The 263,771-nt window shown below is 36.6% G+C and overlaps 56 protein-coding genes, 1 long non-coding RNA gene, 2 other non-coding genes and 1 pseudogene across 84 annotated transcripts in view; 24 read left to right on the top strand and 36 right to left on the bottom strand.

Annotated features, from left to right (window-relative positions):
- LOC111483098 overlaps window positions 1–3,851 on the top strand; it is a 5,272-nt gene extending 1,421 nt beyond the window's left edge. The window contains exons 3-10 of the mRNA XM_023129232.1: window positions 362–498; window positions 682–726; window positions 839–892; window positions 1,080–1,184; window positions 1,285–1,488; window positions 1,677–1,762; window positions 2,192–3,237; window positions 3,322–3,851. Of these exons, the coding sequence (XP_022985000.1) occupies window positions 362–498; window positions 682–726; window positions 839–892; window positions 1,080–1,184; window positions 1,285–1,488; window positions 1,677–1,762; window positions 2,192–3,237; window positions 3,322–3,584 (1,940 nt within the window). The 3' untranslated portion in view covers window positions 3,585–3,851. The remainder of the gene's footprint in view (window positions 1–361; window positions 499–681; window positions 727–838; window positions 893–1,079; window positions 1,185–1,284; window positions 1,489–1,676; window positions 1,763–2,191; window positions 3,238–3,321) is intronic.
- A 201-nt stretch (window positions 3,852–4,052) lies between these two features.
- On the bottom strand, window positions 4,053–11,802 carry LOC111483094 (mitogen-activated protein kinase kinase kinase YODA-like). Of its 5 annotated transcripts, none has more exons than XM_023129224.1 (13): window positions 11,539–11,802; window positions 11,238–11,439; window positions 9,428–10,229; window positions 8,494–9,225; window positions 8,118–8,205; window positions 7,954–8,016; window positions 7,527–7,687; window positions 7,318–7,393; window positions 6,716–6,775; window positions 6,536–6,643; window positions 5,929–6,168; window positions 5,453–5,544; window positions 4,829–5,342 (listed from the first exon to the last, which is right to left on the bottom strand). In XM_023129224.1, exons 3-13 carry the CDS (start codon window positions 9,982–9,984, stop codon window positions 4,829–4,831), a joined length of 2,691 nt encoding a protein of 896 aa, XP_022984992.1. In that variant the 5' UTR covers window positions 9,985–10,229; window positions 11,238–11,439; window positions 11,539–11,802. The 5 variants fall into 5 exon arrangements, with proteins under 5 accessions (XP_022984990.1, XP_022984992.1, XP_022984991.1 ...); XM_023129223.1 differs by lacking the exon at window positions 11,238–11,439 and having other exon boundaries at window positions 9,428–10,046; window positions 10,135–10,229; XM_023129225.1 differs by lacking the exons at window positions 11,238–11,439; window positions 11,539–11,802 and adding an exon at window positions 10,439–10,506 and having other exon boundaries at window positions 9,428–10,046; window positions 10,135–10,229.
- A 2,600-nt stretch (window positions 11,803–14,402) lies between these two features.
- Window positions 14,403–17,530, bottom strand: LOC111483041 (silicon efflux transporter LSI2-like). 3 transcript variants are annotated; one of them, XM_023129135.1, is made up of 4 exons: window positions 17,512–17,530; window positions 17,035–17,180; window positions 14,938–16,371; window positions 14,403–14,850 (listed from the first exon to the last, which is right to left on the bottom strand). In XM_023129135.1, the coding sequence occupies exons 3-4, from the start codon at window positions 16,265–16,267 to the stop codon at window positions 14,588–14,590; spliced, it is 1,593 nt and encodes a 530-aa protein (XP_022984903.1). In that variant the 5' UTR covers window positions 16,268–16,371; window positions 17,035–17,180; window positions 17,512–17,530; the 3' UTR covers window positions 14,403–14,587. The 3 variants fall into 3 exon arrangements, with proteins under 3 accessions (XP_022984903.1, XP_022984904.1, XP_022984905.1); XM_023129136.1 differs by lacking the exon at window positions 17,512–17,530 and having other exon boundaries at window positions 14,938–16,368; window positions 17,035–17,263; XM_023129137.1 differs by lacking the exons at window positions 17,035–17,180; window positions 17,512–17,530 and adding an exon at window positions 16,469–16,986.
- Window positions 17,531–22,195: 4,665 nt separating this feature from the next.
- On the bottom strand, window positions 22,196–25,599 carry LOC111482967. Its single transcript, XM_023129016.1, has 2 exons — window positions 25,285–25,599; window positions 22,196–23,970 (listed from the first exon to the last, which is right to left on the bottom strand). The coding sequence occupies exons 1-2, from the start codon at window positions 25,375–25,377 to the stop codon at window positions 22,603–22,605; spliced, it is 1,461 nt and encodes a 486-aa protein (XP_022984784.1). The 5' UTR covers window positions 25,378–25,599; the 3' UTR covers window positions 22,196–22,602.
- A 3,536-nt stretch (window positions 25,600–29,135) lies between these two features.
- Window positions 29,136–31,926, top strand: LOC111483089 (sec-independent protein translocase protein TATB, chloroplastic-like). 2 transcript variants are annotated; one of them, XM_023129215.1, is made up of 5 exons: window positions 29,136–29,345; window positions 29,456–29,580; window positions 30,835–30,894; window positions 30,981–31,140; window positions 31,570–31,926. In XM_023129215.1, the coding sequence occupies exons 1-5, from the start codon at window positions 29,153–29,155 to the stop codon at window positions 31,668–31,670; spliced, it is 639 nt and encodes a 212-aa protein (XP_022984983.1). In that variant the 5' UTR covers window positions 29,136–29,152; the 3' UTR covers window positions 31,671–31,926. The 2 variants fall into 2 exon arrangements, with proteins under 2 accessions (XP_022984983.1, XP_022984984.1); XM_023129216.1 differs by lacking the exon at window positions 31,570–31,926 and adding an exon at window positions 31,253–31,481 and having other exon boundaries at window positions 30,981–31,212.
- A 182-nt stretch (window positions 31,927–32,108) lies between these two features.
- LOC111483084 (BAHD acyltransferase DCR) lies at window positions 32,109–34,082 on the bottom strand. 2 transcript variants are annotated; one of them, XM_023129210.1, is made up of 3 exons: window positions 33,431–34,082; window positions 32,541–33,254; window positions 32,109–32,446 (listed from the first exon to the last, which is right to left on the bottom strand). In XM_023129210.1, exons 1-3 carry the CDS (start codon window positions 33,905–33,907, stop codon window positions 32,423–32,425), a joined length of 1,215 nt encoding a protein of 404 aa, XP_022984978.1. In that variant the 5' UTR covers window positions 33,908–34,082; the 3' UTR covers window positions 32,109–32,422. The 2 variants fall into 2 exon arrangements, with proteins under 2 accessions (XP_022984978.1, XP_022984977.1); XM_023129209.1 differs by having other exon boundaries at window positions 32,109–33,254; window positions 33,431–34,015.
- Window positions 34,083–35,346: 1,264 nt separating this feature from the next.
- Window positions 35,347–40,555, bottom strand: LOC111483092 (ferric reduction oxidase 4-like). The gene is given in 11 exon segments (XM_023129218.1): window positions 35,347–35,635; window positions 35,734–36,121; window positions 36,123–36,444; window positions 36,526–36,766; window positions 36,856–37,180; window positions 37,571–37,620; window positions 37,623–37,804; window positions 38,244–38,420; window positions 38,514–38,628; window positions 38,732–38,931; window positions 40,277–40,555. Coding segments are annotated over 10 exon segments (2,103 nt in total). The 5' UTR covers window positions 38,895–38,931; window positions 40,277–40,555; the 3' UTR covers window positions 35,347–35,495.
- Window positions 40,556–40,853: 298 nt separating this feature from the next.
- Window positions 40,854–41,598, bottom strand: LOC111483091 (BAHD acyltransferase DCR-like). Its single transcript, XM_023129217.1, has 2 exons — window positions 41,571–41,598; window positions 40,854–41,332 (listed from the first exon to the last, which is right to left on the bottom strand). The coding sequence occupies exons 1-2, from the start codon at window positions 41,580–41,582 to the stop codon at window positions 40,868–40,870; spliced, it is 477 nt and encodes a 158-aa protein (XP_022984985.1). The 5' UTR covers window positions 41,583–41,598; the 3' UTR covers window positions 40,854–40,867.
- A 381-nt stretch (window positions 41,599–41,979) lies between these two features.
- LOC111483085 (F-box protein At4g22390-like) lies at window positions 41,980–43,662 on the bottom strand. The gene is made up of 2 exons (XM_023129211.1): window positions 43,495–43,662; window positions 41,980–43,346 (listed from the first exon to the last, which is right to left on the bottom strand). Exon 2 carries the CDS (start codon window positions 43,235–43,237, stop codon window positions 42,119–42,121), a length of 1,119 nt encoding a protein of 372 aa, XP_022984979.1. The 5' UTR covers window positions 43,238–43,346; window positions 43,495–43,662; the 3' UTR covers window positions 41,980–42,118.
- A 541-nt stretch (window positions 43,663–44,203) lies between these two features.
- Window positions 44,204–45,465, bottom strand: LOC111483087 (protein SRC2-like). The gene has a single exon (XM_023129213.1). The coding sequence runs from the start codon at window positions 45,384–45,386 to the stop codon at window positions 44,526–44,528; it is 861 nt and encodes a 286-aa protein (XP_022984981.1). The 5' UTR covers window positions 45,387–45,465; the 3' UTR covers window positions 44,204–44,525.
- Window positions 45,466–47,580: 2,115 nt separating this feature from the next.
- Window positions 47,581–51,165, top strand: LOC111483086 (probable mediator of RNA polymerase II transcription subunit 36b). The gene is made up of 7 exons (XM_023129212.1): window positions 47,581–47,709; window positions 48,051–48,352; window positions 48,698–48,793; window positions 48,905–48,982; window positions 49,066–49,242; window positions 50,541–50,609; window positions 50,705–51,165. The coding sequence occupies exons 1-7, from the start codon at window positions 47,694–47,696 to the stop codon at window positions 50,879–50,881; spliced, it is 915 nt and encodes a 304-aa protein (XP_022984980.1). The 5' UTR covers window positions 47,581–47,693; the 3' UTR covers window positions 50,882–51,165.
- On the top strand, window positions 49,441–49,512 carry LOC111483518. The gene has a single exon (XR_002718382.1). It is a non-coding gene; the product is annotated as a small nucleolar RNA snoR60 (small nucleolar RNA).
- Window positions 50,373–50,444, top strand: LOC111483519. The gene has a single exon (XR_002718383.1). It is a non-coding gene; the product is annotated as a small nucleolar RNA snoR60 (small nucleolar RNA).
- A 503-nt stretch (window positions 51,166–51,668) lies between the features above and the next one.
- Window positions 51,669–53,676, top strand: LOC111483088 (protein PATRONUS 1-like). The gene is made up of 5 exons (XM_023129214.1): window positions 51,669–51,793; window positions 52,395–52,490; window positions 52,582–53,016; window positions 53,102–53,139; window positions 53,226–53,676. The coding sequence occupies exons 2-5, from the start codon at window positions 52,427–52,429 to the stop codon at window positions 53,421–53,423; spliced, it is 735 nt and encodes a 244-aa protein (XP_022984982.1). The 5' UTR covers window positions 51,669–51,793; window positions 52,395–52,426; the 3' UTR covers window positions 53,424–53,676.
- Window positions 53,677–54,103: 427 nt separating this feature from the next.
- LOC111483082 (ferric reduction oxidase 4-like) lies at window positions 54,104–58,642 on the bottom strand. Its single transcript, XM_023129206.1, has 8 exons — window positions 58,282–58,642; window positions 58,090–58,204; window positions 57,845–58,021; window positions 57,249–57,483; window positions 55,776–56,103; window positions 55,446–55,683; window positions 54,661–55,370; window positions 54,104–54,396 (listed from the first exon to the last, which is right to left on the bottom strand). Exons 1-8 carry the CDS (start codon window positions 58,442–58,444, stop codon window positions 54,257–54,259), a joined length of 2,106 nt encoding a protein of 701 aa, XP_022984974.1. The 5' UTR covers window positions 58,445–58,642; the 3' UTR covers window positions 54,104–54,256.
- A 1,444-nt stretch (window positions 58,643–60,086) lies between these two features.
- On the bottom strand, window positions 60,087–63,333 carry LOC111483083 (uncharacterized membrane protein YjcL-like). Its single transcript, XM_023129207.1, has 6 exons — window positions 62,948–63,333; window positions 62,058–62,284; window positions 61,395–61,505; window positions 61,083–61,244; window positions 60,600–60,841; window positions 60,087–60,486 (listed from the first exon to the last, which is right to left on the bottom strand). The coding sequence occupies exons 1-6, from the start codon at window positions 63,271–63,273 to the stop codon at window positions 60,163–60,165; spliced, it is 1,392 nt and encodes a 463-aa protein (XP_022984975.1). The 5' UTR covers window positions 63,274–63,333; the 3' UTR covers window positions 60,087–60,162.
- A 1,320-nt stretch (window positions 63,334–64,653) lies between these two features.
- LOC111483132 (probable receptor-like protein kinase At5g24010) lies at window positions 64,654–67,733 on the top strand. Its single transcript, XM_023129272.1, has 2 exons — window positions 64,654–67,115; window positions 67,347–67,733. Exons 1-2 carry the CDS (start codon window positions 64,709–64,711, stop codon window positions 67,349–67,351), a joined length of 2,412 nt encoding a protein of 803 aa, XP_022985040.1. The 5' UTR covers window positions 64,654–64,708; the 3' UTR covers window positions 67,352–67,733.
- Window positions 67,734–68,668: 935 nt separating this feature from the next.
- On the top strand, window positions 68,669–72,357 carry LOC111482630 (deSI-like protein At4g17486). Its single transcript, XM_023128510.1, has 4 exons — window positions 68,669–69,205; window positions 69,976–70,237; window positions 71,271–71,338; window positions 71,864–72,357. The coding sequence occupies exons 1-4, from the start codon at window positions 69,071–69,073 to the stop codon at window positions 72,143–72,145; spliced, it is 747 nt and encodes a 248-aa protein (XP_022984278.1). The 5' UTR covers window positions 68,669–69,070; the 3' UTR covers window positions 72,146–72,357.
- Window positions 72,358–72,737: 380 nt separating this feature from the next.
- On the bottom strand, window positions 72,738–75,601 carry LOC111482632. Of its 4 annotated transcripts, none has more exons than XM_023128511.1 (2): window positions 75,445–75,601; window positions 72,738–74,168 (listed from the first exon to the last, which is right to left on the bottom strand). In XM_023128511.1, the coding sequence occupies exon 2, from the start codon at window positions 73,754–73,756 to the stop codon at window positions 73,103–73,105; it is 654 nt and encodes a 217-aa protein (XP_022984279.1). In that variant the 5' UTR covers window positions 73,757–74,168; window positions 75,445–75,601; the 3' UTR covers window positions 72,738–73,102. The 4 variants fall into 4 exon arrangements, with proteins under 4 accessions (XP_022984279.1, XP_022984280.1, XP_022984281.1 ...); XM_023128512.1 differs by having other exon boundaries at window positions 75,229–75,586; XM_023128513.1 differs by lacking the exon at window positions 75,445–75,601 and adding an exon at window positions 75,303–75,437.
- Window positions 75,602–76,381: 780 nt separating this feature from the next.
- Window positions 76,382–78,777, bottom strand: LOC111482633. The gene is made up of 3 exons (XR_002718244.1): window positions 78,540–78,777; window positions 76,625–76,754; window positions 76,382–76,483 (listed from the first exon to the last, which is right to left on the bottom strand). It is a non-coding gene; the product is annotated as an uncharacterized LOC111482633 (long non-coding RNA).
- Window positions 78,778–78,961: 184 nt separating this feature from the next.
- Window positions 78,962–81,626, bottom strand: LOC111482629 (beta-carotene hydroxylase 2, chloroplastic-like). The gene is made up of 7 exons (XM_023128509.1): window positions 81,087–81,626; window positions 80,921–80,980; window positions 80,755–80,826; window positions 80,326–80,460; window positions 80,027–80,152; window positions 79,410–79,466; window positions 78,962–79,289 (listed from the first exon to the last, which is right to left on the bottom strand). The coding sequence occupies exons 1-7, from the start codon at window positions 81,474–81,476 to the stop codon at window positions 79,197–79,199; spliced, it is 933 nt and encodes a 310-aa protein (XP_022984277.1). The 5' UTR covers window positions 81,477–81,626; the 3' UTR covers window positions 78,962–79,196.
- A 1,784-nt stretch (window positions 81,627–83,410) lies between these two features.
- Window positions 83,411–85,679, bottom strand: LOC111483177 (probable serine/threonine-protein kinase At1g01540). The gene is made up of 7 exons (XM_023129333.1): window positions 85,169–85,679; window positions 84,810–84,917; window positions 84,602–84,727; window positions 84,307–84,468; window positions 83,884–84,007; window positions 83,526–83,735; window positions 83,411–83,443 (listed from the first exon to the last, which is right to left on the bottom strand). The coding sequence occupies exons 1-7, from the start codon at window positions 85,663–85,665 to the stop codon at window positions 83,411–83,413; spliced, it is 1,260 nt and encodes a 419-aa protein (XP_022985101.1). The 5' UTR covers window positions 85,666–85,679.
- A 1,106-nt stretch (window positions 85,680–86,785) lies between these two features.
- LOC111483114 (glutaminyl-peptide cyclotransferase-like) lies at window positions 86,786–92,126 on the bottom strand. Of its 2 annotated transcripts, XM_023129255.1 has the most exons (12): window positions 91,615–92,126; window positions 91,100–91,156; window positions 90,563–90,598; window positions 90,140–90,204; window positions 89,638–89,701; window positions 88,885–89,002; window positions 88,552–88,649; window positions 87,977–88,047; window positions 87,851–87,878; window positions 87,616–87,667; window positions 87,174–87,319; window positions 86,786–87,105 (listed from the first exon to the last, which is right to left on the bottom strand). In XM_023129255.1, exons 1-11 carry the CDS (start codon window positions 91,885–91,887, stop codon window positions 87,189–87,191), a joined length of 993 nt encoding a protein of 330 aa, XP_022985023.1. In that variant the 5' UTR covers window positions 91,888–92,126; the 3' UTR covers window positions 86,786–87,105; window positions 87,174–87,188. The 2 variants fall into 2 exon arrangements, with proteins under 2 accessions (XP_022985023.1, XP_022985022.1); XM_023129254.1 differs by having other exon boundaries at window positions 86,786–87,319.
- A 519-nt stretch (window positions 92,127–92,645) lies between these two features.
- Window positions 92,646–95,453, top strand: LOC111482825 (heat shock protein 83). Its single transcript, XM_023128800.1, has 4 exons — window positions 92,646–92,917; window positions 93,051–93,192; window positions 93,302–93,582; window positions 93,724–95,453. Exons 1-4 carry the CDS (start codon window positions 92,780–92,782, stop codon window positions 95,275–95,277), a joined length of 2,115 nt encoding a protein of 704 aa, XP_022984568.1. The 5' UTR covers window positions 92,646–92,779; the 3' UTR covers window positions 95,278–95,453.
- A 49-nt stretch (window positions 95,454–95,502) lies between these two features.
- On the bottom strand, window positions 95,503–98,281 carry LOC111482826 (protein REVEILLE 6-like). 2 transcript variants are annotated; one of them, XM_023128801.1, is made up of 8 exons: window positions 98,049–98,281; window positions 97,606–97,663; window positions 97,135–97,258; window positions 96,913–97,047; window positions 96,625–96,729; window positions 96,305–96,414; window positions 96,032–96,091; window positions 95,503–95,797 (listed from the first exon to the last, which is right to left on the bottom strand). In XM_023128801.1, the coding sequence occupies exons 1-8, from the start codon at window positions 98,186–98,188 to the stop codon at window positions 95,753–95,755; spliced, it is 777 nt and encodes a 258-aa protein (XP_022984569.1). In that variant the 5' UTR covers window positions 98,189–98,281; the 3' UTR covers window positions 95,503–95,752. The 2 variants fall into 2 exon arrangements, with proteins under 2 accessions (XP_022984569.1, XP_022984570.1); XM_023128802.1 differs by lacking the exon at window positions 96,913–97,047.
- A 565-nt stretch (window positions 98,282–98,846) lies between these two features.
- LOC111482882 (DUF21 domain-containing protein At5g52790) lies at window positions 98,847–102,845 on the bottom strand. Its single transcript, XM_023128902.1, has 13 exons — window positions 102,475–102,845; window positions 101,902–101,978; window positions 101,726–101,809; window positions 101,543–101,656; window positions 101,328–101,414; window positions 101,044–101,183; window positions 100,870–100,957; window positions 100,332–100,405; window positions 100,155–100,261; window positions 99,881–100,080; window positions 99,405–99,451; window positions 99,083–99,326; window positions 98,847–98,997 (listed from the first exon to the last, which is right to left on the bottom strand). Exons 1-13 carry the CDS (start codon window positions 102,653–102,655, stop codon window positions 98,950–98,952), a joined length of 1,491 nt encoding a protein of 496 aa, XP_022984670.1. The 5' UTR covers window positions 102,656–102,845; the 3' UTR covers window positions 98,847–98,949.
- On the top strand, window positions 100,166–110,631 carry LOC111482880 (DNA-directed primase/polymerase protein-like). Its single transcript, XM_023128900.1, has 15 exons — window positions 100,166–100,244; window positions 104,136–104,459; window positions 104,740–104,876; window positions 105,058–105,221; window positions 105,326–105,472; window positions 105,581–105,632; window positions 105,749–105,923; window positions 106,656–106,738; window positions 106,972–107,181; window positions 108,483–108,599; window positions 108,761–108,917; window positions 109,129–109,236; window positions 109,481–109,546; window positions 109,633–109,880; window positions 110,050–110,631. Exons 2-15 carry the CDS (start codon window positions 104,390–104,392, stop codon window positions 110,125–110,127), a joined length of 1,812 nt encoding a protein of 603 aa, XP_022984668.1. The 5' UTR covers window positions 100,166–100,244; window positions 104,136–104,389; the 3' UTR covers window positions 110,128–110,631.
- A 955-nt stretch (window positions 110,632–111,586) lies between these two features.
- Window positions 111,587–114,638, top strand: LOC111482883 (protein SAR DEFICIENT 4-like). Of its 2 annotated transcripts, XM_023128903.1 has the most exons (3): window positions 111,644–112,346; window positions 112,545–112,877; window positions 114,589–114,638. In XM_023128903.1, the coding sequence occupies exons 1-2, from the start codon at window positions 111,644–111,646 to the stop codon at window positions 112,862–112,864; spliced, it is 1,023 nt and encodes a 340-aa protein (XP_022984671.1). In that variant the 3' UTR covers window positions 112,865–112,877; window positions 114,589–114,638. The 2 variants fall into 2 exon arrangements, with proteins under 2 accessions (XP_022984672.1, XP_022984671.1); XM_023128904.1 differs by lacking the exon at window positions 114,589–114,638 and having other exon boundaries at window positions 111,587–112,346; window positions 112,545–113,068.
- On the bottom strand, window positions 114,366–121,888 carry LOC111482881 (uncharacterized protein At3g49140-like). Its single transcript, XM_023128901.1, has 11 exons — window positions 121,748–121,888; window positions 120,695–120,791; window positions 119,874–120,096; window positions 118,530–118,632; window positions 118,359–118,426; window positions 116,858–117,037; window positions 116,653–116,778; window positions 116,178–116,513; window positions 115,738–115,890; window positions 115,147–115,242; window positions 114,366–114,655 (listed from the first exon to the last, which is right to left on the bottom strand). The coding sequence occupies exons 1-11, from the start codon at window positions 121,815–121,817 to the stop codon at window positions 114,557–114,559; spliced, it is 1,551 nt and encodes a 516-aa protein (XP_022984669.1). The 5' UTR covers window positions 121,818–121,888; the 3' UTR covers window positions 114,366–114,556.
- A 645-nt stretch (window positions 121,889–122,533) lies between these two features.
- LOC111482616 (dnaJ protein ERDJ2A-like) lies at window positions 122,534–127,673 on the bottom strand. The gene is made up of 11 exons (XM_023128476.1): window positions 127,575–127,673; window positions 126,715–126,938; window positions 126,530–126,625; window positions 126,240–126,360; window positions 126,049–126,155; window positions 125,724–125,941; window positions 125,248–125,425; window positions 125,017–125,136; window positions 124,095–124,181; window positions 123,771–123,881; window positions 122,534–123,583 (listed from the first exon to the last, which is right to left on the bottom strand). The coding sequence occupies exons 2-11, from the start codon at window positions 126,898–126,900 to the stop codon at window positions 122,750–122,752; spliced, it is 2,058 nt and encodes a 685-aa protein (XP_022984244.1). The 5' UTR covers window positions 126,901–126,938; window positions 127,575–127,673; the 3' UTR covers window positions 122,534–122,749.
- A 516-nt stretch (window positions 127,674–128,189) lies between these two features.
- On the top strand, window positions 128,190–129,875 carry LOC111482620 (probable NADH dehydrogenase [ubiquinone] 1 alpha subcomplex subunit 5, mitochondrial). Its single transcript, XM_023128480.1, has 2 exons — window positions 128,190–128,584; window positions 129,498–129,875. The coding sequence occupies exons 1-2, from the start codon at window positions 128,272–128,274 to the stop codon at window positions 129,689–129,691; spliced, it is 507 nt and encodes a 168-aa protein (XP_022984248.1). The 5' UTR covers window positions 128,190–128,271; the 3' UTR covers window positions 129,692–129,875.
- A 411-nt stretch (window positions 129,876–130,286) lies between these two features.
- On the top strand, window positions 130,287–131,453 carry LOC111482619 (annotated as a pseudogene).
- A 915-nt stretch (window positions 131,454–132,368) lies between these two features.
- LOC111482617 (ABC transporter G family member 8-like) lies at window positions 132,369–134,540 on the bottom strand. Its single transcript, XM_023128477.1, has 2 exons — window positions 133,301–134,540; window positions 132,369–133,203 (listed from the first exon to the last, which is right to left on the bottom strand). The coding sequence occupies exons 1-2, from the start codon at window positions 134,364–134,366 to the stop codon at window positions 132,473–132,475; spliced, it is 1,797 nt and encodes a 598-aa protein (XP_022984245.1). The 5' UTR covers window positions 134,367–134,540; the 3' UTR covers window positions 132,369–132,472.
- Window positions 134,541–136,911: 2,371 nt separating this feature from the next.
- LOC111482618 (probable membrane-associated kinase regulator 5) lies at window positions 136,912–138,387 on the bottom strand. 2 transcript variants are annotated; one of them, XR_002718240.1, is made up of 3 exons: window positions 137,463–138,387; window positions 137,188–137,357; window positions 136,912–137,059 (listed from the first exon to the last, which is right to left on the bottom strand). XR_002718240.1 is itself a non-coding variant. In XM_023128478.1 (2 exons), the coding sequence occupies exons 1-2, from the start codon at window positions 138,289–138,291 to the stop codon at window positions 137,257–137,259; spliced, it is 930 nt and encodes a 309-aa protein (XP_022984246.1). In that variant the 5' UTR covers window positions 138,292–138,387; the 3' UTR covers window positions 136,912–137,256. The 2 variants fall into 2 exon arrangements, 1 of the variants encoding a protein (XP_022984246.1); XM_023128478.1 differs by having other exon boundaries at window positions 136,912–137,357.
- Window positions 138,388–140,706: 2,319 nt separating this feature from the next.
- LOC111482938 (reticulon-like protein B1) lies at window positions 140,707–146,876 on the top strand. Of its 2 annotated transcripts, XR_002718282.1 has the most exons (7): window positions 140,707–141,013; window positions 141,646–141,826; window positions 141,915–142,056; window positions 142,193–142,262; window positions 142,367–142,557; window positions 146,654–146,732; window positions 146,763–146,876. XR_002718282.1 is itself a non-coding variant. In XM_023128986.1 (6 exons), the coding sequence occupies exons 1-5, from the start codon at window positions 140,824–140,826 to the stop codon at window positions 142,534–142,536; spliced, it is 753 nt and encodes a 250-aa protein (XP_022984754.1). In that variant the 5' UTR covers window positions 140,707–140,823; the 3' UTR covers window positions 142,537–142,557; window positions 146,457–146,641. The 2 variants fall into 2 exon arrangements, 1 of the variants encoding a protein (XP_022984754.1); XM_023128986.1 differs by lacking the exons at window positions 146,654–146,732; window positions 146,763–146,876 and adding an exon at window positions 146,457–146,641.
- A 767-nt stretch (window positions 146,877–147,643) lies between these two features.
- LOC111483241 (probable membrane-associated kinase regulator 6) lies at window positions 147,644–150,067 on the bottom strand. Its single transcript, XM_023129383.1, has 2 exons — window positions 148,156–150,067; window positions 147,644–148,041 (listed from the first exon to the last, which is right to left on the bottom strand). The coding sequence occupies exons 1-2, from the start codon at window positions 148,817–148,819 to the stop codon at window positions 148,028–148,030; spliced, it is 678 nt and encodes a 225-aa protein (XP_022985151.1). The 5' UTR covers window positions 148,820–150,067; the 3' UTR covers window positions 147,644–148,027.
- Window positions 150,068–150,822: 755 nt separating this feature from the next.
- On the top strand, window positions 150,823–157,183 carry LOC111483058 (WD repeat-containing protein 91 homolog). Of its 3 annotated transcripts, none has more exons than XM_023129168.1 (16): window positions 150,823–150,952; window positions 151,439–151,911; window positions 151,992–152,114; window positions 152,437–152,578; window positions 152,698–152,930; window positions 153,830–153,888; window positions 154,063–154,157; window positions 154,643–154,745; window positions 154,871–154,965; window positions 155,038–155,100; window positions 155,339–155,414; window positions 155,503–155,611; window positions 155,880–155,992; window positions 156,111–156,169; window positions 156,529–156,637; window positions 157,022–157,183. In XM_023129168.1, the coding sequence occupies exons 2-16, from the start codon at window positions 151,521–151,523 to the stop codon at window positions 157,154–157,156; spliced, it is 1,905 nt and encodes a 634-aa protein (XP_022984936.1). In that variant the 5' UTR covers window positions 150,823–150,952; window positions 151,439–151,520; the 3' UTR covers window positions 157,157–157,183. The 3 variants fall into 3 exon arrangements, with proteins under 3 accessions (XP_022984936.1, XP_022984935.1, XP_022984937.1); XM_023129167.1 differs by having other exon boundaries at window positions 152,686–152,930; XM_023129169.1 differs by lacking the exons at window positions 155,880–155,992; window positions 156,111–156,169; window positions 156,529–156,637; window positions 157,022–157,183 and adding an exon at window positions 155,728–155,873 and having other exon boundaries at window positions 152,686–152,930.
- A 920-nt stretch (window positions 157,184–158,103) lies between these two features.
- Window positions 158,104–163,323, top strand: LOC111482565 (plastidial pyruvate kinase 2-like). Its single transcript, XM_023128383.1, has 12 exons — window positions 158,104–158,555; window positions 159,063–159,350; window positions 159,635–159,800; window positions 160,240–160,374; window positions 160,495–160,605; window positions 160,706–160,794; window positions 160,918–160,980; window positions 161,097–161,272; window positions 161,752–161,854; window positions 162,004–162,152; window positions 162,648–162,756; window positions 162,876–163,323. Exons 1-12 carry the CDS (start codon window positions 158,331–158,333, stop codon window positions 162,981–162,983), a joined length of 1,722 nt encoding a protein of 573 aa, XP_022984151.1. The 5' UTR covers window positions 158,104–158,330; the 3' UTR covers window positions 162,984–163,323.
- A 382-nt stretch (window positions 163,324–163,705) lies between these two features.
- Window positions 163,706–164,817, bottom strand: LOC111482567 (hevamine-A-like). Its single transcript, XM_023128384.1, has one exon. The coding sequence runs from the start codon at window positions 164,746–164,748 to the stop codon at window positions 163,849–163,851; it is 900 nt and encodes a 299-aa protein (XP_022984152.1). The 5' UTR covers window positions 164,749–164,817; the 3' UTR covers window positions 163,706–163,848.
- Window positions 164,818–166,081: 1,264 nt separating this feature from the next.
- Window positions 166,082–168,393, top strand: LOC111482568. Its single transcript, XM_023128385.1, has 2 exons — window positions 166,082–166,629; window positions 168,083–168,393. The coding sequence occupies exons 1-2, from the start codon at window positions 166,241–166,243 to the stop codon at window positions 168,186–168,188; spliced, it is 495 nt and encodes a 164-aa protein (XP_022984153.1). The 5' UTR covers window positions 166,082–166,240; the 3' UTR covers window positions 168,189–168,393.
- LOC111482564 (ABC transporter C family member 10-like) lies at window positions 168,388–174,435 on the bottom strand. The gene is made up of 11 exons (XM_023128382.1): window positions 171,951–174,435; window positions 171,554–171,874; window positions 171,386–171,472; window positions 170,656–171,249; window positions 170,412–170,576; window positions 170,033–170,327; window positions 169,730–169,944; window positions 169,348–169,653; window positions 169,197–169,260; window positions 168,888–169,127; window positions 168,388–168,788 (listed from the first exon to the last, which is right to left on the bottom strand). The coding sequence occupies exons 1-11, from the start codon at window positions 173,994–173,996 to the stop codon at window positions 168,682–168,684; spliced, it is 4,440 nt and encodes a 1,479-aa protein (XP_022984150.1). The 5' UTR covers window positions 173,997–174,435; the 3' UTR covers window positions 168,388–168,681.
- A 4,339-nt stretch (window positions 174,436–178,774) lies between these two features.
- LOC111483030 (probable inactive receptor kinase At4g23740) lies at window positions 178,775–181,771 on the top strand. The gene is made up of 3 exons (XM_023129118.1): window positions 178,775–179,257; window positions 179,473–180,784; window positions 180,914–181,771. Exons 2-3 carry the CDS (start codon window positions 179,551–179,553, stop codon window positions 181,570–181,572), a joined length of 1,893 nt encoding a protein of 630 aa, XP_022984886.1. The 5' UTR covers window positions 178,775–179,257; window positions 179,473–179,550; the 3' UTR covers window positions 181,573–181,771.
- Window positions 181,772–182,386: 615 nt separating this feature from the next.
- LOC111483017 (ubiquitin-conjugating enzyme E2 10) lies at window positions 182,387–185,432 on the top strand. The gene is made up of 5 exons (XM_023129102.1): window positions 182,387–182,496; window positions 182,634–182,723; window positions 183,582–183,709; window positions 184,485–184,589; window positions 185,053–185,432. Exons 2-5 carry the CDS (start codon window positions 182,654–182,656, stop codon window positions 185,194–185,196), a joined length of 447 nt encoding a protein of 148 aa, XP_022984870.1. The 5' UTR covers window positions 182,387–182,496; window positions 182,634–182,653; the 3' UTR covers window positions 185,197–185,432.
- A 7,409-nt stretch (window positions 185,433–192,841) lies between these two features.
- Window positions 192,842–194,663, top strand: LOC111483359 (ethylene-responsive transcription factor CRF4-like). The gene has a single exon (XM_023129548.1). It carries the CDS (start codon window positions 193,381–193,383, stop codon window positions 194,359–194,361), a length of 981 nt encoding a protein of 326 aa, XP_022985316.1. The 5' UTR covers window positions 192,842–193,380; the 3' UTR covers window positions 194,362–194,663.
- A 4,588-nt stretch (window positions 194,664–199,251) lies between these two features.
- LOC111483255 (plastid division protein PDV1-like) lies at window positions 199,252–200,873 on the bottom strand. Its single transcript, XM_023129403.1, has 2 exons — window positions 200,527–200,873; window positions 199,252–199,916 (listed from the first exon to the last, which is right to left on the bottom strand). The coding sequence occupies exons 1-2, from the start codon at window positions 200,830–200,832 to the stop codon at window positions 199,422–199,424; spliced, it is 801 nt and encodes a 266-aa protein (XP_022985171.1). The 5' UTR covers window positions 200,833–200,873; the 3' UTR covers window positions 199,252–199,421.
- A 554-nt stretch (window positions 200,874–201,427) lies between these two features.
- Window positions 201,428–203,310, bottom strand: LOC111483176 (inorganic phosphate transporter 1-11-like). Its single transcript, XM_023129332.1, has 2 exons — window positions 202,722–203,310; window positions 201,428–202,504 (listed from the first exon to the last, which is right to left on the bottom strand). Exons 1-2 carry the CDS (start codon window positions 203,226–203,228, stop codon window positions 201,428–201,430), a joined length of 1,584 nt encoding a protein of 527 aa, XP_022985100.1. The 5' UTR covers window positions 203,229–203,310.
- Window positions 203,311–203,983: 673 nt separating this feature from the next.
- LOC111483175 (cation/H(+) antiporter 3-like) lies at window positions 203,984–206,649 on the bottom strand. Its single transcript, XM_023129331.1, is given in 3 exon segments — window positions 203,984–205,195; window positions 205,265–206,260; window positions 206,346–206,649. Coding segments are annotated over 3 exon segments (2,409 nt in total). The 5' UTR covers window positions 206,601–206,649; the 3' UTR covers window positions 203,984–204,037.
- Window positions 206,650–208,245: 1,596 nt separating this feature from the next.
- LOC111483174 (cation/H(+) antiporter 4-like) lies at window positions 208,246–210,474 on the bottom strand. Its single transcript, XM_023129329.1, has 2 exons — window positions 209,467–210,474; window positions 208,246–209,385 (listed from the first exon to the last, which is right to left on the bottom strand). Exons 1-2 carry the CDS (start codon window positions 210,472–210,474, stop codon window positions 208,246–208,248), a joined length of 2,148 nt encoding a protein of 715 aa, XP_022985097.1.
- A 3,716-nt stretch (window positions 210,475–214,190) lies between these two features.
- On the top strand, window positions 214,191–220,055 carry LOC111483133 (dihydrofolate synthetase). Of its 2 annotated transcripts, none has more exons than XM_023129273.1 (10): window positions 214,191–214,632; window positions 214,867–214,964; window positions 215,066–215,216; window positions 215,553–215,615; window positions 215,707–215,868; window positions 218,411–218,593; window positions 218,680–218,779; window positions 219,003–219,134; window positions 219,224–219,355; window positions 219,605–220,055. In XM_023129273.1, exons 1-10 carry the CDS (start codon window positions 214,336–214,338, stop codon window positions 219,883–219,885), a joined length of 1,599 nt encoding a protein of 532 aa, XP_022985041.1. In that variant the 5' UTR covers window positions 214,191–214,335; the 3' UTR covers window positions 219,886–220,055. The 2 variants fall into 2 exon arrangements, with proteins under 2 accessions (XP_022985041.1, XP_022985042.1); XM_023129274.1 differs by having other exon boundaries at window positions 219,590–219,700.
- Window positions 220,056–225,829: 5,774 nt separating this feature from the next.
- LOC111482981 (transcription factor SPEECHLESS-like) lies at window positions 225,830–227,768 on the top strand. Its single transcript, XM_023129039.1, has 3 exons — window positions 225,830–226,302; window positions 226,387–226,959; window positions 227,514–227,768. The coding sequence occupies exons 1-3, from the start codon at window positions 225,940–225,942 to the stop codon at window positions 227,577–227,579; spliced, it is 1,002 nt and encodes a 333-aa protein (XP_022984807.1). The 5' UTR covers window positions 225,830–225,939; the 3' UTR covers window positions 227,580–227,768.
- A 242-nt stretch (window positions 227,769–228,010) lies between these two features.
- LOC111482758 (probable WRKY transcription factor 53) lies at window positions 228,011–231,558 on the bottom strand. Its single transcript, XM_023128688.1, has 5 exons — window positions 231,355–231,558; window positions 230,976–231,218; window positions 229,265–229,934; window positions 229,050–229,178; window positions 228,011–228,982 (listed from the first exon to the last, which is right to left on the bottom strand). Exons 2-5 carry the CDS (start codon window positions 231,046–231,048, stop codon window positions 228,343–228,345), a joined length of 1,512 nt encoding a protein of 503 aa, XP_022984456.1. The 5' UTR covers window positions 231,049–231,218; window positions 231,355–231,558; the 3' UTR covers window positions 228,011–228,342.
- On the top strand, window positions 231,240–235,169 carry LOC111482757 (RNA polymerase sigma factor sigE, chloroplastic/mitochondrial-like). 3 transcript variants are annotated; one of them, XM_023128685.1, is made up of 7 exons: window positions 231,240–231,368; window positions 231,565–231,711; window positions 231,971–232,664; window positions 232,761–232,907; window positions 233,231–233,467; window positions 234,037–234,300; window positions 234,673–235,169. In XM_023128685.1, exons 2-7 carry the CDS (start codon window positions 231,698–231,700, stop codon window positions 234,868–234,870), a joined length of 1,554 nt encoding a protein of 517 aa, XP_022984453.1. In that variant the 5' UTR covers window positions 231,240–231,368; window positions 231,565–231,697; the 3' UTR covers window positions 234,871–235,169. The 3 variants fall into 3 exon arrangements, with proteins under 3 accessions (XP_022984453.1, XP_022984455.1, XP_022984454.1); XM_023128687.1 differs by lacking the exon at window positions 231,565–231,711 and having other exon boundaries at window positions 231,257–231,368; XM_023128686.1 differs by lacking the exon at window positions 231,565–231,711 and having other exon boundaries at window positions 231,285–231,368; window positions 231,928–232,664.
- A 1,063-nt stretch (window positions 235,170–236,232) lies between these two features.
- LOC111482759 (abscisic acid receptor PYL8-like) lies at window positions 236,233–242,268 on the bottom strand. 3 transcript variants are annotated; one of them, XM_023128690.1, is made up of 5 exons: window positions 241,833–242,268; window positions 241,154–241,261; window positions 238,989–239,325; window positions 237,846–238,061; window positions 236,233–237,194 (listed from the first exon to the last, which is right to left on the bottom strand). In XM_023128690.1, exons 3-5 carry the CDS (start codon window positions 239,112–239,114, stop codon window positions 236,982–236,984), a joined length of 555 nt encoding a protein of 184 aa, XP_022984458.1. In that variant the 5' UTR covers window positions 239,115–239,325; window positions 241,154–241,261; window positions 241,833–242,268; the 3' UTR covers window positions 236,233–236,981. The 3 variants fall into 3 exon arrangements, with proteins under 3 accessions (XP_022984458.1, XP_022984460.1, XP_022984459.1); XM_023128692.1 differs by having other exon boundaries at window positions 237,846–237,989; XM_023128691.1 differs by lacking the exons at window positions 241,154–241,261; window positions 241,833–242,268 and having other exon boundaries at window positions 238,989–239,367.
- Window positions 242,269–242,844: 576 nt separating this feature from the next.
- On the bottom strand, window positions 242,845–245,029 carry LOC111482936 (probable trehalose-phosphate phosphatase C). Its single transcript, XM_023128984.1, has 9 exons — window positions 244,813–245,029; window positions 244,598–244,738; window positions 244,151–244,222; window positions 244,005–244,088; window positions 243,870–243,923; window positions 243,672–243,773; window positions 243,499–243,576; window positions 243,274–243,414; window positions 242,845–243,180 (listed from the first exon to the last, which is right to left on the bottom strand). The coding sequence occupies exons 1-9, from the start codon at window positions 245,008–245,010 to the stop codon at window positions 243,007–243,009; spliced, it is 1,044 nt and encodes a 347-aa protein (XP_022984752.1). The 5' UTR covers window positions 245,011–245,029; the 3' UTR covers window positions 242,845–243,006.
- A 2,749-nt stretch (window positions 245,030–247,778) lies between these two features.
- Window positions 247,779–251,710, bottom strand: LOC111483102 (probable protein phosphatase 2C 76). The gene is made up of 10 exons (XM_023129240.1): window positions 251,557–251,710; window positions 250,903–250,962; window positions 250,708–250,812; window positions 250,394–250,521; window positions 249,985–250,083; window positions 249,623–249,781; window positions 249,324–249,410; window positions 248,802–248,893; window positions 248,290–248,364; window positions 247,779–248,203 (listed from the first exon to the last, which is right to left on the bottom strand). Coding segments are annotated over exons 2-10 (903 nt in total). The 5' UTR covers window positions 250,905–250,962; window positions 251,557–251,710; the 3' UTR covers window positions 247,779–248,047.
- Window positions 251,711–253,995: 2,285 nt separating this feature from the next.
- Window positions 253,996–254,840, top strand: LOC111482946. The gene is made up of 2 exons (XM_023128993.1): window positions 253,996–254,356; window positions 254,442–254,840. Exons 1-2 carry the CDS (start codon window positions 254,016–254,018, stop codon window positions 254,518–254,520), a joined length of 420 nt encoding a protein of 139 aa, XP_022984761.1. The 5' UTR covers window positions 253,996–254,015; the 3' UTR covers window positions 254,521–254,840.
- Window positions 254,841–254,875: 35 nt separating this feature from the next.
- Window positions 254,876–256,024, bottom strand: LOC111482947. Of its 2 annotated transcripts, XM_023128994.1 has the most exons (5): window positions 255,767–256,024; window positions 255,373–255,674; window positions 255,245–255,289; window positions 255,122–255,159; window positions 254,876–255,049 (listed from the first exon to the last, which is right to left on the bottom strand). In XM_023128994.1, the coding sequence occupies exons 2-5, from the start codon at window positions 255,478–255,480 to the stop codon at window positions 254,926–254,928; spliced, it is 315 nt and encodes a 104-aa protein (XP_022984762.1). In that variant the 5' UTR covers window positions 255,481–255,674; window positions 255,767–256,024; the 3' UTR covers window positions 254,876–254,925. The 2 variants fall into 2 exon arrangements, with proteins under 2 accessions (XP_022984762.1, XP_022984763.1); XM_023128995.1 differs by having other exon boundaries at window positions 254,876–255,040; window positions 255,373–256,024.
- Window positions 256,025–256,742: 718 nt separating this feature from the next.
- LOC111483131 (probable protein phosphatase 2C 51) lies at window positions 256,743–259,063 on the bottom strand. Its single transcript, XM_023129271.1, has 3 exons — window positions 258,322–259,063; window positions 257,720–257,825; window positions 256,743–257,395 (listed from the first exon to the last, which is right to left on the bottom strand). The coding sequence occupies exons 1-3, from the start codon at window positions 259,009–259,011 to the stop codon at window positions 257,082–257,084; spliced, it is 1,110 nt and encodes a 369-aa protein (XP_022985039.1). The 5' UTR covers window positions 259,012–259,063; the 3' UTR covers window positions 256,743–257,081.
- A 1,410-nt stretch (window positions 259,064–260,473) lies between these two features.
- Window positions 260,474–263,385, bottom strand: LOC111483344 (pentatricopeptide repeat-containing protein At3g49170, chloroplastic). 2 transcript variants are annotated; one of them, XM_023129523.1, is made up of 2 exons: window positions 260,820–263,385; window positions 260,474–260,728 (listed from the first exon to the last, which is right to left on the bottom strand). In XM_023129523.1, the coding sequence occupies exons 1-2, from the start codon at window positions 263,351–263,353 to the stop codon at window positions 260,722–260,724; spliced, it is 2,541 nt and encodes an 846-aa protein (XP_022985291.1). In that variant the 5' UTR covers window positions 263,354–263,385; the 3' UTR covers window positions 260,474–260,721. The 2 variants fall into 2 exon arrangements, with proteins under 2 accessions (XP_022985291.1, XP_022985290.1); XM_023129522.1 differs by having other exon boundaries at window positions 260,474–263,385.
- Window positions 263,386–263,595: 210 nt separating this feature from the next.
- Window positions 263,596–263,771, bottom strand: part of LOC111482960 (RING-H2 finger protein ATL22-like) — a 2,096-nt gene continuing 1,920 nt past the window's right edge. Inside the window, exon 2 of the mRNA XM_023129009.1 lies at window positions 263,596–263,771. This exon is cut by the window's right edge and continues 359 nt beyond it. Within this exon, the coding sequence (XP_022984777.1) occupies window positions 263,706–263,771 (66 nt within the window). The 3' untranslated portion in view covers window positions 263,596–263,705.

The raw sequence follows: 263,771 nt of genomic DNA, 5'->3' as shown, positions 1-263,771 counted from the left end.
TGAGTACCATTCACTTGCATTTCAAGTCAAGAGTATAGAGCAATCCTTTGATATACACAACAATTTTAGACAACAAGCATAGTGGCTGGTATCAGGAACAAAGCTAGAAGAATTTTCTAGCATGTGTTGAATTCCTTATTGTTTTAGTAAAGCTTTTTCAGCTTTTCTGTGTGTACGCACATGTCCATGCCTCTGCTCTTTATAGTCAATTCAAGAGTATCCTTGTACAATAACAAGGCCTCCTAGAAGGGGGTTAATTTTTCATTGAATGTACCATTATTCTTTATTCAAATCTTATGGTTTGCGTTCCATTACCAGTTAGGACTCAATAGCTTTGAAACATGTTTTGTTATTTCAACAGAACTCCCAGGTTGGCCCTTGCTCTCTCCTTTAAAGATTCAAATGCAGAAGTGTGAGAAGTGTGCCCGGGAATTTTGCTCAGTTATCAACTACCGAAGACACATACGAGTGCATCATAGGCTGAAAAAGCTTGATAAGGTATTTCTTTTTCTATCTGATGGTTTTTTTTTTTATCATTATTTTATGAAAATTACTTCATCCTTCGTGTTTGGAGCTACGTGCTTGCTGATTATTAAATTAAATTGTGATTCTGACTTCTAATATTCTTTTTCTCACTGATTTCATGCTTGCTTGACGTACATGTTCATTTGCACTTTGTAGGATTCTGCCAAAAGTAGGGATTTACTAGCAGCATTTTGGGACAAGGTAGTCTTTGTTCTACATTGCCTCATCTTTTATTTCAAAACTTGTTCATTGATGTTATTCTGCATTGTTGAGTTCCCTTATTAAAAGACTGACTTATTGATGTTTTATACAGCTTACCTGGGAAGAGACGAAGGAGGCTGTCTCATTCAAGAATGTCTCAGTTGAGGCAAGTCATTCCTCAGTTTCCTTACTTTTTCATCTGAATTCTTGAATAAAATGTCTATCCTTTCTTTGCAGTCTTTAAATTATCGGATGGAAAATTAAGGGAACATAATATGTAGGAAAATCCTAGCAGTTTTTAGTTATTGTCTGTTTTATCTTCTGTTAAATGATTATTCTATGTAAACATATAGGGAATACAAGGGTCAGCTGTAATCAAGAATCTGACAGTTATCATTGGAAAACCTGGATTTTCTGCCCTACCGCATGTTTATTTGAGGGCAGGTTCAGCCCTTTTGGTATGTTTATGTTCCACCAGCCTTTAGTTTGGTACCTATCATCATCATTGCATTATTGTGAACAAATACATATTGATATCGCATACCTGAACCTTTTCAGGACATTGTACAAGGTAGACCATCTAGGTTTCCATTATCTTCCCAGGAGTTATTTGAAATTCTTGACAATGCAAGCGAAAAAACGTTCCTATGTGGAACAGCTGTTTCAATGCAAAAATATATATTTGATGGGGAGGCTGTAAAAATTGGTCTTGAAACCAAAAACTTGGTTGCTTGCATGAGCTTCATGTTGGAACAGAAATTGGTAAGTTATTTCCCTTCAATTTTAATACACTTGTGTTCTGTCTAGCTGATAGCTCTTGCTTTGTTGCAGATTTGGGGTGTATACATGCAATATGCTATTATTATGTAATCATATATCCATATTGACATGATTATATACATATATATATACTTTTTGCTCAATAACACGGGACTTATGATTTTTTTAAGGTCAAAACATGGCTTGCTGATAAGGATGCTGAAGCTTTAAGGTGCCAGAAGTTGCTGGTAGAGGAGGAGGAAGCTGCTCAAAGGAGGTATATCCATTGTCATTTCCATCTAATTTCCTCTTTTTCATGGTACCTTCCAGTGAATTTTGGAAAGAGTAAGCCTGATCTAGCAGGATACGATACACCTTGGTAGTGTTAGTCAGAGTAGATGAAAAATATTCTTACATTAATAGTCGTGTAGTATCAATGGTAAGTATGCTATTTGATAAAGAACAAAAATTACTGTGTTGAACAACTATTTCTTGGTAAGGATCAAGATTACTTGAACCAGTATACTTCGTCTTGTTGAATATCCTGGTGTTCTTAACTTGGCCACGCTACTACTATCTCCTTGTGGAGGTTCACTGAACCCTTAAAATAAGAATATAAAATAACCTGGCTAAAAATACTAACTGTTCAAAAACTTGCTTGTTGTGAATTCTCTGTCTTAGATTGCTTGTTTCTGTAACTCTGTAGACAAGCGGAGCTGTTGGAAAGAAAAAGGCAGAAGAAGCTAAGGCAGAAAGAACAAAGGTTAAAGGAGCAAAAACATGAAGAGAAGGTTGATATGGAAGGGAGTGTAGATGAAACAATTGAAGATGTGTTACTTGAAGAATCATCTAGCCCTCAGACTGAATGCCATTCAGAAAGGGACTCTTTGGGCATATTGGCTGATCATACTCCATCTTCTATTGAAACATCTCAACAATCTCTAACTGATGAAGATGAAGATTCCGAGTCTCATTCTGGGTTTCGCAGTGGCTACCCTGAACATCTTCCTATTGATCACAACGGTGAACATCAGAAAACACCAATGAATGGCCATAAGCATGTAATTGCCCAGTGGCAGGCATTGCCCAAGACACAAAGGGGACTTTCTAATGGTTTTCGTGCAGAGCAGAATTATCAGGGACTCAAAAATGGAGATATGCGAAGGCATGGTAACCATGTGCAACCAAGGGCTGCACCCATTGTTAATGGGAAAAAAGTATGGAGCCGGAAGCCAAAGCCAGAAAGAGATGGAGATCGTTTTCAGGCCAGGATTCAGGAAGAGACAACAGCCCAGGCAGAGAAAATTAAGAGCCATGAGGTTTTGATTGGTTCGATTTCAGTGGCATTATTAAATTGCACCCAAGAGAGTAAAGAGCCAGTTGGAGCTCCAGATGATTGCCAGGATGGTCGTCAAACTCCTAAGAAGATTAATAATCATTTGGAGAAGTTCATTAAGGTGGAATCTGTCCAAACTGCGACGAATCGGGCAATGGTTAAGCATTGGAGGCCAGTTAGTCGTAATGGAACCAAATGTGCAATGCCAGGTCAAAGTGAAAGTGGCGAATCTGAAGCTGAAATGATAACTGAAAAGCTAGAGGATCAGGCCCTGCTGAATACGTATTCTCCGCGATCCTCCTCCTTGGATGGTGACACTGGTGACCTTGGAAACAACTCTTTGATCCGGGAAGAACCTGCGCAACCAGTTTGCCTGGAGTTCTCTAGTCATGCTGCAAAAGCTTTCCTTGCACAAAGTAAGTATATACGTTTGATGGATGGATACACGTCTTGTTCTTACTTCTTGTGGGGAAGGTGGTCTAATTGTTTTGTTGATGCAGGGTGGAAGGAGGCTATAACAGCCGACCATGTCAAATTGAATTTACCCTCCGATTCCGAGTCTTCGGGATGTTTCGAAACTCAAAACGACCCTGAAACCTCCTCTGCATTCCAGCCGTCAAATTTCGACAGACATGCAATTTCGATTACCTTGGAGCCTCCCAAGTCCTCGGCCAATGAAGCTGGCAAGACCAAGTTGAGGACAAAATTTGAGAAGGGTGCGAAGATAAAGTACATTCCTAAAGTTCGAACTACTACTACCTGATAATGGGAGACAGGATGGGATTTAACCCACGAGTTTTTTACATTCTTTGCAGAGCCAATTTTTCCAATGGTCTTCTGTCTTGGAAGTTTAAAATTTTCTTTTCCTTCCCCTTTTTTTACCTTTTACTGGGAAATCTTTTATGATTCTGTCCTTTGTGTCAGGTTGCTCCAGCAGATTTGTTGTCGAGGAAAGTCCCTTATTTTTGTTATAATTTCTAGATTTTCCTGTAATATTTTTGTTATTAGCATCTAAATTTTTTTTGCCTGCCCAGCCTCTCATTTTTCTCATCCAATTTCAAACTTCAACAATTTATTTAAAATCATGAGAACCAAATTTCATATTTATTATAAACTATTGCTTGATTTTAGGTTTCAAAATTTGTGCCTCAAATCTGAATTATCCCCTCTTTCTGCATGGAAAAATAATCTGTCAATTTACTGAAAATGTATTGTGCATTCAACAATCAGGTTCAAACTAACATAAAATGACAGTCATACCTGAACTTCCATAAATCACTATAACGAACTTTAATCCCATGTGCTGTACAAATTCCTGATTCTCTCAATAATACTCTGACAGATGCTAAAGCCAGATCACTCCTTCAACAACTGTACAGCATGATTTCTTTCCTTTTTTTTTTTTTTTTTTTTTTTTTTCTTTTTGGTTGAAAGGATGAGGTTCAGGGATAGTAATTACCATTTGGTCCTTTAGCTTTCTATATGATGATCTAAAAAAATGTACATTTGTAGCTTCTGTAAATGCTTTCCTAGTTCAGGAACTCCATGGATACCCGCGGGTAGTTCTCTCTATCTCAAGTAACCTCTTTATCACATTGGATCATCAGAAGTCATCCAGCATGAACAACGTTAAAAAATTTGCATCTCAGATTAGTTGGTCAGATGATAAATCGAACATTTGAAAACTGTACAAACTGATACCGAAGGTCATTGCCGATCAAATCGAGCCAGGTGTTAATTCAGCCACACAGACGAGCCTTCTTATCCTTCAAAAATTAGAATGTATAAAGAATTATCTCCACTGATTCCGTGGTGGAAGACTTCATATACCAGCTACTTCCACTTGATATCCTTAAAAAATCATAACCTTAGTCTACTCTATGCCCGCCCCCTCCGTTCTTAAATAACGTTTTCTTGGCAGTAGTGATAAGGTAGTAGTCCCTTCCAATCCAAAGAAAAAGCTTCTTATTCCTGAAAACTAGCTCTAGTAGGTGGATGCATTTGGAGTCAGATACCATTCATGCGGCTAGACGTCGAGGGGGTAGGACTCAAATCAAGAGAGGTGTTTGTTTTAACATGATCCCTCAGGAGCTGTCGAGACACTCGGTCAGCCAAGACCTGCTGTCCATCATACAATTCACCATAAGCAGGCCGTCCGACCTGCTTTCCCAAGATATCATTTTCTGGTATCATTTCCGAGAATATGTGAGCCCCAGGCTGCAACCCTCGAAAAATATCGGGATTTGAATCATGGAAGGATATACAGCTGCTGTACGGAGTGCTATTTAAGGACTTTGGCTTGCTTCCAAATCCATCTTGCAAGTATATAGCTTGTTTCAAGTGGTTGTAAGGAATTGCACCACTACATCCTGTCAAAGGTGTGGATGAGCCCGAAGTGGTTCGTGGACTTGATATGGGTGAAGGAGACATTCTTCCACTGGTATGAGGTGATCGCGAGTGCAAAAGAGGGCTTCCAATTGGTGAAACAGGGCATGATATGTTTCTGGGAATATTAATTTCACTGGATGAAAAATGAAATCAGAATTAATCTCGCCTCAATCAGGGTATATCTTTTTTTTTATTTATATATTTTTAGTTGAGGATTTGGGGGAGGGGAGAAGAAGAAAGAACCTGGCATGAAGAACAGATTTTGAGACTCTTGAAGAATGAACTGCAAGTCTACTATCAGAGTCCACAGAAGTAGTCCGTGATTGACCAATACCCTGGAAGTGATGAATAGACAAAACTCAGAACCAAGATGGAAAGAAAATACAGAACTAACCAAACGAATCTTTCCACAATAATCCAAGTGTGCTAGAGCTATTTAAACATCAAAACTCTACTAATTTGTCATGGACTCACAGCTGGTCACGTAGCTTAGCCTAATATTTGACTAAAATATCAATATATATAAAATAAGAACCAAGTAAGATCGCAAAACATAGCAGAATCATTTGCACCATGCAAATTAAGGAGAAGCCGTTGTAACCGCATTTGCAGTAAAATGAAATAGCGCAGACAGCAACAAAACCCAACCACAAGAGAGCCATACGCTTCGTGAATTAATGTGCTGTGATGAATCAAAAAGCAATGTAAAAAAAGTGTACCAAAATCTTCACTCCGTTTGTAACCCCAGGAGTTGTATCAGAAGGTTCAGAGCTCAAAATAGGCCTCTCTACAGGCGCAGCATATTTGACAAAGGGATGCTCCAAGAGTTGAGCAGCTGTAGGTCGATGAAGTGGGTTTCGTTGCAGACATAGTCTCACAAAATCCTTCCCATCATCTGAGAGGTGCTCTGGAATTACCGGGAGTTCTTTGCTATTACCAATCTTAAACATCGCAGCAACCTTTAGGCAAGAAATAAAATGTCCCATCGTCAGAACAAAGAACAAGGTACTGTGTATGAATTGTGAGAGTAAGCTTCAAGAAAACATTCAAGATAGACCGGACCACACACGAACCCAAGAACTTTCAGAAGAATAAATAATAATGTGTAAAAAAAAGAAAACATTTCCGTACAAATTACAATGCTAATAGAAAGCGTCTTATAATAATTAAACTAAAAATGAAAATACAACACCAAAAGCCTTCAAAATGATTATTGGGGATTTAGATGTGCTTTCTCATCAGTCCAGTAGAGATTTTATAACAACTGTAAGTCCTGTTATTTAAAACGCTTTTATTGCTTAGATATTTAAAAGCGTCCTTACTCACCCCTTCATACTGGCTCCAGGGTGGCTTCGTAGTAGCCATCTCCAGAACGGTACATCCAAGACTCCAAATATCAACAGCAAGGTTGCAACCATTTGAGTTCTTTATGACCTAGGAAATATTTGGTCAGATGTATGAATCATTTAGTTATGATTTTTGCTTAAATATACAATAAATTCTTACCTCAGGTGCCATCCAGTAAGGGCTGCCCTTCAATGATAGTGGACATGATTGGCCTGTGATCTGGAACCAAAGGGAACAGAGGAAAAAAAAAAACAGCTGTGCATTAACTCACTAACATCCTGTTGTAAGTAAAAAAGGATCATAGATTTACTAATGTCTTACCATGTTGATTGAATGAAAAGTTCGAAGATTTCAGTGTATATCCACATACTAGAATAACTTATAATAGAAAAACTTTGAGAAGTAAATTCTAACATATACAATGTAAATATAGTAGATAAATATGAAACTGATAAATGTGCATTTGTTAATCATTAACTAAAATAAAATCATGGGTTTTCAATAACATATGTTCTTCGTATATACTATTTAATAATTTCCTATTTTCCATATTACAATTGACTTTTATCATTGAATTTTAACAATAATTCAAATATTACTTGTTATGTACAATTTTGATATGCACAAGATAGTTGATAATTGATAAACAAAAAGAAGAAAACAAGCTCTATAACTTTAATGGATGGAGATGTCAAAATTAGTAATGCTTTCAAAGCATATAATTTGCGGTACAGTAAGGTACAAACTGTGAGCTATCTTACATGCTTTGCCATCCCAAAGTCCGCCAACTTAACACGTCCATTTGGGTCAACAAGTATGTTTGCTCCTTTAATATCCCTGCAGAGGTTAGAAGTTCAATCGTGTAAAAAGTCCGGCAAATAATGTACAATAAGATTGTAGCAGCTACGACAGTACTACACTATTGCATGTGTCAGAAAAACTGTGGGCAAGATTCTTAAATCACAATCACCTGTGCACTGTAGTTTTAGCATGCAAATATGCAAGTCCTGATAGCAGTTGTTGAGTATAGCTACGAATTGCTAGTTCCCCAAATTGTCCATATTCTTGTAGTAATTTATAAATGGAACCACCAGATACATATTCCAGATATATATAGAATTTGTCACCCACCTGTTACAAATGATTTCAAATAAAAAAATTACATGTTCAAACATGAAAGATTACATAACCACCTAAATCCAGATTTCCAACCACACCCATTAGGTCTCGAGTTGAATCCTAAACAGTATAGATGCCTCATTCTGAATGGAGGAAATTCCATCCACAGAAAGGGGAAGGATTTCTTTAAAATAGGACAACTTCAACACAACCTCTTCCCTCTAATAATATAACGAGAATGTTAACAGCAAAAATTAAATTAGAAGTAAAATACTCACTGTTTCCGAACCATAATACTGCACGATGTTGGGATGCCGCAAACGACTCAGTAAAGCAATTTCCTACCATAAAATTGAAAAGTAAATTCTAAATAAAAAATAGAAATATTAAAGAGTGAAAAACGGAAGCACTAAATGAGATTTGCATAAAATGGAACTTGTACCTGCATTAATTGTTTAGCACTTTCCTTGGACTTTGCATCATCAGAAAATAACGTGACCTCCTTCATTGCACACATTTCTCCACTTTCGCTAAATGATTGCAATAAATGAACCAAAAAAAAGAAAAGAAATAGAAATCAGAGAGCAACACATTGGAAACAAAAAAACAGAAGACATGTTACGTATTATGTTATCGGTGGTAGAAAATCAACCATGTTACGCACTAAAAACGACTGACCTCACAAGTAAGAGAAATAAATGGCATCAATATTATAGTAAAGGTTTAATAGCTACAGCATCATAACTAGTATTGTGAATGAAGAAACTTTTGTTGAATCAGTGACATTGACAAATTAAATGTTTACTCTGTTAACATACCTATTAAAACCAACATATACGTGCCCAAATGTTCCCCTACCCAGCAGCTTCCCCTTTTTCCAGCGTGAACCTGGGCTTGCTGGATTCTCTGTCCTTCCTGGACTCCTAGGAACTGTAGGAGATGTCACTGCGGAATTTGAATGTGAAAACGGTGAAGAGTTTGAGATTGCTATGGGAGGAAGAGGCAAACGATGAGTTTGTTTCTCATCAGGCCAGCATGTTTGTGACTCAGCAGGTAGAGCTCCTGCTCTAGGATGAATAGGCGTGACAGCACCACTTTGAATTCTGGAACTAGGGCCGGGGCTAGTCATTCTAGAACTAGGTACTGGAGAATATTCAGGGCTACCCCTACTTTGTTGCCAAAAGAAGTGGCCCGCCATATCACCTCCCATAGAGTTGTGCCCTGAATTGTGACCAGAACCAGGACTCGAACAATGGCCAGATCCACCTAAAATGACATCTGGGTGAGATTTTCCAGCCCAAACAGCAGCGTTCACGACTTGCTCAGTGCTAAATACCCTCATAGGACTTCTGGAGGGACTAGACATAGAACTATCAGGAGCACTAAAGAAGGCCCCATGGCGAGGAACTTGTAGATTTGTTACGTTGCTGCTTAAAGGCCTCCGTTTGGGTATTGAAGCACTTTTATGAGGAAAAAGAACATTTTCCGCTTTCTTCCCCTCTTTTAAATGTATTTGCACGACAGTAGGAGACTGATCTTTGACAGTTGCACTTCAGAAGAATCCATCAAATATGTAAGGGACAAGTAAAATAATAAGTTAAAAAACAACGCATCAGATGCAAGCTGACTGCTGTAGAATATGGACAAAATGATGCAAGTGACCTTATTCAGCCATTCAACCAAGACTACGGACAATGAAAAGAATGACTCCCGAATGAAAGATAAAAATGAAATAAAGATGTGAGAGCATACCTAGGTTCAGTAGAAGCTATCACAGTTCTAGCCCCAATGTTAAAGTCTGTTGCCCGAGGACTACGTTGTCGTGAATCGTTGGGATCATCACTATCACTCAAGGACTCACCAGAGACTGAACCAGTGACCAAATCTCCATCCAAATCTGCAGGCCCTGGCCTACTTCGAATACATGCAGGTCTAGGGAGGGGTAGGAATGAAGATGTCTTGGAACTTCTCTCTAATTTAGATTTTGCTGTCACACCAATCCCAGAATCTGTGCGACTTATACCCACGCGGTGCAAATCTGGAAGTGGAAGTTTGTGAGAACGTGATCTTTCAGCAAAACTTTGACATCTAGATACTTCTTTGGAAGGTGATGGTGATCTTGATAGAGGTGATTTAGACCCCTTCTCAGATATAGTGTCACCACCACGTCTACGAGAACTTCCTGATCTGCAGTTCACTTTCCCTTCAGGTGGATTCTTAAACTTACGGTGTAATGAATCAATGAAACTTTCCTTGCTCGCTTTCTTCTTAACTTCTTTGGATGACGACTTCCCCCACCATGAAGGCATTTTTGGCTTTTATCCTAAATTATGTGGATGAAGCAAAGAAGCGACTCTAAATTGAACTCACTCTGCAGGAGAAAATATTTCGTGAAAACGGATGATTAAGCAGATGTTACACTTCCAAGGCATCCGACAAGTAAATGATACCCTTCATACCATAGACACGCTGGTAAAGCTGTGACTGAGGACCCAAACTACCACTTCAGCTAAGATTTGAGAAAGCCCAACAATCAGGAACTTGTAACAGAATCCTGCATGAAAAGGAAGTGGAAATTTGAGTGCTTAAGATACCAAGAAGATGATGTATCTTTTAGAGAAACAGCATTATATTTATTATTATAAAAATTGAAAACGGATCCAGTTAGAATTTAAATAATATATATATATGTTCTAAAAAAATGTCTAGATAGCCTGAACGAAAAGTGAGCTTGTGCATGCAGGAAATTCAGGATTTCACGACCTCAGATATAACAAACATGTTACGAGCAAACTCTGGATCCATTAGCTTTATATTCTTCAGCAGCAATACTGCAAAAAATGGGTAAGTTTTTCTAAAGCTTTTGAAGTCCTCCACTGCATACGAATCACTACCGACAATCACAATCTTACAGTTTGAATCTGAGTTTCAAATTTGAAAGGTACAGATGAGACGATTGGACAAATAGTGCCTTTCGTGGCTGATATGGGTCCACAATCACAAAATACCTTTGAATCTTTGAATTAAGAAAATAGTGCAGAGATTTTTCAAGCACTATTTGACTCTCTTTAATAATCCCCAAATCAACTTCTTAATTGGAGACAGTCAAATTTCTATTATCTTATCATTGATAAATTTGAGATTTTTTCATAATCCCCAAATCTACTTCTTCAATGGGGTTATAAAACTTTGTCCAGTTTCTCACGTAATTACTTTTATTGATATAAAATATAGTCCTTGATCTGTATTAAAAGAAAAGTCTCATTGATGGACATTGAGAAGGAAAAAAACAAAACAGAATAATAAAAATAAAGAATCAAAGTTGGTAAGCAACTTTTAATCCTCGCAATAAGGGAAAACTAATGGTTAATGAGAGCTTGAGACCATTAATTACACCGCCGAACAAGTAAAAACGATTAGACAGTCAGCATACCCAACATAAAATCGAATGATTCTAGCTGCCTTCCACTCCGAAGAACTTCTTATTAAGGAAAGGTAGGAAAAAAATTGACTAGATCAGATGGAAAAAAAAAAAAAATCCAAATCCAAATCCAAATCCAACCTCTAATCGCTTGTGTCATCTGATATAAACCGAAATTCCCACTGCAACAAAATGAACTGAACCATTAAGCTCTGTCGTCACCAACCACACTTCCAAATTTAATTTCCTCCTTTTCTTTCCCAAGCTTATTAGGAAATCAAACAAAGAGGTACACGTCCATCGCGCTCGAAACTATACTCTACGATACAGATCTACCATGAATCTAATACAGATAAACTAGCACAGTGACTAAAGAAACTAAAACCGGATAATCAATAATTTACTAAAATTAGATTAAAAGAAAGAAATGAAGAAGTGTTACCTTAGATATCGGAAACTGCAAATTCCAGTAGAATCCCACTCTACTCGCCCAAATCCTAGTGAGGTAGACTTCCACAGTAATTCAAACTGAAGAGAAATTAGAGGAATCGAAACCCTAGAATCTGAAATCACAAATTATCAGAGGCGAAACGTTACATCAATCTTCTCCCTTTCATACTGAATTGTGGGATTGAGAAAATCGCGCAACGAAAGTGAGAGAGAGAGAGAGAAATGAAAGAGAAAGAGTCTGCCTCAGCGACGACATGGAGTTGTCGAAAGTTGATATTTTTAATATATTTTGAGAAATGCGTAAATAAAATAAATTATTTCATCATTCATTGCTTTTCTTCTCTCTTTCTCTCTCTAGAACCTGCCACCAAACTTTAATAAACCTTCTTTTTTTTTTTTAATATTTAATTTTTCAACTTTAACTTTCAAGTTATTATTTATTTTATTTTAATCGTTTCCATTATGTTACGTGATTATGTTTCCAACATTATGTTATGTCAACCATATAATACTAACATTTTCATTATAAATATATATAATAATGAATATATATTATTGTCATAAATATTTATATAATATTCTTCTCAAAATTGAGTGTTGACTTTTTTTTAGTCATTAGTTCACACCGTTTTAAATTTTGAATTATAATTTCTTGTTTTTTCAACCATAAAACCTAAATATGAATTTTATGAAAATAAAATAGTTTTTTAAAATTTGGGAAAATATTCCAAATTATAATTTCACAAATTTATAAATTCGAAAAAATAATTTTAATTTTTATAAGTCATTCTTTAAAAATATAGTTTTTTACTTCAGAGATTATTATAATATTGTATTTATTGAACCCTCCTGGATAAATACTTATAATATGTTTAAAATGTGAGTAGTAAAATAAATAAATTATTAGTTATAATTATATTTTTATAAAAAGAAAAAAAAAAGACTAATTATTAGTGGGGCCTTAATTATTAAGTAAATAAGTGATGATGTCTAATGCAGTAGACTTCATCATTTTGTGCCCTTTATTTATTTATTTACATTCTTTTAACATAAAGTTGGAGAAATCATAGGGATAATAGTTAGTGCATTTACTTTTCCTATAATTTATTTTTTTAAAATTGAATAATCGATATTTTAATATTTAAAAAAATAAATTTAAATACTATGTACACCTAATTTCATAAATAACACATTTTATAGTAAAATTTTGTATTCAGAAACATTTAATAGTGAATAATGTATTCACAAACTAATACAAGTCGTTTAAACATATTTTGTCTTTATTCACATGATTCTTAAGAAATTTATGAGTTATCAACATAAAATATTTTAATTTTTTTTTAACGAGTATATTTAAAAACCAAAAAAATAGAAGATAAAAATATTATTTAACAAAAGGCTTTAAGAAATGTAATTTGAATATCCCTTTTTCTTTTTTCTTTTTTCTTTTTTCTTTTTCATTTTGATGATTTTTTTTTTTTTTTTTTTTTTTTTTTTTTTGGCAGTCACAATACTCCAAATGCAAGTGGTGGCTGATTACGGGTCTACCCTTTTGAATTTGGGCCAGTCCATTATTTGCATGGGTTTACTTCGACAGCGTGTTGTACGTACATATTTTTGGTCAAATTGCATATTTAGGCCCTCAACTTTCCAAATTTACTTCTATGGAAACTTGAATTTTAAAACAATATGGAATAGTGAAGGGCGTATCAGCTATAAAATTTTAAATCTTTACAATGCAATTTTTTATTAATACAAAATTTTAAAATAAAGAAATAGACGTTTTTATATGAACGTTTTACTTTTATTGAAAACAAAAATTTGAATAAATGAACCGAACCGAACCAACCTAACTCAAATATTTTATAGTCGCGTTGAATTCATTACTTAATAATTGAAAAAAAATTGTACTACGGAATCGTATCTAATAAATATTTTAACTCGGCCAATTCAATCAATGAACGCCTCTAGTCGAAAAAAGATGATCGAACAAATGTGGTTGATACTTGTGCCTATTTTTGTAAATTATCCTTTTGTTTTCAAAGTTGAGATGATTCTTAGCATATTTCTGTTTATGAGATGACTTTCTTAATTTTCATTCTTTCAAGCTTTAAATGATTCTCAAGGTTGATTGAGTAAAGGAATTTCAAGATAAGAAATTATTGTTCACATCCCGAATAATAATCTCTTGTATTTGATCTGTCTTATCGAAATGAAAGTATAACTTGTTTGTGTAATTAGCTCGATAGAATAACTAGTATGCTTATTTCCAATCTTAACAAAAATAATTAGCTCGATAATACTTATTTCCAATCTTTTATTATCCCAACCACAGATTCGATCAATAACTTTAGCCGACGAATATGCTTTGAGTTTCGGTCTTGTGATCGTACTCCTCGAACAAAGTGCCTCTGATCTGCTTTGACCAAGGGTGAACACTCATCGTTTAGGACATAGACTAAAAGTGCCTCTGATCTGCATAGACCAAGGACATTCATCGTTTAGGACATGGACTACCAGACCACCACCTTCGCCCTTTAGAGATAAGGACGAAGTAGTGATTGTACTTCTCAGGCAGAGTGTTTCACGCATTAGTTGGGTCTCTGATCAACGTAAACTAAGGGTGAACACTTATTGTTTACGACATGGACTGCCAGACCACCACCTTCACCCTTTAGAGATAGGGAAGAAGTAGCGATCGTACTCTTCAGACAGAGTGTTTCGCGCATTAGTTGGGCCTCTAATCCACGTAGACCAAAGGCGAACACTCATCATTTGCGACATGGACTACCAAGCCGACACCTTCACCCTTTAAAAATAGAGGCAAAATAGCTAGACTTGCATTAATAATAAATATTAAAAAATGGGTATTTATCAATTAATTTCGATTCTCAACTCAACCATATTTGGAACAATTGTGTCATACATAAATTTGTACAGACTTTTATCAAGGAAACACTCTTCATATCTATTGATGAACTTCAAACGAAATCTACAGTTCTAACCATTCATAAAAGAAAGCAAGAAAAAACAAAAGGAAATCACTTTATAAGAACTAAACCAATGGCAGTGACAATGAGAGTTGAGGGAACTCCAAACTTAAGATGATTCCAGAAGGACAAATTGTAGCTTAGCTGTGGAGTGCGACGAGCCTGCTCGCACACAATCAAGTTGGCAGCTGAGCCTAACAATGAGAGGTTTCCAGCCACAGTACTGATCCAAGCTAAAAGCAGCCATGCTCGTTTCTCTTCCGTTGCAGATATCGCAGCAGCCGACGCGGCGATACGTGCTCCAAGCAGTAGAACTAACAAGATCACACTCAAAAAGCATAAGATATAATGGAATTGGAAAAGAAAATTGAAAACTTGGAAAGCAAGGAAGAATTTAGTACCAGTAGGCACGTTTGAAGCCAAGTTTGAGAGGTATAGTATGACGAGAGCAAGCACAACAGTCCCAGAAACACGATCAATCTGAGCATGCGGCTCCATGAAATCCCAAAAAGCACTTGGCAGTCCAGTCTTGTTGAACCCATCAACCGTCATGAACATCCCACAAAAGAACACTAAAAGTGAATAGGAAACCTTTTCTAGGCATGGCTGAGCATCCTTGAAGTCAAGAACCACAAGAGCTAGTGCAGCAGTCACTGCAGTCCATGACATGTTCAACCCCATCAACAGAGCAACAAGCATTCCTATAGTCACAAGATAAACGCAGCATTTCCATGCAATCCTTCTCCATTTTGTGCTCCAATGCTCCTTTTCTTCAGAGGACTGCAAAGATGCTGATTCTTTCTGTTTATCCATTGAGTTTAGGCTCTTAGAAGAAAACCCTTCTTCCCTTTTCTGAGAAGATGCATCTGATATTCTTGCCGACTCTGTCAAAGCACTATGAGACCTGTGGATTTCATTTTCTTTTGAACTTACTGGATTTCTTTGAGTTTCGACGTTTGCGTTCATCGAATCCAACCGAGATTCCCATTCCGGAGAGTTGAGGGATGGAATTTGTGTGTGTGACAATCTGGCAGGTGAAAATCTATGAGAAAGAACAACTTCATCTGCTACAATTTCTGAGGATGGATCTTCTTCATCCTTTTGAACAGATAGCAATTTCCAATATAGGATAAGAATAATCAAAGCATTTACAACAACACCAACAAGCATAGCTGGGAGTATTCCAACCACAAATTTTCCAAAAGGGATTTTACTCTGAACAGCTATCACCAAGTTTTGGGGGTTGCCAATAGGTGTGGCTGAGGAACCAATATTTGCACTTGATGCAAGGGCAAGAAGGAAGGGACGAGGTGGAAGATTATGTTGCCTAGCAATTTTCAAAACGAACTCGGTCAAAACCACACACGACGTGTCATTGGTGAAGAAAGCACTTGAAATTGCAGATATCAGACACACTCGACAAATCAAATCCTTTGCTCCTTTACTCCTCCATGATAGCACCTTACCCAAATACTTGAACATATCAGCTCTTTCAAGATAAACACTTACTACCATTGTCCCAAATAGAAGACCAAGTATTGGGAGATCAATGGCCGCATACGCTTGATCTGGAGTTAGGACTCGGAACACGACCATTAGCATTGCCCCCAGGAGAGACCCTGCAGTTCTCCCAATTGGTAGAAATGGGATAGCAGGGAAAACAGCTAATAACCAGAACGTTGCGAAGGCAATTGAGCCGAGAATCACTTTTACAGTATGATCCATCGCCATTTTTGCAACCAGATTCGACTCGAGTCAGCCTTGAACCTGATTGACTCGAATTTATTTTGAATGTCGTTTCAGCACCAGAGTAGCCGAGTATCTTGATTCAACTTCTGAGAAGAAAATTTAGTTTGCATATCTTATCAGTCATATAAACAAAAAGAAAGTATAACCAAAAATGATGGAATACAAAGTCAAAATTTCAGGAACCTGATCTATGTAGCTTGAAACGATGACAAAATTTCTGAACATAAACCATCTGTGAAGAATTTATACAACTTTCTAAAAGCTAAACTCTAAGAGATAAATGCTGATTGAGCCAACTTGTTCACACTTCCTCTATATTTTTAACTTTGAAGATAAGAAGAAGTCCACTAGCTATGTAACATTAATTAACATAAAGTTCAAGAACCAATATTAATCTAATAGCTACAACTTTTTGAATTATAAAGATATTAATATGGTTTTAAACAGTGCTTTGAAACTCGGCCTTTTCACCCTCAAATTAGCCATTGCCATGGATTCAGAATCAAAATCTTCCAAGAAAAAGAATGGAATTACGAAATTCATTGACCAACAACAAGAATTTGATCTAACAACGAAATGTAAATGCAGGTTTTTCACATACTTCAGGAAAGGGCAGCTTCAAGCTCTCATGACTTAATCATGGAGCTTCAAATCTTCAAATCTCCAATCAACAAGAATTTGATTGGGATGTTAACAAATTTCAAGTTTAAAAGACAAAAGATTGAAAGGAATCAAAAAGAAGAACTTACGAAAAATTTGTTTGCATCTGGATCCGAAAAGAAGAGATCTAACTCTTGCTCTCTCTTCGAAAACGAATGGGAATCTAATCAAAAGTGGATATTATGGAAGCTGCTCTCACAGTAATTCAGAGCAGAGAAAAAGTTGGACTGCTTTCCTGTCCACATGGTGAGCTCTCAGCTTTTAAATGAAATAATGGTTATATAAAGACAGAATTTATAATCGGTCACCGATTTCATGCCTATTTCGTCGACCAGTTCAAGTTACAGGGAATGTGATTCCCAAATCCATTACCAAATTAACTCCTATTTTTTTTATTTTGTCTGACAAATAATTGAACATTACTATTCATCGATGTGTTCGTCATATTAGCCGTTCATTTCTTTGCACCCTATTTATTGTGAAGATCGTGAAGTTTTTTCATACTATTCCACAAATTGGGACAAAGGTTAATAATAAAGGCTAAGAATCATCCCTAAACAGTTTACCATTCGTCCTTTCAATCTCTTCGTATCCATTCTATCACAGTCAGCGGCGGGCTCCACCACGTCGCCGGTGTAACCGTCGATCTTTCTTCCTCCGAATGAGGATCTCTCCTGTAAAGGTTCTACCCTGGATCACGTCAACAAGCGCACCTGCAAACGGCAAGTGAAGGCTAAAAAGACAAATGGCGGCGGCTACCGGCGATCCGCGACCGGCGGAGGAGAAAGGTGGATCGTGGGCCAGGGGACCGTGTGCTGGATTTGTAATTAATTGTTCTTATCTTATTTATTTTCCTTTTTTTCTATGAAAAGACACGAAAAAAAAAATTGAACTCAAAAAATAAAAATAAAAATTACAATTACAATTTTTTTTTTTTTAACCCTAATCATTGAATTCTTTTATGGCATTTAATAAAAACTTTTGAGCAATCATTTCGAAATTTAATACAAACTCAATTATTTATGTACTCCACATAAAATCTATATTATATGTACGGTTGCCAATTCTCAAACTAGATTTTTTTTTGTTTCTCTTATTCTTATTCAACAGATTTTTATTAAATTCACTCCATTTTTATATACTAAGATTTTAATTAATTTTTTTTTTTGGAAATTGGAATTTAATTCAATTAATAAAAATATTATGTATTTATTGATTTAAATTTTCATTTTATACTGTTAAATTATAATATTAATAATGAAAAAAAAAGTTAGCTGAATTAAGCTGGAAATAAAGATTATACTCCTCCACCTCGCTTTACATATATTATTTAAATTAAATATGTTTAAAATTATATTATATATATTGTAATATTTAAGTTAAAAGACGATAGTGAAGTTTTTTTTCTTAATGGTAAGAATTTCTAACATTAAAATTTAAATTTTTAGAAATTATGTTAATATAATATTATATTATAGGTTTGTTACGAAATATTATTAGATTTATTAGGACGTTTTACCATTTTTAATAATAATTATATTAAAAATAAAAATTGTCCGTTTTTTTTTTTATAATAACTTTAAACAAAATTAATGAAAAATATTTTAAGGGGAACTTCAATCTCGTCCTAACTCCACAAAAATAAACTAAAATTTTTTTGAGGATGAAGATTGAAATAGATGATGAAGACAAAGACGGGATAGTTTATCTGTCTCCTTGCCCACCTACCTCATAGACATCTCTCGATGAAAGTCGATCTTAATGATCTTTGTAGTCGTAACAAAATTAATTTTATTTTTAATTATTTTTAGGTTTTTTTTCATTGCATACCATTTTTGTTTATTTTATGTTTCCAAATTGTTTTTTATTTTATCCCATGAAAATAAAATAAAAGGTCAAATAGTTTTCTAAAATAAGAAATTATAAGTTAGATAATAACCTTTGTTTCCTATAATTGCAATTCATCATTATTTGTTTCCAACCCAAAAAAAATGTGACAATTATAACATAACATATAAAAATGGTTAAAGACTACGACCAATCATTATAAAAAATGTAACAAATTATATAGTTTCGTACAATTTCACTATTAATTTTATAATTAAAAAATTATGAAATTATGACATTTACGTAAATTTCCTAAAACTACACGAGACAGACAGATTATAACAAAGAATTTGTAAATTTTCTAAAATTGTAACCGATCATTATTAATTTTTTCGACCAATTAAATGCGTCGAATTATAACTAGACACATCACGAATAAAATTTAATCAAACGTTGAAATTGAACCACAAACGTACAATATCATATGATGATATGATATAGTAAATACATTTGATTGGATTAATGTTATAAGAATGTGTGAAACATGAAAGTAGATTGGTACCCACCAATGTCTTGTCAATAATAGACTTACCCATAAATAAAATTAAAAACGAAAGGTGTGAAACCTCTTTCTAATTTCACTCTAATAAGCACCCTAATAATATATTTAACAAATAATTTTATCAACTAGATTTATAAACGTTTACATACGAATCAATTTAGATTTCCTTTAAAATCGTCAATTTCATTAGTCACGCATGGAAAAAAATCTATATTAGTTCGAGCGTCATTTTAACAAATTATTGTATGAATTTAAAATTTATAATTATTGTGTCTTTTAATTTGATGGTACCTGATTTTTAAAATTTTAAAGTCATTAACTTTTTGAAAAGTTTTTTTATTTTTATTATTATCACGAACGATTATTTATAATGTGAATACTAAGTTACGTGTTAATAATCTAATTGAAAATATATGTATTAATCAAATGAATCGACGAGGGTTAACTCATATGATATAAAGTTGGGGCACTTTAATTAGCCTAATTCATGATAGCCTATTCCATTCACAATGACAAGTAATTGCACTTAATAACAACCACGAAACCAAAGTAAAAACACTTATCTTTTTAAATTATATAAATTAAGAATGAAAATAAAGATTTATATATATTATTGAAAAAAAATATTAAAGAAAGAAGGAAATTGGAGAGATACGTTTGAAAATAACGGTAAAATTATAAATTTATTTGGAAAAACAAAAACTTTAAAATAGGCATAATATTAAAAGTTGCATATAAATTTGTGGATTATATTAATTTAAATAATTTTAACCAATGTCCTATCGAAAAGCATCCCGCTTTCTTTTTGTTATATTTCGAAGTTAATAATTTACTTAGAATGATTTCTAAAGTGGTTCCTTACACGTGAAGCAAATTTTCTATCAATGTAATTTAAAATTATTTAGATTTTTTTCGATATAGATTCGACTTGAATTATTAAAAAATTGAAAACTTTAATTGAATTTATGGATGGAAATTAAAATAAATATATGTATATATAATTGTATTATAAATAAAATTTTATTTTTTAAAATTAACATTAACCTAAAGAAATTCATAATCGAATCCATTTTTCTGAGTCAACAAGTTTTTTTTTGATGGTCCTATTATTAGTTTTTATCAATGTTTATTTAATTAATAGAAAATAACAATATTTTATTTCCCTTCATTTTGTTGCTATAGGTTAGGCAGCACCAACCTATTGAATTGTATCTAAGGATAAGGCTACTACATTATCACAATATTTTTATGAATATAAATTAATTATAAAATAAAATAAAATAAAATTCGAGTTTTAATATTTGAGTGATTTACAGGTCAATATGCATTAATAAAACCTCAAATATTACAATTTATTAAAAAGTAAAATCAAGTGTACTTGTTTCCCTTGATTTTCCCCTCGTATTTTTATTGCCACGTGCCAATTCACTTAATTAATAAATTTTTCCTTCAAAAAAATTAATAAATCAAAGATTGTCTGCAGCCTCTTGGTAGCCTTTCCTTTTTCTTTTCAAAACATTATATTACATTGGAGGAAGCCTCCAACTCTCGGACCTATAATACTAAAAGACTCTACAAAAGGACAGGTGTTAGACTCTATCGTGTTACCACTTAGCACCTAGGAGACGAGCATAGCTAGTGAGGTTACAAACCTGACTCAAATACCAATTACTTAAATAAGGTAGTCTGCTCCTAAAAGCAAGAACGAGACAATCCGGGAAACTTCCGACTGCACATGAGTTCCATAGCACTAGCTGCCTAAATTCAACCGCCAAGAATAGCTACCATACCTTAAATAGTTTACTACTAACTACTTAGCTAAATATATAAATCATTAAAATAATGATACCCTCCAACTTGTTCGACACCATTATAGTTCACATGTACCTACAAAAGAAAGTTTAAGAACTAATTATACACGCGTTAAAGCTCGAAAGTTGTGATAGACAATATAGACACGAAACTCTAAAGTTCGTTCAACATCCTTTTTAATGATTGTAACATTCAACTTCCATCTTTATGAAAATATAATGTGACAAAGGCGGTAGCTTCTGGAGGTATGAAAGAAAGATTCGCATGGAGCCTATTCTCCAAGTTACGCAGTTATGAGATGACAGAAAAATTAAATGGAAAAGCCCCACTCTGCCAGTGAACAGGCTGAAGTGTTTGTTGGGGCAAGTGGAAGCGGGATAGGGTTTGCTTGCAATTGCTTTAAATCGCAATTTGCCTTCACAATTGACCTTTATCCTTCTCTGTAAACCGTGTGGTGTTTTGGGAAGAAGAATGTTATAAATGTGGCTTTCTCAAGGTAGCTGAATTGTCAGTTTCTCTTGACACAGCTGGGTCCCCTTGTTTTGAGCTGAACTTTCCTCTCTTTCACATTAAGCTCGACGTTTTCTAACGTCGTATACTTTCGTACGTCCACTTGGATCCTTATTTAAAAAGTGGTTATTTTGTTCTAGAGATCAAAATAGTCGCTTCTTAAACCTACAAGAATGAAAGATGGACATGTTAAAATATGGAGATCAAAATCAACCAAAGTCAATAATTCAGCATCAAAATACTGTTTATACCTTTTTAGATCAACTATTCATTCCCTGCCTTGAGAAGGAAGTCTTTTACAGTTTCTTTTTTAGATGGGGACAGCCCAAAAGAACAGCCTTGTCCTGTATAGACTTGGAAGTTGTCAAAATGAACTTTGGGCCGTCTCCATTCTAACATAAAGGGAGAGTTCTTTTTCCCAGAAGCTTTCCTTGCCTTGAGCCCAGAAGAAGGTCCATTCTAACACAAAGGGAGAGTTGTTTTTGTACGCAGAAGAGCAGAAAACTGACTTAGAACTCTAAAATTAAGATAAATGTGAAGCTAAGTAAACTAAAATCACAGGAGTTTTCCAGAAAGGAAGTTTTCATTGTTGGGGAAGAATGAAATTTCTTATTATTATACAAGACAAGAAAGAATAAAGCACTTCAAAGATCCTATGATTATGAATGATCTACTCCTTTGAGCTATGACAAAGAATGCTCCTTCAGTACCCACACTAGTTATCCCTAATAACTACTTTCTTTCTGCTGTCTATTTGAATAGTGTTTTCACAAGGCAACTTTGAAAAACATTCTTTTCCTCCAAATCATTCCATCTGTTATCTGAGATCACGGGTCCTAAAAGTTGCATCTCCAAAGGATGATTACATTCAAATGTACATTCAAAAGGTGGGTTGTTGTTTCTTCTTCTTCTTCTTCTCTTTCTACTGACGACATCCATGTCAAAATCAGCTGACCCCAGGTTGCAACATTGGGAAGAAAGTCCAGTTGTTGCCTGGACTAGCTTCCTTCACAGCCACCTTTTCATTGGCCCACCATTCTGCACCAATGGAGGCTGTGCTGTGTATTTCTCCTTTGGTTTGGTCAAAGTTGAACTCTTTGAACGAACCAAGATTTACGGCTCGTTGATTTTGGTAGCATTGATCATCCTCTGCTGAAGTTTTTTCCGGTGCTGTGGAAGTCTTGATGTCAAAGAACTCACAACTTTCAGCTTCTTTCGACGATTCTTTGTTTTTGTTTTGAGAGTTTGTGCTTGTTTGCTTTGACTTATTTGCAAGACAACGCGCAACATCTTCACCAGTCAACTCAAATGACACCCTATGATTTGCCACATCATTTTGACATCCCGTTTCTGAGTTGGCAAGGGAAGCCACCTCAGATATTTGGCTGTCCAACAGTAGACCATCTTGCAAGGCATGCCCCAAACCATCAGGAGTAACGGTTCCAGAACCCAATCTTGAATCTTGCCTCACACCATTTGGTGTCACAGATCCAGATTCCAATCTCGAACCCATAGCCATACCATCAGGGGTCAAAGTTCCTGAACCTAACCTAGAACCTAAACCAGTACCATCTGGCGTCAAAGATCCAGAACCCATTCTTGAGATCCATTTGCGAGTCGTAAAATGTTCGAGACCCAAGAGCTTCGGAGCATCTGCCATGCGAAACTCAAGAATGGGATGTTTATCAGGAAAAGGAGAAGATGTACCAGAGTTTGAAATTACTGATCCAGGTGATATAAGATGGGCACCAGGGCTTCCAGGGTAGGGTTGATAAGGTTGGAAATCACAATGTGAAAGTGCAAACTTCTGGTTAGTCCCAAAACTTTTATTAGTATGGCTCAGAGAAGATGTCAGCAATTTAGCAAATGGTACTTCAGGAGATGAGGGTGTGGTCAATTGCACAGATTCAGGAGGAGGAGTAAAAGGGGCAGTCGATGGTTCAGTGGGGAAGGCAGAAAAGACTGGAGGTGAGACCAACTGGGTATCATATGCGTAAGGGCCTATTGCAAAAATGGACGCAGGTCCATTTGGGGAGTAGTTATTGACTGAAAGAGCAGTTAAAGATAGTAATCCAGCAGGAGATTGAGCATTTGATGGAGGTTCGGACTGGAGGAAAGACGCAGGAGAAGACGGAGGGGCTATGAAAGGCAATACCACGGTGGTTGAAGGTGTACGATGCTCAACAGCAGGGGCAACAGCTCCAGATACTGCAGGTTCTGGAACAAGCACAGCATGACCTATACGCTTATTGTTTTTCTGCGAACCATTTCCAAAACACCAGTACAGACTCCAGCAGCTCCCCCATCTTCGTTTCTGAAGTCAGATAACAGGAGAATATAAATGAAAAAACCAACAAGAAACTGAACAACGATTCCACTCTAGCTAAAATACAGTTTTCAAGCCATCAGAGCAGCATTAAAACACTTGTTCGGAAATGTAAGAACTTCAGCAGGTATAGAGCTCTATAAAAGCTCATAGCCATCGATTATGCTGTGTTAACAAAATATTTCATTACTTCCTCGCCTCTCATGTCAGGCAATAGAGAATAGGCTGAAAGGAAGAGGGTGGGGAAAACCTTTCTTCATCAATCCAAAATCAAGCTTCTCAAAATCCAAACTGTTTATGTTTCTAGGCCAAATTGATTAATAAATAATTCAAGTTGTGTACATACCGAACAACACCAAGTGGTTTCAGAAAATTTCTCCATAAAACGATAAACAGGCATGAAATTTTTGAAGAACGTGGAGAAATGAAAGTTAACTCTACGATATCTCAGTTTTGAGCCATCCATTCAGGTAGATGATCTAGATCTTGAAAAGACTTCTTAATCTTAAAGCTAAAGATTTTGGCAGTAAATTGGTCCATAATAAGACGCGTATGATGGTCAAGAACTGAACCTTCAGGAGCATGGAATCTTCCTTTAAACAGAGGAAAATTTTTGCCTGTCCCCCTTAAAAGAATTCTCAGCCCAGGCTAAGCTCAGCCTTAAGAGAAAAACTGAAGCTCAGAAGAGACGAATTAATTAATATACTGTACAAAGCTACAAGATCCATTAACAGAAACAACTAATTCAACAAATCTGGGGCAAAGTACAAAAGATCGCTGACTAAATTGATAGAAGATCATTTATATTGACAATCTTACACCGAATGAATCCAAATCCCGAATGAAGTTATAGCAAAGAATCGGGCAAATCGCGCTTGAAATTAATTTCCGAACAACCTTATGTTCTCCTGACTCTCTGTTCTAAAAACAAATTAAAAGAAAACTTTCAAGTTACTTTATTCTCAACCTAGCAGTTAGAGCAATTAAGCAACAAGCTTTTGTGAATCTAACATTCAACATCTTCACAAAAAAGCAACACAATCAACAACCAGCAAGCGAAGCAGAGAGTACCAAATCAAAATCTTAGAATATAGAACCAAAAAGGCGTAACCAACACAGTTTTATCAAATCAAAGAAATTCGTTCAGATCACCGACCTCGATGAGATTTTCCCCATCTAGACTCAAAACAGTAAACCAACACCGAGATCAAAGACTTCATTCTCAATCAAATTACTGCACTTTCTCAGTTCCAAAACAAAACCAGACAATATAATAAAGAAGAAAAAAAACAAACTACCTACCGGAGGTGTCGGAGGCTGAACTCGAGCCTCAGCGGAGACGATCGCAGTAGCAGCAGCATTAACCGTATCCACGCTGTTGTTCATGCTTCCCATACCCAGTTTCTTCCAATCCAGAGAGCTCAGCCGCCGGACTTTTCAACAAGTTCGCCGTGATTTCCGATCAATCGACACCGCTAACTCGCCGGCGAAATCAATTACTCTCCAGTGAGATTTGACAGCCAAAAAAATGAAGAGAGAACACTTCTGGATTTGATCTAAGAAATGAAAAACTCAGACCAAGAAAGAGAGAGATTGAATTTTCTCATTTTATATATTACCAAAAAATATATATAACAATAATAACCAAAATAAATAAACATATAATAAAAAGTCTGAGTTGGGTGGCTCGCCCGGTATTTATCCTCTGGTTTCCACAATTTTTTAATTTTTAGCACATCTCATGGGACCCACTTTAATTATTCATAATCATAATTTATTAATGCCAACGCCATGATAACTCCATAATTGCTATTATTTTCATTAATCACAAAAAATATATATTCCTCTCACACTACATAAAGGTTAACTATTTCAATTTCTCTCTCTCTCTCATAAGACTCACATCCTCCTTAAATTGAGGGATTTTCTTACTTTTACTGCGGTTAATAAAAAGAAATTTCAAAATCATCGTACTTCCACTTCAGAAATATGGACAAAAATATAGTTTTTTTTAACCTTTGAGTTACCTAGATTAACTGTCTTTTAAGATGACAGTTGTAATTGTGGGTAAATCCTCTTGAAAATTACTTTTTAAAAAACAACAATGATAAATTCTGACACAATTTATTCATAAACGAATTAGGAGTAAATAATTTTAAGACCAAGTGATTTACCTTAGTTTAAAATTATTTCCAACCCTTGGATTATGTTTGTAATTTTTAATTATTTGAGAATGAGGGCTTCTTCGTAATTTCGCACATGTTAAAGTTTTATTTTCTTTTTTTGGGATATTTCAATATACGCATAATTTCGGATGGTGTTGTCGGAAAAAGATTTGTTTCAATTTCATATAATTTATACCACACTCTCACATCATTATTTGTTGACCCACATTTAAAATATTTATTCCTTTTTTTTATCTGTTTTTTTAATTTTGGAATAGCTACTGTTTTTTTTCAAAAAAAAAAATTATGAGCGGAAATTACCATAAGAGCCTCCGATAGAAGTGCCCTCGAAGTTACGACAAATTACAGGATGTGCCATGGGGAAATAAGTGCAGAAGGGTGGGCTTTAAATTCCGGTCCCCAACAGCAAAAGGAGGTGTGTGAGATACTCGTGAGTTCCTTGTGGTGTCACGTGACCCATGTGACTCTCATTCTGTGGGCCATCACATACTCTTTCCTAAATTGCTTGTTATAAAGTCAAATTATTATTCATTAAAATTGTTTAAATGTGATTTCCAATCATTCTTAAAATAAAAATGAAACATGTTTTTAACCCTTTAATATTTTATTTCACACTTAAAATTTTAGTTTCCGTATATATTTTACATTAATTTTAACCTATTTAAAATATTAAAATAGAATTTGACGATGATGACACGAGTAGTGCACGTGATGGTCCATCAATGGATGGGTACAAGCAACGTAAATATAAGCACTTAGGAGGGTAGTTTATAATTTAAAGTGAATAATTTTTTTAATTAAAAAATTAGAATTATGTTCATGAATGAATTAATATTATTTTTTATTGTTACTTTTACTTGGAAGCATAACCCCCTTTTCCTACCCCCCATGTAGTGCACGTGTGCAGATCCACTTGCTTTCATATTATGGGGTTTCGGTGTCAAGAAAGTGACTTTTTATTTCTTTTTATTATTATTATTTGTTTTATTTATTTTCCTTTTTTTCCTCAAACTTTCTCTCTCTAGATTAAGCTTGCACGAATGGCTCTCTCATACCCATTATTGAATTGCTTTTATGATGATGATATCTCAACTTCTTCCTTGCCCTCATTTTCTCTCTATCTCTCTCTAAAAAGGCCCTTTTTTCATACTCTTTTGATTGACGCCTAACTTTTTAACCTTTATTCTTGACCTACCTTCATCCTTTTATTTTCTCCAACATTTTGTTGCTTAAGAGTTAGCATGTTTCACTTTTTAATATCAATAACATTCCATGGACTTCTGTTTTTAAGTGTAACAGTTCAATCTCACCGCTAGTAAATATTGTTTATTTTAGCTCATTACGTATCGCCGTCAATCTTACAATTTTAAAACGCGTTTATTAAAGAGAATTTTACACAACTTCATTCTTTCTCTCCAACATTTGGGTTCTCGATTTTACAAATCTAAACGTGTAAAATTCGATCGAGAAATTTGAACTCATGTGGTTTGTTTTTATTGTATCGAGTTATAGGAAGATTTGTGAATGGCTTGCGTAAAAACGTGAAAGATTAAGTCTAGATGCTGAAAAATAATTAACTTAGGTAACATATAAATATAAATATTACTATTTTATTTCCGTAATGAATTTGTCCATAAAGTTGGAAAAATAAGATGAATATCATTAAAACTAGATTGTGGTGAGGAATGGAAAAGTGAAGTGTTAGTGGCTACCTTTAGGCTTTACCAATGTCCACACGTGTGGCAAGTTAAAAAGGCAAAGGATTATTATTATTATAAAATAATAAAAAGATGAAAGCCGAAACCCTAAAAAAAGGAACATGAACCTTTTTTTTTTACTAGGCCAATTCATCTATGTGGGGCCCACTAAGAGTGTGGAACTGTTGGATATTTTTCCTCAAAACCGACCCCTCTTATGGGGTGGCTTAGTGTGGTCTAGACCCCACATTGCAAAAGCTAAACCGGCATACCACATGTTTGAGTTATCAAGTAGGTGGGTGGCTGACCTATAATATTTAAATTAAATGTGACATATTATAAAATATTATATGCTTTTATTCATTTGGTGTTACTGAAATTTATGAGACTTATTCGACTTATTATTTTAATAACTTCGAGCTTATAAATTATATAAACCACACGCTTATACTAAGATATAAATTTTCTAAAACTAAACACGAGCCGTTAAACACATCTGTTTAATTTTTTAGAAGAAAGATAATAATAATAAAAGGAAAAAGGTAGAAATGCATGTAGGAGACTCCATTTTTTAGGTACTTATGGAGGTTTGGTTTAGAGTGTTCCCTTTATGCCTACAATTATTTATTTATTTTTGGCTCATTCTTTTGTTTCCCTTTAAATTGTCCTCTTCCCCATTTAAATAGTCACTTCAATCATTTTTTCCACTAATATTTTTAAGCTTTAATTCGAAAAATTAGACGAAAATCCTTTTAGATAAATAAAAATATGGCATGTATATGTATGATATGCATTAATAAAATATTTATATAATTAATATAGTTGCAAAGTAGGGGTATAAATAAATAAATAAATAAATAAATAAATAAATAAATAAATAAATAATGCGTACCTTGAATATAGGAGTTGGGAAGGTGGGGCAACATTGGCAGCCCATGTGAAGCATTTAATTTAGACTATGGTTTTCATGTACGTGTTAATATATATATATATATTATATGGTTTTATCACATTTAACATCTTACATGCTTGATTTTGACTTTGAACCCCTAAGTTTTGAGACAAAAAAAAAAACAAATAATTATAAATTGAATTATTAAAATTTATACCTAGATTGGGCCTCTCTGCCATTATAATGTCTGAAAGAGTGAACTTGGGCCCCATGTTAGCCCAATACCCGGCCCACTTACATCAAAAATAATTTGACTAAAATTTATTATTTAGTAAAATCTTTTAACTACAATTGGACAAGAATGCCCCCATATTAGCCCAATAATTCCCATAACCATGGCCTCCAAATTTCCAGTTCCCACATTCCCATTTTCCCCATCGTCTTCATCTTCATCTTCCTCGTCCATCTTATACCCCAAAACCCCCAAAATTCGTCTCTCCTTGTGTAATTTCCCTCTGCATCTCCGGCTTTACTCTCCATGGAATGGTTTAAAGCATTTGGGTATTTCAAGCAGAGGAAGGTTTCCCGGTATGGATATACTTTTTGATGATTGATTCAAGTAATAGTTCATATTTGTTTGAATTAAACGTTTATTGATCTTTGTTCTTGTTATGTTGTCTAAAATGGTGTTGTTGTAGAGAGGAGGAAGAGAATTCCTAAGGGGAAGGCTGTTTTTGCATCTCTGTTTGGGGTTGGAGCTCCGGAGGCATTGGTTATTGGGGTTGTGGCTCTGTTGGTTTTTGGTCCCAAGGGCCTTGCTGAGGTGAGTGGTATAAATCATGTAGATGACTGAAATTTTGGAAATATTTGGCTGCCTCTGATGTGTTCTTTTACACATTTTAACTTGTTGCGGAACCTGAATATTGAAGTATTACATTTCATTCTCGTTTAAGGTATCTGTTAGGCTTTGGAGTTGTGCTGGGAATAGCAGCATGAAACTTCACTTACATTAATACTCTAGTCTTTATTGTCTTGAGCCACTGCGGAGAATCACCAGGTTGTATTGTTGTTGATGTCAACAAGGATAGCTTCTAATGTTATTGCTCAGCCTTCGATACTAGGGAGAGATTTCCACACCTTATAAGAAATGTTTCATTCTCATCTCCAATCAATATGGGATCTCACGATCCACCCTCCTTGGGGGCTCCTCGCTGGCACATCGCTCGGTGTCTGGCTTTAATCCATTTGTAACCGCACAAGCCTACTGCTAACTGATATTATCTACTTTGGCCTATTACGTATCACCGTCAACCTTACGGTGTTAAAATGCGTCTACTAGGGATAGGTTTCCACAACTTATAAGGAATGTTTCGTTCCCCTTTCCAACCAACGTGGGATCTCACAATCCACCCTCCTTAGGGTCTAGCTTCCTCACTAGCACACCGCTTGGTGTCTAGCTCTAATACCATTTGTAACAGCCTAAGCCCACCGCCGATAGATATTGTCCGCTTTGGCCCGTTATGTATCCTCGTCAACCTCACGATTTTAAAACGCGTCTACTAGGGAGAGATTTCCACACCTTATAAGGAATGTTTCGTTCCCTTCTCCAACCAACGTAAGATCTCACAATCCATCCCCCTTGGGGGCCAGCGTCCTCACTAGCACACTGTTCGGTGTCTAACTTTAATACCATTTGTAACAATTCAAGCCCACCGATAGCAGATATTATCCGTTTTGGTCCGTTACGTATCACAGTCAGCTTCATAGTTTTAAAACGCGTCTAATAGGGAGAGGTTTCCACACCTTTATAAGGAATGTTTCATTCCCCTCTCCAACGGACGTGGGATCTCACATGAACTATCCTAACCCCACCCATCAAACAAAAGGGAATTTGTTTTTGATTGAGAGCATCTAGGATATAATAAGACCCTTTGCGTCGTATAAAAAAAAAACTCAAAGTGACATTGATTACCAAGTCTTTACAAAAACCTGAAAACCATTTGGACAGGTTTGCTGTAAAGGATATCAGTAAGTACTTTCGTTGGACTGGAATTTAGTTTACTTATTTATATGCCAGGTTGCTCGAACTTTGGGGAAGACCTTACGTACATTTCAACCCACTATAAGAGAACTTCAGGTAATCATATTTCGGTTTTTGAGATTTTCCAGCATCACTTCTTAAAGACCTTCTTGTGGTTTTTTGCTCTTCATGTATGTCTGTAGGACGTTTCTCGAGAATTCAAGACCACACTTGAGCAAGAAATTGGTCTCGACGAAATCTCGAGTCCAGTCGAAAGCTCATACAATTCAAGCAAATCAGATACCTTCTCAAACCCACCTTTTGTTCCTAAAGCAGAAGAGTCTTTTGCAGTGGCTGAACCAAGTGAGTGGTTAACTTATTTGTCATCCATATTTTTATTTATTATCAGCACTTGTAGTATTCTAGGGAAAGATTTCAAAGCTACATAGAAAAAGTAGAATGCCAAAGGGGAAAAGAATATTGGTAATCAGCCTTGGTTCGCCGTCGGGCATCGTGTCTACGAATGATACGATTGGGTTCAATCATTAGGGATATAGAATCATCATTCTGTCAGCCTCGACTATTATACGATAATGAAAGATCGTTTTCTTATGTATATAAACAGCTGATAATTCTTTATCAGCAAGCAAAGCATACACCACTGAAGAGTACCTTAAGATTGCTAAAACCAAATCACTTTGGTCCTATTTGGTAGCTTTTTGGATGAACCAGTGTTTATAAGCTTTGTTTTAAAAATGCGCTATCACTCTAACATGTATGAACTTGTAACAGGAGGCGTCGAAGCACCTGTCGTGGTGGCTCCCGAACTCCAAAATCTTGAAGCAGGTAAGGTTGAGGAGTCTACTGCCTCAAGTCCTGGAGCTGAAAAATAAAGTTATTAGAATCGATTTTGGATGGAGGAGTATTTCTTTTAGGTGGTCGATTTAGAAAATTATGTGTTAGTGATTGAAGCTCCTAGGAGAGAAATGATTCTATTAGTGTCTTGGAACTTAACCCGCTTATTGATCTGGTCATGATGAAATGGGGTAAATGGTCGAGGCTACTTGAAGGCTTACTTTTTGGTTGACAGGTATTGTGACAGGTATTCCCATGATCGATTCAATAGATCTTTTCTTTTTCCGTTCATATTTCGAATTGGGTTTATCCTTGTAGTAATCGTATGAACACGATGGTAGTATAAACTCGATGGTACCCATTCAGATTCAACGTGAGAAAAGAACCATGCAGCAACCTGAGCCCTAAAGAGGAGAGGGGCAGGAGCACTCCAATTCGAAAGGCGTGCCGTTTGAAAGACTATATATGTGTATATATATATATATAATCCAAAGTTTTGTAACAAATTTGCCATAATTAAAAATATGCATAGATATTACAAGGTTAAACGAGCACAATAAGAAAAGAAGAAAAAGACAAGGAATATTAGTTTGATTTCATCCCCCCCGCCAACAGTAAAAAAAAGTCGCATAATAACAATATAAAGGCAATTTCCCCAAGAAATTAAAAATCCCACCATTTTCATCCACTGCAATTTTGTCTTCCACTTATTCAACCACTGCGAAACCCTAATTCTCCATGAGAAACTCCTTGTCCTTCTCCAGCCTCGCCATAGCTTCTTCCTCCAAGCTTATCTCCACATCAATGCTCCTCCCTCCGTCCTTCCCTTGGTACAGATACATCATTCCGTCGAATCTGTTGTTACATCCACTTCTCACGCTCTCCGGTTTTCCCCATCCGAAATCCACATCGTACACTTTAAATCTCGGCGAACTCCCCACCGCCACGCAGTTCATTCCTGCGTCCTTGAACTGGAAGATCTTCGGCGCGCTCTCCCATTCTTTGTTTCTTTGATCGATCGCCGCCGCATCGTGTGAAACGATTGCCTTTTGAATCACGCCGGCGCCGAATTCCGGCGGATTCATTAGTAGTAGCCCGGCGGCGGTGCCGGTGAATATGGCTTGGATTAGGTTTCCGAAGTAGCTCTCCGGCATTGGCGGATCGACGCGTTTGCGGCAGTCGGCGAAAACGGTGAACACGGTGATGTCCTCTGGCTTTAGGTTTCGGGCTTGGGTGACGTGGCGCCATATATGGACGGAGAGCGATTGGAAAGTGGAGAATGGATTTGAACCGTCCGATGGAAGGTTTGTTGAGTTCACTTTTGACTTGATCTTGTCGATGGCTGCTTCTGTAAATTTGAAGACCTTCTCCCTTAGCGGTGGCGCCGCCGCCGCTTCCTTCGAGTCGCCGTTGGCAGCGGCGGGTTCCGGCGGAAGCGTTATGTCGAGTTTCACTCGCGTGTTGCGCGCTTTGGTACGCTCGAGAAATGGCGCGACGGATATGTCCTGGGCCCCACGGCAGATCTCAGCCCATGAACTCATGAAATGCCACGTGGCAGTTCCATCAAGTACCGCGTGATTGAACGCGCACCCCATCGCGACTCCGTCTTTAAGCTTGGTTAGCTGGACGAAAGCAGAATGTGGTGTTAATGGGCCGTTAGAGACTGATCCATGGCCCAATTACAACTATTTTTCTCTGGGCTTCGATCGTTGAACAAGTAGGCCCTGGCCCACTTATTTAAAAAATATAAAATAAATAAAACGTTTTAGTAGCTGCATGGAAGTAATTTAATTCTGACCTGAACAGCCATCAATGGCCTCTGGAGACCTTCCAAGTTGAGTATCCCATTGTAAGGAATGAGCTCCTTGAGGGTGGCGGTGCCTTCCTCCGCCACCAAATCGGCTATGCAGATATCGTCGGCGACAGCTTCAGCCACTTCGACACCTTCCATATCATCGTCATACTCGACTCTAAAAACGCCATCCTTGTCCTTGCCTAGCCTCCCAGCAAGCTGATGAAACGGCTCGAGAACCGTCTCGAGGCCATCCTTGAGCTTCTCCACCATCTCAGGGAAGCGAACCTCGCCGCCATTGTCGCCGTAGAGGAGGAGCTTTTGGTTGTAGTAGAAGGCAAGATAAGGGAGGTCAAATGTGACCAATTGGAACTCTTTTTTGTCGAGTTTCTTGGCGGGTTTGACATGGGTTTTGCCTGTGATTTTCACCTTCAGCCCTCCTGTCTCCTCTTTCTTCACAACTTCAGGGAGATCACCCGCCATGGATATGGAACAAAAAGCAGAGGCAGCGAAATGGGTTGAGGATGAAAAAGAAAAATTAGAGGTGTGGGTATGGAGAGAAGGCCAAAGATGTTAGTTTTTATAAGGAAACAAAACAAAAACAAAGTGATTAATATGGTTGGCAGTGCATTTATGAGGATCATGGGTGCAGTTGTGACATATTAATGTACACATTGAAAGTTGAGAACTCCTCTGGGTGTGGCTTTAGATGGAGGTTGAGAAATTATATGGCCTTTCTCTTCTTTTTATCATTTTATTTCTTTTAGGAAATAAATATTGAATTTGAAGGAAATAATCCAATCCTCAGAGAAAATAAAATTTTCATAATTGACTTTTGTTGTCTTAAAACGCCACATTTGCTGCCTTGCAGTTGCTGGTGTGTGAGATGTGGACTTAATTGAGGTGGGGATTTGAAGGGCAAAGATGGAAATAGAAATTTCACCAAACAAGTGGTTGGATTTTAATTGGTTTAGGGTTTGGAAAAATGCAATGCCATGGTTACCTCTTTCATAATCCACAAACTCTTCCTAATTTGACGTATATAAGACATGGAAAAATAACCGTATCCGAACTAGAACCATCTTAATGACTAATAAAGACGTAAAAGAAGTGAAATTTACTATCTATATCACAATATGCACTTTTTTTAGGTAGCTCAATCATAAGAATTCTATAGTCAAAACATGTTTTGCATGCAACCATTCTAAATTAAGTAACCTCTTGAAATTTTTCATAAGATGCATGTGAGTGAGAACAAAATATGTTTGAAGGAGTCGTGTTAGTTTGTGAGGATAGTTTTTATTCTAAGAAGCGAAGAGTAAGTAACATGATCATGTCGCAGAGGATACAAAAAAGCGTTAGGACCATCATATACCAAATCTAGATTCTAAATCCTAATCCGAATCTACACCAAAGTTGTTACATTAGATGCCTCTTACGTACTATTGGGTTAATCAATAATTTCAAAAATAGAGAAACACCCAATTAATATAACGTGTTTTTCTTAAATTCCTCATTAATTGAGAAGTGGGTGTTGGTGTTTTCTTTATTGAAGTTGGTCAAATTATTTATCAAATAATAAAAACAATTATTATTGCTATTGTAAATAATATTAGAAAATAATAATTAAAAAAAAATAACCATCTCCCCCATGTATTTTTCCAACATTAATGTGTGAAGCCCAAAAAGAGGTTGGCATTAATATAAGCAATAAATAAGGCTTCTCATTTTGGTACCTTCGGCCCCAAAAGTAGTTATATAACATTGAAAGTGAGAGACAGTTAAGATTTTTTTAAAAAAAATTTATTTGGCAATTCTCATTTAAAAAAAAAATTATGTTGTCTGGTTAGCTACCAAAAGATATTCAATGTTCATCGTTTTTGCAGCGACAAAGATGCATTGAGAGTTAAAGAAGAAATTAATTAATTCAGAATACGTTGGCTTACTTGAATGAACACAAGAAAAGACGAGAATACAAGAACATCAACTTTTTTACATCACAATCCAACACGTTCATATACGGTATTGACACAAATTTGAACTTTAAATTCAGCAATGTTCTTCCAAGTTTTTACCAGATGAAACTCAGAGCGTGAAACTTTAGATTATCTCCACAAGCAGTTGAACAGATTTTTGCTACGTCATGCCGCAGCCTGGTTGGGCCGCTGACCAAAACTCCAATATCAGATCCTTTGCAGTCCAGCAGAATTTCTGCATTACAAAAACATGTTACCATATATTATTGATGTTGGTTGCTGGTTTATATATGTGCGTGCGCTTTTTGTCTATACAAAGCCACGAAAACTTACTCTTGAGATCAGGCCTGCTCCCATAATGGATGTTGGTCGCTTGAACAAGGGATTGGTAGGGAAGGCTCTCAAGCTCTCTCTCACCTCCATAGATCCATGACCCAGGTGATGCTTTTGGTGATTGAACACTGAGAACTTGGACTCGTTTGTTTGAAACATATGTTTTCCTTTGCCACATAAGGACCAAGCTAGAAGATACGCAAATACAAGCAAGTGCAAGGAACATGTCCCAAAGAACCTTGTAGGTGTAATTGTAAACCGCATCACCATTTCGTTCAATTGGGTATATGTAGTAGCGAGTGATGATGCCTAAGAGAATCAAGAACATCATGAACGAAGATGAGATGACTGCGCCAAGGAGCAGCCAATGGTTTGGTCCAAGAGCCTCTTGACACTGGTGAGTCCCGTGGGTTTGGCTTAAACCATATTGTGTTTACAAGATTTTCCTCATTTGTTTGAGGCGGTTCTTCCTCTCTGGTGATATAAGCTTCAATCTGTAATGGTACATTTGAAATTTCTGTTTGTGTGCTAGATACTGGAAGCAAGAGATCCAGCATGGTGAGATCCATGGAGTTCTTGAAGGCGCAGATGAGGCGCACTTGCGGAACATGACAGTCCGGTTTTGTGCTTCGAACAATCATTATCTCTCTGATTATCGAAATGAAGGGAGTAATTCCGCTTCCTCCACTTATCAGCAGCAGAGATTCATGCCTTCAAATGATAAAAGATCAATCAAATCTAAGTAAACTCCACTAATTCAAGGATATTATGGCTTGTAGGGAAGGGAATCACCTTAAAAAGTGAGTGGAAGCAGGCCCATATGGACCTTCAACAAAAACTTGAAGGTGATCCAGAGAAGAAGAAAGTTGCTGGTGAAGTTTGGAAGTCCAGCTTCCCCCTACTTTGCTAACAACACTCACTATATCAGGCTCCAATTTGCTGTTAGAAGTGATCGTGAAGGGATGCCACTGCAGTTTGGAAATGCTTGGCACATTTAGGAACATCACACTTGTTGGACTGTAGCTTAGTTCTGATCAGAAAAGGGTAAAGTCCAATCAAATATTTAGCAGAAGAGAAAGAATAAGAAGAGTTTCATTGATCAGCTCTCTAGAAACTAAACCTGGATTTTCAAGAGGTTTAGTTCAACGACACCACAAGGAAGATGGCGAGCAGAAACCACGCTTACATGCCGTTGCGATTGTAAGAATCGTAAGAATCGATCAATTGCAAAGAGAAACATTCCAGGAAGAATCATGCATACATATGCAGCTCCCACGTGGATTAGATAAAAGACAGTGTAGGGAGTGTACAAATGGTGACTGTAAAAGAAAACTTTGAACTTTTTTTGACGAATCGAACGAAAACTTGTCACCCAGATAACAGTGGCAAATGTCATAGCAATCAGTCCAGCAACATTTGATACATAGACTTCACTCCATTCTTTCAACTGCTCAATGATGCACATTCAGTTAGTAATGATTTAGAACAACACATGGAAGCAATGTACCAATAGAAATTAACTTGGATCTTAATTTGGAATTGAGAGTTTTGTTGCTGTAGCTAAGAACAAAGCACAATTAAAGTTACTCCTTATCATTAATACAAATTTCGAAGGACCAATCATCTTCAAATGCATATCATATAGAGGACAAGGAAAAGATGAGAAATCAAAATGCGAAACTATAATTCTTTGCACTGATGAAACAAGGGATGCAAAGACAAAAACTCAGCAGACAAGAGATGAACACCATTCATTTTCTTTCCCCTCAAACTATCACAAAATCAAACTGATGAACAGAACAAAGAGAATAAAAGAGTAGAAGATAAAAGCATTTACCAAAGCCATTTGATCTGTGATCCCCCAGTAGATGATGAATCCAACGGTGTTAAAGCAAAGAGAAGATTAGAAATGTGGCCAAGCCAGATGTGATATTTGATGGTTGATTCAGATGCGAGTCCAATTAGAGGCAATAATGAAGACCCTCTTGTGACTGGAAAGAAAAGAAATGCCCAGCATATATGTCCAATGTACCCAAGTCTCAGTGATACACTTCTAAACTTGGCTTCCCAACTGAACCAAAAAACTTAGCAATCTCAAATCTTTGAACAATAATTACCTACAATTTTGTTGGTTGGGTCTGAACCATGACTTTTCACATTTATAACCTCGAAAACTATTCATTTTAACAGAGACGCATAAACTCAAAAAACAAAGCATTTTCGATTGAACCATAAATCCAGAGTCGTATTGATTTTTCAGCTTGAGTGTCAAGTGCTTTTAGTCGTATCGAAACTCAAAGAACATATAAATTTAATTCCACTCACTCAAAGAACATATAAATCTAATTCCACTCACTCAAAGAACATATAAATCTAATTCCACTCACTCAAAGAACATATAAATCTAATTCCACTCGATCGATTCTTATTCTAATTTCAGATCATTTCGATTTCTAGTATATAAATGGAGACTGAAAGTGGTTAATTTTGAGGGAAAAGTGAAAACATACATTTTCTCGCCAGCTCCATGCATGTGAAGATTGCCAAAACTGACGTACAAGTAATTTCCAAGAGACCAAATCAAAAGTATAACAAATGCAGCTGCGAACCCGATCTCCAATGTATTAACAATCCCCAGAGGATTCATTGCCAGAATTGGTCGTTTCAGAAATGAATCTCCTCGGCTCCTACAGCAAGACCCAGTTCAGAAAGCATTCAAAAGTTAAGAATTAGAGAAAGAAAGAAAATTTATTTAATGGCTATGATTAGTGGCGAAGAACCTTTGGGTAGAAAAGGGTTTAGAATCTTCTGAAGAATTCTTCTGCAAATAGAGATAAAAACAACCCAAAACTGACATGAACATGATGGGAAATGAGAAAAGTAGAAGATTTGTGCCTGCAAAATGTAAAAACATTGGATCCAAGTTAAATGCAAAACAAAACAGACCCAAAATCATCAATATATTTGGAAACTTGAGGCAATTAAATTGGAACCGTACCTTGTTCTCTAAAATATGTGGAGTTCAGTTCCATCTTGAGCTTTGGGGTCCAAGTGTTCTTGTAAAGCTTTGTGTGCAACATAGTCCAAAACCACAGACATAGCACAAAAGTTAACAAGAAAATCCTCTTCAGAGCTCTAGCCATTGCCATTTCCTTTGCCATTTGCTACAAGTTGTGGGATATATCCAAATTTGATGCTCTATTTATATGCACAAAGTTGAAGAATTTATAAGGTTGCTGCATATGCTGAATGTCGTCACGGATGGCGGCCTAACTTTTTTTATTTTGAGAGTGACGAACAAGAGAAAAAGTCCAAAATCCTTCATAATTTATATAGTTTGTTTCAAGTTTTTGTTATGAATTTTTACATATCTCAAGTTTTGATAAATATTTCAAACAATATCAACTTCAATATAATTAAAACAAACTAAAAAAGATGTCATACATGGAGTTGAACAATTTATGAAAAATTAAAAAAAATCAAATTGGTTTTAGAAGTAAAAGCTCTACAAGAATGTGAAGAAAGAAATGACATGAAACATGCTTATCTACTCTCAAATGAGTAAGGTTTTGATTTTGAAATAGTGATGATGTTTATAATAAAATGGTGCAATTGGAAAGTCAAAACATTATTGATATCTACTTCAACCCACCCTTCCATTTATCATTTCATTTATTTGGTTCATAAGTCAAAACGTTTTTTGTTTTTTCTTTATATCATCTGGAACCATATGTTATTATTATTTTCTACGTTCCTATGTGTTTTTGCATCTTACTTTCAAACTTTATATCTTCATGTTATGTTTTCCTTTTTATTAACTGTAAGCAACGTTTTGATTGTTGGAAACATTTTGTTATTCTTAGTCTATAACATAAATTAAATGTTTCGTTCAAAAACTGTCAACCCCCGAGGTTCAAAACATTGAAACTCGAGACATCACCCTAAATACAGGTTTTTGATTCCCAGCCTTCCCAACGCAACATCTCAAATACAAGTTCATGATTTCCAGACTCCTCAACTCTGCACTCCCAACACATCTATCCCATTCCAAGTTTCAAAAACACTCTAGACAAACTCTTCAACATTTTGATTATTAGGGTTCTGATTTCGAGACAGGGGTATGATTTTTAACAAATTGATAACGGAATATATTCTTCAATATCAAACGCTAAGTTAGCTACGAACCAACTCAAATTAACCTTGAAATTCTAAAATCAACTTAATTTCTTCATGGCTTAAGTTCGAGTTATTCTCAATGAATTAATATAATATATTCCAATGAGTAGATCTATTAAAAAAGGTTGACTATCATATATTTATTATCTAACTTGTGGTGGTAGAACAACCAATGAAGGTTTGAGTTTGTTGATAGTACAATAACAAAACTAATGTATAATTAGTTTTATAATTTTTAACATTTGGAAAATTTTGATAGCTTGCTTGAAAGAAAATTAGTCTTCCCAATGGATTATTGAAAATCATGCCTCAGAAAAATAGTGAACAACTAGAGATTATACAAGCCAAAACAAGTGGAATTTCATACCCGTAGCATCGTTAAAGGTCGTTGGTTGAGGAGGTACTTGAGATGCTAACGCAAACAATGTTGCAAAATACGCTGCACAAATTGCATTATCCGCAGCAAGTCCAGCTGCTAATACTGATGAAGAAACACCAAGAGCATCAGATATAGCAACATAATTGACAGCTGCACCCATACAAACAAAGAACAAAACATCAATGAGATGACAATGAACTGAAGAATAATAGTTCCTTGTCCTTCTCCATCCACGCCATAGCTTCTTCTCCACATCAATGCTCCTCCCTCCGCCCTTCCCTTGGTACAGATACATCATTCCCTCGAATCTGTTGTTACATCCACTTCCCACGCTCTCCGGTTTTCCCCATCTGAAATCCACCTCGTACACTTTAAATCTCGGCGAACTCCCCTCCGCCACGCAGTTCATTCCCGCGTCCTTGAACTGGAAGATCTTCGGCGTGCTCTCCCATTCTTTGTTTATTTGATCGATCGCCGCCGCATCGTGTGAAACGATCGCCTTTAAGATCATGCTGACGCCGAATTCCAGCGGATTCATTAGTAGTAGCCCGGCGGCGGTGCCGGTGAATATGGCTTGGATTAGGTTTCCGAAGTAGCTCTCAGGCATTGGCGGATGGGCGCGTTTGCGGCAGTCGGCGAAAACGGTGAACACGATGATGTTCTCTGGCGCCATATATGGACGGAGAGCGATTGGAAAGTGGAGAACGGATTTGAGCCGTCCGATATAGGGTTTGTTGAGTTCACTTTCGACTTGATCTTGTCAATGGCGGCTTCTGTGAATTTGAAGACCTTCTCCCTAAGCGGTGGTAGCGCCACCGCCTTCGAGTCGCCGTTGGCGGCGGCGGGTTCCGGTGGAATGGTTATGTCGAGTTTCACCCACGTGTCGCGCGCTTTGGTACGCTCGAGAAATGGCGGGACGGATATGTCGTGGGCCCCACGGCAGATCTCAGCCCATGAACTCATGAAATGCCACGTGGCATTTCCATTAAGTAGCGCGTGATTGAACGCGCAACCCATCGCGACTCCGTCTTTAAGCTTGGTTAGCTGGACGTGTTAATGGGCCGTGGCCCAATTACAACTATTTTGCTCTGGGTATGGACCGTTTAACAAGTGGGCCCTGGCCCACTTTCTTTTAAAGCCATTTTGGGCTGGGGATCATCGACTTTGTGGCCACAATAATAAATATTGAAAATTCATTTCATTAATAAAGAAAAATATACATAGCTAGCAAAAATTAAGAGAGAACATTTTAGAAGCTGCATGGAAGTAACTTCATTTTTACCTGAACAGCCATCAATGGCCTCTGTAGACCTTCCAAGTTGAGTATCCCATTGTAAGTTGTACAAAAATACTCCTAAACATATACTAAACAAACGGTTCCATAAACATATACTAAACAAACGGTTCCACAAGGGAGCATCGGTAGCCTAGAGAAGCAAAGCTCATTTTCCTTTTAAGATAAATCAGGGCTAAAAAAGGTGGGTCCATCAAAAGTCTGATTCATTCGTGAACCAAGTTCATAATTCGAACCAGAGTTCTTTATCTTAGAATATAAGTGATGAGACAGATGGCCTCTCATCAAATATCAAAAAAGAATCTATAGATCTCATTTGCCTTCTCCCATACCTTATCTCACAGTAATGCAGGGTGAAGAGAGAAACATGCTACAATATTTTTAAGAGATTCCTCAATGGCAGAACAACAAGGCATATGAATTACACAATAAGATACTCATTGTATTGAACCATACATATCCATTACATGATCCTTCAAAAAATGTATATGTTTTTTCAGTAATGACTACAAATTGAATTGCTACCGAATACCTAGTCAGAGTAGAAGAAGACTCTCCGTATAAGAATCTGCATAAACCCAATGAGAACCCAATTCAATTCCAATATCCTCAATGCGATCCAGTTCAGGATCAAACAGTGCCAGTCTATAGTTTTCCAGCCCTTCAATCTGCCTTACAAGGAGAAATTTATGATCAAAGAGGCTCAATGATCTTGTTATTTGCCCATGTTGTGGCAGAAAAACAGTGTTTAATCTCACCCAAGAGCCCATTTTCAAAGCCCATATGTCGCACAGTTGCTTCCCACCATCAGGCCTACAATGAAAAACAGATAGAGATTCCTTGATCACTCCCAAGCATAATAATGGTGATGGAGTATCTGTGTACACCAAACAGTCAGGCAACATTAGCCTATGAAACTCCTCAGTGGCCATGTCAAAACACAGAACAGAATTGGGAATTCCACCATTTTTGTGCTTCACAAGCCAATAGACATGTCCACTGAAGCAGATGGATTTGGGCAACAATCTGCAGTCAAGTGCAGTGGGAATAGGAGGAACAGAAGGAACTCTCCTCCAACAGTCAGATTTGAGACTGTAAATTTCTACTTGATAACAGCATCTCCACTGCTCAATCCTCACAATTCTCAACACTATGTGATCATTCACTGCTTGATTGAAGCCAAATGCAAGGTAGTTTAGAGGCCAACAATGGTCCCGTTTGGGAATCAAGCCACTGGGAAGCAACCTAGATTTTCTAACAGATGGGTTCCATATATGAATTGGATCTACATCCAACAGACTTGCAGATGAAATACAGACTAACCCGTTATGTGATCCAATAACAGAGAGTTTATAGCCTGTATTGGCCTTCATGGGAAGCTCGGATCGAAGAGTTTCATTGAATGTTTCAGCATTGACAAGTGAGAAACATGATTTTTGGTCTGTGTTGGAGCAATTGATTATGAGCAGAGAATTTGAGATTCTGTTTTTCAAATGAGCATTAACAAACAATGGTTTCTGAACTAATTTGTTCCATTCTTTGCATACAGATCTGAATCGCAGAAGCGATTTCACAGGTAAATATGAAAGAATCTCAATCAAAATTTCAGTGGGACAATTTACAAACACCTTGTGGTCGTCTTGTGCTACTCGCATCGTTAGGGCAGGAAATGTAAACGACGAGAAGGAAGAAGAAGGGCTTGCCGCAACAGCTGGAAACGCAAGAGCAAAATCCAAGAAACGAAGCAAAATCTGCAGATTTCACCTGGAAATTCGAAATGTTGGATCAGAAGCGATACGAACAAAAAACTCAAATGAAGATTCTAATCAAGCTATTTTTCTCAAGATCCATGAAAATCAATTGCAACTGAAAGAAAAGGGCAAGATTCTGAGAGAGCTTGGAATAATTTTACCTTCAATCTTTGAACTGGTTCGTTTGATTCCAAAAATTTATGGGCAGAGAGAAGGATCCTTTTCAGAAGCGCCCACTACGCTCATTGAGCAGCACAATGAGCGCCATAATGTCCTGCTAACTTACTAAGCTTGCAAATCTCTCTTCTTTCTCCCGCCTAAATATTCACATTACTAAATTTCGAGTAATCCAATAATATATATATATATGATGTCACGTACGAAATTCTCGGTTTAGACAGATAGCGGAAAGGAGTAGAAAATATCTTTTTTCATTAAATAAATGACAGGAGATGGGATTATCTTCCCCCAACTATCCACTTAGTTTAATATAAATATATTTTTCATCCATAATTTTTTTTATTATATTAAATAAAAATGATTATTTTTAAGACATTAATATTTAAACTAAAGCTTAGGTTATAGATTTTTTTTACGGTTGAAAATTATATTATAATATTAAATTTTAAATTTATGAAAATGGGTAAAGTTTTATATCTATGTTTGACTATGAAAATGGGTAAATTTGTTAGGAGTTTTTTCCCATTTTAAATAAATATAATATTAAACTATGAAAACTTCAAAAATAATTAGTTCGAAAAAGAATTAGAAAAAAAAAATAGAGAATTTTGGTGAGACGAAGAAAATAGGTGGTGAGAATAAGGATAAGAAAGGGACGGAGAAAGCTTCCCGTCCTCTCCCTGCTCGATAGACAACATTGCATGTCTCCAATCTTAAAAATTAAGAAAAAGTACATATTTATCTCAAAACATGTCGAAAGAGAACTTGGGCTGACTTGAGCTTCACCATGTTCGATTTTAACCTTAAAAAAGCTACGGCTCATACTATGGTAATGACAAACCTTTTAAACTATGTTTTTACTATTGTTTGTGTTAACCACGGGATGAACTTCTGCATAATATTTATTTGAATCAAGAACAATCAAACAAAGGAAACAAGTTTATAAGCGAATTCAAACGATACGGAGCTGATTGGATCGATACACTCTTTCAAATTTGGGTATTTGAACAGCTTAGTAGTCATCATAGTCATTCTCCTCCGCCTTATCTGCCGCTTTGTCAGCAATCTTGTTCTCCATATGGTCGATGCCCTCTCCCAACACCAATCCACCCAAAACTCCCGCCACCGCACCCACAGCCAATCCAGTCCCCATCCCGAACTTGTTCTTCTTTTCCGCCGGCTGCTCGTATGCCGCCTGCCCGTAACTCGCCTGACTGTTATACGCCGACTGCCCGTAACTCGCCTGTCTGCTATACGCCGGCTGCCCGTAACTCGCCTGACCGTACGGAGCGGCAGCTGGTGCCGGGACCGGGTCTGGGGCCGGTGCATTGAACCCGACGGAAGAGTATCCCGACGGAGGAGCCGTTGCATAGTATGGATCGCGAGGAGCAGAGTACGAAGTGGCATAGGAAGGCGGTGGGACCCCATACGGCGGCGCGTAATAGGAATCGGATGATCGGTAACGCGATTCTCGGACTGTTACTTTAACTTCGACCTTCCCTTGAGGCCTGCCGGAGGGCCGTTTCAATTGGAGAGTTCGTTCAGTGCGTTCGCCGAGGCCGACACTGTCGACGACGTCGGAGAGACGGAGTCTGGCGGAGCCGATCAGCGGTTTGACATCATTCTCGCCGTTGGCGACATGAACGATGTTGATGTTCAACGTAGCATCTTCGATCGGCGACGAGAAAGAAATGTCAAGCGTTTCGTTCCAGTAAGGTGACGTGTCACCTCCGGCGTCGACCTTCGTCGAAAATTTGCTATTTGGATCAATCCAAACGACGGCGTACGGCTTCAGGGCACCGTTGCGCCAGTTGACGTTCTTGAGATCTCTAGCGGACTGTATTTTTAATTCCACTTCATAGCGAGGTGCCATCGCCGGTGCCGGAAAAATCAGTTGAACGGTGAATTGAGGAGCTAGAAACAGGTAGCTTAATGCGTTGCTTCTCGTCAAGCCGTTGCTTCGGATATTTATAGGAAACACGAAGCTACTGGACCATTGCTGGTTCGGAAACCGCACGTGGTTTTGTTACTTAATTACACGACCGCTACTAATGACACGTGTCGTTTGGTTAGTGGAAATGACGGTATTCCCCTCGTTGGCAATTTGGCATGGAGTATTCCGGTTCGGGTAAAAAGTGGGGGAGCGATTAACTGGACGGGTGCGGTGAAAAAGTCCGACTGTCTGAAGCCGTGGTTTGGTGTTCGCTTCGCTGCTAAGCAAGCTTATCTCGTAGTGGGCCCCGCATTTGTAACAATTATTCTAAATAAAGAAAAAGTGGTTTAAAATAATATATTGTCTAATATTGTTATGTAAAAATAAGAATTCAATAGCTTATAAAAACATATTTATTCTAAAAATACACTCATGAAATAATAAGATGTCTCATTTGTTTATAAGAAAATTTTACTTTATTTTAAAATATATACTTTTGAAAGTAATTATTTTTTATAGTTATCCCAGATTATATCCAGGGGTAAGATGGTAGTTTAGTCAAAGAGAAACGGCAAATTTGGAAGTAGGGCTAAAGAAGGAAAGAGCGCAGAAATTGAAGATTCACGAAAAAGAGGGAAATGGGCCACGCGGTGCCTTGACCTCATTTTAGAATTCCAAATGTGCCCTTTTCAGTGCATGCATCCTTCTCTTTTTTCCCAACGACTTTGAAGATTTAATTATGTGTAATTAATTGTTGTTTGGTTGATTTATTTTTATTAAGTTGAATTATTAAAACAATTTTAACTAATTTAATTTTTATTCATTAATAAATATATTTTAAATAATATGTTTTTAATTTTAGTTTCTTTTAATTTATTTATGAATCAAGCTCAAATAAATGTTGGATTGCATATTGTAACTGTGCAAGCCCTGGCACACACCAATAGATATGATTCTTTTTTTGAGTTTTCTCTCTTGAGTTTCTCCTTAAGATTTTAAATACGTTTACTGGAGAAATTATTCTTCTCTTTTTTGGGCTAGAGAAATCATTCTCATCTCCTATTTGGGCTTTTGGGCCTTCCCTTATGGGCTTCTCTTCTATGTTTTAAAACACGTCCATTAGGGAGATCATTCTTCTCTCCTATTTAGGCTCCCGAGATCATTATTATCTCTTATTTGGGCTTTCAATTTCAGGTTCTCTTTAAGATTTTAAAACACGTCTAGGTGAGATCATTCAGCCTCCAATGATATCTCACAATCTATCCTCATTGGGAGTCCAACATTCTCACTGACATACGATGTGTTTGGCTCTAATACCATTTGTAATAGCCTAAGCGCACTACTAACAAATATTGTCCACTCTGCCCCATTACGTATCATTGTTTGAAACTCACCCCGTACTTGCAAACTCTTCTTAACTCACCGAATTTACTTACTCTTCTTTTACATGAGATACCAAATGCAAATTGGAATAAACACTAGAAACAAATTATCTCGTTGCAAAATCTGGTAGGTGTCTGTGAAAATCAAAGATTAACTTTTAGAGTTAAACTCAAATTCAACAAGATGAAAATGGGGAACGAACTAATGGGCACTAGAGTTGGAATCAACACAATAGTGAAGTCAACAAAATTGTCAAATGAGCGACAAGCTGAATTTTTCTCACACTTGTCGTTACCGATGAAAACAACAAAAATGGGAGAACCCAAGAGTCTATTTATTTGTGTGTGGGTCTCACTTTATAAAGTTCAGTTTATTTAGAATGAGTAAGTTATTTTGTGATATGTAAAAAAGAAACAATCAAATATCTGTCATAGAGTAATACATGAATTTGAGCATGTGTGAAAAACGTGTATAGTGGGATTGAAATAAAAACTTAATAGATGGTGTAAATTGATATAATTATTTACGTGTAAGGATTAAATTGATTAAATTTAAAATTTATTCATTTTACCAAGTTTAAATTGGAATTTGAAAATTTAGGTTAAAATTGTCACAACTAATTTACAGTTTTAGTCAGTGGCAATTTTGAAAATAAAAGCAAATCTGCTTTGCTTTTCTCAAAATGAAACCCTAGGTTTACCGGAACGCAAAACCTTATTTCTTATCGCGCCTCTCTGTTTGGCGCCGCAGCCCCTATAAATTTAAAACCCCAAACAACCTTTCCTCACTTCGCCCGTGTTTGTTCTAAAACCCTAGCGGAAACTAAGCTCCTTCTCTCGCTCTCTCGCTCTCTCGGTGACTGCAATGAGACCTCCACGAGGTATGAACTAGAAAGAAGCTGAACTTGTGCTCCTTGTTCTTTCTCTATTCTTGTTTTTGGGTGAAAAAGATCTGCTGGCTTCAATGGAGAATGCTGTGTTAACTCAATTTATTGGTTGTCTGCTTGTTCCGATGTTCGAATGAGTTTGACCGCTTCCATTCCTAATACCCACTGAATCTGCTTCCATATAATATCGTTTATCGGTTGTTTGATAGTTGGTTTCCTCTCTTTAGTGTTATTTAGTTCTCATGTACTTTCTTTCTTTTACTTAAATTATTTGTTTCCTAGCGTCTCCATTACTACGCATCGATCATTAAACTGGGTAAGTTGGATGTGTGCAGGCCGCGGTGGTGGTGGTGGGTTTAGGGGCAGGGGTGATGGAGGACGAGGTGGTAGAGGCAGAGGTGGCGGTGGAGGCAGAGGCGGCGGTGGAGGAAGAGGTATGAGCCGTGGAGGTGGTCGCGGAGGTGGAAGAGGCCGTGGTGGAGGAAGAGGAGGTGGTATGAAGGGTGGAAGCAAAGTTGTTGTTGAACCTCATAGACATGAGGGTATTTTCATAGCCAAGGGCAAAGAAGATGCTCTTGTGACGAAGAATATGGTTTCTGGAGAATCTGTCTACAACGAGAAGAGGATATCCGTACAGGTGATTCGCGTTTAACAGTAATTTTATACCTGAATGTGTGTTAGGTTTCAATATACATTTTATTGAAGTCGATGGATACCATGTTTTTTCTGGATAACTTCGATGATGTGTTTTTGATATTTAATTATACTTCAAAAATTCTAGTTAGTAATCGTATCTCCCAACAGTTTTGGATGGTTCAGGCACGTCAGTCAGTGCTTGTATATGTTTTTTATACATTAACTGTTTATGTAAGTCTAACATAACTTCCGATGCCTGCAAGTTTTGTCAGCATAAAGAACTATTTGTTCCTTCTGTTTGCAATGTGCCTGCAAAGCTAATTATTTTGTATATATTGCCATTCAGAATGAAGATGGAACAAAAGTTGAATACAGAGTTTGGAACCCATTCAGGTCTAAGTTGGCTGCTGCCGTTCTTGGTGGTGTTGATGACATTTGGATTGTTAGTGCCTTTCATATTCAATTTGACGTTGGACTTTTTAATCTGTCTCAACCTTTAGTGTTCCTTTCCGTGTCTCTCTTGCTAAATAGTTCGCTTACTCTTGTATTATAGAAACCTGGTGCTCGAGTTTTGTATCTTGGGGCTGCTTCGGGAACAACTGTATCTCATGTTTCAGATGTTGTTGGCCCGGTGAGTAATTATCTCGAGAGGCATCTTGTAGTTTTCTTAAATTAATAGAGTTCTTAACAAATGTTGCTGCTTTTATTTTTCAGACTGGTATTGTATATGCCGTCGAATTCTCCCATAGAAGTGGTAGAGATTTAGTTAACATGGCAAAGAAGCGCACAAATGTTATACCCATCATTGAAGATGCTAGACACCCAGCCAAATATCGAATGTTGGTTGGTATGGTGGATGTGATATTTTCGGATGTTGCTCAGCCAGATCAGGTTCAGACTTTTTCTTTTTCTTGCTTTCCTGTCTGTATTATTCTTTTACGTGCGCATCATCCAACTAACTAACCCTTAAATGGTATTTCAATATTCAATGTGTATTGATTTTCATCTACCGTTTCCCTCTCTACTGTTTTGTTTTCATCACTATTTTTTCATCTATTTAGACTTTAAGCATGTTTCATCTCCATTATTTAGCATATGATGAATTTCTCGGATTCCCCTTCAAGACTTCTTGAATGATGCATAACCCGAGTTTCTGATGCTTGAAGAAATGCTTCCTTTTGAATTGACTTGATCTTTTCTTTCTAAATTGCACTATTTGTCTCATACTGCGGATTTTTTTTTTCTATACTCGTATTGGTTCTGTTTTCCTTTTTTCACTGTTTTTCATCCTGTTATATTTCAAATATATGTTATCATAACAGTGAAGCTTATTTTTATTGTACCTGAACCCTTTCTAGTTAGTTTCTCAAGTTGTGTTTCTTCAGTTTTCTACTCTTTTGAAATATTTTTATTCCAATATTGACATGTCCATTGCCATTTATTTCTGCTTTGATGCTAACCACCTTGTTTACTTTGCGTCTGCTATGTTCCAATATTGACATGTCATCACGTTTATTATGCTATACACATCACGCCTCTTTTTTTTGTTTGGTAGAAGGCCAAGATCTTTGCTGGTTACTTAGATTTCTAAAGGCCATGTTTACAATATTGCTCTATTTATGTTTGGATTTGGATGGTAACTATTTATAAACCATTCTGCTCGATCATTAAGTAAATCAGTATATTACTATTCTATACTATTACTGTTTGCAAATGGTTACCATTTTATACTCAGCCTTAATTCCCCCGAAAATCAATATATTAGTGGAGCATGTTCTTGTGTATTTATGATAATTATCGACTTTGAATTTCCCATAAAAGATGATGATCTACTCTGAAACAGGGGGTGTTTTGGGGTTTATAATCTTTTAAAGTAGAAATTAAAAGTAAAAAAAAAAAAACCCAAATCTGCACTATTTATTTCATCTTTTGGATATGTGGGATATGGTCTCTTAACTTATTTCCGTTGAGCTATTGTACTATCTTTTCATGATGTTTTAACCTTTTTGGCTCTATGTGCTTAGCATGTGATGATTTACTCGGATTCCCCTTCAAGACATCTTGAATGATGCACAACCCGAGTTTCTGATGCGACCAAGAACAATATTATATTTTGTGTCCTTGAACTATTAACTTTCTTACATTTTGGTTTCTTAACCTTTACCTTCTTTAACCTCCCTTCAATACAGGCAAGAATTTTAGCACTTAATGCATCATATTTTCTCAAAGCTGGTGGTCATTTTGTTATATCCATCAAGGTGAGTGAATTATTGCTCTATTATTCCTTAAGACAAAAAGACGGCATAATCCGTGAATGGAGGAAGATAACATATTTCCTATCTAACTTATGCAGGCTAACTGCATCGACTCAACCGTTCCTGCAGAGGCAGTGTTTGCAAGTGAAGTGAATAAGCTAAAAGCAGATCAATTCAAACCCACTGAGCAAGTGACTCTTGAACCATTTGAGCGAGATCATGCTTGTGTCGTTGGTATCTATCGGGCACCAAAGAAACAGAAGGCTGCAGCTTAAACAGTTCAATGAGCCAAGGTTATGAGTCTTATGGTTGATTTATAGGTAGACTGTAGTTTATTATCCGTGTTTCTTATCGTTAGCTTGTAATCGAGATCGAGATGTTTTAAAAAGCCAATACTCAATGTGTATCTTCGATAATTTTGGTGATTAATCGACAGAACTGCAGGTTTTTTTTTTTACTCTCTCTGTTTCATTCCTGTCTGCAAGGAGTATAAGAAAGTCTTTAAATTGTAGGATCCATTTTTAATCGGAACCATTCAAAGCGAACACTCTTCATGCAATTTGCGTTTCAGACGTTGATTAATTTTTTTTATTTATTTATTGAACTATAATATGTTTGTGTATGCATTGTTGGTTGTCTATGAAATTTTCTATTAACTTTGACTATTTATTTAAATTATATCAGATTGGTAGGATTTTCAACCTTGATTATAAGATTAATTCCATAAAATATATATTAACGTAATATATTTCCACTAAATCATTTGAATATTTGTGTGTAACTGAACACAATAATCTTTAATCTTATAATTTAAAAATGAATTACTTTTTTTAATGTTAAAAACAAATCCTAATATTCTGTCAACGGTCGTTTCATCCAAAAAAAAAAAAAAAAAAAAAAAAAAAAAAACCAAGAAAAAGGAAAGAATAAGTTCATGGTAGTAATTTTATAGAGTACTCAAGGGAAGGGTATTAATGTAAAATCACTGAAAGAAAAAAGGAGAAAAGTTACCGTTGGAGACGCGTTGCTGGTATATAAGTACAGTCTCGTTCAAGAACTCCCAATTTTGCAACGAACAAAAACTCTACAAAATCGCTCAAAAGATTTCCACTAGAGATTTGAGGTAGTTGAAATCAAGGAACATTTCGTAAGGGAAAGTTAAATCGTCGCTGTGTTCTCTTCTAACTGTGAGTTTCTCTCTGACTTTTCCATTTCATGCTGTTGTTTTGTCGAGGAACGTGCGAATAGAAGTTTCTTTCGTGGTCGAATCTTGTTTGATTTCTCTTGATTACTGTTTATTTCTGTGTTTAACTGAGAAACAGATGAGCAGCAAGAAATTGATGAAATGTGATGAACAATATTTTAGGGTTTTGTTTGGTCAAATTTTGTTTCTGGAAATTTATTGTCCTGTCTTTTGACCTATGTCCTCGACAGATGATAAAATGAGAAACTGGAGAAATTTCATAATGTTAAGTTAGGCTTGTTCTGTATGTACTCTTTTCTTCCTATAGGAAATTTGATTCTCTGTTTTTGAGATTTGAAATTAGGAAGATTCTCATTACAAATTCAGAACGAAAATTATGAAAAGAGGAAAGATTAACCTTACGAAATCTTCAGTCATAATTCGATTTTAGTTTTGCAACCTTGAAATGAATTTTAGTTTTAATTCTATTCAATTGGATTCTCTGTTATTTGAGTCCTTATAACTGGTCCACATGTAGCATGTAAGCCTTTTGCCTTGAGTTCGTCGCTAAAATTTCACACTCGGTTCCGTTTTCTCATTCGCAGAATATAATATACATTTCTGCAGTATCAACAGCATGGCAATGACATTGCAAAGTGGTGGCCTTACTCAGGATGAGAATCTCAATGTTCGCTATAATGGTTGGAACTTAATTTTCTGTTTGAATTTTTGTGTTGGTTCGTTCTTAATCTATTTGGATGATTTGGTTTAACATTGTAATTTTCATCTCAGGATCCGCCGTTGCAGGGAAGGCTAATGCCATGAATTCACAAAGAAAAAGTGGGCTTAGCGGGCGAAAGCCTCTTGGCGATCTATCAAACTCGAGAAAGCCAGACTTAAACCAGTCATCAAAATGGCAAAACACAAAGAATCTCACGTTTATTGATGAAGAAACTGGTGCAGGCAAAAAGAAAAACATACTCAAGGGCTCTGAGAAGGTGCAGAAGGGAACTCGAAAAGTACTCTCGGATATTTCGAACTCTGGAATGCCAAACCTGCCGGAGGCCTCAAAGAAGAAGCAGAAATTGAAACTGAGCACTGTAAGGGAAGAATCTCTCCATCACAATGCTATTTGTGAGGAACGCTTCCTGCACAACCATCAAGATTGCATTAAATCACAAAATAGCGCTATGGACAAGGATCAATTTCTGAGCATCGTTGGACTTGGTATGGTTCTATCTCGCAAAGCCCATTTTTCTTTGATATTTCTAGTAATTTTTGTTCATATCTTTTGTTTCTTCTTGTTATTTAGATCTTCCCAATGAGTTGATGACATCCACTAGAAGAAAGGTCAGTTTTGATGATATCCCCTTAGTTCTATAGTCCTTGTGGACTTTGGAGCAAAACATAACCAGTTAGCATTTTCTGGGTTTCAGCCTGATAGTCCATTGAAGCTCATGGAAATGGCAGAATTGGCAGTTGTTGATCGATCTCCAAAGAAGTTGTGTCTGTTTGGAAGGGGATGGCCCGCCTCATCGCCGCCTTGCAAATCCCCAAAATCACCCTCAGTGGATACATTTTCTCTCTGGAAGGACACCGATAGTATCAACTTCACATTGATAAAGACCCTATGAGCGCACCAAAGGCCTTTGTTCTCTGTTGATAAAGGAGGGGGTTGTAGATTCCTGGATGCTTAAGATTGTTTAAAATCTAGAGAAGTTGTAGCTGAAGTTTTTCTGTGTTTTGATTTAGATGAAGATTTGTTATCATCTCTAAGATTCTTTTGGGAAAGGTCATCTGAAAAGATTTGTAATGGAACAGATCTTTTTTTGATTGAGAGAAGATTGTTATCATTCCCATATATAAATAAATTTCTAATTCACAATTCCTCTTTCGTTTTAAAACGCGTCAAAATGAAGAAGAGAGCGAGACATTCTTGATAAGGGTTTAGAAACTTCTAACTTAGCAGACGCGTTTTACAATTGTGAGACTGACAGTTATATTTAACGAGATAGTATCTTTTAGCGAGTTTTGGGCTGTTACAAATAATATTAGAGTTAGTCATCTCGAAGAAAGATAGTGATAAACCTGAAGATCGTTCTTAGTGCGGCTCTGCTTCTTGTTTAAAAGCAAGTCTTCAAACTGCAGGGATAAAGCTCTAGACTTGATGGAAATTCACTTTCTGGGACATTTAGGTTAGTGCTTACTTTTTATGATTAACAACAAACACCAACGTTAACATTTTCAGCATATGTTGTCTGGTTAGCTGCCAAAAGATATTCATGTTCATCGTTTTTGCATAGACAAAGATGAATTGAGAGTTCAAGAAGAAATGTATTTAGTATACGTTGGCGTACTTGAATGAGAATACAAGAACATAAGCTTTTTTTACTTCACAATCCAACACGTTCATATACGGTATTGACACAGGTTTGAATTTTAAATTCAGCAATGTTCTTCCAAGTTTTTACCAGGTGAAACTCATAGCATGAAAATTTAGATTATCTCCATAAGCAGTTGAACAGATTTTCGCTACGTCATGGCGCATCCCCATCGGGCCGCTGACCAAAACTCCGATATCCGATCCTTTACAGTCCAGAAGAATTCCTGCATTACAAAACATGTTACCATATTGATGTTGGTTGCTGTTTATGTCGAGGATTGTTGAGCCTTGATTAATGTAAGGAATAATCACGAGTTTATAAGTAAAGAATAAATCTCCATTGGTACGAATCTTTGGGAAGCTCAAAGTAAAGCCATGAGAGCTTATGCTCAAAGTGGACAATATCATGTCACTGTGGAGAGTCGTGGTTCTTAACCGTTTATGTATGTGTGCGTGCTTTTGGTTAATACAAAGGTAGGAAAGCTTACTCTTGAGATCAGGCCTGCCCCCATAATGGATGTTGGTTGCTTGAACAAGGGGTTGGTAGGGAAGGCTCTCAAGCTCTCTTTCACCTCCAAAGATCCATGACCCGGGTGATGCTTTTGGGGATTGAACATTAAGAACTTGGACTTGTTTGTTTGAAACATATGTTTTCCTTTGCCACATAAGGACCAAGCTAGAACATATGCAAATACAAGCAAGTGAAAGGAACATGTCCCAAAGAACCTTGTAGGTGTAATTGTAAACAGCGTCACCATTTCGTTCGATCGGGTAAATGTAGTAACGAGTAATGATACCTAAAAGAATCAAGAACATCACAAATGAAGACGAGATGACTGTGCCGAGTAGCAGCCAATTGTTTGGTCCAAGAGCCTCTGACACTGGTGAGTCCATTGGATTTGGCTTAAACCATATTGTGTTTATAAGATTTTCCTCATTTGTTTGTGGCTGTTCTTCCTCTCTGGTGATATAAGCATCAATCTGTAATGGTACATTAGAAATCTCTGTTTGTGTGCTAGATACTGGAAGCAAGAGATCCAACATGGTGAGATCAATGGAGTTCTTGAAGGCGCATACGAGGCGCACTTGTGGAACATGGCAGTTCGGTTTCGTGCTTCGAACGATCATAATCTCTCGGATTATCGAAATGAACGGAGTAATCCCGCTTCCTCCGCTTATCAGGAGCAAAGATTCATGCCTGATAAAACATCAATCAAATTCAAGTAAACTCCACTAATTCAAGGATTTTTTGGCTTTTAGGGAAGGGAATCACCTTAAAAAGCGAGTAGAAGCTGGCCCATATGGACCTTCAACAGAAACTTGAAGATGATCCAGAGAAGAAGAAAGTTGCTGGTGAAGTTTTGAAGTCCAGCTCCCCCCTACTTTTATAGCAACACTGATTATATCAGGCTCCAATTTGCTGTTGGAAGTGATTGTAAAAGGATGCCATTGCAGTTTGGAAATGGTTGGCACATTTAAGAACATCACACTTGTTGGGCTGTAGCTTAGTTCTGATCAGAAAAGGGTTAAAATCCAATCAAATATTCAGCTGAAGAGAAAGAACAAGAAGAGTTTCAATGATCAGTTCATATAGAAACTGAACCTGAACTTTTCAAAAGGTTTAGTTCGACGGCACCACAAGGAAGATGGCGAGCGGAAACCAGGCTTACGCGTCGTTGCGATTGTAAGAATCGTAAGAATCGATCAATTGCGAAGAGAAACATTCCAGGAAGAATCAAGCATACATATGCTGCTCCGACATGGATTAGATAGAAGACGGTGTAGAGCGTGTAAAAATGGTGACTGTAAAAGAAAACTTCAAACATTTTTCGACGAATCGAACGGAAACTTGTCACCCAGATAACTGTGGCGAATGCCATGGCTATCAGTCCAGCTATATTTGATACATAGTCTTCACTCCATTCTATCAACTGATCATAATGATGCATATTCAGTTAGTATTGATTTTGAACAATACATTGAAGCAATGTACCAATAGAAATTTACTTGGTTCTTGCTTTGGAGTTGAGTTTTTTTGTTGTAGCTAAGAACAAGCTTAACAAATCATATGTTTAGATGGAAACAATCAAATACGTGGCTACGAACAACCTTATAAAACGATCAACCTAGTAAAGGCCAATAAAGTTTATACCTACTCTGGAGATGGAAATACCCACATTAATAGCAGGTCTGATTCCAGCATTGAATAGATCCGCAGATAAGAATATTTGTCTATCGGTAATGGAAATTACATTAGTAGGAATATAAACTGAAACATCTAATTAAAGCATAGTTCAGTGGATAATACGAACATTGATGATTCAATCTCTTGTTAGTAAAACTAGGCGAAAGACTCCCGTTAGAAAGAATCATATAACAACCCAAGTGCATCGCTAGCAGATATCGTCCCCAAGCTCTTTCCTTTTGGGTTTCCCTCAAGGTTTTTAAAACGCGTCTAATGGGAGAGGTTTTCACATCCTTACAAGGAATCGGGATCTCACAATCCACCCCCTTGGGGGTCAACGAGATGTATGGCTGATTTTTAAAATGTATCTACTAGAGAGAGGTTTCCACACTCTTATAACTAATGCTTAGTTCCCCTCTCCAACCAATGTGGGATCTCACAATCCACCCCCTTGGTGACCCAATGTCCTCGCTGGCACGCAACCTGTTTTCCTCTCCAACCAATATGAGATCTTGAAATCCACTCTTCTTGTGGGGCCAGCATCCTCACTGGCACACCGCCTTGTGTCTGACGCGTCTATTAGAGAGATGTTTCTATACACATTTTATAAGAAATGTTTTGTTCCCCTCGTATGATGGAAAAGTGAAAAGACTATAACGACAGATGGTACTAGAATTGGCAGCCGCCATCACTGTTAACCTTATCTTTAGAATCGGAAAATCATCACTTCAAAGGACCAATCACTTTGAAATGCATATAGAGGACAAGGAAAAGATAAGAAATCAAAGTGAAAGTATAATTCTAAGGGATACAGACAATCGGAAGCAGACAAGAGATGAACACCATTCATTTTGTTTCCCCACAAAAGAGTAGAAGAAAAAAAGGATTTACCAAAGCCATTTGATCTGTGATGCCCCAGTAGATGATGAATCCAACGGTGTGTAATGCAAAGAGAAGATTAGAAATGTGGCCAAGCCAGATGTGATACTTGATGGTTGATTCTGAGGTGAGTCCAATTATTGGCAATAATGAAGACCCTCTTGTGACTGGGAAGAACAGAAACGCCCAGCATATATGTCCAATGTACCCAAGTCTCAGCGATACACTTCTAAACTTAGCTTCCCACCTGAACCAAATTGGTTGGGTTCGAACCATCAACTTTTTCATACTTATAACTTCGAAAACTATTCACATTTCAAAATTCATTAAATATTATCTACTTTGGACTTTTCTTTAGGGGAGATTTCTACACCGTAATAAAGAATGCGGAATCTCACAATCTATCCCTTTTGGGGCCAGCTTCCTCACTGGCACACTGTCCTGGTGTCTACTCCCTGCTGGCATACCGTCTGATGTCTACCCCTTCGAGGCTTAGCATCCTAGTTGGTGCACCACACAATTTCTAAAAGTTCTTATTCTAATTTTAGTTCATTTGGATGCGACTAAACCGAGAGTGGTTAAATTTTGAGGGAAAAGAGAAAACATACACTTTCTCGCCAGCTACATGCATGTGAAGATTGCCAAAACTGACATACAAGTAATTTCCAAGAGACCAAATCAAAAGTATAACAAATGCAGCTGCGAACCCAATCTCCAATGTATTAAGAATCCCCAGAGGATTCATTGCCAGAACTGGTCGTTTCAGAAATGAATCTCCTCGGCTCCTACACCAAACCAAAACCCATTTCAAAAACCATTAAAAAACATAAGAATTAATTAAATGGTGAACAACCTTTGGGTAGAAAAGGGTTTAGGATCTTCTGAAGAACTCTTCTGCAATTGGAGATAAAAACAACCCAAAACTGCCATCAACATGACGGGAAATGAGAAAAGCAGAAGATTTGTGCCTGCAAATTCATTGAATCCAAGTTAATTTCAAGCCAAAACAGACCCAAAATCACCAAATATTTGGAAATTTGTGTACCTTGCTCTCTAAAATAAGTGGAGTTGAGGTCCATATTGAGCTTTGGGGTCCAGGTGTTCTTGTAAAGCTTTGTGGGCAACATAATCCAAAGCCACAGCCATAGCACAAAAGTTAACAAGAACACCATCTTCACACCTCTAGCCATTGCCATTTCCTTCGCCATTTGGTACCACTTGTGGGATTTATCCAACTTTGATGCTATATTTATATGCACAAACTAGAACAATTTTGAAGGTTGATGCATATGCTTAATGTCGTCACGGACGGCGTCAGAACAAAATTCTACGTTCTAACTTTTTTATTTTGAGAGACAGTCATAGATTGAATTAACGAACAATTTATGAAAAATTAAAAGAAATAGAAATTGGTTTTAGAAGTAAAACCTGTCCAACAATGTGAAGAAAGAAATGACATGAAACATGCTTATCTACTCTCAAATGAGTAAGGCTTTGAAATGGTGATGATGTTTATAATAAAATGGAGTAATTGGAAAGTCAAAACATTATTGATATGTATTGAACCCACCCTTCCATTTATCATTTCATTTCTTTGATTCATAAGTCAAAACATTTTTTGTTTTTTTCTTCATTTCATTTTAGACCATATGTTATTATTATTATTATTATTATTATTATTAAATGTTTGTTGTGTTTTTGCATCTTATTACGGTTAAAACGTAAATTATTCGTTCCCGAGTAAAAAAAAGAAATTTCAAATACAAATTATTATCCGATTCTGAGTTTCAAAAGTACTCTAGACAAATTTCTAAGCATTACGATTATTAGGGTTCTATGGAATATGTCGTTCAGTATCAAAGTCTTAGTTACAAACAAAGTTAAATAAACTCAAATTAGCGTTGAAATCAACTAAATTTGTTCGTGGCTTACCTTCGAGGTCAAAAATAAACTTATTCGATTAATATAATATATTCCATTGGTTAGATGTATTAGAAACAGATTATATAACAAAAAATCTGGTTGACTATTATATATTTATTAGCTAAGCTGTGGTGGTAGTACATCTGATGAAGCTTTGAGTTGGCTGTCAGTACAATAACAAAGTACAATTCTTCACTTCAAAACATTTTTATCCATAAATTAAACACAATTCTTTTTATAGCTTGGATACAAGCAGTTTAGAATGCTTTGTATAATCTATAATTAGTTTTTTAATTTTAAAAAAATTTACATATAATTTTACCATTTTAACTTACAAATGAATTTTCTATTTCTCAATCTGTTTAATTGATTGAATTGATTGAAGTATACCTCACACTTAATTACTATCTCAAAAATAGTGGTTCAATTTCTGGAATTATTGAACTAAAAATTAAGTTTGCTAATTTTTATTAAAATTAAATCAATTATAATTACAAGTGTTGGACGTACTCTTAGAATCTAATAAATTAGTGCACATGGGATGCTTGCCCTGTAAGTTGCTGACATGAACATTAATAATAAAGAAAATTATCTCCAAATTAATAATTAAAAAAAGTCCATTTAAAAACATGTTGAGATTTAATAGTCAACTTATTGTATGAAGTAGGTTTCATTATTGGAATATCATTAGAGATTAAACTTTTTTTTTCAACTTCTAAAAAAAATCAAATAATTATTGGGCTAAAAATGAAAGACCATCCGAGAAATCCTATATTAACTAAGGAGAAGATTTTTAGTATATAAGTGAGAAACACTATTTTTATGGTCTCACCATGAAGAACTGAGCTCAGCTCGAATTGACATATAACATGCCATTAGATACTCAAGTTGAGCTTTGCCAGCGACCTCCAATGTCCTTTGAGCAAAAATAAGTTGTTCCATTAAATAAGTTACAGGAATTTGGAGAAAAGCAGAGGACTTTATGATCTAAATTTGAATGGTATTACATGTATTTCAAGACCATCATTCCAAATCCAATCCCTAGGAAAGTTGCAATAGCGATTCCAAAAATTCCAGCAAGAATTCCAGGAATAACCATTGAACTCCAACCCTTAGCCGTGGCCATCCCGCAGGCTGTAGTGGGACCTCCGACGTTGGCATTCGATGCTATCAGCAGCAACTTTTGGTCGAAGCGAAGCAGCTTTCCAAGACCAAGGATTATGGCAAGATGGACTGCAATCTGGACAAGAGAAAACAAGAAGATACTTGGCGCAGTGCTGATGACACTCCATACATTTCCACTTGCTCCCACTACAGCAAAGAAAATCTGTTTCCAGACAATGATGAAGGGGTAAAGATCATTACAAATTCAAAAATTTGTGCATAGGCAAAATATAAAGAGTGGAGGAATTGACGTAGCAAGTAATGCAAAAAAGTAACCTGCATTAGAATCATAGCCATAGCCCCACCAGAAGGAGCAAGGTAAGCAAACGGCTTGGGAAAAATGGTTGCTAAGACAACAATGATGGCGGTAATTGCTGGCATGCTACCACCTTGAATTCCAAAATATTTGGTCAGGTAGGAACCAGCTTTACAAATGGCAAACGATACAGCAAGGGCTGTGGCAGATTGTAACACCGGAAGCTTGCTGCTATCCTCAATTTCTGCATCCTTTCCAGCATCTACCCAACACAACTTCCATTAGAGGCCTAATTTGGAAGTATTTCATTATGTAGTTACGAAATCCCTAGTTTATCCTATGAAACTGACCACACACATTACACGTGATAATTCCGACAATTATGGAAAGCTGCAGCAACATATACGGCATTTGCTTTGTTTAATCATTCGCCAAAAATCATGCCTCAGAAAAATATTGAACAACTAGAGATTATACAGGCCAAAACAAGTGGAATTTCATACCCGTCGCATCATTAAATGTCGTTGGTTCAGGAGGTACTTTAGATGCTAAAGCAAACAATGTTGCAAAATACGCTGCACAAATTACATTATCCGCAGCAAGTCCAGCTGCTAATACTGATGAAGAGACACCAAGGGCATCAGATATAGCGACATAATTGACAGCTGCACCCATACAAACAAAGAACAAAACATCTATGAGATGATAGTGAACTGAAGAATAATAGTTCAATGGATCAATGTGTCACTACTTGCAATTGAGACTGCCAAGGTATTCGTATATAACTAGAAGATGAGATGAAGAGAGCATATTACCTCCACCAATATGTCTTCCCATTAGTGCGGCGGCAATTTTCCAACTGTCCTGACCAAGTGATTGCATTGGTACAAGAAAATAGGCCACAACAGTTCCAATTGTTGTTGCAACTATCAAAAGAAAGAGAACAACGGCAAAACTTGTCAAGATGACTCTACGTGGTGTGAGTGAGTGACCAAAAAGAATCTAATGTTTGAAGATAACTTAACAGATTATTAACCAATGTAATTTATTGAATGTCAACCTAATCCAAACATACAAAATATTATCATGAGCATCTGAAGTGCATTAGCAACTTAAAGGTCAGATTATCAAAGAGACGATTTGAGTTTCAGGAATCAAATAATAAACACACGTCTACCCTGTGAACATGCATTCATGAACTGTTCTAATAATCTAATTTGTTAAATTTTTCCCTCAACTTATTTGAATATCTTGGTTAAGAACAGGGCCCAAAGAATATGACATTTCCTGAAGATTCAAGGGAAAAAAAAGGCAAGGTTATAAATTATAAGTAGTTCGAACGATATTTTAGAATTGATCATATTATTCATACTAAGCCATAATGGCTCATACAGAACTAATCAACATGGCATGTAAAACAAGATTTGAGAATCAGAAACTCACAAAGCAATCGTGGAGGTCCTCATGGGGGCCATTACCTGAACCTAACAAAAATGCCAAGAGAAGTGTCCCAGTTGACTTTATTACATTGCGCAAATCTGCCCTAAATAACAGCATAGGAACTGCTAACGGTAGCAAAAACTCCAAAACAAAAGGAAAAGCTGGAGCATCAGATGCAATGATCCCAAAATTACTGGCTGCAAGTCCCACCAATGCGCTCACTAGGGCACCACTTAATGCACTACCAACCTTCGTTTTCTCAGACCTTCAATTTCAAGAAAGCAATAATAAGAAAGAAAATCAACGTGAAAGGAAAAAGACCAGAACTTCAGTTCAGAGTATCGCATATACTCTTAAGAATCAAAACTAAATCCCAACACTGCCAAGTTCTTCTTATGGGTGTACATAGTAACTTGCATCTCCACTAATCTCACACAGAGTCCATGAAATTCTTAAATAGTTTCTTATTTTCCATTTTTCTTTCGTTAAGCTTCAATCTCCCGACATCCTATAGCTCAGTTTGGCTACCAACTCGTTAGAAGGCCATTCTGGCGAAAATTGTGCAAAATTACTCAACTGAGCATTGACTGCACATTGACTGCACATTAATAACATCAAAGACCTTTTCTCAATACAAAACAAAGATTCCATTCAAGAAACGAAATTACAAGTTTGGATCAGAAATCAAACCATAAAACATTGCCTATACGAAATAAACAAGAACCAAAAGCACAAAACAAAGCTGTGAACTGGCTGTTTTCCGGACTTGGAAAGCAATATTAACAATAAAAATTGGGAACCACAAACCTTAATACTCCTACAATGAATTTTAACAAATCATATTAAAATTTACTCTCTCGCGAATTGTATATCTAATTCAATCAGGAATATAATCAATAAAAGTTCAAGAAGCAATGTAAAAGTTCACCAGATACCGAAGGCTCCAACGGAGAATAAAACAGTCCAGTTGCCCCACTGGTCATGCGGAGAAATGAGGGGGAGATTCAATTTCAGATGAGATCTAACAGCAACATTTCGTCTCAGTTGAACATTTCCAGTACTGGTGCCGCAAAAGTTCCAGAATCTTCGGCGTGCACTTTCAGCTGCTGCTGATGACGACGACGACAACGGTTGCACTGGTGGCCGAAGAGCGATCGCGATGCTCCTGGAGATTCTAGCTGAGATTTTGCAGGAAGACAAACATAGAAGCTGTACTTCGGGCGACTTCGAGGCGAGCTGCGACTGTAAGGCCATCTCCGGCGAGGTGGATTGGACGGAGAGAGAACACCAACGATGGACTTCATCACTCAGTAAAATTCAGTGATATAAAATAAAGTTTTTTTTTCTTTTTTTAAACCCTGCGTGTACCGCAATTCAAAAAATACATGCTTTCAATTTTATTTATTTATATAATATATTATTAATTAAAATATTTATTTATTTTACTACATTTTGTGTGATACTTCAAAAATATATATATATCTATATATAAACCTTTTCCTCTAAAATCATTTAGAAAATTACGCCAGACGCACTAATAATTATTTTAAAAGTATTTTAATTTTGATAATGCAACCAAAATAATGGAAAATCAGCTAATTAATACTTATTTTAAAAATGATATAGTTTTAATAATGCAGCCAAACACAAGAAGAAATGTATAAATTATAAGCATATTAATGCCAACATTTTCCACTCTTACTTTTTACTTACTAATATTTTAAGAAATTCAGTCCAGTTTTTTAAATTAAATAAAAAAAAAGTTTTTATTTTTAGAAACGGATTAAAAAAATAAAAAAATCATAATTGAAAAATATATGTAGAAAATAAAAGAATCGAAATAAAAAAAATAAATCATTGTTTTTTAGAAATAATTAAATTATTGTTAAAAGCATATCTTGAAATCTATATGTTTTGTGCCAATCCCACTTGCAAAGTGTAATTTTCCAAAAATGAGTGGAAGTAATGAATGCTGATGTGAAATTTCTATTAAAAATTGTGGAAAAAATAATTATAATTACTCGGTTGAATCAATTTTAACAGCCGTAATTTTTGTTGTTGAAATTAATAAACAAATGAATGGACTTTGAACAATTGCAATATTTATCTAAAATCGGTCAAATTTTATAAATTTGAAAGTTCTTTTTTAAAATGGAGATTAATACATTTTATCTCTATAAATAATAATATAACATGTTTTTTTTTTTTTTTAAGGAATGATTTAATATATTTTTATATAAATATTTATTATTTTTAACACGTTTGACAAATAATTAAGATAAAAGAGACGAATGAATGCTTACACGTATCAAATTAAAACCTTTCCTAACTTTATCTTATTTTATTTTATTTTTTTTTGTTCAATAATTTATTATCATAATTGATGCTTTATCATTTAATTTATTTTTATTTTTAACTAACATACCCGTCACATGAAATTACACTTAAAAATCCTTTGATTGAGTTCTTAAAGAATTTAGGAATTTAATAAATTAATAATTGAATTGCCACGTCACGACATTGTCATACTCGTTCGAGCTTTCAAAAAAATGTCTCATGTTATACTATCCTTTTTGACATATGGTCAAAGTCGACTTACTATTTGGCCCTTCAACTTTCCCATATTTTCATTTTTCACTCCTTACTGTCACTTTGCAAAACATTTCTCTGCAACTCTTGGGCGCCTCCCATGGCGATCTCCAAACTCCTCTTTCTCCTTCTTCTTTTCCTTCCTTTTCTTTCTGCTGATGTTGTTCCCTCTGACATTTACCTTCTCAGCTGCGGATCATCCTCCAATTCCTCCTTCTTTAATCGCGTTTTCGTTGGCGATTCATTAAAACCCGCCCCCGGCTTTCTCGTCGCCGGCCGATCGGTGGCGGTTTCCAACCGGAATCCACCTCCGGATTCTACCTCTTTGTATCACACTGCCAGAGTTTTCACCAGGGCCTCAAGCTACAAATTCAACCTCAAGAAGAACGGTACTCACTTGCTACGGTTCCATCTTTCGCCATTTTCGGCGCTGGAATTCGATTTACATTCTGCAAATTTCACTATCTCGGCCAACGGATTGTTGCTTTCTAATATTTCTCACGTTAACGATTCTGTAATTAAAGAGTTCATCGTGAGAATTGACGCCAACGTGCTTGAAATCGAGTTCGAACCGGTTTCGGGTTTGGGTTTTGGATTCGTGAATGCAATCGAGGTATTTTCAGCCCCTAAAGAACTCATCACCGATAATGGAGCTAAGCTTGTGGATTCTAATGGAGTTCGAGAATATTACAAACTCACATCGCAAGTCTTGGAAACCAAATACAGAATTAACGTTGGGGGTTCCAAATTGACCCCGCTTAACGACAGTCTTTGGAGAACTTGGGTGCCCGATGAGCCTTATCTGGTTATAAAGTCGGCGGCAAAGCTTGCCTCAACTTTTCAGGCTCCGTACTATCAGGCCAGCGGCGCCACTCGGGAGGATGCGCCGGACATTGTTTACATGACGGCGCAACAGATGAACAAGGATATCACAGTTTTGGGTGCGAAATTTAACCTCACCTGGAAGTTTCCATTGGATTCTAATGGCATGAAGTACTTGGTTCGCTTGCATTTCTGTGATATTGTTAGCTTTGCTCTTAATCAGTTGTATTTCAATGTGTATATCAATGGCTATCCTGCATATAGGGACCTGGATTTGTCATCTCTTTCCTCTCGGCTATTAACTCCTTTTTATTTTGATTTCATTGTGGATTCTGATGGTTCTGGAAATATTCAAATAAGTGTTGGACCGTCTGATCTGAGCAGTTCTTTGGGATATAATGCGATCTTAAATGGAGCAGAGATCATGGAGATGGTGAGACCTAGGGGTATGTTTTCAGAAACTGAGAAGAAAAAGAGAAATTCATGGGTCATTGTAGGTCCTATTGTTGGTGGATTCGTTGGTTTATGTCTGGTTTTTGCTGCAATTCTTGCTTTGGTATGCAAGAGGAGAAAGAAACCGACGCCGAGGCGGGCGGAGAGTGCAGGCTGGACTTCGGTTCAGGCATATGCAGGTGGCAGTTCTGATAGTAAATTATCAAGGGGATCAACTCTTGCATCTTTTGGGCCAAATGGATACCACAACTTGAAGATCCCCTTCACTGAAATTCAGTCAGCAACAAACGATTTCGACGAGAGTTTGATCATTGGTTCGGGCGGATTTGGTATGGTTTACAAAGGGGTTCTTAGGGACAATATAAATGTTGCTGTGAAGAGAGGTGTGCCAGGATCACGGCAGGGCCTTCCTGAATTCCACACTGAGATAGCTATCTTGTCCAAGATTCGACATCACCATCTTGTTTCACTTGTTGGATACTGCGAAGAACAGTCAGAAATGATACTGGTTTATGAATATATAGAGAAAGGTCCATTGAAAAAGCAATTGTATGGCTCGGTCGTGTCTCCTTTGTCGTGGAAGCAACGACTCGAAATCTGCATTGGTGCAGCCAGAGGTCTTCACTACCTCCACACTGGTTTTGCACAGGGCATCATCCACCGCGATATCAAGTCGACCAACATTTTACTGGATGAGAGCTTTGTTGCTAAAGTTGCCGATTTTGGTCTTTCAAGATCGGGGCCTCGTCTCGACGAGACACACGTTAGTACGGGAGTAAAAGGTAGCTTTGGCTATCTTGATCCAGAGTATTTTCGAAGACAACAACTCACTGATAAGTCGGATGTGTATTCATTTGGAGTAGTGCTCTATGAAGTTCTTTGTGCTAGGCCTGCTGTTGATCCATTGCTTGATAGGGAACAAGTAAATCTCGCCGAATGGGCATTGCATTGGCAACGGAAAGGAATGCTCGAAAAGATCATCGATCCACATTTGGTCGGGAAAATCAATCCGAGTTCGTTAAAGAAATATGGAGAAACAGCAGAAAAATGTTTGGCTGACTATGGAATTGACAGACCAACAATGGGAGATGTCTTATGGAACTTGGAATATGTTCTTCAACTACAAATCGAGCTACCGATCGAGCCATCAGAACCCGTAGATGTCAATGAATCCAACTTTCCGACGTCCACTGCAACTCATCCAAGCGACTTGAGGAGACATTCAGATGAAGGTACTGGTAACTATTCAGACGCAAGTACAACCAAAGTTTTCTCCCAGTTGCTTACTAATGATGGAAGATAGCTAGCTTTATGATGGATTCTTAAACAGAAGAATCCATATATTATACTCTAACAAAATTACAGCCAAGCCTTCTAAGATAACTCTGCTGGCTTATAATGTTGTAAAAGGTCATTTGTTAGTGTGATATCTGAGGAAAAATTAGCTAGTTAGTTATGTGCAGGTTAGTTTGACAAGATTTGAATCAGGTCAGGAGCGACCTTGACGTTACCTTCCCCCCACCTCGACGTTTTCTGGTTCAAGTCTAAATGTGCATCTCACGATGGTTGGGGCTGCTTGGTAAGCCGTGGCTGGACCCATATCAAACACTATGGGTCACCTTCTTCTCATATGACTTCATTGAGCCTTAGTACTATGTTGTTTGGTGTTATGGTGATTTTGAGCCACCTTACGTGGTCTTACTTGGGCTAAGACTTTGGACGTTCTATCCTGGTTCTTGACTTGGGTTATGAATTACACCTTATAAGTTCTTTTTGTCTTACATACAATGGTGAGCAGTCCAAACTTCTCTTCGGATTATAGATGGAGTGATTTAGGCGTTAGAAACTTCTCCTCGGGATGATAGATAGAGTTATGAATTACACCTTATAGTTCTTTTTGTCTTACCTACAATGGTGGATAGTCCAAACTTCTCCTCGGGATGATAGATGGAGTGATTTAGGTGTTAGAAATTACGACTCTCTATAATGGTATGATATTATCTGCTTTGAGCAGAAGCTTTCATGACTTTGATTTTGGTTTCCTCAGGAAGACTCCTACCAATGAAGATAGTATTCCTTACTTATAAATTCATGATTAATCCCTTAATTAGCCGGCATGGAACTCATCTCCCAACAAGCCTCAACAATAGGTGATATCCAATGTAGAACCAACATTCATTTACTCGTGGCATTTAGGTGGCCTGGCGAACGACCTTGACTCCACCCTTCTCAACAAGCTTTACATCTCTTATTAGTATATGGTCAGCTATCTCTCGAGCATAGATTTAAGTTCGACTTAAATGAAAATTTAAAACGAATCATCCAACAATATATCTTTATGGACCAAAGACTACGAGTTGTACTATTTCAGGGTGACAAAGGGTTGTACTATTTTAGCCTTCTCCCTTGTCATTGAGTCTCTTCTTTATTTTAATTAATAGTAATAATTTTAAATTTAAAAGGGAAAAAATGGAACTCATAAAGATTGGTATTTAATATTCCTAACTAAATATTTTTAAATCTCAAAAACTAAAAGAAAAAAGAAAAGAAAAGAAAAGAAAAGAAAAGAAAAAAGAGTTTGAAGACGACGAGATGGGGCCCACTTGTCCAACTCATTTCAGACAATGAGCTTACTCCGTCATCCATCCTGCAACCTGGCACCGACTGCCACGCCAGCTGTGCTCCAGTCCAATTTCTGAATATTCTCACATTCCCAAGGGCAAATTGGTAATCACACATGACTCTTCAATCATTTCGGAAAAGGGGAAATTATCAGAAAATCCTTTATTTTGAAAATTTTTAAATGCAACTTCCAGCTTTCATGCGAATCGGAGATCCAATAGCGTGTGTTCCAAAACTCAATCTGAATTCCCTGTTTCGAGTTCAAGAAAAAGTAAAGGAGTAACCAAAGACAGAGATTTCGATTTTCGAGGCGGAAGATTTTGAAATCAGAGACAACGAGGAGCAAATCATAGTGAAGTAGAAAGATAACGGTGGCTGAAAGGTTGTTTTGATTTCATTTGAATCCAATTGGTACTACTCATTTTCCAACTGAGAGACATTGCGAGGCAAGTTTCACGACACACCGGTGGTAGATTTAGGGTTAGGGTCATTTTGTTTCTAATTCTGAGAGAAAAAGAGCACCAGGTTTACAGTTTAGGGTTTTGGTTTGCGTTTTTCTTGAAAAATGACCGACGTGATACTGCACATATACGACGTCACGAATAGCGGATCAGATAAGACCAACAATACAATCGTTAATATCAACAAGATTTTCAAGGATGGAATTGGTCTTGGCGGTATCTTTCATAGCGCTGTTCAGGTTTGCCGCTTTCTCTTTTGTATCTTTTCACGTATTTACAGGTTTTTGTAGGCTAAGTAGTGATGGTTTCTTTAGTTAATATTGTTACCCTTAGATTTTATTTCCCGTTAATCCGTATGTTTCTCAGTTGAAGATGAACAATTGGTATCTTCATTGGTTTGCAAGTGTGAATGTCAGTGTGGCTCTGTCTGTCTCCAGTGGTTTTATTATGTGTTGCTCTGATCCAGGTGGATATTTCTTTAGTAGAGGTAGAGACTATACCTACTGAAAATGTATTGTGTTGGTTCATTTAGGACTTTTAAGAGTTTGTTAATTCTATTTATTTCAGTCAGAAATTGTTCTTGTTCAGAAGAGGTTGGACTCTGACTGGACGCCAAAACATAATCTAGATTGTGAGATAACGTTACTTATTTCATCTTTACCTTAAGACGTGGAAATTTTTGCAATAGATTGTTTAATCATTTTTCCACTTATGTTTTCACTCCCATTCTGGCCATGAATAAATCATAAGCATGTCATATACGTGTTTTATTCGACTACGTGACCTTTTTTAGCTAATATTTTCTTCATAGAAGATATTAAACATTACTCTCAAACTTGTTTCTTATTAAAAAAAAAAAAACATTACTCTCGAACAAATTATAAGGCTTATGAAGCTCTCACTCTTGTGCTCATTGCCAGTCACATTTTCCTACCCATAATTCCCCTACATAGACTTGTGACTTTTACAGGTGAAAGGACTGTTGGATTAATTGTGCTATGCCCTACAGGTTTATGGAGATGATGAATGGTCCTTTGGGTTTTGCGAGCAGGGAACTGGAGTTTTCAGTTGCCCCTCTGGACAGAACCCAATGTACACGTATCGTGAAAGTATTAACCTTGGAAGAACAAACTGTTCAATTTTCAAGGTGAATCAGATTTTAAGAGAACTTAGTAGAGAGTGGCCTGGAAGTTCATATGACTTGCTATCAAGAAATTGTAACCACTTTTGTGATCAGTTCTGCGAAATGCTCAATGTACCAAAGCTTCCAGGTAATGTTACCTGAATGCATACCATTATGATCTATAATATAAGATCTTTGTTCTGAGACAATTTTTTCTTAGCATTTGAGACATTCACTAGATTCATTTTCTGATGCTTGTGGTGATAACCAAAGAAATACTTTTACATCTATTAGGTTTGCTAAATTGTTGTTAACATGTTAACCTCCTTCATTGGCCTCTCAGTATATATTTGCATCATCATGGTTTTAATATAATGTTTTTGTTTTGTTCTGCTTTTAAATGGCATCACTTTTGATGAAGAATGGCTTATATTGCTCTAAGAAGCTCATTAAGTATGTCAATAATAAGTGCATTACTGGTCTTCAATTGATATTTAGGCACCTAGTCTGAGGTTCAACTCTGCAGCAAGGCAAACAGAACATTTTGAAGTCCCACAGAATTGTATAACAGGCTACTTTTTTTTTTTATATGATTACATCTTGTGAGGTTCATGGCTCATTACTGAGTTTAGGGGGCATTTGAAGCATAGATCTTATCAAATACATCTTCATTTTCTTGCTATTTCATCTCTCTCTCGCTCTTTCTCTCCCTCTCTCCCTCTCCAATTTTAGTTTTCCTTCTACTAAATTATCTGTTCTCTTCTCTGTCATTCTTATTTTCTGTCTTTGCAAGTCCATGAAAGTTGTTACTTTTTCCTAGTCTTTTCATCTCCTCCTAACAATTTCCTGCTGTTGGTTTTCTTTTTCCTCGTTTCTCCATATCTTAGTCTATGATCCTTGTAACAAGCGGTGAAGGGTGCGAAAACAGTGAGAGTAACAAGAATGTAGTGGTTGTTACTTGAAGGTCTGGACTTGACAATGATGTCATAGTATGAAATAAATAGTAGAGGCAGAGTGGTAAAGACTGTTTTCTTTCTAATTGAGCTATTACTTTTGGCAAATACCTGATGGGGAAGGATTGTGGGTGTGTGTGGGGACTTCCTCTTTCCTCGATTTTAACTAGAGGATGTTAATTAATTTTTGGTAGAAAAAAAAATCTGATAATGTTTATCCTGTTGTAGGTTGGGTTAATCGGTTCGCCAATGCTGGTGATGCTGCACTGGAAGTAGCTGGAAACACAGCAGTTCGTGTAAGTTTTACTGCAACATGTAACAGCATAACATTTTTCATGTTGCAATTAGACTTTTTTGGACTGAGGGATCACACAACATGTTGCATATTCTTTGGAGAATATTACCACAACTTGCATTTGCTCAGCCCTTAGCATATTGGCACATTTCAAAATGTTTCTTTTTTAAAAATGGCAGTACAAATCTTTTTGCTATTAGGTATAAAGTGTAAGGGATGGATGATCGATCCATGCACAAGGGTTATACTGACTGGGTCTGCAGGCTATACGTTCTTAAGACTAAATGTTCATATGTTGGAATTTGGTCAAAATTTTTGCTACCATTATAATTTTCATTGTCTAGATGTGTCATTTTGCTTTTTAAGATCCTAACACTCATCAACTAAGCTAGACAATTTATTCCCTTTGTCAGAGAAGAAAATGTGATTTTTTACCTTCATAAACTTTATGCAAATGGCTCAGTAATTATAATAAAATGTGCAACGAGCTAAATGTGGTTTGTTGGTTTTTATCGTGTTATTGCAGTTTAAACAGGCAAAGACAGAGATCGTATCGGCCAGCAAAGTGGCTTACCGTTTTCTTCTTGGGGCCACGAACAACATCTTGTCTTCTCCAGACTCTACTAGTGATTCGAATAGAGTTACTTCTAGATTTCAAGCTGCATGGTTTAAGAATCTTATTACTACTGGTGCTAAACCATCGAGTAGTTCAGAAATAGGGAATGAAGTTGAAGGTGCACAGCAACAACGCAAAGCAAATGAAGAGTCGCCAATGTTGCTCAATTCCCGATTGCAGCGTGATATATGAAAGTGTTCTGGAGTGTTGTTAGGTACAAGTGAAAATCGTGTTTTGATGAACTTAGGTTTATTGTTTCATTAAGTGTAAAATTTCATTTTTATTACTGAGAAATATATTGATTTGTGTGCGTTTATGGAGCTGCTCCTTTTGCATCTGATGATATTTTGTGCAGAATCCTTCAAGTCAATACATAGCAACAACCCATTTTGTGGTTCATCTGATTTGCTTGGAAGTTTGGTCCTTTCGTTTCGGACAAATTTTGATGGAATCGTGGTATCATCCTTATCCAAATTAGCTCTTTTATTCGTTTACCTGATCTACGACGCAAGAAGAAATACTTCATGTCGGTATTATTCTTCCTAAATTTGGGCTCAAATGGTGGGGAACTAAATTTTGGTTTGTAGGTTGTCAATTTTAAGTCCGTAAAAATACAATAACTTCAATTTTTGCTGACTAACGTTTGTGGAAGAAACCAAATTTCACTAGCTTTAGTCATCACAGGTTTTCCAGAAAACAGAAAAAAAAAAAAAAAAAAAAAAAAAAAAAAAAAAAATCTGAAAATCCATCCGAGTACATACCTGAAAATCTGAAAGAATCTGAAGAAGATAATGTTGACAGGCAGTTAAGTCATTGAAGCATAACATTTTCTATAATACAAATTCTTAAAAATACAATTTAACAAGCCACAAGACTAATGATCTGAGTGAACGGACTTTAACAAGAATGCTTCAAACTGCTGCTGAGAGTGCCCTTTGAGCATATCAACACATAAACTGCATGTTGAATTTGCTAACTTAGGGACTGACGATAAGAACAACACTGGGTACAAGATAACTTAGAACTCCCCAAAAAAGACAGACTAATTTCCCGGGCAAACGACAGGATTCAGGTCAACCATAAAGAGTTAAACAATTATGAGAACATGTACAAAACCAAACTACCACCATTTCAAATGTGTGGTTTAAATTACATACCCCTTTGCATTCTGTCAAGGATGTCGATTTCTTCATCCCTGTCTACTGCAATTTGAAGCGATGAGACAGACTGAGCTGCTATAATACCAGCAGAAATCTCACTTACAGCACCATCAACTTGCTCGAAACATAAGGCATGGTGGTGACCTTCAGCATAAGGTCCAGCTGAGACTGACCAGTAGTCATTCCTAAATCCGTGCCACTTTGATCCAAATCTATTGAGATTAGAGGTCCACCTACTCCCTTCAAGGGAGCACCTCCCGAACTCCTGCACTGGAATGCCAGGTCTTGTAACATTCATTACGTGGTCAAACTGCCCAGGGCACTCCCAAGGGTTGAGACCGTCGTTTTTCAGAAGAATCTTGTATGAGTCATCTGAGTCTTCACCAATGAGGACATGCAGAGCAACAGCCTCAGCAATAGCAGCACCTTCTTCATCCAGCCTTTGCTGTTCTTCCTTCTTCATTTGTTTTTTCTTTTCAAGTTCAGATATAATAGCTGCTGAAGTAGCAAGGGCTTTTTCTAACCGCCTCTTTTTCTTCTCGGCTTGTTTCTGACGATCCAACTCATCCTTCACCTGCTTCTTTTTTGCTTTCTTCACGACAGGTTGTCCTTTATTACCCATACTTGCCACAAAACTAGCCATACCTAACAAATCTTTTCAATCACTTTTTCAAAGAACTAGTTGTAAGTAGTATATATATCCTCGTAATTGTTTCTCCATCCTTTCATCATGATACTGTAGAGTCTATAGAGGATCACTTTATTAATATCTACTATATTTTACTATCCTAAACACTACACCCACTCAGGTCTGTAGGAATACCTCCTTTTCCTGACAATGCAATCCCAGACAGAGACAACAGGTGACAGCAAAAGAGCATACTTGTAAGAAGTTACAGAACCACCTCTCGGCAACAGTTGCCCTAGTTTTCCACAGCCTTTCCACTTATCCATTTTGTACATATCAAATGTACCAAAAGATGCTTTATATTCCAACGGTAGCAACAAACAGAAAGCTATCTAAACTGGAGCAACTCATGAGCCCTTCCTGATGGCTGTGGATTGAATAGAATAAACTAATCAATAAACTTCACTAGAAAAAGAAAACACAGAAACCTGCTTGTTATTATATGCTCACCCAACTGATAACGGGTCAAACTACGTAATAGGAACCCAATAAAGAGAACAATAATATAATTGAAGGCCAAGTACTTAACTTCTAAGGTACCAGAAAAAACCATGGGTAAACTAAAGTTGCTACAGACATGAAAGAAACAACAAGCATTATGCCGATACTTTAATGCAGAGATCATGAAAAACTTATATGGAATGATATGAAGGAATGTTCAATGGCATTAAAAGCATAAACTGCATAAGTATAGTAATTATAGAATTGCATAGTCATTTGCAGCCTAAGCCTCACAGCTTAAGTTCGTGGTCACAAGCTTGTACCCTGATCTTTTCCCCTTCCATGCAAATTCACTTACATCATCCTTCATTCACACATACAACATGTGATTGTTCAAGAAGACATTAAACATTCAAAGAAGATAATTGGATGGTGGTGGGCATTGAAGGATAGTACCTAAGACTATGTATTTTGAACTTGACTAATTGGAATTATCTTCTTTGAATTAGTCTTAGGTACTATCCTTCTCGTTAAACCATAAGCTTAGGCGAGCATTAAAATAAATATGTTAGAAACCTGAGTCATGAAACCAAGCAATTAACACCATGACAAAGAGTCATTCATAGTGAATAGTGATCTACATCAAATATGGAAATGTGAGTTTTAAACGTCTTACGCTGCTTCCACAAACAATGACACCAGATCCAAATATACTAAACGCATACGTGCTGGTTAAGGTAAAAAAAAAACAGACAATTCAATTCTAATTCATCACCGTGCAAGAAACAGGATAGATGCTTGGAAGCCAAAGCAAAAGAAAAAGGGATTTGGGGATCCATCGCATCTCTATTTGCTGCACCGCTAAAACATGGTCCAGGATACCCAGATCACAGAATTTAAACCGTTTGATCAGCGAAGATGAATCAGCATAGAGGGAATGTTTAAAACCTAAAGCAGATATCCACAAGTGGAATCAAATGATATACCGGCTCAACAAGAGTACACCCAAAGAAAATTAGGGATAAGATCATGTAGCGCTGGATTCAGAAGCGATTCATACACTTAGTGGAGAAGAAAACGAAAGCGAAAGACGAAGACAACAGAGGAGTTCCAGAAGTAAGTCGTGCAGAAGGAACATGTGTGAGGAATACGATAAAATATTCAGTTGGAGGATCAAATAACTCAGAACAGAGAAGCTAAACCTTTCAGAATGATAGACAATAGAAACAGGTCCACATCTCCATTATCCCGATCTACGAAGTGAAAGCCCCAAGAAATTTAGGGTTCAGATTTTGCCGATTTCAGATCCAGAGAGAAATGGAGTAACAAACGATAAATAGTAAAATAGAAAAGAAAAAAAAACAAAAAAAAACTGACTTGCTGAGAGGGTGAAGATAATTCTTCACAGACAAATAAAAAATCACCACGTGGCACATGATGGCTGGCTTTTATGTAAAAGTAGTAGTAGGGGGCATCTAAAATTATCTGGCTGACACCTCCTTGGCGGCTCGGCTGCCCCACTTCCCCACTTTCTTTTGCTGACACTTTTCTTCCACGTATGAATATATTCTGTTTTACTGATTAAATTTAGGGACTAATATTATTTATTTTTTTAAATGATATTTTTTTTAGAATATTAAGAGAAAATTTTGAATAAAAGACGCCCTTCCATTTGATGGTTGGTATGAAGAAAAGAGAAATATTTTATAGTTTAGAACACAATTATTTAATCCAATCCTTCTGAATTTTTTAGGCATAGAATGAAACGACAGCGTATTTCTAGAAATAACAAATTGACCTATTTTTAGAATTTAAAAACATTAATATTATTACCCAAGAAAAAAAAAACCTTTTTCTTTATCCTTTTTGTCTACTTCGGCCAATGTTTTGTTGATCTCAAAGTGGCTTTCATTCTTTGTTGGGTAGCAAATGCAGGCTTTGGGTTTGCTCTAAAGGCACCATAATTGATGGGTTTGATACTCTTTGAAGGCAAGAGAGGTGACCTCATTGTGATTGTGCCCTACTATTTTCCACTCAATTTCATCTCAATCTTTAAACAAAAAATATTGTTTTAGACGGATGGAGCATTTTCTTATCCTCTACCTCTACCCGAAATCAAGAACTTCTGAATTGGAGATTTAAAAAACAAACTGACCTTGATTGTGTTCTCAGAGGCTAATAGTTGTGGAACTCCAACTAGTTTGATTCTTGTTGGAAGCTTCCCATGGTCTAACTTCCCATCTGCATTAAAAACAATCGTAATATTTTTAATATCTTGTTTTTGTTTTTTTGATATCAGGTTAGAAACGATGAAACTTGTGTGATATTGTCCACTTTGAATATAAGTTTTCGTGGTTTTTCTAGTGATAATGTTTTTCTTACCTATAATAAACTCATGATCAATGTGAGACTTCCTCCCAACAATCCTCCGACTTAGGCTTAAAAGGAGTTTTGTTCCCCCACCATCCAAATTGCAGCACAGAGTTCATCGACAGAATTCAGCACGACTCTGCTACATGGAAAAAAGTTCATATGTCGGTAAACACAAACAGAGCTTGAGAAAAGATTTAGTAAGAGAAAGCAAAATCATTTTGCAATATCAATAACTAGAGTTAAATACTTAAGTTGTCCCATCATTAGCATATAACTTCGAAGATGGAATCATGAAAACTTAAATGATACGAAGACACATAAGAATCCTGATGTAAATAAGAACTTCCAATCTGCAGAGGAATTTGAGCACAAACTAATATGGAAATCAATGTCTATGGGTTTAGTATGTGCCTGAACAACAGAATTCGAATCTAATGCGTTGGTCCCATATTACCAGACCCTTTGAGATGCAAAATCAACAATGAAATATCAGATTTAGAATTGGCGCTGGTTCGTTCTTGTCCGAAATTCTGCTTGAACCTAAGAATGTAGCGTTATTATTTGAGTTTCTAATGAGGTCGGTTCTGTGAGTAGGAGAAGTGGCACCAGGAAATGGACGGAAAAATGGCGGAACGTGTTGGTGCTGACGCCGGAGATTCTTCTAGAAATGGGAAATGGACGCCGATAAATTTTCTTCATAGTTATGTTAACTCTCGTGGTTGTCGCATTTTCTGAAAATGCGTTTCCACTAACTAAAAGAAACGTTTCTGAAATTTCTGGGCCTCTGGGGGAACAAATTGGCATTAAAGCCGTGGAATAACTTCCAAACTTAGAATTGGTTTGGTGGTAAGAAATGGGAGACAAGACTGACCTAAAATGGGACCAATGATTTCAGCCACAAAACCCATACTTTTCTCTGTCCCTTTCAATGCAAAGTGAGAAATTCCTTATGATGAAATTCGACAAATTATTCCATCTCTGTCGCAATCTAAGCACTTCTATGTCTTTCCGAATCTAATTACAATCTCAAAGATCTATAGTGATTCTATTCTTCTGTTCTACAATTATTGAACTAAAAAGTCTTAAAATTACTTGTACCATTAAAAGTTGTTTTTTCCACTCGTCCGTGAACATCATCGGTGTTTATTTGTTCATAAACTAAACAAACCAAACTGAAACAGGTAGGAACTAAGGAAACCAAAAAGCATAAAAAAAAAGAAAAGAAAAGAAAAGAAAGAAACCAATAAAGGCATTAGAATTTGAGAAATTGGGAGAGCATTTGTCCATAATGGAGGAAGAGGATATTATAAAATATGATTAAAGAATTGGAAAGTGTTAGTAGTGCATGAACCTCCCACCCCCGAGCTTACGGCTTTCATCACTTTACAGCAATTTCCGAGGGCTCCCAAAGAGGGTGGCAATGGCGACGTGGGGTGGGGGAGTTCATGAGAAACCGACACGTAAAGCCCAATACCCGAATGGAGACAAGTGTTTTGGCTGATGTAAATGCAACCGAAAAAGGGGCACTTGATGGGGTTGACTCATCCCATCCCCCGCAACTGGCCTTGGTTGCGACCTTTTATCATACAGGTGGAGTGCATAATGAAGTAGGTTTGAGTTTTCAAAGCTTTCAACTATTGTTAAAGAAAAATCAGGAGATGCATTAAAAACAAGATAAGAAATCGGAAATCCCATAAATTATGATACTTCTAGATTCTAGGCATTTTATCAAACACACGGCGTGCAATAATTGGTTGAGTTCGTGCCCAACCTTACCCACAAAGACAAACACACTAGCACATTCATTAGAAAAAGAAATTTTTGTTTCTTGCATGTGATTTAGCTAATGCAAGAAACGTAGGCACTCATCAACTCAATAATTCTTAAATTAATCAAAAGGAAGTTGGAGAAACTTTTCACCGACCTTATTATGAAATTCCGGTGGACCCATTTCAGCACTGAACTGCTTGGCTGTTTGTCCGAAATTTCAGCATAACTCGAGAGAGAGCGAGAGCATCTTACAACTGTGGCCGCATTGGCAGGAAACTGAAAGCGGAACTAAATCGGTCATCCATGATCCATTGCGTATAAAGTTACGCCGCTATTTATTAGTTTCTTTTATTTTTATTATTATTATTATTATTATTATTTATACATAATTGCACTATCCCAACCAAACTCTTTGAGATATAATTCAAAGCATTCATTCAACTCTTGAGATATAATTATATAATCTAAAATATTCAAAATAAAGTAGTTGAGATATAATTTAAATATTCAAACTATTTAGATAATTTTTGGAGATTAATAGATTTGAATTTATATAAATTTTCATGGTGAAGTGTATAATAAATATGGCAGCTTTCTTCTATTTTATCTATTTCTATCTCTTACCATCCCTATTTTCTTCATCATTTCTCAACGGCTTTGCCTCATAAGTAAAAGAAGATAAAAAAATACACCCACCCTGTTCTACATAATATTTCACTTTTCAATGTTAAAAAACAGAAAAGTTACTGTTCTGTGAGGCCTGTATTTCCCCCCTTTTTTCGTCGTCTCATTTCCACACAATATTTGTTCATCAAGAGCCGTTGATTGATTTTGTTGTCGTCAATTTTATTCTTCTGTTGATTTCCTTCTCCAATTCTTCTTGGCCTCCCACTTCCTCTAATTCCTGCACCCATCATTTAAATTTTACAAAATTCATTTATTAAAATTTTAATATATATACATATATCTATGTATGTATATACATGTATGTGTGTATATAGATAGAAAGAGACCCGAAACTGACCTTCGGACCTAAAAACAGTCCATATGGCACGCCGTTGAACTTGTCCGAATGGTGAAGCTTAAGCCAAGAAAAACAAAAACTCATAAGCTTCAATATTCAAATCAGAGATAATATTTTAATTTTAACCCTAAACATAATTTAATGTGACATTAATAAAAAAAAAAATGGAAAGTTTAAGAATTCTATTATAGCTCCAAATTCCATACAGCTGTTTTCTTATTACAACTACTATGAGATCTCATTAGTCGGCTGACTTAAAATCATATTTTTGTATCTAAGTCTATTATACGCGGATGTCTAGCTTCTCGATATTCATAAATTTAGAAATAAGGACAATTGAATTTTTTATTTAACCCATTTTTCATATAATTAATTAGCAGGAATCTACATCTAGTGATCTAAATACCTTAAGTTTTGGAACAGAATAGAGATTTTGTTAGATCATTAATGAAAAGTCAACACAGTAGGGAGTAAACAGAGTATCAAATTTGAGATCAAAATAAAATTTAAATTATAACAAATGTGTGTGTTTTTTTTTTCTTTTTTCTTTTTCTCTCTCTCTCAAGGAATAAGCATTTTAAAAATAAATAAATAAGATTATAGAAATATAAATTTACCTGGTGAGCGGCAGCGACCTTTCTGAAATAGGGCACGTTGGCAATGGGACCCACAGGGAATCTTTTGTGAACAAGACCGTCGTGGACGAACATGTAGGCCATCCCAAAGACCGTAATTCCAAGGCCCTGCCACAACCCGCCAGCGTGTCAAACCTTTCTCAATACCACATTTTCTAAGGCTAATTTTGTCATTTAACATATCATTAGCGCTAATCCCCAGTGATTAAATAACCATTGAACAGTTGGAATATGAATAAACTGAGATTCTGAAAGATTATGAGAGAGAAAGAGAGATTTACAGCGCCGAAGCAGAGACCGGGGACGAGGCCTTTATGGAAGAAGCCGTAAGAGAGGAGAGCTATGGCGGGCACGGCATTGATAATGGCGAAGACATCGTTCAGTTCGAACGGCCCTTCTCTTGGTTTATGGTGCGACTGTAATAATCAAGATAAACAAAGTCCAAGCGTCAACGACGTTTTTAAAAAATAAATTAAATGTTGTTTGTTTGCTTCGAGATTGAACATGGAAAACGGAGATTGTTAATTAAATTTCTCAGCAGCCAATAAAGAATAATCTATGAAGAAAGGATTAGTCTAGAAATGGTGCGACTGCAGCCATTATAAGTCCAAGCGTCACGAATCTATTTTCCCTTCGAATACTGTTTGTTAGATATGAAATTAAGCTTCACAGTGGATTCAAATTTTCTAAAGAGAAGAAGGATTAGAAACCTCGTGCATATGCCACATGGAAGAGTGCCAGAGAGCCCTATGAGCCCATCTCGCCCAAAACTCCATGCCGACCTGATATTTCCAAATTGATTGTGAAAGATTAGCTTATAGCAAATCGAACTCTTCGCGAGAAGTAGAGAATACAAAGATGAAATCGAAAACGTACAGCGGCACCAACAGAGAGACAAAATGTACCAAACATTTCAGAGAAAGGAATCTCTCCGCCCTACACTCCGCCAAATTAAACAATCGCAATTCAATATTCAATCTGAAGAATACGGCGCCAATGAGAACAAAAAAAATTAAAGTTTCTCGATAGAGAAAGAGAGGACCTCCATTTGCCAGTAAAATCGGTAATAAACCGCCATGACAGCCATGGAGGTAATTCCAAAACTAGACATAACCGCAGCAACAAGATAAGTGAAGCGCTCCGATCTCTTCCTTGCCAATCTTTGTGCAACATAAGGCGATGGGATCTGGGGGACTACAATCGGCGGTTCTTCATCGGAAAGATTCTCCACCTCGCCAGAGCTATTTTGATCCTCAACGAGCACGCAGACAGTGAACAGCGTTTTTCTCCGCATCTTCCGTTGGATTCTACTGTTCCGAAAGACTGAAGGTGGAAACAGAAACGGAGTTCGAGGTTTATGGGAGAGATGAGAGGAAGCAAGGAAGAGATGGAGTGGTTTGGGCCCTAAGGCGGCGGAGAGGGCGGCCGCCATGGGAGAGATGAAGGTGAAAAGTGAAAAGACGGTGGAAGAGGGAGAAGCTTATCGGAGAGAGGGCTTTAATAGAGGTTGAAGGAACAGAGACCACAAGTTTTCGTCAGTGAAGGGGGGACTAAATTACTCTGAGCGGACAAAATGGAAGTTTGCTGCCTTTTTTCGTTTATATACGAAATTGCCCTTTTTTATTTTCTCTCTTTTAAATTCATTCTTCATTTTCCAAATTTATAATTTAACTCAAACAATATTTATCCTATGTTTTTTTGCTCTCTTTATAATTTTTTTTTTTAAAAAAAGTTTAGATTATATTTTATTATTTAATACAATAAGATCATTTGAGTGTGAACTCAGAAAAGGGATCTTGTATTTTAATCCACATATTACCTTTATTTGGCATCTTGTATCAAATTTAGAAATGCGTTGCCTTATTATTTTGTCAATTATCTTATTTAATTATTATTTTGTCGATTATCTTATTTAAAAAATTTAACCTCTCCAATTAAATAGACATTTATATAAATTTAAGACATCCCAACAACTAAAAAATTAAAAAAAAAAAAACAAACTTTATTTAATATTCTAATGTTCAATTATTTGTTAATTTCATACATTAATTTGATATTGAAAAAAGGTTCAAGCGGAGAAAATCTGGTGAACACAACAAAGGTGTGTAAGGTGTGTATATAATAAGTGCTCTCTCCCAAACAAATAAGCATAATTATCTTTTCAACCAAATATTAAAAAAAAGGTCATTTGAACGCAATCTATAAACATTAATATTTTAATACATGGAGGGTATCAAAGTACGGCGGTTAAATTACCTATAATTATAATTTCAATTAAAATATGTTTAGGTAAGTTGAATAACTTAGGTAGAGTCCTATAATTAAATCTATATTTTTGTAACATCCAATTAAAGCTAAAAAGGTTAATAGTAATAAAATTGATCTCAAAACCACTAGTCGACCCAAGTAAGGGAGGAGAAGAGGCAAAAAAAAAAAAAAAAAAAAAAAAAAAAAAAAATGTGGGTGGACCATGAAATGAACAAAAAGGGAAGAGAAGGGACAATACCAGGGACTACGAACGTGGAGTTGATGGCCGCCGAAGGAACAGCAGACGACAGCAAATCACTTAAGACGACAATCCACTTTCGTCCTCCCCACCCCTATAAAACTCACCCAATTGCTTCTTGCCACGTGGTGTCCACTCTCTTCCACACCCTTTGTCTCTATTATTGGCTCTTAAGCGGATTTCTAAATTTCAAATTTGGCCATCTAATTGACACTGTTTTGTTATCTCATGTAACACGTGCCAATTCGATGATGTTGCTAGAGGTGAGGCGCAGCTTCTGACTAATGTTTTATGGCAAATTAAGAAATTCGGATTTAATTCAAAGCTTTTTTAATACATTAAATTGGAGAAGAAAGAAAGTTGTAGTGAGATAAATATAATTGACTCAATACAAAAATTTAGAATATTTTGATATTTTTAGACAGTAAACCAATTATTTGTATTCAATCCCACACCATATTACGTGTATAGAATAAAATAGAGTGGACCTGAAAAAAAAAATCAATAAAACAAAGTAGATAATATTTATAAATAAATAAAATCCGTAATAAACTCTATACATTAATAATTTTATTGGGTCAATTTTAGATGATCATCCATTAAAAAAAAGTGCAAACTTTAAAAATCATACTTCTTTAGTAAGGGCCGGTACGCAACTAGGCGATATCGTCCTCTTTGAGCTTCCTCTCACAGCGTTATAAGCTTTGGTGAAAGATTTTCATATCCTTATAAAATAGGTTTCGTTCTCCAATATGTCAATATAGATATAACTTCTTTGTAAAAATGAATTAGAATTGGATAGGCATAAACTTAAAAAAGTAAAAAACTCTTACCTTGATATAATGATAATTAGTCAAGCTTCACAAGGACTCTCCCGTTCGGATTTCCCCACCCTAAAATACACGTCAATAAAAAATTGTTGGTAAAAAAATAATAATAATAATTAATTTTGTGGGTGTGTATATAAATACGTACATGGGCGAGCAAAAGGTCGCGAGGCTGAAGCATGAGAAGGATTTGACCCATAGTAGGCCTGTTCAGTATGTCTGGATCAACACAGCGAAGGGCAATTAAGAGCATCCGTTTGAGTTGCTTTGAGGATGGTTTTTCTTCCATTTTGAAATCCACTGTTTCAACTGCCTTTTGACTCCCAATCATTGTTTTCACCCACTCTATCAAATCTGGCTGCATTTTTTATTCAAAACCCTCCATCAATCTCCGTTTCTAACACAAATTTCCACTATAAAATCATCATTTTATCACCCAATCTCCGTTTCTAGCACAAATTTCCACTATAAAATCATCATTTTATCACCCAGTGTATGAAGCATACTTGTGATTGGTTGCAGTTCGCGGGAGCTCTTCCCGTTATAATCTCCATGAGAAGTATACCAAAGCTGTAAACATCATTCTGTTCTGTGAATGGATTGGTTGATCCAATTTCAAAGGATTCATGCCTGAGAATATAAACAAATTTCCTTTTAGTAACCGCCCAACCCCACCGCTAGCCAGCCGATATTATTTTTTTTTAGGTTTTTTCTTTTGGGTTTTGCCTCAAGGCGTTCAAGACATCTGCTAGGGAGAAGTTTCCACACTCTTACAAAGGGTGTTGGTCTTTTCTTTCGGGTGTTTCGTTCTACTCTCCTACCATTGTAAAATCTTACAGCAATGTGGGATCTTACCGTAACCGACCTAAGCCGACCTTCGAACAGTATTTGAAAGAAAAGGAAAGGAAAAAAAAGGTGAGACTACTAACGTTTCTCCAGCCAAAGCTCCAGCTGAGTACTCAGATGGCAACAGCTCAACTAGACCGAAATTGGCAATCTTGGGATTCCATTGCTGATCAAGTAATATGCAGCTGGATCTTAGCCTGCCATGAAGAATTTGTGGTTCCACATCTTCATGAAGATATGCTAATCTGCAGAAACACAAATAGTCCCTCGGTGTAATTAAATCAGCAGAGTCATCCATCACATTTCTATTACATCAATTTTCATTTCATAAGATTCAAACAATCAAAGCTAACTTAGGATGCACTTGTGGGATCTTACCCTTTTGCAATTCCTTGAACAATGTTCATCCTAATGGACCATGTAAGAGGGCTAAAGTGATTCTGTGGACATTGATGAAGCCACTGGTGCAAATTCCCGTTATCTACATTTTTATAAACAAACATCCTGTGGATGACAAGTCTTAACAGAGGAAGACATTCGCATTCATCGAAACGATTAGCCACAAAGGGTGAGAGATAGACATTACCTATTATTAGCAATTCCTTGAGTGCAATATCCAAGCAACTTAATCAGATTTTTGTGGCTAACATGCTGAATTCTCTCTGCTTCTCTGATGAACTCGTTTTCTCCGAGACTGATAAATGAGGAATACAATATGAACAAAAATTAAAACTACTGTTCTTACATCATCATTAAACCCTAAGCTTAGATGGAGCTAATTCTCAATTTCTAGATTCCAAACTCATGGATTCAGGAGAAATACACAAATTAATATTCCAAACACATGGATTATCCAGATTTAGTAGTTAGATATATGTTGAATTAGCACTTTGTGGCTAATCGTAATAATCACTTTTGAGATTCAAATATTAAAACAGAACAGACCTGTTATTTGCACTGAATATCTTAATAATCACTTTTGAACCATCGACCAAATTTCCGAAGTAATCAACATCAAAATCTTCGATGCTAATGACATTCTCTCCGCTGAATCCATTGGTTGCTAATACGATCTCATCCAATGCAAATATGTTCCTTCTCCACTGGTCCTTACACGCCGCAGGAAAGTATTGGCCGGCCGAATACTCCCAATTTGTGACGATACTACGCTGAGTATTCAGACTGCCATGCCGTGAAAACCGATCTACGGAACCGTTCTTTATGTTCATCTCCATCTCCGTGGAAATCGCAGCTTCGCGATCATAGCAGGGACGGTTCCAATTCCGCCTCCGTTGACGGAAACAGACGTGAAAAATGAAGGCAAGAATGAGAAGGAAAAGAAGAAATACCAGAACGGAAGTTAGAATCAGAAGCCATAGCTTGACTCCCAATGCGGTTCGGCTGGATAGCCATTCGTGAATGGAAGAAGAGTTGTACGCCATGGTGTGGAACAGAATGAGAGACAGAGAGATGGAAGTATGGAGTGTAGAATTCTTGAACAAAGAGGGCGATGTAGTTTTCGAAGCAGAAGGACTAGGGAAGGAAGTTAAGATCATTACAATTCCGATCCCTTCGCGTAGTTCGAATCTTTTGGTCACTAATAACTAACTAGCTTGAGTGGCGGCAAACTCCAAAATATAAATTAAAAATATTTTGGGTTTAAAGTTTTAAAATACCGTTAATCTTTTTTTAAAAAAAATTTAAAAAAATTAACTTTTGTTAAAAAAAACCTTTCAATAGCTTTTTAAAAAACACTATTTTAATTTTAAAAAGTTTAATTAATATCACAACTAAAAAAATTAATAGTTTTATTAGTACTATATTTAAGATATACCATGAAATCTTAAAAGTAGATTAAGACATTTTACATTTATAAAAAAATTATAAAAAAATCTTAATGTTAGTATATGACCAAAAAAATTGTCTATCACCATCTCATAAATTAAAAATTTACGAACATTTATGAGACATGATATTAACGTATTATGCATTTTAATTTAAATTAGAGTAAATGATATTGTAGTTCCTTATTACTAACCTTAACTATATCATCCTAATAATTTGATCTACAAATCTACAAATTTGATCTACAAATCTACAAATATATATATATATATATAGATATGGATATGGATATGGGTGTTTGATATATATTTTTTGTTTCAAACTTAGAATATTTGATATTTCTGTCAACATCAACCTATGAAACCTTTTTTTGGCATCATACTCTAGAAATATTTTAGCATTTATATTTCACCTTTTTTTTGTAGCATTTATATTTCACCTCTTTTTGTAGCATTTATATTTATTTTAAGTATTACCCATTAGAAAACTAAAAGACACATTTCCTTTTCAAATAAATTCTTACAGATATACTTATGAAGACCATAAATATGTTTAATCATATCCCTTTTATTTATGTTTTCTGAAAGACTTCAACATTACCCAAATTAAGTGAATTGCAATTTTTTTTTTCTTAATATCAATAACATTATTAACAAAAGGCATAAAGGGCAGAGAAAGCTGGCAGTTTGTGCTTAGTGCAGAAGATACAGAACTCTATTAGCTAAGGCTGACCTTATTGTGAAATTAATGAAATAAATAAAAATTAAAAGACTGGTCATAGACGTGTGCCTAGTATAACATATTACAACCAAAAAATTACAGTGGTATGCTATAAACTAAAGCTACATGAAATCCAAAGTGTCCAAAGCTCAAAGATCCCCATAACGTTTCAAATCCTACAAATATTACCTGCCTCTGACTCTGTTTATTTATGAAGTTATAACTATATGACTTTAGTGATGTAGTTGAAACTACAAACACTGTGTAAAAAAGTGGTCGATTTCGCTATCACTTCAAGTGCAGGCAGAGGATTACCTGAGAAAAATGTTGAGTTAATTGCGTGTATTGTATTTGTTTGATCGGGTCGGACGGATGTAGACCTTCTTGTTCATGGAAATGGCTATCTAGAGCGAAGCAAGTGAAAATGTACTGCCTCTCGCAAGCATAGCTGCTTTATCGTTCCAACACCATAATGCTCCTTTGATGGCTGCACTCTGATTTCGAAGAGCTTTGGCCAAAGCTTCCCTGTCACTGAAGGAGGAGGGAGATACACATGAGCATATACAAACGACTCGAGTTCGAGTGGGGTAGTTCAGTTCATAGAAGATGCTGACACAAACTAGAGCTTAAACAATTGATTTAGAAAAGGGAAACTCAAAAACTTTGGATCATCAAAACGACGAAATCTACCGACATCAATGACTTGAGTAATCCAAAGATCAATGAACATAGCCGTTGCATTTAAGAAATTTAGTATGCTTTCACATTGAAAATGACTTGAAAGTAAGGACGAACAATTAGGAAACCAAACAATCTTGATTCCTTACCGAAAAGGCGATTCTTGTCGCTATCCCATGCAATGCCATTTAGAACATCAATCTGCAAGGAAGAACAATCGGTCCAACTAAATTAGGTGATGGAAAATGGGAAAATGATAATAGTTACAAAAATCTTAGATTTTCTCGAAAACTTGTCAAATGTATCATCCAATAAATATGTCATATCACGACACGACCATAATCAAGGGAATCATAGCCTTTCAATTTTGATCAAAGAGCTTACTTGTCTCCCGCCTTGCAACAATTTCCGTCTGTAACAGGAAATACAAGTACGATTAATGTGAATTTCTACAGATGATGTGAAGCCTCAGTAAAATTCTGCTAAAGTCCAAAGTGATAAAAGCAAAACCTCAGAGTTGGGAGGAGAACCCATCCAAGCACACTTCCATCACGTATTGAGATTCTGACGATGCAATCAGTCTACAGAAAGGAACATTAAATTAAATCTTCCAACCTTGCAGAGAAGACTAAAGGCCAACAGAAAGTCATCTATCCAATATTTTCATAAGATATGCATTCAATTTGACGGTATCATACAATAATGTAAAAAAGGAATAATTAAACTGTCGGTCAGACAAGATAGGCCCCAGAGAATGACATGCCAGAAACAATACTCCAAGCCTTGAATTTACTTGTTAAAACAGATTTGGTTTCGATCAATAAATTAGTATATAAAAGTGATCGAGAAAGCCAAAAGACCAAAAATATGAACTTACAGCACATTCGGTTAGGTAGCTTACGAAAAGTTCCAAGAGCAACAGTCAGGCTAACAATTATGAAAGGTGCACCTAAGAGTATATTTATTTTAAGACCCTAAAAACTTCAGAACGATATTCAGAAATTGACACACACACACACACACACAAAAAAAAAAAAAAAAAAAAAAAAAGTCACTAAAAGGAATAAATATCTTCGAGAATATACCATCCAAACATTTGCCCAGATTTCTCCATTAACAAATTCCAGCTCATTGAGGTTATGCACCTCATCTCCTTGATATTTCACAACCCATTTATTAGTAACTGCATTAATTGGGAAAATGGCCATATGAATGTTAACGAGACAATTTTTTGCTAAACTAAAACTTATGATAATATTCGTTGCTTCAGTAAACAATATTCATGTGATGAGAATTACATTAAGAAAGAGAGGCAGGAATGCTTTAAGATCCTTATAGTGGAGAACAGAAAACACAAACTTTTAGAGTCACGGAATTTAATTTAGAACAAAACGCTAGTTGTTACTTAGAAGAGTAACCTGTAAATGTCTCTGGTTCAATTTGGTATAATGTTGACGTCCCATCACTTCCAAACAAAACCTTTCCATCTGTTGCCAATCCCCAACCATCACTCATTTGATGAGTGAATTCCTTAACCTGCACAGAGGATGAACACAACATTATATCTTTTGTGAGATCTCACGTTCATTGGAGAGGGGAATGAAGCATTTTTATAAGGATGTAGAAACCTTTTCCTAAGACACGCATTTTAAAACCTTGAGGGGAAGCCCAAAGGGAAAGCCCAAAGTAGACAATATCTACTAGCGGTGGACTTGGAGCTATTACAAATGGTATCAGAGCCAGACACCAGACAGCATGCTAGCGAGGACGCTGGGTCCCCAAGGGAAGTGGATTATGAGATCCCACGTTGGTTGGAGAGGAGAACAAAACATTTTTTTCTTTATAAGGGTGTGGAAACCTCTCCTTAGCAGACACGTTTTAAAACCTTGAGGAAAAACTCGGAAAGGAAAGCCCAAAGGGGACAATATCTGCTAGCGGTGAGTTTTGGCGGTTACATCTTTACATCTTATGGTTTAATTTCAAACCCCAAATTTTCATTACTGAAATATCAACTCATTTAACATAGTCGACATTAGAATATAGGGCACCTCTCTATTTAAATGTATTTAAAAGCCAAAGAATAAAGCGTCCATGAACCTCATTTGCTCTAACTTTAACATGAGAAGAAAAGGTGCAATCTCAAGAAAAGGTATTAAAGATGAAGCACAAACTTTTCTTAAATTATCTCGGTCATATATGAAACCAGTTTTCTTCAACCAAGTTACTTGAAACAGCCTACAAAAGAATATAGAAAGTGTTAAATTAGCAATATGGAGATTCCTTGAATATATTTATAACGGTTACAATGAATCGAGGTACATATGACACGGTGAAGTAAGAACAGATTAGATTTCGAGAATGGGAAAAAATTTTAGACTGCATCCAAATGTACAAAATTAATTTAAAATAACTGAGTTTCATGAGCAGACAAAAACACCAGAATAGATTCCTAGTTTTATAGTACAAAGGATTCATAATTGGCTTCATTACAATTACTTGAAAGAAGTGAATAGTTGATTTCATACTTTAATGGTTAATATCATAAACAGGTAATTTGTCATGCTTCCTTCAACAGAAATTTTCAAATGGTAACTTATTGGAAAGAATGACCATTATCTCCATATCCGAATCTGCAACAAAATCAATGCAATTAATATCTAAACCATCACAAACCTCTCCCCGAGAAGTGTTAATCCTTCCCCAAACTGATTGTCATCCATCTTGTGAAGAGCCTCAGCCTGTACAGGAAAATAAGTACATAAACGAAAGTAACAAGAAAATGGAATGCAATGCTAAAATGTGTTTCCCCCAAACAATTTATTTAGCCATCCATTGAAAAGGCAACATGTTAAGGAAAATTCAATAAAAAATGTGAGAGTCTGTGTGGAGGGAAAAAAGGGTAAAAGGTCTGAAAAATCGTGCACTTCGAAAATTCCTCAAAGGACTCTTTCAACATCAAAACTTAAAACATCAGCCAAATATTTTCAAATTTTCATTGATTATATAACATGATCAAAATAATGAAGGTAAAAAAAGTCATGATAAAAAATGACACTATTTTATTGCATGTGAGAAATCTGAAAAAGAAAAAATTACCTTCCCAGTAGAGAGAGCTACTTTTCGAACTGATGACTGCAACACAAGTCAAGATAAAAGTCACAAGAATAAGATCTAAGGATAACAAAACCATAGTAATTTAATATTCACCAAGTTATTAGATAACAAAAAAAATTTAATTATTCCGTTAGCTAAAAATGTAACAATTTCCCGATTGTAAACACACATTCGGCTTACACTTAGCTGTTCGTTAATAGCTGTTACAAATTTAGCTAAGAAGAAAAAAAAATGATGGATGAGAGGAACTGCATATCGAAATTTGTAAGACCGCCCTCAAATTCTAATCCGAATCTTATTTAGTGTGTGTCATTGAAATAAGGTGAAAGAGAAGATGCAAGGGCACAAGGCTATGATGATCAGAAATTATGACAATTAGAGGTATCGCTACAGAATAAGGATATGATGATCAGAAATTTCTCTCCACAACTACGAAGAAATGATCAGATAAAACTATGCGGATTTCAGAGTACAGGAAACAACAAACTGATGAATTTGACTTGTGAAATGCAAATTCACCTCTCCATAAAGGCCAGTGGACTCAAATAGGGTGTCATTGTCTGCATAAACCAGTCCCTGAGGAAGCAAGAGACAGATTTGTCAAAATAAATACATTCCAACAGAAAACAACGTGCGATACTCATCCGATGCGCCAATATTCCAAATCCACTTTCCTACTATAATTCATATCGAATAGTCAACTAAAAGCAGATAAGATCACAATGACAATACATCATTTGGAATAGGTGAATAAATCAATTCTTGATTTGAAGAAAAATGGTTAGACGGAGAACTACAGACTTCGGACCTTGTCTCTATGCATGTATATCAGTGTGTGTCTATGTCCGTGGCAATAAACAGTACTACTGAATTTCAACCAAGTTCAACCAGAGTATAATGATCTTAGCTTCAAAGAACAGTTCTCCAGAGCCAATATCTTGACACCTTAACTTAATCGTCGTAAACAAAAGCTTGTAATTCAGACTTCTGTACAAAACATATATAAATTTTAAATGGCTCCGAAATTGGGATACCTGAGTGAAGGCTCTAGGATCGTGAGGAAATTCGTTGACCACTTCAATAGAGTAAATCATTGGCGATTGAACTTCATATTTGGCCGATCTTCGCAATACATTAAAAGAAATGCCGAAGACCAGAACAACAAAGAAAACCAGAGAACTCGAAACTAGCAGAGCAGTATTTCTAGGGGTAAGGAAACGTTGATGAGAAGGTCGAGAAGCCATGGCCGCAGGCGGCTTGGAGTTCGATCGCTTAGACTGCCTCCTCTTTAAGGATCCGGCCGCCATTAGATGGCAAATTGTTCATTGATAGCAAAGAAGACAAAGAAAGAATCCAATGGGTTTGGCAGGGATTAGGTAGAGCATGGAGATTGTGAGGCAAAACAAGTAACGCTCTGTTTGGAGCTGAATCTGATGGACTTCGGATTCTCCATTGCAGATTCGTCTCCAACCTTTGATTCAACTCCAGATATGAAAAGTTCAAGCAAAAAAAAAGGAAAAAAAAAAGGAAAAAAAAAAGGAAAAAAAAAAGTCAACAAAAATGAACCAAAAACCATATAAATGTTTAATTTTTTAATAATATTATTTTAACTTTATAATATATATTTTTCTTCACCCCTACTTTATTTTAAAAATACATTTTTACAATTTATATTAAAAAGGCTTGCGCATAATTTTAAGTGTTTTTTGATAAATAATAAATCAGTAATATAAACTAAATTTAAGATTTCTTAAAAATATACGTAATTGATTAAAAAATTATTTAATGGTAAAATCAAATTAAGTTTTGTTGTATTAAAAAAAGGACAATGCGCGCGAATTCTTCGCCAGCAATACATGACAATCACGAACATTCCAGAGACCCACAACTGAAGAACGTTCTCGATCTCGCGGTTCGCGGCCCAAACGTCCAAGAGAAACCGATCGGCAACAGGCTGTACGACGCCGTTTCGTCATCGACCGCCAAATATGATCAATAAAAGCTCGCGAGAAATGTAGAAGGATCGAGACTCTGCGCTATTCTTATTCCACTATAAATACATTCATCCTCTACGTCTGGAAAGCAATTTCGAGTTAGAGTTATTACCTGTGAATATCATCTTCAATCGCTTCGCTCTCGTGCAATTTCTTTTTCATCTGCTTTGAGTTTTTCTTTATTCGCGAGTTTGTTTTGTGTTCAATGGCGGACGTGCAGATGGCTGATGCTGAGACCTTCGCCTTCCAGGCCGAGATTAACCAGCTTCTCAGTTTGATTATCAATACTTTCTACAGCAACAAGGAGATTTTCCTTCGAGAGCTTATCAGCAACTCCTCTGACGTGAGTTTATTTTACTTCCTTCTCTGTTCTTGTGTCTTGTTTCCATTGAATGTCAAGCGTCGTCGAGATTTCAGTGGATTGTTTTGTTTCTGAATCTTCGAATGCTTAATTGTTTGGTTTTGATCATCTTTAGGCGTTGGACAAGATTCGATATGAGAGTTTGACTGATAAGAGCAAACTTGACGCTCAACCAGAGCTTTTCATCAGAATTGTTCCAGACAAGAACAACAAAACTCTCTCCATCATCGATAGTGGAGTCGGAATGACTAAAGCAGGTAAGAGAAGGGTCGAAATATTTCTTAATTTCTGTTAGTCTGTTCGCCAGAATGCCGTTGCGACATTGGGATGTTGGATTTAATTTCTGGTGTTGTTTCTTGAATGCAGATCTGGTGAATAACTTGGGAACCATCGCAAGGTCGGGGACCAAAGAATTCATGGAGGCATTGCAGGCCGGTGCCGATGTCAGCATGATCGGCCAATTCGGTGTAGGGTTCTATTCGGCTTACCTTGTGGCCGAGAAGGTGATTGTGACCACAAAGCACAATGACGACGAGCAATACGTATGGGAATCGCAGGCCGGTGGTTCCTTCACTGTCACAAGGGACGTCAGTGGAGAGCAACTCGGGAGGGGTACCAAGATCACACTCTTCCTCAAGGAGGATCAGGTAATGAAATCAACGCAGTTCATATAACGGTCTGTTCTTGGGATCAGAAATTTGAATACTGGGAATACTGAATTTAGTAGATGAAATGGAAATGTACAAATTTTATCGAATGCGGTACTAATTGGATGTATAATTGTTCAGTTGGAGTATTTGGAAGAGAGAAGGATCAAGGACCTCGTGAAGAAGCACTCTGAGTTCATCAGCTATCCCATCTATCTGTGGACCGAGAAGACTACCGAGAAGGAGATCAGCGACGATGAGGAGGACGAACCTAAGAAGGAAGAAGAAGGAGACGTCGAAGAGGTGGACGAGGAGAAGGAGACCAAGTCAAAGAAGAAGAAGATCAAAGAGGTTTCTCACGAATGGCAACTCATCAACAAGCAGAAACCCATCTGGCTGCGCAAGCCTGAAGAGATCACCAGAGATGAGTATGCATCATTCTACAAGAGCTTGACAAACGACTGGGAGGAACACCTTGCAGTGAAACACTTCTCCGTGGAAGGACAGCTCGAGTTCAAAGCAATTCTCTTTGTCCCGAAGAGGGCTCCGTTTGATCTCTTCGACAGCCGTAAAAAACTGAACAACATAAAGCTCTATGTAAGAAGGGTGTTCATCATGGACAACTGTGAGGAGCTGATCCCCGAGTACCTTGGATTCGTCAAAGGAGTGGTTGATTCGGACGATCTGCCGCTCAATATCTCACGTGAGATGTTGCAGCAGAACAAGATTCTGAAGGTGATAAGGAAGAATTTGGTGAAGAAGTGCATTGAAATGTTCAATGAAATTGCGGAGAACAAAGAGGACTATAACAAGTTTTATGAGGCCTTCTCTAAGAACTTGAAGTTGGGTATCCACGAAGACAGCCAAAACAGAGCCAAATTGGCTGATTTGCTGCGATTCTACTCCACCAGAAGTGGAGATGAAATGACGAGCTTGAAGGATTACGTCACCAGGATGAAGGAGGGTCAGAAGGACATCTACTACATCACCGGTGAGAGTAAAAAAGCAGTGGAGAATTCCCCCTTCTTGGAACGCCTGAAGAAGAAAGGCTACGAGGTGCTTTTCATGGTCGACGCCATTGATGAGTATGCCGTTGGGCAACTTAAAGAGTACGATGGCAAGAAGCTAGTATCTGCCACCAAGGAAGGACTTAAACTTGATGATGAAACAGAGGAAGAGAAGAAGAAAAAGGAGGAGAAAAAGAAGTCATTTGAGAACCTGTGCAAGACTATCAAGGACATCCTTGGTGATAAGGTCGAGAAGGTCGTTGTCTCCGACAGGATAGTGGACTCTCCTTGCTGCTTGGTCACCGGCGAGTACGGCTGGACGGCGAACATGGAGAGAATCATGAAGGCTCAAGCTCTCAGGGACAACAGCATGGGTGCTTACATGTCAAGCAAGAAGACAATGGAGATCAACCCAGATAATGGAATCATGGAGGAGCTAAGGAAAAGAGCCGAGGCGGACAAAAACGACAAATCCGTCAAGGATTTGGTCATGCTCCTCTTCGAAACTGCTCTATTGACTTCTGGTTTCAGCCTTGATGATCCGAATACATTTGCTGCGAGAATTCACAGAATGTTGAAACTTGGTCTTAGCATCGACGAGGAGGAAAATGGAGGAGGAGATGATGCGGACATGCCTGCTTTGGAGGAAGATGGTGCTGAAGAGAGCAAAATGGAGGAGGTCGACTAAGCCTTCTTATTATCAGCTTCAAGTCAATATTGAGATGTCTGTGAATGTGTTTTGTGTGTTGAGTCATTGATCAGCGTCAATGTCGGTTTTGGTTCCTCTTCTTTTCTATTTTCTCTGTTGTATTCAATAAGCAAACGTAGATGTTACTTCAATATATGAACAGATACTTTTTTTTTTGTTGGTCATCATCTTCCGCATTTATCTTCTCTGTGCCCTAATAAATTATTTCTAGGAAACAAATATCCGTACTTTACGTGAAAGCTATAAGATACAGAAGCAACCTCGCACTGTACACATACTCAGAACGGGGACTAGAGGAACATTCTTCCCTCTTGCTCTAAGAAGCGACAGTCGACGAATATACAACAGCAATACAATACTAGTTATCAAGTTCAGTAGCATTAAGGAAGGCTCAATTAGGTACAGTTCGGTGAAGTAGTAGCCGCCGTTGCCATCTCCAGCTTTGTTCTCGTTACTAACCATGTTCCATGAAGGCATCATATGACGAGAGTACCTTTTTCTGCAAGGTGGTATCATGTAATCAAAACGAAAGTAATCAATAACAGAGGGAAGTATCTCTTTCCGAGAATGAAAAACTTCCAGCTTCGATGTTAAGGGTTGGTGTTAAATGGAAGGATCCTAAATGATGTGGCGGTAGCACAATGCAAATATGGTCAACAATTGTTTTGCCTCAGAAACTGTGTGCAAAAGCAGAAATTCGTTAGTGAAGACAGAGATAGAGATAGATACTCACATGGTCCTCAAAGTCGGGGACGGTGAGATTAATGGCCAGGTTTCTCATGAGCAACATCACCTGGAGAGGGAATAAGAATATCAGATATATACTACATAAGTTGTTTCAAGCATATGATTATGATATGATTTATATTATGTTTAAAGGATATAATCTTTGAAGTTAAATGCGGGACCAAGTGAACTGGCTGGCTGGCCTAAATTTTGGATGGAAGTAAAGCTACGGAGTCATGTAGTGGGATGCAAGGCAATGAAGTGGGAACGAAGAACATACAGTTTCGACGTCTATTTGGTCCATCTGTTTTAACTTCTGCAAATGATCCGAGGCTTTTGGGTCGAACACGCTGCCAATGAAGTTGTAGACCTGACCAAAATCTGGCAGTACTGCATTGAATTGAAGATTTCAAATGCATCAACAACGGCCACAGTAATATGTAATGCAAAACAAAGAAGCATCTTCAGGACAATTTTCTATGGGTCTAAATCATTAGGTGAAGGAACTGAAATTTGTAAATGCCGTATGGACTACAGTAACCTAATGTACTACCCAGGCTAAAGAAATTATTGAAATAACGTAACTATCAAAGCTTTCACCTCTCAACTGAAGCTTGTTATGTTCCTCGACGCTTGATTTAGTTGGAAAGCGTGCTCTTGTAGTGCGGTCTGTGCTACTGCAACAATTGTTTTCTATTACTTGCCCTGCAGACACGAAAGAGAAAGGAAACAGCTAGATGTAATCAAAGCATCCAAAACAAAATGAAAAAAAGTTCGTGAGTTATCAAGTAATTAAATTTCCAACCCCTTTCCATTCCAAGAAAAAGATAAAGATAACAAGATCATTTTCAGATTAAGACTCTTGTCTGGTGATTTCACAACTCAAACCTCTTGCACTTCGAGAGAAATTAACCATCTGGGTAGAGTTATCCGCCATGAAACTCGCAGGAGCAGAAGAGGAATTAACCATATAATTCGGTTCAAGAGAAGAAGATTGAAATGGCCCTGACACTAGCGCAAGAGCTGAGACCACAATGGGTTGGCATTACGAGAAAGCGTTGGCAAAATTATGCTGTCAAAAGATAAACTACAAATTGAACTTGTACTGACCATTTGTTGAAGTCTTTTGAGGATATGGACGAGCAGCTTTCCTCTTTGGTCGTGGAGGAGGTAGGTGTTCGCCTGTCCCACTCTTCTCAACCTTCAGGAAGTACTTCTGAGCGTGACTTCGTATCTGATAAGAATCATCATCATCTTTAGACTACTTATAATAGAAGAGCCAAAGCTTGAAGAATTCGAGCATGATTTGTTTTGACCAAACATAACAGGATATTATATTTACTTCAAAATCTTTAAATTTTCGTATATTTTGCCTTACTCTGTACTCTAAATTATGTAACAAAGTACCAATTTCCAGAACTTATCTATAATCATAGAAACGCTATTGAAGAACAAAAATTCCAGAAAGACGAATAACATCGTTATTTCTCGATAACTAACGAGAAAAGAACGAAAACATTCCAGATTTGTTCATTAGATTCGTAGGATAAAAATGGGACGTAAGACGAGTGTGTCCATTACCTGAATGACGGTCTTCGACCCTACAAAGGCCTCAATCTTCTTCCAGTCACGATCAAATCTGAAGCATACAATAAAGAGAAGATACACGAACGGTTAGATCGGAAACAAACACAAAAGCAACAATTCAACTTCCGGACATTTCTTCCAAATAATCAAAAAACAGACCAGAATTCCTCTCCTGATGAAAGAAAACAAAACAAACAGTCAAATACTCCAAAATCACTCCGAAAACAAATCGCGCGGCCTCCACTCGTCAATTCAGAAACCACAAATCAAAGACGATGCCGGATACGAGAATACAACCGCACAGAGAAACGAAATCTTATCAAGACGAGTAAAAATTTAAATCAAATTAGAAAAATATTCACAACAAAAAAGAGAAAAACAGGAGGATGAAGAAGAATGAAGAAGCTCGAAAATACATCGGAGAGAGAATAATATACAGTTGAATAGCTTCGAGGAACTTATCGTGCTCAGGCTCAGTCCAGCTCTCTCTGCACTTGGTGATGGTGTAAGGTTTCCGAGCTCTCTTCAATAGGTCATCTCGCAACGACGTAGCAGCAGTGTCGAACGGTAACGCCATTTGAACGGATCTAATTCGGAATCAACAGCCGTGCTCAGCCCGAGCACGAGGTTCGAGAAATGGCAGTTTGCTGTCGCCAGCGCCATTGATATTTCCGTGCAGATACTTAAAAATTATCCAATGCGCCGGGCGTAGGATTGGCATAGTGTAATCGAGTTACTGGAAGCTGCCACGTGTTTTGTTCGGGTTAATTGGCGGGACTCAGTGCGGGGTAGGAAGAAGGTCGCGGCTGGGACATTGGAGGGAAAGAAGGTAACCGTCACATGCGGAGAGGACAAAGGAGAAAAACATAGTTCCCTTATGAAACCGGTAGACACGTGTCGGTGGCTTAAAAAAGTGGGTTTCAGTGGAAGATATTTTTATTGGGACCCACGGAACTCGAATCTGTGCCACTGATCCGACATTGGGTCAGTTTCTTATCCAGTTGCAGATCTTTTTTCCATAAATTGAATTTATATATTGTATTAATAAATGTTGGCCGAATTTCCAAACTTCAAGTTGAAAAGGTTGTTTTTAAATGTCAATTTAGTCCTAATTTTTATTACTTATTTTATTTATATATTTATTAATTACAAAGACTAGAATTCAAATGACATTAACTTGTTCTAAAGTCTATATATTATTATCACTATTATTATTTATAATAATGATTATTTTCTATAGAACTCCCATTCAATTAAGGCCACATGCTAATTGCCCGCATCCTCATTTAATTAAACCAGACTTTTTGATATCAACAGAAATAAAATGAAAACTGCGCTCTATGATCCATCTGCCTGCTTCAGCTTCTCGTACGATTTCCTTGAAACCTATAAATAAAATACAAATCCCAAGGTTAAAATACACCAAGCTCATAACATTTATGTATGATGGAAAAAAAAAGAAAAAAAAAACCTTATGAGGCGAAACGGGAGATGGAGTGGGAGAAGAGCGCAAGTAATTTCCAAGGGAAGAAGAGAGAGGCGGTGGAGTAAATGGGGAGTGAATACGCGGAGGCATTGGTGAGTGATTATACGATGAAGAAAGTGGAGAGTGATGGTATGAAGATAGTGGGGATGGCATTGGTGATATCCAGCGCAGATGGGCTGCTCCTGGAGATTCTGACTTTGATCTCCTTACTCTCATATTCACTTTCAGCCTGTATTTTTTTTACACAAATATGCTTCGTTATTACCACAAACTTGTTAAATAAAACAATGCCCAAATCAGCACTTACTTGTTATGAACAGCAACGTATTCGTCAGTCTCATCCAATATCTCTTCCTTCACAAACACCACCAACAAAAACAACAACATTTACGAGGGTCTCAGATTCCATGAGACAATTGTGTTTCTAAAAAATATTGTATATGATGATTAGTTTAAATGAGAGATTATGTAACGATTGTACTAAGAAAATAGTAGGTTGTGAGACTCTATGCACAGTCACTCGAAATACGACATGCAAGTGGTGCTTATCGAGACATGTAAGGGCTGGATAAGTGTCATGATGTGACCGATAAGGACGGTGCATCATCCAACATGCCAAAAAGAATGTGCATAAAAGTCAAGCTAAGACATAAGCAAGATTCGAGGTAACAATGGTGTCAAGAGTGTCAAAGACATGCTCGAAGAGATTCGGTTAATGTCCAAGCCATAACCTCGAAACTTATCATATCATGGAATCTTATCCTCAAGAAAAATTAAACGAACCTGTAAAAGTTCTTCCATGACATCTTCCAGCGTTATGATACCAATAACATCTTCATCAAAATCTGGCATTGATTTTTCATTTGTCTCACTACTTACATTAGAATGAATATTCCTTATCTGCAGCTTAATATATTCCAACTCTGTCTCAGTTCTCGTCGTGGTTTCGAGTTCTGATTCGTTAAAATCCACAGTTTTTGAATCTACAGAGACACGAGATCAGTTTATGTTTTTGATGATTCTGGTAACCAAAATCATGAAGACAAGAAGATGAAACCTGCAGGCTCTCTGGCTTCCTTGTGGCTCTTAATGACAACAGCCATATGACTATGTCCTTGTTGGAACTGGTTCAATATGTCATATAAAGGTAAGTTCTCGTGTACCCTGCATCCAAAATATAACATCAATTCTTCAGCTAAGAAAGCTATAAGGGCTAAGCATCCAACAATTTTACCTTGGAACTTTTCTGATGGTGAGATTTCTGATGGGAGTTTCATCCTGTGGATCAAATTTGATCAGATTTTTAACCTGCACCCAAATGGGGATCTTCATTTAACTGCATGCTAAATTTTGATTGATTTATATTTTGTATATGAATTTAAAGAAAAATTGAAAGGTTACCGACTAGACTATATTTGTGTGTCGATTAGGGAGGACAACAAAGCATTTTTTATAAGGTGTGGAAACTTCTCAACCTGAGGAAGCCCAAAAGGAAAAACCCAAAAATGACAATATATGCGAGCAATGGGCTTAAGCTATTATATAGGGTATCAGAGTCAGACACGAGGCGATGTGTCAGTGAGGAGACTGAGCCACGAAGAGGGGTGGACACGAGGTGGTGTGCTAACAAAGACAATGGTCTCCAAAGGGGTGGATTGGGAGGTCCCACATCGATTGGAGAAGCCGGATCCCGAAGGAGAGTGAATTGTAAGATCCCACACAGTTAGGGGAGAAGAACTAAACATTCTTTCAATTTAACACTTGGAACATACCAAAATAATACCGATGATATTAGTTGGATGTCCCGAGTAGATCGGCACTCGACTATGTCCTTTCCTTAAAATGATCTCCATGGTTTTCCTTGGATTATCCAAAAAGTCAAAAAAACAAGCTTAAAAATCAAATCCATTGAGTTCAATTAACCATAGTTAAGGGCAGAGGCATACTCATCAAGTTTGGAATTTATATCAAGTGAAAACAATTTGGATAAAGGAGTCATAGCATCCTTGGCAGTTTTGAGTGTCATGTCCAAAGCTCCAGTGATTATGGTGGTTTCTTCTTGAGTCAATTCTCCACCTTTGCCTGCCTGAGACACAAATTTTAGTTCAAAGATTTAAAATATTATCCGTTCGATAATCATTTAACTTTTTTTTTTCCATTTACAAAATCGTTATCAAACGGGTCTATTAGTTCTTGTTCACCATTGAAATGTAAAGCATGTTGAACCAACCTTGTTCCCATGCATATCCACAAATGTCTTCAGCTCTGCCCTTCTTAGAAGTGTAGAATGCCCCTTGCCCAGAAGCCAATCTAATGTCTGTCATTCACATTCAGAAGCTCATATCAATTGTTTCTTTTAGGGCAAAAACGCAAGCAATTAGAGTTCGAATCTTCTTTCCTTTCAATCCCTTCTCATATATGACCAAATGAAGAATATGGTATTACCTTACTGATGGGGTAAGCCAAAGGAAAGAGGACTAAGAGAAGCACCCGAACAATGACCGACAGCCTTGCGCCGACGCTCAATCCATACCTTGAGCAAATAGCTTGAGGAATAATCTATGGAGAAAACGAGGCATTCCATCAAGTACCATAGAAGATGAAGAAGGAAGTTTCAGAAAAATTTACCTCTCCGAAAGTTAGTATGAGAGTGACTGATATCACAATGGCTCCCCAAGCTGGGAGAAGGGCATCGATGAAGATGGGCAGAGCCTAAAAATGGAAAGAAAGGGTAAATAAATAAAACACAGTTAAAGTCCTTTCAAAAGAAGGTCTATGAAGTTAAATATTGGATGAAGCAGTACCTCCATTGCCATGGCATTGCTTATGAGGAGCGTGCAAAGAAGCAAATGCTGGTTCTTTACTATGGGCAGAATTTTGGCTACAAGGAATGAAGTTGAATTGTATCAAACAGGACATAAATTGACCAAGTTTTTTCCTTAAATTCTTCCATATGTTTGTGTTCTCCAACAAATGTGAGCAAATTACTAAGTAATGGATGCAAATATCACATAAAAAAGTGCCACAAGTGGGTCAAATTTGTTGAGGATTGTTGGGAGAGGGGTCCTACGTCAAATAATTAAGGGGTTCCTAACATAGTATCAGAGTCATGCTCTCAACTTAATCGTGTTAATAAAATCTTCAAATGTCGAACAAATAAGTTGTGAGTCTCGAATGTGTAGTCAAAAGTGACTCAATGTTGAACAAAGGAGATACTTTGTTCGAGGAGTTGAACCTCGATTAAGTAGAGGTTGTTCGAGGGCTTCATAAGCCTCAAGGGAGACTATATGGTGTACTTTGTTCGAGAGGAGGATGGTTGGGAGACGAGTCTCATATTAGTTAATCAAGAAGTTGATCATGGGTTTAACAAAACTTACCAGCATTTTTGCGGTCGTCGGGCCTGCCAGACTTGGCAAGGACCTCGAGATCGACCAAACTGAGCGACATAAGTCCTAGCGTAAGGCCGGACATAAGACCAGCAAAAGCAACCAAACCCACACATATCAGGAGATACATCCAGAACCTTGGCTCACAGCATGGGACATCACTTGTAGCCATCTCTTTATCGGTTTAATGCAAAGCTCTTGGGACTTGGCGAAACAGAGAAGATTTGAGGTAAAGAGGCAAGAGAATTACGGCTACTAATAGAACTGGGTAAGACACACTATGAATAAGTGTCCAAATAGAACAGAGATTGAGAGGGCCACCTGATCGATACGCTTTCTAACATCAGCAGAAAAAAATTCCAAATTCCAAAATGACAAAGGAGGAGAATCCATGACATGTATAAACAAACTGCCCCCAGCAGACTTGGCCCTTTGAAATTATAAACAATTTGAATAGCCATTACCACCAAATGGCCTTCTAATTTTAAAACAAAGTGGAAGCTGTCGATTATGGAAAATGTACGTGTTGCAATAAGAGATACGTTGTGGGATTCACTTTATGTACTCGTTTCTTAATTCGTAGTGTATTAGTTGTCTTCTGTTTCTTCCTATTTAAACTAATATAAATTTGTGGATGAGGTGAGACTGTCATTTTGAGGGGGAAAAAAAAATAACAACATTATTTTACGAATTTATGAATGATTTTAACCGGCATAAACGAGCATAAATAATTCGAGTATCTTTTATAATGGTGTTAAAACTTCTCCCAAATATATACGTTTTAAACCTGTGAAGTTGGCGGTGATATTTAACATGTCAAAATGAACAACGTCTACTAATTATGGGCTTAGATTCTTACATTAAATATTTTACATGTAATGTTGCATTGTACTTTGTGTTACCAATTTATTAAACAATTTGACAAGTTGTTGAATAGATGGTTAGATTTAAGGAATTTAAAGTACTTAAAAAAAAAACAACACTAAATCTTACCGAATCTAAGAAGATCCCAAATGTTTGGATAAGCAAGTTGTGCACTTTTTACCGAAATGATAGGGAGAAAAGGAAAAGTGTGTAGTCCTCTCCTTCGTCTTTCTTGTTCCCCCGAGCCAAGTGGGACCTACATGAAGGAGTTAGATGCTTCTTCTATTCTTTTATTCTTTTCCTTGGTGTAGTTGTGTCATTCTGGACTTGAACCAGAGACATCGCCCGTGAAGTAAATCATCACACCTATAGTCCAACCAATTAGAAGAGAATCAATAGATTCCTTTTCGGAAGCGATTCATCCTTCCCAAATGCAGCATACAACTCTCTCGGCTCTCCAAGTGTGCTTGTTCCCCCTTCTCCCTTACTAGGGCAAAAAATTATTAAATTTGGAGTTTTCAAATGTCGAACATAGATGCCATCCATTTTCATTTCGTCCTACTATAGTGTTAGTAACGATTTTTGTATTACTCTACTAAGCCTACCAGATTGTCTTCGAAAGGATCGTAAAAGCTTTAATAATAAATTTTATACTTTTTTATCAAGAATCCATATGGAAATTCTTTAATCAAATTAAAACATTTAAATCAATAATATTGAAAGTAGGGATTTTCTTTTAAATTTTGTTCCTAACTATTATTATTTTATTTTATTTTTTGTTTTTTTAGTCTCTCTCAAATCATATATATAGGGGTGAACGAGTAATTACGAGGACTCGTCAAATGTTTATCGTTTACGGAAGATAGGAGGGAAAGGTCGTTTCGTCGGGAAGAAAAACAAAAAGTTCAGTTCGGTTCATTAGTATCGCGTTTCATTCCGAAAGGGAATCAGAGTTATTTTTCAAAACGAGAGAGAAGGTAGAGGCGGAAGACGAAAGACGAAAGCAATCCGCAGTCACTTCCGACGGGCCAAGTAGGAGAAAATGGCATCGACCGTGAAGGACGACGTCGATCGATTGTTTGAATGCTTCAAGTGCGGTGTTTCTCCTCCTCGTAAGTTCTATTTCTCTATCTTTAGTTCGAGTTTTACAACCTCGAATGTTCTTCGTTTCTGTACTGCGAATCTCATTTTTGGAAATCGAATTTTAACAGCGAAGCAATGATAATAATTGCACAAAAACTACTGGATTTCGTAAATTTGGAAGTACAATAGAGGAGCAATGTATGTTATAGGTTAAATATCTGCAGTGGCACGGTGATCATTATGAACGTTCTTCGTTTCTGTATGTTCTGCCTCTGTTTATGTTTGGTTATCTATCCCGTTTCTATTCAGAATCTGCTGTGAGAGTAAAAAAGAAAAGAAAAAGTAAATTGAAGCCCGAGTGTTCAATAGACTCTACGAGTCCAGCTTCTGGCTCAGTTAAAGAAATGCAGGACAATGCATCGAGCGTCCAAGTTACCGAGGAGAAAGTAAGTCGTCGTTTCCTGAGGGCCGAGTTTGCCCGACTGTTATTCTTCATATGCTTATCCAAGTATTTTTAGTGTGTAATGAAGTACAGAATTCATAGCTAATGGTGAGGCTGAAACAGATTTATTTATTATTATTATCTTTTTGGCATTGCTTAACAAAACTATGTTTAACACTGTTCAGATTGATTTGACAAGTAAAGAAAAAGGTTCTAGTTCTAAGAAGTTCTCGCCAATCGTATTTTATGGTTCACCTAGAGGCGTCCCTCCCAAGAGGCCATCTAGTTTGTGGAGACTATTGCGTGAAATTCGTGTTGATCTTTCTGAGCAAAGCAGATTCAAGTTAAGGTATATTTAGGATTCTTCCATCCTCTCACTTTTTCTTTCTGTTTCACCATTATTCCACTTCTCTATGATATCGTTTTGACATTTGTGGTATCTATTCTGAATAGCAAGCAAGTGTGGGCCACATTTCCCAGACAAGAAGAAGCAATTAAGTTTGGCAGAGAGCACACCGATGTTCATATTTTTAGTTATCAAGATCACTTTAATGGACAAAGGAGATTTCTAGTTTCATCATACAGTGAGTTCTGGCAAAGGTATTATCAAATTTTAATCATACTTCGAGGAGAAAAAATACTTTTCACACAGAATCGTCGCAAACACTCCTGATCTTGTTTTAACAACTTTTTTTTAATTAACTTCAGGTATAAAAGCATGGATTCAAAATTTCGCCACCATTATGAAGTAATTCAAGAGGTGAGCTGAATAAGTTTGAGTCATTGTACTGATCATGTGGTTTGATCTGTCCAAATCATGTGCTCTTTATCTCTTTCTTCTGCTGCACTTCTCACTGTTCTATTTCAAGTGTTCAGGGTGCTCCGTGTCACCTTTACTTTGATTTGGAGTACAGTAGAAGAATCAATACGGGAAAAAATGAAGACGTAATGGTTGATTCCTTGATATCTGTTGTTCTAGAAGCCTTAAATGAAAAGTATTCAATTCAAGGAAGCTTTGACTGGATACTAGAGCTTGATTCCTCAAACGAAGGTATATTTAGCATCTGTCTGATCTAGGCTTCATCTCCTGTGTTAATTCATCTGTTATTGTCTAAGTGTATCCTAAATTGCTAAAATGAGGATCTTGTCATTTTCGTTTTTGGTTGGCATGATAACTGAAATTTTCCTGGTACGAGTATAGATAATAATCCTCATCTTTTTGTTGATTACAGATTCACTATAGTCAACAAGATTATTTTTGGTAATTCTACAGGAATATGATTACTTCAAAATTTTAAGATCATAAAAATAAAAAAGAAGAGCCGAAGGTTTTATTAATGGATGATCTGATACTGCTGCCAACGTTTTATGTTTGAAATTGAATGACATTGTCGAATATAGCTAAGCTATGCATTAAACATGGTACATGCGTGATACGTCAATTAAAATCAAACCGTTCAATTTCCTTCATTTTATTTATTTTAAATAATAATAATAATAAGGAGGAGGAATTGCTAGTTACAGTTTTTGTCTAGTAAGTCAACTGGCTGTATGTTTTGGAGATCTCCTTTTGTGAAGCTGGCCTTGGATTTTTTTTAGTTTCCATGCAATTGCAACTTTCTTTCGGTGATTGATAATGACAAGGTCTCTGGCCTATAGTCTAGCATCGAGCATTTGTTTTTTTTTTTCTTTTGTAGATGCCTAGATGTTACGTTGCAAATGATTTCATTAGCGATGTTCATGATTTTGTTGATAACTCTTCCTATTTCATTTTTATGTTTAGAGAAGTTCTCTCGCCACCTAATAATCCGCATACCAAAAGTTGCTTTTAAGGATAACTCGCATGCAGGAGCATTTGTTGGTGAGGTACTTCCCTGAAGAAGCATAGGACTAAAAGATTTCTAGCTACAGTGATTAACATTTGAACTCTTACCTTCTTACGATATTCGGCTATCAGCTAAGTTGGTCATTCATCTGAGTGCATGGCCAATATATATTGATTCCGAGTCTTCATTATTTAAACAAAATTTTATTGAATAGTTACAACTATCCTGTTTATTTATCCAGTACTGTTTTAATTCGTGTCAATATATTATCAGATATGTTCGCGGATTTGTATTGGAAAAATGGAAGGGAGATACGAAGAACTGTTTATCAAAAAAGATTCAAGCTCCATTGAATCTCCTAGCCATCTGTTTGTGGACAATGCAGTTTATTCTAGAAATCGTTGCTTTCGTTTAGCTTTGTCATCAAAGGCAGGGAAGACTTCTGTGCTTCTACCTACAGGAAGACATGCACGTGCAAAAATGGTATGGTACTTTTTACTAGAACATCGAATTTTAAGTTCCTCCATTTTATATTATTCTCTGGGTTTTATCAAATTGCAAGATGAATGCATAGCTAGTCAATCTCAAATAGGAAGTTCTTTTTCATGTATCCCATCCTTTGTCTTTTGGAATTCTTGGGACCTCCTCGTTATGCACTTATGGTTTTGCCATGGAATTCAGAAAAAGAAAGATACCGTGAAATTGTTGGTGTACTAGTTTGATATGAAACCTTAAGAAATGGCAGATAAGAACTCTTCCACGTAAGAAGTAAGAAGAACCCTTAATTGTCAAGCCCTAAAACCCCAAATCAATTTAGAGTTAATCCCAAAGAAATGATTATATGATGGTTCACCTTGATGACCAAGATCAAGAGATAGAATAGCTAGTTCCTTACTTGCAGATTGAACAAGTCTACTTTTAAGCACCCTTAGATCAAAAATTACAAAATGATTGAATTCTCAACCATCGAAATGCAATTTGCAGAATTTTTTCAATTAGATAGGCTCCCAATTCAACCCTACATCTCACGTCATCAACCACAGCAAAAAGACTAAGATGCCCTTATTTAATATGTTCTAGAAAGGATAAAAAACCAATAAAATTACATCAAAGTTATAAAATAAGATGTGAATAGTAATTTAAGTTGACAGTTCATATCATCTGCTCCTAGTTCTTCTGCATGATTTTTATTCATCATTAATACTGTTATGCTGCAATACGATCTTAGAATTCTGAATTTGCAGTGAAGTTTCGTTAAGCTTTTTTCAGTCAGTTTTACTTAAATTTAAGACAATTTAAATGCAGTTTTGTGGTTAGTTTGACTCATCAAAGCAGCACAAAAAAAAAAAAAAAAAAAAAAAAAAAAAAAAAAAAAAAAAAAAAAAAAAGAAAGAAAGAAAGAAAGAAAAGATTGGGAAGTTTGAGAGATCTTCCTCGGTGAAATTGAATTAGGTTCTTTTTATTCGTGGCGTTTGGCTCTGATTGCCTTTTTCCATTGTTCAGAGGTCATGCGTGGGTAACTAGGTAATTTTACTTGAATTTGGCAATTATTTTTGCGAGACAAGTTAAGATAAAAAGAAAAAAGAAAAAGAAAAATGATTCTAGTTTCCCATAGTGAACGAGGCTCAAGGTTCTTCGCAGTCATCATTATTTATAAAACTTTGCACAAAATTTTCCAATTTATTGAAATTGTTTTGTTACTCGACTTTGTAAGGAAGTATTTGCAGAAGATACATTATTCTGAGAAGGATCCTATTAATTACCTTGTACATATTTAACCATAGTGTGAGGAAGACATGTTCATGGCATCCTTGATCTGCAACGTTGATGCTGACTGTGAGAAGCTTCTGGTTTGCAAAACAGATTTCGACTGCGTGAGGACATTACAATTTGAAATGGAGGTAATCTCAAGCTGAGTTTCAGTTTAATTGTAAAACTGCTTTAAACAGTGCATGACGTGGATAATACCTTTCAAATTAAATTATCTTATAAATCCACACATTCTCGTAACTTTATTTTAATTATTCAAAATTTGTTTACCTTTGAGGTTCTCTTGCCGCAGGAGAAATGTAATTTTGGACGGCAGTTCAGTTTCGCCAAAGAAGCACCGTTGACAGGTTACATGAATGATGTTTCTGCATCTTCTTGCATGGGAACGTCTCCATTCCCAGCTCTGGATAAGTTTGTTCAATCAGTTGCCTCCACTGGTAGTGTTTCAGGTAGTACGTCTGTATTTCCCATGAGATAGGCAAGTTTTGTAATGTTTTAGAGAAATTTTCATTCTTCGTACCAGAGTTTCCCTACTTTTATTGAAAGGGAGACGATGGTTATTTGCTCTTGTCAATTTTAGATTTCACAGTCTGTTGATTTTTATCGCTGTCTCTTCTGTACTTTACTTGCTGTTCATTAACGTAGCTGCTGCCTTCCCAGGAAAAATACGCTGCTGGTACTGGTTCTCAGAATATGGACTAATAGTCTACAGCATGTCCCGTAATAGATATTGTGAACGAATTGGTCGAGAACACAAAAGCAATCATGGTACTTGTGAATTGAGAATTTTTTTTGCTCCTAAATTTGTGTTTCTAAAAGTAGACTTGTGAAGTACTCGTGTACCTAATGTTTGAGCATGTGTAGCTTCCCCATTTTTCTCAGTTATCATTCAAGTATTTAAACCTTAATGTGATTTAGTTCCTCTGGTTTTTTGTTTTCTTTAAACCATCTGAGAATTTTCTCCTTTCTTCTTTCATGCAAAGCATTGACTATACATGTTTTCATCGTCCAGTGATGTATGTTGTCGACCTTAGGAGGGCTGCCTATTATCAGAAGTGTCACGATCCGGATTGTAGAGGTGCTCGAATATAACTTAATTGTCATTTTTGTTTTCGGAAAATAGTGATTTGCAATCATTGTTTAATTGAACTTATCATCCTACAGGTTACCGATCTCCTCTGCGTCCAACTCCGATTGACTCCATTCCTAGTCAATTGGTTTCAACGGATTCAGAACAAATATCAAATGACAGAGAGTCAACCGATGAATGTATCAACTATCGATCTCTAAGCAACGACCAAAATTGTCTTTTGCTTCTTAGTGATAAGAACATTACAGACAGCAGTGTCCAAGACTCCTGGTGGCTTGAAGCGATGAGAGTGGCAGACGATGTTGAAAACAAACGGATTAAGGTAGGTCATATTTAATTACTTAATTTTACAGTTTGAAGGTCCTTTTCTTTCATAGATCAGAAGGAACCTGAACTAAGGTCTCGAAAAATGAAAAGGCTTATAATGTTTAGTGGAAAGCATCATTCATTGTATTGACTCGATGAACATTTTTTTTTTTTTTTTTTGCCAGGACCCTGGAAAACTAGACTTCGAAGACGATGACTGGTGGATGGCTGTGGAAAATTCTATAAAAGATTTGTCCACTTGAAAAGTCAGGACTGGATGGCAAATGTATTTTCCGGCTCCTTAATAATTATTTTACATTTGGAAGTACCGGTATTGAACTTTGCCAGACATATGAGGTAGTCATGCTCGACCATGAAGAAGGCAACCAATTATTCATCCAATAACGAACCTCGTTGGATATTTGGCTACAATTTAGGCCGTTGCTTCCTTAGAATATTAGCTCCGCACGGATTCTACTGGGAGGATTGCATTTTCTGTCAGATGAATTGCAGGCCTATACGTAACAAACTGTGGAGTTTAGGGCGTCATGTTACTTACTGCAATACATGAAACGTATGGTATGATGAGGGTTAAACGTAATGTCGAGATTTTTATGCTTTCGGACAACCATATACCAGGATTGCAAGAATTCTCCAGAATGTGTTTCTTCTTCCCTTAATGTATTAAATTAACCTTTTGAAACGTTTGGTACTTCTTTTAAGTTGTAAAAAACCCAGGCTTTATTTTTATAGCGTTCAATTTTATTTTTGAGAATACATAAAAAAGCATAGAAGACAGTAAGCAGTAATCTGACTTCTTGAAGTGCATCTTTTCTTACCGCAGAGAGACCGTCCAAGGCCAGTCTTCCACCCAAATGGATGAGTACCTCCATCTTTGTGCATGCGTTTCCAACTCGTGAGCAGCAAGGTTTCGGATGCAAGGTAAACAAAAATCCCTGAACGCCTAAATATTTTCCTATGTTTTCGATATCGTCAATAGTTCGTTTAATTTTGGAGTCAAATTGTTCTGTTCCCCACACAAGGCTCCGCACCATTAGAGTATCCGTTTTAACACAGGATAAATGCCCTTCGAAATATGAAATTGAATAGTCGTTGTAGAAAAGCTTGACACGAATTTTATTACTTTTTTATGCTTTTCGTATTTGCAAATTTGTTCTCTCAAATCTTTTGGAAATGAGAACCGTAAATTAGGGATAGGCATTGAAGATAATCATTATAGGTTAAAAGTGCAGATCATAGTTTCGATTGAGGTTGTGTAATAGCTGTCAACTTTTACATTTTATTTGTCTAATAAAATTTAAAATTCTAAAATATTTGTAGGTTTTAAAATTCTCAATCTTTTTTTTTTTCTTAAGATTTTAATTTTTATCAGATAATTACGTAGAAGCTTCGACTTTATATATGTTTGGTAAGTTAAGATATTCTTTTTTAAGTATTCGAGATGGATTTGTTAGCCCAATGGAAGTCTACCATTGGACTTGTTATTCGATCATATTATTAAATAAGTTAAATCAATAAAAATTGGGCTGATGAATTTCTTATTTTTTTCCCAGGAAAAGAAACAGAAACGGAAGGTCATTGATTGGGCTGATGTATTTCTTATTTTTTTCCTAGGAAAAGAATAAGAAACGAAAGGTCTATTTCTCCATCTCCTAGCCTTGGTCTAGACTCCTTTTTTATTTTCCTCCCCATTCTCCACCACCTGCGAATTCTCGTTTTCTCCAATTCACTTAAAATCCAGAATAGATTTCTAGATCTATGGCATCCCCATCCAATAACCCAAAAGACGAAACGAGTCTCACAAAGAAGATTACAGGCAGAGTTCCCATGTTTATCACCAAAGAGGATTTGGACTCCATTCTTCCACACCAAAATCTAATCGAGCACTTCCAATCATCTCTTTCTATCGTCTCCCCCACAATTTCCAGCCCAATGCGTCAAAGCCATACCGTTCAGCCCCATTCCTCTCTCCTCCTCATGCCATCTTGGTCTTCTTCTCCAGCTCTTCCCTACATAGGCGTCAAACTTGTAACCCACTTCCCCCAGAATTCCGCCTTAAACTTACCCGCAATTCATGCAAGTTACTCGCTCTTTAGCTCCACCACAGGCCAAACTCTGACCTCTATGGACGGCACTACCTTGACTCTTTACAGAACCTCTTGTATCTCTGGTTTAGCTGCGAAATATTTAGCCAGGCCTGATAGCAGGGTCATGGTTATGGTGGGTGCGGGTGCTTTGGGACCCCATTTGATCAAAGCACATTTGGCTGCGAGACCCAGTGTCAGGAAAGTGATTATTTGGAACAGAACGGAGGAAAGGGCAAAAATACTAGCCGATGAGATGCGGAAAAATGCAGGGATGGATGGACTCTGCTTCGAGAGTACTGAAAATCTGGATGATGCGATCTCGATGGCGGATATTGTGAGCTGTGCAACGAACTCAGAGGTTCCCCTGGTCAAAGGTAATTCTACTATTTACTTTTTTTTCTAAATTTAATTTGAAGTTAAAAAGAATCAATTAACTATCAAATGAGATCTTTTTAGTTATTGGGCCTATATGATTATCAAACAACCCTTAGTTCTTATAGTTTAAGGACTTCTAAAAAATGTGTTTGAAAAAATGGAATATTATATTAATATTTCAATGTCTTGGTTAACAGGTGATCAGTTGAAGGCTGGGGCGTACTTAAATTTGGTGGGGTCGTTTAAGCATTCAATGAGTGAGTGTGACGATTTAGCGATCAAGAGAGGAAGGGTTTTTGTGGACAGTGAGGCAGCGTTGGAGGAGGCAGGGGAGTTGGTGGGGGCTTTGGAAAGAGGGGTCATTGAGAAGAGGAGTATTTTGGGGAATCTGGTGGATTTGATCAAAGGGGAGGTTGTGGGAAGGAGGAATGAGGATGAGATTACTGTGTTCAAATCTGTTGGGTCTGCAGTGTTCGACCTTGTTGCAGCCCAGTTCGCGTACGAGAGAAGCATCTGAGCGCTCATAACAGGTGTTTGCTCTTTACCTCTTGCTTTTCTCCATCCGGATTTTTCTGTTTAATTTGCTTTAGATTCAATCCTTAATCCTTAATTTGCTTTAGACAAAGTCAAAAGCATTTGTCTTTTGGAATGGGCTGCTTTCCAAAGGACTCGTTCCATAATTTGCTTCTTAAAAAATAAAAATTCTAACTCGTTCGAGGAATTTTTTTTTTTTTTTTTTTTTTTTTTGGAGAGAAAAAGTTAGGATGATAGGTTAGAGAAATCAAGGGAGAATGGAAAGTTAAGAAGGAGATGTAGTAATGCATGTAATAGTGGGGAAAAAGGATTTGGTGGGTGAAAAGTTTGAGAGAAATGTTAACAGTAGCCAATGAAGTGTTAGAACTATAAAACAGACTAATTTGGGGGAGAATTAAATAAATATTAGGTAGAATATATAATTTTCAGAAAACACTAAACATAAATATATCAATATATCAATAAATAATATTTCTAGAAATGTATATTAATATTAAAATGTAAATACAATTAAGAATTTTTTTAATAAAGTAGTTTTAAAAAAATTTAAAATTAGATTCTATTTCCAATAATATGTTTAGAATATCATAAATGTCTTAATACTTCAAATTTGAATATTCTTTTTACTATTTATCTTCAAATAAAACAGAATTAAATTTGAATATTCTACTATTTATCTTCAAATAAAACAAAATAGTTTATTTATGTAAAAACATAATCTTTTAAAATCAAAAGAAATGGTTTATGGATAAATTATTAGTTTATTTATATAAAAACACAATCTTTTAAAATCAAAAGAAATGGTTTATGGAACCATCCATATTTTAACTAGAAAATAGGAAATAAGGTAGTTTTGTCATTTATGAATATTAGTTTTAAATCGACCTTGACTGAAAATGTTCATAAATTGATTGATTGAAGTCAGTCAACTCCGTTTTTCAGTCTTTAATGTTCACCCCTATTTATGAATTTGAAATAGAGACTAGATAATGCAACTGGTATAAAGTATTAAATAATAAATTAAAATTTTAAACCTAACATTGTTTATTTAGTTCGTAACTTAATGTAGTAAAAATCATATTTTATATTTTGATATTTATTAAAATTCATAAATTCACTAGGCAAAAAAATTGAAATGAAAGTTTTGTTCTAAGTTAAAAGTTTATAAATACAAAATTTAGTGTTTTAAAACTTATTAAAGATATAACAATTTTGAAAGTTCAAAAGTCAGCTAGACAAAATTCTTAAAGTTTAAGGAATAAATTAATAATTTAATCTACATTATAAGGAAAATTATTTATTTCACAACAGTTGATTAATTCAATTAAAGATATTATTTTTATGCCTAATCACTTAAATTAATGCTAACTCAAGTCAAGCTTAACTAGATGAAACATGTAATTAACCTACGTTAAAGGGTCATTTTCACTTCTAGGCTAGAAAATAGGCTAATGGCACAGCGTAAAACAGCAGCAAGAGAGATATTGGTGGAAAAGGCCAGTTGACAATAATCGAAGAATGCAATCACCCATACGTAATCAAATGAATCGACAATTTGAAATAAATTTACCTATTTCCATTTTGCTCTGAAACATTAAAGATTGGAACCTGAGAAACACAAACACACCCATAATTAGAGTGCAATGTGGTCGAGAAGGCTTACATTGTTCAGCATTCATTTTGGATGCGTTTGTTTCATTTTTGGAGGTTTGGAATGAATCCTCGGGAAAAGCAAGTCGTCCAGCTGTTTTTCCGCACTGAACTCTGAGGTCGCCTGCACAGACAAACTAGATGGTTAGGCTGGCAAATAACCCATTTCCTGACGAGAGAAATCGCTCCCGTTGGAAATATAAACTTTACACCTATGTAGCACAGAACCAAGAGGGGGAAAGCTCTCTATCGTTTTCTTTAGTCTGTTTGAAATTACTTTTAGGTGCTTAAAAAAAGTGTTGAAGAAAAAAAAAATCATTTTAAATTGGCTTTAAATTGTTTTTGCAAATCATTAATTAAAAAACATTACAACCACGTCAAACTATTTCACGACTGGAAAACAGACGAAAACATGGACAAAAGTTCATCAAACCGCATCATATTTACCTAGGTTAAAAATATTGCAGCTGCCAATTGCGTCACAAATTATGTATAAATTCGCTTTTGCTTTAGTAATCATATCTCTACTAGTTATAAATCAAGAGGAAACAGGAGATGAACACGAGAGAGAAAGGAAAAAACAGTAACTTGAGACTAACGTGATAGTTGACTTACTCGTGTATCAAATGCAAACCGCAACGTTTGGACCTGAGTTCCGGAGCAAACCCTCACATCAAATCCAAGTGAATCTATACCATTGATTACTGCCTCCTGCAATTATTCAATGAAGACCAATGGTCTAAATCATCATGAACATGATAATCTGCGTACCTATTATTGAAGCTATAATGAAAAATGAAACAAAAACTAGAAAGGATAGGTCATTGGAGAAACGTTGTAGCTAGGAGAGTTTTGAAATTGAAGATCTCTTCTGTATGTTACAGACGATGAAACAAGGCATCCTCTTGAAAAATCGAAGGCTACTTACCCTTTATATGCCATTCTATTAATTTGGTAACCGTTTAGATGCTCATTGTTTTGACAAACCAACCAAGTCCACTATGAAACAGATGAAGTACGATATGACTAATTAAATTTCACAAGACAGAATAAAATGCATGATAAAATTTAAATAAAAACAATAAACTGAACAGCCTTTTGCAGACATATCATAAGGGAAAGGAAAATTAGTAATACAGAGATCAAAACAAATATTTTAAACAAAAGTTCTAAATAATTTCTGGTTTTACGGGGTTTATACATTACCTCAACCTGAATGCCCTTGCATCTCCAACACAGAGACTTGAGCGCTTGTTTGGTCTTTTCTCCACCTGCTTTCAAACGAGAAATAATTTTTTCGGCTGTGCGCCCGATTGCATCAGGTTGAGCTTTCATGAGATCCTCTATTTCAATGTTGCTCTGGGAAGATCAAAGAATTTTGTCAGCAGCAACCAGAAGCAGGTCCAAGAAAAAAAAAAACTTTTCGAAATCATCAAGACATCTTTAGGCTCAAACAGCATAGCCCGACCATAAATGTGGGGACTGCATATTGTAAGCATTAAACATTTATACTCCAATTATAGACCAAGAAAAGAACTCCTCACAAGTGAACAAGGTTTGGTGTATGATGCCGTTTCAAGATAACATGCTTCAATGTGAAAAAGAAACCTACGACAACTGCAAAATGAAACAGAGATCAGACATACTGGATGCGCATGTCCTGTACATAGCTGAACCTTTATCATCTCCAACCGGTAAAATGAAGCATCTTTCACTGGAATATTTTCAGCCAATCCATCTACCATGTTTAAACCATCTTTAGATGAGCTTGATTCATGACCCTGATGATTGATCCTACCACGATTCTCAAGGTTATCTTCAAGTTTCTGAGCCTCGTGTATATCACCATTACTTGAATGACGGCTGGATAGATGTCTCTGAATAACAGTATGCTCTTCACTGAATGCAGGTCTTAGGAAACCTTGGATCAGTAAAGTTGCTGGGGGCTCTTCCATACAATCGATAGGATCATCCGATGCAGACTGAAAGGCATAACAAACATATGCATATCAGTATAATTAGAAATCATATGCTTCATTTAATATATATGGAGAGACCAAAACTCGTTGGTGGTTGTCTCTGGGGAAAAAAAAGGTCTATTAATCTATCATAAATCATTACCTCTGAAAGCTTGTTAGCAAAATGCATTGGATGTGAAGAACGCATTGTCTCCAGTTTTGCCCAGTCTCCTAGGGTCTCATCAGAGTAATTTTGATCATCTTCATCATCTATGACAGAAACCCAGTCCTGCAGAATGGAGAAACCTTTAAGCTCAAACTAAAATTAGGGGAATCCAACAGTAGTACTTTTTATTTTAGGTAGAGACCCTATCATATTCATCATCTGCATCATCATCATCATCCTCGCCATCATCATCTTCATCTTCATCATCACCATCATTTGTAACTTCATCATCAAGCTCTTCATATCCAAATTCAACTTCTGATGGACCAAACAACTCCAGCTCATCGATCATTTCCATGGAATCAAGGCCAATAAGAACTTGCTGCGCCATTAAAGCCATCAATGCAAATCATATTAAGGAAAGAATTAGGGAGCCAGTTATCAAATTGAGAGCAAAGGGATTTCTTTCACCAAATAGTCTTTCTCAAAAATAGGTATCCGAGTCATCCTCAATTGAGCATTAAAATAACTGTGAGAATAAGGGAAAAATGAACAGGGGGTTAAGAGAAACACATAAGCTTACATCTCGAAATCCACTCAAAGGGATGAGGGATCTTATACTTGCTCACATTGACTATGTCACAAAGCCTCATGCCCATGAGAGAAAAGCCACAACCCTTAGCCAACATGGCCTATTTTGATGTCTCAGATTACCAATACCTAAACCCCAGACTCCAACGACCTTGAAGCTATCTCCCAACTAACCAGATGAAATCCTCACCCTCATCACCCCCCTCCCACGAGAAATTACTCATAAACTTATCTAGGCTCTTAAGGACCTAAACAGGAATTCTGAAAAGGAGAGACAGTATAGCAAAATCTCAGATAAGACCGCTTGGATGTAACTTGAGTAAGCCCTCCTCTTTGGAAAATGAAGTTTCTTTTCAAGAAGCAAGGTGCTTGTGGACCTTTAAAATCATCACAAACCTCCCTTTTTCTTTTCAAATTGATAGTTTTTTAACAAGAAACAAAGGTGCTAGTGGACCTTTTCAATAACTGCAAACCAAAAAGATGTGCCCCTGAAATTGTGACCCAAACAGGAAGAAGGCAAACACTCTTCCTCATAATCCACAATAGCCGCCCACGAATTCTTATTGTTCCCTTTATTTTTATTTTTATTTTTTTGGTACTTTCCAGTAGGAATGCGATAAAGCAGTCTTTGAGTACAAATCTGATGATTTTGATACCTTTTGAAAACATGTATAATCTTTGCTCATGAATTACGTACGTATAACAGAACCATTTCTTGTTTTATTTCCTTAAAAGCATGCAAGTCCTTAAACACAATCTTTATTCCCAAATTCATAGTGAAAAACATGAATTAAAATATCCAAAATATACCTAGGGTATACTTTTCGACTTGCATTGAAATGCGGGCAAACTCATTGAAATTTGATTAATTTCAACAGTTGAAACCCCACCGGCTGAACAAGCATTATGAAGAATAAAAATAAATATCGGAGAAGTCTATCCTTTAAATCAGCACAAATTTGTCATGTTACCTACCATCACGAGGGAACGTTCACATGCCAAGTAAAAGTTCGGAATAATAAAAAATAAACAAATGAACACATCTTCTGGTTTGAGATGAGATGTGAGAGGTGTGATGACATTATATTAAATATGTAAGCCAAAATCCATACCACAAAGTTATTTTCTGAATTTAGGTTTTGCAAGGTCTCTTCAGTGCTCTTCACTTGAAAATAGATATCTGCAATAGAGTAAAATAATATAATCAATAAAATAATCGGGGAAGCAGTCAAGGCTGACCTATATGAGTATGAGAATGTTGTACTCTAAAATACTAGACATACTTCCATGTTCGTCAGTTACATAGGGTAGGTCCGGCCAGATAATATTTTCCTGAACTTCATCGTTAATCAAACCCGCAAACATTAATGTTGCTTTGCTATTTACCTGAACAAGGAATGCTATTGAAAATATTAATTATCAAAATTTGCAAGAAATATCAACCTATATAAAATGCAGAATTATCAAACACAGCTCGTTTTAATATATATATGCCAACATAAGTAAAGCTCCCATTTACATTTCTCTATGAGGTTGGAGGTTCAAATTCTCATTCCTACCTTTGCAATAATAAGAAAAAAAAAAATTAATATCCCATCCATCAAACATAGTCAATAACAGAAAAAGAGAATCATCCAACATTTGTAAGACTTTGACCAAAGGGAAGCAATATGCTGCAGTAGTTGTATGGTCTCCCACATTTCACAATTACGTCCTATAAAATAACTATGTACAGGAAAGAACATATTCATAGAAACTTTACATCTACAATAACTATGCAGTAGTGTCTTTGTGGTTGAGGTGGAGGGGAGGGGCTGGACATGGGGAGAAGGCTCCAAACACGTAATTTAATCTCTTTTGAGACCCTGAGAAGCAGGCGTTACTTGGAATTGAAGTACAAATATAGCCCCTAATATAAGAGTAGGTTTAGACCTTCGGTTTCTTATTTTACATAGACTCGATTCTGAAAGTGAAATCAAAGCGATTATTGTTTTAAGAAAGTCACTAAAATTATCATTTTAACAAAGTCAACATATTCTATCATCAAATCCACAAGTTAAGGTATTTATCTTTTATATTATTTTATTTATAATAAAAACACCTAGTACGGGGAGTATAATTTTAGAACTTCCCAGGGTGAGTAGTAATTTAACATTTCCAAGTCATTAAGCATTGAGCTGGCAGCAAGAAACATGTTCCAAGAACTTGGAGAAATAGCATCCACGGTATTACGTGAATGAATACTATTGTTTGTACTAGGGAGGAATTAATTTTTTTTTGTCAAAAAAAAGCGAGTTTATCATTCCTGTAAAAAAAAAAAGAAGGTATTAAAAAAATTGGGTCCACTGTTTTTGTTTCTAAGATAATCTTCCAATTAAGAAACTTCAAAATTAGCCATCTTAAATCAGTGTAGCTGGTCGATTTTCAGTCTTCGACCTCCATCTCAGTCCTCAAGAACATGATGGAAAAAAAAAATATAATTAAAACAAATGTGCGCCCTACCAGTGGTAACATTGTTTGGTGTATAAAGAAGTAATGCAAACGACCTTCCTGCTAGTGATGCATCACACATATTAAACATCATGATTATGTATGAAATTAAGAACAGCAACAGTCTAAATTGATACCTCGATAATTGTTCTCGTAGTTTCAGCAGAGGTAGGTCTAACATCCTCAGCAATCTCTGTTATTGATTTCACAAACTCCTCAGATGGATGATACTGTAATCTCCTATTTTGTTTAATTGGATCTGATGCAGAGCCCAAATTCTCTGCTGATGCTTGAATTCCATTCTTTTTGAGATTGTTCTTTCCCAAGAGGGACCTACTATTGAGTCTTTGGCATCTTTTCCTGCAATTTAATTATCAGGTTTTAGTATTCTAATTGTTCATTCCTAATATCTGAAATCTGGTGTTCGTCCAGGCCTTCCATTTCCTTGTACATACATAGACCTGATCAAATTTGATGTTCATAAACAGACGAAACATTTGGTCAAGGTTGTCCGTTATAATAATTATAAATATATAATAACACACCAAGGCACCACTGAGATCGAGTAGCCATCAGACACATTCATTTCTGAAAGGTTTCAAGCAACGCAGTTGCTTATAAATTAATCCTTCCGATGGATGCCAATTGCGACTCCATAATGAGAAGACCACATCTTATAGTGGCTTCTAATAATAATAAAAAACGTTGTCTGAATTATGAGTGCTTTCTCATTGCATTAGGCAAGCATATGATATATACTTCAAGTGCATTCTAATCATAAACTTGCATTCAACTCTGATTTTTATTCAATTCATTACAATTTCTGGTCAGCTGAAATCATTTCATCGGCGGCAGCAGGATAAGGACTAAAAAATTCGCACGCGCATTTCACCAATAATCATCGAGAAAATTATTTTTGTTAAAAAAAGGAGGAAAAGAAAGAAGCAAGCTCAAGTACCACTGTACGTCGGAAGCGCAAGATTGAAAAAGCCGGCAAGAGCTGTTAGCATGGCCTATACAAGTTACATCCTCCGAAGTCCAAGCTGGACGGTGATCTGTATAGGCAAACAACCAAAAACAAAGAAGGAAATTAGTCTCAGCTAGGCAGCAATAAAATATCGGAAAAAACTCCAGAAAAAAAGGCTGTGGAATTGTAAGCTCCATTTCTTTTACAGAAATCAATTTAAGCAACCAAAAAAAATTGTTTCCTCCTGCACTTGCGCATAATTCGAAAAAGAATAAAAAACACCAAAAAGAAAGGCAGTCGAATTCTCGAGCTCCAATGTTTCAAATAGAAATCATGTTAAGCAGTCGAATCAATCGTTTCTTCTTCCTCTTTCGCTTAATTGCGAAAACATGGACGAAAAATAGACTCGGCTCGGCAGCAAAGAAAAATGCTGGAGAAAACGCCAAAAGAAAAGTTGTGGAATCTTCATCTCCACTGATTTAAAAAGAATTCAAGTTAAGCAGTAATAACAATTGTTTCCTCTTCCTCTCTCGCTTAATTCCGAAAAATTTGAAGAAAAATAGACTCAGCTCGGCAGCAAAGAAAAACGCGGGAGAAAACGCCAAAAGAAAAGCTGTGGAATCTTCAGCTCCACTGATTTCAAAAGAATTCAAGTTAAGCAGTAACAACAATTGTTTCCTCTTCCTCTCTCGCTTAATTCCGAAAACATTGAAGAAAAATAGACTCAGCTCGGCAGCAAAGAAAAATGCTGGATAAAACGCCAAAAGAAAAGTTGTGGAATCTTCAGCTCCACTGATTTCAATAGAATTAAAGTTAAGCAGTAATAACAATTGTTTCCTCTTCCTCTTTCGTTCAATTCGAAAAGCATGGAAGAAAAATAGCGTTAGCTAATTAGCTTGGCAGCGATGAAAAATGCGGGGAAAACGCTAGATATAAAAGCTGTGGAGTCTTAAGCTCCATTGCTTCTGAAAGCATGAACATAGAGTTTAGCTCATCTTCTGAAGTAAGTAATGGCGGTGGAGAGAGAGAGAGGAAGAGAATTACTCGACAAAGCGGAGGAGTAGCAGAAGTTTGCGCCGCCGGAGAATCGAACGGCCAGAGCAGTTTCGATCATTCTCCCACTTTTTTCTTTCAGGCTTCGCGCTATTGAGGTAGGAGATCCACATGCACTTTCGCCAAGAAGTTATATATTAGGATGAGGTGCCCGCCCATCATCTTGGCTTCACGTGGAAAATATCCTATGCAGCAATGAATATGCTATTGCCGTACGAGCAAACAAATCGCCTCAAGCATTCGGGCAAGCCCAATGGCAGCATTCATTGGGCTTTTGCACTATATGAGGCCCATAAACGTTGGGTTCTCTTTTTGTGTTTCCTACGTGGTTTTTTTTTTCCTTTTTTAATTTACGAAAGTTGTATTTTATATTTTAAGATATGTATTTAGTAGTAAATTTAAAAATTATTAACTAATTTATGAATATATTTCATAATAAAAAATGTGCTGTTATAAAATATCATGTAGTTTATATTACATTATGTTATAGATGTCTCATTTTAAAAAAATAAATTGATTTTAAAATAAAAATTATTATATTTATCAAAGTCTTATCATTTTTAATATAGTTATGCCTTTTAAAATCTCCAAAATTTATACTCTCGAAATATACAAATGTTGTCAATATGGTTGGAAACGTCTTCTAAGAGTTTGTATGAAGCAATGGTCACATACAAGATATCACAATACCCATAAGATAGGTTATTAAAAAGTCGGTAAAAAGCTGGGAAAAAAACCCCTACGGTTAGATGAATTAGTCATCTCATCTTGCTGAAATTGCAGAAAGTCATGAACTAATTGCTTGAAAAGGGGGTAATAAATATTGGTCTTATACTCTAGCATAATCTGTTTTAAAGTCGATCTGGTTGCCGTTAAACTTCTAAATTGGTATATAGGCAAAAAAAAAAAAAGTTCTAATGTACTATTCGCTGTGTGGAAGGGGTCATTTACCCGCAAGTGGGTGGTTGTGACACTAAATAACAGAACAGTTTTTCATTCATCATCAGAGCCAGAGTCCTCAGAACTTGAACTCTGCTGCTTACGTGCTTTTCCATTGGCAACGGGGCCCTTCTTTTTCACATCTTGTTCATCAGCTTCATCTTCACTGTACTCACTCTCGTAATCCTCGTATTCTTCTTCATCATTTTCCTCTTCCTCTTCAATTCCATCTTCCATGGATGGCCCTTCTTCTGCCATAAAGCCACCACGGGTACCCGCACGGGTTCGTTTCAAGATTTTCAGTTTCAGGTTTGTCTTGTTATCGCATCCGATCCAAGAATCACACAGGCAGTAACAAGTTAAATTGTAGTTCCCCTCAGCTGGGGCGTGGAACTTGCCTAGTACCAGTCTAGATCCCGCTTTCACTTTCTCCACTGCTTCCCTAACTGCAGCACTGGTTTCCTTCACACTTGCTCCAGATCCCTCCATTTGTTCCTCGATCGCCTTGGAAGCGACAGTTATGGCCGTAGCCTCATCCATGAAACTGACCTTCTGGTAAAACCAGACATTGTTTGAATTCGGATCTGCAAGCAGGAACCAGAAGTTCTCTTCTTTGTGAAACGGGTAGTAGGGGGCATGTGGGAGAGCACCCACCAGCCCATTTCGGCGTTTGAGTGTCACCCAAGCCTGAATGGTGACAGTATCACCCTCTTGGATACCCTCTTCGCCTTCTGTTTCACATGAGATAGCAACTGTCACAGACGGCATCATTTCAAGCACTGTTTCGACATCTTGGACTTCACCAGGCAAAAAACCACCCACTTGAGCAAGCAGCTCGGCACGTTCTTCTTGAGCAAGTTTTTGAAGATCCTCAAATGCTCTCACTTTCTGCTTTGAAAAAGAACACGCATTGGTACAGCAGAAAACTATGGAAGGAATGAAAATTGAGCAATGCAAATAAGAACAGGCAATAGTTCATTAATCTCCTTAGAAAAGAAGAAAAAAAACGAAAAGAAAAGAAAAGAAAAAACAAAGCTATGAGTGGCGCACTTCAAAATTATATTGTCTAACCTACCTTGCGGGCTATCTTCTTGACAACTGCCTCGCTAAAATGCGGCAACTGTAGAAATGGTGCAATACCTTCAGACGATCCTCCAGTGGCCTTTCTTGCACTGAGAGGTACAGCCTGCATTTAACATTTGATACGGATGGAGATAAATTAATGGTGACCAAAGCTTGTGTGACATATTTGACAGAAAGATACATGGGTACTGCACCACTAAGTCAGTACTTCTCAAAAATAGAAAGGTCCAGACATGCCTTAAAAAGATAATACCCATGTGACTTCCAAAGCATTTGCGAGAAATTTACAATGACAACATCGTTCAAATTACATTACCTGAATGATACATTGTGAGAGCTCAATGACCCCAGTTGCAGGACGTAGCCATCCTTGTCCTTGGACATTCCGTGGGATCAGTGCCATCTATGCACAAGAAGATAATTAAGCACAATATACTATAGCACACAACCTTTTATTAAAATAACTAAAAAAAATAAGAGCTATTCTATCTAAGAAAAAAAAAAGACATGATTACACGACATCTTCGTAGGGCAGAAACAATGCCATGTCAAGGAAGGGGAAGAGAAAAAGAAGAAGAAAAAATAAATGGCAATGGACAACGGTAGCTACACTGAATGTAAAAATGAAAAGAGGAAGAGAAAGAGAAAATTTTATTTTAAATAAAAAAACCGGTGTCACGTCAGATTTTCGTTGATAATGAACTGAAAAACTGACAAAGAGACCAAGAATGTTACCAAATGCAAACTCCAAAATTGTCAACTTTGAAAATTCAAGGACCTAAATACAACCAAACTCAAACCTCAAGAGCCAAAAATGTAATTTTTCCTCTTTTTTCTCATTTTTCTCTTTTTATGCCGAGAAATTCCCAAAGTTGCTTTGATCGCTGGTTTGAAACAAAAAACTACCATCCAACTCTTCAGACATTTGGTAGCCAAAAGCTACTGAAATAATTCATGTCTAAGGCAGATTGTTTCCTCTAGGTTGTTAACGGTCTTTTAACAATATTCTAAATCCATTAGGATTAAGACTGAGCACATTCTTCCAGGAACGAATCATTCCCTTATCAATCACAAAATTGCCTTTCACAATCTTTCATCAAGAGATTAGAGAACTGTTAAATAGTAAACGTACGTGATATAATGATCGATACAACACAAGACTCAACACTAAATGCAGCTGGGAAAATTCAAAAGATGTTAAGATACAGTTAACTTCCAACAAGAATGCTTCATCTCACCTTCATTAATTCTTCAAGAAGGCGAGGAGCAAGTTCCAGCACAAGTTTAAAGTCACCATCCAAAGGTGGAGGCAAGTTGGCAAATTCACGAGTTAATTGAGCTTGAATCAACAATTGTGTCTGAATGTAAAATGGAAAAGATGTAAATCGTAAGTCTATGCACATATTCAAAATGTCAAAGGTAAGAACAAATTTAAGTCCCTGAACAAAGACGGGGTGAGCAGAAGTTACCTTGACAAGGGCTGGATGTTGCTTCCAAAACTTTGCCTGCTCTTGTTTAATGTTCTTAAGGTCAAGATTCAACTCACTCCTAACTAGTCCAAATATCTTCTGAAGAGGCTCATTATCAGTTCTACGAACTGGCATTTCCACATACTCAGCTGCCTTGATAAAGACATCCATGACTTTGCTGTGTACAGCAAAATTTATTAATAATGTTTAGAAAACAAAAGACAGAGAACTTACTTCATGAAGAAGTGCTGAAAACTTTTCTTTACTTTTTTCACATGGTAGTACACGAAGATGTCTTATTTTATTCTAAAATAACAAGAATGTGTAACCAAAAAAATATGAGAGCCAATAAAAAGAAAGGTTATAGACATCCTTTACCGGAATATTATGCGATCTCTAAACTTGATTTAAATTGAATTGTATAATCTTTGTTAACCTAAAAACTGAAGATACCCAATACGTTTGACTAGAGATACCTTGGTGCCAAAGAAGGCTTCATGAAGTAATAATATGTGGAAAGTGTCTGACGCATGACATAGTTTCCAGTGTATTTTGACGACCTTGAAAGATATATAACGGCTATTACCAAGGGCAAGATAATACAAACTCCAACAATCCACAGTAAGAGTATCCCACCAGATGCCCCATCAATATTTAGTAAGAATTGAGGGAGTGCAATTCCCATTTGGAACCCCTGCATCAAAATATTAGCAAGTTTAAGTTATAAGGGTCATTTATCAAAATCTGAAAACCATACAAGACAATTATTCTAGTTTCCTGTGTATGAAAAAGTTAAATAACCTGCTTTCCATCTGGATGGCCATATTTTTCATAATTCTCCCGGGATATTGGATCTGTTAAAGCTTGATAAGCCTTAGATATGAACTCCACGAAATATTTATGGGCCTCTGAGTAAAAGACACGAAGGAAAACATTAGCTGAAGTCTGCAAAGGTTAGAAAATAGGAGCACTACACACTTAAAATACCTAACCTGGATCTGGATTTTTATCTGGATGGTATAGGATAGAAAGTCTCCTGTATGCCTTTTTTATGTCTGCCTCTGAAGCCCCAGTATCCAATCCTAGAATAGTAAATGGCTCGAAGACTTGAATCTGTGTGGTTATCATAAAATTATCTTTCACTCCAACATTAGGTCTAACATATTTTTTAGCATGCGGAAAATAATTAGATTCAAAAGTATCAAATGGGAAAAACCAAAATAAAATAACATTCAGTAGGAATATAATTTTTTTTCCTCATTAAAGATTCAAGGTAATTTACCTCCCGGCTCATATTTTTAATGTAATACACCAACACGAACATTAAAATCCAAAGAAGTACCAATGTCAAGTTGCTGTAAGTTGAGAAATTTGCTATCTGCAAAATGTAGTGAAACAGACATTTGAAACAGATTTGAAACTACCATTTGATCAGATAGAAGATACAATGTCGTCAGGAAAACTTACTCGCTTAAATATTGACTTGCGGAACTTCCCTGAACGGGAGCATTCAGAACACTGGCAATGTATAATCTTTGCCTTCTTTGAAGCAGCGCGACAAAGCCTAAGAATAGTATAAGGCACTAAAGGCAGTGCCATTATTGTCAAAATAAATATCGGGAACAATGCACTATTCTCTTCCGAAGTTGCCATGGAAACCTTTTTCAGCAGTGCCTTCCGTCAACTTTGCACTGTCAGCAGAACTTACTTTGTTATAACAATGAGATAATGAAGAGAACATAGCATATTATGAAGGAGCTTTTACATTCACTTTGAAACCAAAAGGAATTTCAGAAACAGGGAACGAAGGAATCTTTAAGTTACTAAGTGTAACGTGGTTGACCTGGTGAATTATTTGCTGATTACATGCAACCTTAGGAAACTACATAGATCAATAATATCTTCATAATTGTAGGAAAAGTTGAAAGCAGAACTCCGAAAGTCAAACAGCTAGCCACTAACAAGCAACTAACTACTTCCCAAACTGTTCAAATCCGCCTATAAACACAGTTCTTAACCATTAATTGATAGAGAGAGGGAGAGATAGGGCACGAAATCCATTGAAATTGAAGCCTAACGATTTGAGCTACACCAATCGATAGTCAAAGACAAACATAATTTCGATCCATATGAATCGACAACAATCTCATAAAAATCAGTACAGAAACAGCAGCGTCAAAACGAATAATCAATCAAATTAATTCGATTGCACGCATGAAACTATATGAAAAGGTGGGAAGGGGGGGAAATTCAGAACAGTACGACGCCAATCACATAAAATGTCTGATTTGAGGAACACAATTGCTACATAAAAAAGAGAGAACGACCTTGATAAGACGAAATCGAGTCGGCGATCTGCTAAGCAGGAGCTAGTTCCCTCTGGTGGTTCAACTACAGAGAGAGAGTGGTTCTAGGGAGGAGAAATATTGAATGAATTAAAAGGCAAAAATAGGTTTTTGTATTTATATATTTATTTGGAGTCTGAGATCCAAGAAGAAAAAATAAAATTAGAAATTAGAAATAGAGAATCTGGTTTTCCATTTCCAACTTTAGAATACAAAGATCGACGGCCGGTATCCTAGAAATCAATTATCACAATTAACATTGATTTTCTGTTTAAATAGAAATGGGAAACGGATAATTATCTCAACAGAAAATAAACAAAATATAATAAAAGAAAGTGAAAAGAAGAAGAAAAGAAAAAAAAAGAACGTACAATTGACCAATACATTATTATTTTGCTCAAAACCTACGAGACTGAAATATTTTATTACGCATAAAATTTAATTTTGTGTTAATTTTACAAAAATGGGCTTTAAGGCCCATTAAAAGTTCAATTCTTCTGAAACACGGGTTTAAGCCCTCTAAGAGTCATCGTTTGAAACTGGGCTTCAGGCCCAATAGGAGCAATCCTGTTCCAATTAATCTCAACGGGGAGAGAATGTCCCCTTTACTCACCCAAAGCGACTGGCTCGTCACAACTGAGAAGAGTGATCAAGAGAGAGGGACAGGAGCTTTCCGACGATGTTTCTTCGAGCGATCGGACGGCCATTATTGGCCAAGGTGAAGCAGACGACGGGGATCGTCGGTCTGGATGTTGTTCCCAACGCCCGAGAGGTCCTGATCGGCCTTTACAGTAAAACCCTAAAGGAGATCCAGGCCGTTCCCGAGGACGAAGGATACCGTAAGGCGGTTGAGAGCTTCACGAACCACCGCTTGAAAGTCTGCCAGGAGGAAGAGGACTGGGAGAAAATTGAAAAACGGCTTGGCTGTGGTCAGGTCGAGGAGCTAATCGAAGAGGCTCAGGACGAACTCAAGCTCATTGCTAAAATGATCGGTATGTGAACATTCACCAAAATTCCAAGCATATGAATTTGTGAAATTTTGATATGCAATCTACTTCCTTTTCATTTTCTCTTTCTGTTTGCTTCGATTTGGGAGCGAATTTTAAAGTTGGACAAAAACAAGGCAGCAGGATTTATATGTTTGTCATTGCGTTGGAATGACAAAAGCCGAAGTTTTTTTTCTAGTATTTCATCATGTGGAGGATAAAAATTCGCGACTTCTCAAGTATTGAGAGTCAAGGAATGGCATTTGCATCATTTTGCACTGAAAAACTGGGCAATACCTGTAGGTTAAAGTGTATTTATCCTTCTTCCAGTTTACCTTTTTCTTAGCTGGTCGAACGATGGGCCTTATGGGTAGTAGAAATCTTTGATTTTCTTTTCGTCTTAACTTGAGATATTTTAGCTATAGAAATTGTCTAGATATCTAATCATTTTATTGTAAGAGCTTTATCTTTCATATCTTCAGTTACGAATCCCAGGTCCTTCACTGCTCTGTCTCCTTAGCTACCATTTAGGCAATTGGATTGCCATTTGACCCACTCACGTCACTGAACTTCCGAAATTCGTCTTTTGTTCTCACTGAGGTGGATTGAAAACGTTAAAAGTTAGTCAAGCTGGAGTTATTGTCTAGCCAAGAAATTTGAATTTCTTCACTGATGACAGTTTTTTTTTTTTTTTTTTTTTTTTTCTTGTCCCAATCTTAAGGAGGTTTTCTTGTCCCAATTCACTGACAGTTTTTGTGCTTAATTGAGAGTAATTACTAGTTTGCCTAACTTACTCTGGTCTTGCTGCATTTGGCGAACACTCGAATTATTTCAGATATGGACCGTAATAGAATTCTGTGAATCACCACAATTTGTTGGGGTTATCTTAGTGATTGATTAATTCACCTCAAATATGCAGAGTGGGATCCCTGGGGTGTTCCTGATGACTACGAATGCGAAGTGATCGAGAATGATGCTCCAGTACCCAAGCACGTTCCTCTGCACCGACCCGGTCCTCTTCCTGAAGAGTTTTACAAAACGCTGGAAGCCATTAGTGGTGATGGTGCACAAAAAGTAGACTCAGCCGAGAAAACATCTCAGGTGACAGAGTGAACCCTTTTTTATCATTTGGAGGGTTCGAGTTTCAGAATGGAAAGCCGTTCTTTGTTTTTGGGCTTGATGTTATTTAACTATGTTTGTTCTCCTATAGAGTGCCTGTATGCAGGTATGATTGTTATCTTCAATAATTTTTTACCCAATTCTGGAATTACACAAGTTCACCTTTTCATTGCCTTCTTCAAATTTTACAATGAGAATCAGTATCAATTATGACAATGAGTAGCAAGTTCGTGATAATGGGTAGTGGCTGCAATGCTTACGTTTTAAGCTCTTTAGTTTGTTTGTAATGCTTATGAAACATTTGTTTTCATTAAAAATTAACGTTAAGGACATATTTGAAGCTTAACTTAAATTTTAGGGGATTAATTAAAACCCGTCCTGAAGTTAAAATGCTTAATTAAAATCTTTACCAATGCCACGGAAGAAAGAAAAAAAAGTTGACAAAAAGGATCTTTGATTAAATTTAATGTTGAAAAATGAAAATGAAACTTTGATGTAATTAAAACTTGAGCTTTAATTATCCTAAACTTCAAGGTTCTTGATTTCTTGCATAATTTAACGTTGGTTTTTTGATACCTTCTCTGTTTTCCGATTGCTGTTAACTATTTATCAAGACTTGAAGTGAATCAAATTCTTTCACAAATCCTCGATCTTTCTCCTCCCCTCAAGAACCCTCTGCATTCTTTCATGGCGTCCGATCTCGAAGCCAAGTCTAAGGAAAAGTTTTCGACGACAACTCCGAACTTGTCGTGAAACTCTACACTCAGGCCATCACTCTTAGTCCGGAGAACGCCGAGTATTATGTTGACCGCGCTCAGGCCAACATCAAAGTCGGGCTTTACACCGGTACTGCTTTCTGTCCATCCAATTTCTTGTTTCCTTATGCTTCTTCTTTATAGGGAATGGCCTCTCGAATTGATTATGTAAATAGTCTTTGATTACACCGGTACTTCTTTTGGACAATTATTCGGAGTTTTTTTTAAAATTATTATTCGGGCTTATGTTTGCAGAGGCTCTTGCTGATGCTAACAAGGCAATTGAAATTGACCCTTCAAATTCAAAAGCCTACTTGCGCAGAGGGTAAGCCTTTTTCTTACAAGAGTTAGTGCAGCAACTGTGTGACATTCATATGAATTTTTTAAATATGGATTGTTTATTTTCATCTTTAATTATTGATTATATCATTTTTATTCTTCTTGTGGCTGCTTTGTTTCAGCATCACATATATGAAGCTGGAGGAATATAAAACAGCAAAGTTTTGTTTGGAAATAGGCTCTGTTTTGGCCTCAGGAGACTCAAGATTCACGAAATTAATAAAAGAATGTGAAGAGCTGATTGGGAACAAGATTGAAGCCAAAGTGAAAACAGAGGTGTGATTATTGTCTGTTCTTTTGATTGTTTGCCTTAAATTAGCAGTAATTGTTTGTTGTTTTTAGGAGAAAGAGGTGACATTATATGGGGATGCAGCTTTGGACAAGTGTTTCAAAGACATGTGTAAGGACGCGGACGAGGATACAAGAAGGGCGATGGAAAGATCATTTGTAAGGCTTCTTGTTGCTGAAGTAGTTGTAGATGTTTAAGTAAAACTCTATAATTATTGGTTGGAGTGGGTAATCTTGTTTGTTCTTAGTTGGAATTGAACGGCACGGTCCTCTCCACCAACTGGATGGATGTGGGATCAAACAAGCTTGAAGCTAGCCCTCCACATGGTATGGAGTTCAAGAAATGGGATACCTGATCTGTGATCAAAATATTTCTCTAAATACAACCAATGCTTTGCTTATTTTTCTTCTTTCTGTTTTGAACTAAACTTATGGTTAAGGTAATTTGGGAGTGACCGAATTAATTTAGTAGAAGATCATAGGTTTATAAGTGAAAAATGATAACTCCGATGTGAAGTGTTTTGGGGAAACCCAAAACAAACTCATGAAGGCGCTTATGCTCAAAGTGGAAAATATCATACCATTGTAGAGATCTGTAATTTCTAAAAACTTATAACAAATCAAGACAAAAAAAAAATATATATAGGAAAAAGAAAAAGACTAACCCGTGAGTGAATATTTTGGTACTGATTCGCTTCACCATCAGACAAAACAAAACCCTCTCTCTCTTCATTTTGTTATATCTGCAAATCAAAATTTCTAAAGCACCCGTGACATGTTTTTATTTCAATGATTTAAACGTCACTTATTTCATTATTATTATTATTATTATTATTAAGCATTTCATGGAAGCCAATTTGAGACCATATCTTTTTTGAATGATTTTGACGTTTCCATAAAGAAAAAAGAATTTGTCGTTGAAAGAAAATTCAAATCCTATAATAATTGTAGAAAGTTTTTGCATGCAGGGTATTTTGGACATTTTGGCCCATCTGATTGAACCCTCACCTTATTTATAATAGTTTTATTCTTTGCAAAGGCCAAATAATTGACAAATTTTAATTATGAAAGATAATACTTCTTAATTTGCTTTTAACTTATCATTCACTCATTTTATTCTTTAATCATTAATTAATTATTTGAAGGTTAGGAGTTATCAGAACATATTATGTTTTTAAATCATTTTCATAATTTAAGTTAATACTTTTAAATAAGAAATCTAAAATAAAAACGAAAAGAAAAAGTTCTCTATAATTTCCAAAAGAAAAAATAATATACAATTTCCGACATATGCAAATAGTAATTAAGAGAGAGTTTTTCCAAATATACCCTTTAATAAGTTCACAATAATAATAATAATAATAATACTAAATAGTTATTATTATTATCATTATTATTTCTTAGATGTGGAAACCCTTCGAATCAAAACAAGCAAGCAAAGAAGGCGATAAAACACAAAAAACGCGACCAAAGCATAAACATTCCTCCACCGTTGATTCTCATCAAGCCCTCTCTTCACCAACACATCTCCACCCGTAACCAAACACTCCTTTCGATCCTCCTCAAACCAAATGAAGCATCTGGAGACCAAGCAGGAATATTCGTTTATAAGCAAGGCGTCCAGAGCGTACTTGTACATGGACATGAAGTTCATAAACACCCAGAACTTGGGCAAGCTCTCCTGGGATATAAAGTAGCCGGAGAAAAGGAAAAACGCGGCGAGGAGAACGGTAACCAGTGACGTCCCGGCGATGAAATTCGGAGCGAGGGAGCTCAAGAACAAGACAAACGAATTGGCCATCAGAATGATGACCCAAATCACGAGGACGAAGTAGGAGAAGGCCTGCCACGTGGCGCATAGCCCGACGAGGAAGTAGACGGAGACAGAGTAGATGACGGCGATGGTGAGGAGATAGGGAAGGAAAACGAGGGTGTTGGCGATTATGTAGGAGGAGAGACGGTAGACGCCGCCGGAGGTTTCACGGAGGAGAATTGGGCGTTCGTTGAGGAAAATGGGGAGAGTTTCGGTTGTGGAAGAGAGTAGGAATGTTAGTGTGAACGCGAAAAGACCGAATCTTTTCTCTATGCCTGCCTTGTCCATTCCGATGTTTAAGTAAATTGTACCTATTTACAATTACACAATAATAATATTTTTTCATCAAAATTAATTCACCGTAATTAAAACATTTATTAATATTATAATTTTGTTAAGAGGGATTACCTAAAACAATTCCAACGATGAGCGCCTCCAAGGTGTTGGTCAAAAGCAGCTGCCTGGTTCTAAAAATGATGATCCAAAATCGCCAATGGAGGGTCAAGATTTCATGCAATCTCGAGCTTCTATATTTGATTTGATTATCTTTATAATTTGGGCCTGTAATGACGTCATTAGCAACGACGGGCGAAGAATCTGAAGTAGAATAAGGCGTGAGCTGGTTCAGAATTTCCATAGCAAATTCCAAAGGATTAAGCTGTGGAGGAATACAAAATTCCTTGGAAACCAAAAAACTCTCGAGGCTAGAAACAGTCCCATGGTGAATCACGGACCCTTCACAGAGCAAGAGAATCTCATCGATAGCCGACAAAATTCGATAACTCGGCTGGTGAATTGAAAGCACCACCGTCCGATTTCGCGAAACGCAGATGGATTTAAGCGTTGAGATCACGTTAAAGGCTGATGCACTGTCGAGGCCGGAGGTGGGTTCGTCCAGGAGTAGAATGGCTGGATCGTGGAGGAGGCTGAGTCCGATTGAGACTCGCCGCCGTTCTCCGCCTGACAGGCCAGAGACGAGGCGGGTGTTGGCGACGTGGGTGAGGTTGAGGTCTGCCAAAAGGGAGTTGACGGTGGTGAGAATTTGGGATTTTTCTGGGAGGAGGAGGCGGGCGGCAAAGGCGAAGGTCTCGGAGACGGTTAAGAGAGGTAGACAGGCGTCGTGCTGTGGAACGTAAGCGGAGAGTTTACGGAAGGTAGACGGGTTGAGAGGGGCGGAGTTGAGGAGGAGGACGCCGTGCGTTGGCGAGGTTCGGGCTGCGAGAATGTCTAGGAGAGTTGATTTTCCGGCGCCACTTGGGCCAACGATGGCGAGGATTTGAGAAGGGTGGGCTGTGAATGAGATGTCACGGATAATGTAGGTGGGTTCGGCGGCGGTGCAGGATTTGAACCAGCTGTATGACGACACGGTGGCAGCGGCCGTGGATTTGGCGTAGGAGATTGACGATGCCGTTAATGTGTAGCTTCTCGTCGGCGGCGACGGCGGCGGCTGTGGCCGTGGTTGGTCTTCTTCCATTGGAGAGAAATCTTTCTGACGGCGAGAGAAGTGAGAGAGATAGAGACGGAGATTTGGAGGAGAAGTTAAATGAAATAGCGTAAGGAACAAATTATGAACAATTGAATAAACATTTTATTCATTTGAAAATAATTTAGTTTTTCGCCTTCAAATTCTCGGTTTTACCCCTGATGTATTTTTAACTTCCCAATTAGATCCTCAAAAAAATTGTCAAATAAAAGCTTATATCTCGTTCAATTATTGTGTTTATGATAGATGTGATAAGAAAAAAAAAATAATTGTTAAAATTTTAAAATATTCTTTATGAAATTATTTAAATAAGAAATTTCAGTATGATATATTTTGTATATCGAAAATAAAAATGATCCATGAATTTTATTTATAATGATTTAATTCTATCTAGAGGCTGAATTTCATTTTCGAACTTGTTGACAGTGAATTGACATTACGTACCTGAGAAAGTGAAGCAAGACTTGTGGCTCTCAAATATTGCATGCCTTTTTCTTTTTCTTTTTTTTCTTTTTAAATATTTATTATCTTTAATGAAGTCAAAAGTCAGAATGGGCACTTGGCAATGCCATGAAGAGGAGCCTTGGGACAAGATTCAATTATTTATTGAAATATAAATAGGAGATGTTAAATAAAAATAACTAAATTAATTAAAGAGAAATTAGCCAATAATTTGAATATAGCAGAATTTGCTGAAATTTATAATAATAAATCAAAATGATATGTAAATCTGAAAATATATTGATGAAAATAAAAATTTAAGATGGAGGGATAATTGAATGCATATTTTAAGAGCATATAATAATATATTTATGAGATCATATAACAGTTGTTGGAACCATGCAGATGGCTTGAGAATGTGATTTCCAAGTGGACAGTCCATTTTCTCTTGAAATTTACATTATACGGATGGTGTAATAATGGACTCAGCCTCTTATTACAAAATAAATAAATAATAATAATAATAATAGTAAAAGTTTGTCACATGAGGAATTAAAAATGGAAGCCCACGCATCCTAGGACCAAAACCAGCCTTTGTGAGTCATCAAAGTTCACGAGCTGACTGTAGCCTCCTCACAGATTGTGTGTTTCTCTGGGTCAGTCTCGACTTTGGAAGAAGCGAAATGGGGGAATGCTGCAATTTCTTAGAATTAAATAAAGGGAATATTCAGAAGGGGCCAGCCAGCCCGTGACACCTCCCTCCATTTTCTTTTTTTGGACGTCGTCGTTTTATACATTTAAAACGCACTTGTTGCACCACAAAAGACAAAACTCTTTTGCCTACTTAGCATTTTAATAATATTAAAAAAAAAAAAAAAAAAAAACAGTTCTATTTATCCAATCCTACGTGGGAATAATGGGATATCTCCAATTAATCCCACGTGACATACAACTTGTAAGTATAACCCTCAGATATTTATATTTATTTCTTATGGATACTCAAAACTATGTACTAACTTTCCTCTATCTGTGTGGAGTGTAGAGTTTGATTAAATAAAAATAACGCTATTGGGCCACGTACAAGAATTGGGTAGTCGTGGGCCGTCAAAGACATGGTGGATCTATGACCCATTGAAACAACTTAACTAAAAAAAATATAATATTTGAAATTTCCCAAGATTAAACGAATTCAATTAGGCAAGCCTGTAAAAAAATAATAAAGTTGGAAATTTGATTCGATTCCATATCTTTCAAATTCATAGTAATTAAACCAAAGAAAGAATGCAAAGGGTTGAATGGAGAGACAGAAAGCATTTATATGCTTTTTCACTTTGAACTAATTAGCCAGGCCTTTTGTTGAATAAAAGCAAGTAAAAATGCTGCTTTTGATGTCCCAAACTGAAGTAAAATTCTGAATACATGTTTCCAAACTGAAATAAAAAAAGCTTCTTTCTTGTTGAATTTATCCAACGGCCTTCCGATTTGGTAAGGTCCCTCCTTTTTTCTTAAACAATTATTATTTTTTCCAAAATTTAAAACTTACCCTTTATAATTTACTGTCTCCTCGTCAAATCCATGTAAAATTTAACCCATTTAACGAGGGAATATTTTGGTTAGTTTAATTTTTATTCGAATTATATTATAAGTCTGGTGATTTTATTTTTTTAATGTGATTTTTATTCTTTTCATAAGTTGAGGTATTAGCGAAAGTTGACGAAAGGTCTGTAAAAGTTTCAGAACTTTACTTTTAAAGAAGGAGGAAGGAAAATGAAGAGGGCTAGACGAATAGAATAGGTGTGCGTTTTTCAAAAAGGAAAACCCCAATAGTAAATTAATATATAAAGATTCCTCCTATTTTGACCTCCTTAATTATTACATTTGTGCACAAAAGTCCAAAAGATTATCCATATAACAATAAATGTCACAAATCATTTCATTTTTTGACCAACTAATTTTCTTTTTTCTTCCCCATGCTATTTCTTTTTTTAAATATTAAGTATTTTAGCTATGATTTTTACCAATAACTATTAACTTTTAATCCGACGGTAAAACTTTAACTACTTGGTAAAAACAAAGGAATATAAGGAACATAAAGGAAAATAGAAATCATGAATTTTAAATATTATTTAGTAAATACACGACGGAGCGAGTCAGCCACTACAAGACTCACCGAGTCACTGTTTATCGTTTTCTAAGAAAAGAAAAAACGAAAACTGTCATGCACTGTCTAATTCAGTTTGATTTTTTCATCTTTTTATGGCTAAACCCGAAAAACTTTCGCACACCACAATGGTATGATAAGCTCTCGTGGCTTTGCTTTCAGTTTCTGCTTCTCAAAAACCTCATGACAACTGATAGTGTATTCTAAGATTTTTTCATCTTTTTACAGCTAAACCCGAAAAACTTTCACACACACAATCTCTCTCTCTCTTCAACGCTGTTAGCCTTGTTTGGCTTCTGAGAAAGCATCTGTTCCCGTCTTCTGCTTCTGCAAATCGCCAGTCCCGGACAGGTTATCGTCACAAGTTCCATCAACATCATCTGAAATTTAGATTGAAATGATTGTTAGATGCTACAAATTTTTCATATCAAATTAAGGCATTAAAGAAATAAAACACGTTCGAGTTTTTTGCTTTTGGATCTTGCCTCTGCTAGCGCTGAAAGACCTCTTGCAGTGCAAAATGGCGCTCTCAATCCCGTCGTCTTGCTGCAAAAGCGAATCGTCTCGCCGATTTGTTGGCGATACGGCCATTCCAGTCGCCGATGATGATGATTTACTCCTCCCTAGACGCCTACAAACCACTCGAATGCCTATCGCAATATTCCTCTGCTTCTCATCAATTGATGTCACCGGTGAAGATACCGGCGACGATCTGTAGTTTTGTTTCCTCGAAACTTTCACGTACAGAGGCTTGATTAATTTCAGATACTTCTGTATTCCTTCTCCGGAGAATCTCTTCGATTGACGCTCAGATGCATCAATTCGATTATTGTTTCTGGAACTGTTAAGTCTGTTCAGTTTGAAGGCGAATCGTTTGCTCTCTGTGCTCTGTAATTTGAGTGACGACGGCTCTGTTTCGTCCGTCTTTTGTTTCGCCATTAATTTCGGCTTCTTGAACAAGGAAATTGAGAGTCTAGGTGCCGATTTTAGAACCGAAACTGAAACAGGAGACTCTGGCTTCGAACTGAGTTCAATCGGAAGGATTTTTCGTTTGGAGATGAGATCAGATTGGGAGAGAAGAAGATTCCGTTGAGTGAAACAGAGTTCGTTTTCGCTGGAGCGTGTGAGATTCTTCTCGTCGGGAGATTTGCCGGTTTCTGATGTTGGAAGAGAGACGAAATCCAAATCGAAGAATGAATCTTCATCGTGATTGTCGCCATGAAAATGAGAACGATTCAGATTATATGCAGTTTCAACAATGGAGGAAAAATGGGCATAGAGATTATGGAGCTTAACGAAGTCGAGAGCTTCCATGGCGGAGAGGGGATTAGGAGAAAGACAGATAAGAGTGCTGGGGGTTTGAAGGGTTTTATAGAACTGCCGCGTGTGGAGGAGAAAGGCCGGCGAACACGTGCCAGACTTTGAAAATAACTCGTTCTTTTTCCCAATAAAATTCATTTTCTTCTATTTATTTAATTGTCATACAATTATTTCGTATTTCTTTTTAAATCAAAATATTACATTTATTTGAAAAAAATTATTGGCAGAGGCATCACAGTTTGGCTATGAATTTTACGTCCAATATTAAACCGAAACTAAATTTTTTTTTAAAAATTCATGCGAGATTTACCATTTATAACTTTTAAATATATTAGAAGGTCGGTGGATTTAAAATTTATGTCTTTTTAATAGTGGATATAGATTTGATGTAGTTTATAACTTTGTTTACAAAATAAAATAAAATATCGAAATTATCCATTTCTGGTCTCTCTTAATATTTTAAAATTGCATTAAAAATTCTTCTAAAAATAAAATTGAGTGGGGAGAGAGAGAGAGAGGCGCTAAAATTTCTGTACGGTTTGGCCCTCTACTTCTGACCTCTCGGCAACTCATATTGAATTTCGGTTCCTCGCCAGCCACCCTGCCCCTCTTGACTCGACAGAACCTTCTACTTTTTATTATTATTTTTTTGATGTGTAAATTTACACAACATGTCTCCAGTCTCTGCCTATAAATATTTTTTTTACTTTATATTTATTTTCTTCCGATTCTTCAACAAATAAATTTCTACTCGGATTTTAAAAATTAAAAAAAAAATTGTTTAAAAAATTTTACTTATTTTTTTAAAACGTGAGTAAATAGTAAATAATAAATGTTGTTTAATTTAAAACTAAAAACTAAAAATAAAAAATAATATCTAAATGTTCTTTTTCTCAAAAACTTAACTAAGTAATGCAAAAGTAGAACAAAGTTTTATTTATTTACATAGAGCCTTTTCCTTTTGTTTCTTTTTTTTTTTTTTTCATTTGTGAAAGTATAATATTCAAAGGTAGTGAAAAAAGAGGTGTTCATGTGGGCATGGTATTTGAAGGTGGTGAAAAAGAGGGAGAAAAAAGAAAAAGAAAAAGAAAAAGAAAAAGAGCATTTAAAGGAAAGGGAATGAGGAGAAAGCAAAGAGGAATAATAATAAAAAGAAAAATATATAAATAAATAAATAAAGAGAAAAAGTTGGAGTTGTATGGTTGTTGGTATAGGGCTAAAGGGATGCCTTTGAAAACTAAAGCGTTGAGAGAGCTGGTAAAGAGAAACTTCCAAAAAGATGAGAGACAAAAGTGAAAAAAAAGCCTACAAAATAAATTGTGAACTTTGAGATGATGAATGAACAATGAAACAAGAACAGGTAAAAATTATTTTCTTTTTTCTTTTTTTTTAACCTCATATTTACTTCATTTCCATTTCAATTCTTATTCCTTTAAAATATAATTTATTTATATTTTTTTAAATATAAAGTTACTTTAAAATGACTGTAAACACTACAATATCCCATTAAATTTTTTATCATAAAAAAAAAAAACATTTTGATAATATTAAGGTTCTTAATATTAAGATGATGAATGAACAATGAAACAAGAACAGGTAAAAATTATTTTCTTTTTTCTTTTTTTTTAACCTCATATTTACTTCATTTCCATTTCAATTCTTATTCCTTTAAAATATAATTTATTTATATTTTTTTAAATATAAAGTTACTTTAAAATGACTGTAAACACTACAATATCCCATTAAATTTTTTATCATAAAAAAAAAAAACATTTTGATAATATTAAGGTTCTTATTATTATTATTATTATTATTATTTTATTGATATCAACGTATGTATTTGAGAAAGAGGGAGTTTTGCTTTTAATGGCTAAATGGAAATCTGATAAAGTGAGTAATAAATAGGGAAGAGCGGCGAGCTCGTTATTTGACCCATAGGCTCTCTTTTGTTCCCTTCGTTTGCTAGCTTTGCTTTTGATGTTGTGTGGAGTCCAAGGTTTTTGTTCTGTTTCTTTTTCTTTCCTTCAAAAGGTTTGACCTTTGAACATTTGGGGCAGAGTTTTGTCTATGGGCCTATTGGGCCTGGATAAGTATGGTTGGTTCTTTCTCTATTGGGCCTGCCAGATTGTTGAATTGGGGAGACCATATCTGTTCTTTTTTCTTTTTGCTGTTAACTATTTTTAATAGTATTTACTTTTTTTTTAAAAACTTTTTAATTTATTTTTAAAATATATAAGATTTGATTGAAATGATATTCATTAACTTAAAATTAAATTTAAAGTATAGTTCTTTAAATTATTTCTTGACCTCTTGGATGGAATTCCGCTAAATCAACGTTGAAGATTCAAGGTTGATGTTTTTTGGTCGTCTAGTTCTCCACGCACATTAACTATAAATAGCTCATATTGCATTTCCCTCTCTGCGTATTTCGCATTCTCTACTCATGCCTGGTCTCTCGTCTCTGCTTTGGAGACGATTCTTTCTCCCATTTTCATTTTTTGTTCTTCAATTTGGCCTAAAGGATCCATGGCTGACCAACCAGGCGGGCTGGATTCGGTTACTGACAAGATCTCCGGTAAGATCGACGGCTACAATTCTTCCTCTTCCTCCGGCTCTGATGATGACCAGCCTTCAAAAATCAATGCTGTAAAATCCCACGTTTTTAGGCTCTTCGGTAGAGATAAGCCCGTTCACACGGTCTTGGGCGGTGGAAAACGTACTCTCTGATCCTTCTCTCTATCTCTGTCTTTATCGTGATTGATCGGTTAATGGAAGATTTTATGGATATATAAGTATTGGATCATGCTCTGTTTGTCATTCTTACCTATCAAATTCCTTTCTGTCTTTCTACATTGTTATAATCGAGATGTGCTTGCGCGAGTTCTTGCCATTTTTCGTTCGATTGGATGACTGTCCAATGTTTTTTGCCCTATTTTTTGAAGGAAGCAATTCCATTGATTGAATGAAATGGTACTAAGAGAAAAATAAATCCAAAGGGATCGCATAAAGGATGACTGATTTCTATAAATTTTCATATGCATTTTCTAAAAGGCGAGTCGCTTTTTACATCAGAGATTGAGTGATTGTCCAATGTTAAAACGGAGAGTATTCTCTTTTTCTTTCAATCGAGTTATGGATGAAAACCTTAGGTTATTAGCGTTATGGCTTCATAATCTGTGCCAATGAGTATTGACATAGGCTCTTGACCAAGAGGTAGGAGGTTCGAATTTGTGACCTTGAGATTGGTGTGCTAAGAAAACAAATTTCTGTTGTTTTACCCCTCACCGGTTTGCTGTCTTTATCCGTGAGGGACCTTTTCTTATAAGTTATGGTTAATTCCGGTTGCAGCTGCTGATGTTCTTCTTTGGAGGAACAAGAAGAACTCTGCAGGCATCCTTGGGGGTGCCACCGCCTTGTGGATTCTTTTTGAGCTGCTTGAGTACCAATTAATCACTCTCCTATGCCATATATTAATTCTTGTACTGGCTCTAGTTTTCACGCGGTCTTATGCCAGTTCGTTTATCAACAAGTAAGGACTTCGACTTGCAAAATCTAATGCAATAAATAGCCTGTTTCACCCCCTTTTTATATATATATTTTTTGTGTTCTTTGTATAGGTCCCCACCACAAATCCCAGATTTTAGACTTCCTGAAGATCGTCTACTCGAGGTTGTCTCTGCATTGAGAATCGAAATCAACCATGTAATCTCCAATTTACGTAACATTGCTTCTGGGAGAGATTTGAAGAAATTCCTCCGTGTACGTTCACTGTTACTATCTCATGAGTAAAGGAAATATTTCTAGACTCGATCATCTATAGGAAACATCGCTTTTCATCAATTGGTTCATTTATTAATCTGGTAATGCTGCTGAGGATGTTTTATACCATTAATAGGCTTTTATTGGCTTATGGGTTCTATCAATGGTTGGAAGCTGGTGCAATTTTCTGACCTTGTTATACACATGTAAGGACTACTCTTTCAATTTTCACTGAGAAATTACCAAATCGCCTGCATTTAGGTGCTTACATAATGATATATTGATGTGCTTATTGATGCTTGAAAAACAGCCGTTGTATTGCTACACACTGTGCCAGTGCTATATGAGAAGTATGATGACCAGGTTGACGCATTTGCTGAGAAGGCTTTGATAGAGGTCAAGAAGCAGTATGCTGTATTTAACGCCGAAGTTCTGAGTAAAATCCCGATGGGGGCACTTCAAGAGAAGAAGAAGGATTAGGTTATGTGGCATTTTTGTCTGGTTAGGCTTACCTTCATATCTCTCCGTTATTGCTCAATGCTCAGTTTCAAATTAAATTCATAAACCACAACATTATGAGCCAGTCCAATCTTCTGATGTGGTCTGGTACTAGAGTTCTTAAAAAAAAAAAAAAAAAATCAATAAATGTTCGAGACCACGATCGAAAGAGAGATCCTTAGAATATGCTAGTATTGCTAAGAAATATTATTTGTACTAACAAGATACCTTCCTTTTCGGTGACTAAATTATAGGAATCTTGAAGTTAAGCGAACTTGGAGCAATTTTGCATTAGGTGACCTTTTGAAAATTTGGCTGAAATCTTTAACTTCCATCATCTAGTTTTGCAACATATGAAGTGGTAAGTGGGAAGAAGTGAATTTTCACTTCGTGATCGAACCATTAGTGAATTGAAAGAAATCACAAGAAAACAAATTATTATCAAACGGTGCCTTAAAAATTAGAATGGACTCTTCCCTTTTTTCGCACTAAGAATTATGTTTAGTTTGATTTCCCTACCATCAAGTTGAGAGAAGGAAAAGAAAAACAGCAAGAGAACTCTTGGGATCAGTTTCTGAGGATTGGAAAATTCAAAATTTCTATTCTGCATTAGCTTACTCAGCATAATGTCTCAAATGAACATTTTGTTTATAATGGATTCAAAATCTGAACATGGCGCCATTCACAAAAGTGGCATCCACCAGTTCCTTGTGATGTAAAACAGATCCAAGGTTGCTATCACACGGCATTCAAGGTTTGATTAATTTATCTACACCTGAAAAGTTCAGCAGCATCATTGCTGCAGTAGTGCAATGAAGCTTCCTAGGATTTTTCGAAAATCCTCAGACATAACTCATGGAGACTGGCTTTAGCACAGACCAGTTTCTTCTAACTTTCCTAGAACTCATTCCCTACAAAGGATTTGCATACAGTAACGTTCATGCCATGAACTTCAACTTGATGTAGAGCTCAATTATTTGACATTCATGCCGGGAAAAATCCGAGCTTGCTTTAGCTTTGTGAACAGAAAGATCTTGAATTGGATTAAATTTTTCTTTCCTTGGGGTAAGGGATTTGCATTGATACCTAAAGGTGTTCAATGCTATGCCAATAGGATGGGTTTTAACCTTTAGTTATCATTGTCTCATAAATCCTCCATAGCTTAAGGACGCTATCAAGGGAACCCCACAACTTAACTGGCAAAAATATGCATATTTATGGCTTAGCTAGTCTGTCTTGTTAGCAACTATAGTGACTGAAGGATGACTCGCAACGACAGGTTGCATGTGGGAAGTCTCGGTCCCCACAGAAAATGTCAATACAGAAACAATACAAGAACAAAACTTATAAAGGCCATCCATCACTGTGCTTCCATGGTCGAAAAGCAGAAAATCCAACAAGGCTGGCAAAAACTAGTAGAAAGAGACAGAGAGGTAATTCTATCATACTTTGTCCATGTCTCCTCCTTCCTGCTGTAGACATGTGACAAACTTCTCATTCTTAGGCAACACTTTTAGTCCATTAGCTAAAAGTCAATCACTGTTTAAGAAAAAAGCAGGATTGGATCTGTTTAAATACCAAATTGTTGGTCAGGTCTCTCGTTTTCTTTGAACGGTCTTTTGGGAAACACTGGGAGAGGTGGGAACCATTTATTAGTCTACTCGGGTTTTTTTTTTCTTTTTTCTTTTTTCTTTTCTCGGAGACTAAGAGTATTGAAGAGTCCAAGTTCACCGATAGTAGATATTGTTCTCTTTGGGTTTTCCCTCAAGGTTTTAAAACGTGTCTACTAGGGAGAGGTTTCTACACCCTTATAAAGAATGTTTCGTTCTCCTCCCCAACTGATGTGAGATTTCACAATCCATCCCTCTTCAGGGCCAGCATCCTAATTGGCACTTGTTCCCTCTCCAATCATCGTGGGATCCCCCAATCCATCCCCCCCCGCCTCTTCGGTGCCAGCGTCTTTGCTGGCACATTGCATCGTGTCCACTCCCCTTTGGGGCTTAGCTCATTGTTGGCACATCGTCCGGTGTCTGGTTCTAATACCATTTGTAACAGTCGAAATCCACCGCTAGTAGATATTGCCCTCTTTGGGCTTCCCCTCAAGGTTTTAAAATGTGTCTACTAGGAAGAGGTTTCCACACCCTTATAAAGAATGTTTCATTCTCCTCCCCAACGGATGTGGGATTTCACAATCCACCTCTCTTTGGGGCCTAGCGTCCTCGCTGGCACGTTCTCTTCTTCAATCGATGTGAGATCCCCAAATCCACCCCCCTTCGGGGCCCAACGTCTTTCATGTCCACTCCCCTTTGGGACTCAGCCTTCTCGCTGGCACATCATCCGGTGTCTGGCTCTAATACCATTTGTAAAAATTCAAATCCACAACTAGAAGATATTGCTCTCCTTGGACTTTCCCTTTCGAGCTTCCCCTCAAGGTTTTAAAATGTGTCTGCTAGGGAAAGGTTTCTACACCCTTATAAAGAATGTTTCTTTCTCCTCCCCAACGAGATTTCACAATCCACCCCTCTTCGGGGCCTAGTGTCCTCGCTGGCACTCGTTCCTTCTCCAATCAAGGTGGGATCCCCCAATCCACCGAGCATCTTTGCTAGTACACCGCCTCGTGTCCACTCCCCTTCGAGGCTCAGTCTTCTCATTGGCACATCGTCCAGTGATTGGCTCTAATATCATTTGTAACGGTCCAAATCCACCGTTAGTAGATATTTCCCTCTTTGGCTTTCCCTTATGGGCTTCCCCTCAAAGTTTTAAAACACGTCTGGTAGGGAGAGATTTCCACACCTGTATAAAGAATGTTTCTTTCTCCTCTCCAACCGATGTGAGATTTCACCTAGTATTCCATGGCTACTCATTTTTGCTTTCTAGGCACAATTATCCTCTGGTGTTTAAGAGCTTATCTGCATGGAGTAGGCACTTCTGAAGTTTCCAAATACGAAGACAATAATGGTGCATTAACAAGGTGAAAAGGACTAGGCAAATCTTGTTGGTATTCAGAAAAAGATAAGGTTTCTAACAACAGACTGTTTGAGGATATGGCTGAAATGGTTGCCCATCCTGAACGAGTTTTCAGCCTTTTCGGGTTTGGTAATGGATTTAAAGTATTCAAATGACCTACCAAAAGCCTTAAATATTCAAGAATGTTCATGAATGACTGTTTATAATATGAAGCACACAAAAACTGAAAGCTACAATTTTGCAGCAGACACATGAGCATAAATGGAGCCCATGTTCATCATTATGCCCAGAGATGAAACTGAAAGTTTGGTCTGAGGATGCTTCAGTGGCTTGCGATGTGACTAAAATTCATGCATCTCAAATAGTTCCATTGAATCTTATTAGCTTTGTGCGAGAAAAGTTAAAAGAGTTACCACTTTTCTGAATCGTTTGCCTGCCACCAAAAAGCTAACTTCAAGTGCTAAAGTATGCATACGTCCGGTCGAAGATACATTGGTTTCCCTCGATCCAAGCGCCCTTCTAGTCTTAAAGTTTCCGTGGTTGAGAGAGGATGTGAGCCAGAAACTGTATAACCAAAAAGATGGGGTTTTGGCTCTTTTAGGCAAAGAGAGTGGGTATTGTTCAAAAACACTTCTTTCAGACTAAAATTTCAACTGTGGTTTGCAAGATGAAGTAGCACAAACGTGTGTTAGGAATCACGATTCTCCACAATAGTATGATATTGTCCATTTTGAGCATAATCTCTCATGTCTTTGCTTTGGGCTTCCAAAAGGTCTCATGTCAATGGAGATAGTATTCCTCACTTATAAACCCATGATCATCCCCTAAATTAGCTAATGTGGGACTCACTCCCAACAATCCTCAACACATCATGAAACCTTTGTAAACTTTGCGCTGATGAAAAGTGAAAATTCTGTTTTGTATGAACGAGGCAGAGCTGGAAGGCAATCTGATTTTGAATTTGGAGCCAAGGGATACAGATTTTTGGTCCAACTCTTATGATTGCTTCTGTTGTCATCCATCAGTTTGCTCAGCTTTGGACAGTTTATCGATTGATGAGATTCATTTTGATGGATTACTGTATAACATTTTAATTAAATGAACCATTTATTATCTTCTTTTGAACCGATAGATATGATGTAATGTGATCGAGACGATGGTGTAGCCGAGCTCAAGACTCCAGAGATCCTACATACTCAGAGTCTGTTTTGGTTGTATTTACTTTTGTCTGCTTTGAAAAGGTTGTATTTACTTTTGTCTGCTTTGAAATGTTTATAATTATAAGTTATTAAATTTATGTAAATTATGTTTTGCTCTTATATAATAAAGAATGTGATATGGAGTGTTTTTATAAATTGGATTTCTTAGTGAGTAGGTAAGGATGGTATCTAATAAAATCTATTTAGTTCAAAGGATGTGGAAACTTCTCCCTAATACGCCTTTTAAAAACCTAATGACAATATGTAATGGGCAAAAGTGGACAAAATGTGCTAGCGGTAGATTCAATCTGTTATAAATAGTAACAGAGTCAAACATTAGATAGTGTGTCAACAACTAGAGAGCGAAAAACATTCCTTATAAGGATGTGGAAACCTCTCTCTCTAATAGATGCGTTTTAAAATTGTTGGGCTGAGGCAATACGTAGTTACACCATCGATGAGGCGATACGTAGTTACACCATCGATATTGTTGAACTCTAAAAAAAAAATGATTGATAGAAATGATATTTCCTAAAATCTCTGTTATAACTATACTAAGAAAGGAAAATCTTCACAAACTTCATAGTTGGGGTCAGCTTGAAATCTCTTTGTAACCGCTCAAGTCCAATGCTAATAGTGAATTGAAGAAACAAAACCCAACAATTATTGTGAACAAAGAACATGTAATGAAAAAGCAAGTTGGGAGTGGTTTCATGTGCAAATGAAAAGAGGACAACATTGATAAGGATTCCTTGCTTAACAAAAGCAACTTAGGAGACCCCACCACCACAATTTCCCTCTAACCTCATTCAATAGCTACCAAGTCTTTTAGATCAGTTCACTGTCAAGAAAGGGCAAATATATTCATATCAGTCTGAACCTGCAATATACTCATATTCATTAGAAATATGAACAAAGTAAAGAACAAAAATGGTATCCATCTTCATCAATTTCATTTGGCATTGGCATTTGAGTATTTACCTCGAGGAACCTGCTCGCTCGGTCACGGTCATACCGAAACAAGCGTTCCCTTGTTAAAGGATTTTTGTTACATAACAGTCGAGGACAAACAAAATTTATGGTCACCTTTCCTGTTCCTCTGTGAGGTCTGAAATTTCCATCACAGACAAAATGGTATGGTACATTTGAATCCAAGAAAAAAAGTAGACGAAAGGGACAAAAAGCTTAGTGGATGTTATCATTTCATGTCTCATTTTTCTCTTCTATGCTTCTCTATTTTGAATTGCTCTTTTGTTTTATCATCTTCTCTGCTTTCACCTTCCTCCAGATTTTTCGTCTGAAATTACTCAATCTCGTCCTCCTGTCGACACCAAAGGTTTGAATAAACATCAGAACCCGAACACGCGTTTGATATAAGATACTAGTATACTATAATGATAATGATGATGACCAAACTGTAACACGCTTCACATACCTATAGATTTCTTGCAATGGAGGACTGCCTCGTAGATTGAGCTCTCAGAATCACAGGATCTTCGCCAATCATCGGCAGAGTAAGCTACACTTATTCGTGGCGACGCATCGTATGAATATTCCCAATTCTTCATAGATTTGGATCTTCTACTAACATGTTCCGGTTTGGAGCTTGATGCTCCATGGCCTCGGATTCTTTGGTACAACGGCTTGAAAAAACTAAAATACTTCTGCAATACTTTTTTCGATAGTTTCCGACACTTTCTCATCGACGAACAGTCAGAAGTATTGGCTTGATGGGTGTTGTTTTCTGTATGGGAAGATTTTGGAAAATTTGAACTGAAATCTTCATCCTCATATTTCTGAACTTTCACTGGGTCAATGAAAAAAGGCACAAGGCAACCATTGGAAATCAGCTGGTCGGCATGTACAAAAGTGAGAGAAGGCGGTGAGACAGGGAAGTCAAATTTGAAATCTTGAGAATTCCTAAAAAATCTCTTGGACGGTGGCATTCTCGGGTCCATCTCGATGAAGGAGGACGCTTCATCGGAAGCGTCGAGAGAGGTCCTAAAGGAGTTGTTGCCTGAGCTATCTAGAGATGGCTTTATATTCACTAGCCAACTATATGAAAAGCTATCAATAGAAAGAGGCTGGGATGTCTCCATTCCGGCAGCTTTACCTCAATATATGTGCAGAGGTATTCCGGCAGTTCAAAGATACTAATAAATACACAAAGGGAAATAGCTACTGAAAACTCTCTTCTTTATGGAACATATCCACAGGGGCTTTGAGGTTCGCATATATGTGTGTGTGTGTGTGTATATATATACGGAAACCTCAATGTCCTCTCTCTCTAATTCTTATGCTTTTGATTGGGTAAGAAACAGTGAAAATAATAATTCAAAAAAGGAAAAAAAAGGTGGAAAGGAACAGAAATTGGAGTCCCTACAGGCAAATATAATGTAGTGTTTGCATCAGTACATTCAACCCCACATCTCTTTTAATCATTCCCCCTCTCTATATACTTCATGAAGAAGACAGATTCTCTTTCCAAAAAGATATTCACTTTATTCATCACAAGTTTGAACCGTAAATGCGAGACATGAACGGGTCGATTCAAACTCGTTAGAACTCCACGACACAACGACAGATGTACAAAAAGACGTCACATTCCAACACTCATTCAAAGCATTAACCAAAAAAGAAAAGAAAAAAGATTTGTTTTCAATGATTCCCAATTCTCATACGTAGACAAGTTCTGGTCCTTGAATTTGAATAATGGAATAATGGGATTTGTCATTGAATTGGTGGTGAAGAATTGGTGCGGCAAAATATCAAACAGTTGGAATGGTAAAGAATGATCAGAGTTTTTGATCCACGAGCAATGCGAGTGGAGGTGAGTTTGAAACTTCTCCCGTTTAACTGTCAGAGAAAGTTGTGTCATTTTCATTCAAATTTGAATGAGAATTTTAAAATTCATCAGACAATGGTCCAAAAGAGATTGTCGGCAAAAGACATGGACAGAGGCCGAGGTCTTCGGGACAACACCCAAAAAAGGAGAGCGACTCGAAACCAATTGGTCCCCTTTTGAGGACAATAATGATTGCAAGAGAATCCAAACATTCATTGCCACATTTTGATTCCCAAAGAGAATGTTGTGTTTGGTTTGTAAAGTCTGGTTACAATATTCAATATTCGGGAAGAACAACAAGAACATAAAGGGAAAGTACACCATAAGAAACCGAGCTAAATTTAGGGCAATCATGGGGAAGAACAGCGATTTCAGCTACCAAAGCCGAAAAAGAAGAAGAAATTGAATCCAAACCCAATGATATGTTGCCATTGATAAATCAAACCGTGACTGCAACAAACTCGACATGCTTAATAAACTAAAACAAATGATTAGAACTTGTTGGTTACCTCAGAAACCGTCGCGATTAGAAGAAACCCTCCGATTCGATTGTTTTGGGAGATTTATAGGCCTAATGAGTTTGTCCATTTAGGAGCAAGTGAGGTCTACTGAAATGCTTGCAAGTGTGTAACAGACACCTCGCTCGAATTTCCAGAAGGGCAGGTTTTGAGTAATATTATATTTGTTCCACTGGATTACAGTCTTGTGTTCCTCACATGTCTTTATATTATTTTTCTTTATAAAATTGTTATTACACGTTTTACTTTAAACATAAAACTTTTTTCATTTATTTATATTTATATATAAGTGTACGACTTATATATATATATTTTTTTTCATGGAATTATATTATAAACTTGGTGAATGGTTGTAAAATTTTTATTATTCAAATTAAAAATCGTATATCTTAAAAAAAAAAAAAAAAAAAAAAAAACTCAGTACATATGTAGTAGATATGTTTTTTCAGCCCATTTGAAAAAGCCCATTTCGAATGTAAAAAGCCCAGTTTCTTAATGGCCCAAAATGATAAAGTCCAGTAGATATATTCTCCAGCCCATTTGTAATTCAATGACGCGCTGCAAGGCCCAAAATGATAGAGCCCAGTGGTTATTTCCATTGTAGTAGGCCAATATTATGGGCTGGGCTGTTCTTAATGTAGAAGCTCATTGGGCAACACTTCAAAGCCCAAGACAGGAAGGCCCAGTTACCCATTTTATTTCACATTTCTAATTAAAAAAAGAAAAGAAAAAAAGAATTCATCGACTGATTCCTCTGATTTCCCAGCTATCTCTTTCTCTTTCGTCCTGCGTATGGGCATCTTGAATCTAAGGCATTCTGTTTCATTTGGCTTCGATTATGTTCATTTCTTCAGTAATTATTTATGAAGGTACGGTTCCTAGACGTGATTTTTCTAACATATTGCCATTTATATATCTGCTTGTTCTAGAATTTTATCATGTCTGAGCTAAAGACGTTATGCTAATCTTGTCTTCATGGGTACTTAGCATCAGTTGTTTTGATCATGCCAATTTCCCAGAAGTAGAAAAGTGTTTCTTGCAGCTGGGTGAGAAGGAAACTGATGACGTTTGACTTTGTTTATTCCTGTCTTTGCTTAATCATTTCTAGCTCATTCTCAATTTCCCCAAGCAACCGTCTGTGTCTTGATCAGTCTTTATGGAGCTTTGTTAATCGTATGGTATAAGTGACTTGTTCTACAGCATATGTTATTGAAAAACTAGTTGAATATGTAATGTCCGAAGCTCTCGATTCTTGATCTGTCGGCCAATGTTGATTTCTTGCTTAACTTATTTTATATTCCGTGATGCTGATTTTTTTCTATTAATTTATGCTTGGTTTAACTATCTGTGTGCAGTAATATTTGTGAGGAAACCAGGCTTAAGTGTATCAGTGGCTAGTGTAGCCTAAAGGACCCGAATATTGAATTTTGGACCATAATGGAGAATATGCAGTATGCTGAGGAGCTCGTGAGGGAGTTCCTTGTGTTTAGGGGGTTCACAAGTACTCTTCAAGCTTATGAGAGTGAGCTGAGCACAGATATTGGAAAGGGGTTCCAAGTGGACAAGATTTTGGATTTAATCTTCTCTATATATATACCCAAATTCGAGGCAGAAAAGTTGGTGGGGCTACTAGGTTTTTTCAAGCAGTGCCTAGCTTCATCATCTGACAACACATTTCTTTCAACCGTGTCAAAATTGGAGGTTTCCATTCTTCGTTATTATATGGTACATGCCATACAATCAGGAAGGACAGATAAAGTTCTGGAGTTCCTTAAAACCAATGGCAACGATCTACTGCAAAGGACTAAGGATTGGACTCCATGGTTTGGTGGGTAGAAAATTTCTGTTTACGGAGTTTAAATAACCTAATTTCTTCTATATTTATATGATTTGGGGGACATTTTGCAGCCATGCCATACCTAAAGAATCCGAAGTTTGATCCCCACTTTCACGTTTATTTTACAAAGGAGTGGTATGAAGCACTGCATGTTTCTGTAAGGAATTTCTTCAGCGAAGTATTCAATGGTACTCATATCCTGCACACAATTGTTGAAATGTTCGTAGTATTCATTATCGAGAATTATGGTCTTGATATTTAAGCTTCATTTACTACTGCTTGTTATATTTCTCTAGCAGTCATATTTGATTTACTCTCTTGGAAACCTTGTCTTTTAGGGTGCACACATCTCATATTCCATTCGTATCTCGTTCATTACTGTTTTCTTCTGAAGCTTAGACTAGGACTATATTTGATAGTATGGGCATTGGGTCAGTATTAGAGGCCTCTTAAAATTGTTAAAATGAGGTTTATACTGCTACTCGAATCCAGAAAAGTTTTTCTTAACAAAACCACGCATTCCTGCTCTACTAAAGCTCAGTTCAGAGAGGACTACAGTTAATCATTTGAAACGAGATATCAAGCAGCTAAATCTTAAATTGACGCAACTTCAGGCTTTATTGGAGGAAAAAGAGGCTCATCTTTGCCACTTAAGAAGGTTATGTTATTTTTCATCTTTTAAAAGGATACGACAAGCTCAATTTCTGAAAAATAAAATTTATAACCCCTCACTATTATTAGTCTTAAATCTCTCATTGATGCCAGCCTGGTGAACAGTTCTTCAAGTGTGTTGCACGAAGAGAAAATTACTTCATCAAATGATGCTCAAGAGCCTTGTCCTTCTCCAACTACACTAGTTGGGGAAACGAAACTGACTCGAGATGGGGTTTTAGCTGGCTCTGACAAGTATATTGCTTCAAATGAAGATTCAAGTTCTTCATTAACTCTTTGCACGGGAGACAGTGAAGTTGGTGATTCTAGTCATAGTTATGAAGATGGCCGTCAAATGGGTCTGTAGCCTTACTGTATAGTACTTTATTTTTTCTATTAACTAAGTTTTTTTTGACAATTTGACAAAGTATCAGTACCAAAAAATAAAGGCCGAATGCACGTTATATTATGGAAAGAGACATTCAATTGATCTTCTAGTCAAACTCAGAAATAATGAAAATATTAATTTCTCCACATATTTTCAATATTCTTTTGAGTACATTTGTTTATAAAATAGTTAAAAGTAAGCATAAACATGAGTGGCTGGTAATATCCTAGCCTTGCATTAACTTCACAAAATTAGGGAAGGGGGCAGGAATTTGAAATTCACATGTGATTAGGGATGGGGGCAGGGATTTGAAATTCACATGTGATTAGGGATGGGGGCGAATCCTTGACTCTAATGCTATCCTATTTGGGAAGCAATTAGTTTCCCATTTTAGTGCCATTAAAAACTTACATTGATCAAAGACGGAACCGTGCACTTCTGTATTTTGTTTCGGGCCTTTCATTTTCTGTATCAAACAGAAAAAATGACCCAGTTACCATCAATTCTGTAATAGTTTAATGTAATAAGATTTTCCATCTTCATAATATTTTGGTAGACCCCGAATTGGAGAAGAATTGGGAGAGCAATACTTAAGTACTATTTTTGTAATAGGTGAGTTGGACCCGGAGAATATTTGTTAGATATGAGTTCACTTGAGGGAAGGGGTTTATTGTGAGAGATAGATCCTCTGGGAGGTACTTTTTGAGTCATTTTGTGGTTAGTTCTCGGAGTGAGACTTGGGAGAAGCAGTGAGTTCTCTAATCTCTTGTTGATACATTAATAAAAATGGTTTCTATCAATTTTCAGCGATCTTTTTGCCTAATTTTCTTTTCATAAAGAGATATGACATTTGTATTCATACTGTGCCAGTGAATAGCGGAGAAGCCCATGTACAAGAAGATTTTCCTGAAGTGAAAGTAGAATTTCAGGTAAAGCTACTACTAAAATTCTATATAGGCATTCAAATTAAGTTTAGCCTGTAACTTAGTAACTTACACCATTACAGTTTGGTTTACTAAATTTCTTGTGATTAGATTTGTACGTGTACTTCTCTAGATCTTCATACAATGGAGTTTTCTAATTTTCATATTTGTGGTAAATAGGAGACATTTTTGGGCCACACAAGTCCAATCAGTCGTTGCCGTTTTTCTGCATCTGGAAACAATGTAGCAAGTGCTTCTTTGGATGGTACAGTCAGGTATGATACTCAAGGTATTTGAGGTGAAAAATTGGAAGGGAAATACCTTGAAAATTGGTTGTTAATTGATTCATTCTGTTTCTTTCCTTCAACTGAGGGCCTCCCTTATAAATTTGAAGGTTGAAATACTATTTTGGTCATTGTATTTTAGATTTCGATTGATTTTTGTCCTTGTACTTTCAAATGTGCAAATTTAATTCTATTCTTGCAATAAAACTTAAATTAGTTATATGAAAAGGATACTGTGTGTATATGTTTACAAAATTTATAGCGGAAAAATACAAAGTACAAGGACTAAATTTGGACATTTGAAAGTACAAAGGGGAAATACAACAAGTCTCAAAGTTCCGCGACTAAAATGATATTTTAACCAAATTTAAATGAAGTCCAGGGCACTTAGGGTTTTCTTTATCACACCATTCTCCCACCTTCTCTTCTCTGCTATTGATTTCCTAATTCATTATGACTCAATGCATGTTAAATAGGATATGGACATATGACCCATCCACTCCAGCATCCAGAAATGCAACAATTTACTGTGGAGCGGAGATTATGTCACTTGATTGGGAATGTAAATCTGATCGCCTTGTAAGTTGATATGGAAGCTTGTGTTACTTAGTGAACACATTTATAATTTCTGTCTTAAAAAATTGCACTTATAATTTCGCGAGTTCAATTAACGGGAATCTCTTGTGTTTTTCTTTTGGCAAAAGCTTCTAATAGGCACCGCTGATGCGGGGATTAAAGCATGGAATGTTGATGCAAAGAGAGTTGTGTGTGATCTCAACACGACTGATATGTTCCCTAGGTTCTTTCAGTTGATAGTCTCTATAATTTAATTCTTCCCCTTCCAAATTTCTCATATTTTATTTTGTTGCAGTGTGTTGGATATCAAGTGCAGTCCTGTTGAATCTATTTTCGTCTCTGCAGCAGCATCTAGAGGGTATTATTTTCCTCATAATATCATAATCTTTCATGTGTTTTGTAAACTAAAATTGGTTTCAACTTTTGACATCGATGATTTTCTCGTATTTTCGTTGTTCCCCATCTTATGCTTCATTATGTAAGTATTCTTTATTTCCTTTTGACCTGTCTACATGAGTTTCGGTTTGTTCCTTTTTCCCTTCTATGAGGGAAAAAAAAAAATGCAAGTGATTCTTAGGAATTCGTTACCTTTGTAGGCATGGTTCAAGTTATGTGGATAGTTTGGGGTTTGCTTCACTCACCGTATGGAACATGAGAACATGGAAGTCAATGGTATGGATATGCTTGCTGTTGGAACTTAAGTTTGCTTTAGCTTCCAGTAGCTATTTGATGCCTTGACTATCTTTTGGTTTCTATGAAGACAGTCCTTCCTCTTGGCAAGGATCCACCTGCAATTACTTCAATGTGCTTCAATCATAACGGGAAAATTTTAGCTGCTGCTGCTACTGATGGAATGATTCACATGTTTGGTATCCTTACAATACATTTGAAATGCTTAAGTTTTTCTTGTAAGACTATATCAGATTCGCGTGGAAAGGCATGGAAAGTTACTAGTATTTGCTTCTTTTTTACTGGATTATGTAAGTACGGAAGTCATGCAATCCTGGATCTGAATCAGAAATGGGTGGAGAAAACCTTGGTGGTTTTTTGGAACTTTTGCAGTCCCTCAAGGGGTGATATGCATTAATTTATTTGAACGATAAGATTTCACAATTCTGGACCTTAACTAGCTGAAAGACATGTCTGCATGTCTACAAATTACAGGGTGGCCTGCACATGACTCTGCCATTAACTCGATTCTTTTCGGGCCAGATGAAACTAGCATTTTCACCTTAGGGTCAGATGGGAAGGCATGTTGTTTTATGTATTCATTTTTCTGGATAGAAGTTCTGTTGATGCATTGATAAACTTTATTTTGATCTTTTAACTCTTATTTGGTTGTACGATGATACATTTTTCTGTGGTCAGATATTTGAATGGAGCTTGCATAATCAAGGTCAAGTTCTGTGGTCAAGAAATAATAGCAGGTACTTTCATCTGTTAGATAGATAATATCTATAGGGTATAATTTAATGCTCTTCAAGAGGGTTTTAATGTTGAAAGATAGCTAATGAATGTCAATCTATGTTGTTTATACGATGCAAGTGGTTGCTAATCAATACTTTTCTATCTTCTTCAAACAAATTTTGCTGTGCATATAAACGTATACTGAACTTCATAGAAGACTATACGTGTCGAACATTATTAGATTACTGTCCACTTTGATGCTGTTGTCCCCGACAACATTCTATAGTAAACTGTTCTTGAATTTGGTTGAGTAATAATACTTTATCCTGTACCTTGGCTCGAGGTACCTTGATAGTATGTTCGTCTTTTTTTTTAACAGGTTTTGCGATTCCGAGAGCTCTTTGTCTTTGAGACATGAAATGGCTTTGGATGTAAATGGAAAGAGACTCTTGGCTACATCAAATTCAGTGCGAGCCCCCATATACCAGGTTCATCACTTCCTCCGTTCCTTCCATCTTGCCTTCAGTAGCATGATAAACGCATACCCATCATGATGTAGCTGTGAGGACATGCTCCAGAGTTATTTTGCCATGTTCAAAATTACTTCAATGCAAGCTTTAAACCTATCAAGAAATTTGGAAACCCCGGTTTAAATCATTTAAAATCGAACATTAAATTAATTTTAGATTATTAAAAAGATGTTTGAAAATGATTTCGGACGTGACAAAAGTGATTTTAACCTTTTTGAAATCGAGTTGAGCGATGCTGTAGCGATTTAACTGAACTCTGCATCGTGGGGACCTGTTTTTCTTGAAACTGAATCCCTCCCATTCAATAGTATGTGTGTTATTGACATCGAATTCCTTACTTAGGTGGGTGGTCGTGTGGGCGGATTGAAAACTCTTCCACACACGGCAGCAATAACAACGGTCGATTGGCACCCGACCTTGCCCGTGTTCTTGACTGGTTCTGCCGATCACTCAGTTCGAGTTACTTCTATTTCTTGAAGAACTCTTCATGTTTTTTTTTTTTTTTTTTTTTTTTTTTTTTTTTTTTTGTGGTCAGTGTTTTGATTGTTTGGTTTGTGAGCGATTCTCATGTTATTCTGCATGATTCGATCTTAAACAAGCTCAATGCTGTCTCCTTGTATTTATTTCATTAATTCATTTTTTAGGGGGGGAAGTTGGCAGTGGTGTATTGTTTTTTGGTTTGTATCTTTTTGAAGTAGTAATTTTTTTACCAGAAATATTACGTTAAAAAATTTTAAGCAAAGAATATCGAGGTTTTGTTTGGCTTTGTTAATTGGTTCAACTCTTCAACTGAAATTTATTATTCTTGCTCTTAAAGCTTAGAAAGAGGCAAAAAAATGATGGATAATTTCGTAAATTTCAAGTGCGGACACCTTGTTTAGCTCATACAAGCTTGTTATGTTCTTAAATTTATTAGCAAAAGTGAGCATAATTTAAGGGTAATCGGCGAGTATTTATTTTCTTAAAATAAAAGTTCAAATCAGATATGTATTTATTCTCTTAAAATAAAAGTTCAAATCACTATATTCCTTAATTAATATGTATTTATTCTCGGTTCAATTGAAAGAAAAATAGAAGTAAATTAATTATTACATTACAGATTTACATTTTAAATAATCAATTAAAAAATCGAAATTTATTATTATTATTATTTTAATTATATTTCTATTAAAGCAAACAATTCAGTCTAATTTTAATAATGAAGGATCTACTTGAAATGATAATCATGGAGTTGAACCAAATGTATTGAGCCTTGCGAGAAGGGAAGATAGCGTAGAGGTCCAAAAGGGTGATGGTCAGGCCCAAATATGGGCCCATTTATTGGACAATTTGAAGCATATTTTTCTCAGAAGGCGAGTTGAGTGCACGCGCTCCATGCGCCTCCTTACTATTTGTATATTGCTAGCGCTTTATGAGTAAAATCGCCGCTTTAAAGGAAGCTCAACTGCGATAGCTTCCCATTTCTTCGACACAACCGAAGCTCTCTAACACTCTCACATTTGCATTGGTGAATCCGCCTGAGGATTGTGGCGAATTCTTCTACGTTTGAGTCCTCAAGAAGTTCTCTGTTCATTTCGCCCTCAGTTAAATCTCTCCTTGGGACCTTTCTCGCTTAGTTTTTTTCCTCTCTGCTTTTGCTTTTGTTCGTAAAATGTCACAGGTGGTGGCTACGAGATCGATTCACAGCACATTCCTGTGTCCCAGCTCGGGATCTGTGCATGACCGAGTAGACAGGGCTCGGTCTTTTGGTATTGGCTCCAAACTGTTGCGGCATGAGAAGAAGAGTTGGAATTTTGCATACAGGAGAAGTCTAATCACATCCAAGGGAGCTACTCAAGCTGAAGTTGTTCCGGTATCACCTGAGGATGTTCAGAAGGTTTGTGATCTTCTGTTTTGTTAGTTTTCTTTTTGAAGAAAGGGCTTTTATTTGCTTGTTACGAAAAGATTGAGGAAAAAGGGGGAGCTGGAGTCATAGAATTTGAATATTGAAATGACTTTTCTTAGAAGAATTGCGTAGTTGTCTGGAAGGGACGTAGCATTCAGGAAGCAAAGTGGTGTAGTTTATTTGTATAGCGTCAAGTTGTATGGATCCATAATTTAGATGCGCAAAGTTTTTTTGTCCGGCTGGAAACTTAATATGCTGTTGATATCTCTGAGAAAGTGAAGAATCTTCATACATACTGGTTTTTCTTTAATCTTCGAATTTTCTAGTGGGAAAACACACGTATCTTCATACATACTCATACGGTTGCTCCAAAATACTCTGCTAGTCTTCTTATTTTGCTTTAGTTTGAAAATGGATACTTTGCAGCCTTCATTGGCTGCTAATGCAAGTGAATTTCAATTTTCACGTCTTAATACCATTCTGAATCTTACTTATCAGGCAGATGAGCAATTTGAACATTTACGAGCAGTTCAACAACTTGGTGATACACCGGTTGGTATGTGGTCCAAGCCAACAGTTAGACGTAAGACAAAAATTGTGTGTACGATTGGACCTTCGACTGACACGAAGGAAATGATTTGGAAACTGGCTGAAGCTGGAATGAATGTTGCTCGATTGAATATGTCTCATGGAGACCATGCATCTCATCAGAAAGTTATAGATTTAGTCAGAGAATACAACGCCCAATCACAAGACAATTGCATTGCAATCATGCTAGACACCAAGGCAAGCTATTTGTATCCCCATATTCAATACATTCATTTCATTAACCCAACAATAAATGTTGGTAGAAGATTATATTTCCATTTTTACCTGCCAGTGATTAATAATTAAATTTTAAAAGCAAGCCTATAGTTTCAACTCTACAATGGGTTTGCAATCTGCCTTGTGCCTTATGTTTTTATTTACATTTTTTTTTTTTTGTCTCTTTTAAAGTTCTGATCTTTTTCTCAAGGTCAGTTTCAGTCATTTTTATTAATATATATTAAGTGTCTATTTCATTTTGTCAGGGTCCTGAGGTTAGGAGTGGTGATCTACCACAACCAATATTGTTAGAAAGTGGTCAGGAATTCACTTTCACCATACGGAGGGGTGTTAGCACTGCAGATTCTGTCAGTGTGAACTATGATGACTTTGTTAATGATGTAGAAGTTGGGGACATGATTCTTGTTGATGGTATGCTAATTTTTTTTAATTGCTTTTTTTTTTTCTACTTTCTATATATATATTTCTACCCCGAGTTTGAAGCTTTATTTAGATAGAATACTGGATTACATTCCATGGGGTGATAAATCTTGCTTTGAAGCACAGGAGTCTTGTATTCTACTAATTTCTTGATACATTTATGTTGCTTCCGTTTCCCCACGGTGACATGTTAATGCTTTTTAATGACAGTGAGCCGATACCCTTCTATTCTTATGTACTGTTTTCTTCCTTTTTCTTTTTTGGTCTCATGTGTTGTAAACTTGCTTTTCTATTTTAAAATAATGATTAATGTTCATTTTCATCTTACATCATAAGACTATTATAGTTGAAATTTTGTAAAGAAAATGAAGAACCTTTTTGTGCAAATCTCATGCATGGTGACAATATTGACTCTTTAAATCTATTATAGGTGGAATGATGTCGTTGATGGTGAAGTCTAAAACAGAGGATTCTGTCAAGTGTGAAGTTGTTGATGGAGGAGAGCTCAAGTCCAGGCGACATTTAAATGTTCGAGGGAAAAGTGCAACACTGCCTTCCATTACTGGTTGGACTTCAAATTAGCATATCCTACAGATTTCACCTTTTAATAAAGTTTCTCCTTTCCTTATTTTCCTTTTTCGCATTTGACTCAAAAAATATGTTTTACTGCTACTGTTTCTTGCAGAGAAGGATTGGGATGATATTAAATTTGGAGTTGACAACAAAGTTGATTTTTACGCTGTCTCTTTCGTCAAGGATGCACAAGTAGTTCATGAGTTGAAGAAGTATCTTAAGAGTAAATAGCTTCAGATCTCTATGTTGTGCTTAGAAAGTCAATTTGGATGCTGCATTCTTGTTAGTCTGCTCTAGACTTGCTAACCTTCCTGACTTTGCAGGCTGTGATGCTGATATTCATGTGATTGTAAAAATAGAAAGCGCAGACTCCATACCAAATTTGCATTCAATTATTACAGCTTCTGATGGGGTAATTATTTGTTTTTCTTCATAGCCTCGTTTTTTGAGTTCCGATCAAATGTTTTCAATTTTGTTGATAGTCTGGGTCTTGGTTGCTAATTTAAGGGCAAATTCCTCTTTTTTATGATTGTAGGCAATGGTTGCGAGAGGTGATCTTGGTGCTGAACTCCCTATTGAAGAGGTTCCACTTCTGCAGGTAGTTAAAATTTCCAATAAAGAAGCAGTGGTGTTATTTTCTGTTTTATTTTCCCCCACTCAGGATGTTAGTATTTCGTATCTCATACTTTCTAAACATAATTGGTCGGCATGAAGGAGGAGATAATCAACCTGTGTCGAGGCATGGGGAAGGCTGTCATTGTGGCTACTAACATGCTTGAGAGTATGATTGTTCATCCGACACCAACCAGAGCAGAAGTATCTGACATTGCTATTGCAGTTAGAGAGGGTGCTGATGCAATCATGCTGTCTGGAGAAACTGCTCATGGAAAGTGAGTTATCTCTTTAGCTCTTTAGTATGCTACCAGTTAACCTGTGATTGGCTCAGACATTTGGGGCACAATATATTGTTTTTGAAATCTTTAGTTCCTGAATATGCTATTAATTAAACTTATGCTGTCTGGCTGAATGAAATTCTTTCTTATCCTAGAAATCTTTGGGATTTTTGGTACGAATTATGTTGTCTCTTTAGATCTTGCAATGGTTTTCAAGACTGTGTGTTCTATGGTGAGTACATAATGATTTGATGCTGCAAGACAAAAGTTCATTTCAATTAATGGATTTGACCAGCTAGAATGCATGATGTGCAGATATTGAGCATACTGTATAAAATTCCAAAATATAAGGGGAACAAATGAATCTAGTGTAAATGTAACTTAGTCTAACCGACTTCTTTTGTTTTGGTGTCTATTTGATGAATAACGATAAATTCTGTTCGTTCATTTGGTCAACCGATTATGACAATTTCCAGATTCCCGTTAAAAGCTGTGAAAGTAATGCATACAGTTGCCTTACGGACTGAAGCAACCATAGAAGGTGGTCGAATGCCATTGAATCTTGGTCAAACATTCAAGGTTATTTAAAAACTACTAAATTTATGTTACTTTGATATGGACACTATTTCTTCGATAAGAACATGATTTATTGCTTTCTCCCACCTCTCTTCTATTATCATTCTTTTTTTTCATTATGATACTGACTTGATAACTTTTCATCCACGTAGAATCATATGAGCGAGATGTTTGCTTATCATGCAACGATGATGTCCAACACTCTTGGAACCTCAATAGTTGTCTTCACTAGAACTGGTTTCATGGCAATCCTCCTCAGCCATTATCGGCCATCTGGGACGACATTTGCCTTTACAAATGAGTGAGTTGCTTCTTTACTTAAGAGCCAATCATATAGACTATGGACCTAGATAGATTCTTACATTTTTCCCTGTAATTTTTGTTTATATTATCTACCAGAATCAAACTTGTGCTTATCAAACTGCATCATTAGTCTTTAGCCTTCTTTTTCTTTCCTTCACATTTCTTTTTCAATGCTATATGATTTTGATCATTCCTATTACCGTACTCTAAGTGTGAGCATCAGGCGCTCTTGTGGGTCGATCAAGTAAACATCAGGTCACTCACATACAAACATTCAAGTTCATTATTGATGAAAATGTTCGCAATTTTAATATGGATCCACTAAGTTGTTAAGCTACCCCTTGGATCTATAAAAAGGGCCAGTATCATGGATGAAAATGCTTTTTCTTTATGTGATCAATTAAGTTATTCATGAATTTGAAATATACATTTTAGTTAGGCACTAGAATTTCAGGTATGATAGTTTCCTTAAATACCCTGTTGTGGCATGCAGTAAAAGGATACAACAAAGGTTGGCTTTATACCAGGGAGTGTGCCCCATATACATGCAATTCTCCGATGATGCTGAGCAGACCTTTAGCGATGCCTTATCTATGCTGCAGGTATCTTATCTGCCAATTTTTTTTATTTTTCTTCAGTATTCTTTTTAATGGCTTCTCAATATAATCTCTAGTTTCCATGTATGGGAATGTCGTTGACTCGTTGAGCTTGTCGTGTACAGAGGCAAGGAATGGTGAAGGAAGGAGAAGAGGTAGCACTCGTTCAGAGTGGCAAACAACCCATATGGCGGTTCCCATCTACTCACAATATTCAAGTCCGTAAAGTGTAATAGAGAGCCAAGAGACGTGAGAAATGCCACTTAAACTGTTCTGCCAAGGTTATTTTCTAGAAATAAATCAAGTTTATTTTTGTTTTCTGGGTTATGTAGCCTAGTTTAGCTCTGATAAAAATTTTGGCTCACGCAGCTCCTAAGCCTCTTATCATCAGTAGTGTGTAGTTGAAGTAGTTGAATTACAGCCTAGCTTCAGTATTTTCTGATTTCTGTCAATTCAATTCAGGGCTTAGGCTTATCATACTTGATTTGTTTGTGCTGCTACAGAATCTAGTTCATCTTTTGGATTTCTTTGTCTTAAAAGAAAATGAAAATGCTTCCTGTTGATGTTAGAAACCATGAATCTCCACCATGGTAAGATATCGTCCACTTTGGCATAAGCTCTCATGTCTTTGTTTTTGGTTTCTCCTAAAGGCCTCTCATAATATTAATGGAGATGTATTCCTTATAAACTCATAATCATTCTCTTCATTCTCTTCTCTCAATCATGGTCATTCTTTTAATTAGCCAACCACCAACAATCCTCAATAGTTTCGTTTTGAAAAATATTAACTTTTCTTCTTTTAAAAAATAATGCTTATAAACTCTCATCTTGAATTTTACCATTTGTTTCAAATATATTTTGAAAATGTTTTTGAAACTACTCTTCTAAAAACTAATTCTGGTTTATATGACATTTTTATTTTTTATTTTTCTCGGATGGGACTTGGAAAGTGACCTTATACAAACGACATATTTCATTTTTCATTAGAAGATTACATTACACAAGAGACACTTGGAACATAAAACATCTCTCAGGAAAAGAGATGTGAAGAAGACCCGTACACATTTTATTTATTAGACTTTATAGTATAATTATATATCATACCTTTTTTATAATGGCAGCACTATATCCTGTTTGTTTGTCCCAATATCGAGACCACAACATTACTCCTCCATACCTTGGCGACCTCTTTATCCTTGGAAGTATTTGCGAAGTTAGCACAGAAGGAGGAATATATCCACTTCCTGCAGCTTTTCTAGCTGCTGGCAAGCCAAGAAAGATCTTCCCCTTGCCCGGGACTGACGACGTCCAGCGGTTCCACGACGATATGAGCTTGTTGATGTGTCCAGGTGCGTACTGGCATGGAGCATTGTTGTAGAATTGAACCCAAACGTAGTCGAAAAGGCCTGTGTTCAGGGCTTTTCCAAGAAACCTATCTGGGAATGGACATTGAGGAGCAGCTGACAAGTAAACTCGTCTGCTTGGCTTACTGAAGCCCTTTAGGTTCCTTGCAAGGAGATTCCAGTTTGCTGTCGAGCCGAGCTCAATGTCGAAATCTATTCCATCCAACACTGCGTCGCCCAACGGGCGAGAGGATGATCGGCCACCGAGGTAGTGGTTGTAGAGATATGTCGCGAAGCTTTTGGCATCAGCAGGAGAAGCCAGGGAGTAGCTTCCAATGCCACCACCAATGGAGAGAAGAACTTTGATCCCTTTGCTTTGGCAGAACTTAATGTTACGACTGGCCACCGTGCACCCGCCGTTCGCGGGGTTGCAATGCCCGGCGAGGTTGATCGACGGGGTGCGACCGCTGCCAAACTTGTTGAGAAAAGCAAGCATAACGTACTTGTATCTTCCGGTGGCACATGCTTCTCTCAGAGTTCCTTCGGCAGCACTTTGGCCCCAGTAGATGGCAATGCTGCCTCCATTGGATGTCGAAACATGAGCCAAGAGAAGGAGAGACAGAATTGGAACAAGAGTTTGCAAACTTGTAGCCATTTTTGCTGAGATTTCTTTTGCTTTCTTGGTTTGAGGTTTGGAAGTGGTTTGGTGCTATTTATAGTGTGTAGAAAGCTTGTGTTTGAAAATTTCAACCATGAAACTGATATACAAAAATATAGAGATGTGTTGAGACTATGTTCTTGATATCATTATTGTAATGTTGCTTAAATTTAAAGCCTTTGACAAGGACAGAAGTTTCATTAGTTTTATAAATATTTAGGCTTATAGATAAGAACAGAAGCTTAAAAAATTTAGGATTAATACAAGGGTCAAGATAATGTTTAATTTGAATTATTCTAAAACCAAGAATAATTCAAGACAAAAGCACTAAACCAAGGGCAGATGCTTGGATCTGGCCAAGCAGGGTTATTGAGTCGGTCAATACAATCTCGCACGGGTGTGCTTCTAAGTTCAAAACATGCATGTCTAGAATAATATAGAGATGGGTAGAAATAATTGTGTATCTTCAACGAGGATGATCCCCTCAAGATCATTCGCGATTATCTTAGAGAGTTTTCTTTTGCATTGTTAGGTAATAGTGTAGATACTTCTTAGGTCGATTCTAAGATGCTTCGTGAACTTTGTATCAACATTTTAATGAATTTAAAGCTAACTTGAGTGCATATATTTTTAAAGATCGAAAGTAAGATTTAGATGACAAGAAATTCTAGTATCAATTTTATAATACAATCGGTATTGAAAAATTCAAATTTTAAATCCTTTACTATGTGTTATCCTAATATATGCTTGCGACCCACGCCATCGATTTGACTTTGTGTTGACACTAGCCAATTAGGGCTCCACACTTTGGTCAATTAATATCATTTTTTAACATACCTATATCATATTTTATATTTATACGATTCTAAATCTTTGTATTATAATTTTAAAAAAAGACTTGCATAAACATAGTCCAATTAAAACATTATTACTTGGATCATTTGAATGTCAACCTTCTTAGGTTTTACCGTTAGTACTATGTTGAAAAAATAACGATAAAATTTTAAAAGTAGCATTAACACTCTTTATCTTTATAAAAAAAATTCTTACCATCAGTATATGGATCAAAATCGTCTATCTACCCGTCTTTGGTTATCTAAACTTATTAATGTTATTTTTTTAAAATTTATAAATATTTTTAAACCAATTTTTTTTTTAAGCTTTTAAAATTAGTTATGCATTGTTCATGTAAAGGGTAAATTTTTTGTAACTTTATTAGAAAATAATAAGTCTTTTATCAGTTAATTAGTCTGAAATTTGACGCAGATTTTCTAATTCTAGAGCTTAAAAATAATAATAAAATAAAATACTCCCAGATAACCGATAACCAGGTTTGCACTCGCTTTCTTTTAGGAGTTTCGTTCTTAGTCCTCCGAGTCCTGCCTTGAAAGTGGGAGGACCCTCTCTCTGTGCTTCCATTTCCATCAGGAGTTTGCAAATAAATTAGCGATTCTGATAAGTATACGTATAGATATAGATTGATAGGATAATGTCCATCACTTTTGCTTTTCAGTCTCTCTGTACCAATGTTTTCCCATCTCCCGTTTCAAATCATCCCGAAATTTCATCGATTTGGCGTCCTATTTCCACTAAACTCCCACAATTACGCAACCCCATCTCTCAATCCTTCAGGAAAAGCTTGAGCATTGTCTCTTCCAAGTCATCCGAGGCAGAGGAGCTCTCTGCTTCAGAGGACGAGTGGCTGAACAAGCTTCCGGAAAAGAAGAAGCCCTTGTACTCTCACAGTTTGCCTTGCATCGAGGCTTGGTTAAAGAACTTGGGATTTTACCAGAGTAACGAGGACCGAGCCGTGTGGCTAATCGAGAAGCCTGAATGGCACGCCCAGCTCTCCCTGGATGTCACCGACCTCTATATAAGGTTCGCAATAGGTCTCCTTTTTGTGATTTTATGACATGGATTTGTGTTTTTCAATCTGGATTTTGGTTCTTTATCGTTTAATTGCGTTTTCTGATTAGGGTTATTTCGTGAATTGAATTGAGGATGAATCATTCAGTGTTGCCCTACATGTTACTTTCTTATCAGGAAACAAACTTTAGTTTGAGAATTTTGTTGGAGTCCTTTTCCCATGATTTTTCTTTAGGTTGCTTAACTTGTGTAAGATATCGATTGCATTTTGATTCCGGGGTTGTGTTCATTCAAGCATCCATATGACAACTGCTTCGTTTAGGTTGCTTAAGTGATATGCTTGTTTTATGTATTAAATCTCACAGAGAATAGAAAAATGATGCCTTGCAGTTGTCATTATTGAAACTATGGTCAAGATTGAGCTGGGAGAATGGCAATTCTCTATTATTTGGCCTCTGGATTGGTTATAATAGAGACGGGGTTTTGTAAATGTTTAAGTAGGATATTGAGCATGTAAAATTTTGAGGTATTGAGCGGTCAACCATCCACTCTCGAGATTCATATGGATCAATCGACCTCCAATGCAATATAATTGTCCTGAAAGAGGGAGAGAGTTTGCAGCGTGAACTTTAAATGGAAACGGGATCTGTTCTGGTTTTCAGCGGTTGATATTGAAGTGTGAACATTTTGCAGATGCAAAAGAACATTAGTCATTCCTGCAAATGGAGGACCTTAGTTTAGGCTCCTCTGTTACATCCAGTTCAATTTATCCTTGTAGAATAGATTTAGTTGCACAGCCTAGCTCAGTCTCTTTTCCACATGCCAGAAACTTTCCTAACACATGACCAGGGAGAATTGTTATAGCCTGGCTGTTACCGTTGTTTTGAAACTTGATCGGGTTTTAAAATCTCTTGGATGCTCGTAAACGTCTTGCAGGGCATCAAAATGTTTAAATCACGAATGAAACTTACCCAACTTTTTGGTTGAGAGTAGAGAGAGGCTAGCTGGTGCGTTTCAATTCTGGCTTTTGAGTCTGATAATTTGTTATCAATTGTTCTGTAAGAATACTTTCTTTCTTACCATTCAATTGTCAAACACAACTATTACAATATAAGAAAACGATGATAACCTTCCAGCAATCTCGAGAGTGCCAGAAATCGAACCGTTGTTCCATCCAAAATACAAAACATAGTGATAACAAAGAGACTACTTACTAATACACTACTGCTAGCCTAACAAACCTCCCTAAACGAATTATCCTCAGTCAATTTCCATGTTACCTCTTCTAGTGAATACACGATTGGGGCCGAAGACATTGCCCCCAACTCATCACTCACATGTGCACACACGAAAAGGTAAACAGGAACCAACCGAAAATGGCAGTTCGATTATTGGTGTTGTGGTGAAAAGTTCTGTTACTGGCTTTGAATTTGATAGTTACACAATGCACATGTTGGTTTTGCAGGTATCTAAAGAGTGGACCAGGAAATCTTGAGAAAGACGTGGAGAGGAGATTTAGCTATGCACTAAGCAGAGAAGATATTGAGAATGCTGTACTCGGAGGACCTTGAACACAGTTTATCACTACTCCATGTGTTGCAATCATTCATTCCTTTCTGTCAATATATATATAACATAATTTCTTGATCTATTTTCTTCCCATTCCACAATTGGTAGCAACGGAATCCACTTTTTGTTCACCACACTCTACCTTTCAATGCTGTACTGCTTTGATGAACAGGGGAATAAAATTGATAGAACGCATTCTTCTCCCCACAAAATTTACTGTGGTACAGATGAACATTGATGCAGTTTGAGAATGGAATTTGGGAAGATACTTTACAAACTCTTGAGTCCCTAACGAAACTGATTGATTAGAAAATGGGTTGGATCAGAACATATCTTTCCCTAACAAAATGTGGTTATTACAGATTAAAAAAGCTTCTCTGATGGGGAAATGGCCATTTCTGAATGAAGCAGATTGCATCAGAACAAATAGCTTCAAGATCCATTCCCCATTATTGAAGTTCTCGTCAGAAAGCAAAAGAACAAATAGGTTCAAGTTCATTCTGCAGATGGTGAGTGAGACCAGTATTCTTTGACAAGCTGTCCAAATAGAGACCCTTCTCTCTTGATCAATGTGCTCGGCTCGTCATATTCTGCTATTCTCCCTGAAAATTGTGTACAACAAAACCAGGATTGATGCATTTTTAAACTTGTTTTTGACTGAATTCTTTGCTTAAGAATCTTAAAATCTTGGAAAAACTTACCATCACTGATAGCAAGCACCATTGTGCAATCCATAACAGTTGGTATTCTGTGAGCAACTGTAATCACAGTACTGCCTGCGAACTCGGATCGAATAGTTTTCTGCAGAATCATATCCGTGGCGTTGTCGATCGATGCAGTTGCTTCGTCAAGCACTAATATTCGACTTCTCCTCAACAGCGCACGACCCAAACAGAAAAGTTGGCGCTGTCCCATGCTCCAGTTTGAGCCATCTTCCACAACTGGTATTCACAAAATGTTAGCCAAATTGACAACCAGAATTCTACTAGGAGAAACTAGAAAAACATTACCCAAGGAATCCAATCCCGCTTCTTTCTCTTCAACAGCCTCTCTAAGTTGACACTTTCCAAGAACCTGCATGATCAAGACGTAGAAACTTCAGAACTATGCTGAATCAAATATTATGCAGAATGAACTCGTCAAGAACAAAGTATCACCCACCTCCCATATTTCATCATCAGAATGCTGAACTAAGGGGTCCAAATTGCATCTAACAGTCCCTTTAAAAAGGGTTGGATCTTGAGGTATAATTCCAAAGCGTGAACGCAGGTCATGAAGTCCAATCGAGCAGATATCGATACCATCCACTAAAATCTTCCCTCCCGCTGGCTCAACCAAGCGGAATATGGCACTTAAAAGAGTAGATTTCCCACTCCCAGTTCGACCAACAATCCCAATCTTATGTCCTCCTTCAAACGTGCAGCTAATACCATGAAGAACAAGGGGCGAATTGGGTCTGTACCGAATCTGTAAAACAATACCATAATGGTCACTTTGCTGATCCTCCTCAAAGGTTTCAGCTTTTAACTAACATATACAGTACCTTCAAGTCGATTATCTCCACTTTTCCGACAGAAGGCCAGTTGGTCGGGGGACGGTTCTCTTCGATGATTTCAGGAGCCTCACTTGATAAATGCATGTATTGGTTTAATCTCTCTACAGAAATGATGTGATTGGCTAGATTACATTGATTCTGGATGGAGAAGACCAGTGATACATTCAAAGAAAGGCCATAAGAGAGTGCCATTCCAACGAAACCTTCAAGAAAAACATAGAACTTAGTAACATTGACATCTAAAAATTGTAGATTTGATATCTGAAAATGATGAAAATATTAAATCCGCACCAGGGCTGAAGCTTCCAGTTGGTAGCAACACTATGCAAAAGGCAGCGGAGGCAACAACCACTGCGCTGAGCATCTCTAACCGCTGTATCAGCCACTCGTTGGCTGAAAAATTGTGAAAAAATGGACTGGCATTTCCATCAACAAATTCAAGATTTTTCTTAAAGAATCGCTCTTCCTCTGCAAAAGCTCTAATTGTCACTGCTCCAGCTATGGATTCCGACAAATGGTTAGCTACTATTGACTTCGTTGTTCCATTAAGACGCATGAGTTCTTTAGCAGAAGCGAAATAGTATCTCTGTGCAAAAAAACATGACTTTTCCTTGTCAGTTCATATCTCAGTTCATATCAGTCAGTATTCCTCTAGTAAAATATTCATTACCTGCAAGCAAATTGCCAAAACGATTGTTGGTATGGAGATGAACAGAACTTGCCAGGTGATGACGGCTAAGACTCCGAGAGCAGCATAGGCATTGCAGGTCGCACCCACAGCAAATATTAAACTAAATGGGACATCAAGATCAACAATGCTAAGATCCATTGAGACCTATAAAAGGATAAACAAATATAAGAAACTTGTTTCATTCCATTCTCAAAAGGGCTGTGTTGCAGCTCGGGATGTTTACCCGACTGAGTATCCTTCCAAGAGGTGTGGAATCATAGAAGGACATCGGCGAGCGAAAAAGAGACGTGAGTAGCTGAGAAAACAATGATTTTGATGATTGCAATCCCAAAAGAGCTGTTAAAACTGATCTAGCAACCAAGAATGATATAGAAGAAACTCCAATCAACAAGTAAACTACGATCAAGCGTGTGTTGCTGACATTGGGACTGTCAATGTTGGAAGCCATCCAAGAGTTTTGCGTTATCCCACATGCCACAAATGCTAAATGGGAGAGAGCATCCAAGGAAAAGAATAAGAACCCTTTGTTCTGATTCAGATACTGAATATAAGGCTTGAATCCAGAGTCCCCCACTTCGCGTTCCTCCTGCTTGATTAACTGATTAGCATCATCAGATGCTGCTACAGACAGCTTCTCTATATAAGATGTCTTGATCTCTTTACAAGATGTTCTTAAGCTCTTGATAGCAGAGAAATCTCCAAGCCTTTCAGTACCAGCAGTCTCTTTGTGTGCATTGACAAGGTCCTGAAATTCTTTGCTATGTGCCAACAACTGATCGTAAGGGCCCGCTTCTAGAATTTCCCCGTCGGACATCAGCTGCCGGTGGCAATCACAAATTTGGATGTTAGAAATGAGCATTCAAATAGCTCAATCTTGATTCAAAACAGAGTACGAGGAGCAAAGCAGCTAAATTTTGTAAAAAACATGTTTGGATAAGTTGCTATGAACCTACCAGGACAGAATCAAAAGCAGGCAGGAAATCAACTTGATGAGTCACAAGAAGAACTGTTTTTCCCGAGAGAGCTTCCACAACATATCCCTGACATGGACCCAATTAGCTTTTGATTCTGTTTGAGCAATTAGAAAGGAAAATGAAAAAGATTGAGAATTTGTGAATTACATTGAACAAACTTGTGGCAGTATGAGCATCAACAGCACTAAACGGATCATCCAAAAGATATACATCGGCATTTTGATACAGTGCTCGTGCGAGTTGAATCCTCTGCTTTTGTCCACCGCTGAGATTTACTCCTCTTTCCCCAATCTCAGTGAGATCACCATAAGGGAGTAACTCAAGATCCTTCACCAATGAACACTTCTCGAGTGTTTCTTGATATCTCCAATTCTCCATTTCAGAGCCGAATAAAATGTTATCTCGAATGGACCCTGTTTGGATCCATGCTGATTGAGACACATAAGCAATCCTTCCATGAACTTCAATCTGTGAAATGAATTTAGAGGGCCATTTAAATCATATCATCATGAATTCAGCTATGAAATATAGTGATATAACTTACATTTCCCTCGACATTTGGAATTTCACCAAGAATGGCTGCTAGAAGAGTTGATTTTCCTGAGCCAACTTCTCCACAAATTGCAAGCTTTGAACCTGGCCTGACCTCTAGATTAATGTTATGAAGAGTAGGCTTCATTGAACTCTCTTCCCATGAGAAAGATGCTGAGCTGATCCGAATGGAGCAGTCATCATTCATCTTCATTTGCTTTCTACAAACACTTGAACTTTGCAGCTCAGGTGCCTCCAGGAAGTTAACAATCCGTGTAAATGAGACCCTTGCTTGAATGATCGCCGCAATGACATCCCCCATGGATCTAACAGGTTCTTGAACAAGACGCAATGCTGATACAAAAGTGAAGACATTATTGGCATGTAGCGGTATGTTCAAAAAGCTACAAGCTCCAAAGGTTGCAATAGAGACAATAACAGGAGATGACCAAAAGAGAATGCCATTATATCCCTTTCGATATTGCACGGCTGACAACCACTTGTGCTCCTCCTTTCTTAGCTTCTCAATTACATTCTTGAAATGGGTTTCCCAAGCATATAACTTCAAGACTTTCATGTTTACAAGAGCCTCAGTGAACGTTTTCAATCTCTCGTCTTGTGCTGCCATTAATTTACTCTGAAACTTATGTTGTAGCTTGGCAATTGGAGTATTGCCAACTACGCATAGAACTATCACGATGAAGGAGGCAATGGCTGCTATTCCCACTGCTTTGTAGAGGATCAGAAGTGCAATGCAGAGCTGAACACTCGTGGTCCAAGTTTGATGGAACCAAAATGAGAATTCTCCGATCCTATACGCGTCAACCGTGACGTAGTTCATGATTTCGCCACTCGAGTGCATCAACTTAGCTTCATTGGACAATCGCAATTGCTTCTTGTAAATGGCAGCTGAGAGCAAAGACCTGACTTTAAGACCAACAAGCCTGGCTCTGAAGTACCATTGCCTTTGTGATATGGATTCGATGCTTTTTGAGAAGAAAAGTGAAATGGCAAGCACAAGACCTTCATATTTGAAGCTTTGCTGTCCCTGGGCGACCAAAATGAAGGCATTAAGAAGCAGAGGACCAGCAGAGACAAAGAGTATCTTCAACAAAGCGAAGAATCCAGACAAGAATATGTCCCTCCGATGGCATGAAAGGATGACTTTGAGGACTGATGGTTGGGAACTTTGCTCTTTTCTTTTGTGCTCATTCATTTGGTTTACGAACTGTGAGTAACAACTTTCAGCTCGATCCTCCTTGCGCATCATCGGTATATCTTCACAGTTGAGAGTCTTCTTCTTCCCTCTTTTCATTAAAGGATTCATCCACCAAAACGAAATTTTACCCAACAATCCAGCTTTGGCTAATGGAGTAAGAGGATCAAGCTTACCGCTTTCATTGGCCTCACCATTTAATGGGGTGTAAAGACCATTCCCATTGATGCTCTCCTCACTATCTTGGTGACTAAAACATCCAAAACAGCAAAACAATAATAGAACCGATCCTAGAACAGATAGAACATCTAACACCATCTTTGCTGATACCATTTTGCTCGATACAGCATCAAAAAGTGAAAGGATACAAATAATCCCAGCAAACAAGAATGCCACAATGGACAATAGGCGCAAGAAGGGTCTTGGAGGCTGTTTACTCCAGCAGCTAATAATAGAGCTCACCAACAACCATGTGAAGCCATGGAAGGAAGCTGATAACCACAGCTGCAAAGGCAAAGCACTGTGATCTTTCCTCACCTTCTCCACCAAACTCCAAATGCCTAAACTAAGATACACCAATCCAACACAGCCATTGAAGATAGCAGACAAACTCCGCAAACCCGAGCCGCCACAAATTCGATTCGACATGTGAACTCTTTTCATTGATTTCCCCACAATATTGGATAGAAGCAAGATCAAGAGTAGAAAATCAAAAGAAATGATCAAGGCTTGAGTAATACATGAAGAGGAATGAGAAAGAAATCCATAGTCAAAACCACAAGGTCTGTCTGTACCACTAGAACAATCATACCCTCCACAGAACGCACCCCATATGTCCTCCATTCCCCAAAATTTAGACTCTTCGCATCACGCTTCCATTCAACCCTTATCTAAAAGAAGAGAACCCTCTAGAGATAGAGAAACATTTTGAAATCAGAAACAGAAAGTCACGTGGGTTTTGGAAGAAGAAGAGGATCACAGACTCTGTGACGAACAAAATGGCTCAAATTCTCAAACAAAAGTTAAAATTCCACATTTTTTGTAGACCCAAAAGGGGGAAATCATGTAAAAAGCTTTGAAAGGAAGTGCAGAGTTCTGTGTGGGGTTTAATTTGTTGTTCCTCTTTTGTTAAGGTGGGGAATGGTCGTTGTTTGTGGATAAAAACAAGAAAATGGCGTAAGGTGTATGAAATTGGAGGGTGCGTTAAGAACCAAGAGAAAACAGAAGGCACGTAGGAGAGTGAACGGAGGAGGAAAGGTCCATAAATGGTTGGAGGAGGGAAGAGACGACGTTACGTTAAATATAGAGCTGTGAAGGCGTCATGGCTCACGTCCAACTGATAGTAGCCGACGTCCAAACCTTTTGTCGCGACCTTTTTATCATCTTCTGCAACGCTGTCTTTTCGTCAAGAGCTTGTTTTTGTCGACGGAGGTTTAATTATGAATACCCATTTTTGTTTTTTTGTCTTCCACATACTCTATTCTCACTCATTTATATATATTTTTTTATTTTTAATTTGAAGTTTAATTGATAATTGAATCAGTTACCTACAAAAATGAAAATTATAAGCGAGAAAACAAGGATAGTTTTTTTTTTTTTTTTTTTTTTTTGTTTGTATTTATTTTTCACAATTTCTTAATTATACTTTTCGTGTTTTTTAGTGTTGTTTTTTTTTTTAACTATTTAAGGTAAAAATAGGTAAAGGAATGTAAAAGGAAAATAGTTGAGTTTTTACTTCATTTCTAAGGTTGTTTCAAAACAATTTTGGTATGTTTTAGTTATGTCAATTCATACCATCTAAGTCTAGACTATATATGGCAAAAAAAAACATATATATATATATATATATACAGTCTTTGGGTTGAGGATTTTTTTATTTTTTATTGTAGAAAATTAAGCATATGTGGATGAGTTTGCTACTCTGCATGAACGACCCAAACATTCCAATTTGAATCATATTAATTTTAAAAAATAAAAAGCGAATTTAAATAGTTAAGATTTAAGTAGCATGTGCTGGCATATAACATAATATCACAAATAAAACAAGAGTAGGTAAATGAGAGCCTCAAAACATTTGGGAATATTTGAGAGGGATAAATGTCCAAAAATAATTGACTGTTTTGGATCACACCACATTTTAAAATAATATCCAAATTTCATTATTAAACTCCCTAGAGATTCTTTCTGAAAAAAATGTATTAACCAAATACTTTATTATATACTATAAGAATTATTACTATGTTGCATAGGTTGAACACAAACAATTTTAATTTACTTATTTATATTTGAAATTTTTATATATTCCACTATAATTTCAAAATAATTCCGAAAGGAATAGTTTTTTTTTTAATATTAAAATTAGAAACTTATAAAATAAGGCATTCGTGACATTTTCATAAAAACGTTAAAAAAAATTGACTTCTACAAAATGTCGTCTATAAGAAAGTGAAATATGGAGTGGATGATGAAATGATAGCATATAAAACATTTTATTACAACCTTAGGATTGAAAGCAATAGTTGTGAGGTACGTACTAATAATTTAATAAACGTCAAACTCTTATAGCTCGCTTCCTATTTAGTCTGAAAGTGTTGTAGCTTTTATTTTCAAATAATTAAATACTAAATTGGCGTGACAAAAAAGTATGATTTTTTTTGCTATTAATAATTAATAAATAAATAAAACTTAAATTGAAAATAAATAGGTGGGGAAATCAAATTTGAGTTCTTTTGAAAGCGGCCTTTTGCCGATCGATGTTGACACCCACAATTCTTGTCGTAATTTAATTGATATACAACTCATAAAATAAAATAAAAATAAATTACAATAATTGATTAAAATGTACAAAGGACATCTAAAAGCTGCACGTGTTTCATATAATGTACATATAAAAGTTGAAGTTAGGATCTTATACAAATGACAAATGAAGAATTGCATTTTAATATTATATATATTTTTTAATTTTGGTGAGTATCATTTGATTACCCACTAAATTCCAAACTTTAATTTAAACTATATATTTTTTTAAAAGCATCGTATTAATTATTTAGTCTTTATTTATTTATTTATTATTATTGACATCTAACCAAACATAGATCTATGAGTCTATATTTAATTGAGAGTATTGATTGATACACCTTTTTCTAATTGAATTATGTTTATATTAATTTAAGTTTTGGTTCAAAAGGGTAATTAAATTCTGGTTTAATTAATTTACTACTAAAATTTGAGAGCAAACTTTCTCTAAATTAGAGCTATACAGCTCACAAACGTGTGAAGGAGAGTTTTACAAAAATGAATAACTTTTAATATGGAGATTTCTTATGATAAAAGAAATTGTTCGATATGTTTTATAAAATAGTTATTTTAAGAAAATTCGATATTTTTTTCAATCCATTTTTAACGATGTAAAAAAATATATAGAATAAAATGAAAATAATCATGATGACTACTAAAATACATAGAGAGGGGCTACGATAATAACAATATCAATATACTTTTGTTTTGTATTTTGTATTAAAAAAAATCTCTAAATTTTATTAATAGGATGAAGACTATTAATATTTTGTTTAAAACGTACCCGTCCAAAAAATATCCATTTAATTTTTTTTTAAAATACCCTTTCACTTAAAAAAAATTAAAAATACTTTCATATATTAATTAAAAAGAAAAATTAACCACAAGATTTTGAATGTTGTATTAGCACTTTTTACCTCTATAAAAAAAGTCCAAAAAATATTATCGTCCATATATAAACAAAAATCGTCAATAAACTCTCATAAATTATTTACAACTGTTACTATTTAAAAAAAAAATTAAAAGCTTAAAAATGTTTTTGAAGTGAAAAAAATGTGAATATTATATATATATATATATATATATATATATATATATATAATTTTTTTAAGTTATTATTAAAATTTGAGAACTTACTTTTTACTCTTAAAAAAATACTAATTTAAAAAAATAATAAAAATTAGAGTTTTTTAACCATTTTAAAAGTTTCCATTTATAACTAATAATATATATATATATATATATATTTATATTGATTTATTTAAGTTCAAGAGTATTTTAATTTTTTTAAAGCTTAATGATATTATTGGGATTTTTTTTTTAAATAAAATACTATATTTTTATTAATTTAAGCTATATATATCAAAGATTCTTGGTGTATAATATTTAATAATAGAAAATTATGTTTTTTGATGTGGGCCAAATATGATATGGGCTCTACTTCTGCCTAACTGGGCTGAACGCGTGGGTCGTCCTCTCTCGCATGCCACATATCTAATTTTCTTAGAAAAATGTCTATTTTAGGCACAAAAAAAAAAAAAAAAAAAAAAAGATGGATGCGACGTCGTTCTGGTATCCGCAGTGCTTGTGTTGCAAATTAATATGAACAATTTTTTAAAATCTTTTCTACTACTCTTCCTTTTTTCTCTTTTATACTAATCTTGGAAGAAAATAATTATAGTTAAGTGATTTTGGATTAATTTTAGAAAAATAATTAGTAATTTTTTTAGTTAATAATTCAATGAATAAATTTTACTTAAAAAAAAAAATCTTAATTTATTTGTGTTGTGTGAGTTTGACCAAATTTATTAGCAGGCCTAATATTGTAGTAGAATTATTTACAAAAGCACATGTAACATGTAGGTTTACTAAACTCATTGGTTAATTTATTCAATAATGCCACTTTGAAAATTAATATTTACTCACAAATTTAATAAAATTGAGAGTTATAAGTAAAAATTGATTCAATATTTTGAATAATAATAATAATAATAAATGTTCCAGCAAAGATGATTGAGATTCTCCCTCTCATAATTGAAGACAGCAATAATATGCACATGAATGCATGCTTTTCAAGTTTTATACAACTATTTTATGAAATCTTTGTAAATGACCTGTTTTCTGATGAGCTGTTTTCCATGTCCCCTTCATTTTTTTTTATCTATTAATAATATGATTATTATTAAACTTAGTAGTGACATGTAAATGAGAATAATTTATGTTACTGTTTAAAAAAAAACTTATAAAATTATTCATCAAAATTCAATGGATTTGGTCGGCCATGTACTACTTGCCTAAACAGAATATAGTTATGTTTGTAAAAAAAAAAGTTTATAAATTTACTTATTAATTACATATTAAATATTTCTATATATAAAATGGTCGGTTTAAAAAAAAAATAGGGAGAAAATAATGTCGGAAACAAGTTGATGCATTTAAAACAATGGTCAATTATATGGTTGGAAATATTTCATTAAATAATAATAATAATTAGTACTTATTTCTCATTTTAAAGAGACTTAAATTTACCTATTTCATTTATTATATTTAAAAAAGATATAGGCTCGAAATGGACTTTAAAATTAACTATAATAGTCTTCCGTCACTAAATTATATTCATAATTTTACTTATTTAGGCCTCATGAAAAAATGTTTTGACTTAAACTCTCTTAAAATATCTAATTTTAAATATATGCACCAATTTAAATGGTAATAATTCTTAAAAATGCAAAAAAAAATTATGGTTAATTATGATGCAATTATATCTAATTCGAATATGATTCTAAGTATCGTGGGAAAGGAAAAGAAAAAAAGAATGAGAAGATTACTCTTTGGTTTTAATATTTATTCTTGATGGGGAAGAGAACTATCCATCAATGGCGTCAACCACCTCACATGGAAGCTCCTGTCAGCTTGCCATAAAGAAATGGGCTCCTAACAATTAAATTATACTTCTCTTCTCTGTTCTTCTTCTTCTTCTTTCAGACCTCTCAAATGATTGTCCAACATAAGTTTTCTCTGAACAATGGCATGTGAGCCTAGACCGCTTCTCTAAGGAAACGATTCCCTCTCGACTTCCATCGCTATCATTGCCAACGACCCAGTACGTACGGAGCTTTTCTAACGCCTCTCTCTCATTCTAAGCCTTCTCTTTGTTCTTTCTGAAAATTTCCCTTCTGGGATTCATAGCTTTCCTTAACTTCCAATTCAATTATCCTCCGTCCCTTTCCTCTTTCCCTGACAACTGGGTCGTTGAGAATTTTGTAGTCGGAGCTCTGTTGCGATTGATCTCGTGCGGTTTTTGAAAGGTATGTGAGGCGACGCTTGCTTGTTTTAGTTCTATGCGTATTGATGGAATAATGTAATTTAGGTATTGGAAATGAAACCCTACTGGATGAACTTGTTTGTTTGTTTGCTTGTTCGTCTGCGATTTGGGTTTCTTTTGCTTGGTGGTTCTGAAAGTCAACTAGTAGAACTATTTCATCTTCTCATTCTGCATCTTCTATATGTGGAAATTTTGCAGGTATGAGCCAGATTTACAAGCTTAGTTTCTCTCATTGGTAACCAATTTATCTTGGAATACTAATTTTTGTCTGAGAAAATGATGAAGAATAGCTTCATCTTCCTCGAGATTATATTGTTTTTAGCAATCATCTGGCCGGGGGTTCTCACTGAGCCAGTTGAAGACAAGCAAGCTTTGCTGGATTTCTTCCATACTATCCCCCACTCGCCTTCTCTCAATTGGAATGAGAATAGTTCTGTGTGCAATTCCTGGACGGGAGTGTTTTGCAACTCTGATGAGTCCAGAGTAGTAGCCCTACGATTACCCGGAAATGGTCTGCTCGGCCCTATCCCTGTGAATACTCTTAGCCGCCTATCTGCGCTGGAGACTCTAAGCCTTAGGTTGAATAGGATAACAGGGCCTTTCCCTTCTGATTTTTCGAATCTACAAAACTTGAGTTCCTTGTATCTGCAATACAACGAGTTTTCTGGTCCTTTGCCTTTAGATTTTTCAATTTGGAATAACCTTAGTGTCATTGATCTATCCAACAATCTCTTTAATGGGAGTATTCCTTCCTCTATCTCAAAATTGAGTCATTTGACAGCTCTGAATCTTGCAAACAACTCGTTTACAGGAGAAATTCCGGACCTCGATATTCCGAGTTTGCAACGGTTAGATCTGTCTAATAATAATCTTACTGGAAATGTGCCTCATTCTCTTCAAAGATTTCCGAGTTGGGTGTTCGTCGGTAACAATGTAACTGCAGAACATGTTGCCATTCCCCCATCTATTCCTCTCCAGCCTCCCAGTACTCAACCGACGAGAAAAGACAAAGGGCTAAGTGAATCTGCAATACTTGGTATTGCAATTGGTGGTTCTGTTATTGGGTTTCTTTTGCTAGTTGTTCTGTTGACTGCTTGTTGGTTGAAAAAAGGAAAAGAACTGAGTTCCTCCATTGAGACCAAAAAGAAGGAAACATTTGTGATGAAAAGGGGTTTTGAGAGCCAAGAACAAAAGAACAACCTTAATTTCTTTCAGGATTCTAATCTTGCATTTGACTTGGAAGACCTGTTGAGAGCATCGGCCGAGGTTCTTGGGAAGGGAACGTTCGGCGTGAGCTACAAGGCAGCTTTGGAGGACTCGACGACCGTGGTAGTGAAGAGGCTGAATCAGGTGAATGTTGGAAAGCGAGAATTTGAACAGCAGATGGAGTTGATTGGAAAAATTAAGCACGAGAACGTCGTTTCTTTACGAGCATACTATTATTCGAAGGATGAGAAGCTTACGGTCTATGACTACTATGGACAAGGGAGCGTGTCTGCAATGTTACACAGTAAGTACCATGTCATATCACCTTGCTTCCAACTGCTATTTCGTCTTTTTATTTTCATCCTTTCCATACATTTTTATGGAATTTATAAAGAAGCCTGGTTCGTTAGATTTAAGAGTAATTACGATGCAGGTAAAGAAGGAGATGGTTTGCATGTGTTAGATTGGGATACTCGGATGAAGATTGCGATTGGAGCGGCTCGAGGTCTTGCTCATATTCACACAGAAAATGGTGGAAAAAGTTGCCATGGAAACATCAGAGCCTCAAACATTTTCCTCAACTCTAACGGATACGGCTGTGTATCCGACGTCGGGTTGGCTGCATTGATGAACTCAACTCCAGTACCTGCCACAAGAACTCCTGGTTACCGAGCGCCAGAATTGACCGATAGTCGGAGAGTATCGGAAGCAGCTGATGTGTATAGTTTTGGGGTGGTGCTGCTGGAGCTTCTGACTGGAAAGTCCCCCATACACGTTGAAGGTTGTAATGAAGTTGTTAATTTGGTGAGATGGGTGAACTCTGTGGTGAGGGAGGAATGGACAGCAGAAGTGTTCGATGTGGAGCTTCTCAGGTACCCAAATATAGAAGAAGAAATGGTAGAGATGCTGCAAATTGGGTTGTCTTGTGTTGCCAAAATGCCAGAGCAGAGGCCAAAAATGATGGATATCGCGTCAAGAATCGAGCAAGTTCGGCAATTGAGTACCGGAACCCGACCATCGACTGGGTCAAAATCAGCGTATTCGACTCCAGTTCATGTGATGGAAATCGGCTCTTCCTCACATTTACATTGAAATTTCTTATCATCATCTTTGTTGTGTTATGCTGGTGGTTTCAGTACATAGGTTGTTCTTTTGGCCTTCTGATTTGTATTCATTGAAAGTAGTTGAATTGGGGTTAGCTTAATTTTCCTTTTTATTCCTAAAAAAGTGAATTACTTTTTCGTTCCCATGTCTGTATCAATCTTAATTGACGGAAAAGATTTTAAAGGCATTTGGATAAGAATTTTCTAACTTTATGCACCCTTTTCAAAATTTCTTATTCAGTTAAACTAAAATTTAAAGTTTAGAGGCCTATTAAAGACATGAAATAAATCTACTAGAGATTATAAATTTTATAAAATTTTGAGATATATTACACATAAAAGTTTATAAATTAATATATATATATATATATATTTTTTTTTGGGGGGGGGGAGTAGATGGGTAGATTTAGATAATAAAATAGAGTGAGTTCTGAATTTTGTAAACCGAGAAAATCTATTTATAAATATATATTATAAAATAAAGCTGTTCAATAATGTTTTCCTTTGAGTTGGGCCTGGGTTCGTATTGAGGCCGGAGCCCAACTTGAAAATGGGCTTGAAGTGAAGGCCCATTAAAAGCAAACCAGAAAAAGGGAATAATTGTCTTCGGCGGCAGCTTTCGGCGGGAGGGGATTGGAAGGATGGTGGCGTGAATGAAACGCTAGGAAGGGCCCACCTAATTCCCTAAAAACACACATATATATTATTAATAATAATATAAAAATAATAGAACCCATAAAAAACGTCGGCTTTGGGGCGGGGTCCCACAAGCAGAAACGGTTCTATAAAATTCATTCCTCAACAAATCACCATCAGTTTTCTATCTCTGTCGTTTCTCGTCCTCATCCTCTCTTCGTCATCTTCACAAACCCTCACACCAGACCTACAGCGCCTTCACGAGGACCTCTCTCGTGTAAGACTTCCTTTTTTCTTTTTCTTTTTTTCCTTAAAAACGACAATTTTTCTCTTTTGCTTTGCCTCTTTTGTTGATGTTTTTGAACCAGTTTCAGCCCTGATCTGATGTTTGGATTTGGATTCTGGATCTTATAGATTTTTGTTAGCTTTTTCGGATGGCGTCGAAGAGGATCTTGAAGGAACTCAAGGATTTGCAGAAGGACCCTCCTACATCATGTAGCGCTGGTATGAAACTATTTTCCTATTTTCTTTTCATTTTTTTTAAATATTGTTTTGATTTCCTTGAATTGATTGGTATTATAATATTCACTGTTCTATTTTGCTACTTGCCTTCATCTGGTTGTCTGTTCGGTCTTCTTTGCTGTACTTGCTAATTATATAACCGTTTTTGTTATCGGTTTTTCCTGAAAATGTGAGCTGATGATTGTCTTAAGGAATTTTTAGGCGGAGTTTGTTGTGTAAAATTTGTAGGGGTTGCTTTACCATCTGATAGAATAATGATCGTCCGATCATCCCACCATGGTTTATGAAAAGGAAATTTAGTCGATGAATTCCCTATGTGAAATTTATGAGAATTTTGTTCGATTGTGTGTCTGAGCATCTCAGTTGTTCAAATTCTTAGATTATTTCTTCCGGAAGTTTCTCTTTGAGCCTTCCACCTTAGTTGTTTTGGTGTAATTATGCATGGTGAGAAGAGATGATGTCTTCATTGCGTTGTAAACGTTTATGGAAGCAATTTTGAGCAGTTTAGCTTGGGATACTCACATCTGGAACTGAAGTTTTGAATTTTAAACTCCTTGTCACCTTGAATACTTCTTGCTTCCAAAAACGAAGTTATCATGTAAATTGATTGATTGGGCATGAATATCGAGGTAGTATTGCCTTTGTTAGTTTGTTTCACCCCTGTTGCTGAATTTAGAGTATTTGCATATGCATGAGATTTAAGACTGGGTTTAAGGATCTACATTTTTTTCTTCCTTCAGATTTATTTGTGCTTTGAGTTTTTGGTATATCCCAAATGGTCTTAATAGTTAGAACAGTAAGTTTCTATTGAGGTGCTGACTCATGTAAGAATTTCCTCAGGCCCAGTTGCGGAAGATATGTTTCATTGGCAAGCTACCATAATGGGTCCTCCAGACAGTCCTTATGCTGGGGGTGTTTTCCTTGTCACCATTCATTTTCCTCCGGATTATCCTTTTAAGCCTCCTAAGGTATGACACTTTCTTTTAAATTAATAGTTACTGTTGAACTTGTGTGTCCTAGCATGTCTAACGTATGCTGTTGATCTTGATCTTGCCTTCTCATCTTTCTCATTTGATCTTCAAGATCAACTATTGTCAGCTTAACGAGCTTTAGTAGCAGAGTATGTACTTTGGTTTGCGACCATGCATTTACATCTTTAGTTGATAGTTGATCAATCATACATGCATTTGTCTGTTCAGTTTTTTGACATAAGTTTTCCAAAAAAATGTTAGTATGTTGTCTTGAGACCGTCTCCAATATATTAAAGGGAGAGGTTTAGTCAGATGCTAGGTTACCTTTGGGTATTGGTGTTCAAAGATTTTTGTAATTTCCCTCTAGGTCTTGTCATTTTGAATTAGATCCTTCTTGCATAGCTAGGTGAGTGGCTTTTGAGCTGTTTCTTAAAATGTCATCTTGTATTCTTTCATTCTTAATGAAATCTTGGTTTTCCATTAAAACAAAAATATGTGTATGTTATAGGGGGAGGTCCAAGGCAGAAGTACTATGTAGGATAGTTTCTTTGTCTTGCCGCATCATCTGTTTGTAACTTTACTTTACTGCAAGGGGTATTGCTTATGATTAGATGAAGTGGGCATATGGGTCTGACAACCTTATCAAATAGATGGTGACTCATACACCAAGATATCTTGCCTAAGAAAAATCGTGATGCTTCTGCATTTGTCTTGTTATGGATTTTATTGGAAGCAACTTTCTTATTTCCTCCTCTCACGATTGGATTTGCAGGTGGCATTTAGAACAAAGGTTTTCCACCCAAATATCAACAGCAATGGTAGTATTTGCCTTGACATTTTGAAAGAGCAGTGGAGCCCGGCCCTAACTATTTCCAAGGTTTGTCCATTCACTTAAAAAAGCAAAGAAAAAAGAGGTTTTGCTGTCTTTGCCATTTTTTTAAGCTAGTCTTATGATCATGACCTATCTTGACGAGCTTTCCTCTTGCTAGTTCCTTTAGCATAGTTATACCGATGCGATGATTCCGTATGCCTTTTGAAAGATGGTGCAAACATGGACCATCATCTCCTCTCCCAATTTAGATAGAAAAAATAACTCAACTAAGAATGGCGCTAACCTTTTTGCTCTACTGATGTTATGAAACAATATCCTTCTGACCTCGTCTTCATCAACAATATAGCTCTGGTTATTGGATGGGTTGATCTCCCTCGACTAAACTGTTTTTTCGTTGTATGGGATGTGGATATCTCTTGGTTGCACCTTGATACTTGAATGCTTATGATGCTAATAAATGATCTGTTTCATGACTACTGATTAATCTTGAATGTGCTTATATAACTAGGTGTTACTTTCAATCTGTTCTCTGTTGACGGACCCAAATCCGGATGACCCACTGGTGCCTGAGATCGCTCACATGTACAAGACTGACAGGAACAAATACGAGACAACTGCTAGGAGCTGGACGCAGAAGTACGCCATGGGGTGAGCAGCGATGGTGACTCAATGAATGCCATTTAGGTTGTCCAAATTTTTATGCTCACCTGCCTGTTCTATATATGAATCTTTATGTCGGTCTGTTGCAACCATCCTATGCTGCTGCTGCTGCTTGAGCAAAGAAATGTCGTTAACATTTCCCTTTCATTCCAATTGGAAAATATTTTCTTATTTGGTTGTGGATTAATATAATATAATATATAGGACCCTAAAATGTATCTTCGGTTCTGTCTCCATGTTCCTCTCTGCTCTTTTACTTCGCTCATCATAGACCAGACATTGTACATTTCTTTAAAAGAAAATGTTAAACAGCTTTATAAAAAAAATGTAACTGTATGCTTATGCTTTGCAATTTTTCATTTTTGCCTAAAATCTTCAAAATTTATACAAGTATGTGACGATTCAAGTTTCTAAACTTTCGGTGAATATTTTCTTTTGACCGTACATTTTGAAAGCAAAGAATTGTAGATAGTTTTCAAATGAATAATAGATGATGCTGATGGCAAAACAAATGCTATTTTCTTTTTGAAATTATGAATGAAATGATGTTTTTTCAAAAGAAGAAAAAATGACACCTTTTTAAATAAAGGGTAGATTACGGCCTTCAAAAATGAATGATTCTGGATGCTTTTTCTTTTTTTAAATAAAGATTTGATAATGTTTTTTTTTAAAAACAATAATTCAACTTTGAAATATATTCAAACATATAATAGATTATACCTTTTGAAATACAAAATAGATGCGTATTTTGAAACGAAAGGATAAATTATAACTTTTTAAACGAATAATAGATAATACTTTCTAAATTCAATAACCACAATTTTGAAACATTAATAAAGGCAGACCAAAATTAGGCTTAAAAGTGATGGGCTTTAGTTCCTTCTATAATTGGGCCTGGCCCATCACTAGCCCACCATCAGTTTTTATTCTACGCAAATTCAGTTTCTAATCACCTTTTCAAATAATATTAAATTTCCTATTATTAAAATCAAGTTTACGTATTATAGTAAAATAAGAAAATCTCGATGTACTATCAGATGGGTAAAAATTTAAAATCGTGACAATAAATAAGAACAGAAATTAAAAAGAAACTATATTTTTTTAAAATGCTAAAATAATGACGTTGATGGGAAACCCGTTATTTTGACTTCTGAAATACCTCTTCAAATTCCTCAAAAGGTCATATCATTGAATTCATTTGAAGCCAAGTCAACTTCTAAGTATATACCCTATTGCCTTGATTGTGACACGTGCAGTTCCTTAATTTATTATTTTTATTTACTCACTAAATATATAGATATATATATTTGTCCTTTTTCATATTAATAATTTTCAAATGGCTAGTTCTAATGACATCATACCAATTTTCATTTGATTAATACTTTCCTCTATAAAGTAAAAATAAAAAAATGCATGCAAATATTTTTGGTTTTAGTTTTAAATAGATGACAATATATTATTGACGTTTATGTGTAATTAAAGAGTCTAAAAAGTAATTTTAGAATAGTTTAATTTCACAATAATTATGTTTAAAGTATTTAATTTCACATGAAACTTAGAATCTGTGTGGGAGTAACATGGTGCAACGGATCCAAGTCAGTTTTCACTTCTTCTTGATTTTGATAATAATATATAGTTATATATATTATATTAGAAAGAATATTTTGGAACTAAAGAAGTAATTAAAGCTACATTCTTATGAATATTAATTCAAATATTTAATTAATTCACAATAGCATTATGTATTATATTAATAGTTCATCATTTTTTAATTAAGTGTGAGCACTTATAAATGAACCTGCACTTGCCCCTTAATATATAATAATAATAATAATATAAGGTGAGGGTGAAGGTGATGGGATTGTAAATATAAAATGTGAATAAAAATCTGTAAGAAATCTTTTCGAGGTCTCCCAAATCCAAGTTCCATGCACGATCCCATACCATTTACACTTCAATTTCTTCATTAAATCTTAATCACATATATATAATATATTTAATTCTTTCAGAACCTCATTTATGTTTATGCACAAAATATGATATTTAGCCTTACATCACGTCTATTATAGATATTATATTTAACTTTTTATTATAAGCAAATATATTGGGTCAATTTATTGTTATTTCTATTTTTTTTATAATTTATTTAATTCGGGCTATAAATGGAGTTTTCTGTTTGAGTAAATATTCTCACTAACCTTTATGATAATCTAAGTTTCTATAAGAAATTTGATTCCGGCAGATCTATAGCCTTCATTGCTATAAAAATAAATAGGAAATTTTATGGGTATAAAGATTGTAATCGGAAGCATAGAGAAGACTTCCTTGTCTCTACTCACCCATAGACATTTCTAAATATGGGCATGTAACGTGTGTGTAGATATATACACACATGGTAAAACATGATAGATTTTGACCAAAAAAAAAAAAAAAAAAATGAACTTGGGGTGATTGTATAGAGTTTTAGGGGATGATTGTATATGTGATGGGTGAGGATGATGATTGAAGATTAAATATGGGTTTTTGCTTCAAAGTTCTTATTTTAGTTTATCTTAAATTTTATGTCTTTTATTTTGGTTTTTTAATATTTAAAATCTCAATTTTAGTTTTTAGACATGTGACTATTGTAAATGTCACAGTGATAATGTGTCAATATGATATATAATGGAGTTTCAATAAATTTTTAATTATGAGACATTAAAGTCAGCAAAAGATGTAATTAATAAAAGTAGGTGGGAGAACAAAATACTAAATTGGTAAAAAAATGTTGAGTTAGTAATTATAAAAAATAATAATTTAGGTTTAAAATATTATTTAAATCTTTGTATTTTGATGGTTGTTTGTTAGTTCATTTAGGTGGTCGGGAGAGAAAGATACTATCATTACGATTGGGACAATTAGATATACAACCCGTAATTACAAGAGCGAAACTCTACCACTTGAGTTATGTCCCTCTAGCTAAGTGAAAAAAAAAAACATCACAGCGAACACGTAATCGAGATTAATCTGTACAATTGATTTTAGTTGGGTAAATTTTACAATGTTATGGAAAGAAAAATAGAAAAACTAAAGCCTTGGAATGCCCCAATCAAATTTAATATGTTACAACTTCCCCATAAAAATGATTTGAATAAACAAAGCCAAACTCCAACTTGAACTCTAGGCCTTAAAAAAAAATAATAATAACAATAATGGTGACCCATCTCCAAAAATTTCATTTCATGAAGAAGAAGAGAGGGAGAGAGAGAAAAAAAAAAAAAAAGTCAATTTAATGTGGAATAAGAATAACAATAAGAAACATTACTGTACATAATTTACAAACTTCATGTGGAATTTATTATATAATTTGAAGAAAGTAAGACACACACGTCGGCACCACATGGGGAACGACATGACCAAATTAAGAGTATTATTATAATTTATAGATGGGTACGGTAGGTTTTGGCACGACCGGAGACTGGCCGTGAACGCCGCCGGTACCCGGTTGTTTTCGACAATCGTGTCGGTGGGACCCGCCCGTGTCATTGGGGAAGGGGACAAAACTACTATCCTTCATCACCTACTATACATTTGCCAAAAATGCTTACTTAAATGGAGAGGTTGTGTGAGACATCAAATCATTTTGTATAATATACATTCATTTTATTTTTTAATTTTAATTAAAATGTCATAAATTTACTGGTTCATTGTTTTAACTTTTAATCTTGTATAAAGATGCTTTAAAAAGTAAGCGAAAAGATTTTTCTAAAATAATGCGCGGTTGTTTTAATATTATAACTATTAGATGAGAGTCGCATATCCACTAATTCCTTAAAATTAAAAGTCCAGAAAGGGAGAGACCGACATCTCTAGCTTAAAAGGGAAGGGTAGTGAGAGAATGATATTAAAATGGAGGGTTTTGATTAGGAAGTGCAACAAAAGAGGGGGTTGTAATAAATGTTGATGTTTCCATCAAAATCCGAGCTAAGTTTTGTGCATTATAATCAAATACAATGTGGGCATCATACTTTATACTAAATCCAAATCCCATTTTATTAAGATTATTATTTCTTAATGGGAAACCCAATAGAGGAGGCCCTCCTTTTTAGAACTCATCTTTACTTCATTATTTTTATCCCACACCCACTCTTTTTGTTTCTTTTCATGATAGTTTTACCCACGGATTATACTTTCTTTTTTACTCCCAAAACTTAACAACTACATATATATATAATATTTATATTTATTTCATTGTTTCTAATGAAAAAATCAAATGCAAGCTTGGGCATGTAAGTTACTACCCCAAGAACTACAGTAAATATGCGTTTGAAGTTAAAAAAAAAACGGTAAAATTAAGTGAAAAAATTATTATTAGTAGTATGGTTTAGGGTTTGAGAATATAAAAGTAGTTAGTATGGAGACAGTAAAGAGGATGATAAGCCGGGTACACTGGGATCAAGGGCATCTAAAGTTTTGTATAATAATAATTAATTCAATAATTATACTGAAAATGGAAGAAAATAAGAAATTCAGATCAATTTAAACCATTAAAGGACGAATATCTTGGACTTGATGATCCATCCCATTGACTTCAATAATTCATGTTCCTAACCCAATCCACCATTCCAAATTTCACCAACATTTTTCATGCTTCTCTTTCAAAAAATATATTATTGGCTCATTAAAAGAATATTTTTCAAATAGTTTTAAAAACTCATATTTGAAATTATGTATACGAAATATATATATATATATATATAAATGATCTCAAAATGAATAACTCTACATATTCTACTCGTAGAATCGTCGACAGGTATAAAGACAAGTGGGGAAGTAATTTTGACACAAGAACCAAAACAAGACAGCACCTCATTGTGGCTGGTTTTGTGGGATTTGGTGCATTGTTTGAAATATGCATTTTCAGATTTTACTACTTAATACTCTTCTAACTCCGCCATCAACAATATCATACCACTGTCGTTTTTAAAAAAAAGAAATCTTATTTTTGATGTAGACCATACACAGATTTGTAATTTATGTTATAAATATATCATATATGCAAGTGGGACATTTTACACATAAGCATGCGATGACATGCATGGTGGGCTCTTGTATCTGTACTTGTCCATTGTTTGGCTACAAGAGTTTCTTATCCGACTAATCTGATCCATGAATATAGCTTATAATGGATTCCAAACAAATTTCGATGCAAGTTTCAATAGTTTCCTTACAAACCTGTTTATGCCATATTTTCCCTATATATGCATTCTTGTACCGGTCGACTTTTCGACATTTGTACGAGGATTACTTTCTTGTCTACCATTTTTTTAAAATAAAAAACTATTGTAATCCTTTTTCTAAATCTTAAAAAAACAAAAATATCTCATAAACGTTTTTCTAAGAACGTAATTCAATGGGTTGGATGGAGAGTAATATTTTTTGTTAGAAAATAAATTAATTGACAAAAATGTACAATAATTGTACGGTTTGGTTGGTACCTAAATAAAAGTATAAAAAAAAATGGAAAAATGTTCTTTTTATCATTGAATTATTGCATTTCTTAGCTAAAAATTACGCCGGTTCATCCAATATTGCGTCATTAATTTTTCCCTTTTATGGGAAAATCAAAATATCCATATGGTAACTGAAATTATATTTTTATTATTTTTATTTGGGCATTCCGGAAATAGGCAAACAACTATTTAATCATGATAATAATAATTATTAAAAGAATTCCAAAAGCAAATTAGAACAGACTAAAATTAAATGTTTAATTTATCATTTATTATTAATCAATAATAATATATGATTATTATTATTTTGGAAATTACGAATTGGAAAAGGGGAGGCGGTGGTGGTGGTGGAGGAGTGGGGCCCACTGTCCGTAGTTGCGTCTATGATGGAACGACGAAGAGGGAACAGATTGCTCCGGTTTCCGGTTAAATTTCTTTGTGGGTAATGATATTGTGTGTTGAAGGTCCATGACTTATCACGAGGATCATCACGCTTTCTATGGGCCCCGCTCATGTGTGTGCTCTCTGCCACCTCCATCATGAGCCACGTGTTTCAACAACAAACCTACTCCCTCTTTCTTTTTTTTTTTTCTTTTTTTTCAGGACTGGCTAATTTCAGTTTAAAGAAAAAGAAAAAAAAAAAAACATTTTAATTTTAAAAAATTGAACCTAAACTTAAATAAAAATTCAATCTTTGCAAAAATACATCTGACGATGCACCCATCCTTTAATAGATATGTTACAAATAAATTAAAAAATAGATTTGTTGCCATTTTTATTTGAAATTTAATAAATACCATACCAAATATATATATTTATAGTTTATTGAACAGTTATGAGGCTATGTTAAAACTAATATAATTTGCTAAAATTTGAATTAGAACTCTAGGACGGTGAAGCCACTTAAAAGTGATTAAAAAATTATTAAACCCTACTTTTAACCCCTACAAAAAAAATAAAAGATAAAAAAAATGGTTGTTTTTACCGCTCCCGTGAATTTCAAAACACGTTTTTTTTTTCTTTTTTTTTCTAGTAATTATTGAAAGACAATTCATTCTGATTCTCATAAATTAAAACAGAATTATAAACGAGGAGGGGTCCAATAAAGAAAATGAGACCAGCATTGATTATAAATTATTTTTATATTGTAAGAAAAAGGAAATATTTCCTTTTAAGTTAACCCCATAATTATTGATTTCCGAACGGCCTCATCGTTTTTCATTTTACAACTCCAAATATGCTTGTAAATGTTCTATAAAATAATGTTTTAAAAAGCCCCTTCTAGTTGTGTGAATGGAAAAAAAAACATTTATTTGACCAACATGTCTAGATTTAAATAATATAAAATTTAGTTATAGAAGTAATTATCTAATCTGGGAAAGTGAAGGCCCGGTAAGAGACAGAAAATGGCAGTCTCATCATTTTGAAATTTGAATATTTTTATTTTAGAAATATAATTAATTTTTTATTTAAAAAAAGTATAAAAGGAAATTCGGTAGAAAGAAAAAAGGAAATATAGGAACGCAAATGGGTGTGTTATTATATAATTTGATTTTAAGTAAAAAAGATTTTGTTCTCCCGTTATTACGGTGGGGTGTACCGTTACCCTATTTTTATAAACGCGGAGATATTTTATTACAAGAAAATTAATTTTATTTAAAAACGAGTCAATTTTTTTGACTCATTAATTAAATAACTGGACCGGGTGGCGGGTATCTTGGGGGTCACGTGACTCGTACTACGAAACTCGAGATGACTCTCTTGCTGAGTCACCACACCATATGATGTTGTCCGATTGGGCCGAGTCTCTATCTGGGGCCCACTTTATGACTTACGTGTCGCAATCTTCGTCCACCAATGAGATGCGGCGGCCGGGAGTGTGTATCCCCGTCGTTGACGCCGGAATCTTTCACTCCTTTCACCGCCCCACCCTCAATTTTACTGTTTCACCCACTCCACCCACCGTCCGTCAAAAGAGAAATGGGAAAAAATATGTATCTTTTAGCAACCGCGCCACTCCTTGTCTGAATTACTTTACTCTCTAAATTCTTAAAAAGAAAAAAAAATTATGTAATGAGTTACCAGAAATTTTACCGTTAAGATATTAGGTTACTGTGGAGAGAAAATATATGGGGGAATAAGAATAAAAAAAAAAGGGGTTTGTATTGTAGAGTTGCCAAATTGGGGCGTTGGGATCCTATAAAACAGCGATTTCCGTGTTCTGAATTCCATTCCTATGGTGGTTTTATGAGAGATCTTTTCTTTTCTTTCTGCCGCACACTCTAACAGTAACAGTACTCCTACTGAGACACTCTTCTCTCTCTCTCTCTCTCTCTCTCTCTCCATAAGTACTCCTACGGGCCTTCTTCTTCTTCTTCTTCTTCTTCTTCTTCTTCTTCTTCACAGACTCTGCAACTCCCCAAAACCCTTCTCTTTCTCCTCCTTCTTCCATCCCCTAAAACCCTTTTCAGATTTTGACCAAAAAATAAACCCATTCTCATCAGTCCTACAAAACAGGAAAAGGGTCACAGCAAGCGTGTTCCTCACTGTGCCGTTTTTCGTTTCTTTTTCGTCAGTGTGAATCCACAAAAACGAAACACTGTCTGGTTTTTGACTTACCCTTTTCTCCCCTTCTCATTTTATAGAAATCCCCATTGCTCCCGGAGTTTGATGCTGAATCTGCCATGGAAGATACTCTGTTTTGTCCTGTTAAAGTCACGGAGCACCGGAACTTCACCAGCAAATTTTCCCTCAAAAAACATCACCAATCGGAGAGTAGAGTCGTACGTATATCGGTGACGGACCCTGATGCGACGGATTCGTCGAGCGATGAGGAAGAGTTGTTCGAGCGGCAGAGAATGAAGAAGTACATCAATGAGATCAAAATCCAAAGTGGGTGTCGAAATAGCCTTTTACCCAGTTGCCGGAAGAGGTCTGCTGGTGAGCAATCAGACTCCCGGCGTTCGGGGAAGGTGGTTCCGGCAACGAATGGGAAGAAGTTTCGTGGTGTACGGCAGCGGCCTTGGGGTAAGTGGGCGGCGGAGATTAGAGATCCTGCCCGCCGTGTACGTCTGTGGCTCGGGACCTACGACACCGCGGAGGAAGCCGCGATGGTGTATGACAACGCTGCCATTCAGCTGCGGGGACCGGACGCTTTGACGAACTTTGCAACGCCATCATCGGTGCCGATGCCGGAGAAGGAAGTTGAAGTGGCCAATATCGCCTCTGTTTCCGGCTCCTATTACGATTCCAGTGAGGAGTCTCACAATTTGTCATCTCCGACTTCGGTTCTCCACTTCAGAACGACGTCGCCAGAAGAAACCGAAAAGCCCCAAAAACCCGATGAGTCTCAGCAACCGCCGCCGCCGTTCGCCGACGATCAATTTCCCGAATGTCAAGTCAAAACTACTATTTCCTCGGAGTATTACACCGAGTTCCCCAGATTTGACGACGTCTTCAAACTTCCGATCTCCGAATCACCGATCTTCGTCGACGAACAGCCTCTATTCTTCGAAGAAAGCATATGGAAGGAAGATTTCAGTGAATTTTTCACTAATTTGCCTGAAGATTTTGGGACCCCATTGTTATCATCTCCGATCAGCCAAGGGGGCGACGAGTATTTCCAAGATATTTTGATGGGATCAGACCCCCTGGTGGTTCTGTAAGCGGTGGAGCGCCGGCCAGTCGGTGGTGCTGGACCACCGGCTCCACCGTTATGTCGGCGGAATTTTGTTTCCATGGCGCGTCTCTCAAAAAAAGGCTTTTTCGTTTTATTTATTTTTTTGGTATACTTTTCCTTACCTATTTACATATTCTGGGAAGTTGAGTGGACCAGTTTTGCTAGAGATATCGTCTTTTTAATTTCTCTTTCCTTTTTATTTTTATTTAAATCAATAATTAGTCTTGGTCGTAAGAGTGTATAATGTAGAAGAGCTCTGTATAATTATAATATCGCCAATTTTCTCCCTTCACAGTTTAAATACATAATCTAAAAATAATATTAAAAAAGAGTTGCTAATTATGAGAATGATTTATGATAATAAATAAATAATAATGTTGTTTTTGGAAAGGAAATAAAAGGGGCGTTAGTTTAACATAATTTGGTGTGATTAGTAGGAGTGATTAATGCTAATCCACCAATTCCCATTAATTCACTAACAAAATGTCAACTTACACAAAATCCCTCTCTTTTCTTTTTAATATATATATAAATATTTTCGTTCTTAAATCACAATTTAAATACACTTAATTTGAAAATAAATTCCCTTATTTTGATTTTAATTTATGGACAGGGCTCACGTGCACAAGGCATGATATTGCAAGGCCATAATTGTAATTAACTAATTGTTGGAATAAAATTGAATGTATTTTAATTTAATGAATGTTTATATTAATAATTATATTTTAGAATCAATGTTGTGTGTGTGTGTGTGTGTGTGAGGGAGAGACCGTCCCATGGGACAACTTCTGTCCTTCCTATTTTGCTTCAATATTACTCAAAAGAAAATCTCACATTTTTTATTTTCCCTTCCTAAAAATGAAACATAAAATAACATTATGCCCCACTCTATTAATCATTGTGTCTAACATTTCTCTCCTTCGTATTCAAATACTAAATTTCTAATGTTTTATTCGTATACTAAATGATAGAAAAAGTTAAATAACTTAATGAAAAATCTTACAAAAATTGTGGTCACTTACTTGTATTAACGTGATGTGAGCATAATTTGAAAAGTCAAACACAAGTATTAGATCGTAGGTTTGACCTTCTAGATAAATAATCCATTAAATTTTTAGATTTGAAGTAAGAAATTGGACCTTTTAATTATGAAAAAGAGGTTGATAAATTTTAGGTTTAAATTAATTTAATTTGGTACATATGGTGTATTAAATGTCTGGTTGGGTTTATATTATATATGAAAAAAGGACAGTGATTTTATTTTATTTAAGAAAAAAGAGGGAAAAGGAAATAGTACAATATTTGATTATTTAGGACTCCTCTTCTGACATTTATTTATTTAAAAATATAAAAATGGAGACGAATAATTTAAATGAAAAGAAAATATAAACCCAGAAATAATTCCCATCCTGAAGAGACTTTATGGTCTCATTAAATACGCAGTATGTTGATATTAATAACATTCATCCTATCACACACAAATTTTGAATGGTCTTTTATTTATTTATTTAATTTTTGTATAAATTTATGAATGCATTTACATTTTTGCTTTTATTTTTGTTGGTACATCTTTTATATTCATTAAATAATTGACTTATTCAGCACAATAATATTCAATTTTCTGTCTTCCAATATTATTACAATTCACCCAATTAATAATCCTCCCCTCAATTCACCTACAAATATTTTATTTTTTAATTATAAATTCCTACGAATATATATATATATATATATATAAAAGAATGATGACAATATGATTGTAAAATAATTAATTTAATTTCCTTTTCTTACAAGAACTGTTTTTGGACATTTTTAATTAATTAAAAAACATTTCCATACTATGATTGTAGTTATCTTCTGTCTCATCTCATCAGCTTGCCCCCATCACGTGAGGGTAGCAGTACTAATTAATCAAAATAAGTAAATAATTAAGCAACTAAATATTTTAGGTTGCTGTTATTTTATTTTTGATCTCTTGGTTTAGAATGATTAGTCAAAGTTTGCGATGGACGATTTATGACATGCTAGTTGTGGTAATAATTATTAACCTTTCTCATCATTCCCTTCACATATATATATATATATATATATATAATTATATTCATTTATTAGAATTAAAAGCACGATTCAATTATTAGCAAGGCCAAAGAAGGAATAAGAGACCCTATTTTTGGGAGCTAACTGATTTATTTTTTAAAAAAATTATATTAAAATTGAACCTTGTTTAGAAAAAAAAAAAAAAAAAAAANAGCTAACTGATTTATTTTTTAAAAAAATTATATTAAAATTGAACCTTGTTTAGAAAAAAAAAAAAAAAAAGACAAGTTGGAGGGGAAAGGAGGAGGGAGAGAGGACCAAATTGTTGTTTGTTTGGTAGTTGTTGTGTGAATTAAACAACATTTTGTTTCTCTCTTTCGCTATTCAATTTAAAACATTTATTTTTCAACAACGACAACACTTTGTGTGTTCTGTCGTCCAAATCAAAATATATAATTATTTTCTTTGTCCGTTTAGCCACCTTCTTTCTTCCACATACATTATACTAGCTACCTACTCTTTTTTCGTAGGCTAGCTCGAGTTATATTTGGATGCTTTAAAGTTTTAAATATGGACTAATTGTATTTGCCACGTGAGTTTAGATATCTTTTTGCGACATCCCACGTCAGTTAAGGAGAGAACAAAACATTCTTTATAAAAATATGTAAACTTCTCCATAACAGACGCGTTTTAAAAATCGAAAAGCCCGAAAGGGAATTACACTTTTAAGTTTTTAATCTTGTTAATCTTATACAACTGAATTTCTCACACAAATATATAGTCAGAGAATTGGTTGAGGTCTTTGTGGAACGTGATTAATTAACGGTAGAGTTAAAGTTTGAAGTAAAAAAGAAAAAAATATAAAAGTAATAAAAGGAATTAACATTGAAAGAGTAAGTAGTATGAAACAAAAGTTTGACGTGAATTGTCACTTTCGACATCATCTTCACAATCTGAAAACTTCCAAAGGTAAAAAAAAAAAAAAAAAAAAAAAAAAAAAAGGAAAATGAACCTTGAAAAGGTTTTTGAATGCAAAAATAATATTAAAAAAAAAAAAAACCGACGATATTTTGGGCCGAGGTTGAGTTGACCCGGTGGTTTGTAGGGTCGGGTCGGGGGTACATGCTTAATTAGTGGAAATATCAAGAAGCTTTTGGTTTGGATGAGGGGTTTTGATCTTCCTTCTTCACACTATACGTAGAGCCCGGGTTGGTCCAACCGGACCAAAATTTAAACGTACGGCAACCCTTTGTGGCCCTATGAAATTCGTCTTTTTTTCTTTACCTGTTATCCAGGTCAATACACATGTGACCAAAACCCTTGATGATCTTTTTTTTTTTTTTTTTTGTTAATTTGAATATTTCATATTTTATTATTATGAGCTTTATTGTTAAAAGTAAAAAAAAAAAGAAAAAGAAAAAGAAAAAAAAGAAGCTTAATTTGATTGACTGGATGCCCCGCTCTGGTGGGACCCAGCATTAGAAGTAAATTGGAAAACAAAGGGATATAATTAAGGTTGGAGAAAACAGGAAGAGATGGTGTCTGTCAGATAAGTAACATGTGAGGGGTAATTACCTTTGTCCCCTAATTTTGCTACACGTGGCAGTACCATCAATACTCAGCATGCCTAATCACTACACACGTGGCTTCCATATAATCTAATAAACAAAATTTAAAAAGAAAATCAGGTACCAATGTGTCATTCAATGCAATGCATGGGACCATTTTGCCTCCGACAGCAAAGGGGTTCTGTGGGAAAGAGAATTCAATGTCTTTGTTGGTGGATGTTGTTCTTATTCTAAATATACATTCATTTTCGTCTTTCTTTTCTTCTTTTTTATAATATTTTTTCCTAAAATTATATTCACTCATTTGAAACAACATCCATATACTTCATTTTTAAAACACGGTCTATTAAAGAAATGCTTTCATACTCAACATTTCTACACTCTTATAAGAAATGTTTTGTTTTCATTTTCCACCGATATGAAATCTAACACAATGAGATTCACCCACGGAGAAGGAAGCTCAACTCTAAAGATTCACTCGTCCTACCAGAAGAAAGATAAGAAAAGAAAAAATTAGCTCACAAAGGGGGATTTGGTAAGGAGGATTTGGCATAAAAGGATATCTCTGTCTGCGTCTCTAGAGATCTTTGTTCTTTGATGTGGACAGAAAGGAATGTTTTTGTTGCGTTAAAAGAGAGATTAATTTGGGAGTGATTGGTGGAGGAAAATGGTGAGAAGATTTAAGAGTGATGGCATGTAACCTTTCAAGTTAGACAGGTCAAACAAAGCCTAAACAAAGCACGCCTACAAATCATGCGTTCAAATTAGATGCCATGAGAGCCGTACAAAACTAAATCAATATCAAACACTCCGCCCATATATCTTTTCATTATGAATTTCGAATTTCTCACTCTTCCCCTTTCATCTCCCCTCAACCATGAATGCAAGTTTTGTTCAGACACATTGTCAAGGAAGTTTCGATTTTCCAAATAGATATGTGAGATCTCACATCAATTTTAGCAAAGACGTTGGGCCCGAAGGGGGTGTGGATTGTGAGATCCCACATCAGATGGGAAGGAGAAAGAAACATTCTTTACAAGATATATAAATTTTTTCATAGCAGACATGTTCTCGAGGGGAAGCCCAAAAAAGACAATATATATTAGCCGTGTTTAAACAAGTTCCTCTTTGATCATGTATAGTTCCTCATCTCTTATGGGCCATTCGGTGGATTCTCTATAGTTTGTTCTTACGGTCCTCAATGGACACCAACCTAGGTAGAGGATTGCAATCTTGGCAAGCTAGAAGTTGTACTATTAACTTATTGGACCTGGTTTAAAACTCTATCCAATACGCATGACAAACTCAAGAATGATGAAGAATCTTCTAACAAATCAATCGAAAAAATTTCATACACCAGACATTATCACATTTGACTCGCTGACATTTAATGAAACTCATATGAGATGCACCAAAGCTTCATAAGTTTAGAATATTCACACTAACCCCTTGCGGATAACACGTCAAAGTTGCTGAAATCTTCATTTGGGGAAGACTCCTGGAGCCGTGAAGTTCTTGGAAGGTTTCTGTCGAAGGGAATATCATGTCTCTCAAGCTGTGGCTTCCTGTATGCTACCACCTGGTGCAGATGCAGAAATGCAAGCATGCTAATCGCAACCATGGCAGCATTGCCAAGTGCTCCGCCCACATGATCCATTTTGAGGGATGTCCTTGCAAAATTGAGAGATGAGAGTAGCATTTTGATCAGAGTACTAGACCTCTTTGAACTGTTTGGCACAGGCTTCTGACCATATTGATTTTCATGTGAATTATAGTTAGCTGTATAACGCACATCTCCAACAAACGCTAAAGCTTCATTGATGACTTTATAGTTCTTGCCATGATGATCACCCAATCTCACTGCAAGAACAATCCTACTTTGCTCTAGTCGTGCAATTGCAGCATCTCTCTCAACCTGCTGTTGCACTTGCACGGTCTGCAAACATAATGAAAGAATTCGCTGAGTCAGTTGTCAAAATTTGATATGAATCTGTTCATCATTTCGAATAGATTTACAGAGCCGTTTTGTGTGATTACATCTTTTCATTATTCAAACATCAAAATGGAAAGTTGTATGGCTAATTGCTAGACCTAATTGTACTGAGCGTAAAATTTTAACATAAAAATGAAAAGGAAAATCCTGCAAGACTCCCTGAAATCATAATTTACACGAGCTTCCAATAACCAAAGATTAAACTAAGCAAACGCTACAAGAAATTCATACTCTATCCCATATTTTGGCTAATTGGATAATGACGTATAACAAAAATCAAGGAAGCCAAGGAATAGTGAACCTAATAGTCGTCCTTTCAATCTTCCAGGCAGCAGAAAACACAGAAAATCATAAATTAGCGATTTAATTCCAATTGGAAAGCATTATTGAATCCTAAACATAGCTAAAGAGGTGCGGAATCCCCCACAATAAGATCGAATCAATGTTTCCCTGTTGTGGCTTTCTTCAAATTACTCACTGAGAGTGATAAAATTAGGTGAATGAAAATAAGGCGCGCGAAATAGGGAAAAAAAGGAAAGAAAAGTGAACGTACATGGAAAAACTCGAGCTGATCTTCGAGATTCTCAAGCGCAGTTCGAATGGCATTTAGGCTTCTAGCCTCCTGAGTGGCAGAATCATCAAGGTCATTCCGAAATTCGTTGATGAAAGGGAAGGCGGCAGTGTCGGGTACGCCATTGGGGGTCTTGGGATCCTTGTTGTCCGATTTCCTGAGATTTTTGGTGGAGGTGAGGAAGTGATGTCGGGAAATTGAGTGAATTGCTTCACTGAGCTTGTCGTGAAGGTCCCAAATCTTCCCGAGGATAACCTCGATTTCCTCGATCTCCATGTCCCATTTCATGGAGGGAAACAGAGAGAAAATGAAAATAGAAGGAAGAAGAAGGATGGAGCATAAATGGGGAAAGGTATCTGAAGTTGTTTGGATTGGTTTTGGGCCACAGAAATTTCCAATTTTGTTGGATTTTCGGCCCAAATATTTCCAATTTTGTTGGATTTTCTTCTCAACTCGGCCCGTATTCGCTTACCTCCTTCCATCTGCCACCAAATGCCAAAACTCAATTTTTTTTTTTTTTTTTTTTTTTTTAATTCTAGCAGATGATAATCAACTAGATATATTTAAATTCATCGAAATTTTAAAAATTTTATAGAGAGATTTTAATATTTATGTCGAGATGTTTGATTGATCGATGTCGAAATGAAAACAAATGAATGAAAGTAAGGAAAAGTGGTTAGTTTTTGAAAGCATTTTGACAAATTTGCTGTTGGATAACAATTATTACAAAGATTACAGACATTAATCTTAAAGAACATTACTAACAACAAGCCTTTTACTCTTTATTTGTTCACATAAATATACTTCACAAACAAAAACACACAAGATAATATCTTAAACATCATCACAAAACCCTAATTTTTAAGTTGGAAGACAAATATCATCAATTTTCTTCTTCCATTTGAGCTCCTGGCTTTCCCATTGATCTCACTGGCATTTGAGTTTCTGGCTCACTGGCGCCCCCGTCCTCGCCGGAGATCTCCTCTAATGATCGACCTTTAGTCTCCGTCACCAAGAATGTAAACACAAACCCTAGCATGTTGGTGAAGGATAAGAAAATCATGGCCTTTTGAATCTTGCTAGGGTTACCATCTAACGTATAGTTTTGCACCCCAAAAGCTCCAACGATGGCACCGGCCTTCCCCGACGCTGCACTTAGCGCATGGCACGTCGACCGAACCCGTGTTGGGAAGAGCTCGGCCGGGAGGACAAAGGTGGTACTATTGGGACCAAAGTTGGCAAAGAAGAACGTCAAGCCATAAAGGAGGGCGAACTCGGCGGGATGATTCTTCAAATAATTGTAGCGAATGCCAAGGACCGCCATGAAAATGGACATCATGAAGAATCCAATCAATTGAATTTTGAACCTTCCAAGCTTCTCAATCAGGAACACAGTGAACCAATATCCAGGGAATGTGCCAAGTAATGCAACAAGAAACATAGCCTTTGATGTTTCATAAACCTCTTCCAATGCGCTAACTTCTTCTGGTTTCCTTGTCAAATTCATTGCTGGGAAGATGTCCTTTTGTGTAAGGTTATTGCTATAAAACGCAATGTCCAACAAGAACCAAGTGGTGGTGGTGCCTATCAAATGGAGCCCATGGCGGTGAAAGAACTCCTTAGACAGCAATCCATATTCATTGGCGGATTTGAAATGGGAAAGCTTATCTTGTTCGGCTTGAATTGTGATCTCTAACACCTTCCCCATGTCTGCAGCCGCTTGCTTGGCATTGCCTTCAATAAGGGCGGTGTAGCGCCCTGTCTCAGGCATCTTCATTCGCCAATAGTATGTTAAGATGGCTGGCAAAGCACCAAGCATTAACACAATCCGCCATAGGAAGTCTCCTTGAGGCTGTGTGGAAAATACATGGTTGCTTTTGTATGAAGGAGCATCGTGAAGGGACACGAAGATTTTTGATAGAATCATCGAGACAAGCCCTGCGAATATCAGCCCCACACCCTGCATCCAATACATATAGTCAAATCATTATACAAACAAAATAACATCGTCCCACATTCGCTAATTTAGCGTATGATAATGAATTTATAAGTAAGGAATACATCTCCATTGGCATAGGGCTTTTTGGGCTAAAGCCACAAGAGCTTATGCTCAAAGTAGACAATATCATACCATTATGGAGAGTCCTGATTCATAACACTGAGAACAAGAATTGAACCTGCATGGCGAAGACGGCTGCAATGAAAGCCCCTCGAGTTTTTTTGTTGGCATATTCAGACATGATGGTGGCTGAAAGGGGATAGTCGCCACCAATGCCAAATCCAAGCCAAAATCTAAAGAAGCAAAGAGTACCAATCACTGATTTTGATGTTGATCCAAAAGACAGCCCTGAGCAGATGGCACAAAAGGCCATAAGAATAAGGGTAACACCATAGACTTTCTTCCTCCCAAGTTTGTCACCCAACCACCCAAAGAAAAGTTGCCCCATCAGGGTTCCAACCAGTGCAACTCCGACGACAGCATTGTTGACTGCGTTCGGAAGTTTTCCCGGCTTCGAACTATCTGGATCGAAGTAGTAAAGTCGACCGAGAAGCTTCGACACGGTTGAGATGCAGAACAGATCATAGGCGTCGGTGAAGAAGCCCATCCCGGCGATGACTATGGCGGTAATATGGTACCATTGTGTCCGAGCATTGTCGAGGGCATCGAGCACGGCGATGGCCATGATATTCGAGAGGGAGGAGGGTGGATAAGAGCTGAATTGTAGTGCTTGGTGGGGGTTAGTGAGTGTTGATTTGTAGCCATTTTTATAGTGATTAAAAGCATTGAAAGCAAAGTGAGGAATGATGAGAAGGATGACGTTTAATCCTAGGTTGTGAAGAACAAGGAAAAAATTAGGTCATCAACAAAGAGGATGTTCAGCATATTCTCTATTATTTTCAAACAGATAATTTTGAGCAAAATTGACCTAAGAGACAGCGATGTACAAAAACATTTCACTACTAATTATTATTATTATTATTTTTGGCTTTTGGTTTCTCCAAAGCTGAAATCTGCAAAGAGACAGTTCTGTTTTAGAAATTCATGTTAATAATGAAAACATTATTTCCTTTAAAATATATATATATTATTTGTTTGATCAAACTTATGCTCCCCAACTTGTTTGTCACATTCATCTCTCAATTTTCACATTGAAAATTGTCCCTTTCATGATCTTTGCTTTCATTTGTCATTACAGATTTAAAAAAAAAAAACATTTAGATTTCAATGTTTTTAAGGTTGTCTCGATATTTTTTCGAATGAAAATAATTTTCTTTTGGAGGTGAGAATCCAAACCCGTTTAAAAAAGTTACCGGTATTATAACTATTTGACCTATGGTGAAGTTAACGTGTTCGAGAGTATTTGTTAGAGGAAAAGAAACACGAGACACAAACATGAAACCAATCATTAGTCCTAGAATTATGAATAGAGTTTGGAAAAATTGATAAGAAATGAAATAATGAGTGAATTTGTGTGTGTGAGTATGAATCTGATCATATGATCTGTTGTTGTTGCATTACCAACAGAGAAGCTCTAGTGTTGATATCAGTTGAAGCAATCAAATCTCCAAGGAGTCCAAGCTCTGGGAATTCATTCCATTCATCGAGCCCAGCAGTTTGAGGAGATTGTAGCCCATTTCTTCTTCCCACTATGATAAGATCAAACCTGTCGGCTATTTTTCTAAGAATGAATGCGGTTTCTTGTCCATCTCTGCACACATTCTCCAAATACACCACTCTCTCATCTCCCAAACTCTTGGATTTAAAATATTTAACAACCTCTCCATCAACTCTATCTTCCCATGTCTGGCTTGACTTTGATCCGTTTTGATCTTCCATCGGTGCCCGCAGTCGAAGCACCGTCAGCCTGACTCTCGAGTCGCTTACCATGCGTTTGGCGTATGATATTGCCTCCCTATCATCCTTCCCTCCCACGAAGATCACACACACTGAGCAACTACATATCATTCCCGACGACGATACCATTGCTCTGAAGCGCCCTAAATTTCCCCGGTCGACAAAGATGCCGACCGAACAAGGAGCCTTTTCAAGCACGCTGTAGTTCAATTTCCTGATCTTTTGGTCATCTCGGTCGATAAAACCATCCACAGTCCATGTTATATGGAAAGGAAGTATTATAAGCGATGCGAACTTGTCGAGCGCCAGAGTGCATACCTCGTCGTGCATGACCGTGCACGGTGAGACTGCCGTGAAGCATTCAATGTACACCGTCCCTTCATTGTCTCTCTCAAACCGATCGAAAGAATTAATTATATGTTGAGAGTAAGAGTGGTCGTCGAGGGGGTCGTCTTGCTGTTTGTGAGAAATGAAGATGGGGGTGGTCCGACCAGGGAGCTCGATCAGATGGAATATGTGAACGGTGAGCGGGCTGACCGGGGTAGGACACGAGAGATTCAGAAGATGAAGAATGGCAGTAATGTTTTCGTTCCGATGAATGCAGGCGAGCAGTCGAAGCTGGTCGGAGGAGGGATTCAAATGCATGATGTTCCTGTTCTGAAACCCTGCATATTTCCTTGAAGGATCATACAAGCATCTCACTGCAGCTGGCACCAATGTTGCTATAATTAAGATGCATACAGTGCAGGTCCCATATAGCCCGTTGTCAATTCCCTGCGTTTAAATCCTCACAATCTTATAAACTAAACACAACAAATGAAATGAAGAAGAAATTAATTGCATACATACATCGTAGTCTCTCACTATTCTGTAGGAAGCCAATTCCACAGAGCCTTTGCAGCACACAAGGAGAGATATTGTCAAAGCATCCTTGAAGGGAAACTTGCAATACTTGGACGACGCAACACAGGTCACAAATTTGATACCAACAGCCGCACATATGAGAATTATGTTCATTTTAGTGAAACCATTGTGAAAAGTAGCGGCTGAAATCTTTGAAAAATCCACTCTCAAAGCACAAGTAGTGATCAACATAGGCATAAACATATCTGAAACAAGGGTTTCCAGTTTCTCCACAAGCGTTGATGCTAAAGGAGCTCCATCGGGAACAGCCAACCCAAAAATGAAAGGGCCTATAATGGGAGACTGGCCCGTGAAGCTTGCCAAAACGGTGGAAAGCAGAGCCAAAAAAATAACGAGTTGAATGTAAGAGCTCTTCACAGGCGCTCCTTCAGGCGTCTGTTTGATGATCCAACGCATTGCAGGCCTAAACACAAAGACAGCCAGAAGAAATAGCAGCAATAAACAACCCAATTCAGCTGAGGCTTTTGAAGGGTTGTTGTTGAATCTGTTGGCCTGGCCGACTGCGATCATAATTAAGAGACCAAAAATGTCACTGACCAAGGCGGATGAAAGGCTTAAACGCCCCAACTCTGAGTTCACAATTTGAAGCTCGCTTACAAGGGAAGCAACAACGGGAAATGAAGTCATCCCATGAAACCCCATCAAGATGGGGAGGGCTGCCTTTTGTTTCCTTGTTAAATGGGTGTCACCGTAAAGGCTATTCCGAACAAAACCTTCAATGAGTAGAGGGGCCATTACGGCTGGAATTCCTATGAGTAACGAGCTTTTCCCTGTTTTTATTGACATTGTTACGTCTATTTTTGCTGCACTTAGAAATAAGTACAACGCGTAGCCAAAATCTGAGAGTAATACAAGCACGTTTTGACTCCCCACGCCCAAAAGCTTTGATTTGGCGTCGTCCCATTGATTCCACGAACACCCAATTGCCAATCCCATCTGCGGATTCATATTCCATATAAATAATTTTGATTTGATTTGATTAATTGTTGAGGGAAGAAGTGGAAGTTGTGTGTGTACTTACCAGAATTTGGGAGGAAATCTTGGAGAACCCGAACCGCTTGAGAAAGTGATGTGCAAATACCAAGGCGAAGCAAAACAAAATCAACTGAAGCTCGAGCAGAGGCAAAGAGTTGTTGAGCCACCAATGGGGGTCATTGAGCTTTACCCATAAACCCTTGGAGTTTACATGAAATGGAAAATCAATACAAGTTGTACTCCTAAGATTTGGCTCTGAACGTGGAAGAAGGGATTTCGTCAGATTCCGATTCAACTTCATGGGTAATATGATCAAGATCACAATGAAGAAACTAGAAGAAGATGCAGAGGAAGTCAGCTACAGAATGATGAAAGCTTGGGTTTGCTTTCTAAATAATATATCTGATTTGTGTTCGTTACATAACTTGTTTGTTTCTTTAACCAAACAACAGAGTGAAGCAACAAAAAACTAAAACCCCGCTTTTAGAAACGGATTTGACTATTTATGGATTGATATTGACAGCACCAAAATGGGTTTTCTATCTTTTTTTTTTTTTTTGTTCAGTTTATGATTTTGTCTGGTTTTAATGTACAAATTTCCGTTACAAAATCCAAAATTTTAACCATATGTTCTTACAAAATCCAAAATTTTAACCATATGTTCGTATATCATTTATGATCCAACAAAGATATTTACATGTCTCATTTTGTATATTTATAACATTTTGGATAACTCTAAAAGTTGCCTCATTTTCTTGCTTTTTATTGTTCCTTTTTCATATATTTTTTTAAACAAAGTAGGAATAAAATTAATTGTTAGTTTCTTTAAGTTCCATAATTATTATTTTCTAATTGTTATTTTCTTTAAGTTCCATAATTATTATTTTCTAAGTGTATAATGTCGAAGATTATTGAGAGTAGTAGTCTCACGTTGATTATTTTATAAATAAGAAAATAATTTTGAGAAAACTAAAAGCAAAAACTATGTTCACAGTAATTTCTAACATAGTATTAGGTGAGATGGTATTTGGGTGAGAGAAGCCCATGGCTCTCCTTCAGTGAGAGACAATCCCAACAAATAAGGCCCAACCAATTGCTGGCTGCCCCATTAAGAAGATGACACAGCAGATAGCGCAGGGGCACAAGAAAAATTCACTGCATACTGGCTTCCCTTCTGGTGTCTGTATCACAATCAAAAGCACTGCAGGCATTCTGTCTTGAAATTCTTATTTGGCTTGCAATGGCCACTGCACATTGGCTGAACATGTCTGCAGCTAATGCTGAGGACAGCCCCAAACGACCAAGATCTGTGCTTGTAATCTTCAGCTCACATAGAACAGAACAGAAGCAATCATGAGAACTTACATTAGATTTTACATCGGTGGTAGAGGAGAACGAAACATTTCTTATAAGGTTGTGGAAACCTCTCCTTGGTAGACGCGTTTTAAAACTATGAGACTAACGGCAATATGTAACGGACTAAAACGGACAATACCTACTAGACCATTAAAGGCAGCTTCCTTCTCTCTGAAAAAGATAGCCCTTCCAGCAGAAAAGAATTCCCCCAAAGGCCAAAATACCATGCTCTTTTCCCGGCTTTCATGGTCGTCCTCCCATCCATTTTCACTCCTGTGTTCATTGTTATGAACAAAAGCAGTATGTAGGCAAAATATGATAACAATCCTAGGAATCTCCACTCTTAATCCTAAAAGGTTTGAGTTCAGTTGCAAATATGTAACCATATTATATATTTTCTTATCATTTATACATGAATTTACCATCCTCACAGGCCTAATATCGAAGTACTCTCATCAAATTTGCAAAATTTTACGAGTATTTTGTTGATTTGTTTTGTATTGGTACGAAGTGGTGCTGTAGCTCGAAATATAATCACATGAAATATAAGAAACTGTGAGACTCGAAGTTGTAAAAACAATGATATTGAATTAAATCTCAGTAGCTGATTGCTGAATGACCAATACAGAAGCTCTAAAGTTAACATCAAGCGTTACAATGAGGTCCCCAAGAATTCCAAGCTCTGGAAAATCATTCCATTCATTAAGACCACAGGTCTGTGGGGATGATTCTTCCAACCCTTTTCTTCGCCCAACAACCATAAGATCAAAATCATTCACCATTTTTCTGATTCCCATGACTGTATGAGTTCCATCTCCACACACTGCTTCTATGTATCGAACTCTCCCGTCTCCAAAACAGTTGGTTTTAAAATCCCTTAAAGTCTCAGAATCCAGCATTTTATCCCAGTTTTGATCATTACATGCCTCATCTTCCGCTGTTGAATGCGCATATAATCTCAGCAATGTCAGCTCCACTCTTGGATCCTTTGTCAAACGCTTTGCATATGAAATTGCCTCTCTGTCATCACTCCCTCCTAAAAATATCACACAAACTGAATAACAATCAGTTTCACTCATCATGTTCCCCAGATTTCCTCTATTTGCGAAAATCCCCACCGAACAAGATGCACTTTCGATCACGCCAGAATTCAAAGCCTTTATTGTGCTGTCATCTCGATCCATATGGCCATCAGCTGTCCATGTTTGGTGAAATGGCAATATTATGAGAGATGAGGCCTTTTGAAGCTCCAATCTGCATATTTCACTCACCATAAACTTGTGGGGTGTGATTGTAGTGAAGCATTCAACACAAACTGTGCCATTTTGGTCTCTCTCAAAACGGTCAAAACAGAGGACTATGTTTTCAGAGCAGGATTCATCTTGATGGCTGTAGGGATTGTTGCCGTAGTTCTCTTGTTTATGAGAAATGAAAACGGGAGTGATTCTGCCAACCAGATCAACTGGATGGAGCACACTAATGGCTAGTGGGTTCTGCTTTGTGGGGCATGACAGATTGAGTAGCTGAATTAGGCCATGAGTGTCTTTGTCTTGGTGAACGCAGACAAGAACTCGGAGCTCTGAGTTTTTAGGCAAGTTGACGATGTTCTTGTTTTGAGAGACAGCGTATTTGATTGAAGGGTTGTACAGATATCTGACTACAAATGGCACAAGAGTTGCAACTAATAAAATGATTAGTGTTAGCCATATGAGAAGCCCATCAGAGATGACCTGAAAGAAGAGAGAAATAAGTTAAAGTGAAAGCTTGGTAATACTATTTCCTAAGAAAGGGGTTTTAGAGAGAAAACATACACTATAGCCTCTGAGAATTGTGATGAAGGCCAATTCCACAATGCCTTTATTGCTCATCAAGAAGGCCAAGGCCAAAGAGTCATGAACAGGGAGGCCGCTATACAACGAACCCAGAAAGCTAGAGATGACCTTGACTGAAAACGTTACAAAGGCAAGAACTATGTTGAATTGTGTAAACACGGTCTTGAACCCCACCAATAGGATTGACAAATCCGCTTGTAAAGCTGACATAGCGATGAAAATTGGTAGGAACAGCTCAGAAACAAAAAAATCGAGCCTTTCAATCATAGAGATGACCAACGGAGAGCCATCAGGAATGATCAAACCCAATAGATAAGGACCCAAAATTGCTGGTTGAGACAACAAAACAGAGACAGCAGAGCTCAACAAAACCAAACACACAACACCTTGAATATTAGAACCACCCACTAGCTTCCCTTTTGGGGTCCTTTTGATCATCCAAACCGTTGCTGGCTTGAACACAAACCAAATCAAAAGGCCCTCAAAAAAGAAGCCCGCTAAATAGAAAAATCCCTTTACAGCACTTAATTGGTACAGTCTTACCACGTTACCAGCTACGAGGGCCAACTGGCTGAGCATGTCACCAACCAATGCTGCTGAGAGCCCCAAACGGCCGATGTCTGAACTGATCATATTGAGTTCCCTTAGAACATTTTCAATGACTGGCAATGAAACCATGCAATGTAAACTGATCATTAAAGACACTTTTTTCTGGCTTGGCCTATCCAAGTATGGAAGCAAAAGAGTTGTCACAAAATGACCACAAATCATTGGGCCAACAAAGGCTGGGAGGGCAACTAGATAGGCCTTTCTTTTGGTCCTTGATAGCATTCTCACGTCCATTTTCAACGCAAGTACGAAGAGATAAAGCATGTAGCCGAAATATGTAAACACTGAAAGCGTGTCTTGGCTCTCAAGTGTAAAAAGTTTGTATCTTTCCCCGTCCCACTGCTTCCATGAACAACCAAATATCAACCCAGCCTGCATTATTGTTATTTCACCAAACCACAAAACAAAAGTTACACAAACATGGATGCTTAATACAATCAAAAGTTTTTTAAAAAATGGGTACTCACAATTATTCGAGAGGAAATCTTGGGGATCCCAAAGTTCTTAAGAACCAAATGAGTAATTGTCATGGATAAACAGAACAAAGCCAACTGTAACTCCAAGCGAGGCAAAGAATAGGAGAGCCACCAATCAGAGAGATTGTAACTTTCCCATAAACCTGGTGAGTTTACATGGATTGGCATAATTATACAAGTTGTTGAATTCATCGTCCTTGACTTCGGATTCAACTGTAGTTTCGTCCGCCCTCAAGAACAACACCAAACTCACAGCCACCTGAAGAGAAATGAGAAAGCTAAGGAAAGAAGATGTTGAATTACAACACAAAATGGGTTTCCTTTTTAAATGTCTTTCTCTATGTGGTCAGTTGGTTAGCAACCTGTTGAATATAACCAAACAACAAATTAAGGAAACAACAAACCTTTGTGTCGTATCATTACATTAGGAGTTTGTTTTTTGTAACTTCTTTTTTGGCTTACGGTTCGACAAATTTACTAATATGAAATGATTATCCAAGACAATGTTAATATGCCTAAATTAAATTTTAACAGATTTAACCGTTAACTACAGCTCAATCATGAACATTATATTGCTGTGTTTTTTCCTTACTATTGATTGTTTGTTATTCATGAAACTCTTTTTTTGTCGTCTCAGGTGCAAGGAGAAATTTATTATAATTTCAAAATAACACGCGACATGTAATAGTCCAAGTTCACCGCTAGTAGATATTGTTCATTTTGATCCATTACGTATCGTCGTCGTCAGCCTCATGACTTTAAAACGTGTCTACTAGAGAGTGGTCTCCACACTCTTATAAGAAATGTTCCGTTCTCTCCAACCAACGTGGGATCTCACAACCTTCCTTCAATAATTGTTGAACGACCCTCTTTAATTGTATGACCATTCATATTGTTTTTCTATCTATTTTCTTTAAAGGGTATACAAGTCAACTCGTTAAGACATATGTTACATAAGAGAGCATCCGAGTGAAGACGATAAATCAACACCAAATCTTTCAATATGGTTAATTTGTTTCGATCACATGTTTGTTACAAAAAAAAAAAAAAAACTTTAAGAAGCCATTTAATCTAAGATTGCATAATCCTATTAGTATAAATAGTAAACCGTCAAATCTTATATGTCTTCCATTTAGAATACACAAAGGAAAATAATGATGAATGAAGAAAATAATAATAATAATGAATATATAATACAAGTATAACAGAGCTTCTGGAAATGAAATCTCTGCCAATTTTTAAGAAGGAAAAGAAGAGAAAAAAAAAAGTCCCATTTGAATGAAACAACCACACCATCTTCCCTTTCAACTCGCTCACTTGAAAATGTAATTCATAATCGGAATTGAATGCTGTTAGTGTTCTTCTGCGTTTGGTGCTTTCGGAAGTTGCATCAATGGATGATATAAGTGAGCGCTAAAGCCAGCAGCATTAGAATATATGCTATGCCTTGGTCTATTGTGGTGCCTGCAACATATGAAATCGCAAGTCTTATTAGCAGAAAAAGAAAGAGTAGATTTTGTTTTGTATTGAAGCAATAAGCAGAAAAGCAGGAAGAAGAGAGAAGTAACCATCACTAGTGGGGGCTGGGGCTGGAGCTGGAAAAGATGAATGTTCCGCTGCAGCAGATACAGGCAACATAACAACATAAACCACAGCAATAATCACAGCATAGATCCCAAAACAAGCCCTCAAAACACCCATCTCTCTGTCTTTGGCGATTATTCAATCCAATGCTGAGATACACAAGAACAAGAACAAGAACAAGAACAAGGGTGTGTGGAGATGAAGGGATTGGGGTTTATTAATAGTGTTTGGGTTTGGAGCGCAAGTTTTGGGAATCCCACGCAAACCCATGTGATGATTCTTCATTCATTCACAGATTCCTTCTTTTTTATGCTCTTGCTTTGCTGGATCTTCGATGTACTTATCCTTTGCTGCCACTGTTTTTTTTTTTTTTCACTCTTGTCCTATCTACTTCTCTGCAATGATTTGGAATTCTAAGCTGACAACAGAATGTTTAGCATACATTACTCAAGCAATTTCACCTTCATTTTGGGTCCTACATTATAGTATTATGTTGAATGAATTGTTGTTGCCAGTTCAAAAGAGCTTTATATTGTGTGTATTGCTGCCAGTTCATTAGAGCTTTATATTGTGATTGATTGATTGATGAACAGAGAGCTTTAGTCCAATGTTTGGTGTCGTTAGAAAGAAACCAATATATAAAATTTATGGAGAAACTGTTTGTTGAGACCATTCTGTCATCACATGGGTACCATCTTCATAATGACTACTACCAACCGCAATCATTGTTAGATATTCAACAAAGATTTTCTTATTCCTGTTGATTATGAGTGTCTGAATTATTTTCATATACTTTGGGAATTCCTTCATTCAGATAATGCCTTTGCCTTACAGGTCAAGAGAAAAGATCTTTACTTCCATATGTCTGGAACCACTGCTTGGAGTAATGGGTGGCTAAGTTTCTGCAGAGCTCAATTGCCTCCAGGTCATACTCCTCCAACTGTGTTTAGGTGCTTTGGGTTACTAAACAGAAAGAAACCATCATCATGAGTATTGGGTTGGAAATGATACTTTGATAAATATTGTCTTGTATCGTTATCAACCTCACGGTTATAAAACACGTTTACTAAGGAGAGGTTTCCACATTCATATAAGAAATGCTTCGTTCCCCTTTTCGACCGATGTGAGATCTCAAAATCCACCCTCTTTGGGAGGCCAGTGTCCTCGCTGTCACGTCACTCGGTGTCTAGCTCTAATACCATTTGTAATAGTCCAAGCCTATGACTAGTAGATATTGTCTGCTTTGACCCATTACGTATCACTATCAACCTTATAGTTTTAAAACGCGTCTACTATGGAGAGGTTTCCACACCCTTGTAAGGAATGATTCGTTCTCCTCTCCAACCGATGTAAGATCTCACATTTTCTTTCCACTTTCTTTCTCACAGTAATTTTTTAGCGACACTAAACGCCTCCTTACAAGGGTTGCACTAACCATAACTTTGTTATAATTAGGGTCGTCGTTCAATTCTAAACTTATTTGTGGACTTTTCGTTTTCTAAAAAGGCAATCTCTTCATTAGAATATTATCGTCAAACCTTGAATATGTCAATATATGAAATTGATAGAACACCGACGTTCTATAATAGTATGATATTATTTACTTTATTAAGTATAAGCTTTCATGACTTTGTTTTTTTCGTTTCTCCAAGAAATCTCTTACCAATGGGGACGGTATTCATTCTTATAAATCCGTGATCTTTCTCTTAATTAGCTAAATCAAGATTATTCTTCTCAATAATTCTCAACATACCAGAAATGTTTATATATTTTTTAAAAAAGAATTGAACCTAAAGATGATAAACTAAATTTATAATTTAATAGAAAAAATAATATAAAGAAAAATTCAATTTTTATCTATAAAACTTGTTTTTATTAGTTTTCATTTTCATTTTATTGAGCTCTAAATTTAAATTTAAATAAGTGTTAAGCAGTTTTAAATCCATATAAAATCCACTATTCAAGTTTCAAATTTAGCTCTAAAAGAAAAAAAAAATTAGGGTTAAATTTGATTTGGTAGTTTACCCTAGGAAAAACTTAATCTTAATGCTGTTGTCGTAGTCGAGGAGGATTGTCGCAAGTCCAGGAGTTCCAACAGTTCTCGCTCAATCAGCTATTCTTCAAGCTTGCAAGTCGCATCTACAATTGTTTTTACTCAAGAAAGAATGCCCATTTCACAATGAATGTCTTCAAATATCATCACCACTTCCGCCTGCAGATTCTCGGAAGGCTTCTCCTAAATTATTTCGTTGGTGAAGGGCCTTCTATCAGTAGCCGAATTGGGTCCAAACAATGCTTCGGCAATCACTCAGAAGATCAGCAGATGACGGAATTCATGGAATACTTAGATTCTCTGAAGAACTACGAGAAGTTGGGTGTGCCCACAGGCGCAGGGACGGATTCTGAGGATGGGTTCGATCTCGGAAGGATGAAAAGACTGATGGAGCGCCTGGGTAATCCACAATCGAAGTTTAAGGTTGGTCATTTATGATGATTAACTCTTTACTTTTCTTAGTTTTCACTAAATTTTGAAGTTTTGGACCGACCCATTTCCTTTGCAATTCACTAAATTTAGTCTTTTATTCATATTAATTCTCTCCTCACTTGTGATGGATATCAATACCAATCGATGGGAAATGATACTACCAATGTTTGAACATTGCATATGAAAAGTTTAAGCTGTTAGTGACTGATGGTAGGACAATTATAGGCAATTCACATTGCGGGAACCAAGGGAAAAGGGTCGACTGCGGCCTTCCTGTCTAACATTTTACGAGCAGAGGGATACTCTGTTGGTTGTTATACTAGGTACAGCCTTGTTGCAACACTTACCAAATTTTTCGTATACTCCTACTTGGAAGTGATTTGAGAAGGCATAACTTTGTGCTTGTGAATTTCTTCATGTGCAGTCCTCATATTGAAACTATAAGGGAACGTATTTCGCTCGGAAGATCTGGAGAGATGGTCTCTGGAAAGGCACTAAATTTTCTTTTCAAAAGGAACAAAGAGTTACTTGACCAATCGGTAAAACTTGAAAATGGACGTATAAGCCACTTCGAGGTATTATATCATGCAGTCTGTTGTTGTGATTGAAAATTCTATAATAACTCAAATGGATTTTATGCTGCTTCTGATTCTTCTAGTTGATTTGATTAAGCGAAATGCTGTTCCAAGTCTAGATTTTCACTCTATAAATTTGTTTGTCTCGTGATCATTTATTTCACACTGGATATGTACTTCATACATGTTTGATATATCCTGCATCTTTTTGGGTTTGGTTTCATTTAGGAAGATATAAATTGTTCATGTTAATGATAAGCCTGGACTCCTCATTGGACCCATGCAGTCATTCATGTTTTCTTCGATCTTTTAGACGAGCTGATGAAATTCTCCCAGGTCCTTACTGCTATGGCATTTTCACTCTTTGCTCAAGAGAATGTTGATGTTGCAGTCATTGAGGTTCACTTTCTTTTGGACTAATTTTTCTTTGCCAAGTATTTTCGTATGTCTTAAGAAAATCGACAATATGTTCTTATTTAAACTGAAACAGGCTGGACTTGGTGGTGCACGAGATGCAACAAACATTATTTGTAGCTCTATACTTGCTGCTGCAGTCATAACTTCAATTGGAGAGGAACACATGGCTGCTCTGGGTGGCTCTTTGGAAAGCATTGCAATGGCAAAGGCTGGAATAATTAAACATGGATGTCCGGTTAGGTTGTTTTCTTGATGTAGTTTTCATGCTGATTGACTTTGTTCAGCCTTTGGTATTCATTATCCTTGCATTAGTTAAGTTTTTCCTTTTCCAATGAGGTAACGTGGCCTACAAGAAGAGAAAAGGGGACTTAAAGTCAGCCTGAACTTACTTAAGACTATGGAGGTTACAAAGATGTAATCTAAATAGCCTTAATTATTGTTTAAAATAATAATTGTTGTTGGTAGAATAAGTTGCAATTTTGTTGCAATGAACTTTAAGCATAAGAATATTGAACTACATTTTGTGTGGGATCCCACATCGATTGGAGAGAGGAACGAGTGTCAGTGAGGACGCTAGACCCCAAAGGGGGGTGGATTGTGAGATCCTGCATCGATAGGGGAGGAGAACGAAACATTCTTTATAAGGGTGTGGAAACCTCCCCTAGCATACGCGTTTTAAAATCTTGAGGGGAAGCTCGGAAGGGAAAGCCTAAATAGTACAACATCTGCTAGCGGTGGGCTTGGACTGTACGAATGATATCAGAGCCAGAACACCGGGCGGTGTGCCAGTGCGGACGTTGGCCCTGAAGGGGGGTGGAATGTGAAATCCTACATCGGTTGGAGAGAGGAACAAGTGCCAGCGTGGATGCTGGACCTCGAAGGAGGTAGATTGTGAAATCCTACATCAGTTGGGGAGGAGAACGAAACATTCTTTATAAGGGTGTGGAAACCTCCTTATAGTAGACGGTGTGCCAACGAGGACGTTGGGCCCCAAAGGGGATGAACACTGGGCGGTGTGCCAGTGAGGACACTGGCCCCGAAAGGGGATGGATTGTGAGATCTCACATCGATTGGAGAGAGGAACGAGTGCCAGTGAGGATGCTGGACCTCGAAGGGGGTGAATTGTGAGATCCTACATCGGTTGGGAAGGAGAACGAAACATTCTTTCTAAGGGTGTGGAAACCTCCTCTTAGCAAACGCGTTTTAAAACCTTGAGGGGAAACCCGAAAGGGAAAGCCCAAAGAGGACAATATCTGCTAGTGGTGGGCTTGGGCTATTATGAATGGTAAGAGCCAGACACCAAGCAATGTGTCAACGAGGGCGCTAGGCCCCGAAGGGGGCGAACACTAGGCGGTGTGCCAGTGAGGACGCTAGTCCCGAAGAGGGGTGGATTGTGAGATCCCATATTGATTGGATAGAGGAACGAGTGTCAGCGAGGATGCTGGAACCTGAAGGGGGTGGATTGTGAGATCTTACATTGGCTAGGGAGGAGAATGAAACATTCTTTATAAGGGTATGGAAACCTCCCCCTAGCAGACGCGATTTAAAACCTCGAGGGGAGGCTCGGAAGGGAAAGCCCAAAGAGGACAATATCTGCTAGCAATGGGCTTGAGATATTACAAATGATATCAGAGTTAGACATCAGGTGATGTTCTAACGAGGGCGCTAGGCCTTGAAGGGGGTGAACATTGGGCAGTGTGCCAGTGAGGACACTGGTCCCGAAAGGGGTGGATTATAAGATCCTACATCGGTTGGGGACGAGAACGAAACATTCTTTATAAGGGTGTCGCCTCCTTCTAGCAGACACATTTTAAAACCTTGAGGGGAAGCCTGGAAGGAAAAGCCTGAAGAGGATAATATCTGCTAGCGATGGGCTTGGGCTATTACAAATAGTATCAGAGCCAGACACCAGGCAATGTGCCCACGAGGGCGCTGGACCCCGAAGTGGGTGAACACTGGGTGGTGTGCTAATGAGGACGCTGGCCTCGAAGGGGATGAGCACTGGGCGGTGTGCCAGTGAGGACGCTGGCCCCAAAAGGGGGTGGATTGTGAGATCCTACATCGATTAGAGAGAGGAACGAGGAAGCCTAGAAGGGAAAGCCAAAAGTGGATAATATCTGTTAGTGGTGGGCTTGGACTATTACAAATGATATCAGAGCCAAACACTAGGCGACGTTCCAACAAGGGCGCTAGGCCCCAAAGGGGGATGAACACTGGGTGGTGTGCCAGTGAAGAGGCTGGCCGAAAGGGAGGTGAATTGTGAGATCCCACATCGATTAGAAATAGGAATGAGTGCCAGCGTGGACGCTAGACCCAAAGGGGGTGGGTTGTGAGATCCCACATTGGTTAGGAAGGAGAACGAAACATTCTTTATAATGGTGTGAAAAACTCCCCCTAGCAGACGCGTTTTAAAACCTTAAGGAGAAGCTCGAAAGGGAGAGCACAAAAAAGACAATATCTGTTACAGTGAGCTTTGGCTGTTACTGTTGTTTGTCAGATTCTATTGCCATATAGAGAGGTATCAAATCAATTAACCTAAAAGCAACCTGCATGAAAAGTTTTTAGAGGCTTTCATAGTTCAGTGCCTTTTATATGGTCTCCAAGGGGCATGAAATTTTCTCTCCCATAGTTGTTGACGCAAGTTTTTGTGATCGTGTGTCTGTTTGTGTGAGAGAAACTTATTCTCCAATTCCTTTTGTAATAAGGTTGTCTTTTTTATTTTAACTGATTTCTCTTCTGAAATTTATTCCTAAAATGCTCCTCAAATTCAATGTCAGACCATTCTGGGTGGTCCTTTCATTCCAAATATTGAGTGCATTCTTCGCGACAAAGCATTGTCCATGTCTTCGCCTGTAGTATCAGCCTCAGATCCTGGAAATAGAAGTACCATAAAAGGTGTAAGCCTGCTCAATGGAAGACTTTGCCAATGCTGCGACCTAATAATCCAAACAGACGATGAAGTATGACCCTTATATTCTATTAAACGAATATAAATTTGACTCCTTGAACGTCTAACAAGAGTTCCTTTTTCTCATTGTCAATGCAGTTCATTGAGTTATTTGATGTCAACCTCCGCATGCTTGGACGTCATCAACTTCAGAATGCAGCAACTGCAACTTGTGTTATTCTTACTCTCCGCAATTTAGGTAATATCATTTCGAACATTTGATTTGATATCCGTACCATCATTTAGGGAATAAACTTGTGATGTGTGATGATTTCCCAGATTCATTTACTGAAGATAATAGCTACTGCAGATAAGATACTTATGATTGCTTGCTTTTAGATGATATGTGATGAAAGTTACAGTATAGTTTATTGGATCGTATACTTCCTTTTAATATTTTCCTATTGTGATGAATAATTCAGGTTGGAGAATTTCAGATGCATCTATTAGGAGTGGACTAGAGAAAACATTCTTGGTCGGTAGGAGTCATTTCTTATCAGCCAAGGAAGCTGGGATGCTTGGACTACCTGGAACAACAATATTGCTTGATGGAGGTGCATTCATACTTATGTTTACTGACAAGTTTTGTCTGTTGGGTTGGAGGTGCAGTCTTTTTAATTGGTTTCGTTAACTGTTTTCTCAGCCCACACCAAAGACTCTGCTAAAGCATTAGTGGACACCATTCAAATGAGTTTTCCCGATGCTCAATTGGCTCTCGTGGTTGCAATGGCTAGTGATAAGGATCACAATGGTTTTGCCACAGAATTTCTTCAATGTATAGCCTTCCCCTTCGAAGAGTTGGTCACTCATTTTCTTTGCCACAGAGTTTGAAACTGAAGATGTATATTGCTTGATTGTAAATGATGGCAGTTTAAACGAAACAATCAGTTTCTGTAGAGATTATGTTAAACAAACATTCCATATGTTATGCACTGTCATGAAATCTTGGTTGTTTATCTGTATTTTCTGATGTTGTGCGATGTAGCGATGTAATGCTGACAGTCAGCAGTTGACTGAATTTCAGGTGGAAAATTGGAGTCCATTGTCTTAAGTGAAGCCAATATTGGTGGAGGCAAATCAAGGACAACTTCAGCTGCTCTTCTAAGGGACTGCTGGATCCAAGCATCCAATGAAATGGGGATCCCTACACAGACCTCGTTATTGACTACAGAGACCTCGTTATTACGTGCCATAAAAATCGCTGCTGAGATTCTCAAGCAGAGAACCGAAGGGCGGCGAGGCCTTGTCGTAGTAACTGGCTCCCTGCATGCTGTTTCAATGGTGTTATCTTCTCTTCATTCTTGAAGCCTTTTACTTATGAAGGCACTTCATTGGATGAAGTTTAAGCAAAGTTCCATAGATTTGCAGATTATTTTGGTAGAATGTTTGGTATGAATTATTTGAGGTATTTTCTGTCATACTTTTTTGAGAAGAATAAATATGTTTATAAAAGTATAAATGCTGTTGTTTAATTACCCTATGCTTTCAGAACTTCAAAGCTATTCTGAACGCTATGTTGACATTCCAATTGCTGTGTGCAGAGCCATTAGTGAACCATAAAGAGCATACTGAAAAAGAGAGGTCTAATGGGTAGCCATTATCTTTCACCTTTTCTCAAGTTTTTTACGCTTTTACCTCTCACGCCTGCCTCCCACACTCCTCTCTCTCTACCCAGTACCTACTCATTGTCGTTACCATCTATCTAAATTGCATTTTGACGGTGTTTGTCTTGAATGAATTACTTCTAAGCATGAAGATTGTCTAAAGAGGGGCATTTTAGCTTACTTTGTAATCATTCACATGCTTCCTAAAATTTTTTTAGAATGTCACTTAATATAGAAATATTTTAAGCTAAATACACTTCTATGGAGTAAGATACATTTCATGATGGTCAAGATTTGACTGAGTCACTAAAAGAATAAGGGGTCTAAAGCTTTTCTTTCAAGTATTTGTTGATCACTTTCATTTAGATATGGACTCATTTTATTTATGAATCTTTTTTTTTTTATTTAGGGCGTTACAAACCATCACAATCCTTTTGGTTCGGTCTTAGTCTATCCATGCTATTTTGGCTTTCTAACTCAAGTTTTTTTTTTTGAGGATTGTAGCATGGTGTCGTGTGAGATTTGTCAGCTAATTAGAGTAAGTAACGAGGCTTCAATTCCCTTTTAAATTCACCGAGGATGGTGTACTATTTGCTTTCTACGCTTTCGAGCTAAGTTAGAAACTATTTGATGATATTTTTTACTTCGCCAATACAGATACTATGTGATATGTATCATGATCGAAAACGATCATATCCATTTACATAGATAATTAATAAGATCAGAGTTGCAAAAATGTTTGCGAAAAGCATTTGAGTGGTAATTGATTAAATTTACTGTTTTACTTTTTTATAGCAACAATATGATGTGTTTGACCTGTTGTGAATGAATGCACACAATTCTTCTAGATTATACTATGGTTTCTTGTCATGTTTGTGTATATACATGTCATTTGTTATGTCTTTGTCGCACGAAATTGAATATAATTACAAAATTCAACCAAAGTTTTCTTTTTTCTTTTGACAGCAAAAAGAATCAACTTTAAGTTTAAGTCCAGACACCAACCTAACCACGGGTAAATAGAGAGGAAAGATCTCCAAAGATTCTGTTTCATTCCGGTAACTTGTCTAGTAGCTAATTAAGTTTGGAGACGGTGATTTGAAACTCTTGGTCATTGATCATTACAATTTATTTAAAGGTTCCGACTAGAGTCGACAGAAAGACGAAATCATAACCTAAGTGAGTAAGAGATAAATCTCAGGAGTTTCATTTTGAAGTTAAAACCAAGGACTGAGATTCTAAATATATAGAGACAAGGTGAAGATTTTGTGTGATGTGAACTTTTAGAAAGAAGAAGAAGAACAGGTTTCACACTTGTCCCATTGAACAGTTGGAAGCTCTAAAACAAACAGAATGAACACTGTTATCAAAACCCTAAATTTCTTCATCTTCCAATGAACACAAGAACAGAATTTTTTTTGGGAAAAAGATAGATTCTTTCATTTTTGGGTATTAAATACGAATGATCATTCTCATAGGACCCACCGTCCCACCGTCGCAGTGAGCAAAGTCTAGAAAGCTTCAAAATTTTAAACCATGAAATGATTCAAACTGCATAGAATCTGATCAACTATTCACCTTTCTTCATGGTTGGAAGAGCCTACATCACTCAAAGCTGACCATTCCTCATCTCAAAAACAAAAACCCATAAAGAAAAAAAATTACTCTTTTGTTTTTCTTTTTGTTTCTTTGTGTGTAACTTTGAAACCACTGAACACAGGCTTTCCATCATTGGAGATTCTTGTATGCATATAAAAGTCAACTTTTGATGCACTGTCAGATCTTGGTTACAGTGGGCGGTGGCTGAAATATTGGATTTAATTAAAAAGGAAGAGGGATTAAAAAGAAGTGAAAAAGGGTTATTGTTGAGAGAAGAAGATAGAAAGGTGGTAGGAGGCAAAAATAATAAAAAGAAGACATTCTTTTTTTGGGGGGGGTGGGGGGTGGGGCTAAGAGGTATAAACTCACCACTGCATTTTCCCAACCACCCAGAACCTGACGGGTCATTGCTCACTAAATGAACAAAAAGTAAACCCCTATTCAAAAAACTTTGTCTTTTACTTTCCAAAAGATCGTACCACACAAACACAAACCCAACAGGACATTGTATATTGTGTGTTACATTCATGTTTGTTGGGACACAAATTTTGAAGCCTTTCAATCAACACACAACCACTGCTCATCATGATGCATGTCGGTCTCTCTTTTTTCCTCCACCTTCCTCAAAAGTTTGTAACCGTCTAAGTTTACCGTTAGTAAATATTGTTCGCTTTAACTCGTTATGTATTGTTGTCATCCTCGCAATTTTAAAATACGTTTACTAAAAAGAGGTTTCTACACCCTTATAAGGAATAATTCGTTCTCCTCTTCAACCAATGTGGAATCTCACAATCCACTCCTTGAGGGTCAGTGTTCTTGTAGACACACTGCTCGGAGTTTGACTCTGATACCATTTGTAATAGCTCAAGCCTACCCTAATAGATATTGTCCCCTTTGATCCGTTACATATCGTCGTCAGTCTCACCGTTTTAAAATAGAGGTTTTCACACCTTTATAAATAATATTTCGCTCCTCTTACAAAAATCTTCCCATTTTACTGCGGCTTTCAAAAACCCTCTTTTGTCTTATTATGTAATATCTGAATGGAAGGGGGGTGAAATAAAAAATAACCATGTTCTTGCAAGGGAGTGGAGCTTTGAGATGCCACAGTAGGGCCTCTTGAATTTGTGAGAGAAAAAGAAACATGATGAACACCACAGACGGTACTGTTTCTAAGGGGGAGAGAGAGAGAGAGAAGAAAGGGCTAGAAAGTGGTAGGAAAATACTGTAAAAATTTACAACAACTCAAAGTTTGGTCCTACACCTTTAATCTACCAATTCACTGGGAGACCAACATTCTTAGCCTCTCTTGTTTAGAACATATTCATTTGGCTGATCTCTTCTGATTTGCAGCCTTTTGAATTAGTGAGCTTTCTGGGAGGATTTCGTTTTATGGGTTGCATGGGAAACTTAATCTTAAACACCCATACGGGAAAAATTAAGGGTTGAATAATAGATAAAATGAAGGACGGAAGGTGGAGGGACTGGCAGCTTCCAACGGTTACAGGACATGAATGGGGACAAGTCATCCAAAATGGGACATCGAAATCTAATATGTAATCAACATTGTGGGACCCAACTCCACGTCTGCCACATGGCCGATCATAGCCACACACAATTTCCGAGGTTGTCCAACATCTCTTCAAACCCTAAACAATCTACCTCAAACTTATCTGATTAGATCCCCACAGTCTAACTATTATCGAATTAATCAAATCAAATCCAAATGCTTCTTTGAAGATTAAGAACACAGAGTTCGAGCCATTCATGGAGGAGAAGAAAGAATAAGGTTTTGAGAGAGGAGGCGGAAGAAGAAGAAGAAGAAGAAGAAGAAGGATTGTGTAATTAATAGTGGGGGGAGAGTAATGTAAAGGTGATACATTTCGTGGGTGCGTATTGAATGAGGCATTCAGGTAAGGAAATGAGGAGAGAGGAGGGGAGTGATTGGGGATTGGGCCATGCAATTGAATATAATATTTAAGTATTGTTTTTAAATTTTGTCCCACATTCCACATCCTTAATGGTGCAGGGTGACATAAATGATGAAGGGACCTTATTGCTTGAATCTTAATGTAGCTTCATATGTTCATATATGTACAAATCTTTGTGTCTATTTATTATGCCTTTATAAAGCCTATCATACATACGCTGTGAATGCCCTGATCAATTCTATTCTTTACAAACATCCCTTTTAATATTCTAATTAAACTCATATTGCTTCTAGGGTCGTGTAGGGTTTAGGGAGAGAGGAAAAGTGTTTAAAAGGAAAGAGGAAGCAGGCAATTACTTCTCTCCCCCATTTGTGACCGAGTGTGGGGTGCTGTGGCAGCTCTGTGTGGCCACCCACCCCCACAGCAGAGTAAAAAAGGGAAGGGGAGGGAGATTAATTAATTAACTAGTTATAATGTATGATTCCATGAAGGAATGATGTATTATGTAGTGTAATGATATTAAATGGGGGAGGGAGAAGTAAATGAGAATGGCAGGGGGAGGGGAGAGAAGAGAAGAGAAGAGGAAATGTGATGCGGATGGGTGTGGGCAGAAATGTGCAAGTTGTGTTAGTTTTGTTACAAATATTGAATACCATATTACTTACGTCGCTTTCCTCTTTATGTCGATGTGTTGTGAATTTCTGAACCTCTTTCAATGTCCACACACACGCCATCTCCGTGCTTCCTCTCAATATCCTCACACCTCACTCCTCACTCTCTTATTATATCATCTTTTTTGCTAAATCCTTCTGCTACTAAATATCTGCTGCATGCATGGGTTCCTGTTATCATAAACCATCCTGCTTTTATTTCCAACCTCATAAACTAAGCTTACAATCATTCTAATGCCTCATGTGTTCATTCATTTTATCACTCTTAAACAAACCCCATTGATGGACGCTTGTTATTCCTTTTCTATCTCTCACAATCGTCGTCAGTCTCACGGTTTAGAAGAGGTTTCCACACCTTTATAAAGAATGTTTCGTTCTCTTCTCTAACCGATGTGAGATCTCATAATCCAAACGCGTTTATTAGAGAGAGGTTTCCACACCCTTATAAGAAAATGTTTCGTTTCCACACCCTCTCCGATGTGTGATTTCACAATCCATTCCATTGGGGCCAGCGTCCTCACTAGCACATCGCCTAGTATCTGACTATAATACCATTTGTAGCAGCTCAAATCTACCACTAATGGATATTGTCTGCTTTAGCCCGTTACGTAGCACCGTCAACCTCACAATTTTAAAACGTGTCCGATAGGAATAGGTTTCTACATCTTTTATAAAAAATGTTTCTTTCATGGAATCTCTTACTCTATGTATGTATATAAATGGAATGGAATTTAATGGGCTGCACAAGAATGGAAGGGTGATAGATATAGAAGGGAGATGAGATAATGGGAGAGAGAGAACAAAAAGTAGAGGGGGTTAATGTGAAAGCAAAAATTAACGAGTTTAATGCTGTGCATTCATAGACAAATTAAGACATGGGAATGTTCTGATTGCTATGTATAGATTTGAGCACCAAAAATGAGTTCCTAAACATGACTTGCTTCTATTGTACTCAACATTAAGATCTTCATATGCCCAATCCGACACAGAAAGGATTCAAATCAGTCTGCTTTATTATTATTATTAACATAAGCAAAACACATAAAGTTGTGGGCTTTAACATCTGATCATTAGGGAATCATGAGAAATGGAGTCTGAGCTCTGTCTGGGTGTGTAGTACAAACATGGTACCAGACAATTAAGCTTTGAGAGACGGGAAGTGAAAGCCAAGCTACAGTTTCCAAGGAGAGATAATGAAACAACCAAATTTGTCAAACAATCTATTTTACTCAAACCATTTCAATTCCATGTTTATAAGAACCAACCCTTTTAATATGATTTCAATTCCATCTTTCTTCTTGGCCCGTCTGATCCTCACTTATCCAACGGTTAGCATTTCAAGAGGGCTACAATATGTTGATGGTGATAGTTTAGTCCCTTTCATATTCTCCCCTTCCTCTTATTTACTTCCCCTTAGGCACCCTCTCTTGATCTTGACAATATATTTTTTCCTCCATTTTCCTCTATCTATCTGGGTCCTTTTCTTTCCCTTTTTCAACACAAAAGCTCCAAACTTTGTGTTTCTTTAGCCCAACAGAACAAAAGGGTACCACGATGGTTGATAATTTAGCTGATTTTTTCCAACAAAATGAAGAATTTGTCGACCATACCACAAACCCCCAGTTGGAAGGAGGATATGACCTCTTCAGCATCTTTGATACTTTGGAGAATGTTGCAGAATTCAGTATGATCGAGGACGACACCGAGCTTGAGACTTCCCCTAAAACCAAGCGCTTGAAAGTGACGGCAGCGACGTCTCCGACCACCGCTATGGCTGGTGTCTCTTCCTCAGAGGATGCAAACCCTGACGGAGCACAAAGAATGTCTCACATCACGGTAGAGCGCAACCGTAGGAAGCAAATGAACGAGCACTTGTCGGTGTTGAGATCGCTCATGCCTTGTTTCTATGTCAAGAAAGTATGTTGAAATTTTTTGAGAATATGATTTCATTTCAGGGTTTTGTGTTGAATAACATTATATTGTTGTTGAATGTGGTTTTAGGGAGATCAAGCTTCAATAATTGGAGGGGTGGTGGAATACATCAAAGAGTTGCAACAAGTTCTTCAATCACTAGAGGCCAAAAAGCAAAGGAAAGTGTATAGTGAAGTGTTGAGCCCTAGGGTTGTTGTTTCAAGTCCAAGGCCTTTCCCAATGAGTCCAAGAAAGCCACCACCACTAAGTCCTCGCCTTAACTTGCCAATTAGTCCAAGAACCCCACAACCCACTAGCCCTTACAGCAAGCCTCCAAGGTTGCAACAGCCTCCCACCACCGATATGGCTAATAACAACAACAGCACAGGCGAGCCATCGCCCTGTAATTCATCTTCCACCACAAATTCCTCCATTGACAATGGTAACAATGGTAACAATGATCTTGTGGCGAATTCAAAATCCGGCATAGCTGAGGTTGAGGTGAAGTTTACAGGTCCAAATGTGGTTTTGAAGACAGTTTCTGCACCGATCCCTGGACAAGCTGTGAAGATCATTGCTGCCCTTGAACAACTCTCACTTGAAATTCTCCATGTCAAGATCACCACCGTTGATGATACCATGTTTAACTCTTTTACAATTAAGGTACACAATCTTTTTTTATTTGATTTTTTCAAAACTAAGTTTATAAACACAATTTCAAAACCAAACAAAAGATGTTTTAATTATCAAAGGGGAGTGAAGTTACTAGCTTTCACTACTCTTTGGCCTCGTTTTCCGTGCAGCTTTCCTTTTTTTTTTTTTTTTTTTTTTTAAATTCTTGTTTTATGAGAATCATTTCGTAACTCATTAAGGGTTTTGGGTTTAAGAGAATTGAAGTCATCAATTTGAGAAAGATTTCATCTGGGGTTTTCTTCTCTTAAAAAAAAAAAAAGAATTTCATTGAAATGATATGTGGGTTGTGTTTCGTTTTGTGTATTTTGAGCACAAGCACCAAAGCACTCCATTGTTTGCCATGTTGAAGGTTCGTTTAAGCTCACAGATGGCTTCCATGCATGAACAAAAAATGGCTCGAATTGCCGTGCTGAAATGATACCCATTTTTGCATGTTCAGAGGAGAAAAATCCCAGCTTTATACGCAAATTTGCATCTTTTTTCGTTTTATCTTCACTGAGGGATTGTTTATTTTACTTTTATAGATCGGAATTGAATGCCAACTTAGTGCAGAGGAACTGGCTCACCAAATTCAGCAAACATTCTGCTAATTGAAGTCCAGAATTGGAGGAGGAGGAGGAGTTTTGGTTACTTAATTGTGTCTGCACAAAGGGAATCCTCTTAACAAATTAATGTAACTCTCTTTCTTCAATTCTTTTTTCAACCAAAATTCCTCTTTTCATTTATGTAATAGATAGACGCAATCTCATCCCTCTCATCATCAAAAACTACTAAAAACTCCTAAGCTTCTTTTCTAATCATATTCACTATATTAACATTATCACTGCATCTTTTGTTTATTTATTTATTGTTATATAGTTTTCAATCAGTGATTGGGGAGCACAGAGCATTAACATAAAGCTGAATCTATAAGCTATATGTATATATCTATATATATATATATATATATATATATATATATATATATATATATATATATATAGCTTCTGTGTTTCTGTGAAACAATTTAATTTTCCCCCAATCTAGTGAAAAAGGGTGGGCCTTTATACATTAAAAATAATTATAAAAAAAAAAAGTAAATTCTAGAAAGAAAAAAGAATAATCCCTAAAGCTTTGGGCCCAATGATTTGGTGGGCTTCCTCCTTGTTATGGCCCAAACATAATGGGCTTAGGGCTCATCACTGTATTGTTGTATACAAGTCTGTTGGGCCTTCATGACCTCACCCCCAAAAGAAATTATAAGGAAAAAAAAAAAAATCCGTACTTGGAATGAAGTTACTAAAATATTCTCAAAACAAAACAAACTATCAAAAGTTGTAAAAATAATAACTTGTAAGATCAAAGGAAGGAGATTTAGGAGAAGAAATTTGTGTTGTGGAATGTGAAAGTTGGCTCCATTTGAAGCTCGCCGAATGGGAAGTCTAAGCCAGGAGTTGCAGAGTTTGAAGCTGAAGTTGGTGAGGAAAAAATCTCAGAAAACTCGGATTTGTTTGGCTGCAAATCCAACTTCTGATGATGCCCAATAAATCCTTCACTCAACCCACTTGAGGATGCAGAGAAATAGCTCAACCCAGATCCAGATGTTGGGGGGGACAAAAATGGAGGAGGAGAGAACTTGGAAAAGTTGACGTTGGCTCTCAATGTCGACCCGGACTCGACACGGTCTGCCTCATAATTTGACGTGGGATCATAGTTAAAAGGATGGAATAATGTTGGATCATGAGTTTTGTCAAGGTTTTCAGTTATGACTCTTAAGGATGGCCAGGAGCTCAAGAGAGCATCAGGCGATGTTTGTTGGTTTTGGACCCTTTGATCAGGTAGTAGAGGGTGGTTTTGTTGCTGAAACTCTGTGCTTGCAGATGGAATAACTTGGGTGCAACTATGGGTTCCTCGGTACGTGATCTCGAAGACGTTTGGATCGTGATCAGACTGTTGAACTTGTTTGGTTGCAAGACAACCTTGGAGGTTCCTGTGTGTGCATCTGTAATACCCTCTGCATGTTTACAACAGACAATATAAGTATATAAAACATAAAGGGATCACCAAAATTGTAGTTTTACCTGGGAAGTTTGGCACCAAGAATTCCTTTTTGACCATATTTCCTCCAGCAAAAGCCATCATCAAGAGACCCTTCAAGGGCCATCCCTGGACTAACTTGGAATTTCTGTGTCCAAGTTGGAAGAATGTTCCTGCAATTACATCCAAAACTGTAATTTACCAATAGTTTTAATCAGAAATAAGCTTTTTCTTTATGTTTTGGGTCAAAATCAGTTACCTCGTGCGGGAAGAAGCATTGGTATGATCATGGTCCTTGAATTCACGGTCAGAGTCTTCACTCCTTGGGCTTCCATTGAGAGAGGAAGGAGATTCAGATATTTGGATTCCATTAGAGCTGAGCAATGACAATGCCTTTTCATATGAAGATAAGATCTTTTGAACTAATAGTTCACTGCCATCATTCGAAACTGAAGAAGAAGAAGAAGAAGCAGCAGCAGCCATGGAAGATGATGATGGCCTCACATTGAGATGAATTTGGAGTTGCTTTGCTAATTCCTTCCCTTTAAGCAGCTCCTTTTTCAGCTTCTTCTTTTGGTCCCATTCCCCAAAACTGTCCATGATTAAAGTCCTGAAATTCGGAGAACAAGACAACAAAACAAAACAAAACAAAACAAAACAAAACTTGGGATTTAAGGCTGAAACCAAACAGGATTGTGTCAGAAAGCAAAGACATGAAGTGGGTGGTGAAGTTTGATGGAGGAGGAAGGGAATGGTGTGGGTATTTATGAAGAGGGCTGAGAAACTTTTTTGAAACCAAAGAAAAGAAGGGGAATAGTTTTTGAAGAAGGAGAAGGGTCCAGTCTTCGGTCGTCGATACATTGCTTGGAAATTGATTTCAGAGATCATCTCCGATTCTTGACCAATTCCACTTTCTTCTAAAACACACCCTAAATTGAAACATAAAAAACACAATTATTTCCAATTTTGATCCAAACACAATCAAATAACGTGCAGATGTGGACCAATTCAAATGCAAATAATTGGAAGGTAAAAGGAAATCTTGAAAAATAAGGGGAAACAACACAAATACTATGAAATTGTAGAGTCAACCAGTTGACTTTTGGTTGTTTTTATTTTCTTAGCCGTGTGGAGACCATTCTAACATTCTTTTTATTATTATAGTCTCTCTACCCTTTTTCTTTCTTTATTCTTTTGATCCCTAATTAGAACAATAATCATTTTATACAAAGTTATTATGGTGTGTATTTGAAGAAAAACAGTTATTGTGTGACATCCCAATCGGTTGGAGAGGGAATCGAAATATTCCTTATAAGTGTGTGGAAATCTCTCTCTAGTAGACGCTTCTTAGTAGACATGTTTTATAACCGTGAGACTGACAACTGTACGTAACAGGTCAAAACAGACCATATTAACTAGCGATGGGTTTGGGGGACAACAAATTCAACAAAAGGAGCAAAAGGGTTCATTCTAGAAGGTATATGGACCCATATGAATGTTTTGAAAGTTTAAGATATAAAATGGACATGAATGAATGCACATGACCAAAGTGAACGTTTTGAAAAGTAAAGGAATCATATGACCAAAAAAAATAAAACTGAAGGTACAAATACCAAATTGTGATTTAAATCTCTTTTTATACCCAAGAAAAATTCAAAGCAACCAAAAATGATATGAAAATACTGAGGAATTAGTTGACAATCATTAAGATATATGAACCTCCTAAACATAGACCCTAACACTTTCATAACAACCATGAAGGCTCTAAGGAAAAGCTATTGCATTCAAATGACCTTATAGTAAACGGTATATGACTAACATATAAAATAAGTCGTTCTTATCTCAACATGATCTATCAGAAAATTTCAATTGGATTGGGAATCCCCATTATCAATTTTTTTAAAAGAAAAATAAAAGAGATAATTGTATGGTTGGCTTTTTAAGCACCGTGTAGAGCTAGGAACCAGTACCAAAGTTGGGTCCCATGAAGGTTGATGCTCCAAACCCAACTAGAACCACATGTCTGTCACTTGCATCATCCATTAACTTCACATAAAATATCTTCTCCTCCACTCCTCGCCTGCCACGTAATATTCACCCTCCCTCTCATAGTCGCCACGTCACCCTCACAATTTTAGTCCACTACCCTTTGCCTACGTTGCTGCTTTCTTCACCGTTGATTGACCACAAACCCCCCTCATCACCGTCCATTTCTGTCAATTACAAAGTGAGATTGTTTGTGGACACCAAAATTCATGTATTTAGGAGGAGACTGTCATTTTAAGGTTGTTCTCTCTAATCCTGGGAAATCAGGAGGAAAAATTGAAGAAGAAAAAACCTGTGCTTTACCTTGATCTTTGAAGGTTTGTGTTTCTCAACTTGGTTTTCATTTTCTGTTTGTTTGATCAAGGATGCTGCTGTAGTTGAATCTTCTGTTTATTTTACTGAGGAAATTCTAGAGAATCTTGCTCGTTGGGGGAAAATCAGATAACTCCTTGAACTTGAGCTTTTAGGTGCAAATGGTTGAACTTTTTGTGTGTTTATGACATTTTCTTTCAGAATAGGATGTCCCACAGTAGACCCACCGGAAAAAACAAGTAAAGTTCCAAGCTTTGTAGTCCCAGTTCGTTCAGACAGTAAAGAAGATGAAGTTACGGGCAGAAAGGACTTCTTGAAGTTACTTTTAAGGAAAATGGTGTTAGCTATGTACTAAACTAGAAAACTGGTGTTTATTTGAGCTGCGATGTCTATTGCTACATGTGCATCAAAATGGATGTCTTCTATGGTTTTTGCTAATGACTTGTTTCGTGAATTGCCCATGAGGGAAATTTCAGTCCTTTCTCTTGTGAATACTTTTGGCTAATGCATTGTTTCAAATCTAGGATTTGAGTGATAGGAGTTGGCAGTTACAATTTATTGCAGGTTGCTGGAGCTTCCATATTGATTTCGTTTTCTCTTTTTGAAGGCTACTTGGTATGGGAGTTGTGACCGTTTCAAGCTCGGCAGCACGAACTCCTTTTCGGCTAGGTGGAAAATTTTCCAATAACATTTCTGCATCGAAAAGACCATCGATTGTCGCTTTTAAAGTAGATAAGCACACGAACGCTACTTTGGTCTCACCTCACGAACAAGTAACCCTGCCTGTGGAGAGTAATAACAGAAACCAGAAAAGAACAGGCAAAACTAGCAAATCTTTAAAGAGAGTTAAAGCTGTCTTGATCGATGAAGCTACACCCTGTACTTCGGATGTGGATTACAATGAGGCTGCTGCTAAACTTGAAAACATTTTCAAGCTTAGCCCTGTGACAGAGGATACTGATATGGAAAATGAAGATGGCAGACCGAAAAGAGTACAACAAAGGAGGAAAAAGTTAGGCAAGAGACCATGTGATGGTGTAGTCAGGAACCAGACTAAGAGGATTAAGCGACTCGATCTCGACAGGAGGATAGCATTGAAAAGTAACAAGGAAGGAAAATCAGCTCCTTCATTAAGTATACAAAAAGATACCAAAAGTGAAGCTGATGAGATTGATGATCTTGTAAGAAACTACTCTGCTTCTACTGATTTGGTTAGTTTAGACTGGAAAAAGATGAAGATTCCTCCAGTTCTTCCTTCATCAGAGCATACCCGTTTGTTCAAGTTGGTTCAACCAATGAAGGTGAGGCTTAAGAATTCTGGTGCTGGAAACTGATTTGAATGGAAGTTTGAATAAAAGTGATTTTGTTGACTGCCAAATAATGTTTTCCTCTATTAGGCACTTATTCAAGCACAAGAAGAACTGCAGAAAGGGTTGGGAAGAGAACCAACTGAAGGAGAATTGGCCAATGCGACAAATATGAATGTAATTCAAGTAAGGAGACAGTTGGAGGTTGGTCGTGCTGCCCGAAACAAACTCATCAAGGTAAGAGACACTTCCTTCCACGATTAAAGCAGTATTCCTTCAGGCTTCCATGATACCACGACCGCCTTCAAAGGCCTTTGCTTTCTCCATAATAATTTACTCAGTTCTCATCCATCAGCCATGGAGTTTATCAACGTACAAGTTTATATGATTGATATGTTTGTCATATTCCGTTCAATCAAAATGTTAAGGTTCCTTTCCTAGGGTACATACTGATCTTCCAATAACATATTGGAGTGCAGACAGATTGAATGTAGTTGTAATCAACTCATGATATAATGCACTAGGATAGAACTAATGGTTAGGTCCTACATCTGTTGCAGCATAATCTCCGCCTTGTATTGTTTGTGATCAACAAATACTTTGAAGATTTTGCAAGTGGCCCAAAATTTCAAGACCTTTGTCAAGCAGGAGTCAAGGGACTCATTACAGCGATTGATCGCTTTGAGCCTAAGAGAAGATTCCGCCTATCAACTTATGCTTTATTTTGGATAAGGCATGCTATTATTCGGTCAATGACTCTCTCAAGCTTCACACGTGTCTCATTTGGACTCGACTCGGTTAGTGCTTATAGTACTTCGCCTTTTCCATTCCTTTTTTTCTTTTATCATGGCAATGAACTACTTGCGTTCCTTAATCATCATTCTACTTTCCTTCATGACATCATATTACTGTTGCTAAATGTAAAACAACCAAAGAAGTTGGTACCTTAAATAGAGAAGAAACAAAGAAAAATAGAATAAGGGAATATTTAACCTTTGAAGGAAAACTAAAATGTTATATTGAGAGTTTGATCTCGAGAGTCTCCAAGAAATAATTTCATAAGAAACAATATAAGATAGATTCTAGCCACCGTCAGAAGGGGAAGGAAGGTTCTCTCTCCATAGTTGTAGTTCAAAGAAAAAAGAAGCTATGAATTTCGATTGAATGAAATAGAGAAGAAAGTCGCTCTAGAGTAGGGAAGCAAGTTGTACAATAAATCATCTAGCTCCCATTTGTGGTAGACAGCAATTAAAAAGCTGAATTGAATCTGTTCACTTTGTTATGTTTTGAATCTAAATCATCGTCTAAATGGTTCTTGCTGCACATGAAGGCATGGGTTATTGAGACTGAACCTTTTCTTATGCAGGTAAGAGTTGAAATTCAAAGAGCTAAACTTGAGTTATTATGTGAGCTTCATAGATTGCCAACAGAGGAAGAGGTAATCGCAAAAGTTGGCATCTCACCTGAGAGGTACCTAGAAGTAATGAGGGCTACAAAACCAGTTTACTCTCTCCATTCTAGGCACTCAACTACATCAGAAGAGTTTATCAGTGGGATCGCTGATGTAGAAGGTACTGGAGGCGACAACCGGAGGCAATCAGCTCTTCTGAGGCTTGCTCTTGACGATGTGGTAATTTTTCCCCCTTTAAACCACTAATTTAACTTGTGAAATATATTTGGTAAAATGTCTTCACATCATGAATTCAAGGTGAAAGACATCTTGGCTACATCTGCTATGCTTGTTTAAAATGCAACTGACTTGCACTGCACTAACTTATTCTTCCCAAATCGATGTAAAAGTAGTCTGTTGTACTGACATGGACCTCCCCTTTTGGTAGATTTCTTAGGCATTCCTGACTTGAGATTGCTTTTAACTCAAATTGTTGATCATATCAGTAGATATGACCCGTTTAATCTGCTGCATTTTTCATGGGATGCCTTGAAATCCCCTATATTGCTGATATTTTGATAATATATTCCTAAATTTAAAATTTTCTTCCAGCTTGATTCTCTTAAGCCGAAAGAGAGCTTGGTGATCCGACAAAGATACGGTCTTGATGGCAAAGGAAACCGAACATTAGGTGAGATAGCCGGAAATCTAAATATTTCAAGGGAAATGGTTCGAAAGCATGAAGTGAAAGCTCTCATGAAGCTCAAGCATCCTGCAAGAGTGGATTACCTTCGTCGGTATTTAATCTGAACTGATGAGAACATCAAGCTTTGTTTCAATGATCTTGTACTCCGGCTTATCTCCTATCGCCAAAACATCTCAAGGGGCAAGAGATTTGTACCATATATTTGTAACTACTTGAACATAGAAACCTCACCCCATATGATTCTTATTTTTAAGGACATACAATTGGCAGCTCTGCAACTTTCTTTGTAGGAAGAAGGCAGTTTTATAGGAGAAGAACAGCAACTAAAAGACAGGAATGGTTATACCCCCTCTTGTATACATACTATGTGATATAAATAGATAATACTGTTTATAAATTTCAACCTTTGACTGTTTAGCAAGTTTTTTTTTTTTTTTTTTTTTTTTTCTACAAAGAGGATTCAAAGGAAGAAAAACAGAATTAGTGGTTTTCAGTTTAATTTCTCCTTATCTCAAGAGGAAGAAACTTCTTCAGGAATCAGTATGAACTGGAGAGAGTGGTCGCAACTTTTTTCTTTTGAGAGATTTCGTAGGTGTATTCAATATGCAGACATCCCAATTTCATAGATTTTCCTTTATCAGTCCTTTCTTAGAGGAAATGATCCAATCATAGATAGATCTAGAAGTTCAACCATTCTATAGTCATATTTGAAATGGCAGAGAGACTAGTATGATAAAGAAAAATATATACATATAACAGAATTCCTCAGGTATTAGTTACACTATGTTAGACATATTTGAATAATTTTTAAATATTTCCCAAGAATTCAGTGGTTTCTAAATTTGAAGACATCATCATAATTAACGAAATAGGATTTGGGTGTTAAAGAATAGACTTCATGGAGTAGCTTGATATTGTCTGTTACATGTCATGAGTTAGATTTATGTTCAAATATATACGTACAAGGCCTTATAAATGAAATTAATGTTCAAAACTATATGTGAGAGTGTGTTGAGGACACATGAAAATATTAAATTTACAACCTAACACGTCGATTAGATCTGGCTTTGGATCGAATACAAGCAATCCATTATGTCAGTAACTAGTTGGAAGGATTTTCCTACTGAAAAGGAAGTTTGTTAGGAATATGGAATTTGTAATCTGCACACTACACTCTTCTTTCCCTTTTTGGAGAAAATATTACTTCTCATATAAGCTTCATGACTTTCTTTGCCTTTTCAGCTCTCTCTGTTTCATGAGTAGTTATGCCACTACCGATTAAAATAATGATGGAGGTCACTTTATTCACAATACAACTATAATCCAACATAAGCTTTGACTGAATGGGTGAAACTTGGATGCTTATAAAATTCTCATTGAAAAGAATGAGAACATGAGTTGGCTTGAAAGGCTTGGCCAAGTTCATATCACATGGAGTAAGAAGGCAAGGTCTGTGTGTTCATTTATTTCCGAACGCAAGTTAATTAATCATAAGAACTGCATAAACCCAAGCCTCTCATATGAACCTCTTAGGTTATACATAAAATCAAACCATCAGAAGTCCAAACACATGGGCCATATAAATAAACACAAGCTAAACATGCCTAAACCTCTAAACCCTTTCCCAAGAAACTATTGCCAAATCAAAGAAATGTCAAAACATTTTTTAAGGTTATATGGCCCTGGTTTGCAGATCAGCTACACTCCAGCCAACATTACGTGAAGAGTAAAATATCCACCAAGAGACCGACAATACTCGAATCCAGATATGTTTCGTCCCAGTTTCACTATCTGAAACTGGTGACCAAAATAATTAACCAGTAAACTCATTGTCCCATTGTGTGTGTACTACCATAAATCCTACACTACCTAGCCAAAAACCTGGAAATCGAAGAAGAATACTTCTATACTTCTTACTCATGAATGGGTGTTGAATTCCTTTGTAAAGACATAGGGTGTTGAGTTCCTTTGTAAAGACATAGGGTGTTGAGTTCCTTTGTAAAGACATAGGGTGCTTCAACCACGAAAGAGAGCACCATATAATTTAAAGACAGCTGACCAGCAAAGAGAGGAAGTGGGAAATGTGTATTGAGAGAGTTGTACAACTGCCAATCTGGCTCCATAACAATGAAGATTCATATGCCTTTGTGCCTAACATCACAAGCAAATCTTGCCCCCACCACTTTCCATCCATAACAATCTTTAAAGATTTCTCTCAAACTATAGGCTCAGTCCAATCCTGAATAGCAAGCCCTTCTGAAACATCAGCAAGAGATTTGAGATTGCACTTGATCAAGGTCTCTACAACGAAGCAAGTCTCATCCTTTGTGTTTCCTTCAGGAGTGTCAACCACAAATGACTCAACGACAAGAGTACCTGGCCTTCCTTCTATGATCTCTGAATGGAGGGAAATAATTGAAGAGTAGTTCTGGAAGAAAAGGCAAAGAAAGTTAGTTGACTTATGCAGGACCAATAATTAGAAATGGCAATGACGGCGTTTGTCCATGCACTATCTCACTTGGAAACTTTTCTCATGTTCTACTAGGCAATCTTACAGCAAATAGAGGGTGATGATTAGTTTCAGTAAGAGATATCTTCCCAAGATAACTGCAAATTGTTCAAATACCTAGCCGAATATGTAATCCAGAGCCTATTTGAGCCACAACCCCCCCCATCGTGCAATGGGAAAGAATCAAATTACCACCAGACCACTTGATTGTCTGATTTGAATTAAAATTTGCCCAAGCAGGTAAAGCAACATATGAAGAATGTTCAGAGATTTGAGTTGGTCAAGAATGCAGAGTTTCATCATGTGTTAAGATCAAGAGTAATTCCCCGAGTTTGGTCTATCCATGAGTCTACCAACTTATTCTCAGTTAGGCACCCTAAAGTTCCCCCATAGAGTTTAGCTAAAAACCAGAATGTTTTCAGGACTATAAATTACATAAAAGTTCGTAGGCAATGCACATCATGAATATGACTAATGCATGAAATCAATTTAAAATTGAGAATAAATATTTTTTAGGCAAAGCCTCATATTAGTAAATAGCAATCACTTGAAAGAAAAAGAGAAGCATACCCTAAGCCTGTGATCACCACCAACTATCCTGAAGCTAAGGATATGTTTGTCATCATCAAGAAGTTCCAACCTTTCTGTGCTTGTGGTGGCTGGGAGCCCAGATTTGACATCAACTTCTCTAATACTTCCAATCTCAAGATTCCCCTGTACTACACACCAGCTTATAAATGGCTTGTACTTTTGGGGTTGATCAAATCTTCTCACCAAAGACCAAACCTGATGAGAATTAAATTAGAACATGTATGTGCCCATATAAACCAGCTGCACGTGATAGAAATGTTAAACAAAAAAAAACGAAGTTTGAAAAACATGATGGTGCAGTTATATAGTTGAAAATGGATTTCCATGTTGGTCAAAATTTGGTTTCTCCAAATTTTGTTTCATTAAGTTAGTCTTTCAGTTTGACATGTACATTTCCAGAACCCTTATATGCGTAATATTTTTCCAATGTCCTAGCAATAATAAACCACAAAACCTGGATCCAAAAAAAAAAAATCAAGTGGCTGAATACTTGGAACTGGTTTAGCTCAGCTGAAACCTCTATTTCTTCACAACGAAAAATCATTTTCAAATACTGTAACCGGTTACATATTCAAAACTTTGGCAACAGAGTTGGCAAAACAACACAACTTTCAGACTACAAAAACAAGTAAACAAGCCACAGATCTACGTGGTTGCCGGTACTTGGCAAAAGAGACAGGCAACAACTTACAAAGTGAAGGAAGGAAAGTGTTGAGAATAGATTGACAAGATTAGATTTACCTTAACCTATGAGCTTAAATTTTTTATCTTGGGGGTAGTAGCAAAAGTATTGGAATAATTAAACAACAAAAGAAATAAACACTAAAAAGGATTACCACATAGATCTCTAGTAAAGGATGCGACAAAGAAAACACATGAATGAAAAAAGTAAAGAAGGTACAAACTTGAAGGCAGAGAACGCCTAAGAAAGAGTAATAGTTGGATCCACCCATGAATTGAGATTTGAGAATGTATAAATATGCGTCAAAGAATAACAGAGAATTGAAAAAAAATGAAGAGAGAAGAATGTATAATGTTTATGTAAAAGCTATAGCGAAGGACACAAATTTGACATACAAAAAAGAAGCATATGGAAAGAGGAGGAGAGGAGGGGATAGTTACAAGAGGAAGGGGAGCTTTAATGTGCTTGATTAGCAAGGAGGTGCACTGATTCTCAGCAGGCTCGTGCCTGTGATGCCTCCCAATGCACTCCTTCTCCAAGCTGCTAAATCCACCATTCCCACTCATTTCGGAAATTTACCTGAGCTAGCTAGAGCAAAAGCCACAAATCAACAGAAGCTCAAACCTAAAGAGGGCTCATGGTATCCGTACAAGGATCGGATCGGAAACAGAGTCCAATAGGCAATAGGTCTCACGGGAGTTGCACCGGAGACGACAAAACGACGGCAAAGAGGTTGGCCGCGAGCAGACAAGAATGAAGAAATGGGCTCTCAAGTTTCTGTACCACAAAAGATATACGCATACCAACAGAAAAAAGCTGAAATAATTTTTAAATATAAGATGGAGGGCGAGGGATAAAATTTTAAAAAAAAAAAAAAATGTTGGGATAAATGGATGGAATTTTTGGTTACTTGTTTTAGAAGTGGGGACCTCCAATTTGTTGTGCCTAACCTATATTTGTACACTACCCCCAACCACTCGCAAACTTTATTATTATTAACCCATTTTCTATTTAGTCTCTCCCTTCTAAAATTAATTTAATTAAATTTTATTAATTTGATCTTGAAACAAAAATGGATTCTTACACGTATATTTAATCCCACATATTCATAGTGAACGAAATATAGGAAATATATAGAAGAATATTTTTTTAAAAAAGAATGATAGAAACATAATTCTCCCATTATTTCAGAAAAGAAAACTTTTTTTTTTTTCTATTTTTTGAGTTGTCGTTTAAAAAAAATTAAAAAACTTAAATTATTTTAACTTCTCCTAACAAAATTTCCTACCCCTTTGTTGTTCATGAGTTAGTAATCAGCATCCTCCACAATAGTAAAATATTGTCTACTTTGAACATAAGATCTCATGATTTTGCTTTTATTTTCTCCAAAATGCTACGAATGAAGATGTATTCCTAACTTATAAACTCATGATTATCACCTTAATTAACCAATATGGAACTCCCACCTAACCATGCTTTCAATTCAAGATTATGATAATTGAAAGTGTGATGATAGGGTTGGTTGAAAATTTTCTGTAAATTCTTGAACAGAACTCCAAGTTTTGGGATGGGTTTGAAACAAAAGAAGTAGAAGCACTTAGAGGAATTAAGTACAGGCACTCTAAAAGCTTTGTTCTTTTCTTCTATACACAAATGAGGCAGGTGCACATCATAATAAAAGGAGTACTAGTCTATAAGCATTTCTCACCAAATTGAGGGACTCAAAGCCACTAATCTCAACAACAAAAAAAAAAAAAAAAAAAAAAAAAAAGAAGAAGCTAATTCCACGTTCTGGGGTTCAGAAAAATTGACTTGTGAGAGATTCCAAAGTTCCAATGCCTCAAACAGAGTATTACACCTTCCTACAAGCTATATAAAACATGTCAATTCAGAATGTTTGTTCCTGTTTTTTCCCCCCACAAAAGATCTACCAATTTGTTAAGTTTCTCCAATATTGACGGTTGCTTAAAAAATCAGCAGACGAGAATCTTCTACAAAAGGAATGGATTTTTACTATAGTAGAAAGGTGCTTACTCCGAAGCCATTGGATGCATGGATAAACCCACTGCAATTTGGCTCTGAGTGTGGAATCTCAGTTTTTCTAAACGATCATCACCGCTACTAAAGTTCCTAAGATCAAAGTTCATTAACAAGCACACAGCAGGCACTCTAATATCATTGTAGAATGCACGAACATTTGTTTCATTCCAACAATTAAACCACAAGCTAACCTACTAGTGGACTATATATAATAAACTTCAGGCTCATGTGGGTTTATTATATCTTGCATCACTTAACTAACACGAACAAGGGACTACTTGGGACTTGGGAGCTCTTCCTTTAAAAATTGTTTTCACTCATTTTCTATAACAATAGAACACAGTTTGTTTTACGAACCAATCTAGTTTCATTCTTAAAAGAAATTATATAAAAGTAGTTTGAATCTCTCTCAAACAAGTCTTATTCCTTTTTCTTTCTTTAAGAGATTTAGTGCAGAGGTGGCTCAAGGTGATCCGTGAACAAAAAGACTACCATATCAGTACTTTACTTTAAAATAAGATATCATAGCCATATATACATAAAGAAAACTACCAGAATCACTTACTTAGTTCCATGATATCACTCCATCATTCTCCAAATCTCTGATATCAGTATCAACGAAAGTGCCGAGCAGTGGATGTCTCCAAAGGTCTTCATCTTTTAAAATGAGAACCTGAGTAATTTAATTAGTGAGATGGGTCATCCAACCTTCAAGCTTTAAGTCAAAACAAACCAATTTCTATTTACTGAAGCAGAATCGAATAGCCAAGGAGTTTCTAAAATAAAGCATCCAATGAACGAAAGGAACTGACGTCTGTCAAATTGTTGGACAAATCTTTTCACAAGAGAGTTCAACAGTTTTTAGTAAAACTAACAATTTTTCTGCCAAATGATTAGAGAAATATCAAATGTTCTCCGAGGAAGAAGACACAAGCTGACACTACTATGAGTTATCTAAGAAAGCTCTTATGCATAAAAAGAATAACGTTTTTTACGTAAAGAAAACCCCACAGAAAGAATCAAAAACCGCTTTACACACAACCAGGGATTCCACCAATATCCATCATTTTTTAAACTTTCTTTTCAACCAGCAAAAACAACGCCCAGTTGGATAAATAATCAAGCAAAACAAATAAACAATCACTTTCCATGGCAAAGAACAGAACAATCAATCTACATTTCCCTACATAAAGCATCTTCTCGTAAGAAATGGTTATCCGATGAAGTAAAAAAGTGATAGATACCCAATCAATAGCATAAAGGAGGGGTAACGGGTGTCTGTTATTCTGTTCTTCCTCTTGGGTTTCGTCTTTTTTCGCTTTGGTTATCATCTTTCCGGTGGGCTCATATCCTGCGAAAGAGTAGGCCAAATCATTCGAAAATTGGAATATTCAGTCCACAAGAGGGACCAATCATTCCGACCATTCATTCAGAACGAAGTATGCAAATAAATAGAAACGCGGCCGCTAAAACCCCATCCCTTCGTCCCCCNCCCCCCCACGCACAAACACTTCAGGACCATTTTCCTCTCTGCTTTATTCCCGAAATCCAAATTCCCGATACGTATCGGCATTTGGATAAACCAAATGGATTGGTTGTCGCAATATGTCGTTTGTCATCAGAGTGCTGCCTGTGCGACGCTTTCGAAATGAGAAGTTGATAGATCAACAGAGTGAAGAAATTTTCAGGCAGTGAATCGTTACAGTTGCCGCGTCAATTTATAGAAAGGTATGAACTTACGAACGGAAGCTTCCCGCTATACCAATTCCAAGACTAACCCAGATTGAATAGCGCTGGCCCACTGGAAAGAAAACCCCCATGGGCCTTACTACCACAAGCCCATATTCAGTTGGACCGGCTTTAATAGCAATTCAAGGAAAAACATAAAATTCAGTGTCGCCATATTTGTAAACTTTTTAAAATTAAAACAATACTGATAATTTATATATACTTTTTGTGGGCGGCGGCGCGTGGGAGAAAGAAAAGGAAGGGTTGGGTTTTGTTGGCGGCCACCTGCGTACGCCAAGGGTAAAAGGGTTTTACAATTTAGTTAAAAATCTCATTTATTTATATATATATATATATATATATGCGCTCAAATTGATCGACAGTATTTACTTGAGAATATTATAATTAATTTGAATAATTACTCTTAAATTGATTTAATTTAGTATAACTATAGTGTTTTGAGAATATCATAATAAATTTGAATCTACGATCTTATGAAACAAAACAACAACGAGAGAGAGAGATGGGTAGGAGTATTAGTACATATATTAAATATATTGATGTAAAATAAAAGATGGGTAATTAGTAAAAGGATTTGGTAATGCATCTCTGTTATTACCAAAGCCATATACACTTTGGTGGATGCTTAAATAACCCAAATATTTTACTAAAAAATCACCCACTCCATTTTTAAATATTAGGAGATGGGGTTGTAATTGAAGGGGCTGTGGAGTTCCTCCATCTGGCCAGCCTTAGCAAAAAAGCAAGAACCTCCGATGGGTCCTTCAACGAGTAGGAAGCGTTTGTGTGCTTTGGAATGGATGCCACGAGTATCGCAATTCCATGTCCTTTCCTTTGTATTACCTACAAAACTCATACTCATCCCACTTCAGTTTAATACCCATTTCAATATTCATGAGTATTAACAACATCCAGCTTTTGCATATGCTTGCTTACCTTGAAAGCGTCCTCGTCCGTTTGATCATCGCCAATGTACAAAGGAACCACATCGTCGGTGTCGTTATGTCCCAGACTGTGCAGATAATACTCCATTGCATGCCCTTTGTTCCAATTAATGGTCGGCCTTATTTCCATAACCTTCAAATGTTCATACCATATTAGCAAAGAATATGGCTTCATTTTCAACAAACAAAATCATGCTTATTTTCAGGATTTATGCACCTTTTTGCCCTGCGTTACATGAAAATCAGGATATTTTTCCATAACAGTCTCTACCTTCTTTTCTAATTCCGCCAACTCCTGCCATAAGTCAATAACACATTGATTCGTTTCCTTAATCTTTATCCATATCACGTTCATACACATACATAATCGACAAAGATCGAGATCTTTACCCTTTCGTGCACGTGCCGAAAGTGTACAGAAACACAAAACGTATTATCCTCCACCAATGCACCTTCGATCTTTCTAGTTTCTTCCTCTAATACGCGTTTTATCTGTCACGTTTTAAATGTTTTCCATATTTCAAACCTCGTATCATAAAAAACAAAAATAATAATGATAATAATTCGATTTTTCCGACAAGAAATTACTTGTTGAATTTTTGGTAAAAACTTCTTGGCTGGTTGATAGGAAACCCCATTAGCCTACAATCAAACGTATAATGTTATGTTAACGTTGATAAATGATATAAGTCGGAAATATTATAATTATAAAACTAGAAGAACCTCATTGTCCGAATTTGGAGACATAATGTCTAATCCATGGCTCCCAGCATAGTGCAGATTCCTCAATTTCACGAACTCCTTTACCTGAAATTTTCAATTAATTTCTTTAATATATATATATAAACAATTAAAATTTAAATAATTACCTTTTCTCGGCTTCTTCCGCTTATTATGGCAGTCGGAAAGCCTTTTGCCACTTCTCTCACAGCTTCTCTCATCTGCATTTATACACACAGAAAAATATATATATTAAACAATAAAGAGACTAAATTAAAAGAATCAAATCCAAAAAGATATAGGTCAACCTTTAAAAATTATTAATAATAAAACCCATATTTTTAGTGTAGAAATTCAAAGAACAAAGAAAAAAAACTAATCATTTTATAATTTCTAAATAAGGTCAAACAACTAAGCAAAAAAAAAAAAAGAAAAAAGAAAAAAAGGATATTATGGATATAACATATCTCAACTGCTTCCAAAACAAAATCAAGCATTTAGGCATTAGCAATCTTTCTAAGATTTGAATGTATATTAAAGTGTGGAACGTTTATATTTGAATCGAATATGTAAAATTTATAACAGTAATAATTTACCTCAGGAGACATGAAAGCTCGATCAGGATCATCCACAATGGGAGAAAGGGTTCCATCATAATCCAAGAACACCACAATCTTCTTCCTCGGTAGCTCTTTCATTATGGACTCAAACGATTCCAAACCACTGGGGTATTGTTTCTAATACACAGAAATCAACATTTAATAACCCAGAAATTCAAAAGAAAAAGATGATTTAAAATTTAATTTCGTACCAGCCATGAAGTGTAGTTGTGGAAATCGGAACCTTGTACGGAGTTCCGGTGACCGGAAAGCAGCCCGGAGAGTCCCATTATCGATCTCCAGAGCAGTGTGCGGCGGAGGGCGGGAAGACCGAAAGTGAAGGGAAGGAAAATTAGGAGCACGGATTTTCCTTTCAGCAAAACATGGCTAAAAAGAAGAGAGAAGTTCATTGTTGCTTCTGTGTTTTTTTAAAAAGACAGGCGCAATTTGGCGAAGGTGGAGGGCTCTTTGTTTGTTCGGTGGGGTTATTTAAAGGGGAAATTTCATAAAGTTCCCTTTTATCTATTCGGCCACGTTTCGAGCTGATGTGGCTATTTTAGTAATTTACTTTCATTTCTAGTCAAACCTAGGTCTGATTTTTATTGTTTATTAATGCCTTCCTTCACAAAATGGTCCTACTCTAAAGGGAGACATTCTGGTACTATTTATTTTTTTTTTTAATTTACAAAGTACACAATATATTTATAAAATAAGAATTTGTTTCTAATAGAGACAAACACTTTAATTTAAAATGAAAACTATGTTATAAATTATTGAATTAAAAAATATATTAAATAAATGAATTACTATGTATAAAACAGATTAAAGTTAGAATAAAAAGAAAATTAAAAACTTATTAACCAATCTATTATATCTTATGTTTGGTAAGTTTGGAGGAGTTTTGAAACCAACATGCCAATAACACTGTCTAAAATGTGCTCTCGAAGTTTTACCAGCTTTAATTTCACTCCCTTTTTTTTTAAAATAAATAAATAAAATTTCAAATGTAAAATCAAAACTAAAATAGATATAATTATAAACAAAACTACAAGCTATGTATTTGACGGTTTTGTGGGGTTCTTCATGTGAGCAATTTTGTCTTTTCAACAATATTTCACTAAAATTTAAAATTATATTATTGTTTGCCTAATTTACAGTTCAAAATATAATAATATAAGCAAAAGGTCCGGTTCGGTCCTCCATTTTGGTCCAAACCGAACCGTTCACACCCTACCTACTCAATTGCATGGGGTCATATTTTCTGTTTTTTTTTTTTTTTTTTTTTTTTTAAAAAAAATCCTTTGTTTTTTTATGTTTAAAACATCTTATTTCTAGTTTAATTTTCTTATTGATTATTTACACATGGGGTCACACATGTTTCGTTGGGCTAATTAGTTTATAAATGTTATATTTAAAATGCAATTTATAAAAAATGTGGTATAATTCACTAAAATAATCCTTTTTTTTTTTTAATGTGATTTCAAATGTTAGTTTTATTTTAAGAAATTGGAACTGGAATTATAATTTTTCTAGATTTTTAAATTTATAGATTAACTACTAATTAGCCCATGCATTAGTCGATTACGATCAAGAGATTATATAATAAATTCTTTATTTTATTTCCCTTCTCCCAACACATCCAAACAAAAAACAAAAAATATATATCCAATTTAGCTCTTTATTATCCCAACAAGATTTTAAAATTTGTTAATCAATTAAAATACGTTTAAACAAAAGGTAAAATAAGAGACTATTTGAAAATCAATAAATATTTTAAAAAAATATATATAATTTAGGGAAACCATATAATATCTAAACTGAATTTTCTAAAATTATAAACAAAAACACAACTTAAAATTTCAAAGTAAGAGTAAATAGAGTTTCGTAAAATTTGGATATCTTTGTATGACCAAAAAAAAATTGTTTACCATAAAAGTGAGTGAGGATCACATATATTCAAATTAAAGTTGTAGATTATTATTTAAAAAAATAAAAGAAAAGAAAAGCATGGCCAAAAGATGGTAACCGACAAAAGAAAACAGTAACCGTTTTCGGGTACGAATCGGGTCAAGAAAGTGGCCTGCTACGGGACAAAACGGAGTTAAAAAGGTAGGGCCGACGCTTTCCCACGTGGTGACTACAGGGTGGACAGCGTTCTGACGTGTCATTAAATAAGGGATTTAATTGGAATAGTTGGAGTCCATGTGTCGATCTCCGGGCAGGTAATTTGTTTGGGTCAGTGGGCGAGAGACTGAATCAATCCCTGCCCGTCATCGACACATGTGAGGTCCAAAAAATTACACAAGGAAACAGCGAAAAATAGAATTAAAAAAAAAAAAAATGCAAATTTATTCAAAAGGTATCGTAAAGGAAAAGGCAGAGAATAAAATTATATGGTTCCAAACGTTGTGAGGTTAAATCACAAGTAATTCCTAAATTTATTTAACTATAGAAATTGTGAATCTTTTTTTAATTTTTAGATTATTAACAATATGATATGTAAAAAAATAAAGTAAATAAAAATATTAAAAGGTAGACTCATATCTTGGTATTTAGTTAGTTGTTGGAGTATAAAAGGCAAGAGGGTTGTGTATTATCCCTAAAGAAGGGAATGTATATGTAACGTTATATTACATACATACATACATACATACATACATAAAATGCCAAGTGTTTATGCATGCCTGTATGTGGCAAGAAATATGCATCATACAAGGAGATGAGAGGAGAGAGAAAAAGGTACTTCCCTTTGGCAAAAATGATGAGAGAGAGATGGAGATGATGGGACATTTATAGAGAGAAGAAGGGAAGGGGTTTTATTGGGAAACTTTGTTATCAAATTTGTTTAACAAGTTTTAGAGCTAATTAATTGCCCAACATTTCCCACTAAATATTGTTTTTTATAGCCTTCCTACTCAAATTACCAAATTGGGCCTCATTCCTTTGTATTAATACCTAATCTTCTCCATTATAAGTTAGCCAATCAAATCTTTAATTTTCTTCCCTCCCACCCTATTTCATCTATTAAATATAAATTTATTATATTTTATGTCTAATAGAACCTTAAATAATTATAAATTCGTTATCTTCCAAATCCCTGACATTTAAGTGCTTTTAAGTTACAAGTCAGCCACCTTGCAATTATTGAATTTAAAAAAAATTGAAGAAATATGTTTGAGACAGTGAGGAGAATTGGATAAAACTACATTAATTAATTTGTTCTGCATCAGTTTACTACAGACAGACAGACAGACACAACAGCGTACAGATTGTGGAATAGACAACACTAAAACAAGATTGGGAAAAACAGATTACAAAATGCCAATGAATTAACAAATCAAACCCCTTGCGCGCACCCATTTGTTGCTCTAGGTGCAGACAGAATTAACAGCCAATATCCAACTTCTTTCGCTCTCTACAAAAAGAATCTACACACATCCAAAATTCTTAGTCGTCTTCGACATCCGTGCCTGCATTGTCGTGATGAAACTTCACCACAATGCATGTTATATTGTCAGCGCTACCACGGGTAAACGCTGCTTCAGTTAGTTTCCGAGCAGCTGCCTCTGGTCCCTCTTCTTTCCTCGCAACTAATACTGCATCCTGAACGGAGAATTTGAATTGGATACATGGCGAATTCACAATTTAGAGCAACTTGGATACATGGGGTTGTGATGCAGTGAGCATACCTCGTTGCGTACCACGTCCCAAAGTCCATCGCTTGCGAGAACAAGCAGCTCGATGTCCTTGTCCACTTCAAGATCCTGGCATGTATGGTGGGCAGTATTTGTAAACCATGAAAAGCTTTACCAACAGTAAACAAACTAAACTCAAGACAATATTCAGAAAGAATCTGGTCTTGCTCCATGTATAACATAACATCTAAAACAATAAATTTTCCACCAAGATTGTAGAATAGTTTAATATACTGTTAGTATTATTATTGAGTTCAGAGATCCGAACTCCGAACCTCTTGATTGAGGGTATATATTTAAACTAGTTACCTATGCTCAAACTAGCAACATTCTTGAATGTTATAAGCTATAATCATAAATTTCATTCATCAAAGCTTTCTTCTTCCATATGCCAAACGCTAGCAACCACAAAGTGAACTAAACGGGTTATTTGGGCTCCCCTACAAAGAGTGAACTTCAGTTTTAGAACTAAAATGGTGGGCTAAATGATGGGGTGGAAAAGATACCTGAATATCAGGATCTGCCACAACGAACTGCTTCAACATCTTGTTACCGAAAGCACGGGACATCGCTAACACTCCTCCTACCCTCCAAGTGCCTGACAGCAACAGACAATACGATGCGATTAAGATACAGATTATCACAATGACATTGTATGATTGGTAAACTTCAAATACAGGACCAAAAGATGGCCAGAAGAAACTAATCTCTGAGAAATTAAATTTTCTATCTAGTAGATAACTATAAAGGAAATACATTCCAACTTCCCTGAAATCATTTTACATCCATAATTGTTACTATGAACAGGACCTTTGGTTTTTCGTTTAGGATGTATATTTCAGCCTTTTGGTACTCAAGCTTTCCATTAGCACGTGATTCATATTTATTAGAGAACGTAAAGCGATGGTGGAACTTTGAGTCCCTAATTTATCTATTTCAAGTTAGTACTGATCAATGTCAATACCCAAGTTCACCAGCAGGGATAGCAGTTCTTAGCATCATTAGCAAAAGCATTATTGAAATCTTACCAGCCCACATGACAACACCCCCGGCATTTTCAATTCGCCTCCGCTCGTCAGTTCTGTTTGGTTTATGGTCCTCAGAAAGAGGGATGGCTGCCCAGAAGAATGCAATTAGTTTCAAGTTTCGCTCGTAGTTAAATATCATTACGATTTGTTCAACTTTAATCATTTTTAGAATAAATTTTCATGCCCAAGTGTCTTGACTTTCTACCTAACGTTAAAACTCAAAAGCATAGAAAACAGGAAAAAGTAAACAAATAATACCGTCACGTGGTGTTTTTGTGTGAAAAACAAAAGTGAACTACCTTCACCGCCCTTCGATATAATAGTACGCGAATCTCCAACATTGGCAACATAGAGATGATTGCCAACTAACAAAGCTGTTGAAGCAGTAGAGCCATCGTCCCTTAAAGTATCCTTTTCGGAATTTAAAAATTCAGCATCCGTCTGTCGATACGTTTCTCCTGGGAAGTGATAGAAGAAACTTTCGATGTAAGTTCAAAATTACTAGGACTCAAATACAAAACAGTGTAATGTAAACAAAGAATATGAAACTTAAAAATCCAGTACTGTTACAATTGTATACAGCTCAAAAACAGTCATCATATAAACCTAATGAATTTATCCTCATAAACAAACCAGTGAGGCATAGGGAAAGGAAACACACTGATAGCTAATTTGGTATCTATCAAAAATTTTGGGTGCTTTATCAGATTCTCGAAGAGATGGTCCTTCAAAAACTCTGCAGCACGGTATCCACCATGACCTGCAACCACATGTAAAGAAGTAACTACTCCATGATGGCTTCTATAACGTGAATGATTAGCATCAACTATGCATTAAAAGAAAATAATCTCTGAAAATGATTGAATTCAAGCGTCAAATTTAAATGAAAAATGTATGGCTAGGTATATAAAGTTTAAACCAAGGAACTTGAATGTTTTTGATCTTCAATCACTAAGTGAAACCTAGCACCTTAATCACAACATCATATCGCCTATAAATTGGAATGCTTAAATTTACAGATAACCTAACACCTACATCATGCCACTGCAAAAATGGTGGGAGAGTCTAACCATCAAAGATGCCAAAAAGGCAGACCATTTGACCATCAACCTTTGACATTTTAATATCAAAGAAATCTTCCATGGTCGCCCTCTTTCCTCGGAGACTCGAATACCCCCAACTAAGTTTGCCATCTTCACTGCATAGCAAACCAAGGGATCATAAGTTCAGTGCATATCTCATTGGAATCGGTCGTTTGATAGGCAAGGCGCAATTACAAGATCAAAGCATTGTGTTCTTTTCATTTTCATAAGAACAGAATAACAATTAAGCAACAGCTTTAAATAAATAGAAGCAAGTTTTATCCAAGCAAATCCGTTGAGACCTTTTCCACCCTCCACTGGCATAACCACCATCTTCATCTTCCGGATGCTTATCAACAACCGTCGCACGATTTTCCGATGCACCCGTATCGACCATCATGAGACTCCTTCACGATTCGAAGTGTGAACAAATCCAAGATTGGAAGGCAAACTCCTCCAGTATTGTTGATTTAGACACTTCTATTGATTATTCCTACATATCCAGCCTAAGCAATCCCAGTCCTTATATTATGGCTGCATACCATCGAGGCCAACAGCTGCATAATCACATCATTACAGAAATCAAAAGATGCTAACCTGATCCTGAACAGATTCAAAAGCAGTAACAAAGAACAGAAGCAGCAAAACTAAATCCTCGCATCAAAAAGCATTGAACATTAAAAACTTCGATTTCAGAAAAGATCTGAACAGGGGCGAAATTTAAACAAAAACAAAACATCCCTTTCGCTCTGATAGTCTCCAATCAAACGCTAAGGTAACATAAAACTTCCAACACCGACATGATTGAGGCAAGCAACACCTCCCGAAAACTAAGTGTAAGCTCGAAATAACGAAATGGGTCAGGCAAAGGATCAAATCTGTTATATTCATCCACCACCCATTAATTTACAGAAGCAATTTGGGTGGGCAAACATACAAAAAAAATCCAGAAAAATGGGGGGAGGGGGTTGTAATGCAAATAATCTCGAGTGTTGAACAAAATGGAAACAGATTGTGTGAGGAAGAATGGGAATTTCGGGGGGAAATCAGAAATGTTTGAGGTGGGATGAAAAGGGATGATGGGCGTAAAAATGATGATCCCATCTGGGGATTTTGGAAAGAAAAACAGGGGATGGGATGAATATACTTACTCGGTGGAACATGGAAGAATCGGGCAGAACAAAGTGGGAGAGGGAAAGAAAAAGGGGATAATCAAGAGAGAGAAGAGAGAAAAATATGGGGGAAGAGAGAGAAAGTGGTGGGCTTTCGAAGCATTGGCACCGAAGAGAAGAAGGCAGGTGGCAACATGGCGCCTACCTTGCGTCCACTGAATACTAATAATAATAAAGCTTTCCTTTTTTTAACTAATATTTTCAAGGATTTCTCTGTTCCTTCGTTTTCATTCTACACTTTCGAGTTCTATAATTATGGAGCCCATCAATCCTTCACCCTTTTTCTTTTTCTTTCTTTAAATCTAAATTAATATTTTATCTCTCATTACATTTTGTTTATGAGTTTGGGTGATAAATAGAAATGAGGTTAAGTTTATTGACCTCGCTTAATATTATCTATAATTCCATTCTACCAAAATCTTTTTTTCTTTTTTTTTTTAATTATAATACCCTTAATTGTTGATCACAAAATTTTAAGCGGAAGAATTTATTTTGGAAGCTCGTTAGGATCAGGACGCGGGAAGCTTGTCGTCTACAATCCAAAAATCGACGCATTATTGGCGATAGGCTCTTTAATGTCGTCGCCGTCCTTCACAAATCCTTAGAAGATGCAGAGTCCAACCCCTCCAAACCCACCTTGTTCGACCTCTGGCGGGGGAACCAACTGCGCCCAATTTCTCCATTCCGATCATCCCAGAGCCACACTGTGGTTGACATGGGACGACCCGTCATTCTTGACAAGAAAGTTTTATCAGTCATAATGGCAGTCTGGAGTTAGTTATATACATACCTAGCATTTATTATTCATAATGTTTGGAGGATAGAAGTACACTAGGTAAATGTTGAGGATTATTGAGAGTGAGTCTTTCTTGACTAATTTAGAGAATGATCCTGAGTTTATAAGTAAGGAATACTATCTCCATTGGTATGAAGTCTTTTGGGGAAGTCCAAAGCAAAGCCACGAGAGTTTATGCTCAAAGTAAACAATATCATACTACAAGGATGCAGTAATTTCTAACAGTAAACACCTTCCATTACAGAAGAAGCATATAATTTCTCTGAGTCCTTGTTTGTACAGATGGGCTGCATTCATGATGTACAACCAACCAAGGGGGATTGCTTTAATGGCGGACGAAGGCATGGCTTGGGTACTGGAGGATGGTGTTATAAGGATATTCATCCTGTTTTCAGCAAGAAAGAGCTCGTATCGCTTGGATGGAGAAAATGGTGCCATACGGTTAGTTCTTTTGTTCTTAATTTGAACTCTTAGCATCGCAACTATGCCTGGAATGTTGTTTGATTACTACATTTGGAGTAGCCTTTGTATCTCATGAATATGTTCGACTTCCTCTCATTCTTTTACTGCCTTTGGAATTTCTGATGTAGCCGTTGGGGTTTATTGGGTGTTGGGACGAGGTTCGCTTGGTTTCTCCTTTAGGAAAAAATACAAAGTTTAGTTTCTTTACCATTTGTGCTTCCCTAAGTGTATTTTTAGTGGGTCACTGCACTTTCAAGCCTCTGATACTAATGTTAGGAACTACGGATATCTATGATATTGTTCACTTTAAGCATAAACTCTCGTAGTTTTACTCCTCGTACCCACAGAGATATATTTCTTATGATCATTCTCTATGTCTCTGATGCTATGCTAGTTTCGTATGCTGATTTAAGATGTGATTTGTTTAGGATTCAGTCTTGCTCTCGCGAACATGTGGCTGAGAGACCTTCTGGAAAGATTCATTGTTTAAAAAAAGAGATGAGTAAAGGGTTGAGGTTTATAAAAAAGTGCATTGGAGAGCTTCATGTGTGGAATGTAGTAGTTGTGATATTGTAGCTGCGATCCAACTGGACCCTTTGTTCTGTTACATCTTAGTAGTTGATGAAAAGAAAAATTGTATTGAGTTTGACCAGAAGTTGCGGATCACGGCTATAGTTTTGCGTTCGCTCATTGATTTTGGCTACATTTTTCTAATAGCCTTTCATTTTCGCATCGGTTATACTGGGCCCTACGATGCAAAAAAGGAAACGCTTTACAAAATAGGCAGCTACTTTACTGTTGACATTCTTGCCGCCTTCCTCTCCCACAGGTTTGGACTATTAATCTCTGCCTAAGTGATGAATTTGGAACATTGATGTTCTATAACATGTGAGGAATCGCTTGTGCAGGTGGTGAATCTATTAGTCATTCCAGCAGCAACAAAAGGCTCTCATTTTAGCATGGCTCTGAGGCCATTGCAGTTTGTTCTTATAATTCAACATTTGCCAAGGGCGTTACGGATATACAAATTCTTAAAGAAAGTTAGATTGAGTTCTAGCCTTTTTCCCAATTCTACTCGGGGCAATGCTATATTCAATCTCTTCCTGTATATGCTTTCAAGTCATGTAAGTTCATCAAGTCGTTAAGGATTCATCTCATCATCTGTTGTATTCAGTTCAAAATGAGAGGGTTATTGACATTATACAAAATATGCTCTCAGTCTTCAGAACTTGTGTACTCTTTCATTGCCTTTGCCTTTATCTTAGCATTAACTCAGTATGTATCTGATCCTTCCAGGCCTTTGGAGCCTTTTGGTACCTGTTTGCTATTGAGCGTAAAGCAAATTTCCTGCAGAAAAGGTGTGGCACTGATCCATATTGCCCTCGGATACATAACCTCAAATGACAAAACAGCTTTCAATTTTGGAATATTTGATGATGCCTTAACTTCTGGCGTTGTCTATTCAACTGATTTGATATGTAAGCTCTGTTATTGTTGCTGGTGGGGTCTGCAGAATCTAAGGTCTGTATTCCAAAAACCCCACGTATTCTGCATTACTGTGTTACGTCTCTACCCATAATCTACGTTTACATCTAACTTTTTTCAGTTCTTTGGGACAAGGCCTCAAAACTAGTCAGCATATATGGGAAATTTCCTTTGGGAGCAATGATAGGCCTGGACAATGATAGGCAATGATAGGCCTGGACAATAATAAGTGGGAGCAATGATAGGCCTGGACATAGCATCAACACCAATGGGTTGCCATAAGGTACCAACTCCTAATGGAAACTCTTTCTATTGAGTCCTGCCATCTCTTTCTATTTAGTATATCAGCACATTCGAAACATGGACTAATTTTGTCGTGTGTTAGTAGTACTATTTAAACACTTTTAAAATCATTGCATCAGTGTATCAATAGTTTATCATAATTTAGTATATATAAGCACTTTTTAAGTATTCTTAATAACCTTTCCTCTGAACTGAAGGCCGTTGAGTTGTGGTCGCCCTGATTCAACTCCACAACTTATTTTTCCAATACTTTTATGCATACACTGAACAATGCACATCACCCACTTGGGACAAACCTCATTTCAAACAGCCAATTCCTTAGGATGAAATGCATCCTTGACCTGAACAAGCTGGGGCGTCCCTGTCCCAAACTGTCTTCCCCTCGCTTTTAAGAATGGATGGCAGCGCAAACGCAGCCTAGTATATCTGTATTGTTACATCAACTCAAGATGTAATCAAAATTATAACTCATAACTTAGAGAGTTTCTGAGTTGTTACCTCGGAGTTGTGGAATTTGAGTTGAGAATGTGCATCTCCTGAAAGGGTTGAAAATAGCATCAGCTTGTGAAATGCAGAAATGAAAACATAAGAATTAACAAGAAACATAAGAAACGCACTCACCCGGTCACATTGGGTTGTTGAAATAAAGTGTGTTGCTGCCTTTATCTATAAAAGAAATGGTAAGCAACGTTGTCTGAAGTAGGACCAGCAGCTTCAGAAGGAGAGTAGAGAAAGGGTAAGTTAAGTACCAGAGTGAGACTGAAATTCTGAAAACCAGCCAGAAACAACAGTTGAATGGCATTGAGGGTCTGAAGTCGGACTGAAATTCCACTTTGTTTGAGTTTCAGCAGCATCATAAACTATTGTTTAAAAGTGAGTTGTTGAACAAGCAATGGAAGATGGAAAACAGAGTTGGCAAACCACAAAGGGGACAAAACAAGGAAACGTGTATCTCTATCTGACACACACCGACAAGTGAAAGAGGCCAAATCCAAATATTTGCTTCCATGTTTAAGTTTAGCTCTAAAAAAAGTGTTATTTTCCTGAAAATCTGCAGGGTTAGGAAATGACACCAGAATTAGAATTAGAGCTTCCTGTTCTTCTGCTCATCAATGTTTTCAAAACCCCATTTCAGAAACATACCTACAGAACATCAAGAGAGAGAGCTCCGGATAAGAGAAATCTGAGAGCTCCGAAGTGGGGATTAAATGAACACAAAACAATGGTTTACTTTAATCTGCAACCTCTGCCACCCACAAGATCAAACTGCTCATTCTATTTGGAGTCGACTCTTAATCTTGCCCACTAATCAAGCTTAGCATTTTAATCATCCCAACTCTGTTCACGATCTTTCTATTTTTCATCTTACCAAAACTTTCCTTCATATAACTTATCTTATTTTGTATTCCTGACACATCTTATTAGAAAAGCTAAATTATATTTAATTACATTTATAATATTCAATTTTTAATTTAGCAAGTTAACTACCTAATTGGTATATGAACTAAATTTTGGATTTAGAAATAATTCTCAATTATTGTAAAGTCCCCACATCTTTTCATTAATTGTTACCAACATTTCATATGGTTATTCTTTGCATTTCAAGTCATAAAATGTTAGGTAGAAACAGGACTCATTCAAAAGGGGATTCCCTTGGTACCATTTTCCACCAACAATTGATATCCTAACCCTACATATACAAATTTCAACAAAGTTAGCTATTTTTGTCTACTCCAACAACTAATTATAGTGTATAGATACATGCTTTAAAGGCAGGTGCTATATGACATAAACAAGACAATTAATTTATTGTATTTTATTTGTAGGGCTATTTTTCAAACATTCTTCTACTCGAATTTTTTTTAAAAGGTTAGCCACCCAGATAATGACTTTCAATTTTTAAATGTAGCCTGTATAACCCTCTTTTACTCGGCTGTAACCAATATTAATGAGTCATAATAATGAAAGGTCTACCAAACCAATAGAAAAGTAAGAAATTGAATTGAATAGACATTAAAAAAAGAAGAAAAAAAATTGGGATTAGATACTAATTAGGTGATGGAGATTCCCCTTTGAGACTGACTGTTCTACAAGATTAGCAATGAAACACCGGTAGTAATATCATTCGATAGAAATTAAAAGCCATGGGATGAGAACAACAGTCTTACACAGATTTCCAAACAAACGAAAGGCACAGCCACAAGATGTAAGATATCAATATACATTCATTGAAGAACCAGTTATAAAAAAACACATGAATTAGATGTTATATTATCGCTGCAGTTTCTTGATTCAACAGCCATTTTAAGCATATCAATCAATGTCACACAATTACCTCTATCCACAGTCAAAATGAATCCACGGTGAGCTTGTTGTAAAGTCGAGTCGAAAAAGTCTACACAAAACCGTTGGATTCTCGATAATGCTATGGAAGCGAAGTTGAAAGAAACATGTTGCATTATGGAGAGGAAGAACTGTTTGTTTTCCTCAAATCTACTACTATTACACTGATGTTGTCTTTGCTTCCACGAGCCACCGCAAGCTCCACCAACACTGTTGCAGCTTCAGCGACATGGCTGCCATTCGCCATCTTTAATGCAATCCTCTTCATTTTGCCTCCAAAACATCTCCTTACTACGTTGCAGGCAATTTCGTTCGAAATCACGTCCCACAGACCATCACTTCCTAATATGAGGAACTCATCCTTTTCGGTTCGCTTGGTCACAGTCACTTCTGGTTTGGAGATTACAAATGGTTTAAGATATTCATCACCTGCAATGCAAAAGAACTCAGAAGATAATTTGGAAACCTATATTTGCAGAGAGATTTTCATAAGCACAATGACATCCAGTATCCTATAACAGGAAATAATTGATTGTAAGGGGTCATGTTTCTATGTCTCTTTTGGCTTAGGTATGAAAATTAGATAATGTTCATCACACAGAATGAGCTAGATAAGGAGAATTCTCTCACATTTGATATAACAGTTTCGAATTAAATTGTTGAAGTTCATGTCTCATGAAGGGAATTGAATCAAAATGAAATTATAGGTCTGTAGTCAAATTTTGCAGAATGTATATTGGGTTTTGAACATACCGATGGATCTTGAAGTGGCAAGAACTCCTAGCACGCGGTAGCCATTCCAGTTTATGACCCTCCCACCAGCAGATTCAATTCTCTTCAACTCATCAGCTCTGCCAGGCTACTCGTAATTTGGATTCATATAAGCTAAAAGTTGTACAACATTATTCAAAACAGTCGTAAAGCTAATCGTGAATTTCATACCCAAATATTGCAGGCATCCCTAAACTACAATGGTGAATTTCAGCATTCTCCAACGCGCAGAATAAGAACAGAAAAAAACAGAGAAAGGGCATCATCAAATCATACCCAAATATTCTAAGAATAACCATCACAAACAAGTGCTGAATCGATGCATTTTTAAACCAAATTTTAAATTGCAATCGCATTGTTCTTTCAGTTCCGAATTGATTCATTATCTACACGAGTTTCAACTGTAGAGTCCAGTTAATTTAAGAGTCAAAAAGTCTGCTACAAAATGGGTGTGATCCATGATGGAATCGTTTATTTAAATCCAAGTAGTTCCTTGACTTGTATGGTTTTCAATTCCCTTAATGACGTCCTTAGAATGAGTCTAATTGAGTAATTTGAACAGAGCCGGTGTTGAGATTGTGCACCTTATGATCGTTAGACAAGGGCAAGGCAATTCCATCCCTACCCAAAACGGCTCGACAATCGCCGCAGTTGGCCACCACCACCTCCTCCTTTCCGATCACCGCGGAAACCACCGCCGAGCCGACCGTCTTCATCACAGCAGCACCGCTACTCACTTCGCCGTCCATTCTCTCAAAGCACCTCTCCATCAACCTCGTCCACTCCGCCTCATCCATCTCTCCCCGAGCCACAATCTCCTCCGCCACAATCCGGTGCAAACGCTCGCGGCACACCTGCGCCACCTGCGCGCCACCGTGTCCGTCGTACACGGCGAAGAAATCGTACTTCTCATTATTAATCGCCGTCAATCCCAATTCCACTCTCACTTCATCTTCCATCTCCTTCCTCCGCCCTATGATCGACATCTCACTGTACACTCCACTATCAGACGCCGAAATGGATTCGTTCTCATAGTGTAGTATTGGATCACAATTCGATTTCGAAACTCCACTTTCGAGTAATTCGTCGCCCTCGCCTTCCTCTGCCGCGTGTACCTTCCTCTGCCATTTGTACCTCAGTTTACGAACTCTGAGCCGTCTCCGGCGTGCATTCTTGGTTTTAATCATGGTTGTGTGGTCGCACATTCCGGCGTCCGATGGTCGGAGGAAGTTGCGGGTGGTATTAGTGAGCTGCAGCTTGTCCAGTGAATGCATGAAAAAGTGAGAGAGAAAAAGAAAGGGGATGATTGAGAGGATTGAAGTGGCAGTTCAATGATAGTTCATAAGAAGAAGGAATGAGAGCCGTTGGATTGGGGAGTGTGTTCGGATGGAAGCCACCTGGGGTTTGCGGGGACCACAAGGCGTTGGATTTGATAACAGAGACGTGGGCGGCTGAGATTTACGGAGGCCACACGTGGAGGTTCGAGTGATTCGGTTCGGTGGGGTGGGCCGGGGAGGAAAGGAATTACGTGGCGTCTGGTTATGAGAAGGGTCGTTTTCAATTGGCTGTGACGGAAACATTGACTAAAAATGACAGGCGGGAAAGAACACGCGTCGTGATGTGACGGGAGATGATGTCGGAGTTGGACCTCGTATGGTGTGTGTGTGTGTTGAATTAATGGATTAGCTGTCCAGGTTTCAAATTCTTGGGTTTGTAAACACCATTTGCACGCAACGTATTCAACGATGAGTTCTTCAGATATTTTTCGCTCATTTAACTCCCATATTTAATTTTCTATTAACTCATAATCCCACTTTTAATGACCCTTTTAAAACCTAATTTATACAGTTAAATGGTTTTAAATTATAATCCATAAATATTTGATTTATGTCAAAAATAAAGCATAAACAAAGCCTAAATTAAAAACCCAAAGTATTTTTATTTATATTTTTATTTATATTTTTTTTACTCTTATTTTGGTCAAGTTTATTTGAACGGTTCAGATTTTTTTTCTTTTTCTTTTTTCCTTCTCAGAAAAATAGCATTATTTTTTTATTTTATTTTATTTTATTTTTAATTCTTTAGTGTAGCATCACAGCTACCAATTTTAATATTTTAAACTACACCAGAACTATACATTTTTTAATTTCTAAATTTGTATTAAACTGGTATGGTATTAAATTAACCAACCACGTAAACAAAGGCCACATCATTAGCTAACTTAACCTACTCTTACTTTTCCTTTTTCCTACTTTAATTTGTGGTCTTAAACACCTCTACAGGTAGCCATCATTCATAATACAACTTCCCTCCTTTTTATACCATAAAACTGATTTGAACTTTCCACCCAAGAACAACCACTAAATATCTAAACTATTGAACTATGTTGTGTTGGTCGGCTTCCCTAACTAAACATTTATTCATATCATATTTTATATCCTCACTTGGTTCATATAATTGATTTTATCACACTTACGAGTCTGAGTAATGTCCAAAAAAAAAATCTTTGAACGTGTACCAAAAAGCATGCCACTCCTACACGTCTCACAAAATTTTATGGTATGAATTTAATTTATATTTATATGTTCATAAGAGAGTGGAAATATCTTGTTTCTTCTTAAAATATCCCAGTGTTTTTTTTTTTTTTTTTGGGAAGGTTCACGTGTTACTGACGAGCAAGCTAAATTAAGTGTATTCAGAATGTAGTTGCAACAGAACCAATGGTCTCTTCTCAGAATCATTCACCATTCTTATCACTCAATTTATGAACGTTTCTAATATGGACTCATCTTTATGCATATGTACATCGCTGGACATCAAAAAAAGGATAAACACAATGAATCGAAAGTAGAAAATCAAGTAAATCAAGCCATGTCTACGAGGGGTTATCTAAATTAAAATGAATATGGAACACCCTTTAATCACCAGTTTTGGATGAAGAAGACATACCCGATTTCGCCTGTCGGTTTTCGACCACCCTTTAATCACCAGTTTTCGTTACTGCAGCATCAGTCATTGTCCAAATGATGGTGAAATCAGCTTCAGTTCTAAGTTTTAACATCATCACCAGTACTCATTGCAGGAGCATCTTCCATCCTTAATATGATGAAACCTGTTTGCATCTCTAACGATGATCTCTCTGCCTGTGGCCAATGAAATGTATTTGATTGCAGAGTGACAGTCCCCACAAATTCGTAGATTCTTGAAAACTCTGATGGGCTTCGACTTAGATATGCTAATAAGACCAAAGGCTACTGCTATTCTTTCACTGTGCTGAAACAAATATTTCTCCTTTTGCTCTTCCTCCACATCATGAAGCACAAAATCCATGTTGGGGACATATCCCAATTTCTTTATTTTTAAAGACAAGTGTTCAAGTTCATCGTATATTTCTTCAGCTTTTGAATGTGATGTATCACCCACATAAAACTTGTGTACTTTATTTTCAATCTCTACCCAGCTGCAGCCTGCTTCTTTGATCAAGTTTTTTTGTTTCATTACCTTTCTAATATTTGCAACTTCTTCCCATTGCGAGGTGGATGCATACAAATTTGATAGCAAGATATATGCAGCAGGATCGTGTGGCTCTTGTTCGATGATCATTTTTGCAGCATGTTTCCCCAATTCTAGGTTGTCGTGAACTCGACATGCTCCGAGAAATGTTCGCCACACAAGTGCATCAGCTTTGAAAGGCATTGAGTTGATAAACTGAATGGCTTCAGAGAGAGATCCTGAACGACCCAGTATGTCAACCATACAAGCATAATGTTCCATTCTCGGAGTGACTCCATGCTCTGCGTACATTGATTTGAAGTGTTTCCAACCCTCATTAACAAGACCCACGTGACTACAAGCAGATAAAACAGCAATGTAGGAGACCTCATTTGGTCTAATACCAGCCTCGAGCATCTTGTGGAACAGCTCCAAGGCTTTTGTTGCAAACCCATGTTTTGCAAAACCTGTGATAATTGAAGTCCAAGAGATGACATTTCTGTCTTCCATGTCTTCAAAAACTTGGAAAGCAGAATCAATGTCTCCACACTTGGAATACATAGAGATTAAGGCATTGCATATGGATTGATTTGACTTCAAACCTGACTTTATAACGCGAGCATGAATTTGCTCGCCCTTCCCTATTGTACCAATGCTGGCTGCTCCACTCAGAAGGCTAGCAAATGTGAAAGCACTAGCCCCCATCCCTTGATCCTCAATCTCATTGAAAAGTTCAAAAGCTTCTTCAGAATTTAAGTTCTTAGAATATGCATCAATTACCGTATTATAAGAAATCAAATTCTTCTCAAACAGAATATCAAACGCTTTCCTTGCATCATCAATTTTGCCAGATCGTGCATACATGCTAATAAGTGAATTTGCAACACAATTAACTACTGAGAAACCGAGCTTTACTGCATGAGTAAAAACCTGTTCGCCAATCCGCAGATCGGCTAGATTTGCACAGGCCTTGAGAGTGCTGGAAAACGTAAAATGGTTCGGTAGAACATGAGTCAAGATCATCCCACGAAAAAGGTCAAGAGCTTCTTTATCATATCCCCCTTTTTTAACATATCCTGTGATCATTGCAGTCCAAGAGATGACGTTGTGATCCAGAATCTGATCAAAAATCTTTCTGGATTCACTCATGGATCCATCCACAGAGCATTTAGCATACATATTTATTAGACAACAACCAACACAACGATCCAGAGTCAACCCATGTTTTATGGCTTGAGAGTGCAACTGCTGCCCTAACGATAACAATTCTAGCTTTGCACTAGCTGATATCACAGCACTTAATGTGAATCTATCAGGTTCGTATCCACTTAATATCATATCCAAAAATACATCAATGGCTTCCCCTGCGTACCCAAATTGCATAAATCTAGTAATCATCAGTGTCCAGGTAACTGCATTTCTTTCGGGCATTTTCTCAAACACCTCAAAGGCAGAAACCAAATCGCCACGGCCCTTCACAAACATATCAATCAAGCCACACCCAACACATACATCTGAAGCAAAATATCTAGTTTTAATAACATATCCAAAAATAGAGTCACCCACCGATGCAAATTCAGCAGTGGAACACGCGCGAATTGCGGCGGAAAAGCAATACTCATTTGGGTAATAACCATTTTGGATCATATCAAGAAACGTATGAAGCGCCTCAAACCCCATCTTGTTATTGGCAAAGCAAGAGACCATCGCACTCCACGTAATCAAATCCCTACTATTTCCCATGCGCTCAAAAATGGATTTTGCTTTCTCCCACTGGCCGCTCTTGGAATACAAGCTAATCAAAGAATTGAGAGTCACAGAGTCGAGCTGGAGGTCCGACTGAGCGAGCTTTTCGTGAACAAGCCTACCAAGATCAAAACTACGCGTTCTAATACATTTTTTGAGGAAAAGTGAATAGGTTTGAAGATCAGGATGGGATCCGTGCTGCACCATGTGTTCGAGAGTTGAGATCGCTGTACGAAGGCGGCCATCGTTGATTTGGCGAATCAAAGGATTCGTTGAAAATGTGGGGAATTGGAGAGAAGGGGAGGGATTTGAAGAAGGGGAGGGATTTGAAGAAGGGGAGGGAATTTTGAGGGTAGTGGGAGGAGGCAGACTCTGCATCTTCACCTTCTAACTGTATTACCGGTTGCTCTTTTACGCGCCTTCGTTGGGCTATTTAGATTGGATTTGCAACTGCCGTTTCAAATGGATAAGATTTTCAATGGTCCAAAAATTAAATGGGTCTTGATTTATTATTATTCATTTTAATTATCTCTCTCAATTTTATATTTAATAGATATATAAATTTCTAAATTTTTAATTTTTAGTCTAAAATTCAAATATTAAAGAAAATTTTTCTAAGAATACAAAAAGTTCCAAAGACCCATAACACATCATTTTGTAGGTCTTTAGAAAAAGCTAAGTTTTAGCCTTAAAAAAAAAAGAAAATCTGAAGTATTTACAACGGAGGGTGTCAGAGGGAAGAATCGGACGGCGGAGATTTGACGGGAGGCATTCTACAAACAGGGCAGGAGGCATT

This window comes from Cucurbita maxima, unplaced genomic scaffold (assembly GCF_002738345.1).
Source record: "Cucurbita maxima cultivar Rimu unplaced genomic scaffold, Cmax_1.0 Cma_Scf00008, whole genome shotgun sequence".
Taxonomy (NCBI): Eukaryota; Viridiplantae; Streptophyta; class Magnoliopsida; order Cucurbitales; family Cucurbitaceae; genus Cucurbita; species Cucurbita maxima.
This window is presented reverse-complemented; position numbering and strand designations above follow the sequence as displayed.

Excerpts from the sequence above, each read along its gene's own strand:
- LOC111483087 (XM_023129213.1), bottom strand. The coding sequence starts at position 45,386 with ATGGCACCTCGCTATGAAGTGGAATTAAAAATACAGTCCGCTAGAGAT.
- LOC111483058 (XM_023129167.1), top strand. The coding sequence starts at position 151,521 with ATGGAGAATATGCAGTATGCTGAGGAGCTCGTGAGGGAGTTCCTTGTG. Across the intron at positions 152,115-152,436 it reads CGAAGTATTCAATGGTACTC|GCATTCCTGCTCTACTAAAG; the intron begins ATATCCTGCACA and ends TAACAAAACCAC. Across the intron at positions 155,101-155,338 it reads TCTGCAGCAGCATCTAGAGG|GCATGGTTCAAGTTATGTGG; the intron begins GTATTATTTTCC and ends TTACCTTTGTAG.
- LOC111483041 (XM_023129135.1), bottom strand. The coding sequence starts at position 16,267 with ATGGCGATGGATCATACTGTAAAAGTGATTCTCGGCTCAATTGCCTTC. Across the intron at positions 14,851-14,937 it reads GGCTTCAAACGTGCCTACTG|TTCTACTGCTTGGAGCACGT; the intron begins GTACTAAATTCT and ends TGATCTTGTTAG.
- LOC111483132 (XM_023129272.1), top strand. The coding sequence starts at position 64,709 with ATGGCGATCTCCAAACTCCTCTTTCTCCTTCTTCTTTTCCTTCCTTTT.
- LOC111482757 (XM_023128685.1), top strand. Across the intron at positions 233,468-234,036 it reads TCTCATTTGGACTCGACTCG|GTAAGAGTTGAAATTCAAAG; the intron begins GTTAGTGCTTAT and ends TTTCTTATGCAG. Across the intron at positions 234,301-234,672 it reads GGCTTGCTCTTGACGATGTG|CTTGATTCTCTTAAGCCGAA; the intron begins GTAATTTTTCCC and ends ATTTTCTTCCAG.
- LOC111483084 (XM_023129209.1), bottom strand. The coding sequence starts at position 33,907 with ATGGCGGGTGATCTCCCTGAAGTTGTGAAGAAAGAGGAGACAGGAGGG. Across the intron at positions 33,255-33,430 it reads GGCCATTGATGGCTGTTCAG|CTAACCAAGCTTAAAGACGG; the intron begins GTCAGAATTAAA and ends GCTTTCGTCCAG.
- LOC111482620 (XM_023128480.1), top strand. The coding sequence starts at position 128,272 with ATGTTTCTTCGAGCGATCGGACGGCCATTATTGGCCAAGGTGAAGCAG. Across the intron at positions 128,585-129,497 it reads GCTCATTGCTAAAATGATCG|AGTGGGATCCCTGGGGTGTT; the intron begins GTATGTGAACAT and ends TCAAATATGCAG.
- LOC111482758 (XM_023128688.1), bottom strand. The coding sequence starts at position 231,048 with ATGGATGATGCAAGTGACAGACATGTGGTTCTAGTTGGGTTTGGAGCA. Across the intron at positions 229,935-230,975 it reads CTTCATGGGACCCAACTTTG|GGTGTGTTTTAGAAGAAAGT; the intron begins GTACTGGTTCCT and ends GTTTCAATTTAG. Across the intron at positions 228,983-229,049 it reads CTTGGTGCCAAACTTCCCAG|AGGGTATTACAGATGCACAC; the intron begins GTAAAACTACAA and ends GTAAACATGCAG.
- LOC111483133 (XM_023129273.1), top strand. The coding sequence starts at position 214,336 with ATGAATGTCTTCAAATATCATCACCACTTCCGCCTGCAGATTCTCGGA. Across the intron at positions 214,965-215,065 it reads TCTGTTGGTTGTTATACTAG|TCCTCATATTGAAACTATAA; the intron begins GTACAGCCTTGT and ends CTTCATGTGCAG. Across the intron at positions 215,616-215,706 it reads TTGATGTTGCAGTCATTGAG|GCTGGACTTGGTGGTGCACG; the intron begins GTTCACTTTCTT and ends AAACTGAAACAG.
- LOC111483102 (XM_023129240.1), bottom strand. Across the intron at positions 249,782-249,984 it reads AGATACCAAATTAGCTATCA|GAGAAACGTATCGACAGACG; the intron begins GTGTGTTTCCTT and ends ATCACTTCCCAG. Across the intron at positions 248,204-248,289 it reads GGGACGTGGTACGCAACGAG|GATGCAGTATTAGTTGCGAG; the intron begins GTATGCTCACTG and ends TTCTCCGTTCAG.
- LOC111483086 (XM_023129212.1), top strand. Across the intron at positions 48,794-48,904 it reads GTGTTGATGACATTTGGATT|AAACCTGGTGCTCGAGTTTT; the intron begins GTTAGTGCCTTT and ends CTTGTATTATAG. Across the intron at positions 50,610-50,704 it reads ATTTTGTTATATCCATCAAG|GCTAACTGCATCGACTCAAC; the intron begins GTGAGTGAATTA and ends TAACTTATGCAG.
- LOC111482936 (XM_023128984.1), bottom strand. The coding sequence starts at position 245,010 with ATGAACTTCTCTCTTCTTTTTAGCCATGTTTTGCTGAAAGGAAAATCC. Across the intron at positions 244,223-244,597 it reads GAGCTTTCATGTCTCCTGAG|ATGAGAGAAGCTGTGAGAGA; the intron begins GTAAATTATTAC and ends GTATAAATGCAG. Across the intron at positions 244,089-244,150 it reads GCGGAAGAAGCCGAGAAAAG|GTAAAGGAGTTCGTGAAATT; the intron begins GTAATTATTTAA and ends TGAAAATTTCAG.
- LOC111483017 (XM_023129102.1), top strand. The coding sequence starts at position 182,654 with ATGGCGTCGAAGAGGATCTTGAAGGAACTCAAGGATTTGCAGAAGGAC. Across the intron at positions 182,724-183,581 it reads TCCTACATCATGTAGCGCTG|GCCCAGTTGCGGAAGATATG; the intron begins GTATGAAACTAT and ends GAATTTCCTCAG. Across the intron at positions 184,590-185,052 it reads CGGCCCTAACTATTTCCAAG|GTGTTACTTTCAATCTGTTC; the intron begins GTTTGTCCATTC and ends TTATATAACTAG.
- LOC111482759 (XM_023128690.1), bottom strand. The coding sequence starts at position 239,114 with ATGAGTGGGAATGGTGGATTTAGCAGCTTGGAGAAGGAGTGCATTGGG. Across the intron at positions 238,062-238,988 it reads TTAAAGCTCCCCTTCCTCTT|GTTTGGTCTTTGGTGAGAAG; the intron begins GTAACTATCCCC and ends AATTCTCATCAG. Across the intron at positions 237,195-237,845 it reads GTGGTGATCACAGGCTTAGG|AACTACTCTTCAATTATTTC; the intron begins GTATGCTTCTCT and ends CTTTTCTTCCAG.
- LOC111483359 (XM_023129548.1), top strand. The coding sequence starts at position 193,381 with ATGGAAGATACTCTGTTTTGTCCTGTTAAAGTCACGGAGCACCGGAAC.
- LOC111482881 (XM_023128901.1), bottom strand. The coding sequence starts at position 121,817 with ATGATCGAAACTGCTCTGGCCGTTCGATTCTCCGGCGGCGCAAACTTC. Across the intron at positions 120,097-120,694 it reads TGCGCTTCCGACGTACAGTG|GAAAAGATGCCAAAGACTCA; the intron begins GTACTTGAGCTT and ends ATTAAATTGCAG. Across the intron at positions 118,633-119,873 it reads CTACGAGAACAATTATCGAG|GTAAATAGCAAAGCAACATT; the intron begins GTATCAATTTAG and ends TTCCTTGTTCAG.
- LOC111483114 (XM_023129254.1), bottom strand. The coding sequence starts at position 91,887 with ATGGCGGCCGGATCCTTAAAGAGGAGGCAGTCTAAGCGATCGAACTCC. Across the intron at positions 89,702-90,139 it reads TTAACACTTCTCGGGGAGAG|GCTGTTTCAAGTAACTTGGT; the intron begins GTTTGTGATGGT and ends ATTCTTTTGTAG. Across the intron at positions 88,048-88,551 it reads TCTGGGCAAATGTTTGGATG|ACTGATTGCATCGTCAGAAT; the intron begins GTATATTCTCGA and ends TCCTTTCTGTAG.
- LOC111483255 (XM_023129403.1), bottom strand. The coding sequence starts at position 200,832 with ATGAAATGGGACATGGAGATCGAGGAAATCGAGGTTATCCTCGGGAAG. Across the intron at positions 199,917-200,526 it reads ATCAGCTCGAGTTTTTCCAT|ACCGTGCAAGTGCAACAGCA; the intron begins GTACGTTCACTT and ends TTATGTTTGCAG.
- LOC111482946 (XM_023128993.1), top strand. The coding sequence starts at position 254,016 with ATGAGAGGGTTATTGACATTATACAAAATATGCTCTCAGTCTTCAGAA. Across the intron at positions 254,357-254,441 it reads TGGGGTCTGCAGAATCTAAG|TTCTTTGGGACAAGGCCTCA; the intron begins GTCTGTATTCCA and ends AACTTTTTTCAG.
- LOC111482617 (XM_023128477.1), bottom strand. The coding sequence starts at position 134,366 with ATGGAAGAAGACCAACCACGGCCACAGCCGCCGCCGTCGCCGCCGACG. Across the intron at positions 133,204-133,300 it reads CATCGTTGGAATTGTTTTAG|GTACAATTTACTTAAACATC; the intron begins GTAATCCCTCTT and ends AATTGTAAATAG.
- LOC111483085 (XM_023129211.1), bottom strand. The coding sequence starts at position 43,237 with ATGCGAGTAGCACAAGACGACCACAAGGTGTTTGTAAATTGTCCCACT.
- LOC111483344 (XM_023129522.1), bottom strand. The coding sequence starts at position 263,353 with ATGCAGAGTCTGCCTCCTCCCACTACCCTCAAAATTCCCTCCCCTTCT.
- LOC111483094 (XM_023129222.1), bottom strand. The coding sequence starts at position 9,984 with ATGCCTTCATGGTGGGGGAAGTCGTCATCCAAAGAAGTTAAGAAGAAA. Across the intron at positions 7,688-7,953 it reads AGTATTATGGTTCGGAAACA|GTGGGTGACAAATTCTATAT; the intron begins GTGAGTATTTTA and ends CATTTGTAACAG. Across the intron at positions 6,644-6,715 it reads CTTACTGGATGGCACCTGAG|GTCATAAAGAACTCAAATGG; the intron begins GTAAGAATTTAT and ends AATATTTCCTAG.
- LOC111482616 (XM_023128476.1), bottom strand. The coding sequence starts at position 126,900 with ATGGCAACTTCGGAAGAGAATAGTGCATTGTTCCCGATATTTATTTTG. Across the intron at positions 124,182-125,016 it reads TTCTTGAAGAATTAATGAAG|ATGGCACTGATCCCACGGAA; the intron begins GTGAGATGAAGC and ends TCTTGTGCATAG. Across the intron at positions 123,584-123,770 it reads TCAAGAAGATAGCCCGCAAG|AAAGTGAGAGCATTTGAGGA; the intron begins GTAGGTTAGACA and ends TTTTCAAAGCAG.
- LOC111482632 (XM_023128511.1), bottom strand. The coding sequence starts at position 73,756 with ATGGCTAGTTTTGTGGCAAGTATGGGTAATAAAGGACAACCTGTCGTG.
- LOC111483030 (XM_023129118.1), top strand. The coding sequence starts at position 179,551 with ATGATGAAGAATAGCTTCATCTTCCTCGAGATTATATTGTTTTTAGCA. Across the intron at positions 180,785-180,913 it reads CGTGTCTGCAATGTTACACA|GTAAAGAAGGAGATGGTTTG; the intron begins GTAAGTACCATG and ends ATTACGATGCAG.
- LOC111482568 (XM_023128385.1), top strand. The coding sequence starts at position 166,241 with ATGTCCATCACTTTTGCTTTTCAGTCTCTCTGTACCAATGTTTTCCCA. Across the intron at positions 166,630-168,082 it reads GTCACCGACCTCTATATAAG|GTATCTAAAGAGTGGACCAG; the intron begins GTTCGCAATAGG and ends TTGGTTTTGCAG.
- LOC111482883 (XM_023128903.1), top strand. The coding sequence starts at position 111,644 with ATGGCATCCCCATCCAATAACCCAAAAGACGAAACGAGTCTCACAAAG. Across the intron at positions 112,347-112,544 it reads AGAGGTTCCCCTGGTCAAAG|GTGATCAGTTGAAGGCTGGG; the intron begins GTAATTCTACTA and ends CTTGGTTAACAG.
- LOC111482564 (XM_023128382.1), bottom strand. The coding sequence starts at position 173,996 with ATGGAGGACATATGGGGTGCGTTCTGTGGAGGGTATGATTGTTCTAGT. Across the intron at positions 171,473-171,553 it reads CTGCCACAAGTTTGTTCAAT|GGATATGTTGTGGAAGCTCT; the intron begins GTAATTCACAAA and ends GGTCCATGTCAG. Across the intron at positions 170,577-170,655 it reads TTGGAAGGATACTCAGTCGG|GTCTCAATGGATCTTAGCAT; the intron begins GTAAACATCCCG and ends ATCCTTTTATAG.
- LOC111483176 (XM_023129332.1), bottom strand. The coding sequence starts at position 203,228 with ATGGCCATCGCCGTGCTCGATGCCCTCGACAATGCTCGGACACAATGG. Across the intron at positions 202,505-202,721 it reads CAGCCGTCTTCGCCATGCAG|GGTGTGGGGCTGATATTCGC; the intron begins GTTCAATTCTTG and ends TATTGGATGCAG.
- LOC111483082 (XM_023129206.1), bottom strand. The coding sequence starts at position 58,444 with ATGGCGAAGGAAATGGCAATGGCTAGAGGTGTGAAGATGGTGTTCTTG. Across the intron at positions 58,022-58,089 it reads AAACCCTTTTCTACCCAAAG|GAGCCGAGGAGATTCATTTC; the intron begins GTTGTTCACCAT and ends GGTTTGGTGTAG. Across the intron at positions 57,484-57,844 it reads CATGTAGCTGGCGAGAAAGT|GTGGGAAGCTAAGTTTAGAA; the intron begins GTATGTTTTCTC and ends AATTTGGTTCAG.
- LOC111482826 (XM_023128801.1), bottom strand. The coding sequence starts at position 98,188 with ATGGCGTTACCGTTCGACACTGCTGCTACGTCGTTGCGAGATGACCTA. Across the intron at positions 97,259-97,605 it reads GGTCGAAGACCGTCATTCAG|ATACGAAGTCACGCTCAGAA; the intron begins GTAATGGACACA and ends GATTCTTATCAG. Across the intron at positions 95,798-96,031 it reads TCCCCGACTTTGAGGACCAT|AAAAAGGTACTCTCGTCATA; the intron begins GTGAGTATCTAT and ends ACCACCTTGCAG.
- LOC111482567 (XM_023128384.1), bottom strand. The coding sequence starts at position 164,748 with ATGGCTACAAGTTTGCAAACTCTTGTTCCAATTCTGTCTCTCCTTCTC.
- LOC111483089 (XM_023129215.1), top strand. The coding sequence starts at position 29,153 with ATGGCCTCCAAATTTCCAGTTCCCACATTCCCATTTTCCCCATCGTCT. Across the intron at positions 29,346-29,455 it reads AAGCAGAGGAAGGTTTCCCG|AGAGGAGGAAGAGAATTCCT; the intron begins GTATGGATATAC and ends GTGTTGTTGTAG. Across the intron at positions 31,141-31,569 it reads TTTTGCAGTGGCTGAACCAA|GAGGCGTCGAAGCACCTGTC; the intron begins GTGAGTGGTTAA and ends AACTTGTAACAG.
- LOC111482938 (XM_023128986.1), top strand. The coding sequence starts at position 140,824 with ATGGCTGACCAACCAGGCGGGCTGGATTCGGTTACTGACAAGATCTCC. Across the intron at positions 141,014-141,645 it reads GGTCTTGGGCGGTGGAAAAC|CTGCTGATGTTCTTCTTTGG; the intron begins GTACTCTCTGAT and ends TTCCGGTTGCAG. Across the intron at positions 142,263-142,366 it reads TCTGACCTTGTTATACACAT|CCGTTGTATTGCTACACACT; the intron begins GTAAGGACTACT and ends CTTGAAAAACAG.
- LOC111482630 (XM_023128510.1), top strand. The coding sequence starts at position 69,071 with ATGACCGACGTGATACTGCACATATACGACGTCACGAATAGCGGATCA. Across the intron at positions 70,238-71,270 it reads CAATGTACCAAAGCTTCCAG|GTTGGGTTAATCGGTTCGCC; the intron begins GTAATGTTACCT and ends ATCCTGTTGTAG. Across the intron at positions 71,339-71,863 it reads CTGGAAACACAGCAGTTCGT|TTTAAACAGGCAAAGACAGA; the intron begins GTAAGTTTTACT and ends GTGTTATTGCAG.
- LOC111482825 (XM_023128800.1), top strand. The coding sequence starts at position 92,780 with ATGGCGGACGTGCAGATGGCTGATGCTGAGACCTTCGCCTTCCAGGCC. Across the intron at positions 92,918-93,050 it reads TTATCAGCAACTCCTCTGAC|GCGTTGGACAAGATTCGATA; the intron begins GTGAGTTTATTT and ends GATCATCTTTAG. Across the intron at positions 93,193-93,301 it reads AGTCGGAATGACTAAAGCAG|ATCTGGTGAATAACTTGGGA; the intron begins GTAAGAGAAGGG and ends TCTTGAATGCAG.
- LOC111482629 (XM_023128509.1), bottom strand. The coding sequence starts at position 81,476 with ATGGCGGCCGCCCTCTCCGCCGCCTTAGGGCCCAAACCACTCCATCTC. Across the intron at positions 79,467-80,026 it reads AGGTCGCTGCCGCTCACCAG|CTTCACCATTCGGACAAGTT; the intron begins GTAAATTTATAT and ends TCTTGGCTTAAG. Across the intron at positions 79,290-79,409 it reads GACTGTTTTTAGGTCCGAAG|GAATTAGAGGAAGTGGGAGG; the intron begins GTCAGTTTCGGG and ends TGATGGGTGCAG.
- LOC111482565 (XM_023128383.1), top strand. The coding sequence starts at position 158,331 with ATGTCACAGGTGGTGGCTACGAGATCGATTCACAGCACATTCCTGTGT. Across the intron at positions 159,801-160,239 it reads GGACATGATTCTTGTTGATG|GTGGAATGATGTCGTTGATG; the intron begins GTATGCTAATTT and ends AATCTATTATAG. Across the intron at positions 160,795-160,917 it reads TTATTACAGCTTCTGATGGG|GCAATGGTTGCGAGAGGTGA; the intron begins GTAATTATTTGT and ends TTATGATTGTAG.
- LOC111482618 (XM_023128478.1), bottom strand. The coding sequence starts at position 138,291 with ATGGAAGCTCTCGACTTCGTTAAGCTCCATAATCTCTATGCCCATTTT. Across the intron at positions 137,358-137,462 it reads GTCTTTCAGCGCTAGCAGAG|ATGATGTTGATGGAACTTGT; the intron begins GCAAGATCCAAA and ends TCTAAATTTCAG.
- LOC111483174 (XM_023129329.1), bottom strand. The coding sequence starts at position 210,474 with ATGCAGGCTGGGTTGATATTTGGTTGTTCATGGAAGCAGTGGGACGGG. Across the intron at positions 209,386-209,466 it reads CAATTCTCAGAGGCTATAGT|GTCATCTCTGATGGGCTTCT; the intron begins GTATGTTTTCTC and ends CTCTTCTTTCAG.
- LOC111482947 (XM_023128994.1), bottom strand. The coding sequence starts at position 255,480 with ATGATGCTGCTGAAACTCAAACAAAGTGGAATTTCAGTCCGACTTCAG. Across the intron at positions 255,290-255,372 it reads AGAATTTCAGTCTCACTCTG|ATAAAGGCAGCAACACACTT; the intron begins GTACTTAACTTA and ends TTTCTTTTATAG. Across the intron at positions 255,160-255,244 it reads CAACAACCCAATGTGACCGG|GAGATGCACATTCTCAACTC; the intron begins GTGAGTGCGTTT and ends CAACCCTTTCAG.
- LOC111482882 (XM_023128902.1), bottom strand. The coding sequence starts at position 102,655 with ATGGCTACAAGTGATGTCCCATGCTGTGAGCCAAGGTTCTGGATGTAT. Across the intron at positions 101,657-101,725 it reads TCATACTAACTTTCGGAGAG|ATTATTCCTCAAGCTATTTG; the intron begins GTAAATTTTTCT and ends TTTTCTCCATAG. Across the intron at positions 100,958-101,043 it reads ATAAATTCCAAACTTGATGA|GAAAACCATGGAGATCATTT; the intron begins GTATGCCTCTGC and ends GGATAATCCAAG.
- LOC111482967 (XM_023129016.1), bottom strand. The coding sequence starts at position 25,377 with ATGGGAAGCATGAACAACAGCGTGGATACGGTTAATGCTGCTGCTACT. Across the intron at positions 23,971-25,284 it reads TTCAGCCTCCGACACCTCCG|AAACGAAGATGGGGGAGCTG; the intron begins GTAGGTAGTTTG and ends ATCTGACTTCAG.
- LOC111482880 (XM_023128900.1), top strand. The coding sequence starts at position 104,390 with ATGGCATCGACCGTGAAGGACGACGTCGATCGATTGTTTGAATGCTTC. Across the intron at positions 105,473-105,580 it reads TACAGTGAGTTCTGGCAAAG|GTATAAAAGCATGGATTCAA; the intron begins GTATTATCAAAT and ends AATTAACTTCAG. Across the intron at positions 109,881-110,049 it reads TTGAAAACAAACGGATTAAG|GACCCTGGAAAACTAGACTT; the intron begins GTAGGTCATATT and ends TTTTTTTGCCAG.
- LOC111482981 (XM_023129039.1), top strand. The coding sequence starts at position 225,940 with ATGGTTGATAATTTAGCTGATTTTTTCCAACAAAATGAAGAATTTGTC. Across the intron at positions 226,303-226,386 it reads CTTGTTTCTATGTCAAGAAA|GGAGATCAAGCTTCAATAAT; the intron begins GTATGTTGAAAT and ends ATGTGGTTTTAG. Across the intron at positions 226,960-227,513 it reads TTAACTCTTTTACAATTAAG|ATCGGAATTGAATGCCAACT; the intron begins GTACACAATCTT and ends TTACTTTTATAG.
- LOC111483177 (XM_023129333.1), bottom strand. The coding sequence starts at position 85,665 with ATGGCGTACAACTCTTCTTCCATTCACGAATGGCTATCCAGCCGAACC. Across the intron at positions 84,728-84,809 it reads CAAGGAATTGCTAATAATAG|GATGTTTGTTTATAAAAATG; the intron begins GTAATGTCTATC and ends TGTCATCCACAG. Across the intron at positions 83,444-83,525 it reads GCGACCTTTTGCTCGCCCAT|GGTGGGGAAATCCGAACGGG; the intron begins GTACGTATTTAT and ends CGTGTATTTTAG.
- LOC111483241 (XM_023129383.1), bottom strand. The coding sequence starts at position 148,819 with ATGGAGACATCCCAGCCTCTTTCTATTGATAGCTTTTCATATAGTTGG.
- LOC111483131 (XM_023129271.1), bottom strand. The coding sequence starts at position 259,011 with ATGCATTCACTGGACAAGCTGCAGCTCACTAATACCACCCGCAACTTC. Across the intron at positions 257,826-258,321 it reads CCTTGTCTAACGATCATAAG|CCTGGCAGAGCTGATGAGTT; the intron begins GTGCACAATCTC and ends AATTACGAGTAG. Across the intron at positions 257,396-257,719 it reads TGCCACTTCAAGATCCATCG|GTGATGAATATCTTAAACCA; the intron begins GTATGTTCAAAA and ends TTTGCATTGCAG.
- LOC111483088 (XM_023129214.1), top strand. The coding sequence starts at position 52,427 with ATGGCAATGACATTGCAAAGTGGTGGCCTTACTCAGGATGAGAATCTC. Across the intron at positions 53,017-53,101 it reads TCTGAGCATCGTTGGACTTG|ATCTTCCCAATGAGTTGATG; the intron begins GTATGGTTCTAT and ends CTTGTTATTTAG. Across the intron at positions 53,140-53,225 it reads TGACATCCACTAGAAGAAAG|CCTGATAGTCCATTGAAGCT; the intron begins GTCAGTTTTGAT and ends TCTGGGTTTCAG.
- LOC111483083 (XM_023129207.1), bottom strand. The coding sequence starts at position 63,273 with ATGGCCTTACAGTCGCAGCTCGCCTCGAAGTCGCCCGAAGTACAGCTT. Across the intron at positions 62,285-62,947 it reads GTTGGAGCCTTCGGTATCTG|GTCTGAGAAAACGAAGGTTG; the intron begins GTGAACTTTTAC and ends TTGAAATTGAAG. Across the intron at positions 60,842-61,082 it reads GACATTTAATGATGCGACGG|ATGCTGGAAAGGATGCAGAA; the intron begins GTATGAAATTCC and ends TGTGTTGGGTAG.